At 39.7% G+C, this 252,772-nt stretch overlaps 52 protein-coding genes and 5 long non-coding RNA genes across 69 annotated transcripts in view; 25 read left to right on the top strand and 32 right to left on the bottom strand.

Moving 5' to 3' along the window:
- The first annotated feature begins 858 nt into the window (after window positions 1-858).
- Window positions 859-15,411, top strand: LOC130692844 (uncharacterized). The gene is made up of 33 exons (XM_057515921.2): window positions 859-1,363; window positions 2,639-2,713; window positions 2,778-2,885; window positions 2,946-3,086; window positions 3,242-3,424; window positions 3,485-3,631; window positions 3,968-4,282; window positions 5,074-5,147; window positions 5,219-5,327; window positions 5,391-5,522; window positions 5,587-5,660; window positions 5,733-5,841; window positions 5,912-6,043; window positions 6,101-6,283; window positions 6,341-6,472; window positions 6,537-6,725; window positions 6,802-6,942; window positions 7,005-7,325; window positions 7,400-7,585; window positions 8,351-8,401; window positions 9,093-9,479; window positions 9,674-9,805; window positions 9,872-10,054; window positions 10,120-10,260; window positions 10,341-10,670; window positions 10,733-10,918; window positions 10,984-11,112; window positions 11,173-11,355; window positions 12,764-12,904; window positions 13,120-13,194; window positions 13,276-13,383; window positions 13,892-14,032; window positions 14,099-15,411. The coding sequence occupies exons 1-33, from the start codon at window positions 1,165-1,167 to the stop codon at window positions 14,449-14,451; spliced, it is 5,490 nt and encodes a 1,829-aa protein (XP_057371904.1). The 5' UTR covers window positions 859-1,164; the 3' UTR covers window positions 14,452-15,411.
- A 3,395-nt stretch (window positions 15,412-18,806) lies between these two features.
- Window positions 18,807-21,450, top strand: LOC130692875 (monocarboxylate transporter 10-like). The gene is made up of 6 exons (XM_057515959.2): window positions 18,807-19,294; window positions 19,375-19,526; window positions 19,593-20,033; window positions 20,095-20,461; window positions 20,531-20,785; window positions 20,845-21,450. The coding sequence occupies exons 1-6, from the start codon at window positions 19,042-19,044 to the stop codon at window positions 21,060-21,062; spliced, it is 1,686 nt and encodes a 561-aa protein (XP_057371942.1). The 5' UTR covers window positions 18,807-19,041; the 3' UTR covers window positions 21,063-21,450.
- A 1,748-nt stretch (window positions 21,451-23,198) lies between these two features.
- LOC130692848 (GPI inositol-deacylase-like) lies at window positions 23,199-27,546 on the top strand. Its single transcript, XM_057515925.2, has 15 exons — window positions 23,199-23,441; window positions 23,504-23,657; window positions 23,721-23,944; window positions 24,016-24,285; window positions 24,362-24,410; window positions 24,469-24,593; window positions 24,670-24,929; window positions 24,997-25,147; window positions 25,211-25,587; window positions 25,657-25,872; window positions 25,951-26,148; window positions 26,239-26,401; window positions 26,682-26,842; window positions 26,913-27,008; window positions 27,088-27,546. Exons 1-15 carry the CDS (start codon window positions 23,301-23,303, stop codon window positions 27,230-27,232), a joined length of 2,730 nt encoding a protein of 909 aa, XP_057371908.1. The 5' UTR covers window positions 23,199-23,300; the 3' UTR covers window positions 27,233-27,546.
- Window positions 27,547-27,691: 145 nt separating this feature from the next.
- LOC130692874 (splicing factor 3B subunit 1-like) lies at window positions 27,692-37,324 on the top strand. Its single transcript, XM_057515958.2, is given in 26 exon segments — window positions 27,692-27,848; window positions 27,918-28,026; window positions 28,088-28,140; window positions 28,234-28,265; window positions 28,268-28,329; window positions 28,397-28,501; window positions 28,571-28,738; window positions 28,804-28,995; window positions 29,057-29,400; window positions 29,458-29,598; window positions 29,664-29,875; window positions 31,729-31,797; window positions 32,014-32,388; window positions 32,948-33,027; window positions 33,091-33,762; window positions 33,822-34,115; window positions 34,180-34,308; window positions 34,373-34,753; window positions 34,819-35,115; window positions 35,180-35,509; window positions 35,571-35,834; window positions 35,898-36,134; window positions 36,207-36,396; window positions 36,463-36,736; window positions 36,803-37,019; window positions 37,093-37,324. Coding segments are annotated over 26 exon segments (5,460 nt in total). The 5' UTR covers window positions 27,692-27,774; the 3' UTR covers window positions 37,252-37,324.
- On the bottom strand, window positions 29,907-31,458 carry LOC130692861 (p21-activated protein kinase-interacting protein 1-like). The gene is made up of 5 exons (XM_057515943.2): window positions 31,302-31,458; window positions 31,083-31,245; window positions 30,607-31,001; window positions 30,352-30,546; window positions 29,907-30,287 (listed from the first exon to the last, which is right to left on the bottom strand). The coding sequence occupies exons 1-5, from the start codon at window positions 31,416-31,418 to the stop codon at window positions 29,952-29,954; spliced, it is 1,206 nt and encodes a 401-aa protein (XP_057371926.1). The 5' UTR covers window positions 31,419-31,458; the 3' UTR covers window positions 29,907-29,951.
- Window positions 37,325-37,345: 21 nt separating the features above from the next.
- LOC130692868 (coenzyme Q-binding protein COQ10 homolog B, mitochondrial-like) lies at window positions 37,346-38,383 on the bottom strand. The gene is made up of 3 exons (XM_057515952.2): window positions 38,190-38,383; window positions 37,933-38,124; window positions 37,346-37,878 (listed from the first exon to the last, which is right to left on the bottom strand). Exons 1-3 carry the CDS (start codon window positions 38,291-38,293, stop codon window positions 37,416-37,418), a joined length of 759 nt encoding a protein of 252 aa, XP_057371935.1. The 5' UTR covers window positions 38,294-38,383; the 3' UTR covers window positions 37,346-37,415.
- A 339-nt stretch (window positions 38,384-38,722) lies between these two features.
- LOC130692870 (cytidine deaminase-like) lies at window positions 38,723-41,723 on the top strand. Of its 2 annotated transcripts, XM_059494633.1 has the most exons (6): window positions 38,723-38,772; window positions 38,833-38,863; window positions 39,518-39,605; window positions 39,669-39,946; window positions 40,042-40,170; window positions 41,713-41,723. In XM_059494633.1, the coding sequence occupies exons 1-5, from the start codon at window positions 38,738-38,740 to the stop codon at window positions 40,168-40,170; spliced, it is 561 nt and encodes a 186-aa protein (XP_059350616.1). In that variant the 5' UTR covers window positions 38,723-38,737; the 3' UTR covers window positions 41,713-41,723. The 2 variants fall into 2 exon arrangements, with proteins under 2 accessions (XP_059350616.1, XP_057371937.1); XM_057515954.1 differs by lacking the exon at window positions 41,713-41,723 and having other exon boundaries at window positions 40,042-40,249.
- A 4,247-nt stretch (window positions 41,724-45,970) lies between these two features.
- LOC132087850 (uncharacterized) lies at window positions 45,971-46,824 on the bottom strand. The gene is made up of 2 exons (XR_009420709.1): window positions 46,713-46,824; window positions 45,971-46,099 (listed from the first exon to the last, which is right to left on the bottom strand). It is a non-coding gene; the product is annotated as an uncharacterized LOC132087850 (long non-coding RNA).
- An 818-nt stretch (window positions 46,825-47,642) lies between these two features.
- LOC130692871 (cytidine deaminase-like) lies at window positions 47,643-48,723 on the top strand. The gene is made up of 4 exons (XM_057515956.2): window positions 47,643-47,840; window positions 47,909-48,018; window positions 48,077-48,354; window positions 48,482-48,723. Exons 2-4 carry the CDS (start codon window positions 47,976-47,978, stop codon window positions 48,608-48,610), a joined length of 450 nt encoding a protein of 149 aa, XP_057371939.1. The 5' UTR covers window positions 47,643-47,840; window positions 47,909-47,975; the 3' UTR covers window positions 48,611-48,723.
- Window positions 48,724-48,809: 86 nt separating this feature from the next.
- LOC130692872 (serine/threonine-protein kinase mTOR-like) lies at window positions 48,810-59,437 on the bottom strand. Its single transcript, XM_059494624.1, is given in 40 exon segments — window positions 48,810-48,979; window positions 49,034-49,229; window positions 49,303-49,405; window positions 49,468-49,548; window positions 49,608-49,736; window positions 49,810-50,008; window positions 50,080-50,234; window positions 50,323-50,463; window positions 50,537-50,804; window positions 50,871-51,055; window positions 51,137-51,319; window positions 51,390-51,512; window positions 51,580-51,873; window positions 51,937-52,060; window positions 52,114-52,224; window positions 52,295-52,417; window positions 52,480-52,625; window positions 52,699-52,824; window positions 52,892-53,102; window positions 53,174-53,325; window positions 53,383-54,040; window positions 54,099-54,229; window positions 54,302-54,409; window positions 54,492-54,865; window positions 54,927-55,239; window positions 55,302-55,553; window positions 55,630-55,801; window positions 55,884-56,100; window positions 56,162-56,725; window positions 56,786-56,905; window positions 56,979-57,246; window positions 57,312-57,480; window positions 57,622-57,791; window positions 57,859-58,020; window positions 58,087-58,282; window positions 58,345-58,538; window positions 58,596-58,694; window positions 58,765-59,031; window positions 59,095-59,211; window positions 59,317-59,437. Coding segments are annotated over 39 exon segments (7,593 nt in total). The 5' UTR covers window positions 59,188-59,211; window positions 59,317-59,437; the 3' UTR covers window positions 48,810-48,963.
- Window positions 59,438-59,619: 182 nt separating this feature from the next.
- Window positions 59,620-62,161, top strand: LOC130692877 (RING finger and SPRY domain-containing protein 1-like). Its single transcript, XM_057515962.2, has 10 exons — window positions 59,620-60,095; window positions 60,157-60,322; window positions 60,402-60,587; window positions 60,646-60,712; window positions 60,771-60,911; window positions 60,970-61,229; window positions 61,328-61,542; window positions 61,610-61,765; window positions 61,841-61,945; window positions 62,009-62,161. The coding sequence occupies exons 1-10, from the start codon at window positions 59,788-59,790 to the stop codon at window positions 62,094-62,096; spliced, it is 1,692 nt and encodes a 563-aa protein (XP_057371945.1). The 5' UTR covers window positions 59,620-59,787; the 3' UTR covers window positions 62,097-62,161.
- Window positions 62,162-62,473: 312 nt separating this feature from the next.
- Window positions 62,474-67,454, bottom strand: LOC130692846 (L-fucose kinase-like). Of its 2 annotated transcripts, XM_057515923.2 has the most exons (18): window positions 67,042-67,452; window positions 66,762-66,956; window positions 66,336-66,701; window positions 66,113-66,243; window positions 65,702-66,029; window positions 65,143-65,632; window positions 64,822-65,006; window positions 64,558-64,750; window positions 64,422-64,473; window positions 64,281-64,353; window positions 63,934-64,146; window positions 63,687-63,836; window positions 63,542-63,592; window positions 63,390-63,481; window positions 63,101-63,276; window positions 62,894-63,040; window positions 62,745-62,821; window positions 62,474-62,682 (listed from the first exon to the last, which is right to left on the bottom strand). In XM_057515923.2, exons 1-18 carry the CDS (start codon window positions 67,252-67,254, stop codon window positions 62,593-62,595), a joined length of 3,222 nt encoding a protein of 1,073 aa, XP_057371906.1. In that variant the 5' UTR covers window positions 67,255-67,452; the 3' UTR covers window positions 62,474-62,592. The 2 variants fall into 2 exon arrangements, 1 of the variants encoding a protein (XP_057371906.1); XR_009001583.2 differs by lacking the exons at window positions 62,474-62,682; window positions 62,745-62,821; window positions 62,894-63,040 and having other exon boundaries at window positions 63,215-63,276; window positions 63,390-63,477; window positions 67,042-67,454.
- A 779-nt stretch (window positions 67,455-68,233) lies between these two features.
- On the top strand, window positions 68,234-71,792 carry LOC130692849 (DNA helicase MCM8-like). 2 transcript variants are annotated; one of them, XM_057515927.2, is made up of 15 exons: window positions 68,234-68,375; window positions 68,438-68,575; window positions 68,640-68,872; window positions 68,934-69,359; window positions 69,431-69,532; window positions 69,591-69,782; window positions 69,871-69,955; window positions 70,031-70,186; window positions 70,249-70,418; window positions 70,476-70,510; window positions 70,577-70,754; window positions 70,812-70,945; window positions 71,005-71,224; window positions 71,287-71,448; window positions 71,516-71,792. In XM_057515927.2, exons 1-15 carry the CDS (start codon window positions 68,234-68,236, stop codon window positions 71,711-71,713), a joined length of 2,571 nt encoding a protein of 856 aa, XP_057371910.1. In that variant the 3' UTR covers window positions 71,714-71,792. The 2 variants fall into 2 exon arrangements, with proteins under 2 accessions (XP_057371910.1, XP_057371911.1); XM_057515928.2 differs by lacking the exons at window positions 70,577-70,754; window positions 70,812-70,945.
- Window positions 71,793-72,078: 286 nt separating this feature from the next.
- LOC130692859 (adenylosuccinate synthetase-like) lies at window positions 72,079-75,301 on the bottom strand. Its single transcript, XM_057515941.2, has 11 exons — window positions 75,147-75,301; window positions 74,169-74,505; window positions 73,813-73,915; window positions 73,614-73,744; window positions 73,415-73,538; window positions 73,090-73,320; window positions 72,875-73,029; window positions 72,680-72,804; window positions 72,467-72,593; window positions 72,285-72,405; window positions 72,079-72,224 (listed from the first exon to the last, which is right to left on the bottom strand). Exons 2-11 carry the CDS (start codon window positions 74,364-74,366, stop codon window positions 72,172-72,174), a joined length of 1,368 nt encoding a protein of 455 aa, XP_057371924.1. The 5' UTR covers window positions 74,367-74,505; window positions 75,147-75,301; the 3' UTR covers window positions 72,079-72,171.
- Window positions 75,302-76,064: 763 nt separating this feature from the next.
- On the bottom strand, window positions 76,065-77,192 carry LOC130692869 (N-alpha-acetyltransferase 40-like). The gene is made up of 5 exons (XM_057515953.2): window positions 77,021-77,192; window positions 76,813-76,958; window positions 76,594-76,752; window positions 76,375-76,533; window positions 76,065-76,305 (listed from the first exon to the last, which is right to left on the bottom strand). The coding sequence occupies exons 1-5, from the start codon at window positions 77,102-77,104 to the stop codon at window positions 76,209-76,211; spliced, it is 645 nt and encodes a 214-aa protein (XP_057371936.1). The 5' UTR covers window positions 77,105-77,192; the 3' UTR covers window positions 76,065-76,208.
- Window positions 77,193-78,089: 897 nt separating this feature from the next.
- On the bottom strand, window positions 78,090-79,489 carry LOC130692867 (aminoacyl tRNA synthase complex-interacting multifunctional protein 1-like). The gene is made up of 5 exons (XM_057515950.2): window positions 79,298-79,489; window positions 78,889-79,150; window positions 78,730-78,819; window positions 78,452-78,663; window positions 78,090-78,379 (listed from the first exon to the last, which is right to left on the bottom strand). Exons 1-5 carry the CDS (start codon window positions 79,379-79,381, stop codon window positions 78,146-78,148), a joined length of 882 nt encoding a protein of 293 aa, XP_057371933.1. The 5' UTR covers window positions 79,382-79,489; the 3' UTR covers window positions 78,090-78,145.
- A 165-nt stretch (window positions 79,490-79,654) lies between these two features.
- On the top strand, window positions 79,655-80,919 carry LOC130692866 (coiled-coil domain-containing protein 97-like). The gene is made up of 2 exons (XM_057515948.2): window positions 79,655-80,570; window positions 80,622-80,919. Exons 1-2 carry the CDS (start codon window positions 79,712-79,714, stop codon window positions 80,744-80,746), a joined length of 984 nt encoding a protein of 327 aa, XP_057371931.1. The 5' UTR covers window positions 79,655-79,711; the 3' UTR covers window positions 80,747-80,919.
- A 283-nt stretch (window positions 80,920-81,202) lies between these two features.
- Window positions 81,203-83,971, bottom strand: LOC130692850 (uncharacterized). The gene is made up of 6 exons (XM_057515929.2): window positions 83,708-83,971; window positions 83,326-83,651; window positions 82,851-83,258; window positions 82,610-82,789; window positions 81,896-82,545; window positions 81,203-81,832 (listed from the first exon to the last, which is right to left on the bottom strand). Exons 1-6 carry the CDS (start codon window positions 83,871-83,873, stop codon window positions 81,316-81,318), a joined length of 2,247 nt encoding a protein of 748 aa, XP_057371912.1. The 5' UTR covers window positions 83,874-83,971; the 3' UTR covers window positions 81,203-81,315.
- Window positions 83,972-84,462: 491 nt separating this feature from the next.
- On the top strand, window positions 84,463-87,555 carry LOC130692851 (DNA polymerase eta-like). The gene is made up of 7 exons (XM_057515930.2): window positions 84,463-85,269; window positions 85,322-85,452; window positions 85,530-85,604; window positions 85,664-85,837; window positions 85,903-86,104; window positions 86,166-86,355; window positions 86,436-87,555. Exons 1-7 carry the CDS (start codon window positions 84,998-85,000, stop codon window positions 87,486-87,488), a joined length of 2,097 nt encoding a protein of 698 aa, XP_057371913.1. The 5' UTR covers window positions 84,463-84,997; the 3' UTR covers window positions 87,489-87,555.
- A 509-nt stretch (window positions 87,556-88,064) lies between these two features.
- LOC130692876 (protein GDAP2 homolog) lies at window positions 88,065-94,423 on the top strand. Its single transcript, XM_057515960.2, has 9 exons — window positions 88,065-88,342; window positions 88,407-88,549; window positions 88,667-88,799; window positions 88,859-88,968; window positions 89,414-89,656; window positions 91,351-91,529; window positions 92,437-92,601; window positions 92,668-92,862; window positions 92,920-94,423. The coding sequence occupies exons 1-9, from the start codon at window positions 88,203-88,205 to the stop codon at window positions 93,106-93,108; spliced, it is 1,497 nt and encodes a 498-aa protein (XP_057371943.1). The 5' UTR covers window positions 88,065-88,202; the 3' UTR covers window positions 93,109-94,423.
- Window positions 94,424-103,529: 9,106 nt separating this feature from the next.
- LOC130692853 (terminal nucleotidyltransferase 5C-like) lies at window positions 103,530-111,985 on the bottom strand. Its single transcript, XM_057515934.2, has 3 exons — window positions 111,748-111,985; window positions 111,324-111,465; window positions 103,530-106,248 (listed from the first exon to the last, which is right to left on the bottom strand). Exons 2-3 carry the CDS (start codon window positions 111,351-111,353, stop codon window positions 104,422-104,424), a joined length of 1,857 nt encoding a protein of 618 aa, XP_057371917.1. The 5' UTR covers window positions 111,354-111,465; window positions 111,748-111,985; the 3' UTR covers window positions 103,530-104,421.
- Window positions 111,986-116,461: 4,476 nt separating this feature from the next.
- On the bottom strand, window positions 116,462-118,832 carry LOC130692862 (2-oxoisovalerate dehydrogenase subunit beta, mitochondrial-like). The gene is made up of 8 exons (XM_057515944.2): window positions 118,672-118,832; window positions 118,532-118,609; window positions 118,270-118,472; window positions 118,049-118,204; window positions 117,809-117,980; window positions 117,511-117,656; window positions 116,979-117,065; window positions 116,462-116,899 (listed from the first exon to the last, which is right to left on the bottom strand). Exons 1-8 carry the CDS (start codon window positions 118,784-118,786, stop codon window positions 116,759-116,761), a joined length of 1,098 nt encoding a protein of 365 aa, XP_057371927.1. The 5' UTR covers window positions 118,787-118,832; the 3' UTR covers window positions 116,462-116,758.
- A 252-nt stretch (window positions 118,833-119,084) lies between these two features.
- Window positions 119,085-143,488, top strand: LOC130692858 (heme transporter FLVCR2-like). 2 transcript variants are annotated; one of them, XM_059494628.1, is made up of 10 exons: window positions 119,085-119,798; window positions 119,876-119,978; window positions 120,079-120,303; window positions 120,547-120,685; window positions 120,751-120,950; window positions 121,037-121,140; window positions 121,228-121,287; window positions 121,354-121,404; window positions 121,509-121,804; window positions 143,477-143,488. In XM_059494628.1, exons 1-9 carry the CDS (start codon window positions 119,536-119,538, stop codon window positions 121,777-121,779), a joined length of 1,416 nt encoding a protein of 471 aa, XP_059350611.1. In that variant the 5' UTR covers window positions 119,085-119,535; the 3' UTR covers window positions 121,780-121,804; window positions 143,477-143,488. The 2 variants fall into 2 exon arrangements, with proteins under 2 accessions (XP_059350611.1, XP_057371923.1); XM_057515940.2 differs by lacking the exon at window positions 143,477-143,488 and having other exon boundaries at window positions 121,509-121,876.
- Window positions 123,269-126,052, top strand: LOC130692854 (heme transporter FLVCR2-like). Its single transcript, XM_057515935.2, has 10 exons — window positions 123,269-123,876; window positions 123,953-124,055; window positions 124,137-124,219; window positions 124,286-124,344; window positions 124,410-124,492; window positions 124,568-124,709; window positions 124,814-125,025; window positions 125,089-125,192; window positions 125,306-125,416; window positions 125,505-126,052. The coding sequence occupies exons 1-10, from the start codon at window positions 123,572-123,574 to the stop codon at window positions 125,821-125,823; spliced, it is 1,521 nt and encodes a 506-aa protein (XP_057371918.1). The 5' UTR covers window positions 123,269-123,571; the 3' UTR covers window positions 125,824-126,052.
- LOC130692856 (heme transporter FLVCR2-like) lies at window positions 129,251-136,182 on the top strand. The gene is made up of 13 exons (XM_057515936.2): window positions 129,251-130,124; window positions 130,208-130,310; window positions 130,376-130,465; window positions 130,525-130,659; window positions 130,718-130,859; window positions 130,952-131,163; window positions 131,245-131,348; window positions 131,433-131,543; window positions 131,621-133,050; window positions 133,123-133,768; window positions 134,371-134,576; window positions 134,719-135,371; window positions 135,443-136,182. The coding sequence occupies exons 1-9, from the start codon at window positions 129,880-129,882 to the stop codon at window positions 131,937-131,939; spliced, it is 1,461 nt and encodes a 486-aa protein (XP_057371919.1). The 5' UTR covers window positions 129,251-129,879; the 3' UTR covers window positions 131,940-133,050; window positions 133,123-133,768; window positions 134,371-134,576; window positions 134,719-135,371; window positions 135,443-136,182.
- Window positions 131,975-133,768, bottom strand: LOC130692864 (cilia- and flagella-associated protein 36-like). The gene is made up of 6 exons (XM_057515947.2): window positions 133,485-133,768; window positions 133,332-133,399; window positions 133,135-133,242; window positions 132,785-133,040; window positions 132,598-132,714; window positions 131,975-132,529 (listed from the first exon to the last, which is right to left on the bottom strand). The coding sequence occupies exons 1-6, from the start codon at window positions 133,735-133,737 to the stop codon at window positions 132,228-132,230; spliced, it is 1,104 nt and encodes a 367-aa protein (XP_057371930.2). The 5' UTR covers window positions 133,738-133,768; the 3' UTR covers window positions 131,975-132,227.
- LOC130693193 (proton-coupled folate transporter-like) lies at window positions 133,975-136,017 on the bottom strand. The gene is made up of 8 exons (XM_059494627.1): window positions 135,903-136,017; window positions 135,433-135,839; window positions 134,931-135,367; window positions 134,750-134,851; window positions 134,534-134,671; window positions 134,377-134,460; window positions 134,133-134,289; window positions 133,975-134,068 (listed from the first exon to the last, which is right to left on the bottom strand). Exons 1-8 carry the CDS (start codon window positions 136,011-136,013, stop codon window positions 133,975-133,977), a joined length of 1,530 nt encoding a protein of 509 aa, XP_059350610.1. The 5' UTR covers window positions 136,014-136,017.
- LOC130692878 (uncharacterized) lies at window positions 137,034-138,373 on the top strand. The gene is made up of 6 exons (XR_009001584.2): window positions 137,034-137,173; window positions 137,272-137,419; window positions 137,484-137,581; window positions 137,649-137,735; window positions 137,796-137,931; window positions 137,998-138,373. It is a non-coding gene; the product is annotated as an uncharacterized LOC130692878 (long non-coding RNA).
- LOC132087849 (uncharacterized) lies at window positions 140,695-142,215 on the bottom strand. Its single transcript, XR_009420708.1, has 7 exons — window positions 142,076-142,215; window positions 141,830-141,977; window positions 141,668-141,765; window positions 141,514-141,600; window positions 141,318-141,453; window positions 140,944-141,251; window positions 140,695-140,874 (listed from the first exon to the last, which is right to left on the bottom strand). It is a non-coding gene; the product is annotated as an uncharacterized LOC132087849 (long non-coding RNA).
- A 3,780-nt stretch (window positions 143,489-147,268) lies between the features above and the next one.
- On the bottom strand, window positions 147,269-149,413 carry LOC130693490 (uncharacterized). The gene is made up of 3 exons (XR_009001702.2): window positions 149,300-149,413; window positions 149,082-149,220; window positions 147,269-147,432 (listed from the first exon to the last, which is right to left on the bottom strand). It is a non-coding gene; the product is annotated as an uncharacterized LOC130693490 (long non-coding RNA).
- Window positions 149,414-149,959: 546 nt separating this feature from the next.
- LOC130693486 (sulfiredoxin-1-like) lies at window positions 149,960-150,740 on the bottom strand. Of its 3 annotated transcripts, none has more exons than XM_057516636.2 (4): window positions 150,581-150,740; window positions 150,462-150,515; window positions 150,314-150,384; window positions 149,960-150,211 (listed from the first exon to the last, which is right to left on the bottom strand). In XM_057516636.2, the coding sequence occupies exons 2-4, from the start codon at window positions 150,463-150,465 to the stop codon at window positions 150,002-150,004; spliced, it is 285 nt and encodes a 94-aa protein (XP_057372619.1). In that variant the 5' UTR covers window positions 150,466-150,515; window positions 150,581-150,740; the 3' UTR covers window positions 149,960-150,001. The 3 variants fall into 3 exon arrangements, with proteins under 3 accessions (XP_057372619.1, XP_057372620.1, XP_057372618.1); XM_057516637.2 differs by having other exon boundaries at window positions 150,577-150,739; XM_057516635.1 differs by having other exon boundaries at window positions 150,462-150,622.
- Window positions 150,741-150,872: 132 nt separating this feature from the next.
- On the bottom strand, window positions 150,873-153,681 carry LOC130693479 (proton-coupled folate transporter-like). 2 transcript variants are annotated; one of them, XM_057516627.2, is made up of 10 exons: window positions 153,419-153,681; window positions 153,109-153,314; window positions 152,802-153,044; window positions 152,576-152,721; window positions 152,062-152,492; window positions 151,903-152,004; window positions 151,692-151,829; window positions 151,547-151,630; window positions 151,323-151,479; window positions 150,876-151,249 (listed from the first exon to the last, which is right to left on the bottom strand). In XM_057516627.2, exons 2-10 carry the CDS (start codon window positions 153,244-153,246, stop codon window positions 151,132-151,134), a joined length of 1,557 nt encoding a protein of 518 aa, XP_057372610.1. In that variant the 5' UTR covers window positions 153,247-153,314; window positions 153,419-153,681; the 3' UTR covers window positions 150,876-151,131. The 2 variants fall into 2 exon arrangements, with proteins under 2 accessions (XP_057372612.1, XP_057372610.1); XM_057516629.2 differs by having other exon boundaries at window positions 150,873-151,249; window positions 151,364-151,479; window positions 153,109-153,565.
- Window positions 153,682-153,710: 29 nt separating this feature from the next.
- On the bottom strand, window positions 153,711-156,131 carry LOC130693481 (lysosomal proton-coupled steroid conjugate and bile acid symporter SLC46A3-like). Its single transcript, XM_057516630.2, has 7 exons — window positions 155,824-156,131; window positions 155,360-155,751; window positions 154,861-155,291; window positions 154,700-154,801; window positions 154,494-154,631; window positions 154,194-154,434; window positions 153,711-154,123 (listed from the first exon to the last, which is right to left on the bottom strand). The coding sequence occupies exons 1-7, from the start codon at window positions 155,923-155,925 to the stop codon at window positions 154,033-154,035; spliced, it is 1,497 nt and encodes a 498-aa protein (XP_057372613.2). The 5' UTR covers window positions 155,926-156,131; the 3' UTR covers window positions 153,711-154,032.
- A 2,131-nt stretch (window positions 156,132-158,262) lies between these two features.
- Window positions 158,263-162,172, top strand: LOC130693485 (fasciculation and elongation protein zeta-2-like). The gene is made up of 8 exons (XM_057516634.2): window positions 158,263-158,686; window positions 159,594-159,702; window positions 159,793-159,954; window positions 160,039-160,138; window positions 160,201-160,481; window positions 160,750-160,825; window positions 160,927-160,992; window positions 161,086-162,172. Exons 1-8 carry the CDS (start codon window positions 158,334-158,336, stop codon window positions 161,100-161,102), a joined length of 1,164 nt encoding a protein of 387 aa, XP_057372617.1. The 5' UTR covers window positions 158,263-158,333; the 3' UTR covers window positions 161,103-162,172.
- A 189-nt stretch (window positions 162,173-162,361) lies between these two features.
- On the bottom strand, window positions 162,362-164,922 carry LOC130693488 (acyl-CoA:lysophosphatidylglycerol acyltransferase 1-like). Its single transcript, XM_057516639.2, has 7 exons — window positions 164,486-164,922; window positions 164,159-164,224; window positions 163,892-164,097; window positions 163,626-163,831; window positions 163,283-163,553; window positions 163,046-163,197; window positions 162,362-162,968 (listed from the first exon to the last, which is right to left on the bottom strand). The coding sequence occupies exons 2-7, from the start codon at window positions 164,170-164,172 to the stop codon at window positions 162,726-162,728; spliced, it is 1,092 nt and encodes a 363-aa protein (XP_057372622.1). The 5' UTR covers window positions 164,173-164,224; window positions 164,486-164,922; the 3' UTR covers window positions 162,362-162,725.
- Window positions 164,923-165,541: 619 nt separating this feature from the next.
- On the bottom strand, window positions 165,542-175,659 carry LOC130693482 (prostaglandin E2 receptor EP1 subtype-like). Its single transcript, XM_057516631.2, has 9 exons — window positions 175,505-175,659; window positions 173,504-173,650; window positions 172,592-173,358; window positions 171,279-171,599; window positions 169,583-169,716; window positions 169,378-169,436; window positions 168,884-169,287; window positions 166,557-166,806; window positions 165,542-166,318 (listed from the first exon to the last, which is right to left on the bottom strand). Exons 3-9 carry the CDS (start codon window positions 172,772-172,774, stop codon window positions 166,188-166,190), a joined length of 1,482 nt encoding a protein of 493 aa, XP_057372614.1. The 5' UTR covers window positions 172,775-173,358; window positions 173,504-173,650; window positions 175,505-175,659; the 3' UTR covers window positions 165,542-166,187.
- A 1,108-nt stretch (window positions 175,660-176,767) lies between these two features.
- Window positions 176,768-181,732, top strand: LOC130693477 (structural maintenance of chromosomes protein 4-like). 2 transcript variants are annotated; one of them, XM_059494537.1, is made up of 13 exons: window positions 176,768-176,896; window positions 176,981-177,573; window positions 177,663-177,874; window positions 177,943-178,129; window positions 178,191-178,685; window positions 178,752-178,976; window positions 179,050-179,379; window positions 179,443-179,644; window positions 179,717-179,985; window positions 180,054-180,320; window positions 180,380-180,639; window positions 180,715-180,979; window positions 181,044-181,732. In XM_059494537.1, the coding sequence occupies exons 2-13, from the start codon at window positions 177,013-177,015 to the stop codon at window positions 181,701-181,703; spliced, it is 3,933 nt and encodes a 1,310-aa protein (XP_059350520.1). In that variant the 5' UTR covers window positions 176,768-176,896; window positions 176,981-177,012; the 3' UTR covers window positions 181,704-181,732. The 2 variants fall into 2 exon arrangements, with proteins under 2 accessions (XP_059350520.1, XP_057372608.1); XM_057516625.2 differs by having other exon boundaries at window positions 176,791-176,913.
- Window positions 181,733-188,776: 7,044 nt separating this feature from the next.
- On the bottom strand, window positions 188,777-195,315 carry LOC130693487 (protein spinster-like). Of its 3 annotated transcripts, XM_057516638.2 has the most exons (12): window positions 195,170-195,315; window positions 194,185-194,733; window positions 193,248-193,380; window positions 192,974-193,189; window positions 192,687-192,887; window positions 192,465-192,599; window positions 191,671-191,932; window positions 191,466-191,564; window positions 191,123-191,385; window positions 191,016-191,059; window positions 190,685-190,783; window positions 188,777-189,147 (listed from the first exon to the last, which is right to left on the bottom strand). In XM_057516638.2, the coding sequence occupies exons 2-12, from the start codon at window positions 194,495-194,497 to the stop codon at window positions 188,984-188,986; spliced, it is 1,929 nt and encodes a 642-aa protein (XP_057372621.1). In that variant the 5' UTR covers window positions 194,498-194,733; window positions 195,170-195,315; the 3' UTR covers window positions 188,777-188,983. The 3 variants fall into 3 exon arrangements, with proteins under 3 accessions (XP_057372621.1, XP_059350809.1, XP_059350810.1); XM_059494826.1 differs by lacking the exons at window positions 190,685-190,783; window positions 195,170-195,315 and having other exon boundaries at window positions 194,185-194,710; XM_059494827.1 differs by lacking the exons at window positions 188,777-189,147; window positions 190,685-190,783; window positions 195,170-195,315 and adding an exon at window positions 189,301-190,040 and having other exon boundaries at window positions 194,185-194,703.
- A 1,563-nt stretch (window positions 195,316-196,878) lies between these two features.
- Window positions 196,879-199,358, top strand: LOC130693483 (ammonium transporter Rh type A-like). Its single transcript, XM_057516632.2, has 10 exons — window positions 196,879-197,149; window positions 197,335-197,518; window positions 197,591-197,741; window positions 197,873-198,038; window positions 198,108-198,301; window positions 198,365-198,502; window positions 198,581-198,621; window positions 198,728-198,823; window positions 198,887-199,068; window positions 199,175-199,358. Exons 1-10 carry the CDS (start codon window positions 196,939-196,941, stop codon window positions 199,354-199,356), a joined length of 1,545 nt encoding a protein of 514 aa, XP_057372615.2. The 5' UTR covers window positions 196,879-196,938; the 3' UTR covers window positions 199,357-199,358.
- LOC130693492 (uncharacterized) lies at window positions 197,258-197,655 on the bottom strand. Its single transcript, XR_009001703.2, has 3 exons — window positions 197,555-197,655; window positions 197,379-197,467; window positions 197,258-197,307 (listed from the first exon to the last, which is right to left on the bottom strand). It is a non-coding gene; the product is annotated as an uncharacterized LOC130693492 (long non-coding RNA).
- A 309-nt stretch (window positions 199,359-199,667) lies between the features above and the next one.
- On the top strand, window positions 199,668-200,580 carry LOC130693192 (uncharacterized). Its single transcript, XM_057516314.1, has 2 exons — window positions 199,668-199,869; window positions 199,976-200,580. The coding sequence occupies exons 1-2, from the start codon at window positions 199,668-199,670 to the stop codon at window positions 200,578-200,580; spliced, it is 807 nt and encodes a 268-aa protein (XP_057372297.1).
- Window positions 200,581-201,072: 492 nt separating this feature from the next.
- On the bottom strand, window positions 201,073-203,939 carry LOC130693478 (protein spinster-like). The gene is made up of 11 exons (XM_057516626.2): window positions 203,388-203,939; window positions 203,097-203,229; window positions 202,817-203,032; window positions 202,535-202,735; window positions 202,322-202,453; window positions 202,019-202,255; window positions 201,923-201,947; window positions 201,755-201,853; window positions 201,457-201,692; window positions 201,268-201,311; window positions 201,073-201,191 (listed from the first exon to the last, which is right to left on the bottom strand). Exons 1-11 carry the CDS (start codon window positions 203,842-203,844, stop codon window positions 201,148-201,150), a joined length of 1,824 nt encoding a protein of 607 aa, XP_057372609.1. The 5' UTR covers window positions 203,845-203,939; the 3' UTR covers window positions 201,073-201,147.
- A 248-nt stretch (window positions 203,940-204,187) lies between these two features.
- On the bottom strand, window positions 204,188-209,255 carry LOC130693191 (protein spinster homolog 3-like). Its single transcript, XM_057516313.2, has 12 exons — window positions 209,050-209,255; window positions 208,792-208,971; window positions 206,264-206,396; window positions 205,989-206,204; window positions 205,711-205,911; window positions 205,507-205,638; window positions 205,213-205,449; window positions 205,108-205,132; window positions 204,946-205,044; window positions 204,621-204,856; window positions 204,513-204,556; window positions 204,188-204,309 (listed from the first exon to the last, which is right to left on the bottom strand). The coding sequence occupies exons 1-12, from the start codon at window positions 209,204-209,206 to the stop codon at window positions 204,203-204,205; spliced, it is 1,767 nt and encodes a 588-aa protein (XP_057372296.1). The 5' UTR covers window positions 209,207-209,255; the 3' UTR covers window positions 204,188-204,202.
- A 304-nt stretch (window positions 209,256-209,559) lies between these two features.
- LOC130693713 (protein spinster-like) lies at window positions 209,560-212,575 on the bottom strand. Its single transcript, XM_057516904.2, has 13 exons — window positions 212,320-212,575; window positions 212,110-212,242; window positions 211,893-212,017; window positions 211,724-211,814; window positions 211,246-211,299; window positions 211,034-211,180; window positions 210,925-210,955; window positions 210,739-210,854; window positions 210,576-210,672; window positions 210,336-210,500; window positions 210,159-210,257; window positions 209,883-210,077; window positions 209,560-209,822 (listed from the first exon to the last, which is right to left on the bottom strand). The coding sequence occupies exons 1-13, from the start codon at window positions 212,504-212,506 to the stop codon at window positions 209,640-209,642; spliced, it is 1,623 nt and encodes a 540-aa protein (XP_057372887.1). The 5' UTR covers window positions 212,507-212,575; the 3' UTR covers window positions 209,560-209,639.
- A 132-nt stretch (window positions 212,576-212,707) lies between these two features.
- On the bottom strand, window positions 212,708-215,301 carry LOC130693712 (protein spinster homolog 1-like). Its single transcript, XM_057516903.2, has 10 exons — window positions 214,792-215,301; window positions 214,589-214,721; window positions 214,411-214,511; window positions 214,235-214,349; window positions 213,965-214,165; window positions 213,775-213,906; window positions 213,601-213,704; window positions 213,359-213,516; window positions 213,186-213,284; window positions 212,708-213,124 (listed from the first exon to the last, which is right to left on the bottom strand). The coding sequence occupies exons 1-10, from the start codon at window positions 215,192-215,194 to the stop codon at window positions 212,909-212,911; spliced, it is 1,662 nt and encodes a 553-aa protein (XP_057372886.1). The 5' UTR covers window positions 215,195-215,301; the 3' UTR covers window positions 212,708-212,908.
- A 190-nt stretch (window positions 215,302-215,491) lies between these two features.
- LOC130693714 (protein spinster-like) lies at window positions 215,492-218,936 on the bottom strand. 2 transcript variants are annotated; one of them, XM_057516906.2, is made up of 12 exons: window positions 218,777-218,936; window positions 217,967-218,154; window positions 217,763-217,895; window positions 217,604-217,704; window positions 217,424-217,538; window positions 217,160-217,360; window positions 216,957-217,088; window positions 216,789-216,892; window positions 216,559-216,716; window positions 216,377-216,475; window positions 216,088-216,292; window positions 215,492-215,787 (listed from the first exon to the last, which is right to left on the bottom strand). In XM_057516906.2, the coding sequence occupies exons 2-12, from the start codon at window positions 218,142-218,144 to the stop codon at window positions 215,657-215,659; spliced, it is 1,557 nt and encodes a 518-aa protein (XP_057372889.1). In that variant the 5' UTR covers window positions 218,145-218,154; window positions 218,777-218,936; the 3' UTR covers window positions 215,492-215,656. The 2 variants fall into 2 exon arrangements, with proteins under 2 accessions (XP_057372889.1, XP_057372888.1); XM_057516905.2 differs by lacking the exon at window positions 218,777-218,936 and having other exon boundaries at window positions 217,967-218,277.
- A 238-nt stretch (window positions 218,937-219,174) lies between these two features.
- Window positions 219,175-221,830, top strand: LOC130693711 (RUN domain-containing protein 1-like). Its single transcript, XM_057516902.2, has 10 exons — window positions 219,175-219,402; window positions 219,469-219,565; window positions 219,636-219,782; window positions 219,848-220,004; window positions 220,110-220,204; window positions 220,269-220,493; window positions 220,557-220,687; window positions 220,748-221,230; window positions 221,298-221,392; window positions 221,479-221,830. Exons 1-10 carry the CDS (start codon window positions 219,278-219,280, stop codon window positions 221,583-221,585), a joined length of 1,662 nt encoding a protein of 553 aa, XP_057372885.1. The 5' UTR covers window positions 219,175-219,277; the 3' UTR covers window positions 221,586-221,830.
- A 61-nt stretch (window positions 221,831-221,891) lies between these two features.
- On the top strand, window positions 221,892-223,766 carry LOC130693736 (secreted frizzled-related protein 3-like). The gene is made up of 10 exons (XM_057516928.2): window positions 221,892-221,958; window positions 222,028-222,101; window positions 222,185-222,245; window positions 222,303-222,352; window positions 222,415-222,542; window positions 222,610-222,710; window positions 222,774-222,863; window positions 222,969-223,133; window positions 223,209-223,318; window positions 223,394-223,766. Exons 1-10 carry the CDS (start codon window positions 221,916-221,918, stop codon window positions 223,439-223,441), a joined length of 870 nt encoding a protein of 289 aa, XP_057372911.1. The 5' UTR covers window positions 221,892-221,915; the 3' UTR covers window positions 223,442-223,766.
- LOC130693746 (V-type proton ATPase 21 kDa proteolipid subunit c''-like) lies at window positions 223,314-224,876 on the bottom strand. Its single transcript, XM_057516944.2, has 7 exons — window positions 224,693-224,876; window positions 224,561-224,609; window positions 224,416-224,499; window positions 224,184-224,331; window positions 223,993-224,122; window positions 223,816-223,931; window positions 223,314-223,758 (listed from the first exon to the last, which is right to left on the bottom strand). Exons 1-7 carry the CDS (start codon window positions 224,763-224,765, stop codon window positions 223,729-223,731), a joined length of 630 nt encoding a protein of 209 aa, XP_057372927.1. The 5' UTR covers window positions 224,766-224,876; the 3' UTR covers window positions 223,314-223,728.
- A 152-nt stretch (window positions 224,877-225,028) lies between these two features.
- On the top strand, window positions 225,029-226,959 carry LOC130693766 (mitochondrial uncoupling protein 4-like). The gene is made up of 8 exons (XM_057516970.2): window positions 225,029-225,187; window positions 225,308-225,510; window positions 225,577-225,650; window positions 225,716-225,903; window positions 225,968-226,288; window positions 226,356-226,448; window positions 226,526-226,630; window positions 226,691-226,959. The coding sequence occupies exons 2-8, from the start codon at window positions 225,390-225,392 to the stop codon at window positions 226,758-226,760; spliced, it is 972 nt and encodes a 323-aa protein (XP_057372953.1). The 5' UTR covers window positions 225,029-225,187; window positions 225,308-225,389; the 3' UTR covers window positions 226,761-226,959.
- LOC130693703 (transducin beta-like protein 3) lies at window positions 226,908-230,438 on the bottom strand. Its single transcript, XM_057516890.2, has 15 exons — window positions 230,290-230,438; window positions 230,183-230,234; window positions 229,922-230,114; window positions 229,661-229,835; window positions 229,425-229,595; window positions 229,188-229,363; window positions 228,925-229,124; window positions 228,773-228,865; window positions 228,589-228,699; window positions 228,064-228,528; window positions 227,839-228,004; window positions 227,543-227,767; window positions 227,351-227,487; window positions 227,166-227,278; window positions 226,908-227,108 (listed from the first exon to the last, which is right to left on the bottom strand). The coding sequence occupies exons 1-15, from the start codon at window positions 230,319-230,321 to the stop codon at window positions 227,015-227,017; spliced, it is 2,403 nt and encodes an 800-aa protein (XP_057372873.1). The 5' UTR covers window positions 230,322-230,438; the 3' UTR covers window positions 226,908-227,014.
- A 118-nt stretch (window positions 230,439-230,556) lies between these two features.
- On the bottom strand, window positions 230,557-231,870 carry LOC130693741 (uncharacterized). The gene is made up of 4 exons (XM_057516936.2): window positions 231,713-231,870; window positions 231,276-231,579; window positions 231,041-231,160; window positions 230,557-230,988 (listed from the first exon to the last, which is right to left on the bottom strand). Exons 1-4 carry the CDS (start codon window positions 231,833-231,835, stop codon window positions 230,849-230,851), a joined length of 687 nt encoding a protein of 228 aa, XP_057372919.1. The 5' UTR covers window positions 231,836-231,870; the 3' UTR covers window positions 230,557-230,848.
- Window positions 231,871-231,944: 74 nt separating this feature from the next.
- On the bottom strand, window positions 231,945-236,857 carry LOC130693698 (probable methyltransferase TARBP1). Its single transcript, XM_057516882.2, has 6 exons — window positions 234,080-236,857; window positions 233,890-233,961; window positions 232,583-233,810; window positions 232,385-232,521; window positions 232,211-232,320; window positions 231,945-232,131 (listed from the first exon to the last, which is right to left on the bottom strand). The coding sequence occupies exons 1-6, from the start codon at window positions 236,803-236,805 to the stop codon at window positions 232,079-232,081; spliced, it is 4,326 nt and encodes a 1,441-aa protein (XP_057372865.1). The 5' UTR covers window positions 236,806-236,857; the 3' UTR covers window positions 231,945-232,078.
- A 1,216-nt stretch (window positions 236,858-238,073) lies between these two features.
- LOC130693723 (actin-related protein 10-like) lies at window positions 238,074-239,903 on the bottom strand. The gene is made up of 7 exons (XM_057516915.2): window positions 239,734-239,903; window positions 239,516-239,668; window positions 239,347-239,455; window positions 239,106-239,281; window positions 238,645-238,993; window positions 238,378-238,579; window positions 238,074-238,313 (listed from the first exon to the last, which is right to left on the bottom strand). Exons 1-7 carry the CDS (start codon window positions 239,793-239,795, stop codon window positions 238,180-238,182), a joined length of 1,185 nt encoding a protein of 394 aa, XP_057372898.1. The 5' UTR covers window positions 239,796-239,903; the 3' UTR covers window positions 238,074-238,179.
- A 139-nt stretch (window positions 239,904-240,042) lies between these two features.
- Window positions 240,043-242,081, top strand: LOC130693717 (CCA tRNA nucleotidyltransferase 1, mitochondrial-like). Its single transcript, XM_057516908.2, has 7 exons — window positions 240,043-240,296; window positions 240,356-240,558; window positions 240,623-240,906; window positions 240,973-241,412; window positions 241,484-241,590; window positions 241,655-241,827; window positions 241,887-242,081. The coding sequence occupies exons 1-7, from the start codon at window positions 240,201-240,203 to the stop codon at window positions 242,021-242,023; spliced, it is 1,440 nt and encodes a 479-aa protein (XP_057372891.1). The 5' UTR covers window positions 240,043-240,200; the 3' UTR covers window positions 242,024-242,081.
- Window positions 242,082-243,470: 1,389 nt separating this feature from the next.
- Window positions 243,471-249,538, top strand: LOC130693727 (glutamate receptor ionotropic, delta-1-like). Of its 2 annotated transcripts, none has more exons than XM_059494699.1 (8): window positions 243,471-243,611; window positions 243,665-243,752; window positions 243,834-243,992; window positions 248,136-248,283; window positions 248,439-248,656; window positions 248,708-248,836; window positions 248,956-249,104; window positions 249,171-249,538. In XM_059494699.1, exons 2-8 carry the CDS (start codon window positions 243,744-243,746, stop codon window positions 249,400-249,402), a joined length of 1,044 nt encoding a protein of 347 aa, XP_059350682.1. In that variant the 5' UTR covers window positions 243,471-243,611; window positions 243,665-243,743; the 3' UTR covers window positions 249,403-249,538. The 2 variants fall into 2 exon arrangements, with proteins under 2 accessions (XP_059350682.1, XP_057372903.1); XM_057516920.1 differs by lacking the exons at window positions 248,136-248,283; window positions 248,439-248,656; window positions 248,708-248,836; window positions 248,956-249,104; window positions 249,171-249,538 and adding exons at window positions 244,082-244,229; window positions 244,376-244,593; window positions 244,647-244,775; window positions 244,887-245,035; window positions 245,101-245,489.
- A 2,042-nt stretch (window positions 249,539-251,580) lies between these two features.
- The window catches only part of LOC130693697 (low-density lipoprotein receptor-related protein 2-like), a 6,704-nt gene continuing 5,512 nt past the window's right edge, over window positions 251,581-252,772 (top strand). The window contains exons 1-5 of the mRNA XM_057516881.2: window positions 251,581-252,033; window positions 252,096-252,206; window positions 252,345-252,469; window positions 252,538-252,675; window positions 252,735-252,772. The exon at window positions 252,735-252,772 is cut by the window's right edge and continues 65 nt beyond it. Coding sequence (XP_057372864.1) covers window positions 251,973-252,033; window positions 252,096-252,206; window positions 252,345-252,469; window positions 252,538-252,675; window positions 252,735-252,772 — 473 coding nt within the window. The 5' untranslated portion in view covers window positions 251,581-251,972. The remainder of the gene's footprint in view (window positions 252,034-252,095; window positions 252,207-252,344; window positions 252,470-252,537; window positions 252,676-252,734) is intronic.

Consider the following 252,772-nt stretch of genomic DNA (forward strand, 5'->3'; position numbering starts at 1 on the left):
TGTCGTTACAGATGAGCAACAACACAAAGAAAGAAATTAACAAATCAATTCTAGATAGCTCTCTTCCTCTCTTAGTTGAATTTCTAAAATCTCTATTGGGGTCTATGATTGGTAAAAACACGACGCTTTGATTGGCCTCCACTGACGCGTCTCCTCCCTTAAAAAAAACATCAAGAGAGTTAACCTAAAAAGATGAATATGTTAACGGTTGTCCCGACCAGTCATTTGCCGCTCCGAGTAAACCAACCTACACTATAAATAGGACTTAACGCGTACACCTCTGTCTTGGTTCCTTTTCTTTTTTTGTTCGATTTTTCCCGGATCTATTTTCTAACGTCTCTACTAAACTGTGTAGGAAAACAAAGAACAACTATTACTACAAATCTCATAGCCATGTTCCATGACAAGCATTTTATTCAATTCGTGTTACCAAAAAAAAAAAAAGAGTTCTATTTTTTATTTTAAATATTTGGTTCGCTTCTTGTTTTCCTATTAGGGAGTACAGAACCCGGAAGGTCGGCGGTCCGTCGCATCTTTGCGTCTCGAATCCCTCCCGTTTCGTCGGGTGGCGTGTCGAGTGGGATAAATCTGTTTTGGTGAGATATAGTGTTTTTAAGTTCCGCCTCCATCCCGGATGAATGTCCCGGCAGGGCCGTGAGTAAGCATCCGATTTTGTTGTCTCGAGATGGCGCTAGTAACACACCCCCACCATTGAAGGATTTCGTTTTTAGAAGAAAAAAAAAAAGGGCGAAATCCAGCATCCTCGTCGAACGCTTCTGTGGCCGCCTGCTCATCAGTCCAGTGAGTCTGGCGGCCGTGGTTAAACTCACCGGCTCTTCTTCTGCTTTTTCCTCCCTTTTTCCTCTTTTTTTTTTAAATTTTTTTAACTCTACATCTCCCATCCGTCCACCAAGCCGCCAGCAAGGACTACGCAATCTCCTTCTTTCCTGTTGACTTCTGTTACTGGCCTACGACCAATAGCTCTAGTAGAACAGGAAGAAGAAGAATTTGAAGAAAAAAAAGGAAATTGGAAAGTGTCGTGCGTCATCGATGTTTAGATTTTCGTTGATCGAGTAAAGAAGCTCTGGCAAGATATCGCATAGATTCATCATCGCAAAACATCATCTGTAGAAACTAGAAACTTTGAAAAGTTCAAAATCCAAAATGAAAGTGACGTGGTGTTGGTTAGTGTGCTTAGTGGCGGTCGTCCATCAAGTCTCATCGGCCGCCGATAAGAAGAAGGCCGGCAAATCAGGGCCGGCGGGCGATGACGATGAAAAAGTGGAAGCCGTGATCGAGGACGTCAATGCCAAACAACTGGAAAGATTGCTGGAAGAGAAGGACTACGTCGCAGTCTATTGGTGTAAGTATTTGTTTCATTTTCTTCCGCAAGTCGGCTGCATTGCGTTCCAGATTCTTTTGCCATTTATTGTACATGCCAGATTCACATTATATTAGGGCATGAAAGCATCTCCATAATCACGTCTGTATCCTCCCTTGTGATTTTTTTTTTCTCTCTCCCCTCTTTCTCGCGATGAAAGAGGATATTCCGGATGTATTTTTAGAGCGAACGCGGCTCCGTACACTGTGGCCGGCGCTATTCTTATTCTCCCGTTTTTCTCTATCCCTTTCTGCCCACCCCTGATAAAGTTCTGTTTGCCTACTTTGCCTTCTGACGTACGATGGCGTTTGACCGTTTGCTATAGTCTATACTACTTCCCTTATAGCCAAGCTCGTGGTACAGTTTCCAGCAGACTTTATCCGCCTGCTCAAGAGCATTGGCGGCTTTGCGCCCACTCGAAATTTTAACAACCCCCAAAATGGTCTGGCTCTTTGTCTTCACACGTGTTCCATGCGTGAAACAAACATAGCCACACTTTGTAAAAGTAGGCAACCGTTTTAGGGCTAAACAAGTCGAGCGCGGCCCTACCGCATTTCACCTGATTCAAAATTTTAAAAAGCCCAGGATGAAAATAGAACAATCGTAATTAAAAACACCTTGTTGTTGTTTTGCTCGTATCCGCATGTTCAGGATGTTTATAAAGTGTTGTTCGATGACAAACGGATAAACACGGATGTAAACAAATGGCTAAAACGTTACATAAGTCAATCATTTACGCTTAAAATGAGTTCTCATCCATCATCGCTGTTCATCCGACTAGAACAAGTGGCCCCCCAAGGGCTTTAACTCCTACGAAGAGTCCGTGAGGTCACGTAAAAAACGGCCTCTTACGTCACTGCTAATCCCACACACGATGCTGTTCAGGGAAATTTCTAGGTTCGAGATAGACCCTGGAGAAAAAAAATTAAACAGGAGGAAAAAAACATAAAACAAAAACACAACAAAACTGTAGTGAAACAGAGCCGGGCACAGCGCACGGGGGACTTTTAAAAATATCGCTTCTATTCTCGGAGAACCGATTCCCACCACCCATTTGCCAACTCACCTCTCTTCTGCCCCCCCCCCCCCCCCCCCATCTCTGTTTCGGCGAATTGTAATCCACTTTCGTTGCATTTTGCATATGAAGAAAAGAATGATTATGCTGGAAAGAAAAAAGAATAATTTTGAAAAAATATTATTAAAAATTAAATGAATGATGTCTGTAAAAAAAATTGATTAGTTTTGTTTTTTGAACAGATGGACGGAACTGCCGGCAATGCGACAAGGTCTTACACGAACTGGAGAACATTGACGATGAAACAGATCATTTTGGTACGTTATGAAATCAATTCAAACGTGAGATTAATTTTTTTTAAATACATCGTCACATCCTCAGGAGTCCATTTTGTGAAAATCAACGACAAGAAACTCTCCAAACAATACAATGTAAAAACCTATCCGGCCTTGACGTATTTCCGCAACAAGGAACCCATCGCCTATGAAGGTATGTCTGACATTGTGCCCTAACTATTACGCATCAATCAACAATTATCTTTCTCAATAGGCGATCTCCTGGATGAGGAACAAGTTTTGGAATTCTTGACCAGTCTGGAAGCCATGGAGCTGCCTGATCAGATCGAAGAAGTCAACGCCAAAATCCTGGAGAAGATCGTCGCCGATACGGGCTACGTCGCCGTTCTATTCTGTAAATAACCTCTACACATACATAGTTACGTTGCAAAGTGAAACCGCGGGCCAAATAACTAAAACGCTCCCCCCCCCCTTTTTTTTTTCTCCCCTCAGCTTGTTGTTGTTTTTATTTGTAACAATTCTCTTTTTGTTGCATTCAATCATTGCCAGATCGTCCACAATGTAAAAAGAGCGAAAAAGTTCTACGCGAGTTGGAGAACATCGACGATGAAGCCGATCAGCTGGGCATTGCCTTTGTTAAAATCGCTGACGAAGAGCTCGCTGAAGAGTACAGCCTAGCATCTCTACCTACTTTGGTATACTATCGCAACAGCATACCTGTCATCTACGAAGGTAAGCCCCTAACGATCATGATTCGAAACGACATTTTATGTAAATTGATGTGCATTATAGGGGATTTGATGCGAGAAGAAGACGTCCTCGAATGGCTCGTTCAAAATAAAAATACTGCTAGTGAGGAGGAAGACATGATCGAAGACGTGACAGCTAAAACATTGGAGACTCTAACTAGCACAGCTCAACACCTGGCTGTCCTTTTCTGTGAGTTTTCTATTTTAATGTTCCAGCGGCTTTTATTTTTTAATGACGTGCACACGGCTCATATAGTTTTACGCACTGCCAATTTCTCTGTTTATATATCACTGACTCTATCCCTGAACACGTATCGAAGCGGATGGCGTTGGTTTGGTCAATCAACTGCTCCAACGTGAGTCAGCCATGTTTTGACAGTTGCGCTGCGTTCCGCGAGCTATCAACAGCTCCCCCTTTTTTTTTTGCCAGCACTATCGATCAATTAACTTTGATGACACGTGAATTTCACTGTCATTTATCGTGTCTCTAATTTCATATCTGATTTGGCAATTGGATATTCGTTAGACGATCACGACGATGAAGAATCGCAGCGGATCTTGACTGAACTGGAGAATATCGACGACGAATGCGACCAGAAAGGAATCTCTTTCGTCAAGATCGACGACGATCATGTGGCCAGGGAATACGGCGTTGATCACCTCCCGACTCTCGTCTACTTTGAGAACAAAATCCCCAGTCTCTACCATGGCGATTTGGCTAACGAGGAACAGGTGCTCGGCTGGCTCGTCGACCAGCTGGCCTCCGACATGATTGAAGACATCACCGACGAGATGCTCGACAAGCTCATCAAGAAAACATCGCATCTGGCCGTCCTTTTCTGTAAGTCAATAAACCACAACATTTACAGAAACCGTAGACCTACCACGATGAGTTTGTTTTCGATGCCCAATCACGAAAACATCAACATTAGAAAAAAGAAGCAACGTCTTATCGATTAGGCTTTTTTGCCGACGCGGCCACATAGTTGCGCTGTCCAACAGTAATTTTAAAATCCTAAAGGTTTTTTAAGAATGACTCGTCTAGCTGGACGTCAGAGACGTCGGACCGAAATAGCTCCCTCTTCACCCGTTGCAATTCCATAGGAGTTTCTAGAAAATGCTTTTGCCTTCTTCACCTATCCCCGACTTGAACTTGTTTTCATCCGCCAATTCTTACGGACTGACTACGAACCGTAGATAAAAAAAAAATTGGAACAGCGCTTCTTTTGCCTTTGTACTTGTAGACAAGAATTGATATCGGTCAAAAGAAGAATGTCCCCGACATTCTCTCCGTGTGACTTATCTTTTGAAAATCAACCTAGCCGGCCCTGCGAATAACTTTCGCCATGAGGGGCCATATGCCGCTATCCCTTTTCTATATGTATTAATAGATACCGGCGTGCGAGAGGCGTCGCGTAAGAAAGTCGTTTGTCCAGCTTCAGTTTTTCTTTGCAATGGAACACGGATTGTTCAACGAAGTTTGCAAATCTCTAAAGTTTGGCTAATGCAATTGGTGATGGGCTCCAGGCATCAATCTGGAACAATAGAAAGAGCCGGGACTGTTATCGTGTAGATTACAACTGGAATTGTTGCTGTGTTGGGTTGATTCATATTTTTTTTTTCTTTTGGCAGACGATAAGGACGACAGCAAGTCAACTGCAGTCGTCACCGAACTGGAGAACATCGATGACGAATGCGACCAAAAGGTGAATAGAACTTACGTTATCTAATACTGCGCGAAACTACGTTCCATCGTTTCATTCTTTCGCGATGACAGGGAATCTCTTTCGTCAAGATCAGCAACCCAGAAGAAGCAAAAGAATACGGCATCGATGATGTACCTAGCCTTATTTATTTCGAGAATGGCATCCCTTCAATTTATGAAGGTTGTTTCCTTCAATTTGTAAAAATTTGCCTATGGGATCATAGATTTGTTTTTGAATGATTAGGTGATTTGAAGAATGAAGAACAAGTTTTAGATTGGCTCATCCACCAAGTGGAGAGTGACGAGATCGAAGACGTCACCGACGAGATGTTGGACATGTTAATCAAACGATCCAAACACTTGGCCGTCCTTTTTTGTAATACCCAATGTCACAAATGTTTCTTTTCGCTAATGCGAACCCTTTTCATTGAATTGTTTAGACGATAAAGATGCAAAAGCCAGCGTTGATACTCTTGCAGAATTAGAAAACATTGATGACGAATGTGACCAAAAGGCAAGGATAAAAACATTTTAAATTCGTTTTTACCAGCTATTAATTTGTTATTGTTTCTTAATTAAAAAACAGGGCATTGTTTTCGTCAAGATCGACAATGATGCTGAAGCCAAAGAGTATGGCATTGACCATCTGCCTAGCTTGGTTTACTTCGAGAACACCATCCCTAGTCTCTTTATCGGTTGGTTGATTTAATTTCCTCTATGGATTATCATCTGGCATTTTAAAAATTTGATTATTTATCGTGACAGGTGATCTGAAGAATGAGGAGAGCGTATTGGATTGGTTGACCCACCAAGTAGAGAGCGACGAAATTGAAGACGTTACCGACGAGATGCTGGACATGCTCATCGAAAAATCGCCTAGTTTGGCCGCTTTCTTCTGTAACATTTCTCTTTTCCTAATTTTGGAAAAAAGCACTGATTTTGATATTGCTGTAGACGATAAAAACAAGCCCGCACATTTAGCTGTGCTCAAGGAGCTGGAGAATATTGACGACGAGTGCGACAGCAACGATATCGCTTTTGTCAAGATTAGCAATCTGGATGAGGCTAAAGAATACGGTCTCGATGCACTACCAGCGCTCGTTTATTTTGAAAACAGAATTCCAAGCGTTTACGAAGGTGCATTGCTCTCACTGTGTTTTTAAATACAACTTTAATTGTTCTTCATCATTATAGGTAACCTGGGCGAGGAGGAACAGGTACTCACTTGGCTCGTGGAACAGAAGAACAGTGACACCATCGAAGAATTGACCGATGAGCTGTTGGAGAATATCATCAAGACCAACGAATACGTCGTCGTTTATTTCAGTTAGCACCTCGACACGTTGCATCAAAGAATTACGTCATCGACTTCATTGGGTTTCAATTGCAGGTGGGCCGTGTGAGGAGGGCCAAAAGTGTGATTCAATTCTCGATCAATTGGAGGAGATTGATGACGAAGCTGATGAACACGGTATCCACCTCGTCACAACCGAGGAAGTCGAACTGGCCAAGAGATATGGAATCAAAACTTTCCCAACGTTAGCTTTCTTCCGTAATCAAGATCCTCTGATCTACAAAGGTAAACGAAAAATTCATGATACACCTGGTTTTAGTTTTTCTACAGTTATTTTTTTTTTTTTTTTTTACCCGAACAGGTGACATTAGTGACGAGAAGAAAGTATTGGCTTGGTTCACCGATCAAGGCAACCTCGAATTGGCTGACCAAATTGAAGAAGTTAATGAGAAAATGCTCAAAAAGCTAATTGGTTCATCAGCTCATGTCGTTGCGTTCTTCTGTAATCACATTTCATTATAATGTGGAATAGCCTGGACGTTAACGATAATGTTCTTTTCCTAGACGAAGAGAAAAATAAGGAAGCAGTAGCCATTCTCAAGGAACTCGAGAACATTGACGATGAATGCGACGCACTCAATGTGGATTTTGTTAAGATATCTGATCCTGGAGTGGCGCCAGCTTTCAAGCTGACCACCTTACCTGCTCTGATCTACTTCCGACGTTCGATACCTATTCGTTTTAGCGGGGATTTAGTGGATGAAGAAGGCGTCCTGAAATGGGTCACTACCACCAAAGAACAAGACGTGGACGTCATTGAAGAAGTTGATGTTGCCACTTTGGAGAAAATGCTCGAAGATCACGTCAATGTCGTCGTATACTTTTGTAAATTTAGCCATCAATTTTTACAGCTAAAAATTTCTTTTAAATTGAATTACCTCTTAAAACAATTCGTGTAGATGCTAAGGGATGCGGTAAAACGTGCGAAGTAGCACTCAACCGGCTTGAGAACATCGACGACGATGCCGGACGCCACGGAATTCAATTCGTCAAATCGACATCAGTAAAGACGGCCAGCCGGCTGGGCATCGACCCACTTCCTGCCTTGGTTTTCTTCGACGACGGTCAGCCGGTCAGATACAACGGTAAAAGAGCTGGCACGGCACATGGCGTGCCGACCAAAGTTGTCACTCGCCTCCCTAATGTGGCCATGATCTAGAATGATTTTTCAGCTGCACTTTTACGTTACTATCGTTATTAAAACCCCCTCAAGAATTCAATTCCACTTTAGATTTACCGGCATCCCCTTTCAACCTCATTCTTCTCCGTCCTTTGAACGTTAGTTATTTCATATGTTCTTTTTTTTTTTCATAATTATTCGAACAAAAAACACCCTCCCATTGCATTAAAAACGCGCTAAAAACAAGAAACAACAAAACATGGACAGTTCTACGATTTAGCATTGGACGACTGTCAAGTTGGAAACGCTAACAATGTTGCAGTTTTCCGCGAATGAAAGGTGGTGAAAACGTAATCGGTCACATGACAGGAGACCTGCCCCAGACGAATACGAAAACAACTTTGACCTTAATTAACTATTCTACCGATTGCGTAATATTTGTTGGGAACCAGTGCCTAGGGCCATCAGCTGATACCCATAACTTACACAGTTATGTTCTATTTACACGTGACGACTTTTCCAGCGCTTGCAAAATGTCAACAATCAGCTTCCTCTCTTTTGGCTTGTTTTTTTTTTTTTTTTTTGTTGATACTGTTCACCTTTTTAATTACATAAAATAGCGAGTGTAATTTGCTCGAAGCTTTGTTACGGGGAAGCAGTTCAACATCCCCTTTATATGTTAATGTTTGCAAGAAAAGAACGAGAAAAAAACAATTGATTCCCCCAACAGGTGATCCGAGTGAGGAGGCCGACGCTCTGGATTGGCTGATTTCCCGTCAAAGTAAGTTGTCTAATCAATTCAACTTCTGTATCTGAAACAAAAATTTGAAAAAAAAAAAAAAAAAGTAGAAAAGGAAATCATGAAATCAGTCGATCTTTGTGAAGTCCTCTTCATCTCTCTTCGCGTCTCCCCGTTTTGTTATCACCTGTCTTTAACTTTTGTTTGGGCTTTTTTTTTTTTTTATCTGTGACACTCTGCATCCGAAAAGTATTGCAATTCGCTTGCTCATTTGTTTGTTCTGTATTGTTGATGTCATTTGATTTCATCTAACGCGATTTTTCATTGGATCTTAACAACTCGGCAACACCAACACATTTTTCTTCGGCAAATGTAGCCTATCTTGCGAGGCTATTCAACTTCTTCGTGAACTCTTTTTAACTTCATTCACGGCATCTCCACTAACCCCATGTGCATAATTCGTTTAACTGCTACACAGTCGCACCTGTGTTCTTTTTCTCTGACATCGACGCATCTTTGGGTACCCCAAAAAATTTTAAACGGACGGAGACAGCGAGAGAGATGTATGCATCCGAAAGGATAATTCCAAAGGCAATTTTAGATTGAAGAAAAAAATTCAAATGTCAAGAGAAACGAGAAAATTGAAAAAAAAAAAAAAAAAAAAAAAAAAAACTGGAACAATTTTTGCATTGGTTTGGTACCGTCCAATCTGCGTGTGTGTCTGTGTCCATAGGCCGTAAGCAATCGGGCGGAAGGAGGTGCCAAACAGTTGGAATGGAGGATCAACAACAGCCGGGCAAACTGCGGAAATACGAATGCTGTCCAGTCTCATCCAAGTCGAAGAAGAAATCACAGAAGCTGGTCAAAGGGGTGGCCTTCATCGGCGATGAAGACGATTGCGACGAAGACGACTACATGCGAGACGATGATTTCCTCGACGACGATGACGATGACAATGACCACGACTACCATGACGATGATGACGATGACGACAGCCCGCACCATAACCCATCTATCCCCGATCCCGACCAGCACGACCACACTAGTTCACCATCCTCGTCGCCACAGCACGCTCAGTCATACGATTACGTTTCTGATGATGAGTTTGTCACTGATGCAGGTATACACACAGTACATGTGCATCAGACCCTACATATCCACGACACCACTTTATTCCTTCTTCAAATTTCTTAAAATAATTGATTTATTATCTTATTCTGGCTAAAGTACGTACACTGCAATTGAACTAGACGTAAACTGCACTTAATTTAGACGTTTGGTACTTTACATAATTTTGCTTGTTTTCTTTAACAGAGGACACTTTCGAAGAAGATCACGTGCTCGATTGGATCCTGGAAATGCATCACGGCAACACGATGAAGAACGTTTCTCGTCAATCTCTCTTGAGCATGGTTGAAAATTATGACTATCTGGCAGTTGTTTTCTGTAGGAAAAACGATCATTTTTGTTTTGTACATCATGTGACATTTGCTGTGTTTCTTCGTAACTTAGATACTGTCGGCGAAGAGGAGAGCGAAAGAGTATTGCGTCGTTTAGAACTCATTGACATGGAAGTACAAGAGTATGGCACTCTGCTCGTCAAGTGTGATGATTATCTCATGTCCAAGAAATACGGCCATCGTTCCACTCCGGCCCTCGTCTTCTTCCGACATGGAAAGATCCTCCATTTCGAAGGTAGGATTCCTTTTTATTTCTATTCGCATTCTTCTCTGTATTAATGAAAAATCTGATTTTTTTAGGAGATTTAATGGACGAAGAAGAAGTTTTGGATTGGCTGACTGATCCGGAGAACATGGAATCAATGGATCGCATTGAAAGGGTGAATCGCAAAATGTTCCAACGAATTCTCCAGCGATCGGATTTTTTGGCAGCTTTCTTTTGTAATTCATTTTTGAATAATTATTTTTAACGTTTTGCAGGATTTGATTGTAATTCCGTACTATATTTTTGCGAACGACAGACAGTGACGTGGATTGCAAGCAATGCGACAAGGTGCTGGAAGAGCTGGAACATATCGATGACGAAGCCGATTCGGCTGGTATCGATTTCGTGAAAATTGATGATAAAGATTTCGCTCGTGAAATGGGTGTCTTTGCATTGCCGGCTGTTGTCTTCTTCAGACACGGTCACCTGGATCCTGTTATCTACGCTGGTGACCTCAAGAACGAAGAACGACTTTTGGAGTGGCTTCTAATCCAAAAAGATCCTACGAGTGACATGATTGAAGAGTACGAAGACGAACAACTTGTTGAATGCATCCGCAAATTGGAATTTGTCGCCGTTTATTTTTGTAAAATTAGAAATTTTTTATTATTCAGAGAAGTTTATGTAAATGATTGAATTTATTTGCAGATAACAAGCAAGAGTGCGAGCAGTGCCTTAGCATCTTGGATGAACTGGAGAATATCGATGACGATACAGACCGTCATGGCATCAGCTTCGTTAAAACTCAAGATCTGAATATCGCTACCAACTTTGGAGTTCATGAATTTCCAGCATTGATATACTTTGAAAATCAAGTACCCAGCATTTACGAAGGTTTTTTTTTTTTTTAGCCGATCTTTAAAATTAAAGAAATGCGTTCCATTTACCTTTTGTTACAGGAGAATTAACTTCCGAAGATGTGCTGCAATGGCTCATACAACAGAAGACAGAAGACCGAATTGAAACTGTGACCAGAAGTATGCTGGAAAGTTTGCTCATTAATGTCCAGTATCTGGCCGTGTACTTTTGTAAGTTCAACACACTGTGCAGTTGAATTCATTTCGTTTACTAAATGTATTTACCTATAGACAAGCCCAATTGCAAAGCCTGCGACCAAGTGCTGGTTGAGCTGGAAAACATTGACGACGAATGTGATTTGTTCGGCATTCAAATGGTGAAAATCCAGGACCCGCAATTGGCCAAGCGCTATGGCATCAAAACCTTCCCAGCTCTGGTTTACTTCCGCAATGGAAATCCATTGCTCTACGACGGTATTTATGAGACTCTTTTTTTCGCTAACAAATTAGCATAAGGTGATATTTTTATCATATTAAACAATTGAACATGAAGAGAAAGAAGCCATCGACTAGCTTTTTAGAAAGGTGCATGATTGCAGTAGTTTTGAATTAGACATTGATCAGCCGGAATTAAAAAATTGTCTTGTTGAATGTCAATACCAATCATATCCTCCGGAAGGTCTTCAGAGATGGTAAAAAAAAAAACAGGAAAGTGAACGATGTCGTTAAAAACAAAAATGATATGATGGTGCACCTATAAAAATAACCTGATTCTGAATTGCTATCGCTATGGATCATTTCCTACTCACCGGATTATACCTACCCACTTTTCTACCTGCACCATCGTGAACCCTATGACGTCGTCGTGTAGGCGATTTGCGGCGCGGTAAATTGCTCTATGAATGGCTGACCGACGAGGACAATCGTGAGCTCGTCGATGCTATTGAACGAGTTAACGGCCACATGCTCGACCAGTTAATTGACGGCTCCGACTCCCTGGCCGTCCTTTTTTGTAAGTACTACAGTTTTCCTTATTTCCAATTTTTCACGCTCGTAACCACGTTGAATCACGATAAGCTATCGCAATAAGGTGCATAGTGAACCATCACTTTAATGACGCTAGAAATTGTGGATTACTCGTAAAAACACGGCCAGTGTTTTCAACCTAACGATCTAGTTTGTAAGAGTTCATTTTAATCGATAGATAGATGGCGTTCGTAATAGGCCACGTAGGAGATAGATTAACGTTAATTAATCATGAAAACAGACGATGAAATGTTCAGCGCTTAATCCGATAAGGTAAGATGAATGGATTTTCAATGTAGCTGTCTTACTTGTCCGTCATAATTGGCCCGTTTGACTTTGTAGTGTCACTTGTAGCATTAACGTCAAGATAAATAACCCATTCATTTCAGGCTTAAGAAATTCTTTATCACTATAATGAATATTTTTACTAACACAGGTCTTTGGCTTCTTTCTAATCAAGAATTCTCTCACTTTTTCAGTTTTATCTCTTTCAATGTGTTTCCTTTTTTTGTTGCGAAAACCTGAATTTTCACGCCACTTTTCGCACTGAAAACTGTTTTCTTTTTCTTCAAGAATTTTCCTTTTAAAAAAAACCTGAAACGAAACATTTTAACGTTTAAAAACGAGAAAATGTCCTTCAGTTTTGGATTGTTTATAACCAATTAAAATCATTGGCATTGCTCGTTCTTTTTACAACGGTAAACAAAAACAAAAGAACCTAATTAAATGCAGCCGACGTTTACAATTTCTCGGGCTCGAGCCAATTGCTATGGCCCGTCCGGAATGTGTGACATGGCTGTCTATGTAAAATATGCAAGCAAAAAAAAAAAAAAATCGGACTAATGTATACATATAGGAGACTTAAAGAACGAGGACTCGGTGCTGGAGTGGCTGTCGGATGACGACAATCGAGAACTGGCCGACGAAATCGAGGCCGTCAACAGCCGCATGCTGGAACGGCTCCTCGATGAATCGCCTTTTCTAGCCGTCTACTTTTGTAAGTATTGTGCGTAACAACTCCCACCACCGTTTAATCTCATTGGATCGCTGCCATTTTTCCTGTTCCAGAGCCTTAAATTCACGCGTGCATAGATTGTAGTGTTTAGCCGGTAGAAGTTCCACGTATAGGAAGGTTATATCCCATTACCCTGTTGTTAGACTTGCCCCAAATAGCAAAATTTCTTTTGTAATCATAACATTTTTTTTGAACAGATGACAACGACTGCCCCGACTGTAATACCGTCCTGACCGAACTGGAGAACATTGACGATGAAGCGGATAAATTCGGTAAGTGAAACAAGCTCCTTATTTCAATGCAAAATAAACATACAAGTTTTAAAAAATTTCATGCATATTATTTGAATTTAGGTATCGACTTTGTCAAGATCAACGATGAAGAAACGGCCAAGAAGTTTGGAATTATTCATACCCCAGCCTTGATTTATTTTCGTAAACGTACACCCATGATTTATGACGGTAAATCATCTTTTTCCTTATTCAGATTCGCTTTCAGCTTTTACTTTTTATTCGGCACAACTGAGCCAGTCGGTTACTCATCGTTGTACGTCAACACGCAAAACTGCGTTTATTTTTCGCAACAATTCGTGCATCTGTTTCGCCTCTAAAATAACAAACGAGTTTTGGGTGGGTCCTTTGCTTCCCTTTCGTGGTTTCCGATAAGGAATTCACGAGGTTGGCCTATTTTCTTATCGTTTGCGCACGATTTCGTGTTAGTTCTTTTCTTTCGAGTTTTGCGCCATTGGCTGACGTTACCCAACTGAATTATATCAAATGCGGATTATGGCTCAATGTCAGGTGATTTTATCTTCTCTATCAGATCGTATTGGGGGAGTACGGAAGAAGCGAATTGCGTTGTGTACCTAAATCTTGATAGCAAGTTTGCTGAATGGAATACGTAAAATGATGCGGGTGACGATCCGCTGCACTTGATTATCAAATAATACCTTTCCCTCACTTCCTCAAGGTGATTTGTTGGACGAGCAGCGTGTCCTTAGTTGGCTAACTTCGCAGGATGTCTTCGAAATCAAGGACGAGATTGAAGAGGTCAACCGTAAGATGCTGGATAAATTACTCGATGAAAACGAGTTTGTGTCCGTCTATTTTTGTACGTCATTTACATTCAAAAATTTCAAATGAGCAATCAATCGTTAATTTATTCATCGAAATGTAGATGAAAATAATTGCCCCAAATGCCAGGAGGTGTTGCAAGAGTTGGAGAACATTGATGCCGAGACAGACAACTTGGACATTACGTTCGTCAAAATTCGAGATACGCGCTATGCTCGCAAATACGGCGTCACCAAGTTCCCCGCCATGGTTTACTTTCGACGCCGTTTTCCGTCCATCTACCGCGGCGACTTGATGGCCGAGGAAGAAGTGCTAGAATGGCTTCAGAAAAACCGCTTCAAGCAACCAGAGCTCAATCTTTTCATGTACGCTCTTGGCGGCATAACATCGGGATTCATTTTCTACACCATTTTCCTCCTCTTCTGCTTCAAAGGACCGCATCAAAAAACTGCCTAAAACTATCCCCTTTAACCCTTCCCTGCCATTCATTATATTGTCGGCCTTCTAAACAGGAAACATACAAGTTCAGAATTTTTATTTTACCCAAAGAGACAAAAGAATCCGAGTGTGAAAGAACATTTTTGTTTGCACGGATCATCGTCTCTTCTCGTGCCTTTTTCCTCCCCCCTAAAATAAAGACTTGAGGTTAGCCAATCTGTGTGGTTTAATCTATTGTGAAAAACACCTGACGTTTTGCTGATATAAAGAAAAAAAACCTTGTCTTTTGGTGTTGAATAACGACAAGAAATCGTTGGCGTAAACGCGTGTAACATTGACTTCATTTTTGCGGTTTTTCTTTGCCACATTTTTTTTGTTTGTTTATCTATAATCTACTGTGTGTTACAGCCTTGTGATGGCGGATCAAGGTGAAATGGGGGAGGTAAAGAAAAAAAAACACGACATCGCGTGTGTGACTAATAATATCTATGGAGTAATTGTTCTCCATCTTTCTTTGAACCTGAACATGCTTCCTTTTTCAATCGAAAATGGAGCTGAAAAAAAAGGGATTTGACAATACAATGATGAAGTGCTGTACAGTCGAATTTTTACCACAGTGCCAATAACAGATATGACTTTGTTTGCGTCTTCTTCTAATTTGATAAAATGCATTTGACAAACCCACTACTGCCTCTGTACTGTTCTATCGCCATTGCGTGTCTCTTCGGTTTTTATCCCTAGCGTCGCACCACTAATATCGAATGAATTGGCCGTGAGCGATTCTTCTTTCCGCTGTCGCATTTTTCTTGTGTTGATGGGATAACATAGTCTTTTTTTTCCGAATTCATTTTCGAAAGCCCTCTTCTCCTTGTATTACTCTATTTTCCTTTCCCCAATTCATTGCCAGTAAGCTGTGCCTTTTTTTTTTTTTTTGCTGTGAATCAGGTGAGATCAATTACACACGACATGTCACACGTCCATTTTGAACCAGTTCTTGTATTGCACTTGGTACAGCCACATTCCAGTAGCAATAGCAACACTAGTTTTGATATGACAGAAGATTGGGTTAAAGAGTGAAAGTGTCATGGCCCCTGAACAGAATGTTTTCTTGGAAGCTAGTGTCTATGTTAAAGAAAGACTTTTCAAAGACATTTCCTGATTTCATAGGACAACACGTTTCGAAAACATGTAAAGGACATTTACGGTGAGAACTATATAATAGGCAACATTAGTGAGAAAAAGAGCCTTTTGGTTGCCCTCCTGATTGAAAACCTTCAACCCTGGTAGTTAAGTTGCTTATGTAATGCATAGATTAAAAGTTGCGAACGATGACTTGCGTGATCGCGACGAAAAGTGAAAGTTAATTTCCGATCGACCTTGTAAACAAGACGGCACAAAAAAAGAGCAGACAGCTTTTCAAATCTTGGGTCATAAAACTAGTAACACCATTGATTAGGAAGTGTTTTTGATTAGCAGTGTTATACTAATACAGAGAGAAAAGTGCTGCTGGAGTACCGGAAACCGCAGTCTTCTTGCAAAATTCAAAGGTAAATATGTCTTCTATTATTGGAACAAAAATTGTTTCATTAAACTTAACTGTCGGTAACTATGTCTTTATTTCCCGTAATCGAAGGCTTTCCTCGTCGTAATGGGAAATGCTAGAGCACCGTTCTTATGCAATAATTGACTCAAAAGATTTTAAGATCTCTATCTTTGTTTGCCATAGTTGTTTGCCTTGACTAATTTGCAAGATAGACTAGTTAATCAAATGCTCCAAACATTTCAACAGCTCTTTAATGTATTCTTACATTAGATTAATCGTAATCGGTGCAGTTGGCCGTTTCTGACTTGATTGTGTTGTTAGTTACAAGCGCCATCTTTCATTATCTCCGTCGCGGAATCAGGTAAGCTTTTTCATTGTCAACTCGGCCTCGAATGGCCATTGAAAATGCACTTGTTCCTGATGCTGGAGCGATTTTTTGCTGCTTGTAAAAAAATGACTCTTTTACCTACGCAGATGTGGTTAAACAACTATAACATTTAGTAACCTTCACGGGTAGCACGCACGGTCAAGGTTGATTGTCCATATTTGTGTGAAAAGCAGTTGGAAGAGCAACAAAAGCCTTCGTTAACTAAGAAGAAATGCAGACTTCTTTCTTATTTAAATAGTTGCGAAAATAGATTTTTGTAATGCAACTAGCATGGGCTAAACCAATGCGAACATCCCTGTATGCATGTGAGATTTATTATTTGTATACGACGTCGCAAAATGTTTTTTGTTCCCACTGTAGCATGACTTATGACAGCTAATGGGGGTAGATATGCATGGAACGTAAATTTCGGTTTATTAAGTAGAAACAGTTGGGTTGCAAGGGAAACTTACGGGCATTTGTTGTCTGTTGTCTGTTACAAATTGGCAACATGATTCCTCGAATACGGAACGCCAGTTAGCGAACGTTATAAAGCAGCCTCGTTTTTTTGTATCCTACAAGGTGAACTTTTTTGAGTTTTAATCAAATGGTGATCGACCTTCCGACGTTCGCTTACCTTTTTAAACTGGGTTAGTCCCGGAAAGCTTTTCTCATTCAGCCTTTTTATGGTCATTATAGTTCTATTACCATTTGGTTGAAATCAGCGGTTAAAATCTTTAAAAATACACGGTAGTCATAACACAAGTGGTTTTTTTTCCAATTGTTATCGTACACCAGAAATTGAAACACGGTTTAAACGCAATCGTGACCGTCGACCTTGTTCCAAATACGAAACCACTTGATCCAGTCGTTAGATTTCAATACGCGTACACTCGTAGTTTTGTTCGATTTTCGTGCCTTTCCTTCAATTCGATCTCTGTGTTTGTCACAATTAGTTGAATTTTTTGTTCTCCAATTATTACGGCTACGTGCTTTTCTCTTTTATTATTCACAGGCCTGGTCACAGCAACTAGTTATACTGGTTATCCAGTAATACAAGAAAGCAACTTTCTCAGTTGATCCTAGCTGTTTTTTTAATTGAAACATTTAAGCAAATCAGTTTTGATTTACATTTTAATCAACACTTAAAATTGTCAGCTTACTTCGCGGTAATGACTAAAACTTTCAGTGTCCTGTATACCTTGAGAATAAGTTGTCGACCGTCGTTCAAAAGCGTCTTGAATATTGTTGTGCTCAACAACCTCGGCTACCGATACAGCCTCCATTCTGTACTCAATGAATCTACATGGAAGGTCGCTCACGACTGTGACGATGGCGATTTACATTCATCATATCGATTGAATATTTCAAAGCTGCGTCACGAATTTCTTATACATCTTTTCTGAGTGGAAGGCGGGGGGAAAGGCTTAAAGCAATCATGTCAGAAATGCTGTCTTATACTCATTTGCTATTTTGTTTTGTTTTAGTCATTATGTCAAGGATCACCACAAGGAAAAGATAAAGCGATTCTATTAGTCCTCCACTTTTGCTATTAAATCCATCTTAATGAGGTCCGTGGGGGTAGTTGGGCCGATTTCAAATGTCTTATTAGACCTCCGGCGTACTATACTAATTGAACAATCATTTTTTAAGATACTTTGGCGTCATAGTCGTGAAAATGACAATATAAGGAAACCACAATAGGTATAAGTCGATATGGCTACCTTAATTGCTGTGGTATGCTCTATATTCTAGGGTAGCATGGTCATGTTAATTCTCACGCAGACGGCGCCAATCGTGCATGCATGGACAAGACTTTTTTTCCTATTTGTTTGCCCATTTTCAACAATGCTTGGCAAATATAGAAGCTATGTCATAAAATCCGGATTTCTTCCTGTGGGTACCGGCGTATAGAATGGTACAATACAAATAGAATCATTGCACAATTTATGTCCTTACATCGTTATGGAATTGACATCAGTTGCAACGCACGCGGAGTCCTTGTCATGCCATCACGACCGCCTAATGAACATATGTCCAAAACTAAAACAAGAACAGCTAAAAACGCTTATGAATAATGATTCATTTCTTCGGGGATCATTTATGAAATATGAAATTGATATCGCAATGTTAAGTATTGCATTACCTTCATTTTTCAATACCTGGAATTTTGGGAAATAAAAGCAGCAAGCTAGTGACATAAAGAGACGTTCCGTGTATAATCGAAACAACCAAATAAAAACAAACAAGCAAAACGAAAGGAAAACCTTCGTGCTTCACATGGCTAAAGTAGAAGGCTATATAGATGAAGGTTGAACTCAGCCGGCGAGACTTGACTGTGTGTTTTTTTTGTGTGTGCGTGGGTCGAGTTGCTCTTTGCTTTTGAATTTTTAAGGTGTTTTCCACTAGTTTTCTTTGCTTGCTTCTGTTTTACCAGCTTTTGCTTCCTATATCCTTTGTACATTTCCTTACATCCTTTTACGAAGAGGTGGAGCCAGTCCAGGTAAAGTGATGCTGCTTCCACAGGTCCATTTCAGCCAGTTGTTGTTCGAAACTTCTTGAAGCAACAAGATCCTTCTCACTTACGGACTACATTTCTTATCCGGTTGTCATTTGTTGTTTCAATAGCAAAAAAAATCACCAGTGGATATTTCAACTAGTGTCTTCCACACAATTCTTTTAACTGTAAAATTAAGCAATGGGACGAGTGAAACGGATGAACAGTAATGTTGAAGCTACCGCAAATGACATGAGCGGGAGAAAAGTTAGTAGCCAGTGCGAACAACCATCCTTACCTCCGGATGGTGGACCTCACGCCTGGCTCATCGTTATCGCTAGTTTCCTGACGAACGGCATTGTCTTCGGCATCCACAATTGTTACGGCATCATCTACGTTCGACTTAGAACACATCTCGAACAAGCTGGAGTCAACGAAGCGGCCCTCAAAGCTTGCAAGTTCTTTTTTGTTCATTTTGCGCTGTCATATTATAATTCTTATTAATGCAGATCAATGTCATTTATGTCATTACAGCGCTGGTGGGATCTCTTTCAATTGGTATGACTTTCTTTGTTTCTCCCATCGCCGGAATTCTGATCGACTCCATCGGATTGAGGAGGACGGCGGTTCTAGGTGGAGCCATTGCTACCATAGGCATGTTGGCTTCCTCATTTGCTCTAGCGCACGTAAGTGACATCGTCATTGTGTGTCCAGTTTTATTCGTGAAGATTAAAAGATCAAAACGTGCACAGGTAGAAGCGTTGTACCTAACTTACGGAGTACTATTCGGCGCTGGAACTTCGTTGGCTTACAATCCATCATTGGTGATTTTGGGACATTACTTCGAGAAACGTTTGGGATTTGTGAGCGGTTTGGTGACAGCCGGCAGTTCGGTTTTCACCTTCACGTTGCCCTTCTTTCTCGAATGCATTTTGGGCTTGGGATTGGAGGCCACGCTTCAAATCCTTGCCGGAATGATGGGTCTCTTAATGATCTGCGCTCTCACTTTCGTGCCCAGACTAACGCCATCAGAAAACAAAGAAACAACGACTAATGTGGAAGGCAGTGCTGGTTGTTCGAGACTTTGGAAAAAGTACATTAATTTTTCCATCTGGAAAAATAAAAAGTACGTCATTTGGGCCATTGCCATCCCTATTGCCATGCTCGGATATTTCGTCCCTTACGTTCATCTGGTGAGTGAGGATTATTTATTTTAGAGCCACCCAATTTTCATTAAAAATTCGGGATTGATAGGTCTCGTATGTTAAAGACGTCCTACCGGAGGCAGATGGCAAAGTCTTGGTGCTTTGCATTGGCTTGTCATCCGGTGTTGGCCGATTGGTCTTTGGCAAAATCGGTGATCATCCGAAAGTCAACAGAGTAATCCTTCAGCAAACGGCCTTTTTCTCCATCGGTGTTGTCACCATGTTATTGACACTTGCCAATTCATTCACCTGGTTCATTGTCTTGTGTCTCCTTTTGGGCTTGTTTGATGGCTGCTTGATCGCTCTCGTCGGACCCATAGCCTTTGACTTTTGCGGACCGAAGAACGCTTCCCAAGCCATAGGTTTCTTATTGGGACTTCACTCGCTACCAATGACAACTGGCCCCACTGTCGCTGGTTCGTTTACTTTCGTACAACTTAACTTGGGCATTGCTTAATTATATTTTTTGTGATTATTGCGAATAGGAGCGATGTACGGAGCGCTAAAAAGCTATCGCCTTCCATTTTTACTGGCAGGGTGTCCGTTGATCATTTGCGCGCTTATTATGCTCTTGATTCACAGGGTGAAAGACCAGCAAATCGACGATAACGAATCAACAGACATTGGAAATGATTCAACTAAGGGCAAATCAAGCGAAAATTCGGATGTCAATGGCAATGAGAATAGCCATGAGACAACTTCCTACGCTGTGCGCGCCGTTCCATACGAGGGATTTAAAGGTTTGTTGTAAATTTCATTTTCAATAGAAACAAAAAACTGACCTAGTTTGGTGTTTCAGGTGGACGGGCTGTCTCGGACCATTCTTCCGGCATGGTTGTTGAAACAACTGTAGTACAAGGCTCTAATCGGAAGCCTGTCATGGCCGTCTCAAGCAACTGGTCTCCGGCTGTCGGGAGGTATCACGTCCCACCCACAGCGCATGCAACCATGGACCGTAGCGCCACCCCAGTTTTCCTAACTAGTTTCCAGAAAAACCCATCTGCCATATTATGGTGAAGAACGGTCCAGACGGGCGTACGTGATGTAAGGTTGGTCTCTTAAATGACGCTAAAAAGCGCACCGGTTAAGGAAGCCGATCGGCTGTTCTACCCCTTCCTATTAGTATCTATTGAAGATGAATTTTTAAAGATAGTATATGCTGACACGCAACGGTTCTAGATAACAAATTGCGATTTCCGTATTAAGATTAAAGTGTTTTTTCACCCACGCCATCAAGCCAACCGCAATTATTTTTGTAAGACTCTTCCTTTTCTTGAAAGCGCTTCACCTTGTGCTGAATGTCAGCGCAAACCTATTTGTTGTTCCATTATTAATTATTGTGATTGGGATCTGTTAATTAAGGTAACGTATATACAGAAAAGAGGTACGGAATAAAACTAAATGACATCATCAGTTGTCAAAGTTTTTCTTTTTCTTCTTTGAAATGGTTGACCTCCTGCCTATTTTTTTGAGCGGTTTTTGGTAAGTTATCTACACACCCTTTTGGTGTTACTGCTGTAAGACGCACCCAACCGAGACCAACCCTTTGGGCAAGAGTCAAACATGCTTGGAAACGAGGACATTTTAGCAATCAATTGCGACTCTTTCTGAAGTTGTTAATGGTAACACAAACCGGCGTGAAATACCTTCTGCACCTTTCACTGTGATTCCATCGAAGGAGAAATCTCGGCATTCAGATATCTGCGAGAAGCAAATTCTTGATGCAGAAATACCTGTTAAGTAACCTGCTTGACGGGATCAGTTACGCAATCCCTGAACGTGCCCCGATTAATGGGCAATTTGGCGTTAAAGAACGAAACAAATTGGGTTACGGTAATATTGAGAAGCAATGTTTATTAAATAAAATGGCATTTTTAAAAGACAACTTAACGCTTGAGCAGGTATGTACAATACGAGTTTTGGTAAATATAAATTTCTTTGATTTAGGTAAACATTGAAAGTATATACTATATGTTAACATTTTGCTCTGTAGTAACAAGTTGACTTATCCCGTTCATTTAACCCCAGTAAGAATAAGGGTAGTAATTATAATACAAGGGTGGATAGTAATAAGGATAAGGTAGACCATAACCATAGCCATAGCCGTAACCGTACGGCAGGTAAGGATTGTAGAAATGTTCGCTAGTTTTCAAATCAGCCTCGTCCGTTTTTGCGCTTACTGTCTCTGCTGGTGGTTTGGGGGATTCTTCGCTCACAGGCATGCAAGTGACCACAGCGATCAATAAGGCAAAGATGATCTATTTGCCAAATTATCGATAAGTTAAAGCCAAATTTGTAATCAAGAAAAATCCGAAGGCAAGAAGACTTACCAGAATTTTCATTTTCGGTCTTCGTTTGCCGTTACGTTAGGCTCTTACTGGTGGTTAGGTATAGACTGTTTGACGAGAAACACGTACTGGGCCATTTTATACATCTTACCAAAGCGCAGCTTTAGTCATCGGATAGTCCATATTTGGGGTCAAACGGGAAAGCAGCAGAAGCATGAGAACCGTCGAGAACCCGTACTGAAAACCAAGGCCAATTGCCTTTTTTGCCAAACATTACACTTTAGTCCCACTTTCACTTTCTCCTTGCCAAGTTGTCCGCTAATGATTGAATGCAAATCATTGAAGTTTTATTGGTATTCACGGGAAAGACCTGCAAAAACAAAGTTACACCCAAAAGAAAAAGGCGTGTTTATAATGGCGGCCTAGCTGTGAGCAACGTGAATTTCGCAATAGTTGTTATTCTTATCTTATGAGTTTCTCTAAACGATCTCGAAAATATATTACTCTAAAATTTAAGTAAATCTCTGAAAAATTGCGTCACAAACGAAAAAACCTATCAAGTTGTCAGCAACCTTAGTTGCGGGCATTCTGTTGGGCTGCAAATAAACGCTATTAGCCAATATTATAGTTCAAAATACTTTTTAATACGTAGTAATGTAAATTCGAAATCATTTTGTTACTGTAAGCCATAGGTAGGATTAGTTGTAGTAGTAGCGCCTACCGCTAGATGCTCTACTTTGTAGCAGACGAAAACGAATCTGTGGATTTACGGCATGCCGACAAAATTGTTTGATGGTTTAAAATGGGAATTTCAGTATTATTGTTTTAAGATTTCTGTTAACTATAAGGACGTTTTTAAATTAATGTCACCTTTCGCGTGACGACTTAGAAAATCTGCGTTGCTTGTATGAGAGCGTGTTTAGTTGTATTTTAAGTAAGCATCGTTTCAATAGAATTCGGCTGAAATATGAAGAAGAAGACTGCATTGAAATTGTTGTCTGGCGCGCTTCTTCTTTTTGCCTTCGTCCAAGGAATTCGGCGCTTTGTCTTCGATTTGGAAGATAACAAATGTGAAATGACCTTCATGTTTGAATATCCTCAGTACATTGTAAATTCATAAATTCTATTATAAATATTTATATTTCTGTAAATTTTACATTGGTATTTTAGAAACTTAACTTGAAGGAGCTCAGTTCAACCAAGTTCCCTCATTACAACTTATTTGTGTATGGTGAAGGAGAGCAAGCTGCAAAGTATAAAAAGGGTCAATTTACTGGTATACCAGTCCTTTTTATACCAGGAAATGCTGGATCATATAAGCAAGGTGATATTTTCATTACTATAAACTGTTTACAAAAAGAAATAATGGAATATGTGATTTCTGCAGTACGCTCTCTTGCTTCATATGCTTATCGTAAATCTTTGGATTCACACAAGCATTTTCACTTTGATTTTTTCACTATTGATTTTAATGAAGAGCTGTCTGCTTTGTATGGTGGTATTCTCAACCAACAAACTGCATATGCAAATCATTGTATAAAAAGCATCCAGCTTCTCTACAAGAACATTGATCAAAGACAAAAATCACTTCTCATAATTGGCCATTCAATGGTAAAAAGCTTGAAAATTCCTATTACTGAAATGGTTGTTATGATGAGAACTTTTTCTCTTTGTTGCTCCAGGGTGGAATGGTTGCTAAAGCAGTTTATAAAGAAATGGATTTTGACTTAAATCAAATAAACACCATAATAACCCTGGCTACTCCTCATCGAAGACCTGTCGTATCCTTAGACGAAGACATGACGAATTTTTATCGACAAACTAATCAGTTCTGGCAAGAATCGACCACCCGGACAAAAAACGTTGCTTTAGCTTCGATTGGTGGAGCTGACCGAGATATTCAAGTACGATCTGGGCTGACAGCTGCACATTCACCAACCATCAACGTACTGGTAATATTACCCTTTGAACTCTCGAGATCGTACAAAATTGTTTAGTAAAAATTCTTGCGTGATTTCGATACGTTAGACAACTGAAATACCAACAGTTTGGCTTGCAACGGACCACCTGTGTATAGGTATAAAAACATTTATTATGCATCCAAGCCAGTGTGTAAATAGTAATATAGTATCCAGTATGGTGTAAACAGGTTGTTTCGGCGGTAGTACGTGTTCTGTTTGATATGGTGGATTCTTCAAATCAGAATTGGGTTGAACCTGTTGCTATTCGCGAGGAAATTTTACGGTATCATTTGATCCAGGTAATTATTTGTTTGTGAATAAAAATATAGATATTTTACTCATTTATATTTTTGCTCTTCTAAATGCACGTAAAAGCACCCTGGAGGGAAAAGCTTTAAAGATTTCCAAAGTGCAAAAGAGGTACAGTTTGATCCTGATGGACAGTGGCGAGAGGTCGTTGCTCCCCGTTTTACTGCTAGTCCTCAAGCAGAAGACAAGAGTAATAGCTATTTCATGATCCCAATAGTTGACAACGCTTTTCGGGATCGGTTAACTGCCATAGCGTCGGGATTATCCATTAAATATTGGGTTTTTGGATGCGTTGCCATGTCTTGGAAGAACAATGCCAGATTCTGGTATTTTCCTCTTATATCTACTTTTTTAGGTTTGTTCAGGACTAAAATAATATTTTGTTCCGTATAGTGAGCGAGGAATCGATTTATCACATCACACTGTACTTTTGCCCAACATCGGAGATTTTGTTAAGCGAAAATTCGTCACCCTTGATTTGGTCAGTCTCAAAGAAAAGGGTTTTTCTCACGTCATTTTAAATATTCCTAGAAATTATCAAAAGGTATTTGCATTTTTGTAAACGCCTACTTTAAAAGCGAGTTTTAACATTTTTGTTTGGTTATAGGCGTCTGTTCTGGTTGATGTGTACCGTGCTTCACACAGAAATCTTGAAATTCGCTTCCCATTCAAAAGTTACATTCCTTTTGCTTCTATTGCTGAAGTAGTTGTGCCAAGCGATACGCTTTCATTCAGCATATCGCTGCCAGACCTAAATAGGTCTTGGCAGTCTATCGTTCTCAAGCCAAGTGGAAAGAATTGTCCTTCACAAAATAATGCTCTTATCCGGAAAGTGGTGCCATGGTCTCATGAAAGCCAGTACTTTTTGACAAATCAGAGCTTCTCGCTTCATCTTCATGCTCCTAAAGCTCCGGTGGATAGTGAATATGATTCCGTTCATCTACAATTGATCAATCCAAATCCACAATGCGCTTTCGTTATAGAGTATGGAAATGTTTTCCGTTTTAGATCATTTTGTCTTTAAATGAGAAACCTATAATTTTTTTGAATTAGAATTTCGACCGACTGGATTGGTATGTGGGCTCAATTAGCCCGCTTTTACTCACCGATCCTTTTGCCGTTGGTTTTCGCAATTTATTTACATTGTTTCGCAAAACAACTAAAGGAGAAGCAATTTGGAAACGGTGTTTCATCAACATCATCGTGCCTTTTAGAAATGCCAATCATTAAATTAGCGCTCATTCCTGAAGCATTTTCGATTCTGTTAGGGTAATGTTTGCTTCCTTCAATGCAATCGTTTGTGCAAAAACTTTATGTTGAAGTAACGAAAATTGTTTGTTTTTCCAGATTTTTTGACTCGTTGCATCTGCCGCAATGGCCATCTTTCTCCTCAGATGAATTTATTCTGCGAGATGATGGACTCGGCTTCCCGTTTATGTACTTGCTACTTGGAATAGTTGCTTGGTGTTTGGCAATCATATTATCCCTTCTCTTCTGGCTTGGAGTATCTGCAGGGGGCAATATTCTACACAGTTTCTTAATCCGGTAATTGCTCTAGTATCTCGTCGAATTGCATGTTTGTGTCTATCAATTTCACGCCTTGTTATGTGTTATTTTTTACATTATTTTTCCTAGTTATTTGAGAGGTTCCTATGGAATTTCGCTGATTGTGGCAGAAGTAGTAGCGATCGGTCTATCACGAATACCTTTATTCATATCTGTGGCTCTCGTTGCAATTGCATCCAGTACCTGCGGATCCCTAGCGCTATTTCTTGGATTGGCAGTTTGCATCTGGAAGGTTACAACAATTCAATTATTAACAGTTCATGACTTCTATAGGAATCTACGACCCTAATTTTTACCATCGAACAACATGTGCATAAGCACCGAAAATGATTGTCAATGTGGTACCTAACTGCTGCTGATGTAAAATTTTAAATACGCCAGCGTCAGTTGCGCATTGGCCATCACGTTAAGTACCCCATAAACCACCATGTTCTGTGTTGAAAGACAAATCGCAGGGCGAGAAAAACTAGCATCAAACACCCGTGTAAATGAGTTTTTATTTACTCTTTCAGTTGTTCGGCTATTACGAGGATGAGTTGGAGTCGATGTTGAGTGATGAAGAAAACCAAGAAGTAGATGACGACTTTCATATTAACACAACTATATCTTTGCTGTGGCTTTGCACTGCTTTTCTCAGTGTTCCAACCCTTATTATCTGGAGCAAAAGCCCAGAGTAATACTTTAGTGCAGAAACAATTTACATTCTCTTAACAAAAACTTTCATCTCATCTTTTACCTTACAGTTTGACTCTACCAAATGATTATTGGCTGGTCCCTAGTTTTGTCTGGAGTATCTCGGGAATAATGATTTGGCAAAATTCGGCGGCAGTTCAGGAAAAGTACATATTTTTTTCTAATTTAATCTATTAATTACCTATACTTTGATGTAATATTTACTTTTCTTTTCATTAATTCAAGGTCCGCCTCTTACGGTCGCGTGGGTAATGTGGTCTCCATGCTTTCCCTGTTGCTTCTAGCGTTTGGCTTAGTCTCGATTTATCGAATCCCTTATTTCGTTACTGCCGCGATCGCCATATACGCTGTAGCCAAGTATTTCATGTGACAGTGAGATATGGAAGGAAGAGGTTTTGTTACGTTGGTTTTAGTGCTTCATCAAATTGTCACTACCTGCTTCAAGTAATAAAATAACAAGAAGATTAGGAGCTTTTTTTCTGCAGTACAGAGATGGTTGCTGTTCTTGTTCACGTTCGTAAACTATTTGAAGTAGCCTACTAAGTAAGGTGATTTCCTAATTGCAAGAAGCCATGTAATGTACCAAATGCCATAAGCATAAAATCGGATGTTGGCTAAGAAATTTTGTATAATTTCCGCCTGAGCTAATCGATCCCGTTTGAAATACAAATGAAAATAAATTAACATTATAAATGCGAACTAAGGCAATTATCGATAGTTAAGCGATTGATTATCGAATCTTTTGTAAATTCAGACGACGGCACTTACTGAAAAGAAATATGAAAGTTGGGCGATTGGTACTGGGTGAAAAACAAAACAAAACCGAGTGAGAAAACCTAAAACCGCGTTAATTCCCCTCTAGATTCGGGGAGTTCTAATTATTCGCGAAGGTTTCGTTTTGGCGTTTGTGAAATGTCATGGTACAATATTAGCATTACTGCTGCTATAGTTTCCTTTGGTGGGGTTTTTGTTTCAGTTTGGATTATGTAAGTTTATTATTCACCATGAAACTACTCAGCCTGATCAGCCATTGGAAATTTAATTATACTTTATAGCCGAAGATGGAAGGCTCTAAATTACTTACAAACTTTTGGAATTGTATGCCCAAATAAAGCTCATTTTATCTATGGCAATCTTCATGATCTACGGTGGTCAAAAAATGAAGTATTTAAAGTTTGTAGTGCTGCTGTATGTGTTAATATGCTGAAGAAGCTTTTTTGACTAGAGCATCCAAGAGAAGCAAACAGAGTGGCTCAATAAACATGGCAAAGTTGTTGGGTAAGAGAAGAAATGTAAACATTTTTTAGCAACATTAACAGTAAATGATGATGGAAATTTACTAACATCAGTTTTGTTTTACTGCCTTTTCAGTTATTACATGGGCTTAAAACCAAGGATCTTGGTGGCGATCTTGATATCTTAAGAGAAGTGCTCATCAAACATGTAAACATTTTCACCAATAGGCCAGTATGTATCCTGTGGATTGTAAATTGTATTTCAGTGAAATTTATCTTATCTTTATGATTTCATATAGGATGTCCCTCGTGGCATGCCAACACTAGTATCACTGAGGGATGGAAGGTGGAAAGAAGTTAGACATATTTTAACTCCAACATTCAGTCTCCTGAAATTGAAATCAGTAAGTCCTGTAATTAAGGAACCCATTCTTTATTAAGGGAGGCAAAATTTCATAAAATTTATATTTTAGATGTTTCGTACAATAAACGAATGTGCGGAATTATTCATCGATATTCTGAAAGAAGATTCGGACCCTTCGAAAGATTTGGAAATTTACGAGCCTCTGCAAGGTCTCACGCTCGATGTGATCAGCCGGTGCGCTCTTGCGCTGCAACTTGACTGCCAAAAAAATCCTCAGGTTAGCTTACACTAATCGCAGTTAAATGATTCAGAACGTCTAAAAATCGTTGGCATTCTTTATAGGATAAAATCCTTGAAGCCGTTCGAAAATTTTTTCGTCTTGATCTGAGTAGAATTATTGTCATGCTTGTCTGCTTTCCAGGACTACGTTCTTTCTTCCGCATGCTTTTTCGTTTTGCACCATCTAACAAACTAATCGCTTTTGTCCTGAGCCACGTACGGCTTGTCGTTGCTCGACGCCGTGAAGCTAAAGAGGTACTGTTCATCTCGCAACTGTAGTAGTTCAATTAACAAATCGTTTTCCTCTTTGGTATAGGCTCCAGTTTTTATTGACGCCCTGCACTTGCTCTTAGAAGCTTCAGAGGGTAAACATGTCGAGCCTGAATCAGGAAGCCAGGCAGTAGGACTATTGAACGATGATGAAATAGCGTGGAACGCTTGTGTTTTCCTTTTAGCCGGTTATGAAACTACTTCAACTGCGCTAGCATACATTACCTATTGCCTCAGTCTTCATCCAGAAATCCAGGAAAGAATTCACACCGAAATTATCGAAAAAATCGGACCTGATTCATCGACGCTTGGCTACGATGAAGTTTCCAAACTCCAATATTTGGAACTTGCTATTCAGGAATCTCTTCGTCTGTTCCCTCCAGTACCTCTGTAAGACAAGCTCACAGATGAACATTTTTTCTTTGCACTCAATTACTTAGTTATTAGGTTTGTTGCACGAGAGTGTAAAGAAACGACTACCATAAAAGGAGTGACTATCCCCGTGGATTGTGCTGTGGACGTCCCTGTGTGGAGCATCCATCATGATCCAGAACTGTGGCCGGAGCCCGAAACTTTCGACCCACTTAGGTATGGAAATTCAATTTATGTAATGTTGTCTTTTAAATAAGAGGTGTGTTCAAATGACTCTGCAGACATTTACCTGAAGAGAAGACAGGGCGACATCCATTAGCATTTTTACCTTTCGGCGCTGGTCCGCGTAATTGCATTGGAGGGCGATTTGCCATGCTTGAAATGAAATGCACAATCGCAAATCTTGTGCGCAGCTTCGTCATCAAGGCGAGTGAGAAGAATTCTGTTCCATTGTCAACAGTGGTGAGAACAACAATAATGAATCCCACGGATGGTGTGTGGATTAAATTAGAGAAACGATAATGCAATGAAGCTGATCATGTAATTAACACATTCACGGTTGTCCCAATTCAAGCTACAAGTTTTTCTTTAAAGGTCAAACGAGGCCGCTTGTCATCTCTGACTTTCATCGGTTCGGCTATAAATGGTCCTGAGGTTGTTTTCACAATTACTGTCTTTTCATCAACACTCTTTCTTTTTAGTAATGACTTCAGTTCTGGTGATGCCTTTTTTCGATTGGATAATTCAATAGACAATTTCGAGGAGCTGTTGCGGGCTTCAGCGCTAAGCGGCTTAATATCTTTCTGCATAGACAAGCTCGGGTTTTTTTCGGTCCATGCAGACAGGCACGTGATGCGACAAGTCGAGTCCACTTGAGTCACTAAAAATGGTTCTCCAGTTATTTCCTAAATAAGAAATGAAACAATTGTTTTCCTTCCATTGCACACTTGAACATTTGTTAGCTCTTACGGGAATGCGCCACAGTTTGATAAATCCATCGTTAGACGCTGTGACCAAATGAAGGTCTTCGGAAATGTTGAGCTTTGTAACGGCCGCCGCCTTTACTCTCTTCTCATGGGCTTTGAATTGAGATACAAGCTTTCGTTGTGTGACAGAATGGGATTCAATATTAGGCCCTTCTCCCCCGATAAGCAAGGTATCTTCCTATCAAGAAAATTACATTGGTAACATTTGCCTAGGCTAAAGATAATAACCAAAGCTCACATTAAAAAACAATACAAAGTTGACTCTGCTTTTGAAATCAACAGTGTGTTTAACTCCAGCAGACTTAACTTCATAAATGTTTGCATTTGTGTTGATGCATACAGCCCACACAGTTCCTTCAGGGCTCCATTTGACTGAATCAGCAACAGCTTTGATATTTGTGACATATGCTGTCCTGCCTTTGATAAGATTCCATGTTTTCATGGCTCTGTCTTTCCCGACACTGATTGCCAACTTTCCAGATGGATGAATTGAGAGCGCAGTAACTCCACCAGGATGAGCTTTGAGTGTTTTTTCACAGTTCCATGTTTTGGTATTCCAGACACAGATATTTCCATCATCACTCCCACTGAACAGATAACTTTGTTGGAAGAAATCCAGGCAGGTTATGGTACCTTTGGAAACAATTGATATTTACTAGAACATAATAGACTTTGTTTTGTTTGTGTTTTTCTCTGTAAAACACTGATTCATACCATTGTGTTGTTGGAGAAAGCCATATTCAGAACGAGTTTTCAAATTGAAAAGTCGAATGGATTCATCAGTACTTCCTGAAGCTAAGAATTGTTTGCAAGTAGCAACTGAGCGGATACTACCACAGTGGCTATGATTGGTAAAGCTGGGGGCAAAACTTAATCCCTACAAAATTCAAAAATGTCAAACAACCATAGAGAGGAAAAATGATAATTACTTACTCCTTCTGCATTTCTTTGTAATCTAAATCCTAGGTTAAATTCCTCGTAAGTCCCAACAAGAACTTCTAAGTTGGGCTGAGCATCAGGAACACGTGCATCTTCAACTGAGACCACCATTTTAAAATAAGTTGTTACACCACGTGAAATTACGCTGTTTACTTTCTTTGCCGTATCGATCTGTGAGACTACAGACTAGGGCAACTTGGGGAGTACGCCCCGATTGAAACCCTTCAAGGAGCAGGGCGAAAAACAAACGTCCTACTCCCCAAAAACCTTGCCCCGAAATTCTGAAACTCCTTCCCCGATCGGTAAAAAAGTTCAGGGTTGGTTGTGGAGCCCAACCTTACACCGTTCATTCCTTGCCCCATTCCAAACCCGGTTTGCAATTCCAAAGGGTTTTTGCCTCACTTTCATCATTTGGCAACAGAGCCTCTTGTGAAGAAGAGTGAAACGAAGCTAAAAATGGAGAACGCGAAGGCACCGAATACGTACGACGGTAATTGGAATTTACTATAATTTCAACAATCCATATTCCTATGAATTTTGTTTATTTTAATTAATCTAGATTTTTTTGTATTAATTTTGATATCGATCCGTTAGTTTATATTACTAAGTTTGTAGTTTACAAATGTTTTATGGATTTCCCAAAACAACCAAACAAACATGCCATAGTATGACGGTGCTAAACATGTGGTTTGGTTTATCTTTCTAGAAATCGCTGCTCAAGTTCAGGAAATCCAATCAAGGAGCAAGGTAGATATATCTGAAAAAGATCGGATCGGGTTTGGCGAATCAGGCATTTTTGATTCAGAAATCTATGGTGAAGTTCAAAGTCGATTTGATGGATATGTGACTTCAATTGCAACAAATGATGAAGTTGAAGAAGAAGACTATGATGGAGGAGTTACAACTGGAGGGCGCCAAACCTTTACAGCTCCCGCTGCCATACTCAATGAAGTGGCAGGAGAAGATTTTGACCCATTTGCTGAGCATCGACGACCAACTATTGCAGACAGGGAAGATGAATATAGAGCAAAACGAAGGAAGATGGTTATTTCACCGGAGCGTGTTGATCCCTTTGCTGAAGGTAAATCAAATTTTATTTGATCCATGCTGTTTTTGATCATGTAAATGTTAGAAATTCCCATTGTGGTGAAATTGTTGGGATTTCATTCCTTGTGGTTAAGCTTAAGTGATACTTTATTATTAAGTAAACTTTTTTTGTTTATTTGCATTCTCATCGTGATCCATTGGCAAATTAAAAGGTGCCATAACCACCAGTTAAGTTAAGAGCTCTTGGAGGTGAGTAATCTAAGGCTCTCAAAGGGAATAATTACACGAAACTGTTAAGAATGCGAGAAGCCAATATTAACCTAGAACAAGCTACTTGATTATATAGGTGGATTGTTCACTTGTGGGCCAGGAGCTGTTCTGCTCAATTCCCCTTCCGTAACCATCATCACGTATGTATTTGTAACTTCTTGTGGGCGATGGGACCATTTGGAGTGTTAACTACTCCGTCGTCCACAAGGGGTTAGGTCACGGTTGGCCGTTTTTTCTTTGACATTTTAATTGGGATCGAAACCTTCCCCGGAATTTGACTTACAATCCATTTTTGTCTTTCTTTATATTGCTATTCTGTGCAGGCGGTAAAACTCCAGACGTAGGGTCTCGCACGTACGCACACATCATTCGTGAACAGCAGTTGCGCGCAGAAGAACAAGAGGTAAAGATAGTAGCTAACCATAGCAGCATTGGTCAGAAATTGAAGCTTTGTTTTGGTTATCAGGTTCGGCGTAAGCTTGCTGACAAGGCCAAGGATGGTACTTTGAAAGCTGTATCAATCCCATCAAATGGCGAAGGAACCGAAGCACCAAGGAAACGTGCGGCGCGCTGGGACCAAACAGGTGAAGGCGATACAGGTCCAGCGGCCACTCCAGTTGTTGCACCAACAGTTCCAACGGTTAAGAAGAAGACTTGGGAAGTTGAAACGCCAGCCGTAGCTCGTTGGGATGAAACACCTGCGCGCTCTAAGGGTTCAGAAACGCCAGCAGCCGGAGGAGTCACACCTGGAAGTCGTTTGTGGGATGCTACGCCGGGGCATGACGATTCGCGCAAAAGGAATCGTTGGGATGAAACACCTAAAACAGAAAGAGCTGGAGAATTCACCCCCGGTTTTGGTTCCGGTTGGGCCGAAACACCCAGGACAGACCGCGGTGGGGACACAATTCAGGAGACACCTACTCCGTCGGCATCAAAACGTCGCAGTCGTTGGGATGAAACACCAGCCAATTCCAGTGCTACACCGTCCGGTGGAATGACCCCACAAACTCCTTCGTTATCTGGAGCCATGACTCCAAGAATGACCCCTGGTGGAGCTACCCCCATCGGACAAAAAGCAATGGCCATGGCCACCCCGACCCCCGGTCATCTTGTTACAATGACTCCGGAGCAACTTCAGGTAACATTAATTGTCGTTTTGCTTGTGAAATGTTAAAATTTTAATATTGACCAAATAAGGCTTACCGGTGGGAGAGAGAAATCGATGAAAGAAACCGCCCGATTGGGGACGATGAACTGGATGGCATGTTTCCTGAAGGTTACAAAGTTTTGCCTCCACCAGCTGGATACATTCCTCTGCGCACTCCCGCCCGCAAGTTGACTGCGACTCCCACACCATTAGCTGGTGCCAACTCTGGTTTTTATATGCAGCAAGAAGATAAAACTGCATCGAAATATATGGATACACAACCCAAAGGAGGAAATTTGCCATTTTTGAAACCAGAAGATGCACAGTATTTCGATAAGCTCTTGGTAAGTATTATTGTTACCTGATCAATTATAAAGTACAGTTTAATAGATCTTTTGGAATTTACAGATCGATGTTGACGAAGATTCGTTAAGTCCAGAGGAACTAAAAGAACGAAAAATTATGACCCTTCTTCTGAAAATTAAAAATGGCACACCGCCCATGCGTAAATCAGCGCTTCGACAAATCACGGATAAGGTAAACTATTCTTGTGTATGGGCTAAAAGAAAAGCTATTCATCTGGCTGACTTTCATTCTACAGGCTAGGGAATTCGGTGCGGGACCACTTTTCAACCAAATTCTTCCCCTACTGATGTCTCCAACTCTCGAAGATCAAGAGCGACATTTGCTTGTGAAAGTTATTGACCGTATTTTGTACAAATTGGATGACTTGGTCCGCCCTTACGTCCACAAAATTCTCGTCGTCATTGAACCACTTCTGATTGACGAAGACTATTACGCCCGTGTCGAAGGCCGAGAGATTATTTCCAACTTGGCTAAAGCAGCTGGTCTAGCCACTATGATTTCTACTATGAGACCAGATATCGATAATATCGATGAATACGTGCGTAACACGACAGCAAGAGCTTTTGCAGTAGTAGCTTCTGCTTTAGGAATTCCTTCACTACTTCCGTTCCTTAAGGTAAATTTTTTTTTCTTTCACATTGTACCGAACCGACCAAAAACAAAATTTTCTTTTCAATCTAGGCTGTATGTAAGAGTAAGAAGTCTTGGCAAGCACGCCACACTGGCATCAAAATTGTTCAGCAAATTGCCATTCTGATGGGCTGTGCCATCTTACCTCACCTGCGAAATTTGGTCGAGATCATTGAACATGGCTTGGTGGATGAGCAGCAGAAGGTTCGTACCATAACGGCTTTGTCGATTGCCGCGTTGGCCGAAGCCGCTACCCCGTACGGTATTGAGAGCTTTGACTCCGTGCTAAAACCTCTTTGGAAAGGTATACGAACCCATCGTGGTAAAGGATTGGCTGCTTTCCTTAAGGTATCTTTGGTCTAATGTAACCGATGTTTGCCAAAAAAGTTTCCTATAGCAATTTTATTAATAGGCCATTGGTTACTTGATTCCACTCATGGATGCGGAATATGCCAATTATTACACTCGTGAAGTGATGTTGATTTTAATTCGTGAGTTTCAGTCACCTGACGAGGAAATGAAAAAAATTGTGCTTAAAGTGGTGAAACAGTGTTGCGCGACTGATGGTGTTGAACCCCAATACATCAAGACGGAAATTCTACCACACTTCTTCAAGAGTTTCTGGAATCACAGGATGGCGTTAGACAGACGTAATTATCGACAACTAGTTGACACGACAGTAGAAATTGCCAATCGTGTTGGTGCAGCTGAAATTATCGGTCGTGTGGTTGATGATTTGAAGGTATTACAGAGCACTTCGAAATTGAAATATCGAAAAAACTAAACCATACATTTTTTGCAAGGATGAAAATGAACAATATCGTAAAATGGTCATGGAAACCGTAGAGAAGATCATGGGTAACCTTGGTGCCGCTGATATTGACGCTCGCTTGGAAGAGCAGCTCATAGACGGCATTCTGTACGCCTTCCAGGAACAGACGACAGAAGATGTAGTTATGTTGAATGGATTTGGTACAATAGTAAACTCACTCTCCAAAAGAGTGAAGCCGTACCTGCCACAAATTTGTGGTACTATCTTATGGCGTTTAAACAACAAATCTGCGAAAGTAATATTGGGTCACTTAACTACTGGCGAAAACAATGTCAGGCTAACCATTTTCTTCATTTAGGTTAGACAGCAAGCGGCAGATTTGATTAGCCGTATTGCTGCAGTTATGAAAACTTGTCAGGAAGAAAAACTTATGGGACATTTGGGAGTTGTTCTCTATGAATACCTCGGCGAAGAATATCCCGAAGTTTTGGGTTCTATTCTGGCTGCCCTTAAAGCCATCGTTAACGTTATTGGAATGCACAAGATGACACCGCCAATCAAAGACCTCCTTCCTCGATTGACACCGATCTTGAAGGTTCGTTTTAGAATTTATTACCTGTTTTTTTTTTTTTATTAAATTAAAGTCATGATTTATTTTTCAATTTAGAATCGGCATGAAAAAGTGCAAGAGAATTGTATCGATTTAGTTGGGCGTATTGCCGATCGTGGACCAGAGTATGTTTCGGCCCGAGAATGGATGCGTATCTGTTTCGAACTTCTGGAACTGCTAAAAGCTCACAAGAAAGCCATTCGACGGGCTACAGTCAACACCTTCGGTTATATCGCCAAAGCCATTGGTAAGATCAAATGTGCTTTCGAGTCATCATCACTGTCAAAGGGACTTAAATTATAAACGATTTTAGGTCCACATGATGTACTGGCTACCCTTCTTAACAACCTGAAAGTACAAGAACGTCAGAACCGTGTCTGTACCACCGTTGCTATTGCCATTGTGGCCGAAACTTGTTCGCCATTCACTGTCCTTCCGGGTCTTATGAACGAGTATCGAGTTCCGGAGCTTAACGTTCAAAACGGTGTTCTGAAGTCAATGTCCTTTTTGTTCGAATATATCGGCGAAATGGGCAAAGATTACATTTACTCCGTTACTTCGCTTTTAGAAGACGCTTTGATGGATCGGTAATGTAGCTATTTTTTCTAATAAGTCATTCAGGTTGAATTCTAATTCGTTTTTGGGTTGATCAGAGATTTGGTTCATCGGCAAACTGCTTGTGCGGCTATCAAACACATGGCGTTGGGTGTTTTCGGCTTCGGTTGTGAAGACGCCCTGACCCATCTTCTGAACTATGTTTGGCCCAACATTTTCGAAACTTCCCCACATTTGGTTCAAGCTTTTATGGATGCAGTTGAGGGTATGAGAGTAGCGCTGGGTCCAATAAAAGTTCTGCAGTACGCATTACAGGTAAACAAAAAAAAATTTTTTTTTACTTATAACATTCATGCTAATTATTCTTGAGTTTGTTTGGGATATTTAGGGTTTATTCCATCCCGCACGGAAAGTTCGTGACGTATATTGGAAGATTTACAACTCACTTTACATTGGAGGTCAAGATTCTCTGGTGTGTGGGTACCCGCGAGTAGCCAACGAAGGGAAGAATTCTTTTATCCGTTATGAACTCGATTATGTCTTGTAATTCTTTGCTGTACTACATTTTACACAAGTTTCATGTCCTGATTTAAAAAATAAACTCACTTAAGCCGTCGGAATTTTTTAGTGTAAAATCCCTGTTATTTTTCAATTGTGTAATGTGTTGTCAAACTTTAGGTACAGTATTTAACATTACAATTTAGCTAAATATCATGACGTTGCAGATAACACCTGTGGCCTTTGACCCGTTACGGATGCAGGCCCGTAGCGTCTCCTCGCTTCTGTCAAAAAGGCCGTAACCATTTGCCTAACTACTTGATCAAAAAACATATGTGACAGCTGAGAATGGATCGCAGACCGAAATTCAAAGGATATAGAAAAATCCAAGAGGCAACTTTTGGGATTTTCCTTTAGTCCAGGGCTAAATTTCCAAATTGTTAGCAGATGATTGAAGAGTTTTCCTTCAGAGCACACAGATTTCACCAAATTTGGTGGGGTTAGCATGACACTACTTGTATAGCTTTCTACTAGCAATGGTGGAAAGCCAATGGCTAAATCAGCTCTAAGATGCCCAGGAGTTCTGGATGTGACTACAGAGCTCTTGCAGTATGGAACAAAATTTTTATACTTTTCAACTTCCGCAACAACATTGTACATTTGCTCCATTGAATATCTGTGAGATTCATTTTAGAATTCTATCATAAAAAACATACTTAGTTTATGTTACCCTAGTAATCTTCTTTCAGAATAATCTTTTCTTTTATTTCCAATCTCTAGTCCACCAGGCAGCTTAATGAAGCCACGACTAGCCACAACTAGGTCAACTCTTCTATCACTAGAGTTCTTAGAAAGGATGGCTTCATGGTATGGTGTAGGACCTTGAATACATTGGATACCATTACATTTACCTGCAACATTTCTGGATGAGAAGTTATTACACAATATGAAGCAAACAGAACAAGGAATGGCATCTATGCTATTTACCTGGCAAATGTAATGTAATCCCTTTTAGGCGATAAGACTATCGTACTACCACGGCACGAAAACTTCAAGATGGCAATGAATGGCAACGGACAACTTGTCGGCATTTCCGATAATTAAAATTAATAAAGACCCAGCAACATTTTTCTACACAATCCACCCACAATTCAACACAGTCGTTGAACAAATGCAGACGACTTCACAGTGATTCAGAAGTGAAAGTGGCTTCGGCATTGCCATTTGTTTCTATTCATTCAATGAATAACGATAAATTTATGTAAGTATTTAAAACAACAAATTCATAAGGTACTTCTGCAGTAAATCAGTGGTATAGTGGTCTATTTCATGATTCTGCTGGTATGTGAAAATGAACCATTAATCGCAAATGTTTTCGGCTAGCAGAACAGGGCTAAATGCCAACGTCACAGAGTCACAGAGGTCACATTCTCATAGACCAAGTGATATATCCCAGTATTTGAATTGAAAAACACAACACGAAGGGAAAAAAAGAGATTAATAACCATCGCTGCAGGCTCCCTGCGTAATCTAACATGATAACACAGAAGAAGCAATGGCCACTGGACGGGTATTGACATACATTAAGTCCATATAATCCCGTTATGCTCACAGCCATTTTGTCTTCCAGTCAGCTTTCAAAACGTCGTTCGCTTCAGTCGGTAAGTTGTCTTTTCCAGTTTCGTTTTAGGCAGTTATATTATTAAGCCGTTTGACATGCACATCTTTTTTATACCGAGGCCAGGCTTCAGATGTCCTTTTTCGTTTTAAAAAAAAGTTAATACAAAAAATTAGTAACAAAAAAATTAATGAAATAAAACTGTACCTCAAGCTTCGAGCCACATGCAAAAAAAAAGTTCAGACGCCAAATTACACTGTTGTTTATTAAAGCCAACAAACTTGTGATATTTTAACAGATGGTAGAGTTATTATATCATAAGCTATAAGTTATCATCATATTGTATAATTTTATGTTCAACTGGTAGGTTGTGCATACACATTATACAATTAGTATTCAAAGCCAGCCATATCCATTTTTGTGCAAGTTAAAATTTTCTCCCGATATAAAATGCAATAATTTTGAGCATGACGCCAATTTCGAATTAAATCCCAATCGTTGTCCAAATTCACCCGTAGTGAATTTGATGAGCACTTCAGTATCTTATAGTTTATGTGATTACAGACAACCGAAAAAATAGCAGAACTTTTGTTCCGCCAAGGATGTAGAGAAGTAGTTTTAACGGGAGTATAACTGCATTATACAATACTGTGTTGATCACTGCACATTCTGTATTCATTCTCTTATATTTGAACAGATTTTTGAGCAAAATAAAACGGTTTATTGGCCGTCGTCTGCAAAGATGGGAGACAACCATCAAGAATCTGTAAAATACGATCTTCTAGGTATAGCGTATTGGTCTTACAATTTCTTTAATCTATGACGCCTTACTACTACTCATTTTTCAGATTCCTCGGTTAAAACTATTATTAACAAGGCTCAGGCCATTAGAGAAAAAGCATATTGCCCTTACAGCAAATTTGCAGTGGGCGCGGCACTGTTGTGTGAAGATGGAACTATAGTTGATGGCTGCAATGTTGAAAATGTTTCATATGGCTTGACAATATGTGCAGAAAGAGCTGCCATTTGTAAAGCTATTTCCCAAGAACAGAAATCTTTCAAATGCATAGCCATTTGCGCTGAGATGGAAGACTACTTTGTCAGTCCTTGTGGAGCTTGTCGGCAGGTAAACATCTGTTTATAAGAAGTAGAAAATAAATCGCTACATTACGTGCCAACAAATCACAAAACATTCTTTCTATTCATCGTTTTCTCGTCAAGGTTCTAGCCGAATTCAACACTGGCATGGAAGTCTACTTGTGCAAACCAAATAACGACATTGTAAAGACTTCGGTGACGAAGTTGCTACCACTCTCATTTACACCAAACTGGGTTTCGTTTTCCACATGATTCTCCTCGTTTTCCACATGAACCCCAAAATGTCACTATTTTTGTCCAAAAATATCATAAAAATGACATTATCATACCACTTTTAAAGGATTTTATTACCCTAGATTCTGTCAGTTACCAGAGAACACCAGGAAACATTTGGCTAAGAAGAAATCCAATCGTTCTGAGATAAGAGATTTTTGGCAGAACTATTTATGATTATAAACTCGCATCGGGACAAATTTTGGAGTTCATCAATGTTTTTTCAAGTTTTGGCGTTTGTTGCTGATGCACGCAAACGAATGTTGCTGTGTAGCTCAAAATAGCGGAATTAGGCAAGTATTTATCAGGTAAAACAGGTTGCCGTCAGAGATGGTTGCCGTAGTCAAATGGCGTCCCGTACTTGGCTACCAGGAAATGGCAACCGGTTTTATCTCATTTTGTCCTTCTTTTTCCATTCGCTTTTCCCCCAGGGAGAAAACAGATTTTGGGCATTTCCTATAGTTTGGTTTGCCATTTATTAATTATCTGTTTCCTTCCTTGTAACTAAATCTTAATTAAACCACAGACAGCTGTAGGCTGTATTAAAAATGTAAGCCTCGAAACGGTACTGATAGATGGCATTGCTCAGGATAACATCTATCTCCACAAGAGGCGCTAAAAACTGTTGTACGGCAGGTAGCGTTAGAAACAGCATACCAGGCGTAAGCGAGGCGCTTGTTGTTTTATGTTTAGGAAGGTGTTTAGTTTTGCAATTTCTGGAGGTGGATGGCGAGAAATTTCCCAGCTTTTAATTAGGTGTCTACCACACACATTTTAGAATCAGATATAGATTAAGTTTCATGCTTCGTAAAATAATAAATTGGCTTAAATACCGCAAACGAAGTAGTAAGATGTATTTAATTTTTTTACAGGTTGCATCATTTGTACTCTAGATTCCGTGATCCATGCCATATGGTCTGCAATTGTATCCTGTGATATTTGTTACATCCAGATATTTGAGTTATGAAGCTGTTTGCTTTGGGTAAATTCATTCTGTAGAAAGTGCTGGATGGTAAATGTGCTTTGGAATTGACTTAAGCTACTGAAGGTCTATCTTTTAGTAACTCCTGTAGTATTATGGTGAAGCAATTTTATAAAATATTTCTCTTTGACACAACATTTAAAATGGCTGAACCTATTTGCAGTAAATCTTGTTTCCAACAAAATAGTTGATTACAGTATTTTATGCTACACAGAAGATGTGATTGAATTCATCGCTGACCAAGGTACCCTGTACACTCCTAGAATATCAAGAACTACTGTTGAGGTTGATTTGGAGTCTGGTTGGTTACTACTGAAAGCATTAATAATTCTAAAATAGCAATCTTTAGTAAACAGACTTCACTCCGTGACAATCATATGCAACATGCAAGTTAAAGAAAACATTTTCTTAAAATGTTTTATTTTTGGTTAAAAAAGGTAGTACTACATAGAGCAAAGCAATTGAGCAAATAAGTCCAGTAATATGTTTATAAATTAAAAGCTCTGGTGTGGTGTGAACCATTTCTTTGTTCTCATGCCTTGAACTAAATTTTTTTATTTAATCACACTATATGTATTTCAAGGGAAAATTGCTGCCTGACTGTAAACTACAACTATTGCGACCGTTTCAAATTCTGCCATATCTATGGTTCTTGTTTTTCTTCATCTCATATCCAAAGTAGAGTGCGATAAAAGTCATTAGCTACGGAAAGCTTTTTTCCGAGCCATAATTTGAAATATTTCAATCACTCAGTTTATCCGATTATTTACGCGAATCCGTCCCGTCTTCCAGTTCAGTGGAAATTGTTTCTGGTCTAATCTTCGAAATAGAGTTGTGTTTGTGTCCTAATTCAACTTTTTATTGCCATTTTTTTCCGTTTTGCTCTTTTTTCCTTATTGTTATTTAGATGGCTGTTATACGGATAAGAAAAGCAATCGCCGAACACCAAGACGGACGGCAAGACGTCATAGATCATAAAAATAACCAGATCATAAAAATAACCAGATCACCACCTACGAGTGTCTATTTGTAACGAATGCATTCATCTCCTGCGTTGATAACTGCGCCATAAGTATGACATGTGAAGATTGGTCAATACAAAATTTTAAACTTGTAACGAAACCTGAAGCATTACATCCATATTATGGCCTACAGTTAAGGCCGACAAATTGTTCAAAGTCATAGTTCAATCCATATTGAAACCCAAGGAGCCATACATAGAATCTCTGCCAAAAAAGTCAAGTATCACTTTCTTGACTCCGCGCACAGTTTGGGATTGTGTGCGCAGCATGTGTCAATTACGTGACAACAGAAAATATCAAAATCGCATATTTTGCCTTTAACTCATTAGTTCCAGTCGCAAACTTTGCGGGACTTACGAATGTCTAATTCCTTTTGCTAAGCACTTTGTTTTTCTGGAGTTGTTCAGTTCAGTGGTGTTAACGGGAAAGTTGCATACAAAGCATTCTAACTTATCATCAAATCAGTCGTTCAACGTGATTGCAGGTAAAGTTTCCTGTATGCCTATTGAAATAGGTTTAACAGAAAGTTGTTGGATTAAAACCCATAGGATTGAACGTTACCGTCGTCTGCATGTCAGCCATTTTACCTGTGTGAACATGGAAACCATTTTGCTCAGTGGTTATTGAAATTTTTCCCGTTGTTTTGTGCATCTATACCAAGCAAGTAGTAACAAAGAACCATTATTTTCATCTAGGCATTATTTTTTTGCTTATTTGTTAGACCTAAGCAAGTGGAAGCCTAGTATGGTAACTAGTGATGACAAGTAGAACAGCAGATAGCATACCTTTAATGCCCACAATGTGCTTTGGTAGATGTATTCTTATGCTTTTGGAGTTTACTGTCTCGCAGTTCTTCGACAGAACACTACAGAAACACTTGGGGAATCAAATGCTGGAGACTTTGCAATGAACCTCTCATGTAGGATCATGTATTGACTCTAAACGATTGGCTGGACTGTTTTAAGCTCACTTCCACTAGTTCAGCTCTTAGGATTTAAGACATTTGCCTTTATTCATCTTTCTCCTTCATTGTTTTCAATATCGTAACTTTTATGTTTATTAGATATATTGTTATTGGTTTCCTTCAACCTCATTTTTGGTTTGATTTCTTTAGATCTGCTACGTAGGCCCAACAAGAAACAGAGCCCTAATTTTCGTCTTCGTCTTCGCCTCATCGCCGTCTCCGCCTTCGCCTCATCGCTGTCTTCCCTTCGTCTTCGCCTTCGCCTCATCGCCGTCTTATCCTTCGTCTTCGCCTTCGCCTCATCGCCGTCTTATCCTTCGTCTTCGCCTTCGCCTCATCGCCGTCTTATCCTTCGTCTTCGCCTTCGCCTCATCGCCGTCTTATCCTTCGTCTTCGCCTTCGCCTCATCGCCGTCTTATCCTTCGTCTTCGCCTTCGCCTCATCGCCGTCTTCGCCTCATCGCCGACTTCGCCTTCGTTTTCGCCTCATCGCCGACTTCGCCTTGGTTTTCGCCTCATCGCCGACTTCGCCTTCGTCTTCGCCTCATCGCCGTCATCGCCGACTTCGCCTTCGTCTTCGCCTCATCGCCGTCATCGCCGACGTTCGCCTTCGCCTCATCGCCGTCTTCGCCTTCGCCTTCGTCTTCGCCTCATCGCCGTCTTCGCCTTCGCCTTCGTCTTCGCCTCATCGCCGTCTTCGCCTTCGCCTTCGTCTTCGCCTCATCGCCGTCTTCGCCTTCGCCTCATCGCCTTCGCCTCATCGCCGTCTTCGCCATCGTCTTCGCCTTCGCCTCATCGCCGTCTTCGCCTCATCGCCGTCTTCGCCATCGTCTTCGCCTCATCGCCGTCTTCGCCATCGTCTTCGCCTCATCGCCGTCTTCGCCATCGTCTTCGCCTCATCGCCGTCTTCGCCATCGTCTTCGCCTCATCGCCGTCTTCGCCATCGTCTTCGCCTCATCGCCGTCTTCGCCATCGTCTTCGCCTCATCGCCGTCTTCGCCATCGTCTTCGCCTCATCGCCGTCTTCGCCATCGTCTTCGCCTCATCGCCGTCTTCGCCATCGTCTTCGCCTCATCGCCGTCTTCGCCATCGTCTTCGCCTCATCGCCGTCTTCGCCATCGTCTTCGCCTCATCGCCGTCTTCGCCATCGTCTTCGCCTCATCGCCGTCTTCGCCATCGTCTTCGCCTCATCGCCGTCTTCGCCTCATCGCCGTCTTCGCCTCATCGCCGTCTTCGCCTCAACGCCGTCTTCGCCTCATCGCCGTCTTCGCCTCAACGCCGTCTTCGCCTCATCGCCGTCTTCGCCTCAACGCCGTCTTCGCCTCATCGCCGTCTTCGCCTCATCGCCGTCTTCGCCTTCGTCTCATCGCCGTCTTCGCCTTCGCCTCATCGCCGTCTTCGCCTTCGCCTCATCGCCGTCTTCGCCTTCGCCTCATCGCCGTCTTCGCCTTCGCCTCATCGCCGTCTTCGCCTTCGCCTTCGCCTTCGTCTTCGCCTTCGCCTTCGCCTTCGCCTTCGCCTTCGTCTTCGCCTTCGCCTTCGCCTTCGTCTTCGCCTCATCGCCGTCTTCGCCTTCGCCTTCGTCTTCGCCTCATCGCCGTCTTCGCCTTCGCCTTCGTCTTCGCCTCATCGCCGTCTTCGCCTTCGCCTTCGCCTTCGTCTTCGCCTCATCGCCGTCTTCGCCTTCGCCTTCGTCTTCGCCTCATCGCCTCATCGCCGTCTTCGCCTCATCGCCGTCTTCGCCTTCGTCTTCGCCTCATCGCCGTCTTCGCCTTCGCATTGGTTTCTTCGCGTCTTCGTGTTCGCCATGGTCTCTTCGCCGTTTTCGCCTTCGCCGTCTTCGCTTTCATCTCATCGCCATCGCCTGTGACCCACAAATGGTAAAAACGGATCCAGGAAAAAACTTGCGACGATCGAGCGTGACTTCGTCTTGGAACTTCCCGGGTACTTTCTTGTTTTATATTTTTGTATGTTGTGTTGTATTGTATAGTTAACACGTTGGCTGCCACCCCGTTTGCTCCCATTTTTTTTGTAGGTTGTAGGGAACCGGGCGCTGTTCCTCCCCATGGCCATGGGGGGAACAGTCGCCAGTGCGCCTAAAGGCCTTGTGCCTTTAGGCGCACGTAAGGCAATGCACCAGTAGGGACTTCTCTTTTTCGGTACGGTGATAGAAAGCCTGGGGTGTGCATTCCCGGAATGGCCTCTATCACCGTGCCAGCCCGGACTTGTCTTCGGACAAGTCCCCCCTTGGTCGGGATCCTTCAGACGCGACGAGTAGATAATGTAGTTAAAGCAACCTACGGGTTGCGTGGCTTGGCAGCCAACGTGTTAACTAGTTGTGTGTTTGTGTACTTATGTATTTATGTATGTATACGTGTATGTATGTAAAAGATGTACTTGTAATATGTGAAAAGTGGCGGAATTGTAGGGTGGAGGAGGGATAATAAAAACCAATTTTTTAAATTTACCTTTTCATGCGTATTTATTTATCATAAGGCTTATTCAAAATCATAACATTTAGATTACACTTTCAACTAACCTGTTTCACTTAAACATTTTGGATCAATGATGAATTTTTTTTTTTTTACATCTTCATTATTAGACTTCATTTTTACTGATGAAAGGAAAACAAAAACTGAATTTAAGAACCTTTACAGTGAATATTTCTTTTTACTGTATGCCAAACAAAATTATTTAAGAAAGAAAACAATTCTTCATTACCACCTGGTAGCACTGTGAAGGAAATTAACTAATTTCTGCTTTAACTTTCCACATTCCATTGAACGGAAGAAATGACAAACCAAACACAAGAATGATATTTGTTATATTTTATTTACAATGAAACCAAATCTTCGTCCCACCTTAAGGATATCTACGGTACATTCCTTTTGTCCTGGAAGGTTCCCATGGCCAACACAGCATAATAAGTTCGTCCTGGAGACCTGCAAGTACAATGAAATATTCAGTACAGTTAACAATAAATAGCGAAAGATCCTATAAAGATATGAAAGAATCTTGGGAACTAAGAGGGTGGAAAATATTTAACGGGATGATTACTTTCCTAAAAGGAAATGTTTTGCAAGGCTGGCAAGCAAGATTGGCTGCAATTTGGTTTACAAATAGGGAATGCATGCTGGAAATCAAAGAAGAATTGGGTAAAGGTTATCCATTAATAATGTGCAATGTGTGGTTTAAAACTAACAACTAACAATAAATAGCGAAAGATCCTACAAAGATATGAAAGAATCTTGAGAACTAAGAGGGTGGAAAATATTTAACGGGATGATAACTTTCCTAAAAGAAAATGTTTTGCAAAGCTGGCAAGCAAGATTGGCTGCAATGTGGTTTAGAAATAGGGAATGCATGCTGGAAATCAAAGAAGAATTGAGTAAAGGTTATCCGTTAATAATGTGAAACGCGTGGTTTAAAACTTCTTTCAAAATCAATTTAACCCATGATATCTATAAGAAATTTTTATGACCTGCTTTAATGTGCAAACCTTAGATAATTAGACAAAAAACGAAAAATTTATGTTAAGTCTGTGTAAAAACTAACCTAAAATTTAAGGAAAACGAGACAGAAATGTTCGTGAATGACCTCCACTACTTCTACCTTTCTTGTCGACGCCATGCCAAATGACAAAGCTGTCTGTACCATGACATTGATAGGCAGTCGATGATCTCTCCCCTAGATGTCTCAAAAATACGACTTAATAATAAAAGAATGAAGAATTTTAAGCTCCATAGATGACGTGGCTGCTCATACCTTTGAACATTTCGGCTGCGCTAGCGCTGTAGCGTACTGTCGCGCTAGCATTATGTCAAATATTCGGTGTATTTCAAAAATGATTAAATTAATGCAAAAAAATAACAATTTTCCCGGAATTAGCATTCAATTTTTAGTAAATTCTATGATATTCAACCAATTCTGATGAGTGTTAGTTTTTGCAGAAAAAAATTTTAAGCCCGACTAAACAAGCCCGACTAAATAATCCCGACTTTTCTTAAATGTTCGCTTCGTTTTTTACGTTTAATTAAAAACCGATAAGGCCAATTGAAAAATAAATTTGATTTCCGTGATAAGCATTCAATTCTGAACCGAAATCATTTATTTTAAGCGAAATTTAAAATTTAGCCAAAAATGAAAAAAGTGCAAAGGCCTTACCACTTTTGTCGAAATCGGCCAAAAATGACATCTCTTGGAATTCGATGAAAATCACACAGTATAATCGAAATTTTACGCTGATTCAGAAAAAGCCACTCATTTTCTTGTCAACTTAGTCGTTTTTGAATTACACCGAATATCCGTGCAAAATATAAGAAAATTGCAACATACGGCAATGGTGCACCGAAATTTGTTGATGAGATCAGTGTTATCGGTGTTGTCTGCTTAATGGTTTTTTTTATGTTGTCTTGTTAGTGAGTAAGCAAGCCCTATTTATAGATTCTCCATGATTAGCTAGGACGCGACCATCCTTTCTGTACTTTTTTTTTCGTGCTAGTGAAAGTTCAGATAAATATTCTGGTAAATTTAGAGCTAAGCTCGGTTTTCCGATGTTCAATAAGTTTTCATCGCCGTCGATGAACACAGTACATTGTCGTCCAATTTTCTACTCGTGTAGGTCTACAAAACAATAAAATGAAATTTGTAGTACGCTAATTGACCAATGCATTCAAAGAAAATGTTAGTTTTGCTGTGTTTACCTATTTGGTAGAATATTCTCATAAAGGATTCCATTTGTACTCCCATAGCTGCACAGGCCTTAAAACTAGAATAGCACAGTATTGGTCCCATTTGTCTCTGTGAGTTGTCACAAAAATGGGTGACTGCTGTGAAGAAGTAGTGCAATTTGATCTCTTAGGTACCCCAAGTTTCATAGATTTTTCGTGAGTTCTTCCTAATGGGCATCCTTCTTCTAGACTCCTCAATTCAAAAAATTGTGAACAAAGCTAAAGCAGTTAGAGAGAGGGCATATTGTCCATATAGCAAATTTTCAGTTGGAGCTGCACTACTTTGTGAAGATGGAGCAATAATTGATGGCTGCAATGTTGAAAATGTTTCATATGGCTTGACAATATGTGCAGAACGGTCTGCCATTTGCAAAGCTATCTCTCAAGGGCAAAAAATTTTCAAAAGTATAGCGATTTGTGCTGAGATGAAAGAAAAATTTGTTGGTCCCTGTGGAGCCTGCCGTCAGGTAAATGTCAAAGGCATTTTAAAAGTCTTAGTTGATTGGAAAACAAAGATTACATTCAAATACCTCCAATTGCAACAGATAATTGGGAAGATTTAATATTTATGATGTGTTTTGTGTTCATTCCTAGGTGCTAGCTGAATTCAGTTTGGATATGGACATCTATTTGTGTAAGCCTAACAATGAAATTGTAAAGACCACGGTGGGGAAACTTCTGCCGCTTTCATTCAACCCAAATTGGGTGTCATTTTCTTCGTGAATCGGTAAAAAAAAACATTAGTATCTCTGTTCATGTTTTTCGATAATAAGTAACATGTTGTAGATTCATTATGCTTAGTGGTTCTGTGCAATAAAGTCACATCAACTAACCAATTTTATTCCCGCAAAATTACGGTTGTCTCGCACTGATGAAGGGTACTGAACCTGCAAACAAAGCAAAAAGATGAGAGAAAAAAAAGTTTAAGGAATGACAATGTATTCCCTTTTTTTCCAACTTCAACAATTAACTATTAAAGGAATTTTGAAAAATAAGGATTCCAACTGAATCCCATAAACGCACGAAGCAAAATCGCCCGTAAACGGTCAAACCTGATTTCCTTTTTGTCGCAGTATTCACCAAAACGGACACCTAAAGAAATTTGATCTTTATCAACATCCGAAAAACTCCTTAAGCTCGGCTTACCAGCCTATGTAGCACTGGCATAAATTTTCATGAGAAGTCGCTTGTTGAATAAGCAACTCTACTTGTCGGTCTATACCTAAAGTTCCTTCAGTTTCATTAGGGAAATCACGCCCAGTTAACTTGTCACGGACACGGCTAACAATAGCCAGAGCTCGTTTGTTTAGTATTTCCGGTTGAGGTCCGTCATTGGCAGTAGCTAAAAAACGTTGGGTGAAATAGAAAGACAAGTTTAATAATGGCAATATGAAAAAAACATAAGTTATAAATACCTTCTGTTATGTCATTTTTACTTCTACTGATGGCCGCATTCAACACACTGCTGGAATTTGCTGCTGCATTTGCAGTTATTTCCATGCTATCCCCCACATCACCCTGCATTTTCAAAACTGTTTTAAATGTACCTAAAAGATAAGCTTACGTCAGCAACCATGTACCTGGGCACTATTATTTGACGAAGATTCATGTCTGCTTTTTGACCGTCGGGTGGTTTTCGTATTTGCAACATTATCTACAACCTGAAGAAAAAGTAAAGCGTTAAGTAATTGTTATTTTGCGCCAGTACATGAATGAATACCAGTCTCCAATTTAAGAGAGGATCGTAGACAAAAGCTTCCAATACAGCCATTAAACTGTCTTTGTTTCCTCGGAGGACAGCCATTACAGATTCGCAAGTGCTTCGGTAAGTTCCTTCAATTCCGGTCACCTTAATAAGAGTAGATTAATACATTTTGTTATTATTTATTAAGTGCAACTGAAAGTATGGTTTGAGTTACTACCTCCATTGCGTTGACTAGCATGCGGGTCAACCGGAAAGGAATTTTTTCCGGGAACTTCTCTCGAGTCATGGCAACTTCGAAGCAGTCACCGAAGTCTATATGAAGTATCTTGCCACTTAAACGATCTAACATCAGATTGGATGGATGACGGTCACCCAACCCGAGAATATATCCAACCATCGACATAACAGCTAGGGATCTTTTGAAGATGGAAATAAAATAGTCATAAAAACGGTTTTTAATTACTTAGATTATGACAACGAGATGAACCTTGTATAGTTAGTTCTTCTATCAAACCAGACTTCCGAGGATGGAGACCGTAGCCACAAAATTTTGGCCAAATCATCGCCTTGTGTATGCTCAAGGGCGTGTTCAAACACTTCCACCTTTTGCATAAGCGATAAGTGATCATAGTCGGGAGCCATCTGTGAAGCAAGGCAAACGGGTTGACGTTAAACGTACAAGAAAAGGATAAAACAAAGGTACAATGCGTTATCTTATCAAGTAACTTACTCGTAGCATTATGCGGTGTTCAATATTAAGAAGAATTTTTTTTTTCTCCCTATAGTCACGAATCAGTGAATGCAAGGTGTCACAATGTGGAACCCATCCAATTAAACCACTGTTTGTGGACAAGGGAATCACTGCATATCTCTGTATGGATACAAAAACGGAGAAAACGTGAACAAGCGAATTAATTATTATTTTCTATCATACGGGAACATACCTGAATGGTGAGATTCCGACGGAAGGTCTCCGGATCATGAATTAGTAGCGTGTTAACTAAGCTGAAAAGTTGCATGACTCTCTCATCTTGTCGAAGATCTTCGTGGCCTTTCAAAAGAAACATGTACTCTTTGCCGTTACTACCAGTGATGCACAGTTTCCTAGGCCTCTGTTTAGAAGTGATAACCTGCAGCGAACTGTTAACTTGCGATATTCTGATTACGGGCTGATTGGGTACATAACTTCCCGGGATCGCCAGTTCAAGATCTCTGAAAACGGAATGAGAAATGAGCACACTCAGTTATCACTGGGTAGTATCCAAACAATAATAATACCGGCACAAAAGCAATTTTGGTGAAACATATTGAAGTTCCAAGCTCGTCAACTGAGGCAGTTGTCTGGAAATACGCCGGAAAACGTGATAATACAAATCCCATGCTTGATTTAGATCTCGAACGTTCAGTGAAGTCTTGTACCGACGACACCAGTCTTGAGCTTCTAACAACTCCCGTCCGTAAGCCTAGCAAAAATAACAATGAAAAGAGGATATAAGAAGCCAAAACTACGCACTAGTTAACCTAACGGAAAGTTATTTATTAACCTGATGAAAAGATGTTTCTTTAAGGGTTTGTGGTCCTCGCTCTAGCATTGCGTGAAGTGGTTCCAGCGTTGCAAACATACCTGTGACATTCCGCTCACCAAAATAGAGCCGAGAAGCTTCCTCTAGCCCTTCATGCCACAATTCGTGCCATAATATGGCTACGCGGATCAATTCTTCACTGACCTACGTTTACAACGAATACGTTTTTAATCTAGCAGAAAATTATGTTTCACCTACAAAGGAGTACACGTACCATTACAGCCTGTTGCACGAGAACGGGACTATGTTCACACATGTTCTTCAAGATTTTGTTCGCAGCGTTATGTCTGGCTTGTAAGGCTGATTTAGAAGCCACTGTCAACGGATAAATCAGGGCCTGTTAAAATAACAAAACAAAACAAAAAAGGTAAACAACCTAGGTACTTGAATGACAAGTGGAACACCTGAGGATGAGCTTTTCCAATATCCATCAAGAGCTGATGAATGAGTCTGCCAACTAGTTGTCGTTGCGTATCAATACGAGCAATGAGCTGAGGAATCACTTGTAACCAAGTGTTGACATCAATTGTCCTTACACCCTCCACCAGCGCTTCATACACCTCAGGCCAATGTCCATAATCAAACCAAAGAGTCAATAGACGAAGAGTATCCTGAAGTGAACTTCCGTGTGATAACGCAATCGAACGGAAAAATCCCTGGACAGCGGGCACCGTGTAAGACGAAACGTGTTGAGCGGTCTGCAAAAATAATAACAATAATTAATCATTTAATAAGAAGTTGTAACCGAATTTTATTTGTACCAGTCCACCGCTTGCACTAACATCTCCCATCAACGTATGATTAGCTGAAGTATTTTGCCCTTGATGCTTGTAAAATAACACTGCTTCAAAATTCATGTAGGCCCAGGAATGCCATGCCTTGTACCTGATGAACGAAATATTTACTAGGAACTTTTAATAAACATTGCAAAAATTTACCAAGTTGAGTCATGTTCTGTAGCTGCAGCGTAGTACTGAAGAACAGCAGGAATCGACAGTTCATTGATACCTTGGAGGCATTCCTGCCACTGACCAAGTCGTAAGTAACACCTGAAAACGGTATGGAGATGCAGCAAACGTAATGGATTTTACGCTTACATTTGTATAGTTTTAGTTATACCTGGCCAGTAGTTTCCCCAATTCAACTTGCCGGTCTGGTTCCTCTGGCGTGGACACAGGGGTGGTCGAAATAGACGACAGTGATTGCGGCTGCAATGAGGCTTGTACAAAATGGTGTAACTGCCTACATACCTAAGCATGAGAGAATTACTGTTCAACATAAAACAAAAACCTAGAGCAAATTACCTGAAAGCTTGTTCTTTTTGGTTTGACATCCAAAGATGTTTTGAGTACGCATAAGTTACATGAGGATGTAACGTAGGCAATGGGTGGTCAGGATTCAACGAAGGATCAGTACCGAGCAAAGTCACCAGGGTTTTATGTGAGAGTGCCTATGAAATTCGAACACAACCTTGAAGAACGAACGGATCAAACAATATTGAACAATACAATGAAATGCTTTACCAAACGACCAGATTTACGACAAAGGGATGAATATTTTAACCAAGTACGCATATCTTCTTCAGGCGAGATAACCAGAGAATGCACTTGAATAATTTTTTGCCAATCTTCTACAATTCTCTGACATCCCTGCAAGAAGGAAGTCGCATATTAGTAGCGAGCTTAAAACAAAATGCATGGACGAATGGAACGGTACCTGAAGGCGTTGCCACCATATTTTTCGAATAGGACCTCTTCTTTCCGGAAGAATTTTGTACTGAATGACTTCCTCTAGTTCAGCAAGCATCTGGACTAAGACCATTGCTCCATAGGCACGCTGGTAGCTTTCGCCTGAAAGCGCCGTCAGTTCGGTGTCCAGAAGGTCACGTGCTGAGTCAATCAGTGTCTGAGCTTGGCTGTATTGCTCCCTGAAATAATAAATTTTAAAAATACACATTAATGCAAAGAGTACTTGTTTTACTAATCCCCATTCACCTACCTGTGAATTGCTAATACGGAACGATAAAAGGCACCATCCTGGGTTTCCTTCGGAATGAAGTTTACATATTCCTCCATGGCAGTCCATTTTCCGAGACCCCACGCAGCAGCGGCTGCCATGCGAGCAAATCGGTTCTTAACATCGGCATTTACCTGAAACAGAAAACATTATCATTTCATTTTCTTATTCTGGTAGATGGGAGGGGTTACCTGTTTCCAATTTGCTTCAGCCAAAGTGTGTAGTTGTCCCCATTCACAAAGTGCTTCTAGGCATCGCATTTGGCCCAGTACTAATTCGGGTTCCTGTTGTTGTTGGTTAATTTCTTTTTTTCTATAGGCTTCCAATGCTCTTTCCCAATCGTGCAATTTCTCATGCCATCTCTCCTGAACTCGGATTTCACCTTCGTGCTTTTTCATCGCATATTCCAACAGTCCGGCAGCTGCTTCCTTTTGTTGAAGTTTATTGTTGATTGATATAAGTGATTCCAAAACCTTAAGAAAAAAGAAGTTTAAATAATGCTTTTAGAAGTGATAACGAATGAATCGTGCCTGAGCAGTAGGCGATTCATGAAATTCGGCTTCTTTGTAGTGAAGAGCTTTGGCATAAGCTCTGCATTGCATCGCTCTTTGGCCCAGCAGCTTGGCATCTAAGGGTAAAGGACCTTTCTCACAATGCTCCATGAATTCCGCCAAATTGAGAATCGTTTGGGTAATTTCAGGAAGGTCTGGAACGCGTAGCGCTTGTTCCAAGCTTTTCACCAATTCATTTTGATGTTGTTGACTTAGCTCAGTCCAACATGAAACAAATGCGGCGTTAAACAGGTCGCGCGGTAACTGTATGTAGCTTTGGCCTAATGCCCAGCAAGATCTGTGACAAAAAACGGCATGACTTTATATGTTCCCATAACTCCAAGCTTAGGGCTTACCTTAGAGGCGGAGACGGCGATTCCTTAAGCATTTCTGAACTTAACTTTCTAAGCCATTCCTGCCAATCGTCTTTTGACACTCGACGCGTTGCTGTCCAAGCTCGTTGTAAATTATTAGCGGCAACGTGTAACTTAACGAATGGAATTAAAAGTTAATTATTATGTGACACCCAACTTTACGGATGTGACAATAAAATGCTCACTCGTTTGACCGCAGTAGTATCTGATGATATCAACCCTTCTTTCGTTTTAGAATTTCCTCTTCGTTGGCGAGCTGCAGATAAATCTTCTTCGTCGACGGAACCGCCACCCTGTTATTGGTGAGTCGGAAGTGAAAATAAAAACGCATTACAAAATCGTCCTCGTTGTCACACAGCGATAGTTTTTACTTACATGCAAAATTTTGGCAACTAACACATCATAACGTTGATGCTGAATTCGATGCCGATTCAGGACTTTTTGAACCATGGGTATGAATATTAAATACTTCTTGCCCAGTTGAGCCACTAAAGAAGCTAAGCATTCCATTGCAACTGGTCGAAGTTCACTGGTGTTCTCGATGCAACGAATAAGTGGTTGAATGATGCGAGAAGCAAAGTCGCTCAAGTCCAGCGTGTCACTGATGAGATCCACAGTTTCTAAGGCGGTACGTCGAACATTGATGTTGACGTCAATGGCGTCAAACAATTTAACAATTGGTGGTAGGAGGAGATGTAGGTAATCTTCTAAATTGCTTCCAAACTTCTGAACCGCTTGAAGCAATTTACCTATAACGAGAATGACCACAGTGAAGAAAACAATTTTTTAAAAAAGAGGAATCTGGATTACCGGTAACGCTGCGGTCCTTGCTGGCATCGTGTGTTAACACGCGCAATACTAGTGGAACTAAAAGAGGCAGGTACATCTTAAACTCAGCTCCCAATGCCATAGCTACATGTTCGATTAATAAGATAATCGTTATTTGGAAAGGACTATTAACAGTCCAATGCTCTTTCACAAGATCTAAGATCTGATCCAAATACGGGCGAATATGTTGCTTAACAATAGCAATAAGAAATCCAAGTTGCTGGAACAGGAATTCTTTCAGAGAAACCTCTGTTAATGGGGTAAAACGAACGACGTTCACAAAACTAGGGACAACCTAGAAAATATGAGCACGTGAAAATCTCGAAATCGTGTTTACGTGTATGCGAATTTACTTACTTGTTTAATGTAAGGGACGCATCGAACGCCCAAAGACTTGAAGATGAACATCACTGCGGTGACGACCGTGTTGTGGTGCTGGGAAAGGGTTTGATCTTTTACTACGCGCATCAATGTTGCAATAGCCACAGCAGGGTAAAACTCTTCTAAGCTGGAGTAATTCATGTTGACTAGCATTTCGCTTGCCGATGAATCCATCAGAGAATCTGCATCTCGACCATCTGACATCGACATTACTGCACTTGAGTCGCCCTATTTTACGAAAGTATTGGACAGACCGTGCAACTTCAGCGTTTGGCCTTATGTATTTATTTTTTTAAATTTTTACCTGACTATCAATATGACCCAAGTTCATTTTGTGTTTATACGGATCCAGCGCTCCAAGCAGACCCAACACTCTCAAGGTTTCTCGTCGAATGGAAACAAGTTGCTCGGTTTTTAAGAAGCTCAACAGCAATTCAAGCAACGAAGGATATTCTTGATAAGGCTGAATTACACATCTTAAAAGAGGTGGGCGAGAAACCATAAAATCAAACGAGATTGATTTACCGAAAAAGCTATAACTGCTAAACTATAATTTACCCAGTACTTTCGATTAACTGTGCCAAGGTCCACAAAGCTACTTCCCTTTTCGCAGGAAGACTAGAATCCGCCAACATATCCAACAGCAATGGGAGTAGTTCAGGGCTCCACAGCCTCATTTCACTCTCAGAAACTTGAGCTAAATCTCCGATTGCAGTAAGAACAGCAATCGTTACTCCGGGATTCGGGTCATTTTCCTTTAATTTTGGAACCAAAACTGGAATAGAAAACATTATCACTATGGCGTTACAATATCACTCTACTTTAAAGTTATTTACTTTTCAGTATCGGTTCCATATATGGTTTGATGAGTCTGGGTGCAGATGAGACTAAACGACCAAGTAACCTGGAACTTTGCTCTTTATTGCGGCCCATTCCACTGTGCTCTAGCTCAGTGAGCAACTGAATTAAAAGTTTCCGCAGCGCAGGCATGATATAAGCGGGATTCATCGAAGACAAATGACCAATAATACAGACAGCCATTTCTCGAATTTCGAAGACTTCATCATTCAGCGCTACACTAATAGAACCAAGATTTTCTGCGAGGGCCAAGTAAGAAAAGAAGTGGGGATCAAGGCTCGCAAAAACGCAGTATCGAACACTGGCGTCAGGATCCGTGATTGCTGCAGTTAGTAACTTGCTTAAAACTTCGGCAACGGTTGCAGAAACAACTCGGACACCGCTACTTCTTAACGGCTTCTTTTTTAATTTTATGGACTCCTGGAGTGCGCACTTCAATAGCTGGCTACAAGTTCGTACAGCCTCAAGACGTATGGCCCTTTGTTCGCTGCACAAAAAGTGATCGGCGCAATGGCGAACGAATTGTAGTAATAGTGGCTGACCTACAAGTAAAATTAAACTTAGAGACAAATTAAAATCGTTGAAGTACAAATTAAAAGTACCTTGAAAGTCAAAATTTCCTAACGTTCTCAGCGCTAAAACAGTATTGTTAACGTCGTCTCCAGCCGAAGATAGGGGTTGAATTGCAACTGGATTGAGTGCCATATGGTGTTTGGGCATTCCTAAATAGCATAAATTAGGATCTTGTGAAAATGGGAAACTATACTCTAAAAGCTCTAATTTATAAACAGATACCTGGATGGCGAAGTGGTTGATGCATCAAAACTAATGAAAGCATCCGCAACAACCCTTCTGCAATGTCCTTCTTAAGGACAGGAATTCTTAAGGCAAGCTCACGTAAGCACGTGGTCAAAGCCGGGCTCAACCCAACAGACAGCATGGGATCAAGGAGATCCTTGAATTCAGAGGTTAGGTGAGAACGTCCTAAAGCCCGGCCAAGCAAACTCATGCAGACAAAAACAGCAACGTCGGGAGTGGTGGAACGCTTTTTCGTAGATGGGTCCTAGTATTGTACCGATTAAGATTTCATTAAGAGACACTCTAAAATCAATTGATTAGCAGCTGTACCTTGGTATGAGGTAACGTGGTACGAATGTAGTTAATGATACCCGGTAGATATTTAGCAATATCTCCTTCAATACAAACAGCAATGTAGCCAATAGTGATCAAGGCAAGTTGATTTTTTTCTTTCCGGTTTACGCACGTCATCAAGTAGCCCATGGTGGTATTTAAATACCTTGAGAACAACAAGTAAGTAGCTAGTTTAGAAGGGGACAGGACATTTTAAGGATGATAGCAATAAATTAAAAATATTTCTTAAATGAGATAAATAGATCCTAAGGCCAATCTCGCGCAAAACGAAAATGCACATAAATACCTATCGGAAAAGCGCGTTCGATCATAAGCAGCCAGCCTTGGTAGAATTCCCATTAGGGCTGCCTGTACATGGACACTTTTCGAGATGCTGTGTCGAAGCGTGTTGGCACAAATGTCATCAAAATGGTCGGCAGTTAGCTGGCGACAAGCGGCGCTTTCAACTATTGGGTACTGTTACAATTTAAATGTAAAACGATTAAAGGTACGGACGCTAATGTAAAACGATGGTGCATGTCACCTGCTGAGGTGCAACAATTGACAGCGGTGACACCGCACTGCCTATTCTCGACTGAGCGACATGTCCCGGTAAAAGGCGCAAGTTGTTGTAGAGCGAGGGAGTGTTAATCAGCTCAACTGCCCCGTTGGGCAAAACTCGAGAAGTTGTAGAAATCATACTATCCTGTTATGAAAATAAAAATCACGATGTTTACATTCATCCTGGCATCCAACGTACAATCTGTTCAACCTGGACAGTTTGCGAATGAAGCGAATTTAATTGTTCTAATTCAGCAAGGAGTCGTTCGCCTTCTGCATTCGAACAACGTAAGAGTTCTTGAAGAACCAGCAGAGATCCATGGGCCCTATCGTCTTTCGTCAGTCCTTTATCTTTGGCCAATGGTTCCTCGAAACCTTGTTGAGCTTCATCAAAGCACTGCTTATACCTAATTAGTAAAAAGGCTTGCCAACTACATATAATATAGAACTAATTTGGTTCGTTCAATACCAAGTAGGCTTTTGCGCTTCTTTAGTTTCTCGCTGAGAGGTCACGACTAAGGCAGAACGTAAAGCGGCAACCGCGCCTTCACGGATCATTGGTTTAGAGTCCCGTACGGCATAAAAAATTACATCAAAAAAAGTCTGAACTTGTTGAAAGAAGAAAGTGGGCGTAGATAAAGCCAATTCTCGTAAGACCAATACCTAAGAAGCAAAGATTACAGGATTTGTACGATGTGAATTGATCTTTGTTGAACTTACCGCCGCATGCCTGCGGCCTTCATTTCTCTCGCCGCTGAGCCACTCAAAAGCACGTTTCACCTCAAATTCCACGTATTCAGCTGTATAGCTTCCTGACACCTGGATACACACGAAATTTTGATAAGCAGAAAGTTGATTTTGAATACATTTTGGTTAGATGAAAACTTACTAAAGTCAATTTTCCAAGTGCTCTTGCAGTTAGTTCCATTACAACAACATCTTGGGAAGGGAGTAAGTTTTTTAAATAATTCGCAAACCTGGTCATCCTGGCATTGGTATTCCCAACATCTACTTGAAGTAAACTAACTATAGCCAGAATGCCACCTTTTTTTTCATTTACGTCTGAGCTTGAGACCATGTCAAATATATGGTGATTTAAATCATCCACAAATGAAATGACATCTTCTTGTAATGCCTCTCTTAATTCAGATGTCACCTGAAAAATGTTTGTGCAACACTGTTAATTAACATTTTTGTAACAGAAAATTCATTTTCTTACATAATGGTGTAAATCTCGGGCAGCCTTTAACCTTGAATCTTCATTTCGAGATTTAAGCCCACTGATGAACTGTTGCATTATGGCAGACGCCATTCTTTCTGGTTAATAGAAACCCTACTGCATTATATAAAGAAGAATGTTTGTAAAATCAATTTCAGATTAGCCACATTGTAAGCAGGGGAACAGGTAAACACATTATCAATTGTCAACAAACCCACGTACTCTCTAGAAAAAATGTTGCTACAACGCGACCGATAATTCCATCTATTTCAGCGAAACAAAACGAAAGAAAAAATTGTGTTTTTTATGTTTTCCGCACAATTCTCTACGTAGACAAATAGACGTGAATTTGCCGGACACAACCATAACAACAAATTTCACAAAATAAAAGACATCTGACGGGAACTGCAAAATACCTTTTGATACAAATAACCGTGCCAAGATGTCTCGCCCTCACCATGATCGCTCTAGCACTGCCTCTAGTGGCAATTTTTTTTTTTAGTTTGGACTTCGTTTTCGTTTTAGACATCAATTTAAGCAGACGATAACTAATTCCGATTTCTCCAACTCCATTCGTATTTATATTATGGTAGAATTTTACTAGAAAAATTGTTAAAAGCTATCAAATACTTTAGTGATCTATTTTCTGTTTCATGCACCCTAAAAATAAATAAAAAATGGAGATAATACTTCATGTTTGAAAAGTGGAATCCCCTTTGGATGACATGTTCAGATTTACTTTCCATTGACAAGCTAACAATGGGCCAATGCCTATGTTGTGAAGAAAAAGATGGGGAATCGCCCTCCTTTTCAGTGCCTCAACCCGAAACTGCCAACAGCGTCCCCAGCCCCTTACAGCCTAGTATTTCTGTTGATAGAGACAGAAGTTTTCCTTCCCATGTCATACCAGCTTCTGAAGCCTCTCATCTCAGGCGGATGCTACCCCACATTGACAGCTTGGTTTTACAAACTTTAGCTGTCATTGGGAACTTGGTTGAAAAGTATTTTTTTTTTGCTAGTTTATGTAGTTGTTTGTTTATAAATTATTCTTACTTTTTCCAGTGAGCAAGAAACACCCCCTTCAATGCTAAGACTCCAGGCCCTTTCTAACAAAGGTCATGGTTGGTTGCTTGTACTACATTCCATGGTAAATGTAATTCCCATCAATGAGCCCCTTGGACCTGCTGTCATAACACTGGTGCTAGATGACTGCGCCTTACCAGCAAAGGTATGATGTTCCTATTGAGTTTCATATGGCTGTGAATAAAGAAAGCTTTCTTTAAACTGGAAAACCTCATTTCTTCTAGGATTCAATAACCAAAGTTCCCAGGATGTTTTGGCTGTCAGCCAAAGCCAGTAAAAGGGGTAGATCAGATCCTAATCGCCACAGGAATATTTGTATTGCTTTAGGCTGCATAGCAGAGAAACTAGCAGGACCGACAAGTGTAGCATTATTAACTGATAGCACACTGGATTATCTTATTGCAAACTTGGTAAGTCCAGGAAAGTCTGCACATATTTTATTTGAAACTAATAATATTATCTATATAGGATCCATTAAATCACCCATCTGTAGTACTGTTTTCATTGATTGCTCTTGAGAAATTTGCTCAAACAAGTAATAAGAGGTGCTACATAATTTTTGTAGTTTGCCTTGATGTTCTTCCTATTTCTAGGTGAAAACAAGATTGCCCTAAATAAAAGATTCCATCAAGAAACACAGCATCCACTTTTGGTGTTGGAGAAATGGAGATCGGCTGAGGATTATATGAAACGCCAAGTTGGATTCTGCTCTGAGTGGTGTCTCGATAATCTCTGTAAGTTTGTTATTCTCAAGTTGTCAGCATATGCACTGATCTATTAATTGGGTATCAGTTGTGAGCGAGGGCCGGTCATTCACTTACGAACGCACAGATACAAGTGCCATCAATGTTATGTTAAATAGCCAAGATGTAAGCGAATATTTAAAAATCGCCGCCAATGGTCTAGAAGCTCGCTGCGATGCTTCTTCATTTGAGAGTGTCCGCTGTACATATCAAGCGGATGCCGGTATCTGGTATTATGAAGCTTTGATTGTCACACCTGGAATCATGCAAATTGGGTGGGCCACAAAATCAAGCAAATTTTTAAATTATGTAAGTATTTTTTTTTTCCTATTAGAAATCAAGAATTCTTATTCATTGTCCGAATTCCTTTTTTTTTTTCTCTCTTCCTTCCTACCATCCCTGCTTAGGAAGGCTATGGCATTGGCGATGACGAGTATTCTATTGCGTACGATGGCTGTCGCAACTTGATTTGGTATGAAGCTGAATCAATACCACATACACTTCAGCAATGGAAACCCGGAGATATTCTCGGTTGTCTACTGAATATCGATAGAGAGGAAGTGATATTCTCATTGAATGGGGTTGCTCTTAGCCCCAATTCGCAGCTTTTCAAATCTGCCAAGTAATTCGGCTGCCGCTAAAAATTCGAAAATCATACTAAGGTTAATAATTAATCTTCCGAACTTTAGAAGTGGCTTCTTTGCTGCAGCAAGCTTCATGTCGTTTCAGCAATGCGAATTTAATTTCGGCAGCAAACCATTTCAATTTGCACCTAGTGGAGTCGTCGTATGTGCTTTTAACGACCATGCACTTTTGACTCCAGAGCAAAAAATAATATTACCAAGGTTTTATGATCATACTTTGACTTTTTTCTACTTTTACAATAATGTTTTTGTTGTTTACTTTTACTCTTTTCTTAGATCCAAAAAGCTAGAGCAATTGAGACTTACCAACATCCACGAAGATTCTTGCTCACTATGCTGCGATGCCCCAGCTGTCATAACGCTTTTACCATGTCGTCACCAGTAAGCATCCTAGCATTTCACCGTTTCCATGCTCTTCTTAAAATTTGTTTTCTGCTATTACAGAGGATATTGCAGTGGCTGCGCGAGGCAGTTGGAATCTTGTCCACTTTGTCGCTCTTCAATCCAAGAACGGGCTGTTCTAAGTTCTTAAGGGAAACTTAAAATTATTATTATTATTTTTTTACTTTCAAATAGAGGGGCTTCTTGTCAACTTCATGTTGTGTTCTTGTCAACGTCTACAAGGATCGAAAACTCTTTGATTCCCTGTTTTGAAGTACTCCTCTCCCGCTTGTTGTGATATTGATACACCGTTGATAATATCGTAAAACTTTTTGACTATATAACACAATTGTACATGATTATTTGAAAGAGAAATACTTATTGGACCGAGTGATTTGATATTTGTTGATTGTTTTGTCTTGTCGTTCGGCTTACTTCGTTACGTGAATTTAAATTGATCTGCATTTGCATCTAGGTCCACTTATAAACCGTAACGAATTCTAAGGAATACACTTGGATATATCTCAAGCACGATGTTGCTGAGTCTTAGTCAAATTTTAGATTATATATTTCAAATAATATGAATAATCAAGCATTTTTTACTCTCAGTATTGTACTGGGCAGAGCAGGTACTCGCATTAGAGAGCTTACGGAATATATACTTCAGTTCCACCTACCTTCAGACTGATACCCGTTAGGTTAACAGTTGCTCTGTGAATTACCATATCTTGGCATCCCTGCGAAGCGAAACCGATAAGATTTACAGTTTTCACTAGATATTAAACGTTCACTGGTTTACCTCGATAGACGTAACGCTGCTTTCTATTCTGCTCCTGTCTTCAGGTCGCTTGAGGAAGCCATAGTAAAACCCTCCACCTATAATGGTGGATTTGCAGGGAAATATTATTTCTACAGCCTACATGATACTGATGATTCAAGGCCACAAACCTCCTGCTCCTGCTAGACTCTGCCCATAAACGAAATCTGACAATGTATGCATCAAGCATTTTACCATTTGGGGTTCGCATCCTGGTGCGATCAATTTTTTATCTTTCCAGTAATTATCGACTGCGCCACATAACTCATCGATATTCCCTATGATAAATTTTTAATGACATTTATGCTATATTCAATTGATTATGGTTAACGAGTTACCTTGGAGAATGGCATTTTTACATGCATAAGAATTTTCAATTAGCCGATTGAAGCAATCGGTTGTTGCTTCCTTGCGCGCATACCACATTCGAATCACATTCTGAAGCAAGTTTTTGGCAAGCCTGACCTTTCCTGTATGAACTAGAAGCAGCCGCTGGTCAATGAATTTGACGGTCCTTTTTTTGCCACGGGAAAACAAAATTAGGTTATTTAATTTAATGATTTTTTAAAATTTTTAAGATAATTCTTTGTCTTGCTTTTTTCTAAACAGTTTACTGCAATAGCTTACTGTTCTGACAGTTGAATTTTCTCGACATGAACCTGAACATTGGGATCGGCAAAAGAATAGCCTCTGTTGCAACCTCCCATCACGCCAGCTACCTACAGAAGGAAAACTTTTTGTACAGCTAATCCACGAAATGCTATTATACAAATTTGTACCTGATCCTGCCATCCGCCTCCTGTAGTTAAGAGCTGTTCGATATGCAACACCTATTTTCATTTGGAAAATCCGAATTCCATATTTCCATTAAAAATTCCAGTCACGTTGCAACAAGAACGGATAAGAAGGAAGTCTTGATTTTACCGCGTGAATAAGATGTAAACGGTTAAACTTGTATCCCATTATATGATAAATAACCGCTAGCAATGCCGACGCTAGAATACTGCTGGTACCCAATCCGGAACCAGTAGGTAGTTTGGACCAGCAATGCAATTCCAAACCACTGCCCAAGGTCTAGTAAAGTATGGAAATTAGGGTCACGGGATTAATACATAAAGAGTTTAAAACAATTGCTACGATATTTGGATTAATATAACTATGGCATATCTACCCTTTCGAGCTGCTGCGGCAAATCTTGATGACAATCTCCTTGCACTACTCCAGCGCAAATTAAAGAAGCCTTTAAAAGGGCTCCGGGTGCAGTTGGATTATTATAGTCCATTAATTGGTCAATCGAAGAAATAACCAGTGGCTCTGACTGACCCTCAGAAACCAACACAAGTTGAAATTTTTCGAGTCTTCTTCCTCGAGCTCCAATCGGTTTCTGTTTACGAAAAGAAAGCAACAAGCAACATCAACCAAACAAGAAAAAGAACGTAAAGGAAAAAACCCAAATGAAAAACAAACAAAATGAACAAATAAAAAACAGCAAATCATACTAAAAAAAAATGATAATACCTCTCCATCAACCAGGATCGCAACATTAACAACGCTGCCGCCAATCTCGTAACAAATCGGAGGAGTATCTGACCTTATTAAGCAATTTAGAAATGATTCATTAGCGACTTGAGTTAGGTTTTTAAAAAACTATATACGCACCAGCCTCCAGAAAGATCAAGTCTAGCTGGACATTCCGACTCGACCCACTCACCTGCCAAATTAAATGAAATGGAAATCATTTTGCATTATTTGGCTTTTTCTTTGCTTTTGTCATTTTGATGCATTAAAGTAATACCGAATGATGGCCTGTTCGTAATGGAAATGTCGCAGTTCTTGACCATATGGTTTTGCACACTTTTGACGGTGTCACGTATGAGAATATGGACGGTGCGATCATAGTGACGAGCCGCACGGATCAAAAGTTCTGGAGTTGCTAACCATTTAGTCCGTTGATGAGCTAAGGCAAGGACAGCATCATGCAAGGAATGCTATTTAAGGAATGCTATTTAAGAAACGGTAATTTCATGCAACGGTTCAAAATACATTATTGCTTTCTGACCTCTAAAAGGCGAAAAGCTGGAGTCCATTCTTTATTGGTTGCAGGGCCATTGCGTTCACCACTAAGGGGGCCAGCTTTCCATGCCAGCAGGTCAGCAATAGCAGCCAACAGTCGCGGAAGATCACGTCTTTCACCTTCTAATGCGGCTTGGTCCAGGGCACTCAGCAAGGCGTCGGCCCATTTTTCTACGGTTAAAAAAATAATTGTATAAAAAGGTAAAACTGTTTATGTTGTAAAGGAAATGCTAACTAGTTTTTCTTTTTTTTCTACGCACTGACATCCTGTTATAAGCTAACTGCTGAACATCCAACTGCCACGTACCAGCACAAGCCCGCCGAAAATAAGGGGCCAATGAACCCGGCCAGCGAGAAATCGCTCCCAAAATAGCGGTGGTGTTGGTCAATCTGAGATTACGAAGAGAAGTTTGTGGATCACATAGTTGGTGAAAATCTTCCATCGAATATCTCTTGTTGTTACGCCAGCTCTCGAGTCGGGACTCTGTAATACCATCGATGTCTTGAAGCCAGAGAAGATCTTTCCAGCTATTTACGTCTTTGGTCAGGGGAAAAAGTCGGGCGGTCATAAGTGAATGAACGCCAATATCTGGTGCCCATACGTCCTCTGGTTTAATGCCTTTCTTTAAAAAGAATCCAGTCCAGTCCAGGCCAAAGATAGTTGCGCGCAGATGGTTGTATTCTAAAGTTGGAATGTCCATAGCCGAAAAAAGAGATCTTCCCAATCTTATTTCATTGTCTACGCGAATCCAGTATCCAATCATACAGACGTTGTCGTTTAAATAAAACTCGGGTATCTAGAAACAAAGAAATTTCGCCAAAAATTACACGAAAAATGCAAGTAAACAAAATTTTAAAACAAGTACCTCGTCCATGTCTACTTTCGTATTTAGTAAATAGGCCCTTCCGGCCAATCGCAAAAACCGGTCTGGTTGGACAGATTGAATGGAAGACGAAATCATTACCAACTCGTTGTCGTACAAGTTTGGCTCGATCACGCTGTTTATGCATATGGCTGGCGCATTCCGTTTAATTGTGCAATTTAGAACTGGCGGCTGATCGGTAGACGCATGAAATACGGAATCCCGATGCAATATTTTCTCCAATGGAAGCGCGGTCCAGTTAACGAAGTTTAACTGGGGAAGATGAGTTGTACATAGTTGAAATTCATGAAGTTCCTCCCAAAGCATTGATCTGAAGAAAGATGGAGAAAATGTAACAAGAATGGGATGGTAACTTATAATGTTGAGGAGAACATGTACTTTAACTAAACTGACCTAGCTTTAACTTTATCCTCATCATTCATAATGCCAATAATGTTATCACGTAACTGGTTAATACTACCAGACAAATAAGCATTTTTGTCTTTAATCCAAAGTGGTCCAAGCAGGTCATAAAACAAAGAAAACTGAAAATAAGAACCAATCATCCAACTATTAGTACTAATGGCTAATTATACCTTTTCAAGCTTTACATAGGAAAGTGTCTACCACGCATTACCTGTAAAATTTGGGCTCCGTTATCCTCGCCAAAATAGGTACAGCGATGCAAAGGAAATTTGCTGCTCAAAGAAACCAACTTCTTGGCAACCGTTGATTTCAGATAGACGATTCCGCTACTTATATTTAGTTTTAATTCTGTGGGGGCTTCATCTGGTGAAACAAATGACAGTGAATCCACTATTGCCTCTTCCTGTTCCCTCAAGTTCACTGAGTCACAATAAATTGCATCCCCATGTTGACACTGCAGGGTGATCACTAGTGCATCCGGTGAAGGAATAGGCCAATTAAAAGGCTCCATTGTATAACCGGAAAGAATCAAATCAGTTGAAACAACCCATACTCCAGGCGGTGCCTCTTCCTTCAACTGCAGTCAAATAATAACTTGTCTGAAAGATGATTATCCTTTGATTTACATCACAAATACCTGAATGCATAACGTTGTAATGAATTCAATATATGTTTCCAATCCTGACCCATTTTTATTCTTATTTTGTGTTGGAAGAACAGCAGAGCCATTAGGCCAATAACAAAATGGGTTTTTTGTTGACCTTCCATGATGAACAATTAAGATGTGTGATTCAGCCAAGATTTCACCAAATTTTCCTCCAATATGACATATCTACATTTTGAAATCATTATAAACAAGACCTTTTAAGGTAGAATAGGGTAAAACTAAATACAAAACTATAAAACATCAATAATACATTTTTGGAGTCTCTAATACTGGTAAGCCTTTCCACTGTAACCAACAAGGCATTAAGAGTTGCTTCTCCATCCCCCTCAGTTTCTGTGCGATCTGGTAAAACTATACATAACTGTGAATTCAATAGGCTTTGACTGTTAAGGATAGATAATTCTTCTGTAATGGCAGATGCCCATGCAGCATCTCTGCATGTTACAGTAACACATGTCCACATCACGAACTGGTTTAATATTCAAATCCTTCTTTGGTGTAAGTTCGATCACGCATATACTGCAGGTAGAGCCCGTGATAGAATGGATTGATATTATATACAACCAACGTCGGCAACATATATAATAAGAATTGGTGATGATGCACCTGCAGATAAAGAATACAAGGGAGAATACAATGGACGTGGATCATTACGGACGTGAAGACGCAACGTGGTGACGTCTACTGCAATAGTTTACTAACAAGCGCTACTAGCGGTCGAGTTTTAAATCTCAAATTCCATGGCTGCACAAACTACTTCTGCTATAAATTCCGAGTATACCATCGAAGATTTTGAATGGACGTTACTATTTACTAGTAACAAAAGCTAAAAATGACAAGCTTTTCCAAATTCCGGGAGAAATGCCACAAATCAATGCGACAATCTGGGGTGTGAGGTATAACCATGGTGTAACATTATAACAAAAGTTTATAACCGCGTGTCCCACTGACCTGGCGCCCACCACTCGTATGAGAATGTATGTGACTGTGTGCCAATGTGTCGTCTGTCGTGCCGTGCCGTCAGGTGCCGTGTATCGTCTGTATATGTTTGCGACGTTTCCCTCTCTTTTTCAGAAAGGGCTTCGCTCTCCCGTATTCCACTTGTGGTCGGCGGGTTTATTTCGTCTTAGAAAAAACAAAACGAAAAAAACACGAAATTTCGATAGTCTGTCTTTTTCTGTTATTGAGTGTACCATATCGCTATCTCATTGTAAACCTGCGACGCGACTGAACTTCACTTTTCGGAATGAAAGTTGACTGGAGATTTCAGCAAAAATCATGTCCTACTCCATCGCACAGTAGAATTGTGCAATGAAGAAGGCAATCATTTAACTGTGTGCTTGCATAGGTTGGATTTTCCTTTATTGTAAATTGTCTTATCAAAAACAATCCGAAAAATCAATCAAATCCCAGCTTCCCATTGAAGACAAGTAAAATCAGCTATGGCAGACCAGGGAAGTAATTCTAGAGGTAAAAGACATGGAGGCTCCCACTTTAGAGGGAATAACAACTGGAGATCAAATCGATGGAGAGGTCGTGGGTTCCACAGAGGCAATGGTTCAAGAGAAAATGCCAGCAATGAAGGTATGCTGTTCTAGTTTATCAAGCATTAATATTTTTAGGTGCATAATCTTTTCTTTGAAAAGGTTCTTGCCCAATCAATAACACCTCATCTTCTAATCATGAACAAGACAGGAGACTAAGACAAAGAAGCCACATAGACCAACATTTTCCACCAGTAGATTGTCCATATAAAGGATGGAAACACTACTTTCCCACTGAAGGCAAAAACGAATGTTACAAAATATCTATTCTTTTCCAGGTTTACTAATAAATGTGGCAATCCAGATTTTGTTCCAACTTCTAGAACAGTTCAGCAAATTAAATGGACAATTGAACTATTTTCCCATGAAGAGGATATGTTTGACTTAAGTGCTGTGGCAGAAGATGGAGGATTTGCTCTTGATTATCAATTTTTAATAGAGGACAAATATTTCTGTGAAGTGTGGCCACAATTTAAAGCTGACTTGATTGAAACCCCTTCCACTACTTTGGCAGTGCTAAGTTTAGCGATGTATCAAGTTCGTAAGCTTAACTTTTTCAAAGGTGATGATTAATCCTATTCCTCTTCGAATTGTATAGTTATTGGTGGATAAAGCCAAACAAAATGGATGCGACGACATGGGAGAAGATCTCTGCGAAAAAAGCAACTTAACGATCGACGTACCATATTTTCGCGCTCGATTAGTCAATTACCGAAAACTCACTCCCCTCAAGAGTCTCCGTGCAGCCCTTTTTGGAAAGTTGGTTGCAGTGTCAGGCACCTGTGTTCGTGCAAGCAACACTACTCCTCTGTGTTTAGTCCTAGCGTTCCAATGCCGCACATGTTCTGGCGTATTTACTTACCCGCAAACGGACGGGAAATACGAATCACCACCTCGCTGCATCTTGGATAGAGATGGTTTACAATGTACTGGAAATAACTTCGACCCTCTTCGAAGTTCACCAAGAAACCTAATTGTTGAATGGCAATCTATTCGAATTCAAGAAAACACCTCGGAAAATCTGGTAATGATTAATACTTCCTCAAGCATTCAATTTAACTGGGCGATAATAGGCGGTGAACTTCAAAATTTCAGGAAATAGGAAGGATCCCACGGGCAGTCGACTGTGAATTAATGCAGGATCTTGTTGGCACTTGCTCGCCTGGTGAAGTGGTCACAGTTGTTGGCATTGTTAAAGTAGGAATTACGCCCTTCTCTGTGGAACAAACTTAGACATTAACTGATTAATTTGAAGGCTGTTAACGTGAAAGATTCGGATCGGGGAAGTAAAGATAGCAGTATGTTCACTTTCTATATCGAAGCAGTTTCCGTCTATAATGACGACCGAGGTAAGAAGCCTGAAACCGAAACCGAGCCATTAAGCGAAACCGCGTCATCCTGTAGTGGCCTTTTGACATTCAACATGAAAGATTATCACGCAATTCGGGTTCGTTTCTTCTATTTTTTTTTTCTCTTCTTTAATTGCATTGGATTTAATTACTACTGTATTTACCTGTTTCACCTCTGGTTTATAGAAGATCCACGAAGAACCGAATCTATTTGCCTTCTTAGTAGCTTCCCTATGCCCTTCAATATACGGCAACACTTTAGTTAAAGCAGGTATTCAGGTTAAACTACGTCTATCTGAATTTTACCTTTGCCTTTTGTTGTTGTGCTAATAACCTCCATGTCTAGGATTGCTCCTTGGCCTGTTCGGTGGAAACAATTCTCCTATTTGTACAGCAAAAGGTCCTTTCTGTAAACGCTCCGACATCCATGTGTTAATAGTAGGTGATCCAGGTTTAGGAAAATCTCAAATGCTTCACGCCTGTTCTATGGTTTCTCCACGAGGTTTACAGAACTATTTATCTGCAGGTTATGCTTTTACCCTCGCTTACAAAATTCTTTTACAGGTGTCTTTGTATGTGGTAATTCAACCACAAATTCCGGTTTGACCGTTACCCTAACGAAGGATGGAAAGACCAACGGTAACGAGTACACTCTAGAAGCTGGTGCTCTGGTATTGGGAGATCAAGGCACTTGCTGTATCGATGAGTTCGATAAGATGACGGGACAACATCAAGTAAATTTCCTTTAAAAAATTACACTTGCTAGCTTATAATCCTTTCGTTTTTCCTAGGCGTTACTGGAAGCCATGGAACAGCAAAGCATTAGGTACATACACTTATGTTACTAGTAAGTATAAACGTAGCATTACCTTTTGTTTCATATTGTCACTAGTTTGGCTAAAGCTGGCGTAGTTTGCACTCTGCCTGCGCGCACTTCAATTCTTGCTGCCGCCAATCCCGTTGGAGGTCATTACAACAGGGCTAAAACTGTTTCTGAAAATATTAAACTTGGACCGGCGCTTCTATCTCGCTTTGATTTGGTTTTCCTCCTCCTAGATAGACCAGATATGGTAAATTTATTCAGAAACTGTTTGAAACTTCAGTCCTAACTGTTTGTAATGTGCTAGGCGGTAGACGTATTGTTGACGGAACATATTATGGGTTTGCATGCCAGTAAGCAATCTGCCTGTTCCAGTATGTCAAGTAATTGCAAGACGTCTTTGTCCGCCAACACTTCTGATGGAAAAGAAACCACTTTAAAGTATTTAGCTCCGTCTAATTTGTTCAGTTTCACTAAATCCCATTCTAAAATCATTCCAGGGTGCGTCTTTGCTTGAACGACGTCGACGCTGACCTTTTACCAGCCCCGTTACTCAGGAAATATATAGCGTATGCAAAGGAGTATGTTCACCCTGTTTTGAATGAGGAAGCTAAAAAAGAAATCCACGATTTCTATTTGCACTTGCGCATGTCGCAGTACTCCACGGATTCTACTCCAATCACTCCTAGGCAGCTGGAATCACTAGTGCGGTTATCTCAGGTACAAAAATAGACGGGCTGCTTATTTTTCCTGTTACATTCTGCTAATCTAACGCCACTTAGGCAAGGGCCAAAGCAGAACTACGAACGGAAGTCACAGGACAAGACGCTCGCGACGTGATTGAATTAGTAAAAACAAGTTTTGATGACGTCTTTAAAAATGAATTTGGTTCATTGGATTTTAGCCGCTCTCAGAATGGTTCGGGAATGAGCTCGCGAAACGAGGTAAGACTTGACTATCGTACATTACGCTGGCGAAGATACCGTTTTTTATCAATTGTTAACATTGTAGGGTAAAAGATTCATCGCGTTTCTTCAATCTTATGCCAGTAGGCATGATAAACTGTCATTTAGTTTTGACGAACTGAAAGCTCTTGCAGTACAATGCAACTTGGGACAAACAGGGAACTTTAAGCAGTTCATAGAAACGTTGAATAACCAAAATTATTTGTTGAATAAGGGTGGTTCCATTTATAAGTTAGTTAGTTGATTTAAATTCTAAAAAAACGTCGGTTGATGTGTGTACTTATCCAGCAATGTGCTTACGAATACAAAACGTTGGTATGAAACTGAAGTAAACATTGAAGAAATGAAAATGATACATATAAGAAGTGGTTGCTTAGTTAGTAGTGCACAATTGAGAAGAAAGTTGCACGTGTAAAAATTGAACAGCTTTTCTGAGGAGGTAAAAACGGAGAGAAAAATCAAGAATGAGATTACTTCCGATTTAAAAATAACGGATGACTGTGCGGATGTCCTACAGACCGTCAATGCACTTACTTTCCTTTGGCAGAATTATTCGCCAACGACTACTGCTAGTATCTCATCGTCGAAGAGTTAGAAATAGTTACTGAACATGAAAAATTCCCCAAATGATAGATGTTCCGACCCTAGAGATAACGACGCCCCGTCCTGCACCTCCTAAGTTAATGCACAATTCCATCACAACTAATAAAGTTGAATCATTGAGCCTCGGTCTTTCCCGACGCCGATCCACCGGACTAAAAACAACACGGAAGATTTTAATAGCATGAAGGTCTAAGCAGTAACTAAGGACCTACCTGGCAATTCTAGTTTTTCTTCAATTAGTTCAACGTATTTGCGAGCATTCTCAGGCAGATCATCGAAAGTCCTAACTCCTTCGGTTGACACCTCCCATCCAGGCAATGTTATATAATTAACCTAAAACAAAAATTGAAATAAAGCATTTTACAAAGTACAGATACTGGCATAATACATTTACCTCAACAGCAGCAAGTTCAGTTGTACTCGTTGGAAAGTGGTTCAGCTCTTTCCCATTAAGGCTATATGAAACACCAACTTTGATCTCAGGCAAAACGTCCAGAATATCGAGCTTAGTCAGGGCAATACTTTAATCAGAATGTACAAAAAGATTAAACCAAAATATCTTCAAATAAAAAAAAAATAATAAATTTAAAAAAAATCGATTGCTCACGCTGTATAGCCGTTCACCATGTGCGTATGGCGTAAAACTGCTAGATCCAACCATCCACAACGTCTTTTCCGCTTGGTAGTCACACCGATCTCACCTCCACGTGTTTGGAGCAATTCCCCGATTTCCTGGCAAGAAAATTCCAAAATCCATAAATTATTAATCGATATGAAAATATATGTTACATGTCTTCAATACATTCAATTGCTCGGTGGGGAAAGGGCCATCTCCAACGCGTGTTGTATAAGCCTTGACTACGCCATAAACATCACCAATAAGTGATGGTGGTAGACCAAGCCCTGTGCAAACACCCCCAACACTGCAGTTTGATGAGGTGACGTACGGATAAGTGCCTAGAAGTTCATTATGTGTTATTACTTTGGCACGTTGTGAAACCATCATATTTTACTTACCAAAATCAATATCCAACATGGCAGCATTAGCCCCTTCAACCAAGACCATTTTCCCTGCCTTTATGGCACCATTCAAATATGAAATAGTTTCAACGACGAACGGACGGACTTGCTCGGCATATCCCTTATATTTTTCTAGCTCGGCCTCGATATCTACGTTCAGGTCAGGTAGCATGCGTTGATAAGCTGCAACCAGGGTACGCAATTTTTCCGAAAAGATCTGTGAATCACCTAGAATTAAAAGAGAAATGGAAATTTTTTGGAATTTTCAATATAGTTTATCAATAATAATCAATATTTATTTATCAACGAGATGCGTTACTACCGATCAAATCAGCAATACGGATTCCATTGCGTGTGGCTTTGGAAGAGTATGTTGGACCAATGCCTTTTTTTGTTGTTCCTAATGATTTACCACCTTTTTCTTGTTCTTGCAAGCCATCAGCTTGCTGAAGAAAAATAATCATAAGTTGTACACTCAAAATTGGTTACACAAAAAAAAAGAAAAATAAAAAGCTACTTACTTGATGGAAATCAAACACCAAATGTGCTCGATCAGATATCAAGAGACAGTCTCTCAGATGGGTCAATCCTTTTGCTTCATTCTTCTGCAGCTCTTCAAACATTTGGGGCAAATGAACTACCACACCATTGCCTGAAAATTACAAAATGTTTTGTGAGTAATGAAAATTTATATAAAACTTAAGCATTTTTATGAAATACCAATGATTGATTTGGATTTTGGGTTAATGATACCACTGGGCAGTAGATGGAAATCATATTCTTTGTCGCCTACAACAACAGTGTGACCAGCATTATTACCTCCCTGAAAAAGATAATTATTTATTATATTGAATGCTGATGCGACACTAAAAATGTATCACTTCACAATACAGAAAAAACAGCAAAGTACCAAATATTACTTATAAGAAACCCTATGTTTATGCTTTTAGTGCTAACGTTTCTATGTGACTTACGTATAAGTTTACAACATGCCTGCCTAACATGAATGTCATACAAGGCCAGTATTAGCAAGTTAAAAAGAAAACATTAGTTACTTTTGTACTTCTTTTTCATACCTGGCATCGAGCAACAATGTCAGCATCACCGGCGAGCATGTCAACCACTTTGCCTTTTCCTTCGTCGCCCCATTGAGCACCCAAAATTACTGTGGCCTTATTTTTCACTTGATTTGCTTCAAGAAGTCGTGGTCGTTTTGCTAATCTTGAATCGGTTTCTCGATCTGCATGTCCGTTGGCAGCTTTCGTGTCTCCCATTTTATTTTACCCACGTGTTGCTGGGCGTCGTGGAATATGGGCAGTACAGTTTCCACGCTCTTTTCGTCTAACGCCGTTACCAGGATACTAGCACTGTGATCATGTACAAGAATGACCTTGATGGTGACAATTCCAAACGCTAAAAATTAATACATGGAAAATCAATATCAATCTTCAACTAAAATGCTAACATAAATTAATCTTAAGGAATATTTGTGAAAATATTTACAGTTGATGGAGTTTTAGTTGGCAAAACATATAAACATTTAATTTTTTTAGTGCTCGTATTGGGAACTTGTAAGAATATCGGAGAACAGATGGCAGTGCTCGTCAGCATGCAGAAGTACTGTACGCGCTGGTTGAATAGAACAAGATCTGAAAATAAGCTCAGCTCAGAATGTTTCAACGTCTCAACAAACAAACAAAAATACTACGAAACAAAAACTAAAAGGAAAATCATCGATCGATGGTCACACATGCCCAGAATACACTTACAAGAGGTAAGCCGCACTCTTTCAATATTGGAATTTTGATGTTACATCAATACTTCTTATGAAACGAAGCTTGTGAACTTCGATATTATGACGCAAAATTGGTTAAGGGGTTCAAGAAAGAAAAGAAACTAGAAAAGACGAAATTGGATTTCAGGGATATTTCGTTCACGTTGTTCTCGGACGAAATGGGACAATTATTTCACCCTTAAACTAAAACGCGTAAACATTAACCGAAAACATGCCACCACTATTGTTCTTTAAAAAGTAATTGATACATCATACTTACCAAGATTTAATCTTGATGTTGTGGTTGGTCCCGTCGGCTTTTGAATAAAAAGCAAGAATGCTTCGCATCTCCTAAACAACGTCGAGCGGGTCTAACTTCTATTAAAGCCCGAAACCGTATTTTCTCCTGTACCTTTGTATTTATAATGGTCGCGACGGTGGAGACAACTAGCGAGGGACTTCACCTACAGAATATCTAGCGGCGGAACTAGACTAAGCAATCTGCATTCCTGCTTTATAATTTAGCAGTTTTTTATTTCCACGCATGTGTAATTGCTTAATTTTTTTCCAAGTTGAGCCATATCAATGGTACGCGTATAAAAATTGTAAATCCATCTACTAATGGCTTATGAGTTTTTCTTATCTATTCTGTTATCAATTTATCATGCCCGTGACAGAAATCAGGTGATCGGAACTTACATACTAGGATGCAGGTTATTTCCAGTCGGCTCCTGTTGGCAGGATGTTTTCATCGTGATAGAGGTAGTAATGGGAAGCACATGACACGGGGGAAAGTAGGAGCTCGCGTCGTCTCACGTAGTTTCGATTTTGGCACAAACAGTGGCCCCAATTTTGTTGCATGACGTCATCGTTCAAACTTAAACAAACCTCACACACTAAAAGAACGTAAAACAATGCAACAGAACACGCGTGCAGGTTTGCATTAAACGTAGAACTCTAGCAGCCACAACGTGCTCGAGACGAAAATACCCGCTTTTGTGTACAGAAACTATGGATCAGTGCCAATAACGGTGGCTTCATTTCCGCATCTGCTTTGCTGACAAATATATTCTAGGTTTTTGTTGGACCAATACAAATTTCAGCAACAAGTAGCTATCCGAAATTTGGGAGAAAAAAACTAGGGCGGTATTACAGCTTGTATATAGATCGAGGTATTCTTTAGCCAAAAAGTTGTAAATTCATTTTCAGCTATGAACAGAATACGAACCGTAATTCCAATTTACTGAGAAATAGACATATGCTTGTCGTATTTTGAATATGTAGAATGACTTCGAATTGCGATTCAGTAAAAATAAAGCCGTTTTTATTACATACAAGTGCATCAACTTTTCCTAGTCCGTTTGTTACTTTTACTTAAGATCTCATAGTCGAACTGTTCTTGAAGGTTACTTGCTGGGCTTGTCTCATCAACCACATAACTAGAAAATAATTAGAAATCTGGTATACTACAGATAGACATAATGAATTTAACAATGAAATAAACATACCCATGGCTTTTGAAAAAGCCAACTGCATTAAGGTTGTGTACAAAGACAGTCAGCACAACTTTCCTTAAATTAGCTGTGAATGCCATGAGCTCTAAAATTTGGAGCATGAATCGTCCAAGTCCTTTATGCCTGCATTCTAATTCCAGCTGTAATTCATAGCTAGGAAAATAAGCACAAGTGTAAATCTTTAAAACAGAGAATGCTAGTTGCTTATAATACCAATATAATACTGGAAGCCCATAATCCATATCAAAACGAAAATGTGAGAAGGCTATGGGCTTTCCTTCTTTTGTGGAGGCAATCAAATACCAAGCAGAGTCTTCAGTCATTTCTAAAAATTTTTCTTTTTCATTCCAGCCCCAAGCACTCTCTTCATACCTATAAGAGTGATTGTATCAAAACAGACATCTGGCCTTGCAAAGTATCTAGAAATCTTACATTTTTTTCATGTTGTTCTTCAACAGGTCAAACAATTGATCAATTGTAATTTTGTCAAGCTGAGAGGCTTTGCAACATTTTAGGTCAACATCTAACCCATTTCGCGAAAACGAGTGAAAAGCAACCAAATGTCCAAGTGGATTATTCTGCGTGAATATACAAGGAGTTAATGACCAAATAGAAAACACATGTTGAAATTGAATATTACTTGATCGTTTGCCTTTTTCACAATTTCTTCATCATCAGTTAATACTTTAGATTTTTTCTTAATTTTTTTCTTTCTTGAAAACATTTTTGTTCGCAGAATATTTTTGTAATAAAGAAATGTGAAACCAAAAAGATGTGAAGCTCTTCTATGTCATGGAAAAGAGACAAAAACATTACGTTGCTTCCACAATCGAAAAGGCGGGAACGCTCCTCGATGTCGTCTGCCACCGTTGCTGCTTTTTCTTTCGGTTATTTATTTATTTGCCTTTTTGTTTGTTTGTCGATTTGTTTAAGCAATACTCCTGAATTGATTCACCTCAAAATAATGCATTTCAAGTAACTAAACTTGGCCGCTGATCTTAGAGAGCTCATTCTAGAAAACGTAATAGGGTCTCATTTAAAAATCTGCCCCAATTAGTTGCAATCGGTTCCTCGTCCCGCCCTGAAAAAACAACTGGGGGACTATGGAGAAACTTTCTTCAGCCGATTGGTGCAGGGCTCAATTCCTGGGTCACACCGAAGATCCAGATTCATTTAAAAACACAGTAGGCAAAATGGTGCCACATTAAAAAAAATTCCCAGCGAAATGTGAACTCCTGATTGATCAGTCAGAAGACAGATTACGCCGGCGTTAACAATCAATGCTTATAATCGGGGTTGTGAACCCCGAACAAAACCCCGATAGCTGTGGGGGGAAAATGAGACGTCCCGAAATCCACGCCCCAAGACCTAGAAAAGGCTCTTCCGGCCGGTAATAAAAATTTCGATTGGGCCGGGGCAATCATAGGCCCAATAATAAAGCATCAAACTTTGAAAGCAGAGCTTAGCGAAGTCTAAAATATGGAAGATCACCCCTTTTAACAACTACCTCTACTTTGGAATAACAGTTGCCAATAACAATTAGCTCATAGCTTGTTACATGTAATTATGAAAAATACATGGTTACAAGTCTATCAGACGGGAGAGATTTCGTGGCCGCGCAAATCGTAAAGGCCGCCAGGAGATGTCAAATGATCGCCAGTCAGGAGAGGGATAGGCGATACTGCGAACTAAATAATTACCTAAATATATTTTGTCCACTAGAAATTTATATATTCTTTCCAACAGCCAGTTCGTTCGTACATTTTTACTTTATCTGAACATTGGCTAACGTGGCGGCTGATATGGGCCCTTTGTTAGGAATAGAGAGAACTGCTCCTTTAAAAGTAGCAATCTTTTCGGCATTTGTTTTTAAATCTGGAGCCACTGTTTCCCATATTTTCTTTTTGGGGTTAAGTACTGGATCCGGGCATCTAACATATCCATCGGCTTCCACTAGGTCACCGGGTACAGCTCCGTTGGGAGGCAGTAGAATTTCCACCTGATGCAAAAGTAACGCCAAAATTTTAAAAACAAACTGATTAATAGAAAGAAACTCTAAACATGTTTTTACCTTTTCAGATGTTGATGCGCACATCAACATTCCTTCAGAGGTGATTCCTCTCATTTTAGCAGGTTTGAGATTACACATGAATACAGCAATGCGATTCTGCATCTCCTCTATGGGAACATGTTTGACCAACCCACTTACAATGGTTCTTGTTTTTTCTTCACCAAGATCAACTTCCTCCACGTACAAAGAATCAGCATCAGGATGTTTTTTAACTGAAAAAGACAAATATGAGTAACTACAAAACTAGAACTGATATTGGAGTTTTAGCATTATAACACCTGCCACAATTTTCCCAATTCGCAAGTCAATTCTACCAATATCAATGGGCCCATCATCAGATTTGACTTTATTTACTTCTCCCGACTCAGCTAAAAATAATAATAGAAGCAAATTAACAAGTGTGCAATAATTAACTGTTTGGCATTATTGAAAGTAACCTGCTTCTCCCTTTTTTAACTCTTTTATCTTTTTTACTCCTGGTGTTGGAACAACTTTTTCCTTTGATTTTTCTGCTGTGTCTTGAACTATGGGCTGTGACGCAGCAGAAGTGGAGAAGTTTCTCACACCGTGGCTGATTCCAGCCTGAATTAGCTTTTGCTTCCAAATTTCAACTTCTTTTTTCAAGTTTTCATTTTCTTGTTTTAATGTTGACAATAAAGTGGGAGCTGCACTATTTTGAGTTCTCTCCAGCTGCAGCAACTAGAGGCCGACCCAATAACAAAAAAAAAGAAAACAAGAAAATGGGAAAGTTTTCACACAGCAATGTAGTTTTTAAAGCACGTTAAATACTTATCTTCCGTTTTCCAGAAAGCGACAGGGAAAATTGTGTATTTTCACTTGACATACCTCGTTTTTTAATGTAAATATCAAACTCTCAGCAGCTATGGCTTTCTGTTCCAGTTGCAGCAATATTCTCGTGGCCGAAGACATGATTTTATGCAATTACAAAATTGATGTAATTCACGATTTGTTTCGAATGTTGCTCGAGGATTAGGGCCTACGACAAGACGAAATGATCAACAAGCATGGTACTGATACTGCACTGTACTGTACAACAAGCGAAACTGCTTTTTCTATCGATTAATAGTTTATCAATTATCATACGATACCTTATTTCCTGCCGGAGTGAGCAGACGTCCTTTGACGTTTGAAAACAAGTGTTGGTTGAATGTTGTTCGATTAGTTGTTTGTAGATGTGGTACGATTTGCCAATATTTCTATTTGCCAGCAAAAGCTGATATTCTTTGCAAGAAAATAGTAATGGCCCAACACTCCATTGATTCATTTTCCATTTTGGATAGGAAAGCTGATACCAGTGATGGCAAATTTGAAGTTCCATCATGTAATCCGTCAACATCCTGTGAAGATGGAAGTTCGACAATGGGATCGGCAACAGAAGAAACCCTACCAAATCAAGCATCCTACGAGTTTAACACTTCAGTCATGTTACCAACTTTAACAAAGTGTAGCAGGATTAATACCTTATCTGAAGAATCAAAAGTGGCACAAGAAGAAATTATATCTCATGTGGCAAATTGTTCTGAAGAAGTTTTTCAGAGAATACAGCATCGAGATGAGCCAACACTTTCAATTCAGCAGAAAAAAGAGATTGTAACATCATTGCTAAACTCCAGTCCTTCAAATTTTCTTGTTAGATTTGGAAAATTCTTGGAGACAAGCCATTTGAATTACTTTCATCAGTATCATGATAGCTATGAAGTTTCTTATTATCTCCAACAGTTGAACAAAGAATCTAAGGCACAGGAAATGAGCGTCAAAAATCGTCGTTTCCATGCAATGAATGAATTGATAAAAGAAGGAAAATACTTCAGTATGAATGAAATGAGGAAAAGAAATCCAATCCTCTTTCATGAACTTATTGAGAAGTACATGACATCTGAAGAAAAGAGGTCTCTGGAACAAGACCAGCCAAAACTATGTAATCTATCCACCATGTTCATGGCCCACATAGATGGAGATCAAACATGTTCCAAAAGAAGGAATGAACAACTAGCCAATCAGTCAGCATGGGATGAAGCTTTAGCTCATGATGAAGAAGAAGAGGATGAAGATATAGATCAAAATGAAAAGGAGTTCTTTCGAGATGAATTTATATCAGGTATAACTTAATAGTTCTTACTGGCGGCAAAAATTATAACTTTTTTCATAGGTATGTACAGCAGCTTTCTTCAAGGGCATGACGAGGAATTCGACTACAGCAAAATCGATGCTTCGAATCATAACGACATAATTTCTGAAAGAGACGCAGAAGAAAGATATTTTGACAGTGACTAACATATAACAATTTGGAATTTAATATCTTGTATAAAATGATCTTTAAGTATCTCACGTATTCTGCTCCAACATTGCCCGTTTGAAAAAGTATTGGTGTTGTATAGCTTGTCTCTCTTACCTGTGAGGGCTCATTAAGCAATTAATTTTGAACCAGAACTTTTTTAATACCAGGAGTAAACAGATCTATGCCTGATATATCTTAAGTCGTATAGTGTAATTAATGCTTATAGACAGCCCAGCATGGGAACATGCGGCCACACTTAGCATTTAAGGAAGAGTTCTCGTGACTCGTGTGTTAACAATTCTTCCTCGGTTGATTCAAAATTTGGGCTCGTGCTTATCGGGTAACTTGGGCAACCCAATGGGAGTGGAGAGCGCCGGTTTCTACTCCACGCTACATCGGGTTTCCAGAGGGTACGAAAAAGCACTACACCGATGACCCCGTTGTCTTTCAAGTTTTTCGTGTTACAAATTATATTGTTTTCGTCATTTTGGGAGATAAGGGATAACAAGAATAAAGTTACAGCACTTCAATTTTCCATCCAATCATTGCATGCAATCCAAACTCTCTAATCGTTGTGACTGTCACTCTTTCCTTCGATAAATTCATGATCACCATCGTTCATTAGCCCTGCTCTATACCAAGAGCGTAAACATACAAGAGCTTCAGCAGCCTCAGGATTCAGATTCATTCCTGCAAAATCGAATAAATCTTTGCCAGCGCTGAACGTTCTCTCACTAGCCGCAGTTGTAGCAGGAATAGATAGCAAGTCTTTAGCCATTGCGCAGAGCCTTGGCCATCGACTTGATCTGTTGGACCAATACTCAAAAACAGCCATGGGATCACAATCGGCTGGTTCTGTCTCCTCTTCCTCATACTCAGCCATTTCATCTTTTTCGAATCTATTACTTGTCTGGCTACTCGATCCGAAAACCACTTGAGCAAAATAACTGTTGTTGATTTTAGATTTGGTGCTAATGGCGCTCTTGTTTGTCTTTGTTGAGTTTTCGTTTTTGGGCGTAGAATGGTTGCTTTTCGATGGCGGACTGGGTGGTGCGTTATATTGGCCCCATACACTCTCAATGCTAAATATAAAATATTTAACATTAGTAAACATCGTACCAGCAAATAACTTGAAAACCACTTACACTGGCTTGACTCTGCTTGTGATAAGATTCTCTTCTATACCGTCAAACGCATCAACTGTCTCACCTCCGCAACTCCAACCATTATCAATGAAGTATTGCATTTTACATCTAGGGTCCATAAAAGTAGCCGCCATAACGACGGGGGAAGCTTTATCATAGTATGTTGACAGTTTTAATAAACCGGCTGCAGCTCCCTTTACAAGTAACGGATGGTTACTCGGTTCTTGTGAAGTTTCTTCAAGTAGATTCAAGAGTCGGTTGCACATCGGTACAACAAGAGACACCGTAGGATGTTGATTTGCCTCAATATAGGTAGTTACAAGAGTGAACTCCTCAAGAAATGAAAACATTTGTCGGAAGCTAATCCAGTCTTCCTCGCCCAATAAGTTTTTACTGAGCTCTTGATCTTCCGCGATTTTGTCGAAGGCAGGTCTGAGTTTCAATCCACGTTTAAGGAAGAAGTATGTTGAGCTCCAACGCTTTGGGCAATCCAAAACTGGAAGTATATCATCCGGAATTATAGCTCCTTCAAAACAAAATACTTCGTCTTCTTCATATTCTAAATTTTCCAATCCACATTCATTTACGATTGTCTTGAATTTTTGAATGCGTTGCGGGAAGGCTCTTATTTCGACGACAAGATCGCGAAGCTGTAAAACGATAAGCATGAAAGTAAGAAATTGTTTTTAAAGTATTTCGATGATTCTATCTCACCTTTTGAAGAAGTGCAAACATTTCTTCAACTGCACATTTTACACAGAGATTTATCACTTGTGTAAAACACCGAAACCAATAATCTTTCTTGAAAGGGCGGGAAGTATTGCTAGACAGGTAAGTAATGTGATCTGCGAACGCTTCACTCGAAGTGGCATCGTCCGTTGTGATAGACAACATCTAGCGGAGGACCGCAATTAGTATGGACATCTGAATCTTATCAGTAATATAATATCCTTACGTTGTCGTTAAGTTGATAAAACGTAACAGTGTCGTAGAAGCTCTCTGCCAAGTTAACACCGGAAAGTTCCCCCATTACATGTTTGAAACCAATGATGATGTTAATAGGTTTGATTCCTTCATTCCATATAGCAACCCCGGTAACCAAAAATGCTACATTATTGGGTGAGATCCACATATCAGTAGTTAGTGCCACACTGGTCTCAGTGAGCCTGTCAATAACTTGCTGTCTTGTTTTCATATATGTTTGCATCATCATATCCTTCAGCGCTGTCCCACTAAGGGGTTTGTACAATGGCTGCAATGTTGAAACAAATTTTTGAAACAGGGGTTCTTCCCCGAGTGTTAAGGCATGATTGTTGCTCACAACAAACTCGAGGAATGCTTTATGAGCAATATTAACATCACCCTAAAATTTAAACATAATATTTTTAAGAAGAAAGTTACCAAACTATTACAAAAGAAATAGATTTTACCTTAAATGATTTAGTGATTTTTTCTTTAGTATTCTGAGTGCTTTGCTTTGACTGAGCTATCACGCTTGGGTGCTGGGGATCCAGAGCTATCATGTTTGGGTGCTTGGAAGCCAGAGCTATCATGGCTGGGTGTTTGGAATGCATGTGTTTTGCCATTGTGCCAGTGCCATTAATGACAAATGTTGTTGGACAGTATTTACACTTGCATGTTTTTGTGTTTTCAATCTCATCAAAATGCAACCAAGTCCACGATTTCTTTTTCTTCACTCTTGATAATGATGGATTTTCAGCCTCTCCTCTAGATTGATCCATATATGTTGATGGGCCTATTAGAAAGTTTTAGTTACGTCGTACTAAGTCATTGGGCTTAAAAATAACTTACGCTTGGAAGGGCACGCTCCTCTTCTTAGATGGGTTTCGTCTCCTTCTTCCCCACTTGTATTCAAACTCAATAAACTTGAAAATGTCGAACTTGATCTTTTCTGCCCGTTAGAACTTTTCGATATTATTCTCTTCGACATTTTACTTTTTTGTAGTTTAGAAAACATTAAAATATAAATAAAACTTCAAGGTTCAAATTTGAACTATGATAGCGCAGCTTGAAGGTGACCATTAGCGTTCAGACGAATTTTGATTTTCGGAACGGCGTCGTCCTAAGTGTGTTTCTGTATGGCGGCCACCAGAGGGCCGCAGAAAATAATGCAAATCAAGTTTCGTACGTTGGCTATGTCTCTTTCATTTCTGGTAGCAGTTGATTGAATGGTAGTAATGTTCTCCAAGAAATTGGGTATTCGGACCTCCAGTCCGGATTTCCCCAAAACCAAAACCAAGGTTCGAAAAACATGTTTCACCGATAGCCCAAATCAAGCGTGTTAAAAACTGGCGGCCCGCATGGCCAAACCCTTCCTGCTGTAAAGGTGTTTTCCGCATACCTCGTTTTCAATTCAATCTCTTCGAGAAATGCTTACAAAGCTTATCTCGTTGTAACTTTGCACAGTACAATATATTTCCTCATATATGACGTAGAAAAAATGTTTGTGCAAATATTCCTTGTCTGGTAGCTTTCTGTTGAAAATTAAATCGATAGGAAGTCTCAAGTTTTGTATCGTGCAAAGTACTTTCGCTCAAAAATTGGGCGGGAAGGCTTATCAGCTACCAGACGAAAAGTACAGCTAGTGCCAGTTTACTCATTGTTCATTGTTGTTGCTGAAGTACTTTTTGATAACGAAAAACCGTAACTCAGATTCGTATGTCAATTACGTAACACTACTGAGTTAAATTAGACAACAGAAGTCGATGTCGAAAAATTCTGGGAAAACTTGGTCCCAAGGGTACCACATTGTTCCCAGTACTTCAAAATACTTGGCAGGTGATCCTGATTTGAAGCTTGTTGTTTTTGATACATCACCCGACAGCAGCAGTGAAGAAGAAGAAACGGGTCCCGATTTGGAGGAAAAAACAAGAAATCTTTCACGAGAAGTGAAATCTCAGAACCAACAACCTATTGCCACCGAAGAAACCATACATTTAATTCCTCAATTCAGCACAGCAGCTAGTGACTCTGTTGATTGTAGCTCCAGTACGCACAATGACATTCCATTGAGTCCATGTACAAGAAAGGATATGATAGAATTCTTAAATTGTTGTATAGAAGAACAAGTTAATAAAGAAGATGAATGCTGAAGACAATAGAGTTATTGCCTTAATTGACATGGACTGCTTTTATGTTCAAGTTGAGGAGAGAGAAAATCCAGAGAACAGAGGGAAACCTGGCTGTGTTGTACAATATAAAAAGTGGAAAGGTGGGGGTATTATTTCTGTAAACTATGAAGCAAGAGCTCAAGGAGTAACCAGGCAGATGCGAGGAGATGAAGCACGAGAAAAGTGTCCAGATTGCATTCTTTACAGAGTTCCAGAACGGAGAGGGAAAGCTGATCTCACTAAGTAAAGTCCTTTTTGGATATTTCAAAGGATATTAACAAGTTTGGAATTCTAGGTACAGGGATGGAGGCAAAGAAGTCATTGATGTTATGTGCAGCTTTGGTGTTTGTGTTGAACGAGCTAGCATTGATGAAGCATATATAGACATGACTATGGTGATAGACCAAACTCTTCCAGGTTGCACAGGTTTACTTTCTTTTTAAATTTCTGTTTACGTTATTTTTCTTTTCTTAACATACGTTTCCTTTTGCCGATGTATTCAGCCACCGCCATTAATGTTGAAGAGCTTCCAAATACGCATTTCGTCGGCTGGGAAAACGATACGGATGACGTGAAAGGTCGTTCGAAGATTGTTGAAATATAAACCAATCACTGATGGCACAATTAATTAAATCAGGTGTTCATGGCTGGTTAAAGGCATTATCAAAGGAAGACTCTAAGGACAATGATTGGAAACTAACGCTCGGTGCAGTACTGGTTGAAAAAATGCGTGCCGCTATTTACGAAAAAACTGGTTTTCGGTGCTCTGCAGGAATCGCAAACAATAAGATGTTGGCCAAATTAGCTTGTGGTATTCATCTGTTATCGTCTATTCATCCGTTGTAATTGATAAACATTGATGCTTTCAATTCCAAGGCATCAACAAACCAAATAAGCAAACGGTCTTGCCATTCACCTCCGTTCAAGATTTTTTTACAACTTTCCCACTAAAAAAGGTCAGAAATCTAGGTGGCAAATTAGGTCTTACACTAAGGGAAGAGCTTCAATGCACAACTATGGCAGATATCACTCGAATTCCTGAGAAGATATTGCAAGAACGTTTTGATACCAAGACGGGGTAAATTGGTAACTGAAATTTAATATCAAGCCGTATGAAATTGTTATGCTTTACTTCTTAGGACATGGCTGTATTGGTATGCCCGAGGAGTCGATAATGATCCTGTTAGCTCTCGCAGACTACCTAAATCCATTGGCTGTAATAAAAATTTTACGGGCTTAGCTGCGTTAGATTCCGAAGAGAAAATTAATCACTGGCTAGAAGAGCTCTGTGCTGAAGTGTCCGAGCGTCTCGAGAAAGACAGGGAAACTGTATGTATGCTTATTACTTTTTATGTTTGATTTTGTGATACAATTGCACATATTTCAATATAGTTTTCGTTTTCTTGAAGAATTGCAGGCTGGCAAAATTGTTAACCTTGACGGTCCGCTTAGAAGGTGACATCCGACCATACTCTTATACCCGGTCCATACCATTACACTCTTCATACGACAAAATTCGTATGGCTAAATCGTGTCTCGCAGTTGTGATGAAAGAAAACCCTTGCAAACAAGGCAATTCTAAGACTCCGTGGGTTGTTACTTGTCTCGGAGTATCGGCCAGCAAATTTGTTGATCAGCTGGAAAGCAGCTCCAGGATTGATCACTTTTTTACTGCAAAGCAATGTACCATAATGAGCATAGAGAAAGAGAAACTCGTCAATGAGGAACCTTTACACCGAAAGGATGGACTGTACGATCTCCATGCTGATCAGGAAGACGAAGAATTTGAGATGGCAGAAATTGACAACACACCGACTGAAACAAATCCATTAAATATTATTGCACCGGAATATAATATGGGACAAACCAGCGCCGTGGACAAAGAAATTTTTCGAGAAAATAAAGAAAAAACCGGCGGTTCAAGTTCAGCTTGTCTCAATGGGGAAAACAATGAAAATGTAAAAAAAACAGGATTTTTTGCTTCCCGTAATTTTAAGAAATGTGCACCAATACAACATTCATTTGGAGAGCCCATCGCACACTCAAGCCAAGTAAATCCGGCTACCCATACAACTTTTTCGATTGAAGAAATTTTTCCAGATTTAAATGAAGTTGACGTGGAAACTCTAGCTCTGCTTCCGCCTCATCTGCGACGTGAAGTATTAAAAGCCATCCAATCCAAACAGGGTAAAGAAGGAACTGATAAATTTGTTGTGTGTGATAAATGTAAGGAACAGTTCCTCAAAGAAGAAATTGAAGAACATAACGACTTCCATGTGGCTTCAGAGTTGCAGAAAGAATTGTCCCTGCAGCCTCCCACGTCTAGTTCCTCTGTCAGCAATTTGGCAGGCGCAAAAGTAGTTAAAAAATCATCCAAGAGGCCATTGAAGAACCAGAAAAATGCTACGGCGGATACAAAACGTTCACGAACCATTGAATCCTTTTTCGGAAATCCCTTATGATCAAGGTTTTCTTTTACGACTGATGAAGCCGTTTTGACTTCGGATGTCTTTCAAAATAATGAACTAACCCCCTGGCGATCAAAAAAACAATAAAATTGATTTTAGTATGTTATGTGAAGTGATTACTGGTGGGGTAGTGAGATGGATGTGCCCGTTTTTTTCCAGATATGAACCCCCATATATCAGCAATCAGCCAAATCCAGCTGACTTGTAGAAATTGGCTATCAGAAGAGATGATCAAACCAAAAATTCTGCATTTCGATACGGTTCGCGGTTTATTTTTACCGCTAGTTGTGCTACAATCAAAATTCACTTTCGTCTGCTAGCAGGCGAAGTACTATAAAAAAAATTTATGTGGTATTTTTAAACTTAAAATGTATTAATGACTAAATGATAGTAATTTTCTGGAATCAGTTTGTTCATATGTAGTTTACAATAGTTTATGAAATTTAACGAGCTAACATAATAAATATAAGGCGCGCTTAAACTAGCGCCTCTAGCGACGTACGACTCTATCGTTTGACATTTTTAGGTGATAGGGTTCATAATACCATTGTACCTCTTATATTTGTACCGTGATACGACTGATGGCTTACAAGACTCTTTATTTTTTTTGCAATTGACATCACCGTTTTGTCACACGTATCGTCCATGATTATTATCGGGCTCAATTGATTTGTTTGTGTTTTTCTAATCGGTTAATTTATTGTGAATATGGAAGTGGAAAGTTTGGCTCGCTGGTCGGAAACCAACGCCACAAATTCATCTTTTCTCAGAGTTCTAGGACTGGAAAGTTATCATGAATCAGCTCCTTTCAAGTATCGGCCGGATCTCAATAAAAAAATTATTTTGTGGTAATCTCGTCTAATTCATGTTTGTTTTTTTTCAAAACTCATATAGTTCTTTTTTTGGATATAGGGAAGGAGATATTACTGCGCTCTGTGTAAATGCTGTTGTACATCCAACTAACGAATCATTTACTGAAAGTTCACAGTTAAGTCAGAAAGTGATGGATTGTGCTGGCAGCAAACTTAAAGAGGAACTAGTCACAAAAATTAAATGTAAGTTCAATACATTTTGTTGTAGTACCAGACCTCATGTTATTCCAAGTCATAAATAGAAAATTACAAATTAAATAACCATTCCTACTCTGGATAATCACAGTCTCATTTTTATAGATTGTAGGACAGGTGAGGCAAAAATTACTCAGGGATTTAATTTACCTGCCCGTCACATAATTCACACAGTTGGTCCGAAGTACAATGCACGCTACAAAACAGCTGCAGAAACTGCCCTTTATTTTTGTTATAGGTAAATATAGCTGGCTTAAAAATAGCTCTCATTATAATGTTTTTTTGTGATTTAAATAGGAATGTATTGGAACTTGTTCATGAATATCATCTATCAAGCGTGGCCATTCCCATCATCTACACTGTGAAAAGAGGATATCCCCCAGATGAAGGAGCTCATCTGGCACTCAGTAATCATCTGATTCCCTCTACCTTGACTGCTAATCTCAATTTATTACATTATAAATGGTATATAGTTGTTTTTAAGTATAATTAATGCAGTGTTTCGAAAAATTGCTCTTAAGTTATGACTGAGCTCTGTCACAAACGCTGACAGTCGGAGAAAATCAATTGAGTGTCTTGGGAGAGACGATGCTGAGGGGGAAACTTGGCAACATTCCATGAAGTCCCCAGTTTGGCTTAGAGCCAAAAAGCCTTGAGTAGTAGCATAATCGTCTAGACCATTGATTATTAGCGTGTTGTAGAAGTATTGCGATACTCAATAGTTAAATGTTCTTTTACGTAAACGAAGATATTTACCTATTATTCGCAATCATAGTTTTAGTTGCAAATGGGTAGTTCCAACTTCTAATTGTAAATGTGAAATAACGCTAATGAACTTGTTTGTCATTCAAGGGACGATCCGGAGATTTTTGGAGCAATACGGTGACAACATCGAGAGCGTCATTCTCGTTTTGGACGCCAATAATTATGGCATTTATCAAGTCCTGTCACCGCTGTATTTTCCGCGCAGTGTCCAGGAAGCCGAATTTTCTCGTTACCAGTTGCCATTCGAAATTGGGGATCCGGTAAATGGTGAACCCATTATCAGTGACCGACGTATCCGCATCATTGATAATCCGCAGCATGCGTTCCAAGGTAAATACGTTTCTGCTTTACTTAACGTCGCATTGCATGAAAAAGCGGTGAACCTCATTCTCGTTACGTCTAGAAAAAAAAGGTCATAGTATAAAGGAAAACCTTCCGTCCCAATTCCTTTTAGCCCAAATCCCCTAGATGTTATTGCCCAATATTACATGAAGGGTCAGTCTCTTTTGTTTAGCAAGGGAAATATTACTTTTGTGATAGAAAAATGCTTTACCCCGTTCATGTTGCAAGCCCTGTTTCGAATACAGAGGCGTATTTTTACCGGGTGCACGATAAAAAGCGATATGGTACTTTACTGGTTCCTCCACGGTTGTGAAGCAGAAGACGCGCATGCGCCAAGAAGAGACTCCGGTTGTAAGAAAAAGTTAGCCTTACCCTCTCGAGACTTTTGACTGTGCGTCATGGTTTTGTTGCGCAGCATCATCTGCCCAGTCGCCAGAGCAGAAGGGAATCGACTTTGTTTCGAGTGATAACGCCAAGCTTGGTTGTTTTTTTTTTTCTTAATTGTATTGTTGATCATCAGCATTTTACTTTTCATTACAATTTAAGTTCGTCGGTATCGATAGGACAACCGGTATGAAAGGTGTGGCAATGTAGCTTTTACTTTTCTCTTTTGGTTTTTCTTCTTTGGTGTTGTGTCGATTGGTCCCTTCTGGCCCGCAGTGTGTCAGTTGTTCATGTGACAGTCGGTTTATGCTCGAGGCTCCGTTGTCTGTATACTGTGGTCCGTCTATTCCGTGTGTGCAAAATTGCCCTAATGACGAAAGGTGAACTGTAAAAACATGTAAATTTAGGCACGATTTTAGATTTTTGGAATGCGTGTCATCGAGTAGTCTGATGCATAGTCACGGTTCAGACTGGTGCACCTTTGTTTAGACGATAGGATAGTAATCTGAGAGCTTATCGGTTTTTGGTTACAACATTGGCGTCGTTAGTTAAAAACAATTTCGAATACGTAGGACGAAGTCATTTGGTGCCAGTGCGTTGGTGGGGCGTTACGCCGGCAGTTTCAGCCTTCGGCGAGAAAAGTGAAATTCGGCTCGAGCGAATAACGCGATTTGTTACATAGATAGCTATTAAGGCTTTCTAGACCTAATTTTGTTTTCAATTTTTCCGGGGAAAGCCACATATGCCTCCGACTTAGATCCGGCTGTATTAACTGAACCCGTGAGTTTTTTTACCGCGCCCTACTGCCGTTGACAGCTGTTTCAAAATAAAGGTGACCTCATTCTCAGGTAGTCTTGATTTCGTTCAAGTCAAGGTCAGCACTGTTTCATTTGGACCATAAAGCAATCATTCCCTGAGTTCACCGTGTGTGACACAGCCATCAACAGGGGGAACTAACGGTATCGATCCGTGCCAATGTCGTGAGGGATTGGGCCCCAAGTCTTTGCATCAAACCCCCCCGTAACTTTTTTGATGTTCGATAGTTTGATGCATCCTACTCTTTTTTTTTTTTTCGGACGGCTTCTGTCGCACATGCGGAGCTTCATCTGCGTGCTGGACTTGGCTTACGTTTTGTTGGTTTATTTTTGTTGGAGAAACACGCTCCTGTTCGAACTGACGTCAGTGAGGGAATCAAAGTATTAGTTCCCACCCAGGATGGTTTACAGGGTTCATTCCCAAAAATTGTGTTTACCATTATGATTAACTGTAATTGTGATTTTGACTTTGTTTTGACGTAGATTCGTGGGAGGAGCCACAAGATCTAAGTGCCAAATTCGGCTGCAGCGTGTCAGTGGGCGAGCACTCATTCGCACAGATGGAGGATGATGTAGATAGACAAAAGCTGCTGGGCCAACCCAGTCATCAACGTGTTGGTCAGCCCGTTACTGATCTCGATCACTTAACTTTGCAAGTCCAGGTGAATATGCGTTCAGTTGTTACGTCATATGTTTCTTACTATCTTTACAGGCCTTAAAAGCTTATCGACCAACTTTGGTTCTAAAGGCCGAAATGAATCATCATTTGCGACTAACCTTTGTTCGATAACAATGCGCATCAAGTTTGTAGTTATCATGTGTACGAGCGCAAGACGTCTTGATAGTTAGCGCATTAATCGGAGATTCAACGAGCTCACAAAAACATAGATCATAGTAGGACATGTGAAACAGATACGCCCGGCCTACGTCGTGCAGTAAAGTTTGGCATGCGCCACATCCCGACTACGTTTCGTGCAAGGCTGAATGGCGTAACAAGCATGAAACAATAGTCTTCTGCCAGGCAAAGCTACAACGGGATGTTTACTGTAATATAGTTGTTGATGTGGTATTACTGATTAGAAAAGAAATGTATCTTACCGGATGACGCTTAGCTGCGGTATCATCTAGATGCAACCTTTTCTGATATGATTGGTTATTATTATTATTTAAAAATCTGATCATTGGCAACTCCTTCCACGCACGAAATCAACTGAAACTCGACTGTGGTCGAGAGAAGTTTGGTCGATGTTGCAATGGCGTCAATGCCTAGCAACTGACGTGTTGACGGAAAAAGGGTAGTAAACAACTGCGTGATTGTTGCGATCCCTAGAGTGTTGTAACCATTGTAGCATACATAATTGAGGAAATGAATCTGAACCTTGAGGATGTGGTAGGTATGGAAGTGTGAAAAAGTGTACAGTTTGGGCTGTGCCCACATTTTTACATCGTCATGGCGACGGTGTAAACCCGTGTTTGCAATATCAGTTTGCGAATGTCATGTTTAGTTATTTACAGTGTCATGTTTACAAACAGTAGCTCCATTTTTTTCTTTTTTTGATTTATTTTCAGCATCATGAAAGGTACGAACGATTGCTGCGCCGAGCCAAAACCGAAGATTTGTCAGAAGTTTCCGGAATTGGATGTCTCTACCAGAGCGGGACGGACAAGTTTGGTAGACCCGTAGTCGTCTTTATCGGCAAATGGTTTAATTTTAATGAAATCAATTTAGACAAGGTAAGATTGCCCTAAACAATGCGAACAATATCGTTATCAAACCCATTGTTTTGTTTTTTTTTGCAGGCTCTACTGTACTTGATCTCGCTACTCGATCCTCTAGTCAAAGGCGATTACATTATCCTCTACTTCCATACACTTACCGAGGGGCATAATCACCCATCCATGACGTGGATGCGAGAAGTCTACAACGTCTTGGAATACAAGCACAAGAAGAATTTGAAAGGCTTTTACATTATCCATCCTACCTTTTGGACAAAGGTAAAATTCGTTGATAATGTTGTGTTAAACGCTTTGAAATTATCGATTTGATACAAGGTGATGACTTGGTGGTTCCTAACATTCATGGCTCCGGCTATCAAAGACAAAGTCCATTCAGTACCGGGCGTCGAGTACTTGTACAACATCATCAACATGGATCAGCTGGAAATACCCGCCTTCATCACCGAGTATGACATGACGGTCAACGGTGTCCGTTACGTCGAACAGCCGAGCAGCGACGAATAGTGAAGCCAGTTGAGCCCTGAAAACGATATGTCCACTTCCACGAGAGCCATCCCTCTTCTCTTTCGGCGTACGAAGTAACAAAACCAAAACAAAAAAGGTCCTTTCTGAACACACACACACACGCCCGATCCCCTCTTCCTTGTTCACATTAGTGTCGTCACACAATAAGATTTGTTGCGCGTAGAAGAAGAAACTGGCCCATGATCAAAAGCCAGGCGGATGCAATAGTTTCTCGTTGCTGAGATCGTCCATTTTTTAATTGTTGATTCAATACTCTTGTTTCATTTAGTAATTAAGAAGATAGGAAAAAAAAAGGAGGGAGAAAAATCGATAGGCCGGGTGGACTAGTCGGCCGTTCACGTGTCCACAATTTTTTCGCTTGTTGGTCGTATTTTTGTACGTTGCTGCGAAACGTTTTTCTACATGGCCGTGCCATCCGTTAACAAAAAAAAAAAGTCTTTTGTGATCAGGTAAACACAACAAAAAATTGTTTAGGTGAAACCAAAGGAAAGGAATCGAAGAGCGGCATTGTTTCTTTATTTTTTATTATTATGCATATAATTATACGAAAGAGAATGAAGAGCGTAGCATGTGTCAAATTAGTGCCTCGCGATAGAACTGTGTAGGGATTTGTATCCGTCTTCCCATCTCTTTAGTCTCTTTGAGGAGTCTTCTTCTTACAATCGCTTAAACGTCCCACTCTCACTTTCCGCAATTCTTGGATATTGTGTCGATTTCCTCTTCTCTTTCTTGGCATCTTTTGGGCACTTTTCCAGCCGTTTATCTTTCCTCTTTGTCTCTCTCTTTTTGCTGGTTCGCACCATTCACAAAGTCGTTGTCTCCCATCCAGGTAAAGTTTTTTTTTTCTTTTTTGAAAGGGGGGGTTTCCATTACCAAACATTAGTTATGCGACGACTACTAGATGCTATCTTAGATTTTTACCGGCCATTCGTGATTGTACGACCTTGCCCTCCTCTCATTCTCCCTTTCTCTCTTCTTGCCTCTCTCTTTTTCATTTCTTCTCAAATACTTACATCTAGTTATTATTCAATGAATTTTTCGTTCCACTATAAACAAACTTTACATCGGATGCTGTGAACGTGAGTTTTCTTTTTTCCATTTTTGTTTTTCGCGAACACACCAGCCAAAAGAAATAGTTGTTGAAGAAGAATATGCGAAGATTTATCAAAGCCAACACACACACAAAACAAGCGAAAGAAAAAAAAAATTTAACCAATAACAGCCGCCCGAACTTTCGTGTAGCGTGTAGTTTATTGATTTATACGAGATTCGAATACAAAATGATTAAAACGTTGTATTTTGAATTCTTTGTTTTTTTATATATTGAGGCTGACTGAAGGTCTGTGTGTCTTTGTGTGATGTCATAATGTTAGAGTGCCTTGTCATTGGTCAGAAAACACCTCAGGCATCATACGCAAATCTAGAACAGTTGTTTCGTTTTTATTCATAAGCTACATAATGAACGGGAAAACTAATACTGTTTTCGGACGTAGCAATTTAATTTGGGTATAGTAGGTGAAGTTTAATTAATTTCAAGTCGAAATCTTTTAAGTTTTTGTCGGCATAAACAGGCCCGAGTAACACAAGGCCGACCTTTCCCCTAATTTTTATTTGTTATTTTAAAAAATTTCGATGTAGATATAAATACACATGATTTAGGTACAAAATTTAACGAGGATGTGGTTACGTTAAAAGCACTATATTTCCTTTTTATTTACAAATTTACATAATCAACGAGAAAATTAATATTTTATTCGGAATCAGCATTAAAATTAGGATATAACACACTAGATATCATCGTATTACAAGCCAAATTTTTTGGGTTTGAAAAAAAAAAACGGGATTGAAAATTAAGCCCGACAAAATAAGCCCGACATTAAATTTTTTTTTTCAAAAACCTCACTACAGTTAAAAATTAACATTATTTATATACAAAATTTTACGAGGATCACGAAAATCAATCCCATTTTTAAATGGGATTTCACTTTTTTGAGTTAATGAAATCCAAAGTTATATGCTTTTGCCATGCGAAATTCGAATGGCAAGCTCGCACCTAACCCCAATGTCCACGGTCTCAATTAAATCCTGAAGGCGACTGAATCTACTTCAATTGATTTGCTATTATGTATTGATGTCAATAATATATATTACGACGGGAACGGTAATTCCGTTCATTTAGCGGAATGTGGTAGTGGCACCCGCACGCAAATAATGACCTTGCTGCCGTGAGTGATTCTGCGTACATGTTATTTCTCTCTCTCTCTCTCTCTTTAATTTAGGGTTCTTTTTTTTTTTTATTCTTATTTTTTGGCAAGAATGCAAAGTGGTTTGGAGGTCTCGTGCGGAGCTGGCCACTCGTTTGATGGATGGGAAACAGACAAGAGAGGCTTGTTGGGCTTTGCACAAACCCTTTTTTTCTCATTTTTTTCAAATCAAAGGTCGTGGCCGCCTTGACGTTACTAGTCCCCATCGGCATGTCTATTCCATCCGTCTGTTATTGCGTCTTACCTGTAGTCGACCTATTGCACAAGAGTCTTGAAATGGCCCGACGACCACCAATAGCATCAAGATAATAAGGAAAATAAAAATAGGGGAGAACAGATGTTGCACAATATGTTCTAAATGTATCCATTTCAAGTTCTAAAGTGAACTCGTTTCACCACCTATATCGCAATTTTAATCCAACGTGTGTCGTATGGTTTTTTTTGTTCTCCTTTAGAGGTCGTTTGTTCACTTCATCAGCGCTCATTAAACCTCTATCAAAACGAGCAGATGTTCTCGGATAGGTAACCCAAAAAAATGCCAATTTAATTATAAGAAAGCGACGAACAACAAGGACGTTATTTTCAGTTTATTCTACATGGAGTTTGTAATGATTCATAAATGACAACAAGGGTTAATATTTCTGCCTTGCGTCTCATGATTGGGGGAAATCAGGTCAGACTGAAAAATGTGTGCCACCACATTCGGCAGGGTTTGCTTGAACTTTGATCTTCTTTGCAAAAATATCGCCTGATTATGAAACATCAACCCCCGCGAAAAAATTGCGCATTCAAAAAAAAAAGAAATAAAGTCTAGTGACCTGATTTTGAGTATACCCTTTCATAGCGCAAACCACCCAGACTAAAAGAAAAAAAAAATTGGGTTGATGGAGGAAATATGCGCACATGCTGCTTTACCACGCACTTATGTCGGCACGAAATGCACGATCTCCGTAAACTAAGACGTAGTTTCGAAATGTTTTCAAACGGGAAAGAACTATAAAATTCAAGGTGAAAACTTCCTTTGTCTCCCCCCGGTCGTGGCAATCCCCCCGTTGAGCTCACTTTTAAGAACTTGTGTGTGCATACATTTACAAATGCCCGCTCAACAAACGAACGGCCAGGCCGAATAAGAAACGAAATTCAACCATCCGTTTCTACCGAAAAATTGTTCCGACGAGCATCGATGATCGCATGTCTTTTGTTATCACGCATACGATGACTTCGAGTTTGAAGTTTTACAAAGTAGCCGTCTTTTACGGCCGTGCAACGGGCGTGAAACCAGACACGTGAAAGGTGCGTCCCACCTTTTTGGACATTTTTGTTTCTTCTACACCTTAACTTATTGAATGTTGATGGTGATAAAGACCTTGGTCTGATTCGCACACACACACACAAAAAGACAACTACCAACGGCCTATATTTCATTTGAGCTAAACTTACTGCGTTACTGCTGTGCGACCTTGCGCACCGCGGGAGCGTGATCCGTGCGTCCGGGACGAAAAAAAAAACTATTGTAAGGTAAAACTTAATGGTACCGTCACGAATTCAGATTTTTAAAAAAATTGCCCGTTATTCAGCTGAATTTTAATTATGCCGCTCACCCACTATATCATCAATTATTCAATAAATCAACCGTACGTATTTAATTCTGGTTAGTCTCGTGACAACAATGACGTGTAAAAGATTTTCCTTATTTAGCATTGTACGGTTAGATTAGTTGGCATAGACGGATGAGCAAAGCAAACTATTTTTTCCTGGCCGGAAATCCAGGACATAATTACAAGAACAAAAGCCAAATAAAATTGGGTACCGTTGGCAAAGATATTTTTGTTGTTGTTGTAATACTTTTAGCAACAGTTTTCTCTTGCAGGTAAAGATGCCATTGACATCTGCAAGAGAGAAAATCAAAGTATTTATTACTTGGGCTTAAAGCTTTTTTTTTTTCTTTCTGCTAAATGATTTGCGGTTTGCGCAGATTTCTCTAAAAAAAAGAGAAAGAAACAAAAATTTCGCCTCATTATTCACGCGTGATTTCCAATGTCTCGACACTATGTCAACCTTGTGTTACAAAGTGGGTACACACCGTTTAATGGATAACGGATTGGCAGCAAAGGTTACGCAGCTTGTCAATTGAAGCTGTTTAATGTGCATCTGTCCGAGATTTACACAATCAGCTTGACAAGGCTAAACGGAAGTTTTCGATTTAGATGCATAACAAACGAAGGACTCGCCGGGGCGAGTCGTTGAACCGAGGTTCATACAGCATTTGTTTAAAAAAAGCTCACACAAAAATATTCTGGCTAGACTGAGAAAATTGAATTTCGTAATTGCAACCGTTTCAAATGTGATTTTTTTTTGGGCATAGTTTGAGAAATGCAATCAAAATGTTGATAGGTGGTTAAACGACGCTGCAGGGATACTCCCTTTTCGTGATGGAGTGTAATTCCATTTCGAAAAGGTCAATCAATAAATGGAGAAGGATTTTTCTTTAAAAAAATAAGATTTGTCTTACGAATGCAATTGAACAACAACAAAAAAATTAATCTATTTAAGAGAATCAAAAACAAGAAAGATTGGCATTCAATGGAAGTCTTATGTCTTGATACCCTTGTCAGATAATGACATATCAAAATAGTGTGATTTTCCTTATTTCACTCAAAAAAAATTTGGGCGCGGTCACATCCCGGTCATTATAAAAAAAAAAACTTTTATTGTTCCTCACGATAATGAAAACAGGTTCTTTTTTTAAGGGGATTTAAAGACAATGCGGGACACGTTGCAACAAAGTGAAATGGGACAAAGATTTCAGATATTTTATTGAAAATTATGTTAAAAAAACAAGACACCGGACATGTAAAGCAAAACACATCTGATAAAATCTCGAATAAACATTATTTTTTTAAACGTCCACAATAAAACGAATTGCTGCATAAGATCATTGGGATAACATCCACGTTGTGTCGAAAAATGATGAGCGAGGTTCGAATGACAAGTGTATCACATCCTGCGTCTCGTGGCGAATTCAATCCGTTTGTTGTTCAGAACTTTGTCCGGGCCAAATGCGATTTGAGCGATTTTTCGCAATTGGCGCATCTATTCCAACATTTATAAAGTAGTTCTCTTCTTTCTACACGCACAACTTCATTTAGAAGCAGCACACATTCTTTTTCACAAGAAAAAGGGAAAGGTATACAAAGCTGACCCGTCATTCGTCCTTCAATCGGGAATTTGGCGTTCACATGGACCGTCCCGTTCACCATACGCGTCATCAAGGTCATCAACTTTTTTTTTTTTCATCCTGCTCTTAAGAATCCCTCTCTCTTACACACATCAGAATAAACAAAGCACAGTTCTTTGTTCAATTTATTCCCATTTTCGTTTGTTTTTTGTTTTGTTTTTCACAATCGACCTATAATGCTGATGTTTGGTAATCGCCTTTTATTTCGCCAGGAAAATGTAGGATTTAACTGAAAGTTATACAAGGTCGTTTATGCAAATTACTTGACGAATTCATCTAGAAAGTAAAATTGCAGAGAAATATCTGGGGTGAAGATCAACGGCCATATTCTATGGATTTTCATTGAACGCGATAATGAATTCATTTGGAAATCGTTAAATTAAAACGTTTCGAAAACGGTGTTGACATTTTGCCTTGAATTTTTGTTTTCGAAATGCTGTTACCGACGCGCTATTGATTCTTACAAGCTCTTTTTAACCGTCATTGTCGCATTCCTTGAATAAAAATAACACAGGTAAAAAAAAAAAAAGGTGGAATAGCAGAAATTTCCTGCAAAAGAACAAAAAAAAAAAGAAATTCTTATGGCTTCCACGCCGATTCTCCTTATCACATTTAAATTTTGTTGTTTCTTCTTCCTCCTTCAGCGTTAGCAGACCATAGGCACCGTTGTTCTTGCGTCTTCCATCCAATAAAAATCGATATTTTATGTGTATCGTCTTGAAATGTGTGAAAATCAATCGCTATTTCGCTATTCAATAAGATTCCATCATTTGGGTGGGGTGGCATGTTCTTTTCAGATGTGCGTATTGGGCAAAACAACAGTTAAGCAGTTGGAACTAGTTAGCCAGTGTAGCGTATATTACATCCGTCATGATGTCTCATAGATGTCTGTCAAATATGTTTTTATCCGTCAGCGGGATCTGCCGATTCGCTTAATAAGGAAAAAAAAAAAAACGATAACGAGAAAATTAAAACGCTGCCAAGACTTTGAACTTTGTAGATGCACACAATTTTTTCTAAGGAACAAATGCTGATCCACCACGGGCATCACAAAAGACGAAGAGGTCAGCAGCAAACAGAAATTCCCGTTTTTTTTCCCGAAATTCTAATTTTCTCGGTTCTTTTTCATCAAGTCGAGGTCGATTAGTGAAACGCCATAGGAAAAGAAGAAAAAAAAAATATATAATTGGGCTTTCAATTCGATGTGGGCTAGTAGGTTGGTGCGATTAAGTTCAAAGACGCGAAGGATTTAAAAATGAGAGGAGGTGGTGTGTTGGTGGCGGATGAACGAAGGGGAGGCGAACGTGCGGGTCAAATGTCAGCATTTCTATGTGTATATACACACTCGTGTGTTTGTATTTGAAGTGGGTGCATGAAAAACATTTCTTTCAAAATCGAGGTCTCGAATTCCTTTTTTTTTTCTGTTCAATTTTCAAATGATTTCTGCAGACGTAGGGCGTGTATGTGCCCAACGGGTGGGAATTATTGTCGTAAGAAACGTTACGAATATATACCGTTACATTTCGAATCTTTTGGCCTTTACTGACAACCGTCTTTTTACATGTTGCTCGAAATTTTGCGCCAAACACTGTGTGAATGACCCAAGTGGCGAAAAACGTCGTGACGTCACACGCGCTGCGGAAGTCTTTTTTTTTTCCCAATCCAATTTATCTGCTAAATGAGAACAGAGTGTAAATATAGAATGAAGCGTATTTTCTCCTATATTTGGGAAACCAGTAAAGTGTTATTGGTTAAAACAAAAGTATGTCGGGCCTTCGTATAGTCCTGAGAATCTCGCCTTCGGTTGTAGATCATCTCATTTATTTACGGGATCATTATGTAGATGTGTACACACTTCATATTTTTCTTTTTAAAAAAATGGCTTACGTGTAGTTAAAAATAATATTAAAAAAAAAAAATGGGCAGAGTTTGAGCAGCAAAAAAGTGTGCCGGGGTTCCTAACCTACACAGCACATTAAAAGGATGTTCTTTGTAATATGGAGGCTAATAGCTCTAACGATTCAATACAGAGAGAGACCCTCAAAGTTTCTACGTATTTTCTAGGTCGTTGACGTTCGTCCTCAAGTAGAACACATGGTTCGAAAAAAAAAAATACCTCGTTATGCTCTGATACTAAAATAAAAAATTATAGATTTTTATTTATAGACTGGAGCTGTTTTCACCTCTTTTTTTTTTTTTTAACGTAATGGTTACATAGGTGTTGATGTAAAAATAGAATGATGTAATTTGATTTTTTTTTGGGTGGATGTTACAGATTTCATAGCGATCGCAGAGGTCAAAGAACTTAGGAAAATTGTGGAGTTTAAACACGATTTTATTTGACTTTTTTTGCGTATTTTGTTGGTTTTACAATGGAGTTTTTTTTGTTTGTTTGTACAGACACAAAAATGATTTTTCTTCGCAGCTGACTCGATGATGACCAATTGTTGTATAATAATCGAAAGATTAAAGACAAAATGGATCAAGAGAGAAATTTTTAATCGTTTTTTTTTTCTCGAACATCAGCGCGCAAAAGAGACACACATAAAAATTGGATATGACACCTGAGGATTTCCTTTTTTTTTTTTTCTTTTTTGTCATTCTTCTGTTCTCGATAATAGGAATTTTTGCTTTTTTCGTCTTAAAAAAAAAAATGTGGAGGTTTTTTTTTTTTTTTTTTTTAAAAAAAAAGGAAAACAAAATGGACCAACATCCATAATGTTGCGGCGACATCTGTGTCCCTCTTTTCGTGGATGGAAGAACATTTTGGTTTTACAAAAAAATCAGACAGAAATACAACAGGTGGGGTCGACATGTTTTTGTCACTATCCTCATCTACTCATCTCAACTACGAAAAAAGAAAAAAAAAAGCCAGAAGAAAAAAACAAAAGAGAATCGCACACATGTTTTTGCCTTGACCCCATTAATGACGATTACAATGAATAAGGAATTATAATAATAATAATATGTATAATAGTATGTATAAGAAACTGTTTATGTATAAAGGGCAAAAACAAAAAAACCCCGAACCAGAGCGCATAATTGATTTGGAGAGGGTAAAAAAAATGTAATTAACGAACCACACCAAAAGGGAAATTAAAAATTCATTTTTTTGTTGTTTGTCGAAATTTTTTTGTTTTCCTTCTAGTACAATAAATCTAGGGAAAAGGGTTTTTTAGAAGTTTGCATTTTTGGAAGATATTGTAAATCACATCCATTCAAACAATACCAAGGAGAAATTGGGGGAGGGTAAACAGCCGTTTTGTAATTAGCAGGACAATTATTCAGAGGACAAAAAAGAAAAAAGAAAAAAACTAAATGGAGGAGACATCGAGGGCAAAAAGAAAAAAGGATAACGTTGTATAATATATCACATTGATTTCACCACAATAGCCGAAAAAATTTTGGGGGGCAGGGGGATGGTAGTGTTGAGGGAGGCAGAGTAATAATGCAAATTTTTTTGTTTGTTTTTGTTTTTATTTAAACCAAAATTGGCGTGTGTGTGTCGGCGCTGTGTGTGTGTGTCTAATGGAATCGATTCAAAACTCGCAAAGATCCGAACCTTCTTTTTTTTTTTCTTCCAAAAACAACAACAAAAAAAAAAAAGCTTCGTTCACGTCAGGTGCTTTTCTACTTGGCATCAAGAGATCGGCTCCAGAATTTTTTGTTTAAAGGAGATTTGACATTTAAAAAAAAAAAATTGGGGGGGAGGTTTCAATCTTTTCTCTGTTCAATGTCAGGTAAATTGGTTTTTTTTTTTTTTTTTTAGATCAGGTGAGCCAGCTCTTTAAACATGTACAATCAAATTACATCGAAATAGGAAAGAAAATTCCTTTTAAACTCTCAAATGTGTTAATGAGTTCTACCCCGAGAAAGAACAAAAAAAAAAAATTCTTTTCCTTTTTTTTCCCGAAAATTGCGTTGGTTTTTTTTTTGTGTGTGTGTGTGTATGTGGTTGGGCGTATCACAGACGAGCAAAGGCTACAATTTCCAAAAGAAATTTTTCGTTTTCTCTTTTTTCTTTTGTCGCAGTTTCTTTTTTTTTTTTCTTTCCTGATAAAGTTTAAAGAAATAAATTGTCCAACAGAGAGTCGCAATATCTTTTTCGAGAAGATGGACGTCGAAATTGCAAAAAAAAATTAGTGTGGTAGGGCAGAAAAAAAAAGAAATATTTTTGGCCAATTAATCACTTGACGTGAACGCATTTTTCTTACGGGGGGATTACACATTTTCTTTTGTTGCTCTCTTTTTTTTTTCTTCAGGCGATTCGGATCTTGTCGGCCTTTCATTGTTATGCGAAACATGTTACGAGAAGTATTTCCTTTAAATGTTATAATAATCACATTTTTTTTTCACACGGAGAAAGTAGATGAGGGAGACAATGAAAATAAACACAAAAGACGGTAACTAATTAATTTCCTATATATATATATATGTACCTATTCCCTCCGGAAGAGAAACAGAAAAAAAAAGTGTGTGCGGCATTTTCCCTTTTTTTTTTTTTCTTCTTTTTTTTTCGAGTGTGCATTAGAAACATTTTTTTTTTCTTGTTATTTTCCGAAATCTTTGATTTTATGTCCCAGCTGACGCCGCTGTGGAGCGGACGGAGGTAGGGTCAGCGTGAATTGGAGGCCTTCTTGCACATTACAGGTTTTCAACTTTGATTTACACAAGTTGAAAACCTTGAAAAATAACACATAAAAAAAAAAGGTACGAAGGACGAATTGGAGGGGGGGAAAGAGAACGGTTGTCGGATGGTGCTACCAAGAGAAACATATAAACATTGGGAAACACATCCTGACATTCAAACGACCCTACGCCTTTTAAACATGGGAAAACCCCCCCTCTCCCAACCTTTAAAAAAAAAAAAAATTTTTTGTGTTGTTGATGGAATCACATTTTCGAAGGGCAGGATTTTCCACTCGCCTATTCAAAGGGAAAGGTCAGTCTTTTATATGTAGAGATCGCTCCCTCCTCCGCAGGTGAAGGGGAGAGTGTTCCAGAAGTGGGTCACCTTGCACGGATACAAAAGAGAGGATGCTGAAGGGGAAAGGGAAAGTAGTTGGACCTAACACAAAAGAGATGCTACCTAGACGACCTCGTCGAAAAATGGTAAACATTAAAAAAAAAAGAAGGGGACGAGCTGAAAAAAAAAAAAACTAATTTTAAAGTGAGCCAGACATATAAAGAAGAGAGAAAGGAAGAAGAAGAAAAAAACCTTGGCATACACATACACTTAACGTACACACACACACGCACAGCAACAGTAGGGTTGTTTTCTTTTTTTTTCCTTTTTTTTTTAGGGGGAAGATGATTTTTTTTTTTAAAGAAATGGTGGTGGTGATTAAATGTATGATGCTGCCACTCGCTACGTTTTTTATCTACACAGAACAAAATATAGAATTCTAGCTAAAGAGATGGGAAGGTCGAATTTTTTTTTTCTTTTTTAATACGAGTTTGGTTCATTTTCTTCTGAAAGGGATCAAGAAGAACGCCACGACGATAGTTTTGTCGGCGTAGGGGAGAGAGAGAGAGAGAGAGAAAAAAAAAGGAACATAAATCCACTTGCGTGTAAACACACACCAGGCGTCACGACGTGTGAAGTGTTGAATTTCCAGACACGCGACGATGGAAGACAGAGAGGAACCCTTCTCTCTCTGTGCTCGTCAGTTCAGACGGAATGAAAAAAAAAAAAAAAAAAGAAAAAACCTCTAGGACGGGGCAGTTTTTGTTGTTTGGTGTAGGATATCCTCCTCCCCCCTATCCTCTTGTTTGGTTGGTTTCTCATTTTTAGGAGCAAGCCATCCAGGCGCAGGAGCAAGCGCAAGGAGGTGAGCACGGATAGCAGGGAGTGGCCGTTGTGACGCTAGGCGGCGATGGTGTCGTCACGGCTGCTGTCGTACTGCCACTAGCCGTGCTCGTAGTGCTAGTAGCCGGAGGAGGAGTACTGGTGGTAGCTGGCGGAGGCAGTGATGTCTGCGGAGGAGGAGCAGCGGCAGGAGCGTAAAAGTATCCACCCGTGCTCGAATACACAACGGTCGGCTGGCAGCCGGAAATGCGCACCTCGTAGACGGGCGCGTGATCATAACTGGCCGGATGATTGGCAGTGTGTTGGTGCTGCTGCTGCTGTTGTTGTTGTTGCATTTGCCGCTGATGATGCTGTTGCTGTTGCTGCTGCTGATCAGCGTAATAAGCTTGATAGGCGAGCTCTTGAATCAACGACAGCGTCTGTCGTCGTTCGTGGCCCATCAGACAGACGGTAGACTCGTCAACGACGCTGTAGAGGATCATGAGGTAATCGTACTTGAGTGCCTCGTCAGCTCCGACAAAATGATTCCACAGGTAGTTGTCGAGCTTGAGCCGCTGCTGGCCGACGTCTGGAAAGTCGATAAAGAACCTGGAGCACATGTAGCGCTCGAACGTCTTGATCTGGTCGGGATCGGCTGGGCGGTAGTCCTTGACGAGCAAGTTGCAATACTTGAGCAGACCGCCGCCGCGAATCTCTTCCGGATTGCGGGTGGCGATCATCTTGTGATGGAGGTGGTAGTGGGCCTGACGGAAGTCGCCGTAAACAGACTCGGCCACGACCGTCGGGTAAAACGACTCGCTGATGGGCATCGTAGAGGCGCAGTCGTAGAAGAGCACCAGCGAGTCGAGAATGATCTGAAACGAGTCGACGGAAAATTCAAACTGGCGACGCATCGTGTGGACGAATTTCAGCTCCACGTTCTTGCCGCGGTGGTTCGTGCCCAGCGAGATCAGCGACCAGCGATCGCCCTCCGTCACCTTCACCATCTTGGAGACGTAAGCCTCTTTGAGAGAGCAGGAGAGCATGCGCGTGCGAGACACTCCGGCCGGCAGAAAGTCGAGGAGCGAGTCGAGCACGGCCGTTTTGATGCGGTCGTACGTGCGGGCAGAAGACAAGTCGACGCCAAAGATGAGATCCAAATCGTTGTACGCTTGCGGCTGGCACCGATCCAGCGCCAAGACGTGAGAGGCAGCTCCGCCGTTGAGCCGCATGTCCTTGACCGGAACGCCGTCCGCTTCCAGTTTGGCCCGGACCAACGTTACCAGGTCGCGCAGGCGCAGCTCCAGAGTCGGGAAGTTGCCCCGGCCGTGGATCAGCACCGTTTCGTTCATCACGTCGTGAAGTCTCGACACCTGCTCGTAGCTCAAAACGGCGAAGCGCTGCTGTTGCTGCTGTTGTTGCTGCTGCTGCTGGGCCGTAGCGGCCGCCACAGCCAGAGGTAAAGATTCCGTACTGCCGCCGGTGACGCTACTCCGGCTAGACAGCGAACCGCCAGAAACCGAAGCCGTAGAGACCAAACTGACATCTTCGAGATCACCATCGCCGCCCAAATCGTAGCCGCTGTCGCTGTCGCTGCTGTGCTCCGACAGCGACTCCACTTCCGTCTCGGCTTCGGCCAACGACAATTTGGCTGAAGTCAGATCCGTCAATTCGTCCACCACCTGATCGCTGCTGTTGCCGTTGACCACGTCAGAGAGTCGCAACATCTTCAGAGCGTCCATTGTAGCCATGGCTGTCACGTCAATGCCACCGATTTTCAATTCTTCCAAACGTTTCAGGGCCGTGCCACTCAATTCCAACGTTCCAGACTATAATTTAAAATAAATAAATAATTTGAAATTAAATCATTGCAATACGCTGGAAGCAAGTGTTACGACTAAAAACATTTCTATTCATTTTCTTCCTCCTTTCTCTTTTTTTTTTTTCGTGTTTCCTACCGACGCGTATCGATCCAAACTGGATAAAAACTGTAAGCCTCTTAATACGGTTATCGACTATCCGGAAAAGTACGACACATAAAGAAAATAAAGAGAAAAAACCGGCATGGCCACAACTCAATTGAAGCGCATCGCAAACAGAAAAGAACGAAAAGTTCTAGAAATAATAAAAAAAAAAAGGCCGACAAAAAAAAAAAAAATAAATAATTCTAACGGGGCGGTGCTTATCCTGAGCCAGACCTGATAAGAGTTGGTGCCCCCTAAGGCTATCAGATTGTTGTTATTGTCGAGTAGCTTTGCCATCACACACGTACACAACGACCAATTGGGGGAAAACCAGTTTTACATGTTTGCTTTTATTATTTAAAATATTTCATTTAAGACACATGGACCGAACGATCCTTCACCATGAAAAAACCTGAAACTCAAAGCGTTTTGATTGACCAAGTCGGCTTGACATTGACTTTGCGAAACGACGCCATTGGTCATCTTTGTGGCCGCGCATGCCCATCTCCGCCCTTGTGTGCATTGCATCCCGAACGCAAAAGACGCATAACCATCCGAAACAGAGTTCGCACACGAGACATTTAGAAAGGATGACCTTGTTTTCAAACATCCACTCTCACTCTCTAACCGAAAGGACTACGTAAATAAAAAAAAAACGCTTTCGCTCTCGACCTGAATAATACAACATTGCCAAATATGATGCAAAAGAGGAAGACTTACCGAAATTGGCAACAAAAATAGTTGGGAATGACAGGACAACGAGCTCGACACTACTAACACTTCACTTTTTTTTGTTTCCTTTTCTTTTTTAAGGATTCGAAGAAGTCGCGAAGATCCTTTTTCCACCGAGTATTGACCGACAAACAAAAAAAAAATGCGTGAATCTTTTTTTTCGCGAAACGTGTGCCAGATAAATTTTGCGAAAAAAAGAAAAGTCAACCAACGGTTTTCTTTTTTGTTTTTTAATTAACGACAACGAAGATAACAAGGACAAAAAAAAATGGTTTGGTTGGCTTCCCCTATCCCTTCTCTCAACACTTGGTGGGAATACGCACACACCGGAGAGTTAGGCGACTGGCGAGCGACTGACGATTGAAGCGGACGGCTATCTAGACCCAACCCGTACCAGAACGATAGACCCGCCCACTCACCCCCCGGGCAATAAAGAGGGAGACACGTCCAGGCATGAGTTTACATGCGAAGGTGCGGGGTGGTGCTGAGAGGGGGGACAACATGGCTGTTTTGCTAAGCTGCCACCAGAGCGCGCAGAATACTATTATCTCCACCGTATCTTACGAATGAAAAAAATAAATAAAAGACTTTACTGTACACGTAATCAAAGCCCCCCCCTTCGAAATTTTCAACTTAACATTATTTAAAGGTAAGACAGTATCCACGTTGATAGGCATATGTTATTCAATGATGTGAAAAACAAAAACAAAAAAGGGAATCGAACGTCCTTGCCTTGTTTTCATCCATGTGAGGACAATTTTCATTTGGCCGCGATTCGTTCGACTGCATACCGGAGTTGCCCCGATATTATTTACTTTAGTAACGTATTGCTCGGGTACGTAGCGAATCTCGTTATAACTTTTTGAATGCAAGCCCAGTGACTTTGACCTAATTTTGTTTTTTTTAAAGAGGAGGTGGGATTTCGGTAGTCATTTGCAACGGACAAAAGAGCCAAAAAAAACAAAATTCTTTTAATGTCTTAACATCTTCACAAACTCACGACTGCTTGTTTCAAATGGATTGGTAGCCTACTTGGAATCGTTCATCACAACCTTGGAAACAAAGAGGACCACGCCTCATGTTTTCAGTCAAACAAGATTGGTACACTTCGACCAGTAAAATTTAAAAAACAAAATGTCCAACTTCAAAAAAAAAATCCATGTGCCCTAAGGGCCCGTGTTTTAAACGAGAAAAAAAAAGGACCTTCAACCACTTTCCCTTTTCTTACTAACCTTCCCCCCCCCCCCCACTCACTCCCCTGGCCGGTTGGAACTAATCGGAAAAGCCAATCCACTGTTGCGTTCTACTCTAGTTTGATTGATTCCAAGAGCGCATTTTAAATGTCGCGAAACAAATCACTATTGAGAAACCTCCCGTGTGCTATTATAAAATTTCGCCCTTTTTCTAAACAAACCCTGGTGAAATCTTCGGACAAGCGCAAACATTTCGTTGCCATGCCAAAATAAACGCAAGTGACATTACAACCAAAATCGACAATCACAAATGATATAAAGAGCACGACTCCACCCTAAAATGTCCTTGGCAAAGTCAAAAACGGGATTTCAAAAAGAAAAGAAAAAAATTTAATTATCACACACGACCTATCCCCTCCCTGAGGCAATTTTGATTTAATCCACACACACACGGAGACAAGACGCATACAGCAAAAATGGCAGTACTCGAAAACGGTTTCGATATCCACTTGGAAACAAAATCGTGCCTCACACACACACATGCATTCGACCTTCGTACCCACGCAACCCGCGTGTGTGTTGTCAACCAAAACAATAAAAAAAAAACGGACAAACACAAGTACCACCCTTCGGAAAAAAGAATAACACAAGAGGGACTTTTTGTTTCCTATGTATAACTTTGTTTTAATTATAGTAATATGAGGAAATCTGATCCAGTGAGGGTAGAATAAGAAAATTATCCCATACAGCCACAATATCCTCTGATAATTACTACAATCATTATAAACGTTGGTCTAAAAAAAAAAAAAAGATAGAAGTACCGAAAATAAAGATGGCGACGGGGGAAAACCCCCGGTAGATGGAACAAGTTTTGTATCCTTTTGTTCGGCGAAAAAAAAAAAATAATAATATTGTTCGCATTATTGTAAAGCTTCCGTGGCCATCACATTATGCAAATTTTTTTTGACAAAGCATATACAGTTTGGTACTGCGAAGTACGAAGCCCTATCTCACGCGTGATTTTCGAACCAGGAGATTTGAAACATTCTTGCTAGAAACCTTTGACGAAGACGGGACGGAGAGATGGCGCGTGAGGCCTACTTCACGTGGCCATTTTCTTAAGAAACAAAATTAAACAATCCTGGACAACGTGTGCGAATTTAAATGGGGGAGGGAGATAGGCAAAAACGGACACCTGGTCAAAGCACGTGCTTTTCAATATAAGGAAATTTAAAGCAATTTGAGATGAACTGCATTTCGAGTTGCTAAGGCAACTCGAAACACACAGACATAAGGGAACCCGTTTAAAAGAAAAAATCGAACCGCTCCCGGGTTGTTTCAGATTCGTGACCGACTCGTGTTCGACCTTTTTTTTTTTTCGTTACCATCTTCACAGTTTTTGAGAGCCCATCTACTCAACATGAAAACTCTACATGGAGGGAACGTGAGGCAGCATGTTTCGCTCATCTACGGAGCGTTGAACTCGAAAATGTTTTTTTCCCAAAAAAATAAACAAAGAGCCTCACAGCTGATTGTTAACCATGAAAACTGCAAAACAAGGTGTCACAATTCGGTTTTTGATTACTCCTACTTTGACAAGCAACAAGACAAGTTGATGAGATCTGCCAGAAATGAACGAAAATTTTCCTTCCATCGTGCAAAACAAAAACTTTGACCTCATTTTTTTTTTTTTTGTTCTATTGCAGAGTCTTCGTCTGTTCGCATTTTGTTCTTCTTCACGACTACTACCTACTACTACTACTATTTCAGTAGTGGTCTCTTCTTCAGCTGATCACGTGACCGGCCGGCCTTGAACCGTGTTTATCCCTCCTCCCGCAAGAGTTCGGGAACCATCCAGCATCTTAACACACAGACACACACCGTTACTCCCAAACAACCCCTCCGGTCAATAAACATTAGAACGAACAAACACCCCAGACTTTTTCTATGTCTCGTATTCAACAAATAATAATAATACTAAAAAAAAAAAGGCTAGTAGCTTTGCCTGCAAACTCTTCCGCACCGGAACGCTTAGTTTTTCTTCTACATCTCCCGTTAGATTTTTTTTTTTAATTTTAAAACCAAATGGCCGACGTGACCGATGTCCTACTTTTATTTTTGCCGCTTTATCCAAGAATAAAAAGGAAGCTAGTTTGAACAAGATTCGAACAGACTATAGAAAAATGGCGCGCGTCTAGATGGTATGGGGATATGCCCACAGGCGTTATAGGGCCATTGACTGAGGAATGAAGCAAAGTCAATTTCGCGTGTGCTAATAAACGGCACGGCCATTGTGTGATATAAGAGTGCAATGCGGCGAAAATATCAAACTACATTTGGAAACAAAGAAAAAAAAATGGTCGTCCCCTGCTTTTTACGTCATCCGCCCACGCATCAACCCCCCCTCTCTTTCATACGATACACCGTATCGATCCAAACTGTGGGTAGTAGAACACGAAGCTTCTGGAACGTTCATCATCATTATACATCCCGAAAAGGTCACATCAACGTGCAGCTCTGCAGAAAAAAAAATGAATAAAGAGCAAACATGTTTCGCCTCCATTTAAGGCGAACACACACAAAAAAAAAACAAAAGACGGTGTTTTGTGAATTGAAAAAAAAAATCACGAGGCCACACTGGCACACCACCCTTAAATGGGTACAGCGGTGGCGCCCCCTAACAGGGGTGCTGGCCAAATGGCATGAAAAAGGGACAAGAATGCGAGAAACCAGAATAACCCTACGACGTCACAGTTGGTAACGGGCCAGCAGAAAATATAGACTGCACGGTGAATACACGTGCAATATTTTATGAATCCATCGGTGAAAAAAACTGTAGTCTGCCGGAACGATATCTCGAAAAAATAAAAAGAACCTGACCCCAAAAACTTGAATCGGATAGGGTCAAAAGGCCATTTTTCCAGAGGATTCCAAAAATGAAACTTATTTTTAGATTTTTCTTTTTACACATAATCGTAAAAAAGAAAGGCTTAAATTATTTTTTGTTTGCATTACCTGCATGAGAGGAAAAATCGGCCGATCCATGTTTACGTGTGTGTCGTACAAAGAGAAGAGAAATGGCGAACAAATCCCGGCTGACTGACTTGATGAAGTCACACTTTAGTCACAAGATTCACCAACGAAAATCAATAATTCACTGGAAAATCAGCAAGAAAAACAAAATAATTAAATGGTGTCTTTCTTTTTTCTACCCTTCACGCAATAGTAACATGTTTTAATTATCGAATAATCAAAAATTGAAAGGGGTGGAAAGCATGGCCTCATGGCCACGCTTACCGGGGGTATTTTTCACACACTGCTCCCCCACGACAAAGTCGTTACGCACATGATTCAACACACACACTTACACAAGACACGTACACACAGCAAAGAAAGAAATGTGTAATAATACCCGAAAAAAAAAATAATGTTCACTTACCGATAGAGTTACACACACGTTCTTTGGCACAAGACACTGACACAATGGCTGGTTTCCACCGTACATACACTTTTCAAGGAGATACGTCTGTGCGGGATCTCCGTGTGTGTGCGTTTTGCTCTTTTTGTCTTGTTAACGCGGTGTGTGCGTGAGTGTGTGTGTGTGCTTAGACGAAACCCGTGGAACAACTCGCACACTTGTGGCGCGTTTCATCAACCAGAGAACTCCGGCCTAAACAGAATCGAGACTAGCTCGTCTTTTCCCTCGAGCCTCCCCTTTTCCGGTCTGGGGACCGCTGCTACGCTTCTGCCCTCTGCCAAAAATCTGAAACCAATCCGCGGATTTTACCGTCTGGTTTTTTTCGTATTTGTTCTTTTTTTTCTTCTTCTTCTTTTTTGCTTTTAAATAGATTTTATTGCTCTCACTGTGTGTGTATTTCTTTTCTTTTTGTCCAACATATCTTACCACTCCTTTCAGCACGAACATGCGTACGCCTCTTTCCTATGGCCACAAAAAAACTTGTTGGCGTCTGCTAGACGCCATCTTGTCCCCGCAGTTTGAAAATCTCGTGTGTAATTGTTTATTGTTCACGTCAAGTTCCGCCTTGTTTTTGTCCTATCTAACATAATCATCTTGCAAATCCATCTGTGACGTCTCGAATCGAATGAAAAAGAAAAAACCTTCAATCAAGATTGTTCGAGAAAAGGCGACATCATCAGCTGATCGAGTATGGAAACAAAGGTCAGTTTTCGATCGATTGTCGCACAGCATCAAACCAGTAAATGTTGATAAAATTAAATAAAATGGAAAGGAAAGGGGGGAACAGGATGTAAAGAGTATATCTTGTGGACAAACTGATCGAACGTATCGTAAAGGTAAAAGTTCTACATTGCGGTGTAGATTGTAAATGCGTAAAAAACGTGGCTTAGAAGGTACGCTGTGCTGACATGATTTATGGATGAAGGTGAAGTAAAACACGTACAACTTGTACAAGGCAACGGCCTCAAAATTCAACCGTTATACACATAGAGGAAAAACTATATTAATAAATTATTAAAGCAGCTACTGCATAATTCATGGGATGAAACGAATTTTTTGTTTAAATGTTGGTCTAGTCGTTGTATTAAAATCTTTCTATGTGTCCCCCACACACTATCGGGAATTTCCAATTGGATTGATTTCGTTTAAAAATGGGCGAAAGTTTGCAACGTATGATGGCGTTATGTAAAGCATGAAAATTTAAGTGTTTCCGGGAAGGCTATAATTTTACACTCGAAAGGGAATTTGCTTCCAATGGTAGGATTAGCAATTGAATAATTTGATCCATTAAACAAAAACAAAGAGCTCAAACGTGGTCTTCGTATTTCAATGCACGATTGATGAACGAATTGCCAAAACTTTGTTTTGCTGGCTTATTGATTATCTTAGTTGCCTTTTTTTTTTGTTGCCCTATTGCCAGTCGGTTGAGAAAATCAAGTCTACGGGAACAAATCGATCGAGTGACGCGCCCCACTTTTTTCTTTTTCGATTGGGACGTACTTCTCACTTCCTACGCAGTTGCCCATTGACGTCACGGCGTCGTGAATGGCTCTCGTAGATACTGCTAGATGTACTGCAATTTGGATTTTCCTTTTTAAAGCGGAGGGAATAAAAACCTGTTTTTTTTTTTTATGTTGCGTCCTCATTGTGTGCCGACGTTAAACGTAAAAATCTAAAATCTGATTACAGAAATCGACAACATCGTTGTACATATACGCTGGCACTGCAAACCGATAATCAACAATCGTAAGCCCGTGAGTTCAGCACAATATTGCACACAAACAGGGAGGGGTTACGCATAGCAGACAAAAAATGAGTCCGGATATCGAAACCTCATTTAAAATTCATTGATTCGAAAAAGAGGCAAAAAAAAAAAAAAAATGAATGATATATAATTTTTTTTTTTTTTTTTTTGCAAGACTGCTGACTGGGACGTTTGATAGGAAATGAAAAGTAAATGGTTTTGACTGAGGTAATCGATTGAAAAAAAAAACCCTGGTTACGTCACGACATCCGTAGAATGTATCCGTCACCTTGTGAAGTTACAAAGAACTGATGGATAGCGTATCCCATCGGACCGTTATAGATACACGTATACACATAACGTGCTTTTATTATCCAATTCTAGCTACGTTTCTTTCTTTTTTTTTTAATGCTACCTGTTGGAAATCTGTAACGTGTGACTTTATTTTCTAAGAAGAAAAAAACATTTGGACGTGCACGCACTAGATCCAATTGATTGATGTAACGATTCAACTTCACGTATTTTTTTTTTGTGCTTGTGTTACTAGCCATTCATGAAAGTTATACGAGAATCGTCATTCATTTCACTGGCTTTAGAATGAAATTATTTGGGCGTACTTCCCGGCAGTTGGGAAATCAAATTTAAAAAAAAAAAAATCTTTTCGATGAGGAGGGGGAAGCCGTAAGACTGTTATTGCATAGGGATACGTAGGATGTTTTTTTTTTTTCTGGAACTAGCTGTGTGGTATGCACAGGTGTTATTCGACGCCTATTATTTTGACGAGTCGACTGAGCACGAACGCGATAAAAAAAAAACAGCGGGTTGCAGGTGCATTTGCACCTAAGCTACTAGTCGTCATTTGCATTGATGCTTTTGCACTTGTTCAAATGCGGAAAAAAAAGGTAAACAAAAAAAATTGAGAAAAAACTTGCTACCCGTTTCACGGATATGCTTCCCGCTGCGGTGTTCCGCCACTTGTTTGTTATTTTCAAATAGGAAAAAATGCGAATATGATAACATCTCTATGTATGTCTCTTTTTTTTTTTTTACTGGGACGTTCAACTCCTACCGTCTATGGGGGCTTCCGGATTCAAATTTATTTGTTTCCGTTCAAGTTCACAATTATTAAGTGATATTTGAATAACAGAACATGTTCATTTTTCATTGGCTGTACCGCGTGTATTATAAAAAGCGGTTTTGCACACACATCTGTGTGTGCAAGATTGGCGACCTTACATTTGTTGTTACATTTCTGCGTCGCAGTTATTTGACGTCACGTACAAACGTCTGGTGTTGCAGCTCCCGGCAAATCAATATTTCCCCCCCAACAGACCCCTGGAGCAGAACCACCCCCCTTCGTGAGTGCATCTACGTGTGCGTTGTGACGTCTTTCCGTAAGGCTGAACACTTGTCAAAAAAACGTTCCCCCTTTTTTTTATTTACATTGGATTATACATGCTGGACTGTCTTTATACATGTCCATATAATGTGATAAGCATTGAATGTGAACTCCATAACTACCCTTTCATTTTTACGTCCTCGTTTGCGAACATCTCATTTTGATACTTGCGCAAGATCTCTATCAAAGTTGCCATGTTCTAGAAAACACCCGCATTTACGCATCCCTCTAAGTTTGAACATAAAATAAAGGAAAATACAATTTTTTTTTATTATTATTAAATGGGAAGCTTAAAAAAAAAAGCGAAATCACGATTTCGTGAATCCCCGTGTAGTTGGCGGTAGTAGAAGATTATCATTGGCGGTGAATCGTCACGCTCTCGAAAGCGTTCCGCCATCCGGAATGACAAAAAAATGTCCTTTCGGCAACTAAAAAAGACGCTGCTGCCAACTAGTGAACGTTTTTTACTTAACCAATTGTCGTTGTATGGTAATATTTAAATATGGTATTCGATTGAACAACACGTTGTCAATTGAAACGCATTTTTCGCAATTTTGAAATTCGAGTAGTCACACGCTGATTATCTGATAGAAATTAGTTATTTTTTTAAAGGGGCGATATACTTCTCTACACAAGTACTTTTTGCAATTGGAAGATAGTGTTTCCCCCCCCCCCCTTCGTGAAGGTCGTGAAAAGAAACAGGGATATCTATAACACACATATGCAACAAAAAACAAAATAAAAACGTCCTTCAATGTCTACTGCACGCGAAAATGTTGCGTACATTTTCAGGCTTCGGCTTCGAGATATTATTATTCACCATTTTTTTTTTGTCACGGTGTGTGTGTAACACGCAGACTTGTAGAGGGTGCTGTGACGTGTGCACAAGAGAGAGAGTTGGCAGATCATTGAATGAACGAGAGAAAAGAAAGACAGTTCCGGCATTTCGAATAAATATTGTATATACACAATAGTTTCGATTTTTTTGCTGCTGCCCCTTTTTTTCTTTCCTCCCGTAACAAAGAGGGAAGTGAACGATGACAGGGTAACCGAGTCAGACCGGCGAATGCACGAAAGAAAAAGAGCGAAAGTGACTCTCTACTTTTTCCCCCTTTCAAAAAAAAAAAAAAAGCCATTGGGAAGTAAGTCACATGAACCAAGTCTGTCGATGATAGGCTCTTTCGCATTTCCTTATTTAGTTCAGTTGCCTAAAGTGAAAATCTGTTTCCCCCTTTTTTCTTTTGCAAGCGTTCAAGCTCGTTGTTTGAAAAGTATTATTTCAAATCGTAATTTGTTTGTTCCCTCCCCCGTTCGAGAAAGATTTGATTGAATCATCATGTGCCATTTTCTAATCACGATCGTTTTGGTTATACTGATGAAATAAATAGATAAAAAAAATGTTTGCGATTGAAGTCGTGTAAATCGTATCTCTTGCGTCAATCGGCTTTGTAAGTGCAAACAATAGGTCTCCTCACGGATCTGCTTTTAAAGCTTCTCCCCAACACTCAGATCGGTTCCACCCAAACATATACCGTAATCAGCCGTTTTGTATTCGACATATACTGTGTGTATCATTGTTGTAAGTAGATTCGAGTTGCTTAGTCGAGATAAGGTCGCGCCGACTGCCATGCAAATAGACGCAATCGCACCCTTGGGTTTGGGGTATTATGTATGCCAGTTTAGACACGTAGACATTTGACCTCAAGGAACAAATGAACGTAAACAACGAGTTTTACTTTCACATATACTTATGTAATGTACAGCATAGTCTCCTTGATCTTTTTCTTTTTAATTAAGCACTTTAATATGTCTCAATAGATTTTTTGCTTTTAATAGTTCACTAGTTTCTTGACAGCTTCGAAGCAGCGCCATTTGTCGGGCATGTAGAACGGCTCAAACATGTGCGGGAATGGCGTATCGAATCCCGTCACGCGTTCGATGGGTGCTTCCAAATTCAGGAAGCAATCGTGCTGCAATTTTATAAGGGGAAAACCATTGATTACAGATTGTTGAGCTTTTTTCTTATAGTTAAACAATGCAGCCATTTACCTGAATGCTTGCAGCGATTTCGGCCCCGAACCCAGACGTCAACGGCGCTTCATGGGCAATCAGCAACCGACCCGTTTTCTTCACCGACTTGGGATATTTAGAAAGTGAGATGAATAAATAAGAAAAATTGTAAACGGTGAGTAAACAAAATCCACAACAGGTAAGTCTAAAAAAAGGGAAAACAACAACTACAAATTATTTAATGATGGAAAAACAAAACGCCAAGTCAACTGATTTCACTTCCGTGTCAAGCTTGAACGGCAATTTAAAGAGCCTCTTTCAGTTTCGAGCTCGTCGAACCGCAAGTAGAAATCAGAAATTTGTGTTCAAGAAACCGTAAAGAGAGAGAGAAGAAAAAGGGCGATAAAAAGTTGGCGAAAAGAATAGAACGGTCATTCAGCGAAATGTCAAAACAAGTTTCACCAAGACCATACCACCAAAGAGTTTCATATTGCCAATGTTTCCCATTTTAAGAATTTCTTTTCGAGTAGCAAAAAAATGAGAGAAAGGGCATAGTGTTCGGGTTACCGACCTGAGCGATGGTCTCCTTGTCCCATGGAAGAATGGTAACTAGATCAATCAGTTCACAAGAAACGTTCAGCTGATCCTTGGCCAGCTGGCACACCTCGCGCAGAACATGAACCTGGGTACCCCAGCCAACCAGAGTGATGTCATCTCCTGTGGGAAGACGAATTCGTCTGCTATGTAGTCAACAGATATGCGATTCCCACAGGGTGTTTTATCAATCGGCAAAAATCAATAATCGAAATGTGTTTACATCAGATTTTGAGATTACATAAAGTCACACGATGATTATAATGTGGCCATACCTTCGACTAGAATATCAGCTTTTGACAGCGGCATAGTGTACTCTTTGACTGGAACCTGCTCGACGGCACTCCGGTATAGAATCTTGGGTTCCAGGAATATGCATGGGTTCTTGTCACGAATGCAGGAAAGCAGCAAACCCTTGGCCTTGATGGGCCCTCGGGGTACCACAATCTTTAAGATAACGATGAAACCACATTAACACGATGCCACATATGAAGCACGAAAAAATCCACGTTCACCTTGAGTCCAGGGCAGTGGGCAAAGTATGCTTCAGGGCTTTGGGAGTGGTACAGAGCTCCATGTCCAACTGCAGAGCAGGGAGCACGAATGGTAAGAGAACCACAGTCATAGAGACCTCCACTTCTGTACCGGTACTTTGCAGCTTCATTGCAAATCTGGAATATTCCCAGAATGACTTGAATTACAATTGTTTCACTAAACAGCGCTCCGATTTACAGACCTGATCAAATGCTGGAAGGATGTAATCTGCAAACTGGATCTCTGCAATAGCTGTAGCTCCTGCAGTGGCAGCCCCTATACCAAATCCAGCAATTCCTTGTTCACACAAGGGAGTATTAAAAACTCTGGACTTGCCATGCTTCTCTTGAAGACCAACAGTGCATCGAAATACTCCACCAAATGCAACATCCTCACCAAATATAACTGCATGTAAAAAATTTTTGTTAATACGTCCATTGCAACATGAACATCAATGTGTTTACTAGCTGTAGGATCTGAGGAGAGAGCTAAATCGAGGGAGTTATTGATAGCCTGGAACAAGTTCATACGCTGTGTTTCGCCTGCATGGAACGGGAAATCAATATTAGTTCTCTGAACTCAATAAACATATTGACATGGGAACCTTCGGAAGCGGAAACGGTATCTGGAACAAATGTGAAATGAGATAACCGCTGAGATATTCTCAATGGACATTTATTGAGAAGGAGATTCCGAGTAAGAAAATTACGGAGAGCCATGTTTACACTTTATCGTTTTACGTTGAATTTCGTCTGATTTTCTTTTCGATTAAATTCTTTCTAGAGCTGCCATCTTCTGTTGAAAATCAAACTTCCTTCTTTGCGAAAGGGGTTAGCTCTAGCGGTTGCTGCACGCAGCATTTCTTTCATTTACGCGCCGGTCATCACGAAAAAGCACTTATCGCTCTGCTTGACCCGGATGGGATATCAGATAGACGCAGACAAATGACGCTGTTTAAACGATTTTCTGCTCCATAAAAGCAAAAAACAACTTACTGTTAAACTAAAAATTTCCCATGCCACTTCGCAAACGGGTAAGAAACAACTTAACGGATGAAACTTGCTTTTAAAAGTTGGTAGTAGAATTATTCAAAATCCAAGTATTCTATTTGCAGTTTGACCTCAATGGAACTCGTTGACACTTGCTCGCCCTATGTGATAGGGTATCGTGCCATGATCACAACATCAACAATCAAACACACGATAGTCGTGAATACTGTATGCAGTCGTCCACTCAAACATAGTCAAGTCTGTTGCGTCGATCGTGATCTTCAAATAACAGCCAGATATCATCTCATCAAGCATTTATTTCGCAAAATGGCGCCATTTTCCAACTAAGCTGTCATCTAAAAAAGGCCTAACCAACAACAGACAACAATAAACCGACTGAAAATTGCGTTCAGATTCCCTCAAAGTGCGTAACAAGCCCTGGAACGAGTGTGAACATTGAAATTCGGACGTTGCAAAACATGGAAACGAAAGCTACGGAAGTCCCAATCAGCGATGCTGATCATTTGAAGAAAAACGGAAACGAGATTCACGTTTTTCATATTTGCACAAATGCAACTGTGCCGGAAGTGGAATCCAAAAACGCCACGGTGGAACAGCAAACGCTGACACCCACAAAAGTGTACGGTCGACGATGGCTGATGCTCCTGATTTTTGTCCTTGTATCAATGATGAACGCCTTCCAATGGATACAATTTTCCATCATCACCAGTTTACTGATCAAGTAATTAACAATTCCAATGTTGATTTATGTAGCACGTGTTCCCGTACAGATAATTAAGAGCCATTTATAATTGGCAGATATTACGGCGTAGACAGTCAGACGGTCAACTGGACGTCGTTGGTTTACATGGTCGTTTACGTTCCACTAATCTTCCCAGGTGCTTGGGTCATGGACAAAATGGTCAGTCTAGACTTTAAATTGAAAGAATCTCATCGTACACTGATAACGCGCCCTTGATGAAAAAAGAAATGAAATAGCTCATTGAAGTTTATCTTGCCAGGGATTAAGAGTGACGTTATTGATTGGCAGTTTTGGAACGGCAGCCGGTGCATGGATTAAAGTATTTTCCGTTGCACCTGATCGGTTTTACGTTGCCCTTATAGGTCAAACGATAGCAGCCATTTCTCAAGTGTTTATTTTGAGTGTTCCACCAAACATAGCTGCAACATGGTTTGGCTCCAATCAAGTTTCATCGGCCTGTTCCATCGGCGTATTCGGCAACCAGGTAAAAATGTGATTGATAACCATCCACAGAAGCCCCATGATAATTAATTCCCGGCTAAAATTTCCTACAACTTTATGGAAATGTAGCTGAAAGCATTTGCCTGTTGATCTTTCATATGAAACAATAATAAAGTGTTTTATTGATGATGGGCCACACAAAGGAGCTGAAAAATTGCAATAGGATTTGTCTGCCCTTAAGAGGAAACATCGTAAATCGTACTTTATATGTCTTCACAAAAAATAGTTAGGTGTGGCTCTTGGTTTTCTGTTACCACCCGTTTTGGTGAAGGACGGCACTGTCGAAGAAATTGGCGCCGGCCTAAGTCTCATGTTTTACATCGTAGCCGGAATTTGCACAGTTTTGCTCATTGCCGTCATCGTAGGTAAGAAAGGGAACGAACAAAAACTGAATTGCTCATAATTCATTTCCATTTCATTCGCTTGGCAGGTTTTCAAGCCAAACCGCCTATGCCTCCGAGCGTGGCTCGTTACTCCAACTCGACAGAATCCACGAATTATTCGCAGTCGATCAAGCGGATTCTATTGAACAGAGACTACGTCGTTCTGCTGGTCACTTATGGCATTAACGTTGGCGTTTTTTATGCCATGTCAACCCTTCTGAATCAAACAGTTCTGCTGCACTTTCCTGTAATTAATCACATTAAGGGGGGAGATCTTAATTTGCATATGACGAGAAATAATGATGACGTCCAATTAAAACACGAAACAATTAGGGCCAAGAAGAAAGTGCGGGTCAAATTGGATTGACAATCGTCGTTTGCGGAATGGCTGGCTCCGTGCTGGGAGGAATTATTCTCGATCGGACGCATAAATTTAAGTAAGGTTTTTTTTTATTTTTTCTTTCATTTTATTTCATGCAATGAACGATGATTGATGACCAAATTGACATTGAATCGTTTCACAGAGAAACCACTCTAGCGGTGTATGGATTGGCCGTGGTGGGAATGGTGGCCTATACTTTCAGGTTGTATATTTTAATTTAATTGTAATGCTAATCACATTTCGTTCTGAACGAGCTTTTATTTTTCAGCTTTAATGTCGAGCTTATCGCTGTCACATTCGTCACGGCTGGAGCCGTTGGGTATGTTACCTGATTATGCTGCCTGTCCTTTTGTGTGTGTTGTGACGTCACGCACAATTGAAATGAAAAAACGGTTATAGATGTATTGTTTGAAAAATGAATAGGTTTTTCATGACGGGATACTTACCAGTGGGATTTGAATTTGCGGCCGAGTTGACCTATCCAGAACCGGAAGGAACTTCATCCGGACTGCTGAATGCGTCCGCTCAGATTTTCGGTGTCGTGTTCACTATTTTAGGCGGCTGGTTGCTGGCAGATTACGGTGACCTCGTCTGCAATGGTACGTTGACGTTAGCTTTGCTCATCGGAGCCATTGTGACGGTGTTCATCCGTCCGAAACTCAGACGTCAGAAAGCCGTTAATAGTTTCCAATAACCAGCGGCTTGTTGCACTTAACGCCGTTCCATTTGCTCTCTCTCAAGCTGTGCTTTTATAATTGTTATTATTATTGTATAGACTCGTTTGAAATAAAGCGGTGGAATGATGATGTGCAAAAAATTGGTTAGCCAGCCAGACATATACACGTGAATATCGGCAAAGTTCTTTTGCGGATCAATAATCAGCACGCAACGTGTACGGCATTATTACAGCGCGTTTTGTTTCTCGTTCAGAAAATTATAGTTTACACGAAAAGGAATTCATTTTTTGTTTGCATTCGTGCTGAGGATGTTAGAACAAGGGCGAATATTTGCACAAGTGTTTCGAATCCTCGGGTATGTGATAATTCCAACTGGTTTTTCTTTTATTATCATTTTTTATAGTAGATCAAAACGCGCTACCATGTAAGGTAGTACATTACAGTTGCGACAAGCTTACGTGGTTTTCCCCAAATGTTTTTCTGCATTTTTAACGATGTACAAAAATGTGGGAATCGCATGAAAAAAAAATATAACAAAATAGTTGGAATAATAATTTTAAAGAAAAGGTTACAATCAAATGAGCTGCTGAGGATGCCTCTCATAGCTATTACGATCCTTATTTAGACATAGAAGAATGAGCTGTTCTCTTTCTAGCTCAACCTAATTATGTACGGCTTTAGGGCATCGGGCTCCTCGACGTCGTTTGCATATAAAATTCTGTCGTCAGATGAAACAAAAAAAAAAGCACAAGGCTTTTCAAAAGTTTTGACTTTTTTTTCTTTTCCTATTGTGCGGATGCTATGTGCCGCTAGCGCATTAAGAACCGTCTCGCGCTCCCGTTCCTGCAAGGGCGTTGATAATGCAACAAAGCTCTCGTTTCATTAGTTTTTTTTTTTTTAATTCTAATTATTTTATTTGAGCTAAACAAAAGAAAAAAGACGAGGAGGACACTGTTGGTTTAAAGCTTACGTTTTTCTCTGTTTTTGTTGACCAGATCACACACACACACACGAAATGAATGAAAAAAGATTATCGAACCTTGAAGCCATGAATAGTGAAAGGCCTTTATAATTTTTTATTAGCTCAAATTTACGTTATTATTGTGGTTGATGCAAACGCCCGTATTCAAGAGTTCCATTTTAGAACGATGATTGTGTTCGTGGCAGTTTTAGCCACAAACACAGCCTATCTGAACAGCTGTACAGGTGCCGTTGGGTACTATCGTTTGTCTGACGTCGTTTTTCTATCTCTCGCGTCAGTTCTTATTTCGCAGCGGAACTTGTAGCTCACGAAGCAACACTACAGAAAAGTTGAGGCCAAGGCTGACACCGGCTTTCTGTGTGGGCCAAGGCTAAGTTTAAAAAAGAAACATTTTCGGATTTACAAATAATTTTTCTTTTCTTCTTTCCTTCGGCTTTGAAAACAAAGTTCTTCCCTGGCCGAAGGCCCAACCAATGAGCACCCAAGCCTGGATGTTCCCTCTTTCGTTCGTCTCGATTCTTCCCCCCAAACCATTTTGAGGCGGAGCACGCACATCCCTCTTCCCCGTTGACAATAGACTATGTAACGTCGGTGACCGTTCGGCTTAGATGAAAATCACGCGCTTGGCATGTAGGAACTTGTTTACCTTTCCAATCGACTGTAACTCGTAGCAAAACACTTATAGTCTCTCTCTCGAGTTCCTACTTTTCCTTTTCTTGTGTGTACGCGCAAATAAAAAATCGTAACCCCGTGATTGCCACCACCCTCCTGGCCTTCCTTCTTGTTGGTTAGCTGAAATCGGAATCGGGAAAAAAAGATTGGCCGAGATGGTGGCAGACCAAGAGACAACTCAGTTCACTTATCAGTATTCTCCCATAAGTCTAGCTGTAGGGAGTGAAGAAACAGTTGGCGAAGAGGAAGTTGTCAAAGAAGAGGAAGTAACCATGTTAGCCGATGTTAAGAGTGCGACGGGCATCGTTCAGCCCGTCAAATGTGAATTGAACAAATCGACATCGATGGAAACTAAAGTGTATCGAAGACGGTGGATCATGTTGGCTCTTTTCGTTCTCGTTTTCATGACCAACGCCTTCCAGTGGATTCAGTTCTCCATCATCAATAATTTAATCACAAAGTGAGTTTGCGCATATTTTTGGATATCTATCTCGTTCATTTATTTTATCTGTTTAATGCGCTTTTCGCAATTTCAGATATTATGGCGTTGAAAGTTCAACTGTTGATTGGACAAGCCTGGTGTTTATGGTCGCTTACATTCCTTTAATCTTCCCCGGAGCCTGGATTATGGATAAGATGGTGCGCAGTTTATATTTTCGAATTTTTTTTAAAGGTGACATTAAAATCTTTTAATGCTTAAATAACACCTTGTGTCGGCAGGGTCTGCGCGTTACTTTATTACTCGGAGCTTTCGGAACGACAGCAGGAGCTTGGACCAACGTCATGAGCGTCGCTCCTGATCGGTAAGATCCTAAACATTATTACTAGTTCATTCAACATTTAAGTAATTACATAATTTTTTTTTTAAGGTTTTACGTCGCATTGATGGGTCAAACGCTTTGCGCTACGGCTCAAGTCTTTCTTTTAGGTAAAATCTTATGATAACTCTAAATCGCATTCGTGATCTAGTCATTTTCTATTGTATCTGATAAGGTGTGTCTCCTAACGTAGCGGCCGTCTGGTTTGGTCCCGAACAAGTTTCATCGGCATGTGCCATCGGCGTCTTCGGTAGTCAGGTATAAATAACATTAGCTGACATTGAAACCAAAAAATGTGAAAAAAACAAAATAAATAAACATTTGAAAATGTAGGTCGGCATAGCTCTAGGTTTTCTCATACCACCCATTTTAGTGAAGGATCACGAATTGAAAGATGATATCGGTGCGGATTTGCTTTTCATGTTTTACATCGTCGCCGGAGTCTCTACCCTCCTATTGTTGGTCGTTATCGTTGGTAAACCAAAGGAAAATTATTTGAATTTTTTAGCTCATTTTCCAATCGATTTTTGAAAAAATTCCTTAACATAAATTTGCATGTGAATTTGGTTGGTCACATAGTATTCCAAGCGAAACCTAGTTTGCCACCAAGCGCTGCCCGATGCCTGGTTTCTCAACAGCCATCGCCCACCCCTTTGACCTACTATCATTCCGTTAAAAGGATTGTTACTAATCGTGACTATAACCTTTTGTTGCTCACTTACGGTATCAACGTTGGCGTATTCTACGCCATGTCGACCTTGTTGAATCAGGTCGTTTTGCAACATTTTCCGGTATGGTAAAGGTATTGCCTATTTTTTAAGGTGATCTTTTTTTCTAATGATTGGACCTATAAGGGAGAGGAGGAGAATGCTGGCCGAATCGGGTTGACTATCGTCGTATGCGGTATGTTTGGTTCGGTTCTGTTCGGAGTGATTCTCGACAGGACCCATAAATTCAAGTGAGATCCTTCGCTACTGTCGTTGGTTTCTGATGTGATCCATTCACGGCTCGTTGACCTTCTTCCCAATGCCTGAAATGAATTTTTTTTTTTTTTTTCGTGGATCATTTTAGGGAAACTACTCTGGCCGTCTACGTTTTTGTTTTAGCCAGTATGGCAGCGTACACTTTCACCTTCAAGTTGGAACACATCGCTGTCACATTTGTCACGGCCGGAGTAACGGGGTACACAAATCGTGTTTCAAATTTAAATTTGGCGCCATAAAAAGAGATAGGTGGTACTTGTTTCTTTAAAAAACCGGTTTGCCTTTAGGTTCTTTATGACGGGATACTTGCCAGTGGGATTCGAATTTGCAGCCGAATTGACCTATCCCGAGCCCGAAGTGACGTCAGCCGGACTGCTTAATGCATCCGCTCAAATGTTTGGCATTATTTTCACTATTCTCGGAGGATGGTTGTTGGGTAATTACGGCTCTTTGGTATGCAATGGAACCATGTTAGCCGCGTTGTTGGTCGGCGCTGCCCTAACGCTGCCCATCCGCGCCGAACTCAAGCGTCAAAAGGCTAACCAGACAGCCGAGAACAAGCCAACAAAAGATGCAAAGGAAGCAATTAAAGACGGGAATCCTTGAAGTCTTATGTAAAATACTGTTTTCTCTGGCCAGGGGCTTTCCCGTTGCAACATCGTTTCATATCTGATATATATGTTTCTGCCAATCTATTTCCACACTGACGGTATCTTATTATTTTACCCTGTTTGCACGATCCGTGTGATTTCTATTCGTATTTAAATTAAATTAACGTATTGTTCTAAGCGGAAAAATCACATTGAAGTGGCAGTACACAAATAATGAGAAACTATCCTGCAAATTTGACTTCAGACTGTTTGATAAATCCCCAACAATCTCGATCAGAATTTTTTTGACACTTACGTAAGAACTGGTTTTCAATTGTACTTTTTGGTACGGATTTCCCCGTTTCAACCCGTTGGTGTTTGTTTGCGGTCGGCCAAAATAAAAAAAAATAGCAAAGAATGTTGAACACATTTTCCTTAGTCCTTCAATATCGAAAGGCCTCGACCCAACTATAGTGTCCCATTTTATGTTTTTTTTACTGGACACAACAGAGAGCCACGTGTAAAATTCTTCTACAGTGTCATTCTGTGACTTGAAACCGATGCTTTTAGTTCTTTGATTATCACCTTCCCTGTTGCGTAGTCATCTGAAAGTTAAACTCACGAGGCCGTTCACTATATACAGCGTATAAAACGTCTGTCAAGACGAGTGCGTTCTCTTATACATGATGCGAAATCGTAGAAATGTTTTACGGACGTCTGATAGAAGAGAAAAGAGGATTTAATGGCCGTGAAAGTAATGCCCTTTTTTGGCAATATTGTTTTTCAGTCGTGACAATGCGCACTGCAGATGGTGTCACGCAGGACAACTCGCTTATTTCGATTCCATCTAGCCATGAAGGTGGCGCTAATAATAAATACGTAGAGATTCTTGTATATAGTAATTGTTATACTAAATAAAGAAGTCAAAGGCGGAAAACAAGGACGCGGAGAGTTGCAATTGCCCGCATGGTCATTAGAAAAGCCATAGATAATCCGCGCTACTTACTTGCGGTGAATGGCGTATATGTTATTGTTATTATTATTTGTGGACGATCGCAAAATATTGGCAGTTATGGTTTCCGCATAGAATGGCTCGAATCTATAACCAGGTCATGGAACAAATGACACTTTGTCTTTTGTTTCAAGACAACTGATAAATAAAGAATATTAAAGAGGAAAGTAAACGATGGTTCGTGCTGTATAACCAAAGCCAATACTCAGCAGGTTGCCATACCAACTTGTTTTACCAGGGCGTGACTTTGATAAAAACTGCAGACCTCGATGTGTAAACATTGAAATGCGTCCTACGTGAGATTTTTCAAAGCCTTGCAACTGAAAAAGGAATTGTTTCAATCCTTGCTGGTACCTGTCTCAAAAACTGACAGATTGGTAACGTTTTCGCTATCAATTTTACTATTAATAAATAAAATTCATGTCAAGGAATACACACGAATGAGTATACCAGTTGAGTTATTTAGATCTGCCCTTAAAAGCTTTACAGTAATCTATAAACGACGAGTTTCCGTATCCGATTTCGGCCCACAGCTGTGCACGATTTTTGCGGCAAGGACTCGAAAGGGTCACTACTTTTATGGTACTTGCGTGAGGATTACTTAAAGCTTTGCATCGTGATTTTTTTTAAAACTATGCCATCAATTAAGTTATGCTATTATGGGGGACAAGGTTTTTTCTTCCTTTTGCTGGGAGGATCGATTGCCCCGAAGAATGGCAGCAACACGATTTGTACTAATTTCAATAAAGGTATGTCAATTAATGGATTTCATCAGATAATACTCGCGTAACACGAGACATGAATATATATGGCTTGTTTGAGAATGATTAGTACAGTCAGTGTTATAGCCAAGACCTTTCTTTATCAGCTTAAATTGGTAAAATTTCAAATTGGTGGTGTTGGGGATGTAGCTCAGATGGTAGAGCGCTCGCTTAGCATGCGAGAAGTACGGGGATCGATACCCTGCATCTCCAAGTAATTTTTATTTCTTTTTATTCATTAAATGTTTTCTTTGCAATTCGAGATATATGTCTCTGAAAAGAAGCTGAAGTAAAGCGTTCTGCAATCTGAGGTTACTGAACAACATTTGACTCACAATAATCGCATTTGTATAGATATTCTCCGTTCCCGGATTGCCAGTATTCATGAAATTTACAGACATTGCCATGAAAAGCTTAAATTTAGACTAGAAATGTAGAGGACCTGTATTGGGACTTGTTATTGAAATTTCCTTTCCTAATTTAGAGAAAGTTTTGCCTACAATAATGCTTTGAACGAAGTAATGAAGGTACTTGTGTGCTTGCCCCACCCTAGGCACCTCTGAGCTCGCATTAATGTTCAGAAAAAACTGGCCAAATGCAGCTTACTGTAATTTGCATTCATCTGGATGATGCTTACGCATATCAGTCAGGTGTTTCGCTTAATGGCGATAGGAAAACATTATGTGTCCTGCTTTCTCTTCCATTTCGCGCTCCAAGGGCACTGCTGGTGATCATATGATGCTAAACAATTTGCGAGCTGTTTATTGGCGTTACGCTGCCTGCGACTGGATACTTAAGATACAGCATAATTTTATTTCAGTTCGGTCGCAAGGATTCTAACGTAAACTCGCTCCGGCTACTTTCTGTTTCTTCGTATGATTGCGTGGAGTAAGATCCTGAATTACGAATTGTCCTTCATGGAGACGTAGTTTGGCGACACATTGTATGAAACGTAACGTACATTTTTTAGTTCGACGACTTACAGCAAGAGTTTGAGGTTTTAATGCATCAATGTTAAAATTTTATCACGGGGATGTAGCTCAGATGGTAGAGCGCTCGCTTAGCATGCGAGAAGTACGGGGATCGATACCCTGCATCTCCAAAGATTTTTTCTCTTTGTAACTACCACCGGTTTTTAAACTTTCATTTCCTTTCATAATGCTAATTTCCTTTTATCTTGATTCTGCCTATTTCTGACATGAGGAAATCGAGAATTTTAATATCCGCAGATTTCATACCAATAACCTTGTCACGCCCAACAGTCAATTGTTATCACCGAATTTCCGACATGTTGGAGGGAAATGAAAATATGTCCTTTCGTGGAATGCCTGCTCCCTAAAGACAGTTTTTTTTGCTTTTCGTGTCCGCTACCTGTAGTGTTTCGTGTTTGAAACTATATGCGCCGAACGTGATTCGGAAAACAAATAGTTGGAACTGATGCCCTACAGCGAAAGTTGACCGTGCAGTGCCAAACGATTTCCAAAAAGAAAAAAAAAATCCCCGAAAATCTGCAGACACTTCTGAATAGCTCAACCTTATTAGTGATCACTACACAAACAACGAAACATGCCTGCCTTTCGTTTGCACTTTCGAAGATATACGCCCCACCCCCAACTTAGCAGACATGCTTATTCTCTTGTTGCTGCTAGTGTTAGTTTGCGACTGCTCGTCTCCCAGTGTAAACCCACTGTTTTCAGTCCGACGCCACAGTGATACCAAATACCAGTTATTCACGTAATTTCTATCGACATCTAGCAAACAGGAAAGTCTAATCTAAGCTGATAGTATTTCCTTTGGTTTTTCTTTGTTTTTAATGCACATTCACACTTAAAACAAATGAAGATTTTCATTTGATTCGTCTAGTCTGTAGTAATAACCGTCCAAACTCCCAGCCCAAACCATTGGTGTAAATCATCATGCCATTGTAGCAGGTTAAAATTTTATTTAAAAAAATTGCAATTAAATCCGAAACATAGACTTTTAAAGGGTCATTACGTTTGCACAAATTTAACAAACTGTTTAGAGGATAAGTGCAGTAAAGTACGCCTCGTTGCTAGGGGAAGGGTACGATTTATCCTGTATCGTCTTTTGTTTCTTTTTAAGGAATTTTTTTTTCTGTGAACCCATCTTTCATTTTACCTTGACCGGTGCGTAGTGCAGCATATTGGCGAGATTCGAACGGCCAATAAGTTTGTGTGTCATATCCTTATTTGACATTTCAAAGTCTTGGTCATGATCTCTGAATTCCTAGAAAACAAAATTAAGGTCGCATAAACAATTTTAGCAACGAAATTAAAGAATGCCGAAAGAAGGGGGACAAGACAATTTTGCAAAAGATGTATCTGATTTTGGTGAAACACAAATAACCCGATCCGACGACTCTTCCTTTTCATCGACCAATCACCCCAATCACGACCAATCACCTGTGGCTAACACAAGAGTGTTCCGACGCCGGTGGCTAATGCTCTTCATTTTCGTTTTGGTCTTTATGACGAATGCGTTCCAGTGGATTCAATTCTCCATCATCAACAATCTGATCACAAAGTAAGTAGTTTTTTTGTTTTATTTATTCATTTTTAGCAAAAGTACACCGCCATTCTGTTCTTATGCTTTTCTTCCATATTCAGATATTATGGCGTGGAAAGTTCTACGGTTGACTGGACCAGCCTTGTTTTTATGGTCGTTTACATTCCGTTTATTATCCCAGGAGCGTGGATTATGGACAAATTGGTAAGAATGATTGTTATTGTTTTTGTTTTCTTTTTGGGTATCTGTTACGTCATCGCTACCATAAGGGATTACGCGTTACGGTGTTGTTGGGTGCCATCGGAACCGCTGCTGCAGCCTGGATCAACGCCGTTGGCGTTGCACCTGACCTCTTTTACGTAATTCACACATCAGTAAAAGTGAATGACAATTTAAATTGATCATTGTTGCATGCTAGGTGGTTCTCATAGGCCAAACAGTCGCGTCTGTTGCCCAGATTTTCTTGTTGGGCGTTTCGCCAAACGTTGCAGCCGTTTGGTTCGGCGCAGACCAAGTCTCATTGGCCTGTTCTATTGGAGTCTTTGGAAATCAGGTTTGAAATAATGCATGTATTCAATGTCCATTGTTAATATTAACCTATTCAGTTTTAGATAGGTGTAGCACTGGGCTTTCTAATACCTCCAATGCTCGTACATGATCACGAAAACCCGGAAGACATTGGCACTGATTTGAGGTTTATGCTCTATATCATTGCCGGATTCTGTACAGCGTTGCTCTTTGCTGTCATTTTCGGTAACTATAATTTTTAGAGAGTAATAGAAAGCCATTGCAAAAAAAGAAAAATCTTTGAAACGTTTCTTTAACGATTTGCAATGCATCTGCAGGTTTCCAAGCCAAACCACCCGTACCTCCTAGTGGGGCGCAATGTTCCTCGGAGAAACAATCGTCCGGCTCCTTTTCAGGATATTTTACCTCATTGAAAAAGATTATTACGAATCATGGTTTCATGCTACTTTTCGTTTCGTACGGTATCAATGTCGGCGTCTTTTACGCCATGTCCACTTTGTTGAATCAGACGGTCCTGCTTCACTTCCCGGTAACCAAACATAATTTGCAATTGTTTTGCTTGTTCAGCACGGATGGACGAATAATGTTTCCTAATTTTTTGTTCTTAAAGGGCGAAGAGAAAAATGCTGGCCGAATCGGGCTGACTCTTGTTGTTTGCGGCATGTTTGGATCTGTTCTCTTCGGTGCCATTCTCGACAAAACCCATAAATTCAAGTAAGCATTTCTCTTGCAATTTAAAAGGTAGACATTCTGAAATTAGTTTGGAATCATTTCATTCCTGATTTGGTCGATTGTTAGAGAAACAACATTAGCGACGTACGTTTTCGCCCTGGTTGGAATGGTTGCGTATACTTTCACCTTTCAATTAGAATATATTTCCGTCACTTTCATTACTGCTGGAATTGCTGGGTTAGTTCTTCATTTAAATATCCTTTTTTAAAAATATTCTTGACGAAATGTTTTTGGAAATTTCTTTGCGTTTTTAGCTTCTTCATGACAGGATATCTACCAGTTGGTTTCGAATTTGGAACCGAATTAACGTATCCGGAGCCGGAAGTCACTTCTGCTGGATTATTGAACGCTTCAGCTCAGATTTTTGGCATTATATTTACACTTTTAGGAGGTTGGCTATTGGCCACTTATGGCTCGATGGTTTGCAATGGCTTGTTATCATCCGCTTTGTTGATTGGTGTCGTCATGACGTTCCCTATCCGGTCAGATCTTCGCCGACAGAAAGCCAATCGAAAATCTATGATTGCTGTAGTAGAAGGAGCAAAAGACAATCCTTTACCAGTTTCCGCTTGAAATAACACATCGATCTTCAGTAAACTGTTGTGACATTAGGGAAAGGTAAGCCGTTTATTCACGTCATTCTATTGTCGTTAAATCTGCGTACATATTATTCAAGAACAACTAAAACTCACCTTACAGTTTCAGTGCTGTTTTATTACATTATTATTGTAACCACAATTTTTTTTTATTTAGCACTTGTCTGTAACTGAATGTTGAAGGTACAACGCGTTAAATTAAAATGTTTGATAACGTTTTTCTAATGCGGAGAATTTAGCTTCAACGTCAACATAACTTAAATCTTTACTTTGAAGTTCCCTCAACCTCTTCTTTAATTTTCTGCAAGAGCAATCGGCGGTACTGGATAGTACGTTCATCGACTTCGGGAGATGCTTCACCGGCCAAAGCTGCACGAGCCGCACGTCCGGATCGCGGTCTAGACGTTCCGAAGGCTACTTTATTGCCTGCTTCTCTGTCGGACAGCTCTTGTTGATGCAACTGAAGCTCACGTTCTTTTCTCTTTTGGCTGAGAATCTTATCACGCTGAGCGCGTAATAGAACGCGGCGGCGTTCTACATCTTCGGGATCGGGAACTTTCGTTGCCACTAAATTACCCGAGCATTTTACTTTCAACGTCTTTGCAAAATTTAGAAAAAAAGATCCGTTTTCAAACCTCTGGTCGGAGTTTGAACGTTAGTTACGGGAGCAGCTTCTGCTAATGGTCCTGCAACTTCGTCGGTTGTTTGGCTTTTTAGAAGTCCAGCAACGGATGCAGCAAGCGCTCGGTCCACTAATTCGTCCAGTCAATAATTAGGCTCTTTTTTAAGGTTTTCATAGACACAGTTGAGATAACAAATTACCGTCACGCCTCTCAGCGACTTGGGCATTTCGTTCTGCCACATGTTCGGCCATAGATTGCCGAATCGCTTCATTGATGTCTTCTTCGGAAAACTCATCGTTGGACGCGTTTTGACTATCAATGCTCGGATGTCCAGGATGATCACGCTTTCGGCGCAGCATTTCAACAGCTTCGTTATGCAACTGCTCATTTTTAGCGCGCATCAGTACTTTAAAACGATCGTAATCTCCGGCGGATTGTACGGGCTCTAGCAGTTGCTTCAAGTCCGTAATGTAAGGTTAAGTATTGTAGCTTTCTCCGATAATGGGCCGTTGAATTTTATTATAATTTCTTTTGAAGTAGTTGTCGTACCTGTAAAGCTGCCGATCGGACGGAAGGCTGGATTTGACTCAAGGCTGATTCCAGGTGTTCTGGCTGAAGGCCTAAATCGTCCATGTAGGCACCCAGCATAACATCCACCTTGCAACCAGAGCATGTTTATCATCTCTAGGTCTATTGATCAACCGAATTAAACTCGAGAGGGGGAAGTCATAGTAGAGATCACTCACCAAATTACGAAAATCCTTATGGATTCCTCGATATTCATCCTCGAGCTCGGCACCATCACCTTCGAATACTTTTAACATAACAAAGAGTTCAATTTATCACAATATTCAGTGAGGAGATAAGAATGATTGAACTAATTTTTTTTTTTTACACACCGACGGATTTCTGTTCCACAAAATTAAGAATAGGAGTAATCCAAACAGGTCCTTGCAGATAAGCTACCAATGAATCGAGGATCCAATCAGCGTTATTCTCTTCGGGAACACCGTCTGTTGCTTCCATTGCTGACGAAGGCAGTGTACAAAGCTTCTGAAACTGGCAGATTACATCCACAATTGGTGCTCCACTTCGGGAAATCGGACCGCTGGACTGTGGGTTGGCAGCGCGATCCATGTTGTATGTTGCCATGACAACCAAACAATAACAAACTCTCACCAAGGTAAGGTCTGCTTAATTTTTCAAACATTCTATACACCACATAATAAGCGGACTGCTATGATTTGGGAAGTTAGTTATACTCGTATGTACGCAACAGCTGTGTATTAATTTGGCCGTTCGATAAAAACCGCTTGGTGTACATTTGTCATGCGGCACCTGTAGTAAGAGTGTTAAAGATGGAATATTATTTATCGACACGTAATGTTATTATTTTTTTGGCCTCCTAAACGGCGATAGGTAATAGTTGCTGGCAGGGCGGACACTATTTGCCTTCTCCTTCTTCAGAAGAATCAGAACGCCACTTTCAGATGGAATTATTAGCAAATTAGAGCACATTGCAATCATATGTTTGAAAGAAAACCTACACGAATGTCATTAGCAGCATAATTTCAATGCCCATCTCGACAAGGAAAACGGTTGCAGAAAACAAGCCCTGAGTTGTTTTGTACAACGAATCGAAGCTGACCAACGCAATAAGAGGAACAAGGGATTCCAAGACGGCAACAAATGAATAGATGTGACCTATAGACATAGGAAAACGGGATGTTTTTGGTATGAATTTCAATGTTCATGTACAAATCGTATTTTTTTTACTTTTTATAGACTTACTGATTTCATCGGCTTTCACCAGTTTGGAGAGCAGTGACCTGATAACAACGGCAATTCCCAACGACAACAAACGGCCAAGCGTGGCTAGCAAAGAAAGGGCTCCATTAGTCAAAACCAATTAACGATGAAACACTTATCTGGCCAGAGCTAGAATTACAGAGATACACGATCGTTGAAGATGCGGCTAAAGCTATAAACAGGTACGACAACACATTCCCACTTGATGACAAAATGCCAATTATAACGTCCGAAAATCTCAAATAATCTGATAGAAGAGGCAAGAAAAGAAGAGTTCCTAAAACCGATCGAAAGATGTTAACTAGCAATCTCTTTTTCTCACAGGTCCAAAACGGCTTTAAAAAATGACACTTACCCAGGATTTCAACAAAAGAAAAGCTAGCCGTGTACAAAATATAATCAGAATGGTCCCAGGAAAAGTTGTCTCTCGTGTAAAGGTAAGCTACACCGTAGTGGGCTGCAAAAAACAAGAATGTTGAACCCTTGGCTCGTCCAATCATTGCATTTCGTTTTAGTTTGATTTGTTCTTTACTAACCGTATGAAAACAAATTCAAGAAAAAGCAAATCATCAAACAAAAAATTAAAATGCGTTCGTATCCTTTCCGTAGGTTGAAAACAATGACGGGCCAGTGCCTCACATTTTTCAGAATGACTCCACAATTGCATTTTTCTGATAGCGATTCTCTTATGGATTGTTCTGCTTCTTTTGCTGAAGTGGATTTTATGACAATAAGCCGAGCGAATCGATTTTTCGCTGGTTGGCCTCGTGAATCACGAACAAAGAAGAACAGGTAAATCAATGATAAGGTATAGAAACCAAGTGCACTCAACCAAATGGCCAGGTAACCGCCTAGATTGTATACGACGGCACTAATCAATTGTGATGAAATCTGAACAGCTATGGCGACTACGCCGGCCATGATCGCCAGTCGGAGTGTCCTGGATTCTTCCGTCGTTACATCCACAATGTAGCTGCGTAAGAATACATATGATTGCGTATGAAAGACGTCACGAATGATGCGTAAACTTTTTGTTACGTATTTACAGCCATAACAAAGGTAGCTCTGCCACCTAGGACACCTATTGACATGTCAGCAAAAAGAAGAAATTCAGCTGAAAGCGAATCCGCGAAATAATTTGCCATGACGATTAAAGTGGATATGATTTGTCCAGTGGTAGGAGCAACCATCAAGAATTTTGTTCCGTATTGATTGCTGAGTGGTCCGAATAATAAGATAAAGAGGGCTGAAAGGAAGTGATCAATCAGTGAGCCGTACATATTCAAAATACTAGCATAACTTTCGATGTAATCCAGCGTCTCCAAAGGAATTTGTGTGAAAACCGAATGCGTTCCATTACTACCATAGCAATCACTGAAATTAGGATTGAAGGTATAATAGCTCCTGCAGACTTTGTAGGAAAGCATGTATTGTTTAGGGACAGACTGCGGGCAAACAAGAATGAGGTTCGCTAGCAAAACAAGGCAGTAGAGATGGGAGAATTTTACCTGTATAACGGTTGCCATAACGAAGAGAAAGCCAAAAGGTTCGATCGTGATATGTAGCTTCTGGAATGTTACGCTTATCCACGTTACTACCTTTTGATAGGCCGCCATCATTTTATTTCTAATACAACCACAATAGATAGCTATAAAAACTGTGTGGGTCAAGGCTGCGTTCTCGCATGTCCTGCTTATAGAATGCGACCAAGGTGGCTCCCACAGTGATTCCGCACGATTGTTACAACAAGTCTCGTTCCCCTCCTTAATATACAGATCGAAGATTTAATGAATTCTCGTTGCTGGGTAAACCGTTGAAAATTTAATTTGTCACATCGGCTGGCATGATCGATAGAATTGGCCTTCGTAAGCCATGATTTATTCACTGATTTCAGCCATTATATACGTACGTTCAGGTTTCCAGGGCCCTGGGATCCCTTGCGCTGATTATGTGTCAGTCGCCTATATAAGCCAGACAGACTACACAGATCAGTGTCTCTTGCCTAATGTCGATCGTAGCGCACTAGCGCCTCTGGATTAAACTTCAAACAGATAGCAACAAGAAATTTTTTTTATTTTCTTTTTCATTAGGCATACTAAACAGCAACCAGCTGGGGTGTTGTGGTAGAATCGTTGCTGTGTTTCTTGTTGTATTCGGTGTTTCTATTTGCCAAACTTGTCTAGCACCAAGACTTCAATTTCATCAAAAGTGGCAAAAACGTATCACCAAAGCTTTGAATGTCATACAGTCCTGGAATATCTGATGTCTAAAAGTATCAAGTTTATTACTATTTTAAACAGGCATGGCTGAAGGAACTACAGCACCTACTGCAGGTATTTATATCTTTCAAGTAGCTAACTGCCCCCATTGACTCAATTTCTAGGAAAATATTTTGGTTGAGATAAATGGGATCCTAATATCATAGCAGATGTTGTTATCAGAACACATTGCAGGTAACTTAAAACATTATAAACAGAAAGTTTTTCTTTCTTTAGTTTAGTCAGTTTATTTCAATATTTAATATTAGTTACAGAAACTATCCAGTAAAAAGTGAGAAGGCTATATATATGGCAATTCATTTTACCCCCAAAAAAAAAAAAAAAAATTTTGGCCTTTTTTTTCTTTTTTACAGCTATGGCCATCTAGCAGCCAGATTCCTATTTAATTTTCTCATTCATTCATTCAGACATGGATTGGATAATATGGTTACTTGAACAATGGATTTGCAAATGCAGTACAGCTGACTTATGTTTCACATGGTCAGTTGGAGATTTCCCAGGTAAATTTTCTAGTAACTCAGCATTTGGTACCATCTTTACTATAATTTTATACAGTATCCTGCATATCTCATTAATTAAGATTTAAATCCTTTTATAGATTGTCACATCAGTGAGCAAGGTTCAGTTTAGGGATTGAGAGCCCTCAGCGACTATAACACCTAGCCTATATTCAAATTGTAGCACTTGATTGCTGCCACTGATTCTTCAAAATGCCTATCTTGTATGGAATGTTTGACAGCCAAATGGTACTCCGACGTCACATAAATATCAATTGTTTATTTTATTTACATTTATTAAAAATTTTTGAAGGAATGATTTAAACAAATGCCAAAGGTGAGACATGCTGGAAAAGCTTGATATGAATGTGTAGACATACTTTGGAATTCAGAGATGCAGCCGGCTGTTGGGTAAAACTTCATTTAACTTTGTTTCAATGCAATATGTTTTAGTTACTATTTGTGTGATTACGCAAAGGATTGCACCATCCAGGCAATGTGGATATTCTGCCATGTACATGATAAACCAAGGATTCTTCGTCAACATGCAAGATGTTACTCCCTGGTAATGCTTTTCTGCTGAGTTTGTTTAGTTTTCTAATTTTAATCGTCAATGTTGTATTAGTAAACTACTGTTGGCAGAATAGCTGATACATTGGGAAAAGGGTTATGGCAAGTGCGATGAATAAATCACCATAGGTCAGTTGTCTTGCCTTCACAATTGCAACGAAGATGAATCGTGCAGTCAAAAACATTAAAAGGTGGTACTATTTTAAATTTTTAAATTGTTTTAATTGGTGTATCACTAAGGGCTGATACATGTGTAGAACATGCTGGAATTCATGTCATCCTGGAGAGGACTAAAAAAAACGAGCTTTATCCACGAAGCAGTTCATTAATCATGTCCCAAACGATTGTCTGCGTCAGCCAGCAATCTTTCAATGGCTAACAAGCATTTAATAGTTTTGAAAATCGCGGTTTGCACTCCCTAAGGCGACATTCCTTAATCTCACCTGTCAAAAGATTTGAATGCAACCATTTTCTATTCTGAACTGTCGCCTACGAAATTCTTTTTCCATAAAATGAGGTGATATGAGGTTATAATGGAAATTGTCGTCAAGACTGCCGAGACCATGTACCTTCTTTACCTTCACATTTAGTGATCAAAACAACCAACTATGTAACCTTTCTTTTTTTTTTTTAAGGTGCATGGAACGTCCAATCGGAAAGCCGATGGAAGGTCTCTGTGGCCAACACGAAAGGTTCTCCCAAACTTTCGTATTCAAGTTTTGGCTATGGTGATCATTTGCAACTGCATTGCCTTTTAGAAGCTCCTGCCAGGAATCTACAGGAATATGGCAGATGATGAATTTATGTACCATGTAAGCGATATTAATAAGAACGTTTTATGCTTATCTATGTTTTATTTTCTTAATTTAGATTAATAGCAATAGTGAGCCTGCAAAGGTTTCTGGTTGGGATGTGATGACGAAAAGTTATAATAATTTAAAGTACGGAATTGAATTTCCCTCCATCAGTCGCCTGTGTATTCCCGCGTATTACGGTATTAATTATTTAAAAATTGAAGTGCATATCTGGGCTCCCTTCCTTTCCGTAGCCCCGTTTCCCCTTGACTCGTAATAAGCCCGTAGGGGGTCATGCCCCTACTGTACGGTATATATAAAAATAACATATACCGAGGTTTGGAGGGCTCTGGCCGGAAAGGGGACGTGGGGTGCCGCTTAGTCCGATGATGTGTTCACGGAGGGCGATGTGGCTACCCACAAATCCGAACTAAAGGTTAATCGCTCCTGTAAAAATGTTCCAAATCTTCGGCTCTTCTTCCGGCTTCTCTTAGCCAATCACCGGGTAATCTCCCCGGTGGGTCAACAAGGCAGTGTCTCCCCCTGCCTGGGTTGACGGCAACTTTTGAAAGGGCTGTTGTGCCTTTTTAAAGTTGCAAAAATAATTCTAATGTGCAGAGAATTGTCAATAAAATTTTTTTTATAAAATATTTTTTCCAAAATTTGTTTCTTTCATTGTCTGTTTTCGCTGTGTTCACACATTACGTTTATCAACTTTTTTTTTTATTTAGCTTGCTCAATCCACCTTTATTGTTTTTGCCACCGGAAGAAGAGCATTATTCCCATGGGTTTATCATTTATCTGTAAGTATACAATTATTATTTATTACACTCCTTGAATTCTTCAACTTAGATTCAAGGAACAACGTGTAATACCTCGAGATTTTCTGAAGTAATTTTACATTTGTATTTTATTTTACTCGTAGTGGAACCGATCCCCAGACATTCAGCGTGCAATGCCGATGCTCTAACAGTGAGCCACGAGACATGTGTAAATTTTTATTATCTCATATCATATGTTATCGTCTAGGATGTTTATGCAGTCTTTCATAACCATATGTTTATCTGTCTATTGTGTACATAAGGTCCATAGCTCTGTGGTAGAGCCTTTATCTGCGATATATATTAACTAGGGTTCAAACCTTAGTAGATGTATAAAAATGAAGCAGAATAAATGTAGAAAAGAATATTGCAGTATTGCATTTCAATTTTATTCTAAATGTAAATGCAAGTCCGCAAGCTACTAGAAAAAAGCCAAATTGACATCATATGATTCATGGCTCACTGGTAGAGCATCGGCGCGGAAGGCCGAACATTCAAGGTTCGATCCCTGGATAATAAATGAATGCTTACAGGTAAACGATAAATCAATGGAAAATTTACTTAACATCAAACGTGGCTCAATGCTTACCATCAAAGGTGGCAAAAACAATAAAGGTGGATTGAGCAAGCTAAATAAAAAAAAAAGTTGATAAACGTAATGTGTGAACACAGCGAAAACAGACAATGAAAGAAACAAATTTTGGAAAAAATATTTTATAAAAAAAATTTTATTGACAATTCTCTGCACATTAGAATTATTTTTGCAACTTTAAAAAGGCACAACAGCCCTTTCAAAAGTTGCCGTCAACCCAGGCAGGGGGAGACACTGCCTTGTTGACCCACCGGGGAGATTACCCGGTGATTGGCTAAGAGAAGCCGGAAGAAGAGCCGAAGATTTGGAACATTTTTACAGGAGCGATTAACCTTTAGTTCGGATTTGTGGGTAGCCACATCGCCCTCCGTGAACACATCATCGGACTAAGCGGCACCCCACGTCCCCTTTCCGGCCAGAGCCCTCCAAACCTCGGTATATGTTATTTTTATATATACCGTACAGTAGGGGCATGACCCCCTACGGGCTTATTACGAGTCAAGGGGAAACGGGGCTACGGAAAGGAAGGGAGCCCAGATATGCACTTCAATTTTTAAATAATTAATACCGTAATACGCGGGAATACACAGGCGACTGATGGAGGGAAATTCAATTCCGTACTTTAAATTATTATAACTTTTCGTCATCACATCCCAACCAGAAACCTTTGCAGGCTCACTATTGCTATTAATCTAAATTAAGAAAATAAAACATAGATAAGCATAAAACGTTCTTATTAATATCGCTTACATGGTACATAAATTCATCATCTGCCATATTCCTGTAGATTCCTGGCAGGAGCTTCTAAAAGGCAATGCAGTTGCAAATGATCACCATAGCCAAAACTTGAATACGAAAGTTTGGGAGAACCTTTCGTGTTGGCCACAGAGACCTTCCATCGGCTTTCCGATTGGACGTTCCATGCACCTTAAAAAAAAAAAGAAAGGTTACATAGTTGGTTGTTTTGATCACTAAATGTGAAGGTAAAGAAGGTACATGGTCTCGGCAGTCTTGACGACAATTTCCATTATAACCTCATATCACCTCATTTTATGGAAAAAGAATTTCGTAGGCGACAGTTCAGAATAGAAAATGGTTGCATTCAAATCTTTTGACAGGTGAGATTAAGGAATGTCGCCTTAGGGAGTGCAAACCGCGATTTTCAAAACTATTAAATGCTTGTTAGCCATTGAAAGATTGCTGGCTGACGCAGACAATCGTTTGGGACATGATTAATGAACTGCTTCGTGGATAAAGCTCGTTTTTTTTAGTCCTCTCCAGGATGACATGAATTCCAGCATGTTCTACACATGTATCAGCCCTTAGTGATACACCAATTAAAACAATTTAAAAATTTAAAATAGTACCACCTTTTAATGTTTTTGACTGCACGATTCATCTTCGTTGCAATTGTGAAGGCAAGACAACTGACCTATGGTGATTTATTCATCGCACTTGCCATAACCCTTTTCCCAATGTATCAGCTATTCTGCCAACAGTAGTTTACTAATACAACATTGACGATTAAAATTAGAAAACTAAACAAACTCAGCAGAAAAGCATTACCAGGGAGTAACATCTTGCATGTTGACGAAGAATCCTTGGTTTATCATGTACATGGCAGAATATCCACATTGCCTGGATGGTGCAATCCTTTGCGTAATCACACAAATAGTAACTAAAACATATTGCATTGAAACAAAGTTAAATGAAGTTTTACCCAACAGCCGGCTGCATCTCTGAATTCCAAAGTACGTCTACACATTCATATCAAGCTTTTCCAGCATGTCTCACCTTTGGCATTTGTTTAAATCATTCCTTCAAAAATTTTTAATAAATGTAAATAAAATAAACAATTGATATTTATGTGACGTCGGAGTACCATTTGGCTGTCAAACATTCCATACAAGATAGGCATTTTGAAGAATCAGTGGCAGCAATCAAGTGCTACAATTTGAATATAGGCTAGGTGTTATAGTCGCTGAGGGCTCTCAATCCCTAAACTGAACCTTGCTCACTGATGTGACAATCTATAAAAGGACTTAAATCTTAATTAATGAGATATGCAGAATACTGTATAAAATTATAGTAAAGATGGTACCAAATGCTGAGTTACTAGAAAATTTACCTGGGAAATCTCCAACTGACCATGTGAAACATAAGTCAGCTGTACTGCATTTGCAAATCCATTGTTCAAGTAACCATATTATCCAATCCATGTCTGAATGAATGAATGAGAAAATTAAATAGGAATCTGGCTGCTAGATGGCCATAGCTGTAAAAAAGAAAAAAAAAGGCCAAAATTTTTTTTTTTTTTTGGGGGTAAAATGAATTGCCATATATATAGGCTTCCCATTTTACTGAAAATCCAAAAAAAATGAAATCTCTTGCGAATTTCGACAAAAGTGAGAAGGCCTTCCCATTTTTCTCGAAATCCGAAAAAAATGAAATCTCTTAGAATCGAATGAAACTCATCAGAAATAGTCAGAATTGAACGCTGATTCCAAATATAGGATTAGTTTTCTGTTTAATTGTCTAGTTTTTGAATAAAATGCAATCAAAGTAATTTTAATTTGCTTTTTGCTGCCAGCGCCATCTGTTAACAGAAATATTATTCAAATATGACAAATTCAATGCAACTCGGCTACAATAAGCAAAATTGAACTTTGAATACGCATAAAATATTATTTTACTCCTAAGTCGTGCCTAGATCCTAGTATGATTGATATTTCCAGTATCGAACCGACTTTAACTATATTCTTGCTAACAGATGGCGCTGACAACGAAAAACAAACAAAAATCACTTAAATTGCGATTTATTCAGAAACTGCACAATCTAGGGGAAAACTATTACTCTATTCGGAATCAGCCTTTAATTTTGATTATTTCTGGTGAGTTTCATCAAATTCTTTGAGATTTCATTTTTCTGCAAATTTCGACAAAAGTGAGAAGGCTATAGCCTTCCCACTTTTTCATTTTTGGTAAAAATCTATCTATAGCTAAAAATACATGAATTTTATTCAAAATTTAACAGGGATCACGAAAATTGACTTCGTTTTAGCACAGGACCAATAATTTTTGCGTTACACAATAACTACTACACAAACTGAGTTTCATCCATTTGTAAGAGATGTCATTTTTTTTACTGTTCCAATTCAAAACGAAATACATTTTTGACATTGTCGTTAAGCTGCTAACCTAAATCATGTATCTATGTCAATATCTAAATTTTGCAAGAAATAAAATAAATAGGAAAAGTCGGGCTTATTATTTGGTCGGGCTTATTTACTGATAGGAGTTTCGTTATAAGGCGCCGCCTTCAACAGTCTCTAGCGTCTGAAATCGAACTATTTTGCACTAATTGGTCATGTGATTTTCATTTTTTATGGCGTGTAACAACTAAAAACGCATTATGTAACGTAAAACGTAACGTAAATAAAGGCTGAGCATTTATTTTTTCAGCTTTTTTTTTTTTTTTTGGTTAGAAATTAGAAAGCAAGAGGCCGCTGATGCGCATCTATACTGTCAGCTGTTTCATTTGGCATGGCGTCGACGACAACGAAAGACGTAATGGAGGTCTCTCATGAAAATTTCGATTTCGATTTGCTGTAATTTCAGGTATGGTTTAACATAGCTTTAACGTAGATTTCTCCTTTTTTTTGCGCAATTATCTCAGTTTACACATTGAAGCAAGTCCGTACAAAGTTCTTAGAGATCTTACCGGTACAACTGAATCTGGAAGAAGTTTAATACCAATCATTGAAAATTATTTAACGAAGAACCTTGACTCGTCTCTCGTTTGATTACCAGCATGTATTTCATATTGGTAATTCAGATGCAGCCAATTTTGCTTGCCAGCTTTGCACAACATTTCCCTTAAAAAAGTAATCATTACGTTTAATATTTCCCACACTGTTAATTGTCAAAATTCTTTCAGATATTTAGAGGGTCTTTCACTATTTATTGCTAACAGTTTTGTTAGCTATACCTATTAGTTGTTTTTAAATTATATTTGCAGGTCTCAAGGATGCGCCAAGTGTGCTGTATTGGCCATGGAAGCCTTTATGACAAAAAGAATGTCATGTATATGTCATGAAGGTGAGACGAAGATATGGTTTCATTGTAAATAAAATGTATCCAACATCATTCTTGTGTTTGGTGATTAATTACCTCCATCCAACAAAATATAGGGAAGTTAAAGTTGAAATTGGTCAATTTAATTCACAGTGCTACCAGATGACAAGATCTTGTGCCAATGAAGATTGTTTTTCTTTCTTTCTATACTAAGTAATTGTGTTTGACACATTGTAGAGAGAAAGAGAATTTACTCTTAAGATTTTTAAATTCTGGTTTTTGTTTTGTTTTCACCAGTAAAAAGCGACTGTGGTAGAGTGATAGAAGGTGTTTAAAGAAAAATTTCTGGTAGCTAAATTTTCAAGTGAAACAGTGAGTTCTGAGGTTAGTTGTATTCTAAATATGGTGAGGTTTGGAATAAGTCCAAAAGAGTAAATAAAATACACACGAACAAGTAAATTAAACGGAATAATTTTTATTGTCCCTCCTCCACCCTACAATTCCGCCACTATTTTACATAATATACAATACACGAATACATATTTACATACATATACACATACATACATAACTAGTTAACCCCTTGGCTGCCAAGCCACGCAACCCGTAGGTTGCTGAAACTACATTAGCTACTCGTCGCGTCTGAAGGATCCCGACCAAGGGGGGACTTGTCCGAAGACAAGTCCGGGCTGGCACGGTGATAGAGGCTATTCCGGGAATGCACACCCCAGGCTTTCTATCACCGTACCGAAAAAGAGAAGTCCCTACTGGTGCATTGCCTTACGTGCACCTAAAGGCACAAGGCCTTTAGGCGCACTGGCGACTGTTCCCCCCATGGCCATGGGGAAGAACAGCGCCCGGTTCCCTACAACCTACAAAAAAAAGGGAGCAAACGGAGTGGCAGCCAAGGGGTTAACTATACAATACAACACAACATACAAAAATACAAAACAAGACAGTACCCGGGAAGTTCCACGACGACGTCACGTTCAATCGCCTTTTTTCCTGGATCTGGTTGTTTCATCGTTGTGAGCCACAAGCGAACGATGGCGATGAGACGAAGAGGTAGGCAGCGACGAAAACAGCGCCGAGGCGATGAGAGGAAGGCGAAGGCGATGACGGCGATAAGGCGAAGACGGCGATGAGGCGAAGGCGAAGACGGCTTTGAGGCGATGGCGAAGACGTCGATGAGGCGATGGCGAAGACGTCGATGAGGCGAAGGCGAAGACGTCGATGAGGCGAAGGCGAAGACGTCGATGAGGCGAAGGCGAAGACGTCGATGAGGCGAAGGCGAAGACGTCGATGAGGCGAAGGCGAAGACGTCGATGAGGCGAAGGCGAAGACGTCGATGAGGCGAAGGCGAAGACGTCGATGAGGCGAAGGCGAAGACGTCGATGAGGCGAAGGCGAAGACGTCGATGAGGCGAAGACGTCGATGAGCGAAGACGTCGATGAGGCGAAGGCGAAGACGTCGATGAGGCGAAGGCGAAGACGTCGATGAGGCGAAGACGTCGATGAGGCGAAGGCGATGACGGCGATAAGACGAAGACGGCGATGAGGCGAAGGCGAAGACGGCGATGAGGCGAAGGCGATGACGGCGATAAGACGAAGACGGCGATGAGGCGAAGGCGAAGACGGCGATGAGGCGAAGGCGAAGACGGCGATGAGGCGAAGGCGAAGGCGAAGACGGCGATGAGGCGAAGACGGCGATGAGGCGAAGGCGAAGACGGCGATGAGGCGAAGGCGAAGACGGCGATGAGGCGAAGGCGAAGACGGTGGTGAGGTGAAAATTAGGACTTTATTTCTTGTTGGCCCTGGATAAGAGATGTAAAGAAATCAGAATAAAGAATAAGATTTAGGGAAATCAAATAACACAATATCTAGGAAACACAAAAGTCATGATATGGAAAACAATAGTGAGCAGGATGAATAAAGATAAATGCCTTAAATCATAATAGCTAAACTTGTGGATGTGAGCTTAAAACAGTCCAGTCAATCCTTTAGAGTCAACATGATCCTACATGAGAGGGTCATTGCAAAGTCTCTAGCATTAAATTAAGAAAAAGTGTTTCTGTTGTGCCCTGTCAAAGAACTGGGAGACAGTAAACTCCAAAAGCATAAGAATACATCTACCACGGTCTGGGCATTAATTGTATCTTATCTGCTGTTCTACTTGTCATTTGTTACCATACCAGGTTTCCACCTGCTCAGATCTAACAAGATGCAAAAAAAATTATATCTGGATAAAAATAATGGTTCTGTGTTACTTACTTCCTAGTTTAGATGCACAAAACGATGGGAAAACTTAAAAAAATCGCAGAGCTAAATCATTTCCACGTTCAGTTGTTCCCACAGGTAAAATGGCTGACGTGCAGACGACGGTAACGTTCAATCCTATGGGTTTTAATCATGGCCTACTATAATAACGGCCAGCAAGCGCGCAATACCCCCTGCGCCTAAAACTAAATTGCCAGAGGGGCCTAATACCCCAAACCGAGCTCCACTTTCCACTGTTTGGTAACTAATACAGAATTGAAATGAGTGGAAAAACCAGTGGAAAGTGGAATTCTGTTTGAGGTACTACGACAGTAGTACCTCTCCACCATTGCCAATCAGTGGAAAAAGTAAAAGAAATTGGAATGGGTGGGATGAAGCTGTAGAAAGTGGACTTCGATTTTGGGTATTAGGCCCTCTGGCAATTCAGTTTTAGGCGCAGGGGGGTATTGCGCGCTTGCTGGCCGTTATTATAGTAGGCCATGGTTTTAATTCAACACAAACACAACAAACGATTGTTTCAACTAATTTTATTAGGCATCCTGGACAATTTAGGTACACTCACACTAAGCGACAGATTTGATTTATAAGTCAGGATGCTTTGAATGCAAATTTTCCGGTTAACAACTCTGAACTAAACAAGTTCAGAAATACAAAATACTCAACAAAAAGGAATTACACATTCGTAAGTCCCGCAAAATTTGGAGCTGGAACGAATTTTTTAATGGGCAAAATATACGATTTTGGATATTTTTATTGTTACCTAATTCACAGGATATCCACATAATCCCAAACCGTGCGCGTAACTCGAGAATACGATTCTCTTTTTTTTCGCTGACTTGTTTTTATGGCTCCTTGGTTTCAATACAGATTGAATAAGGACTTCGTACAATTTGTCGCCTTAACTGCAGGCCATAGACGGAGTGCAATGCATCACGTTTTGATACAAGTTTAAAATTTTGTATTGACCCATCTCCACATATTATACTTATGGTGCAGTTATCGACGCAATGGATGAATGCATTCATTATTGATAGACAATCGGTGGTGGTGATCTGGTTATTGTTTTATGATCCATGGCTTCTTGCCGTCCGTCTTGGTGTCCGGCAATTGCTTTTCTAATCCGTATTACATCCATCTAAATAATGATAAACTAAATATTAGTAACGGAAAAAAAGGTTTAATTAGATCAAAAAGATCACTATCTGCTTACGACAAAGACCAGACTTAAGTTCAACTGAACTGGAAGATGAGACGGATTCAATGCAATTCACTCGCATGAATTGATTGAAATATTTAAAACTATTGCTAGAAGAAAAAAGGCTTTCAGTAGCTACCGACTTTTATCGCACTCTACTTTTGATGAGAGAAAACAAGCATCACGGATGTGGCATTATTTAAGACAGTAGCAATATTTGCAGCTCAGTCAGGTAGCAATTGTCCCTTGAAACCCATATAGTGCTTAAGAAACAACTTAGTTCATAGCATAAGAAGAAAGTAATCTATTACACTTTAGAGTTTTTAATTTATAAATGTAGTATTGGACCTATTTACCCTATTGTTTTGCTCTATGTAGTACTATTTTTTAAAGCCAAAAATAAAGCTTTACAAGAAAATGCTTTTTTTTATCTTGCATTTAATTGCCCTGGGAGGAAATCTGTGGTTTATTTTAATGACTGCTATATCAGTATTGTTCATGCTTTCAATGTTACCAACCGTGATATGAAAAGAACTGGTAGACCCCTAATCAATCAACAACCATTGGTTTTGATCCTCTAGAAGCAATACAGGGTCACTGGGTCAGCAACCACTTCAACCACATCTTCTACACTGCATAAATTAATGCAATGAACAATTTTGTTGGCAACAAGATTCATTGCAATGGATTCTCCCATTTAAAAATATGGTGAGAATAGGAAACATTTTATAATCATTTTTCAGTACAGTGCCGGTCCACTTATAGAACCGCTTAGCTATAGAACCAGCTCGGTTATCGAACCGATTTTTCCTTGCCGTGTTTCAGCGCCGCCATTGGCTGTATTTTGAACTAAATCCATATTTTTGGGTTCGAACGTACGGATTACGCATTTTAAAACGTACAAGCACATGTTATTGAAATTGGTTTTAGCAATTTTAGACAATAGTACAAATTGGCTTAATGACTTTACGTAAAATAATAGCCTTCCAAACGAATTCAGGCGGAAAACAATAAAACAAATGACTTATCGTGCTGCTTTTCTCTTTGCCTTTTAATGTTATCAGAATTTTTAAATAACTGTATTACAAAATGACACTTTTCGTGTCGTTTTGTTTTTTTCCATTTATTAATTATGGGCGCTGAAACAGGGGAAATAAAAATCGGTTCGATAACCGAGCCGGTTCCATAGCTAAGGGTTTCTAGAAGTGGACCGGCATGTATCTTATATAATGACCAATCGTTGATGGGGCATTCTCTTTGTGGTAGAACCTTATTGTTGGTAAAATAATGCAGGAATGGTTGAGGTATTAAATTCTAATATGAGAACCCCCTTCCCCCTATTCTGGGTAGTTGCATAGAGATCAGCACTATCCCTGTGCTATTCGCTTTTACATTCAAATACTGTAAAAATCTGTGTGATGAAAGAATCGACGATAGGTGGCTCTGAGATCGGCTGCTCGGTTATAGAACCATTCAGTTATAGAACCGCGCACAGGCCGGTTCTATAACTGGACCGGCACTGTATAATACTTTCGAAGTCACTGAAGTTGGAAATTCAGTACTTTGAGCCACTACCGAAGCAGATTTACCATCCAGCACTTTCTATGAACACATTTATCCACAGCAAACATGTTCACATCTCAAATGACTGGATGCAACAAATACCATAGGATACAACTGCAGACCACATGGCACGGGACGCGGGATCTACAGTACATGTGATGCAACCTGTGAAAAAAGTAAATACATCTTATTACTTCGTTTGTGGTGTTTAGGTCAAATCACTCAAACCAATTGATAATCTTACGAGGCATGTAACTTTATCCATGTCTGGTTGTAAAACGCGTATGGTAGATGTGTTCTTAAAACTTGAGAAATTTTTCGACATCAGCACCCAATATCGCGAAACTCAACACTTGCCCCATACAGAACACATACATGTCCAATTGATCCTAGTTCCTTGCGTACACCTGGTATGCTATGTATCTAACGCCACCTGACGTCCAACAGTTTCTAGCGCCTCTTATGGAGATAGATGTCATCCTGCGAAATGCCATCTATCAATACCATTCTGAAGCTTAAATTTTTAAACAGTCTAAAGCTGTCTGTGACTTAAGTAAAGAATTAGTTACGGACAAAGAAAAAAAATTAATCAATGGCAAACTAAATTATAAGAAATTCCCATAATCTGTTTTCCCCTTGAGGAAACACTCTTCTTTATTTAAATACGCATAAACCCAACACTCACTTTGCTACAGTCCGGCGCGTCGTTTGAAAAAGCAAAGACTAGAGAAAATGTCAAAAGATATTTCCTTTCGTCTAGTATTATAAATATCCCTTACACTTACCACACACTAATACTATCAAATCTGAATTCTGATTCATGTGTTAATGTATATTATAGTAATATGTTATTAAACTTCTTACACATTACCATATTCCCTAGTACTCTCTGTTAAAGATTGAGTGTGACCCATGACCATTGATTTATTCTAGGCTGTTTTACCATTTACTTTAAGTCTGGTGTAGAACTACCTAAGTAAACTTTAAGGTCATTAATATTGGAAGTTATAAGCTTTGCTCGAATTGTTTTCATTCCAAGTTTCTTATGGGCAGCATAACGGTGACAACCTCCAAATGAGTAATAATAATTCCCTCCATTGCTTCCTTTTATCCAAAGGATATCGATTGGGGGAACTTCATTTTTTCTCGTGGCATCCTTGAGATTTTAAATAGAAAGAAATTTTTAGTAAAAACTGAAATTTAAAGCAATTCTGGACACTCTATGCACAATACAGTATGGAATATTTTTATGCAATACCTTAAGTGTTTCAACCAGACTGTCTACTTTGCTGTTGTTAAGATCAGGAGGAAAGGGCCGAATGATGTCTTCTGCCAAAATTTAGATATTTAAGCATTTAGTCAAATTCTGTGGTGACTAAAAGATTAATAATTCTTTAACTACTTACCCATAGGAACATCATAAATGTCTACGATTTGATCACCGTGAATACTTGTAACATCTGACACACAAGACATATTGCGTCATGTGTCAAGAATCCCCCGTTTGGCTATGTCACGCACATACCGTTCTAATCGAGTCCACGATTTCGAAATCAGTTGCGAAAAAAGAAAGTGACTTCAAGGAGAATTACAGAATACTTCCAGATCGGATGCGGTTTAGATCAGATGTTTGTTTACATTTTGGTTTACAAAGTTGCAAGTTTTCCGTTTAAGTTTTCTTGACAAACCGCGTTTCGCACTTTCGTGTGTTTAATATTCAATAATTTCGCAGCATAACGAACAAAAATGTAATAATAATCATAGATATAATAGATATAGCGTGTTTTTACACAGAGCATTTCACACATAGTTATATAGAGTTTATTTAAGGTTCAAAAGAGCGCGGCAAATTCAAACCATACACGCACATCTTAAAATAAGCTCTCCTGTTCTCCATTACATCAACCTTTCCAACTAATTAATAGCCCAAAGTGTCCGGCCAGGAAAAGCAATTTTTATATCAAATTTAGTTCGAACTGGTGTACGAAATGTGACAACTGTATTAGAGTCCAAACGGAAAGTTCCCATTCTTTTTGCTTTTGTCCAAAACAAGGGTAAACGATACTGTTGAGAACCTCATAAAGCAAAATTACTAGTAACCGACTTTTTCAACGGAGTTGGTGTCTCACTGCATTCGAGAAAAGGTTGGACTTGATTTAACTGTGAATCTTTCCATTTCAACAGAAGCAATATCCTGCGTATTACATGCAAACATTAGATCAAAATACACTCTATCGTATAGCTATGAGTACCGAAATTTTAATTACCCAAATAAGATCAGTACGACAAAAACTGTGCAAGCCCTCACTAGATAAACGCATCCTGGAAAGAAACTAAGAGTCGCTTGATATATCAAGTTCATCGTAGGAGCAGTTATTAATGGCACTAAAGATTCAAGTGAGGCAAGTACCGAATATGCATAACCTGAAAATTTAACAAGTATGGAGTGATTATTTTTCTTTCAATAGTACTATAATAAGAATCAGCGTACTCAACGCATCGCTGGACAGTGTTTTGGAAAAGATGGAGCGTATTACGATACTGGCGATGGGCCCAAATGTACTACCAATCGATGCTGAATCGCCAAACCAAATAGGAAACATTTAAATAAGTTCATGTCATACTAAATTACTTACATAGATAAACCATTAAGGGAGATACAGCAAATGCGATTGTAAGATAGGCTCCTATGTTTGCTAGCAGGGAAATAATCCCCATTATGCCATCGCTCACTTTAAAGTATCCACTCAAGACGGGTAGGATGACTAAAATTCCTGTAATACAAAAATATTATTTAATTTTAAAAAGGCTTTTCACGTCTATTACATAGAAATAAAACTCTAATACCAAACGAGGAAGAAGCACTGACCAAAGTGACAAAGAACGCCCAGTCTGGCGCATCCCAACCGAACTTTTTCCTGGTATAGAAGTAGCCGACGGATTGGCTTCCTGAAAAGAACATACATTTTTCAAATCGAATACTATAAACAATAACGAAGAACACACCTTGCGAAAAAAGAAGCAGGCACATAAGCGCTATCAAAATCGATATGCATGCTCTTTTATATCCTTCGCGGCGTTTAAATGTCTCAGCAAAGCAACGAAATAGATTTTGAAATACATCCAGGCAACCCTCTTTGGCAAGCTCCATTCTCTTCGTTTTAACTGATTTTCCATACAGTGCTTTTTCCAGCACGGTTTCTTCACTTGTTTTGCTAAATGATTTCTGCCCAAGTGAATCTTTAAAACCAAACAGGATGTAAAGAAATGCGAGACTGTAGAAGGCGAGCGCTGTTCCCCATATCGCTATATTGCCGCCGCTCGCATAGATGTATCCGCTTATCAAATTGCCAATCGGTACGGATATAGCAACGATACCACCAAGAAGCGAAAATCGCCAAGTTCTCGCCTCTGTGGTGGTTATGTCAACGATGTACCTGTTCCACAAAGTAAAGTCAGTATTTTTGGTTGTGCATTGTGTTCACTTTGTTTAGTTTGAATGAAATCGGGTAATTTGTACCTGTATATGGCCATAAAGAAAATACCTCTTCCACCTGTGAGACCCACAGGGACGGTAGATATTAAGAGATATTCCGCCGGTAAAGACTTGCAGTAGTAGTTTGTGATATCCAACAAAGTACACAATATATGTCCAACTACCGGAGCCTAAAGAGTTTAAGGTAATGTTCCAAATTAAATATTAAGGTTACTCATACTTGAATTTGTTTACAATTTAATTTTCATACCATCATCAACGGCTTCCTGCCGTGGTTATCGCTCCACGGTAATAGAAAAAGCATCAGGAAAATCGATGGTATGTTATCGATGAGCGAGCCATAGATATTCAGAGTACTGACATAGCTCTGAACTCGATCAGCTAGTTCTGTATTGTTGCGGCTAATTCTACTTCGAGGATCGCACTGGCTAGCGTTAATTTTAAAATTTACCTCACATACTTTCTGCAGAAACAAGTTGGGTGTGACAATTCCCTATTTAAAAAAAAAAAGAGAGAGATGCAATTCGTATTAGTCACGATAATAATTCAAAAATTACCTGTATAATATTGGCAGCGAGGTAAATAAATCCCAAAGGCTCTACCGTGATGCGAAATCTGTGATGGTTTTTTACGTTGGAAGGTTCTGGTTGCTCATCTTTTCTCAGATCCGCATTGTCTTCGGTGAAGATAACCATATCCTTGTGCCACTCTTTATACGATGGTAACCGGGAGAACTGTTGGTTAAAGCGATCATTCCTTTATACTATACAGGCGGATTAGAAACCGGGAAAAGTACCCTTGTTAAAATTCTGTCAGGTCATGCAGTCTGTGGATTTTGCAGAGACAGTCATAACAAACCTCCGTTACCATGGTTCGACGCACTACTGCTGCAAGATCAAAGTCAAATTAAGTGCGGCTACTTCTAAAAAATTGACTTTGTCGTTGTCTCCTCCTGTTTTCTAGTTCACCGTCCTTTGTCATGGCCAAAACATCATGATAGGAATATCCAATCAATGTTGAAAGATTTGTTGTTTAGTCCAAGTCTTCCCAATCCGTGAGATCAAGATGGATCAATTTATCGATAATCCATAGATGGTCTTCAATTTGCATTGCACTTCCAGCGTGCTCCGTGAGCCATCACGCATTTTAAAACAGAGGATTAAAAACGTAACTGGTTTGCCATACATTTTGGTACTCGAGGTTGATTTCAAAAGAACATTTCATGAATCTATGAAACAAATTCACAACGGAAGAAGTTTGTGGCAATAAAAGTAACATGAGCGTTTCAACCAGTTGTTAATGCCTGGTTTCACAGTTTCTGAATTTGAGGAGCTTTTAATTAAAACCAAAATTTTCTTATGATGCTATGGGATATAAATCCATAAGGATCATCCAAAGCAACATATCACCGGGACGATGAAGGTAATTAATGTTTCAAAAAATATAACAGAAGATTATGCATTTTGTTTTACTTGATGGTTTTAGGCTTCGCGCGCTTCGATTATATCCAGATCCTCTGAATTGAAAAATACCGGAGTGTTTTTTTCCTTCCACTGCAGTAGCAAAACCACCCTAATTCAAACATTAACAGGACAATTTAGACTCGAATAAAAATTCTGTACAAATTGTGACAGTTACTTACGAGAGAAGTATCAACAACACGAAAAGCAGGCTGCCAAAAACAATGAAGACACAGCCCGGAAAGAGCTCGATGGTAGCCTTATAGATCAAGTTATATGTAGAAGTTGAAATCAAAGGCACCAGAGACTCGAAGGAGGCCAATACGGAGTAAACGTGGCTCAATTCATCACTAAGCACGAGTTTAGAGATCATTGAACGAATCACTACTCCAATGCTGGCCGTCAACACGTTACCAATAGAGGCTATGAAAAAAAATGAGTGGTATTGGTCGAAATAGAGGAAGAAGTTTTTAAAACTTTACCCAAATAAATCATTAATGGAGACACCGCAAAGGCAACCATTAGACAGTTTGCGATGTAACCCAAAATGGCGAAAATACCAATTAGGCAGTCACGAATCTCAAAGTAAGAACTCAACAACGGCAGGAGAAAAAAGCTGCCTGAATAAGATGGAAACATAAAAACGCGTCATTCGATGAACACAGTACGACATTTAATTACAACTTACCAAGAACAGCTGTCAAGCTGGAAATGGTTGAAAACAAGGCAAACTCAGGTTGGTCCCAACCAAATAACTTTCTTGTGTAAAGGTACGTAATGGATCCCGGTACTGCATAAGACAGGAGGATATTAAAATGACATGGAGTGAAAAAGTGGAAACTGACTTACTCTGGAAAACGTAAAGACACATTGATGCCAAAAGAATTGATAGGCAGGCTCGCTTGTAACCGTTACGCGGTTGAAATGTAACAGTGAAGCATTCCCACAGATTGAGAGCTACCGGACTGCAACGGCATCGGACAGTATGTAAGGCAACAAGCTGTTCGTCGTCCTGCGCGAAATTAACACTAGGCGAGTATGAACCTTCTACTTGTTCGTCTTCTGATTCACGACCCCGTGAATCTTTGATCCGAAAAATGGTGTAGAGAAGTGCGATTGCACCCAATCCCAGAGATGTTCCCCATATGGCAAAATAGCCACCATAAGTGTAAATATAAATACTGGCAAAGTTAGCGATAGGGTACGATATCGACATTGAGCCGTACATTATTGAAATGCGTGATGTCCTAGATTGAGTGGTAGTAATGTCTGCCATGTAACTGTATAATTAAGACAAATAAAACAATAGAAGCCTGATACTGGGAATTTAATTAAATATGGTGAATACCTGTTCAAAGCCATTAGTAGTGTTGCAGAACCTCCAAACAGGCCACATGGGATACTTGCAAATAATATGTACTCTGCTGGCCATGTTGTGAAATAATAGTTCAAAATGTACAACGAAACAGAGCACAGATGACCTATCAGCGGAGCTAACATGGGTACTTTTCTTCCATTTTTTTCACTCCAAGGTCCAAGAAATAAAACAAAAATAATGGATGGAATGTTTTCAATAAGAGAGCCGTAAATGTTGAGGTCACTGACATATTTTTGAATTTCTGTCGAATGTTCTGAGCCAGTTTCACTGGTATGATTATGCTGTGCAGTACACTCAGAAGAGTTGAGTTGAAAATTTATGTAACATGTTTTTTCAAGATATAAATTTTGGATCACAACACCCTACAAGATGTAAGAGAATCTCAATTGATTATATAATGAAATAAAGATACTTTCGGACTGGTTCACTATTACCTGTATAACAGAGGCGACAAGAAACAGAAATCCTATGGGTTCTACAGTAACTTTAAACTTGGAATTTTTATTCCGTTCAATCAGAATAATTTCATCCTCCATGGTTATTCTCCTATATTCACGATTAAAAGTTACTTATATTGATGCATATTGCATAAACGAGCTTCAGACAAATCTTCAGCTCGCATTCGCAACCGTACCAAAACGTACGGTTACGAAATCAGTGAATAATGTACAACTACGTCATTTTTTAACCCACAAACACAGGCCCCGAAGGAAGTAAATACCACAACAAAAACTAAATAACATCGGCTGCTTCCGTAGTTGACAAGTCTCTTGTTTTGGTTATGTAAAAACAAGAAAGCGAAGGGAGAATAAACGGCACGAACTAGTACTAGGAAAGGCAGCAATAGTCCAAAAAAGGAGTTGTTTTGATTTTATATTTACTTTAATCAAAGTGGAAAAAATCATAAAATATAATGCTCTTCACGCACCTTGTGGTCGGTTGAATGCACATTGTAGCCTGAAGGATCGCGTGATGGTACCTGATTCCGTAGAGTCTTTGATCATTCTGCCTTTTGTTGTTGTCGTGTTTGAGCCCCGGGTTTAAAGAAATTTGTGATAAACAACAGCGGGGTGTCTGTGAAGATGGTTGTTTTCGTCTGAAAGAAAGTATGACGCATTCTACAGAAAAAATCACGCCTCACTTCAGCGATATACCATCAGGGTATACGACTTACAGTTTTAAATATAACTTTACTGCTTAAATAGCAACCTGATAACAGATAAATTGCTTATGCCCTCGTGTCAGCAGGTACGTTTGCGCTGGGCATCTTTGTACTCCCTTATGAAGTTTCCTGCTTGATTTGCCGTTTTTCCCCAATTAAACTTTGGTCTTACTATGAAGCCGAATCATTTTCGTTGCTGTTTCCTTTAATTTATTTAAAGAAATATTTGTCTCTGGAAACTGCATCCCGGTGTTATCAACCCTATTTCAACATCGCATTCCGACATTTAAGGGTTATATGCGCCACTTATAATGACGAGATTTGGCATCTACCCAGTAATGAGATTGCTAGCCCGAGATCTGTAAGTAATCTCTACTCGAAACTTCTGGTGTTGGTATGGAATTGGCCTGTACCACTGAATCGAAACAAGGTGAAAAGAAAGGTAAGAGTTATCAGCTGATGTGGATCATAATGCTGTAGAATATGATTCACATCGGGGCAGATCAGGAGGATGTCATTAGAAAATTATCCTCGCCATCTTTTTTTTCCAGAAATTTTGCTTGAACATTTGCTTGTGCCTCATGTGTACAGGAATGGATGGTAAACCACAACGGGATGTCTCCAAAAATATTCGTTCTGTGTGATAGGAGGTATGACGCATTCTACTGAAAACATCAAAATGCCTGACCCCATTGACATACCATCGGAATATAAAGTTTACAAAAAGAAATACATAAAAAAATAGGCCGTCTGGTTTTCCTACAGCAACTTCAAAACGCATTCGTAAACAAACAAAAAACAAGGAAGCTGTCAACTGATTTTCCAGCTTATGTCTCAGACGTTCACGTCATTCGACCTTGTAAGAGCAGTTATCTGTTTCATTCCCTCTATGTTAAATCCCGTTTTTGTTTGCTCTCCGACTTGGATTCATGAGAGCGTGACCGACGGTTGCATTTCTTTTTCTTCATAATCCATGGAACAAAAAGAAACAAAGAGACAGATTTGGATTCGTATAAGGTTACCATATGTCGTTTCATACAACTTGGGTGTTATCTTGCGTTTTTGAGTGGGCACGAACTCCGAGAGTCCCGTCCACATGCAAGAATATTGAACGTCCATAGCTTCCGTCTTGAGGGATTGATGGTTATGTGGTTTATTCTTCTTCGATTGTACAATCAAAATGCGTTATTCAAGACAGAAAAATGTATAAAATATACCAATTCTATTGAGCTTGATCACGCTTGGATCGTCGTGCGCCGCAGGCAGTCCATGATCAATATTATACGTTACATACAAATGACGACGGAAAGTCCACGTTGAATGCTGTGCAATTGTAGCTTGTGGTATGCGGCATATTCTCATTTCTGGCCTCCCCACCACATTTCTTTTTCGTATTTTTCCCCCCATTCTGTCTTTTGTTTTAACAACGTGTAAACACCACAACCACAATGGATTACTGATTACATTTAGGTTATTTCTCACAGGAACAATGTCTTTTCGTGGCTTTGATGACTTGTTTTTTTTTTTTACTTCCTCATTAATGATTCTTTTCTTCCATTACTTTTTCAATGAACTTGCATTCTGCTTAAAAATATGACGGAGTCAGATGAATGGCCCCTAGATGGCTAAAAAGAAAGGGGGTGTGTCCAGACTAACCCTCTTTACCAGAAGGGTAGCCGCCGAACCTGCCGATGGGGAGAAGGGAAAAAAGAAAAAAAAGCACTGGTCTCTTCAGGCTTGTATAAGAAGGCTTTGCCAGTTGTGACTGTGGCGCCTTCCAAGATGGCCGAATTGAGCGCCGAGGCGCCGCTGGCGTACAGTGAAGAGTGGAACGAGTTCAGTGATTTCCAGCAGGCGGCTGAACTCAACAACGGCAACGACAATGGAAACATGACTGGCTGCAGTCCGCCGAGGAACAAAGCTTTGGATAATGTCAAGAAGATGGAGAGCAGCAGCAGCAACAACATGGCCGATCACTTCGGCGAAACGAGTAGCTCGCTGTCAAGTTCTCTGGAAGATCTAGTCAACACGTTCGACGACAAGATCACCAAGTGTTTTCGGGATCTGGATCAAAACGTCGAGAGCCTCGCCCCCGTCCAAATACGTAACCAAGACGACATCATCAACGAGTCTCAGTGCGTAAATAATTTACAATCAGGTTACGAGACTCTTATTCAAATTGACGTTACAAGAAGAGACTGATGTTTATCTTGCAGGCAATTCTTTTTCCTTTCTGTTTTTACACTTTGGCGTGAAACCATAAGGAGAGTTATTGATTACCTAGTGGACACAAAGTTTATTTTTATTTATTTTTATTTTTTTGTTTGTAAACCTGAAAGAAGCGAGGCGTCGGGAGCGGTCCACCGCGCAATGCATGTTTTTACGATACGGGGCTTATAAATCTTCTTTGTATATGGACTGAACGTTGTTGTGTACGAGCCAGGTTCTCCATAATCAGAGTGTGAAAGTTTTGTGACCATGTTTAGCTCGAGAGATTCCCCCTACCAACACCAGTCTTATGTCTGACAGACCGCCGCCCATAAAAGACAGAAGACCACCTATTGGATAGGCTTCCCCGTTACAGTTTAACGTTACCTATCCATGACGATTGGTCTCGTATTGTAAGATACGTCCAATCAAGCAACGTCTGTAGATTCCATCGACACCCTTGAAGCCCTGTTCCGTTGCGATCAATAACTCGACGTTGCAAGGCCATAGGAACAGCGTGTAGCCAGTAGTGTGTGCGTTCGCCATTGATCCCAATAAGAATTCCTAGAGCAAGGACATGGCGCGTGCTCAAAAAAAAAAGAATTCTTTTATGGCCCATATTTGAGAAATGGGCAAGTGGTGAGAGACGATATATTTTTTGGTTTAATATCTAAATCATGTTGAAACTGAACATAAACCTTTCATGAAAGTCAAGTTCTAACCAGTCTCTATTCAAGGTTGTCTGATTCATAACTTGAGGGAAAACAAAAAGAGAAAGAAAAAACCGGTTTTGGGGATGGTCTCATCCGTTTTCTTTTGCCTTTTTTTTTTCAGGATGTGGTGGACGTTGACCGGCAATTACGGGAACATCCTTCCAATTGACTGGTCAAAGTCGATGACCCGACGGTTACATTTACCTACTCTTCAGCTATGCGATAGACAGGTAAGAGAGAACAATGGAAAAAAAAACAGTTGCCTTGTTTGAATATGATTGTTTATTCAGTTTATTCTAATAAGCTGTTGGTCTGTTTAGAAACCCAGTCAAGAAGTGGATACGCTGTCGGACGAGGACGAAGCCGTCGCATCCGATCTGGACTTGCACGCGTTGATCGTGGCACAGAACCCGCCCGACTTGGAAATCGAACCGCTTCAGTCAGCCGAGGAAGTCATCAAGGAAATTGACGATCTAATGCAGGTAAAAATATCTCTCTCGTTTTATTATTCCCTTTTTGAAAGATTTTTCATTTCAACTTTGATACCCATCCGGTTTCGTGTTTAGGATCCTTCATCGCCGGATATGAGTGAGAACATGCACCAAAGCCCCGACACGCCCGAGTGCGCCATGCCCTACCGATTGTCGAGTGCCATCCATCAAGAGAGTCAGTAGCCCACTTTTGTTCCCAAATGCTGGTGTCTAACTTTATAACTTTGTTTGTTGCAGAGTTGGAAACGTGGTCCGTTGGCCAATTGAACGAGCTCCTTTCTGAGCTGGAATGGCGCGTTCAACATCACTCAGAAACTTTAATTGCCGAGCTGGCGCTCCGCGATGAGTTGGAATATGAAAAGGAATTGAAGAACACGTTCATCTCGCTGCTACTGAACGTGCAAAACAAGCGTCGCCAAATGACTGCCAACCAGAAGAAGCCGACGACCAATGCGACGACGCCGACTGGCAAGAACGGCAATAAAATGGGCAGCGGGTTCAGCCAGTCCGACTGCAAGGTTAGCCCAACCCATCCTTGTCTGACTCTTTCTGGTTATTCTTTTTTTGTGTTGGTCGTTTTTTTTTTTTTTTCATCTTTTACGACTCCGTGGACTCCCGAAGAGTGTCCTCATGATTTATGACTATGCAGGAGGGTAATGTCAAAAGGTCGTATCTTAATCTCGTTAATCATTCCGACTGGATAGGTTTTTGAGAGGCTTCTTCCAATGTAAAATGGATTTAATGTCAAAAGCATTCCTTTTCTTTCTTTATTGTGTTTTGTTACAGTACATCACGACAGTCATTCCCTATCACCCTGGAAACGGACCTCCAAGCAACCCAACCGTGCAGGTCCTCATCAAAAGTAAGTCGCGAGCGAGAGAAACTTTAGTTATTTTTATTTTTCGAACCAAATTTGTCCCTCATTTTTATGATTTTTCTAACTGGGGGTCGGTTTTATTACAGTTCTCCGAGCCATTGTTGAGGATAGTCCGACCGTTCCGACATTACTTACGGATTACATTTTGAAAGGTAAAAAAGAGATCTCACACAAAACACAAGTCTTCTTCCTTTTTTGGAATTCTACGGAATCTTAACTTTTATTACTTCTGTTGAATTTTTCAGTATTGTGTCCGACGTAGCTGTTCGGTCGTGGAGCCGCTAGTTTTGGTATTATTTTTTTTTTTTTTGTTTCAATATTCTCTTATTTCCAAGTTTCCTTCCTTCCGTCAGTAATGACATCCTCGAGAATCTTACGCAATCTCATTGCAGCTAGCGGGCGCACCTAACGTCCGTCCTACGCGCACCATCCCTTACAATACTTTTTAAACAAGAAAGAAAAGAATTCTTTTCTTGGCAAACGATATATCGGCCTGAAAGGAATTTCTTTCTTGAATTTGTAGTCGAAATCGGAACAAAAAAAATTATCTGACTATTTCCTCTTTCTTTCTGTATGAAATAAGCCTTCATATGTTATTATTTTGGCAGTCTCTATCGCGAGAGTGTTCAAACTTTGCCTAATGTGTTTATAGATTTGACTTCGCTTAGGCTTTAGCATTTTTTCTTTTTTACGATTATTTATATACCTTGCGTGATTTTCTTTTCTCCATCCCGACGAAAATGCAGAAAGTTCTAAAAAAAAAAAGAATACAGCTGAATGACGGGGCAGGGATTATTATCATTTCATCGGTGATTAGGCCTCTTTGATATTCCTCCCTTCTACGAATGAGAACGAGATTGAATAACGAGCTTTGAATATGCTCGTCTAGTCAAAACATTTGATCCTAGTTGGACGTCCAATTTCTTTTGATAAGCGACGTCATCCCACCTTTGTCGACAGCGAGCGCCTCCCTTTTTTTTAAATATATTTTTTCAGGACAAGAACTAAAAAATAAAACGAAACGAAGAAAAAAAAAAGTAACTACGTAGATCTCAAAACCAATTCTTTCCTCGTTCACTCTTCTCCTCCCTGCTGCACTTGACAATGACTAATAAAAATTACAAAGCAAAACAGAAATGAAAGACGATACAAAGATTTGCTACTTTAGACATCAGGTTGATATGATGACACTCTCTGTTCTGCTCTTGTGGCTTTTTTGCGTTCACTTCTTTCGGTTCTTCTTCTTTGTATACTATTTCGTGACGTGTGTGTTGTGTGCCGCCACTTATGGACGTTAAAAAACTAATGCGCAATACATTACAATGCTCCCAATCTCTGCCCACGTACTGATTTTGAAATCATTTTGCTGTTCTAATTACTACTATGTGTGATGTCTAACACGAAACTCGGATGTCTACTAAGTGCCCTGGTTTGTGGTGAATGGACGATGCACTCGGAGAGAAAGTCGAGGTGAGTGTAGTTATCATATAATCAACTCAAGATTATATCATAAAACGGCCATGAACATGTCAAACACTGTGAGACCACTTTTCTCTACGTACAAAGAATCCACAGGCGCACAGACACATAAGATGGGATACTGAAGTCTTGACTTTTGCACGGGGACTGGAAAAAAAAAAGAGACGGGCAGGAATTTTATATTTTTAAGGAATCGATGTCGCAAAAATAGGTAAGGATAAAGGGGAGGTTTTCTACACCGTGCTGATGGGAACTTCACAACGGCCAGCACGAACAGAAGCGTGCAACACGAGACGACACGAACGTAGACGAATGGGGGGGGGGGGAGTGGGAAACAAAAAAGCAGACACGAAAGCTATGTGACTCGAACACGTGTGTGAGACCTTATTTTTTTCACCTCTTTATCTCAGAAAATCGAAGAAAAGAGCAATGTCAGCAAGTTCCAGTGGAACAGCGTGGACGTGATGTAAAGGACATGTAATATGACGGTGCGGAATCCGTCGTGAAGGACTTGACGCGGGCGGCAGAACTCGTCAGGTCGCCGGTGATCTGGAAATTTCCCCGTCGCGTAATACGTGGCCAGCATCGATTCCTTCTCGATGTATCGATCGTAGACCCACTGCTTCAGCAGCTCATTGTCCGTCGGCACCTGTGACATAAAAATATTAGATTTCCCTGCGTTGCCCCAAGTTGTTGCAATAAAATCGAAATAAATCACAATATCACCTCCGAAATGGGATAGCACCGGTAGTGGAATATGGTGTTGCAAGGCGCGGCCGTCGCCATAAAAATAGTCAGAATATCCAAGGGCTTGCCGTCGGGATACGCGATCGTCAGGTCGATGATCCATTTCAGACTGTTGTTCGCCCAATCATCAGCTGCAAGGAATCAAAACAAAGCCGGAAAAGCCGGCATCAACCCACGATCCTTCGGCAGATCGAATGGAAACACATCGGGCATTACGCGAGAGATTGCCGTTGCCGTTAGCCATCATCCTTGCCCTTTGCGGACCAATTGTAGCTACCACGTTTTGCACGGCTCCGACGCGAGGGATGGTCGTGTGATGCAATATGGGTAGAGAATTTTTTAGCGCGAATTTGCGGCTGATCTCGCGTCGTTTACGCAAAAAGCCGCCTTCGGGAAATAGCAGGATCCACGTTCGCTTGCAAGGCATATAGACATTGGACAGGTGAACAGTCAGTTCCGTTAACGACTGCTCTCGACGCGCTTTGCCCTGCAAACAAAGGAGATTTCAAGGTCAGTGCATATATGGCTGCTTCGAACGGTGACTATGGTGACTACAAACCGAGCTGATGAAGAAATCCTTGTGAAACCAAGAAACCAGTCCAAAATTGGTTTTCATAAACATTCTATCCATGATCCACATTATGTTACGGCTACGACCGTCCAAGGCCGCCATTATCAATGGCACATCAGAGGTTGATTGATGATTGATTAGCATGAGAGCTTTATCATTGACTATTTTGTTGATGTCATCACCCATTTCCACAACTGCAATAATCAAATATGAGGATTACGTAGCACTTCTTTAAATTAAACACAGAGACTCACTATCATAACCAGCCGTGTAGCTCCACGCAGACACCATGGAGAGTAGCCACTGGAAACCGAAGCCTTCCAATGTCAAAAAAACTTCAGGGGAAAACCATTTTAAAGGCCAGAGGGTTAGCAACCACAAACAGTGTGTCGGTATGCAGTACAAGTTGTTGACAATGATCAAGAAGAACCGAATGGTACCCCAGATGTACATTAGTAGTCTGTAAGACGAAATGTGGAGGTTAGTTGAGAAAGATATCACATACAGAACACCAATTATACTTTGAAACATCCATGGTGACTGTTCACAGATGGTCTTCAGTCCATTAAGTAATGGTAGGAATAAATCTGGTGAATAAAAAAGAAATGTTACTCATGATAAAAGAGACAGTGAAAAATTGCTAATGAATGAACCAACTGACATGCCGAGTGCTTTAGTGGATAGCAGTTAGGACAAAATACACAAACTGTCTGCTAAAAAAAAAAACATATTTTACTATCAGCAAGATAAGCTTGAATGGTGGCTACAAGGGTCAAGTCTCCTATGTGACAACATTTTGACAAGACATCTGCTGAAACAGGAATATGTCGGTTTTCGTTCAGACTTACCGTTCAAGGAAATAATAACACGAACAACACCAATGACACGAATTTTTCTAATAACGATCACGAATGAGATTGCAGATTGGACGGAGGAAAAACAAAACAACTGGAAAAATTTAGATTATTCCGACTAGGAAATGCTTCGGTATAAAGACGAGGGAGCGACCGGCACATTTCATGCCCAAGAACTGCCGAACACAAAAGTTACCGTACCACTCTAGACGTAAGCAAAATGTAAGAAGATTTTCCTTAATTTTGAACGTTGGTTTCGCTCGGTATGATTAAGATTTTATACACGAAATCTTTCGAATACTATTTTAACGGAGTTTTCCCATTTTCTTTAAAATAATATTCCTTATCAAATGGGTTTTCAAGCAGGACCTGGAGATGAATCACACCGTAGGCAAGCTACGGATCCAGTACCGCGTCCGGTACTTGCCATGTCGGCTGCTAGCCACGCACGAGCAGTATCGATCAGCAGACGACCACAGAGAAAACAGAGATACGAAACGAGAAACCTGAAAGAAAAAACAAAGAATTTTGCGATGCTAGCGCTTTTCCAACTAGGTCCGAAACTGCATTCTCCCTACAGCTATAGTAATGTCTTTCGTATCCTTTTATTCCGAAAGCTGCGTACATGAAATCGAAATCTTTTCGCTAGATGGCAGGAAACTGCAGCTACAAATCTTTTTTTTTTCTACAGATGTTGCAAAGATTCGCGAAACGTTGTTTATATATAAAACCTGTATTTATAAATAATGTGACTCCTGCTTTCGTTTGTTTTTACAACAAGGCCCTCCTTAGTTGTGCTATCATGCCACAATGACGGTCTCGTTAAAAGTAGCCATTGGCCGGAAGTTCTCTGGCAAAGGAAGGAACCTGAGTTTATCAGATCTTCTTTGAATCGTGACGACGAACAATCCATCGGTCATGTATGTTTGAATTCCAATGGAAATAATAAACGGCCGCCAAGCCACGATTGGTATTTCTAGCGAGTAGTTTCTTTCCCTTTTTTTTCACTTTTTGCTACAGGTTTTATTCACACCTCTGCTGGAAATTTCTTTCAGGAAAAAAGGTGTATAACTTCTACGTTCACTGTTCAACGAGAAAGACACGTTTCTTTTTCTATTTTTTATGCGAGTTGCTGCAATATTTTAGGCAATAATTGCAGCCAGTCGTGTTAGTTATTTATTCCGTTTTATTTATTTATTTTTTGTTTTTGTTTTGTTTTTCTTCATACTAGTGGGATAGATGCAGTTTATATGCGCTTGTTCGGGAGGGATTTATTTACGACTTGGGGAAATATTCGAAGCGTTAAAAACTACAGCAAAGTACACACACTCACACACACACACCAGTACGACAGACACACACACACTTTTGGAAAGAGTGGAAGAAGGGAAATGTTTGGCGACAATAGACGAGATTTTGTCCTTTTTGTTGTTATTTTGCTGTTTGCGGAGTAAACCAAAGACAAATAAGAATGCAGATAAACAAAATAAACAAAAACAACAGAGAGACGGGTCAAAAGACAGTTGGTATTTTTTTTTTTTTTTTTTTTCTTTCATATAACCAAGAAAAGAAAAAAAAAAGAACAGGCATATCACACAGTGATCCGCTACTCGGTTTTGTTCTGCGAACCGGTAGAAATAATTACAAGCATATTACTAAATAATGCCCTAATGTATACTCTTTTGTTTCAAACCGGCTATTCTTTGCTGACTATGGGCAAACTGTTATCTTTGTCGGCTAGAAGAGTTTTGAGCGGAACGTAATCTCGATCCGGCACGGCTGTCGTCGTCTGCGCCTGCATTCCGTAGGTTGCAAGGTCGCCGCCGACTAATCGCAAAAGTAAAAAAGAAAAAAAAAAAAAAAAGATAAATAAATAGAAAAAGGTCGAAAAAGAAAAAAAAGGGACATCACCATAAATAAAAAATAAAACAAAAAGAACAGAATGCAACAGAAAGAGCTAACAAGTTGTTGTCCCGCGTTCATCGTACATGTAGGACGACCTTAACGGATGCAAAAAGGTAGTCTTTTAAGTCTAAAAAGAAAATAGTCAGGGAGGCTAGTTCACCTGCCAACTTGGCCTCGTCCTTGGTTGCCAATTGTGAGGCAAGTGATGTTTCTTGGCGATTCATCTTCCGGCAGGGCCAGCAGCGGGACGGATTGCAAGCGCGACAGCAACAACTTCGGCCGCATTGGCCTCTCAACAGGACGTAGATGAACGGGTCGAGTACAAAGTTGAGGGCAATGCAGACGTCGGCCACTCGAAAGAAGACTCGCTCTTGGTGATTCGGATCGGCTAAACCAACCGGAATGGCCACCTATTGATTTTAATCAGCGATAATTTGCAAAAAAAAAAAACAGAAAACAAAAACAATCCATTATATAACGGATAAAAAACTTTCTTTTTTTTTTTCTTCTTAAATTGAACTCAACGGAACGAAAAAAAGAAAAATACAAAGATTGTGCAAACAAGAAGAGGATAATCGGTTTGATTCTATAAAAACGTTGCCGTTGTGATGGTGATTGATTTATAGCATTAAAGGGCTCTTTATCACACTACATCGCAGACGTTTCAGTTAAGGCCAGAATTTGTTCCGTAGAGTAAGCCGCAAACACACACATCGAATGTTCCGTGCCGAAAAAAAAAAAAAAAAGGTTCATGCAACATGGCCATTCTTGTTCACCCATAACGATGTCGTGAATTTGAATGCCACACGAAGCTGCCCCGCCAAATGAAAAAAAAAAAAAAAGAAAGAAAAGAGTGTCTATTATAATACACCGTGGAGGCCCGCAGTCTCTCAGGTTTCAACGGAGAAAAGGCATTTCTGACAGCTCGAACGAAAATCAAAAAAAGAGAAATAAGGAATTACGTATGCGGCCCGACCATCATTCTCTATCAAGAGAGAGGAGACTATCTTCGGTGAGCATCGCTTTGCCGCAAATTTTCAATGGCAACTTGATTGAAGTTTCAATCCCCGCAAAGCATTTCGTGTGTTGCAACTGAAATATTCCACGTCAACAACAAAACAAACTGATAACCAGTCCTGACTTTTCTTTTTTTTTTTTTGTCTGACTTCCGATTATGGTTCGGTTGTTTGGTTCCCATTTACAATATTAAAATGGGATTTCAAACTAAGAAAGAAAAAAATAAAATAAAGTAAGAGGAGACTGTCACACTTGCCCTGGGCCAGTGACTATATGTTCGATAGCATACAAGTTTAAAGGCCTGACATCGAATGAAGTGATATACGGCAATCTCTCTGGCACATGATACCACGAAATCCCCTCCGATCTTCCCCTACAGCATGACAAAAAAAAAAATGAATAAAAATAAATAAGAACGTACGAAAAAAAAAAAAAAATAAATAAATAGAGCCGAGACATTATAGATAAAATGTAGCCGAGTCTCTCACGCCGGACATCCGATACCACCGAAGCTTTCACGATACATTGAAAATCAATTATATATACATTCAACCCAGCAACACATAGAGCCCGTGCGGAACGATTTTTTTTTTCAAGAAAAAAAAAGAAAGAAAAAACGTTTGGCTTCGATACATACATCAGCCTCGTGTGCACATTCATGTATTTATGCTCGTATGTAGAGGTATAAATAATAGAAAGAAAAAACGGGGGGCGCTCTTCCATGACAAGGCGATCACGAAGCAGCAGCAACACGATAGAGGTCATTATGCATACAACACTTAAAGCGAGGGGGCTTCGAGCTTGTACGACTTTTCTAAGCGTCTGGCGTCCTTGCGCTTATGCGACTAATGGTCACGGTCGTCGACGGTTGACAGAGGCCAACAGTTGGCCTCTGATATAGTTTTCTTCTTCTAAATACTAAAACAGCATTGAATGTATACCGGCTGTCACGATGAAAACGTGAAACCTCGCAATAAATTACCGAACGATGGCTTTTTATCTGTGTCGCCTGGCCTCTAACGTTTTGGCTGCGGACAAAGTGCCGCGTTCGGGATACCCAATATTCAACTCTCTCTCTATCCTTTTTGTTTGTTTTTTCTCTCTGTTTTAATCAAACACCACTCGAGGTTGATGTAACATTATTTACTCTTAAAAGAAAAGGGAAGAAAAAAAAAAGAAGCAAGTCTCTTTGCATATAACTGGGACGGGGAATGTCGGTAGACAAGGGCGATCGGTTTCGGGACGAAAATGCCGCTATTCTGCGTCGAACTCGAGAGCTACTATTAAGAGTGGCACAATTTTTTTTTGTCCTTAACTTTACGCGTTCTAAAATGGAAGGGACATACGATACGTTAGACCTGATCCCCATGATGAGGCAGTTAAATGTTTATTAGCCTACATCAAATGTCTGCCGTGCGATGCGCACTGACATGGATATAAGGATGACTCTATTTTTTTTGTGATTCTTACTAATTGCGGAATCCAGCAGAGGACGTAAAAAATGCAGAGGACGGCCATCAAACGGGCGAATTTGATCTCCTCTTGCGTCTGGTGATTGGTACCGTGATGTCGGTGACGTCGTCGCGACGCTGAAGAACTGGCCGAGGAGTCCCTTTGTCGGACGCTCAGATGATGGCGACTCGTCGAGCTGTTGGAGAACGAACTGTTGTCCAGCTCGATGCTCTGACGCACGGAGAACGAGTCGTGCAGACGGTTCGTTTGTTTGTCCCTTAACGGCTGATGTTGATTTCCGGTGGTGGGCATTTCGACCGGATAGCGGGTCAATCTGCGATTGCCGCTCCGACGATTCATCTGGTAGAGCGCCTCGATTACACCGAGATTGCACGCAACAATCAGGACGCACATGGTCAAACCTAAGGGCAACGCACATGCATAAAAATCAATGACGTATGTCAAAATGATTTATTTAAAAAAAAAATTCATTTCAAGGTGAGTTGGCGCACCGAAACCGAACCAAATGTAGGCGTAGGCGATGTCGTCTGGAGTCGTACCGAACCGGTATCTGTTTTTGTTTGTTTTGTTTTTTTTTTGCGTTTTTTTTGCGTTGCAAAATTGAATCAAAGAAAACAAAATCAATCAATCATGACATGTTGATACACGAAAACAAAAATGTAAGCCAAATGCGCGCTTTTCTTTATTTTTTTTTACCTGGTACATCGCTTCCATCCAACTTGGGACGTGTCGTAGTAGAGACCGAAACCGAAAAACGGCAAACAGGACAGTATCGTGACCAGAATCCATAATCCAAAGATTGAACTCTGAATCCGGCGATATGTCACCTTCTGTAATGTTTTTTTTTGTTTTGTTTTGTTTCAATTTTTATGATTTCAAAAAAATAAACAAAAAAGAAAATCAATAAGAAAAATCACGTATTGTTATCAAAGCACATATACACAGCAAACACAGTGCTGGGATTTGCCTAATGTTTTTTCCCCTTTTGCACGCAAAAATAATGCGTATAACATATCGTTTAGCGATTACATTGTTGTATAGTGCTCGTATCCATTACCGGTGGTGTACAGACGCACAGCGTGGAATACCAAATCGATTTGCGTGTGTTCTCCTATTCACTTTCAACTGCCTTGTTTTACACAGTGGGTAACTACAGTTTGTACAGTAACGGATGCCCTGTTGTGTTTTACAACAGGCCATCGGTTTTCGGCCCTCATTTGACAACAAGAAGAAGCTGTACAAAAGTCTGCCACACACATGCTGTATTGTTTTTCCCCTTTCCGCCCCGATATATATGTGTGTGTGTACTTGCCAAAGTCTGTGGGGTCCGACCCGGCGCTTTTATATACCAATCTATAGACTACCTTCACTATATAGACTGATTGAACGTATAGGCGGATCGATATCGTCAATGATCTTCGTCGACATCTAAACCGGGCATAGAGCAGTATAAAAGACGCTTTTAAAATCGGTTTGATGTGCCCGGGTTTTTTTCTTTTATAGACAGACGGCATTGAGCCAAATTTACTCTGGCGGAAAAAGAGCTAGCAAATAAATTATGATGATTTTTTTTTTTTTTTTTTCAAAGGTGGTCTTTTTATGTAGTTTAAAAAAAGAAGAAGAGGTTGAATTCTATCACCATCGCGAATGATGTATCAGTTTTTTACGATTCATCCAACACCACTAGACGATTACTTTGTATATAGATCTCGAAGGACGCACAGAAGCGGCCAACTGCGTTTGATGAATGAAGATTCTTTTCAATTTTCATGTTGTCGTTGTTTTGTTTTGTTTGTTGGTTCGAGAGAGGAAAAACTACTCGTGTCTGCATAATGGCAACACATATATCTCAGTCTGGATAACACGCACCTATTACGGGGAGGTCAGGCCTAAATATGGATTGCGCCATATACTCGCACGGGGCTGCATCTATAATAACACTAGCACCCCAACTTGTGTGTGTGTGTGTGTGTTCTGTATTACGTCGGCAAAGAAAAAAAACAACAAAAAACAAAAGACGAAAAGCATCAATTTGACCCTGACTATAGAGGCAATAAGCTTTGAAGAGAAAAGAGGGCATGTTCAAGTTGTTGCCGCATTCTCAGCCGACTGGCCCATGCTGCTACTACTATACTACTATACACTATCGTTATCGATAAAAACTAGTGTGTCTATATTATACGTCGTACCTATCTATTTTTCTGCCCAATTGAAAAAAAAAAAAGTTTGTTTCTGGCCTGGCATAAAATGAGCACCGTTTTATGCACAACACACACACGAGCGGCAGGGTAGCCTATAGTATATATTTAAAGCACTATAATAACAGTCTGAGCGAATCGGCTTGGCTCGATGCCTCTGCATGTGTGTGCCGGTATTATCGATATACGATTACCGTTTGATAGACGAAAGGTTTGGTGAGAGCGAACCATCGCTCGACGGCCATGGCCAAGGCGACGCATCCCGAGCCGAGTCCGAAAGCGCGCCAAAAGACGCGGACGCCGCAAAAGTACGGCGTCAGCACCCATCTGCTGGGCATGTAGAGTTGCAAGTGCATCTGGATGGCGCTTCCCGTCACGGCCAGTAGGTCGTTCCACGCTAGGCACTTGAGCATCAGCGTTTGACGCTTGTTGCGCGCCGTCTCGTTCCGTCCCAACATGATCAGGGCGCCTACGTTACCAGAGATGCCGAACATGTAAAAGACCGTCAACAGCGCCTGTTTTGTTGTTGTTACATAAACAAGATTGGAAAAAGAAAAAAAAAAGGGAAGAGGAATTTAAAAAAATAAATAAATAACATGTCAGTTTTTTTTTGTTTGTGCTTCTTTACTCGTTTCCGCCCTTCATATTTTTTTCAATTACGATATACTAAAGTGAAAGAAAGCTCTTGCATTTTTTCCCGTAGATATTAGACGGAACCGGCATCATTAGTCAAGAATCTGCTGTCATTGCAAATCTAATAATTCTCTTCGCTAACGTCTTAACACAGGCAGTTTGTGTATCGCTGAGGAAGCCGAGCTCCCATAATGTCTGATACACATGATTGATGATCGCTTGAGCCAGGACTCACACACAGGGTGCACAAGCGAAATGCTTTCAAAAATGGTTATGCTGGCCATTGTTTTCTATCACCACCATACACGTCTAGGGCAATGTGCCGGACCATTCCTACCAATCAGTCTTCTCCTTTGCGGAAATTGAAGCCAAAAGCAGCGAGAGAGAGAGAGAGAAAATGTAGACAATAACAAAAGCAAAAAAAAAAAAAAAAAAAAAGACATGGACAAAAAAAACAAAAAAAACAAGGGCATGATAATATATATATCACGCAAAAGAACATCAAGAAAAGGCAACAACAACAACAACAACAAAAAAAAAAAAAAAAAGACGAACGAGTTGCTGCTCTTTCTTAGTGACACGATTCCTCCCGACTGTTCGGACTTGACCACCCAACCACTAATTTATAGCTGCCGATAACGTACAGCAAGAAAACGAACGAAACAAACAAAAAAAAGGAGAAAGAAAACAATGAGAGTGGTTGGTCCGTTATGTGCTAACACATCCAGTACGTCTTTTTTTATCCCGCACGTGTCTCTTTATATAGCGTGACGGTGAACTTGTTCAGTGAACTTATAGAGGTGCGCCGTAAATAAGGTTTTTATGTGACAACGATGATCCTTCGGTGCCCAATTAATTTTCATGATGGACGTACCTGCACGGATGGATTCAAGTGTCGAACGCTGCTGACGTTGGTGACGCTGGTGATGCTGCTGACGTTGCTGGCCGTTTCGTTGCGCGAAATCACAAACGACGAAGCGATCGATAGAAAGTCAGCCGCAGCTTCAGTAGCCGACTGGAAAACATTGTCGTTCTCGAGGAGATCCTTCGTATCCATGGTGATTTGGAGACACTCAAAACAGCTGAGAGAAGGCACAGTTTTTTTCCCCGCTGTTGGAGGTTATGTTTTTAATGTTCCCCCCCTTTTTTTTTTTTTTTTGCGTTTCCTTTCGCTATTTTTTTTTCCCCGTGAGTTGAACTGAAGGTGTGTCGTCCATCAACTGTCGCGCACTCCGCCCACTCTTCAATTGAGCACCCCCCCGCTTCGCATCTGCTTCTTCTTTTTGCGCTTTCTGCGAAGAAGAAATAGCTATCAAAAAAGCTGTAGCGGGTGGATGTATCGCGAACCACTTTTTACGGGCCAGCCATCACATTAGCATCCAGCATATTTACGCAGCGAGGTGCGCTCAACTTTCAGAACGTGCGGCTCTTTTCTTTTCTTTTTTTTTTTTCTTTTTTTGACTATTATTTTATTATTCGTCGCTGAAGCGCCGAGGTTGTCGTCGATATATGAAGAATTTTTTTTTATTCGTCAGTCACTGACGATAGGGTACATACATATAGAGGAAATGGACGGGAAAGTGTTTGCTTGGTTCCTTATGTATTTTTGGTTGGCTTTGAATTGACGTCTTTTTCTTTTCTCTATAGGTATAACGCGAAAATAAAAAAGAAAAATAATAAATAAATAAATAAATAAAAAAAAAAGAATAGAAAAAGAAAAAAAAAATCAACGCCAAAAAAAAAAAAGAAAGAAAGAAACGCTTTGATTGCCAAAATTGCTGCTGACTTTCTTTTAACAACAGAGGCAATCGCTAGCTATAGCGGCAGGACAGGACGACGAGGAACGGCAGGGCTCATTTTCATTGGGAAAGATTCTAATGCCGTTATATTGTCCTCCTTGGCTGCAACATCGCTCCGACGTCCCCCGCACATCCTAAATAAGGAAAACAATGTAGATAAAAAGTGTCCCTCAATGTTGCGTTTTTTCTTGCGCGTACGTGTGTACGCGCAAATTCTTTTCTCCTTTTTGTTTTGTTTTTCCTCTAAATTAGCGCTAGTTTTTTTTTTTTTTTTTGTCCTTTCAATTTAAAGGACTTATGAAAATATGGTGCGATACCATCATCGCGGTAGATGTCCGCTTATTAGCATCGAATTCGATGCAAGCGCCTTGTACCTTTTTTTTTTGTTTTTTATGCGCTATCCGTTGAAACGAAAAGGGGGGGGGGGGATGAGTAAAAAAAAAAAAAAAGAGAGACGAGTCATTTCATTTTCTCAGTGACCAGCAAACGAAAAGGGAAGCCCATGCCAAAAGGAATTAGTGACGGGCCATTGTGCGCCGCCGCCGTTCGTCGCAATCCCAATGGCGTAAGTAACACCGCAAACGATTTCGTTTGTTATCGCGAGTACGGGAGGGGGGAAGTCTTCAATTTTAGCCGGGGCAAAATGTGTGAGAGCCATCACAAGTTAAAGAAACAAGTCGAAGGCCACATCACTCTAACTTGCCTGTAATCTTTCGCAAACTCAAACTGCTATGCAGGATACGTAGTATATGCAATGAGCCTCTTATGGCTATAAACTAGATGGCTTGGATCGAAGCTCTTTGAAACTAGCCAAGCAAACGGTCAAGAGAATTCAGACAATCGAAATGGCCAAGAAACTTTGTTGTTGTTGTTGTTGTTGTCTTTCCCTTTTTTTCCGATAAAAATGGGGGCTGCGCACATTGGTGGCTCATCAGCACTTTGGTGTCCCCCTTTTTTTTTTTTATCCGGCGCAGACCCCTGTCCACTTTAAATTCCAGGAGCAAAAGGGTGTGACTTATTAGTCACTTGGGCTTTCGAGTGTAATAGATTACGATGCCGCTTTTGCCGACAGGTAAAATAAACGCGTGCAGGTATTATCGTTTCCTTTTTGTTTTCTTTTTCTCATTCCAATTCGTTTTCTTTTTTTTTTCCGAAATGACATAGACCAACTATGCACATAGACTCGGTTAACTCCGTATTTAAAAACACATTCTCGACTAAATATACAGGACGCTGAGAGGCAAAATAAATGGCAGACAATAGTCAGCCTTGTTTTACGCGAAACGAGTAGATCAAAAAAGGGAAGGAGAGTATGTTCTCGCATACGAGATTTGTTGACAATGGATGGATTTGCCATGATGGATCTGTTCATCTTGTCAACTCCTATCGCTTCTCTTTTTTTTTTTTTTTTTTTTTAAGCGTACCACTCCTTTTTTTTCTTGTTGTTTTGAGAGAGAGAGAGAGAGAAAAAGAAATGCTGCTTCCTCTTTTGAATCATGTTTTCGTTCAATCCGGTCTTTTGTTTTGTTTTCGTTTTCCCCCTTACCGCGCACTCCATCTCTCCGTTTGAAGACCACGCGGGACTAAATGATATACGCCATAATAGTTGATTGTGAGCAAACTAGCCACAATGTACTGGCGGTTATTTTTTTTTTCTTCTACAATCTCTTTTTTTTTTTAAGGTTTTTATTTGTTTCTTTTATTTTCAAATAGAGGCAAATCTATTTGAAATTGAAACGGCTCTACACGGCGTATCAATCTAACATTGGAAGCTAGCCGTCGTAAAAGAAAAAGTCATTATGTTCTTTATTGACACTGACGGCCGAGCGAATTGCTATCTCGCTTTCAATGACAACATCCTTCATCTCTTCTGTAAAGGTCGCATCATCCAATCTCTTTGTTGCTTTCACCCTCGAAACCATAAAAAAAAAGTGCATAAACGTAACCGAACGATAAAAAAAAAAAGAAGAGGAGAGAGAGAGACTCACCTCGCACCTCAAGTTGCCATTTGTTCCGTCCAAATGCAAGTCCAGCCGTATAGATAGCGTCCAGCTGAAATGCGGGTGCGCTGGGTCTTTAGTCGTTATTCAAGTCAAACGAAAACAAAACACGAAAATTGTCCAATGTCCCCCCTCCTCCCCCCCCCCTCTCACTGACGAAACAAGAATTAAAAAAAAAACAAAAAAAAACAGCGCACACACACAAACTCTATTTTTAATTTTCGAAAAAGAGTTGGTGATGTAGCGGCGACGCTTATATCAAGCGGCAGTTATATATATACGGAAATAAAGAACTGCGTGTGGGTGATTTTATTTCTTCTCGCAACTGGACGTCTGCCCGAAGAAAACAAAAAAGGCACACAATAACAAAAAGAAAACTAGCGAAAACGAATAGTAGTAGCACGAAATACAGAGAACAGCCAACTGAAGCTGAACTGGGTAGAAATCTCCCGCTATATACCGCCCAACCCAGCAACAACCAGCGGCGCGACGGCGATATCGGCAGCACCTCCCGAGCCCACCCAAAAGAATCGGCCCTTTTCGGCCATCGAGCAAGAAGCTCGCACTGCGCCCCATACCCAAATGCTCCCAAATTGACTAAATCGCAATGATGAAACTTTCAGCGCTCGCCACCGATAGATCAACGTGCCCTGTCTGGTTTATTTTACTGACGACATGCTGGAAGTCGTTACAGTTCCCGCCATTGACGAAGCGCTTATCTGCTGTCATCAGTAAGACGTGAAAGACTCGACAAAAAGGAGAGATCCCTCCACCCTGTTTTTGCCGAAATAGGATACAGATATTCTAGTACCAACGACATGCTTCGTCGTTTGCATTCAAGAATAAACACGCTTGCTCTGACTCTCCAATTGAGAATTCCAAAAGATTTCCTTGTCGACTTTGTGCGGATTGGCTCCAGTGATCTATCACTCTCACCAAGATTACGCAAGATTGATTCCGTTCTCACCTCGCAAACCGAGAAAAAGGTGTCATTTGATCATATCGGATTTCCTAGACACTTGTGACACTTCCAATTTTTTTCAACCGGCAAGTTTCTCTTTAAAATGTCATGACCATTAGTTTGCGTTAATTCATGTATGCCACAGTTCTTTTAGTCATTCGTGATAGACTCGCCAGGTAGCTTTTGAACGCAGAAGCTAATTAATTAAGTTCTGATTTAGAAGCGAGACCGGAACGAGAGTGGTACACAGTATGTATAACCGTCGCCAGGTGGCACCAATTCGAATCCACAACAACGGTTTAGCTGTCTGTTGCAATTTGGCGCGAAGCGTCCGTCTCTAGGGTTCTTCAAGGCTTGTTTTTTTTTTAGTTTCTTTCTAGTTTTATTTTACCTTTACAGTGTTCAGTTTCAACGTATTGGTAATTGTTCTTTGAAAGTAACACACTTTTGTGAAAAATTGACGAAGTTTTGCCTGTAATAATACAGTGCTACTTTTCTGACAGATTCCTAAAAACAATAACAGTACATAAACAAAATGCCACCTGGAAAAAACAGACTAGTTAGCGAGGAACCTGTGGTAGAAAAACGCAGGAAAAAAAGTCATGAACCTACAACTGACCAATTAAAAGATCCAGATGCTGATGTTGAATCAGAAGCTGAAGATGTAGAAGAAGACGAGTATGGGGATGCTGGAACTCGTATTGGAGGTATATACATCCCACCACGCCCAACCCCAGCATGTACTATGGATGCCAATGGACCACGGCTGGTTATCACTCATATAGATAACATCAACTTCAAAAGTTATGCTGGAAAACAAGTTTTGGGACCATTTCACAAAAGTTTTACCTCCATTATCGGACCAAATGGCAGTGGGAAAAGCAATGTGATTGACTCTATGTTGTTTGTGTTTGGATATCGTGCCCAGAAAATTCGTTCAAAAAGTGTTGCTGTACTTATTCACAATTCTGAAAACCATTCAAATGTGCAGAGTTGCTCTGTAGCAGTGCACTTTCAGTTGATTGAAGATATTAATGACAATGATTTTACTGTCATTCCCGGTTCACAATTTGTGGTGGCCAGAACAGCTTTTAAGGTAAGGGTGATTAATATTTTTTTGAGCCGTTATGTTTGTCCTGAAATCATTATTTGATATTAACATGCATCTCATTATCTTATGTTCAGGACAATTCATCATTTTATCAAATTAATGGAAAGCGTGTCCAGTTCAAACAAGTTGCCAAACTCTTGAGGAATCAAGGGATTGATTTGGACCACAATAGGTTTCTCATCTTACAAGGAGAAGTAGAACAAATCGCTATGATGAAACCGAAAGCCCCAAATGAACATGAAGGCGGCATGCTTGAATTTTTAGAAGATATTATTGGATCATCAAGGTAAGCAATAATAAATTTTTACAAATTTAAGAACATCATAATGTTCCTTTTTTCTGTTTTGCCAAAAGGTATAAAGAGCCCACCGAAATTCTTAGCCAAAGGGTAGAAACGCTGAATACCCAAAGGACCGAGAAGCTAAACCGCGTTAAGCTAGTGGAAAAAGAAAAAGACGAGCTCGAAGGGCCCAAAAATGAAGCGATAGCTTACATTAAGTTAGAAAATGAGCATGCTCAACATAAATTCAATTTGCAGCAAGTAAGAATAAGTCATGCAGTCCACTTTCTTTTTTTAAAAATAATTTTTTTTTGTTTCTTAGCTTTACCATCACCAAGCGCTAAAAGTTATTGCCGACAGCGAACGAAAGAAAGAACAAGTGAACGAAGAAATGGGTGATTTGAAAAGCAGACTGGAAGAATTGACAAAATTCAAAGCTGAAAAGAACAAAGAATTTAAGGAGTGCTCCAAGGAATACGAAAACGCCCACGAAAAGCTCGAAAAATCGGTCGCTAAAGTTGCAAGTTTGATCAAGGAAGATGAAAAAATGGTTGAAGATTACAAGCTCATTAACACAAGCCGTAAAAAAGCCAAAGAAACAATCATCACTGAAAAAGCCAAATTGGAAGAGTTGAATAAAATTCCTGAAAAGAATACTAAGGAAATAGAAGAAATTGAAAAAGTGTTGGAAGACTTGGAGAAGAAAAAAGAAAAGGAGGAGAAACATGTCAACGAAATTATGGCAAATTTACAAACGGAAACCCAAGGACTTCAGGACGAAAAACAAAAGTTTGAATTAGAATTACTTCAACTTAAAGTAAATTGAAAGAATTTTTCCCGTTAAGTCCATAAGTTTACCAGTTTATTTTGTTGCACAATATAGAAAGCGGTCAACGAAACGCAGGCCCAGATGGACGTAGCCCAGTCCGAATTGGATATCTATCTAAGCACCGAGAAAAAAGAAAAGAGCAACCTTGACTCGATGAAAGAACAACTTGAAAAGGTCTCCACAACTTCTACAGAACGACGTCGTCATCTTCAAGAACTCGAGTGTAACCAACCTAAATGGGCAAAGTCTCTCTCTGACAAACAGTCTGAATTACAAAAGGTACAGCTTGTATAATTATTTTTTATTTATTTTTAACTTTAAAACATTGAAGTTTCATGTTATTGTGTCATAGATCACAAACGAAGATGCCCAGAAAAGTGAAGAACTTAGAAATATTCGTATCAGGCTGGAGCAAAGCAAATCGACTTTTTCTGCCAACAGTAGTCGGGGACGCGTCCTAGACAGCCTAATGGAGCAAAAACGCAAAGGAACGTTACCCGGCATCTTCGGACGTTTGGGTGATTTGGGGGCTATCGATGAAAAATACGATGTGGCTATATCTACGGGATGCGGTTCGTTAGACCATGTCCTTGTAGACACAGTAGATACTGCCCAAAAATGTATTCAGTACCTGAAACAAGCCAACCTGGGAAGAGGCTCCTTCCTTGCTTTAGAGAAAGTGGTTAGTAATATACATTTAGATTTTATGCTTGTTGGATACAATCATTGAGTATTATTATTATAGCAACACCTGATGGATGCTGCCAATCGTTCAGTTGAATATCCGGAAAATGTCCCTCGTCTTTATGATTTGATTCGAGTCAAAGATGAGCGTGTCAAACCTGCTTTTTATCACGGAGTACGAGAAACACTCGTTGCAACGGACTTGGATCAGGCGACTCGCATTGGTTATGGACGTGTACGGTATCGCATCATCACATTAAAGGGTGAGCACGAACCTGCAATATTCTTTTTTTCCTTGGAAACCTCAATTTAAACAAGACTTTTGCGTTGTTTAGGCGACCTCATTGAACCGGCTGGAACTATGAGCGGAGGAGGCAAAACTTGTCTCCGTGGGAAAATGGGCCGCAATGTGACTACGGATACCTCAGGTAGCGAGGTGTCGGCCAAAGATATTTCTTTAATGGAAGAAAAGATGCAGAAACTCAATGAGGAATGCAGCCAATTGCGTCAGAGAAGGCAAACTCTTGAAGATGAATTGGTGGAATTGACGAAATCAACACGAGAAGGAACCACCAACCTTCAAAAATGGAAAATGGAAATTAAGGTAAAGTGTTAAAGAAGAGGGAAATATTAAGCAATGAACTGTTATTAAACATATTTGTATTGATTTAGGCGTTAGAGGAACAGCAAAAGGCATTAAAAGAACAGATCAAGATTCAAGAGACTAAAGTAGCTGATTCAATGGCAGACAAGAAGCGAGTCAAAGCAATGGAAGCGGCCATCGCCGAGAAACGCAAAGATTACGACGCGGCCACTGAAACGGCATCGAAAATTGAGACGAAAGTCCAGAAGGTCCACGCGAAAATCATGGAGTTGACTGAGGGTAAAATGAATAAAGCCCGAGAAAAACTAGACGCTGTCACTAGCCAAATTGCAAAGGTAATGCAAATACGAAATCGGCACCTTCGTTTTCACTGACTTAAAGAGACGTTTTATAGCTCAGCACAGAAAAAACCAAACTTGGTGTGGCAATCAAAACTTCAGAGCGCAATTCAAAGAAGTCTCGAGATAAAATCGCCACTCTGGAACAGGAAGTGAAAGATGCCGAAAATGAATTACGCCAATTGCAAGAACGGCGCAAAGAAATCGAAGAGGAAGCTATGAGTGTTAAAACTTCACAAGAAACCCTGGAAGCAATTGAAAAGGAGATGAAACAAAAGTTGACCACGTTCAAAACTGAGCTTGACGCAGCCCTTAAGTAAGTCATCCATTGCACCTGTGACATTTCAAGGTAAAACTAAACCCGTAATTCTGCTCGATGTTCTGTTTTCAGAGAGGAGAACAAAGTTCGAGCCGAGAAAATTGACTACGATCAGAAAATGGAAAAATTTGAGGAAGCTATAGCGTCTCATCGAACCAAGGCTGAGCATTGGAAGAGAGAAATGAGCAAAATTAAGCTTCAAGCGATAGACGGAAATCCGGTCCCCGAACTTAAGCTTATCGCAGAGGAAGATATGGATGCAATAAGAGTAGATACGTTTCAGAATCAGATAACCAGAACTGAGGCAGAATTAGCAAAAATGTCGCCTAACTTACAGGTAAAAACTATTTCAGTTAATCCTTTCCTATTTCATAACCGTGGGTCGTTGGCATATTGTTTAGGCTATTGGCGATTACAGGAAAAAAGAGGAAATCTACTTAGCACGAGTTGCCGAACTTGACGATGTGACTCGACAGCGTGACGAAGAACGAAAGAATGTCGACACGCTTCGCAAGGCTAGGCTAAGCGAATTTATGGAAGGATTCGCAATTATTACTACCAAACTGAAAGAGCTCTACCAAATGATTACTCTGGGAGGAGATGCTGAACTTGAGCTGGTCGATTCGCTTGATCCGTTCAGTGAAGGTATCGTTTTCAGCGTTAGACCACCTAAAAAGACCTGGAAGAATATCTCCAACCTATCGGGAGGTGAAAAGACGCTTTCATCATTGGCTTTGGTTTTCGCACTTCATTATTACAAGCCTACACCACTTTACGTCATGGACGAGATTGATGCAGCTCTCGATTTCAAAAATGTCTCCATTGTGGGGAACTACATCAAAGAGCGAACTCGCAATGCACAATTCATTATCATTTCTCTTCGTTCCAATATGTTTGAGCTTGCAGATCGGCTGGTAGGCATCTACAAGACACACAACACTACCAAATCGGTGGCTATCAATCCTAATACAATCGAAAAGCGGTCGGATATTGAAAACAGTAATCCTGCTTCAAATTCTCAAGCAAATGCCACTCCTGTTTCTACGATGACTGTCGCGTAAAAAAATAATAAAATTTCTTATTTTCCCCATCGTTTTCTCTTTTGAAAAATTTGACTATTTTACACATTCGAGTTCCAACGACCGAGGTCTATAGGTCAGCCCAAGGTCGGCAGCAGAGCTTCGAAGGATAGTTTAACCGCGATGTAATAGGGAAAGTGGCCAAGCGCGAGAGAAAGAAACTGGCACCTTTCGTTTCAAACTCGTATAAGTTGCCGCTAGATTCTCTAGCAGTTAAGTGCCCCCAGTTTAAGTGGTTTAGGTTATTAAGCCTAAATTAAATTAAACAGTGAACACAATGCAAATTAATCCGTTGACGCCAAAAAATTAAGTAATTAGCATTATTCGAGAAAGTTGCCTAAACTGGGATTTGTGTGTATGTGTGATTTGTTATTGTATTTCTTTTACGTCTACGTTTTTGAACGAAAAAAAAAATATCTAAAATTTGTTTGTGAATATCACAGGCTATACAAAAAATTTAATGCTAATTCTGGGGAAATTGCTTTTTTTCATTAATTTAACTGTTTTGAAATACACCAAACATTTGACGAAATGCTAGCGCGTCAGTGCACTACGGCGCTAATGTGATACAATAGAAATATTCGGTGAGTGTATGGGACAATTAACTAGAAATCTGACCGCTAGATGGCAATATCAATAGAACAGAAAAGGCCGATTTCTATGGCAATATGGCAATCCGTTTTACATAAAAAAAAAATGGCGGAAAAAAAAAATCGCACTTTTTTCTTTTTTTCCGACACGTAGCCATCTACCGCTCAGACTCGTTATTACTGGCGTAGGCAATTTCAGTCCATTGGATGCCATTCGCAGTTAGTTCAGTAGCGTGGATGGAGAATAACGCGTGGCTGAAGGAACAATTGAGAAATGGATAAGATAATACAACAAAAGGATGGTAAGTATAAACATTATTATATTGGTTTTCAATTATTAATTATTGTTTATTATATCAAATTATGAAGCTGCAGGCCCAATTATTGGAACAACACAAAATATTAGATAACAGCAAAGCTAAGGATGGTAAGGCCTAATACGTAATGATTCTATTTATTTGCTTTTATTCATTTGTGTTTTGTAGCTCAAATTTTGAGTCTACAAGCTCAGCTAGGGGAAAAGAACAAATTGGAATGGAACAGTTTCCAAACAGTGAAGGAGGTTTTTCAAAACTCTTCCCTAACTGAACGTGAGGATGAGTTGGCATTAGGCAAACACAGTCAGGTACCTAAACTTCTCAAATAAGAATTCAAAATAAGTATAGAATTTAACAAACAATTATTTATTGTTTAGTTATTCAGTCCACCACCTGACTGTGTTAAATTTAAATTCTGTTAGTGCTGCACTAAAAGAATTGTTAGTAATAAGTCCATGCAGCGAAGGAATTGAACAATTGTGGGACCGTATTTGGGCCGAAAATGGGTGTGGTACGGAAACCGAGATATGGCACGAGTTCAACATAAAACATGAATTAGGTACTTTTCGGTTTTTTGTCTATCGAAAAAGTATTTTTAATGCTATTATTTTGCATTCACAGAATTTTAGCAGGGGATCAAGTCAAATCTGGAAGTGTTACAGGATGGAAGAGTCAGCCTACAGTTGAAAAACACTGAAAGTGCATTACCATTAAGCTGTGAGGTAAAGTAATAGAGTATGCAAATTGTCTAATGAGAAGTACCATCTTGTGTGAATGAATCCTGTGTAACAGCAATCCTTTATAGTTCTGTCACAGCTAGAGGCCTCTAATAATTCTGCTTCTCTGGCCAAAGAACAACTTGTCCTTTACATTCAGAGTGTTGGTGAAGCTGGGTGCTTAAATGGCCCTAAAGATGTTTTAATTTGGCTGCCATTGCAGAGATGAACATCATACATGGACTCTTTAGGTATGAAAGGATTTTTCTTCAAATAATTTTGAATTTATGACGAAGAATTTCTCCTGCTTTTTGCCAACCATGTCTAATCTTAAAAAAAAAATTATCCAACAGGAAAGGATTTTCAGCATACTGGGAACACAACTATCAACAATGCAACATTCTAGGGATGCTATTTTATCATTCAACAGCCTTATACAATGATTTTCATCTGCAATTTGTATGGCCTTTCCCAAGCTTCGGCCAGAAGTTGAATCTATAAGTCATGTAAGTCACATGAGCAACAATTGAGATGCTTAATGGTGTTTTTTTTTCTTTTCTCAGCATAGGTTAATAGTAACATTGGATCTGAAAAGCTTCTTGGTTGGGGCAAGACACTGAATAAATTGTAATGATTGAATGGATGACATGACATTTCTCTACTTAATTTGGATTCCCGAGAAGGTATTTTATATTTAAAAAATTGAAGTGCATATCTGGGCTCCCTTCCTTTCCGTAGCCCCGTTTCCCCTTGACTCGTAATAAGCCCGTAGGGGGTCATGCCCCTACTGTACGGTATATATAAAAATAACATATACCGAGGTTTGGAGGGCTCTGGCCGGAAAGGGGACGTGGGGTGCCGCTTAGTCCGATGATGTGTTCACGGAGGGCGAAGTGGCTACCCACAAATCCGAACTAAAGGTTAATCGCTCCTGTAAAAATGTTCCAAATCTTCAGCTCTTCTTCCGGCTTCTCTTAGCCAATCACCGGGTAATCTCCCCGGTGGGTCAACAAGGCAGTGTCTCCCCCTGCCTGGGTTGACGGCAACTTTTGAAAGGGATGTTATGCCTTTTTAAAGTTGCAAAAATAATTGTTATGTACAGAGAATTGTCAATAAAAATTTTTTTATAAAATATTTTTTGCAAAATTTGTTTCTTTCATTGTCTGTTTTCGCTGTGTTCACACATTACATTTATCAACTTTTTGATTTTTTTTTGTTTTGCTTTATTTGTTTTTGTCACCTTTGATGGTAAGCATTGTTTCCATTGGTTTATCGTTTATCTGTAAGTATTCAAATATTATTTATTACACTCTTTGAATTCTTCAACTTAGATTCAAGGAACAACGTGTAATATTTGGATATTTTTTTAAGTAATTTTGTATTTAGTTTTACTCGTATGGGAACCGATCCACAGACATTCAGCGTGCAATGCCGATGCTCTAACATTGAGCCACGGGATATATCTAAATATTGTATTATCGCATAACATATATTATCGTCTAGGATGTTTATGCAGTCTTTCACAACTATATGTTTATCTTTCTACTGCTCTCATAAGGTTCATAGCTCTATGGTAGAGCCTTTAGCTGCGATCCCTGTTACCCTGGGTTCAAACCTCAGTAGATGTGTAAAATATGAGGTAGATTAAATGTAGAAACATCCTAGACGATTCTATATATTTTTGCTAATACATTTTTATATATCTAATGTAAATGCAAGTCCACAAGTGACTAGAAAAAACTAAATTGACATCACATTAAAAAAATTCATGGCTCATATTAGAGCATCGGCGCGGTTGTTCCTTGAACATCCAGTGTTCGATCCCTGTAATAATAATAGAATGCTTACAGATAAACGATAAACCAATGGAAACAATGCTTACCATCAAAGGTGACAAAAACAAATAAAGCAAATCAAAAAAAAAAAAGTTGATAAATGTAATGTGTGAACACAGCTAACACAAATAATGAAAGCAACAAATTTTGCAAAAAATATTTTATAAAAAAATTTTTATTGACAATTCTCTGTACATAACAATTATTTTTGCAACTTTAAAAAGGCATAACATCCCTTTCAAAAGTTGCCGTCAACCCAGGCAGGGGGAGACATTGCCTTGTTGACCCACCGGGGAGATTACCCGGTGATTGGCTAAGAGAAGCCGGAAGAAGAGCTGAAGATTTGGAACATTTTTACAGGAGCGATTAACCTTTAGTTCGGATTTGTGGGTAGCCACTTCGCCCTCCGTGAACACATCATCGGACTAAGCGGCACCCCACGTCCCCTTTCCGGCCAGAGCCCTCCAAACCTCGGTATATGTTATTTTTATATATACCGTACAGTAGGGGCATGACCCCCTACGGGCTTATTACGAGTCAAGGGGAAACGGGGCTACGGAAAGGAAGGGAGCCCAGATATGCACTTCAATTTTTTAAATATAAAATACCTTCTCGGGAATCCAAATTAAGTAGAGAAATGTCATGTCATCCATTCAATCATTACAATTTATTCAGTGTCTTGCCCCAACCAAGAAGCTTTTCAGATCCAATGTTACTATTAACCTATGCTGAGAAAAGAAAAAAAACACCATTAAGCATCTCAATTGTTGCTCATGTGACTTACATGACTTATAGATTCAACTTCTGGCAGAAGCTTGGGAAAGGCCATACAAATTGCAGATGAAAATCATTGTATAAGGCTGTTGAATGATAAAATAGCATCCCTAGAATGTTGCATTGTTGATAGTTGTGTTCCCAGTATGCTGAAAATCCTTTCCTGTTGGATAATTTTTTTTTTAAGATTAGACATGGTTGGCAAAAAGCAGGAGAAATTCTTCGTCATAAATTCAAAATTATTTGAAGAAAAATCCTTTCATACCTAAAGAGTCCATGTATGATGTTCATCTCTGCAATGGCAGCCAAATTAAAACATCTTTAGGGCCATTTAAGCACCCAGCTTCACCAACACTCTGAATGTAAAGGACAAGTTGTTCTTTGGCCAGAGAAGCAGAATTATTAGAGGCCTCTAGCTGTGACAGAACTATAAAGGATTGCTGTTACACAGGATTCATTCACACAAGATGGTACTTCTCATTAGACAATTTGCATACTCTATTACTTTACCTCACAGCTTAATGGTAATGCACTTTCAGTGTTTTTCAACTGTAGGCTGACTCTTCCATCCTGTAACACTTCCAGATTTGACTTGATCCCCTGCTAAAATTCTGTGAATGCAAAATAATAGCATTAAAAATACTTTTTCGATAGACAAAAAACCGAAAAGTACCTAATTCATGTTTTATGTTGAACTCGTGCCATATCTCTGGTTTCCATACCACACCCATTTTCAGCCCAAATACGGTGCCACAATTGTTCAATTCCTTTGCTGCATGGACTTATTACTAACAATTCTTTTAGTGCAGCACTAACAGAATTTAAATTTAACACACTGTCAGGTGGTGGACTGAATAACTAAACAATAAATAATTGTTTGTTAAAATTCTATACTTATTTTGAATTCTTATTTGAGAAATTTAGGTACCTGACTGTGTTTGCCTAATGCCAATTCATCCGCATGTTCAGTTAGGGGGGTTTGGAAAAACCTCCTTCACTGTTTGGAAACTGTTCCATTCCAATTTGTTCTTTTCCCCTAGCTGAGCTTGTAGACTCAAAATTTGAGCTACAAAACACAAATGAATAAAAGCAAATAAATAGAATCATTACGTATTAGGCCTTACCATCCTTAGCTTTGCTGTTATCTAATATTTTGTGTTGTTCCAATAATTGGGCCTGCAGCTTCATAATTTGATATAATAAACAATAATTAATAATTGAAAACCAATATAATAATGTTTATACTTACCATCCTTTTGTTGTATTATCTTATCCATTTCTCAATTGTTCCTTCAGCCACGCGTTATTCTCCATCCACGCTACTGAACTAACTGCGAATGGCATCCAAATGGACTGAAATTGCCTACGCCAGTAATAACGAGTCTGAGCGGTAGATGGCTACGTGTCGGAAAAAAAGAAAAAAGTGTGATTTTTTTTTTTTTTTGGCGAAATTTTTTTTTTTTTGTGTAAAACGGATTGCCATAGTTATGGACTATCTACAATTGGTACAAATGACAGATGGGGTGAAACCACAGTATGACGAAATAGCCTGACGACGTTTGGCAACCGCAAGGTACCGTACAGCGCTAGCACGATGCAGCAGAAATGTTCGGTTAAACTAGAAATCTTACCGGTAGATGGCGATAACATTAAGTCAAATATTATATATATATAAGCCCGACTAATACTGCATCACGCTAGCGCTGTACCGTACTGGCGCGCTAGCATTGTGTCACATATTCAATTTAGTTCAAAAACGATTAACTTAATGAAAACAATAGCAATTTTCCCGGAATCAGCATTCAATTTTGAATGTATCCTGTGATATTCTACCAATATTGATGAGTGATAGTTTTTGCAGACAAAAATTTTTAAGCCCGACTAAATAAGCACGACTAAATAAACCCGACTTTGTGTTCGAGTGTGTGTAGAGAATTAACTTGATAACTGACCGTTAGATGGCGATTGTAAAATCGAAAAATCGGTGTCTTCGTATTCCGGAACGTCACCTACCGGTCAGATTTTAAATTATTCATTTTGTGCTTGTCCAAAACATTCAAATACCAGAGCGTACTGGCACGCCAAAATGGGAAAACTTCCAACGGTTGGCGCGCTAGTACGGTGGAACACATTCGTGATACAGTACAATATTCAATATATTAAAAAAACAACTGCTTTCACGAGAAAACTAATAATTTTCCTGATGTCAGCGTTTATTTTGACGTGTAATTATTATAGAATTCCAAGTAGTATACTTTTTCGTCAAATTATTGGGTTTGAAAATAAGGACGATAAATAAGCCCGACTTTTCCAACAATTCAAGTTCGAGAAAACGCCATCTCTGGAGCTTAACATGCATAGCTCACGTTGTTTTGCGGGCGTTGCTACCCCTGGTATACCTATGATTTTTGCCGCGGTCAGTATAGGACACTTACCACAAAGATAGTTAAATCATCTAATCTACCACTCTAATGAGGCTCCGCTTTTGGTGGCATATCTATCGGAAAACTCTGCTAGAGAATAACATAATTTCGCGATCTGCAACACAACAGTTTCCTTTCCAGAAATTTGAAAATTTGGACACGTCGTGGAATGAGCTGGAAATCTTTCAAAGGGGGTTTTAGATCGCTTTCTGACCTAACGTACGTCGTCTTTTCACTTTGACGACATCCAATTTTTCTCTACAACCACAATTAACCCAAATCACGGTCAACTACATCATACAACAGAAACCTTGCGCCGCTTAGCGCACTATACAGTTTTTGTTTAAAAAGCTATTTAGCTATCAGGAATTCCACCGTGAACACACAAACATCGTGAATAATTTGAAAAACCTTTATTAACTATCCGAAATGCGTAATTACATCTATAAAAAAATAAAGTTAAGGCTGTTTGTCACGATTGTTTGTCAGATAAAACCCAACATAGATGCTGTAATTCACGAATGAGATTTAAGGGAGTATGATCTGGTTAATTGCGTCAGAAATTAGGAAAATTCTATTTACATAAAACGCGTTGCGAGTAGCTGCGTCATTCCTCCATCGTCGGATTGACATAGGCGCAACCTTCTAGTTCCGCATTTCTATATGACGATGATGCGGCCCTTGAAACAGTAGTCTCATTAGGAGTTCCGGACATACCCGGAACGGGCACTGATGTTTGCTGTTCGACATCTTGGGCAGCTTGATCGAGACCTAGAAGCCATAAAAATAAACATAAAAAAAAAATTAGTCAAATAATTCTCGAGAATGAATATAAGGGCGTTGCAGGGGAATCCCATTAATGTTAGCCGTGCAAGTTTCCCAAGACGTGTTTGTTAGTTACACTCAAAATTAAGAAGCACATGATATAATCAACATCGATCTATTCAATGATATCCAATGTGGAAGAATATGCAGGAACAATATGACATAAACGGTCGCTCGTCTTGTCGACCAACATGACGATATGACCCAGAATCAATACAATACGTTCTCTGAAGCCAGAGAAAATGTACAACTATTCAACATATAGTCATAGGGAGGGGAAAATTAGATCAGGGGGGTTATCTTTAAAAAAAAAAAAAAAAAAAAAAAAAAAAAAAAGCACGCCCAGAGTGATGGAGACATAGCTAGCATTACACATTGAAGAGGAAAAGAAACAAGTAATTGAAGTCGACGCGAGCGAGAATTGTTTTCAACTGTGATGTTTTGTTTTTTGAGCACCTCGGCTGGCAACAATTATAAATTAAGTCTGAAGCCATTCTTTAAAGCTGGGCACACAGACGGATAATTAGGGAGGCCCTGATTTGGATGGGCCTTAACACGGAGAACGAAAGACTAGAATAAGGGGGGTTGGATTTGTCCATCATAAAATTAACAAACAAAACGCAACAACTCTTATCATGTTTAGTCAGGAACTTGTTTCTTGCGTTATCCATTTGTTTTTGTTTTGTTTTTGTTGTTTTTGTGTTATTAAATAGCCGACAAGTAGTCGGAAGGTGATCCTTTCATGGTGATTGGTTGCTCTTCTTCAGGTGTCGAGTTGCCATGGGGCAAACGGATCCTTGACGGTGACAATTGTCTTGTTTCATCATCGAATCCGAAACCTAAATAGATTACCAGAAAGAAAGAAAAAGAATAGTTTCGTTGACTCATCGGATTCCCCGGCACGTCAAAACGTTGGCTGCTATCGACAGATAAAGCCACGCAATGGACCGTCGCACAGATAAAAAGATAAACCGCACACCAGTTCTTAAGTCAATAACGAAAAGGTAATGCGAGGACATGACTAAGAAAAAACACAAATGGGCAAGTCAAAAGTGATATGCTGGTGGGATTTTAGAAATAACAAAATAAAAAGAAAGGGAATGCATTCACGAAATGGCGTAATTTGGCAACCACCAATCAAGGCTGACACATCGAATTCACTGGGTATAAGAACTGGATGGCAAGACTTAAAGAAAAAAGATCGCCTTGTCATCCCTTTTTTTTTTGCAAGCCTATCACGAAACACCGAATTAAAAAAAAAATCCCGTCAAATCAGCAGAATACTTGAAGCGAAGCCAAAATTCTTAACAGGAATCGATCCAAGACATTACAGCTAAGAACAAAGATCAGCTTGATTGAAAATTCATAAAAAAACCGACAAAAGAAGCAGCGTGATAGGTTTTCAAAAACATTAAAATAAAATATCGATAAGGATTCATTCTCATCTGTCTAAACGGCCCGATAAATAGTTGGCCCGACTGACCTATTTTTTTAGCCGTCATCATATCAGTAGGAAGGCCGTTCCACATCAAGGACGCGGGCAACTCCTTCATACTTACGGCTCGGAAACCGCGCGGGCCGTCTGTTTTTATTTTTATGATGAGCGTTGATTAAAAACATGCAGACCGGACAGACAAATCCAGATGGAAGAAAGAACCGATAGAAAGCAGAAGTTGCCACATAGACATAAAAACACAAAAGCCACCAACAGAAATAAATATTAATTGCAGCCGTTTTCCCGTTTTCATGCATTCTAAATGTTTAATCAATATACAAGAAAATCGACAAGCAACCCTTTTAAAAATGAGACTGACCTGCAATCGCTCGATCTACTTTAGCTTTATCCTCGACGATATACCTGTAATAGACAAGATGCCCTTGTTATTAAGGAAATTTTGAAATTTCTTAACTGGAACTGTACCATGCTGTTGCGAAGAAGAAGAGAGCGCCTAGAACTTCGACAACTATCGTAATTGACATGGCCCACTGGAGAGCTTTGAAATCGCCTTCCACAGTGGTGAGATCTATTGAAGATGTTCCTGAACTGGAACAGTTTGCGCTTATGTCCGTTTCAGGTAAACTGGTAGAGGTACTCACGGCCCCCAATGCAGTCGTGTTTAGGAGTAATTCATTGACAAATGTCGTGGCTGGAGTTGCAAACGTTTTCTTAAGAATCTCTGAGATCTGTTGACAATTTCAAAACAAAAAATAATTAAGAATTATCGAACGCATTTGGAAAACTAATTAAATGTGTTCGCTTTTACCTGGCCAATCAGGTACGGAGAGCCGGCATCGCCTAATGCATGAGAAAACAGAATTTGGAACGCTTCGGCGGTCGACCGTCGTGTAGGGATCACTGTGTACTGGTAATAAAAAGCAATTAAAATGTAGAGAAAAAAACAATAAAAATAAGAGACAAACATGGCACACAGCCAACAACTGAAAGAAATGAGGTAAGGCACCGCATACCAGAAGGATATCAGCAACAATCGCCCAGTTCAAATTGAGCAGGACTTGGCCAAAGAAGACAACCACAAAGCAGGTGGTCGTGTTCCATCCAGCGATAAACAGCGCGGCTAACATTAGGGGAGTTGAAAACAGCATACCCATACCGCACACGATGGGGTCGGCACGTTGGTAACGAACACGCAACTTTTGACCCAGGAATGAGCCCAGGGGTACGCCCAACAGACCGGCAATCATGGCAATCAAGCCGAAAATGTACGAGACACTACAGAGTACGAAGATAAAAATACAAACAAAACATACATTGATATGTTGACGTGAACTGACAGCTAAAGCACGTGACACTGACTATCACAATATCAAAGGCACAAGCGTGACAAGGTGTTCGAAACGTGACCGGACGTGATTTTGGAATTTTACCATCGTAATATCAGTAAGGAGAGACCAGTTCAAGTTTAAAAACAACTGGCCAAGGAACATGAAGGTAAATGTCATGACCGGTTGACTGTCTGCCAAAATCAGGGTGGCCACCATGAAAGGTACGCTAAGTATTAGACCTGCTCCGCAAACATTCGGATCAGCAGTCGGATAGACCCGACGAAGTTTCTGACTTAGGAACGATCCAGCTGTGACACCCAAAACTCCGGCCATGACTGTTTCACCGCCAAAGATAAGTGCAACGCTAATGATCGAAATTCCGTAGTTTTTTTCGTTTGTTTAGGCCATAATGCGGAAAATTCAATGAAGCGCTTTGTCATTTGATTATATCGCCTGAATTGAAACGGAAATTGACGTACTCATCCAGCGAAACATCCTGATGACCTTGTTGAGTGGCCAAGCCCAATGCGATAAACTTGGGACCCCACCACGCCAGGGCTCCAGCGACGAACGCTACCGCTGTGCAAGCTGCAGTGGACATGACAAAGCTTTTGCTGTTGTGGCAAAATTATTTTTAAAAAACCACTGGTTAGGCGACATGGCTTACACGAGGCCGCAATTAAAAATAACTGTTAACTGACTTTTTGCCCAGGGACTTAATGTCGTCCCACCAACTCGTGGCTGATAGATGGGCGCCTTCCGATTCGCCGCGAGGAGGATCTTGTACGACCAACAAAATCAGTAGCACGGCAATAGCACCGAAAACGGGCGTGACTCGAAGTCCCCAATGCCACGAACCCATTATCCTCGCCGCTTCCGAGCCGACAATGTAGCCCAGTCCGCTATTGGATGTAATGTTTTGAACAGGAAATACTGCAATTAGGCACAGCACTCATGACACATCACCAGGATATATATTAATCATTACCTTCCCACAGGAATGGCAAAATAGAAAAGGGCGAGGAACTTGGAGCGAGTATCGCCGACGAACAAGTCGGAAATGATTGTTGGTGCAATAGTCGAGTATGATGCTTCACCAACACCTACAAGAGCCCTCATCACCAAGAACCCCCAGAAGGTTGTCATATAAGAGCCAAGTAGCGTTGTCAGGCTCCAAATGAAAATCCCGCCTGCCATGATGAGCCTGAATAAAATACAATGTTAGCGATACAATCCGGAAATAAATAAATAATTCAAAATACCGTCGTGAGTATCGATCACCCAGATAGCCGAACACAGGGGCGCATATCATGTATATGGCGACAAAAGCTGTCTGCAGGAGTCCCCCCTCAGTATCTCCGATGTTCAAATCACATTGTATCTGGGTCAAAATTCCTATTCAAACAAAATAAAACAAACGTTAAAGATGAAAATTAGATAGTCAAAACTGTTTACGTGGCATCGCATTTCTATACAATGGTTACCGGACTAGTAATATAACCTTCACGCATGTAAATGTCATCCTGTTCTAGAAAATAATTTTAGATACTACCGACTAGGCGACTTTCCAAATCATGTTTTTCTTTAGGCCTGCAACGTGGCTATTTTTCATCGTGTTATTGAATACATGCCAGAAATGTGGGCGGGTCACTTTAAAAACTGGAGCGAAATGATAACTTTATGCTGAATTGCTGAATGAAGGTGTGAATTAGTCAATGATGCAAGCCGGTTCAATCGAATGCTAACTGTAAACTGTAATCAATAACAAACGCTATTTATTTTTTTGCGTCATCATTCGGCTCTTGGAATAGCCGGGTCGGCTCACGTCAGCTGGCAACCAATAAGAGAAGGGGCCACGACCACGCCACCTGACGTCATCAAAACCCTCACGTGAAATTTTAAGGCCAACGTATGGGGTGATGGAAATTTTTTCACAAGCCACTCCTACATGCCCACGTCACTCATAGCGAGTACACACGAAAATGAAGATGATGCAATTAGTTGGCTTGAATAGAGAACCTTCAAGTGGACTGAATGCTTGCTAACTACTTGCAGATAAAATAGGAATAAAAATGAAGGGAAGGATAAGTCGAAAACTATTTTTTCTAGTATGATGGTCTTCCTGGTAATATTCCTACTTCACAACACATTGTTTTAAATTTTTCAAAGCACATGTTAAGGTAAAGATAAAGGATGTACCTGCTATTGTATATCTGTCCATGTAATTGATTAGATTGACAAAGCAGAGGATGCTGACGGTGATGATCTGTCGTTTTGTGAGCTGGGGCTCAGTTCTGGTTTCTCCTGAGGAGCTGATTGCTGAAGAAACACTTACACATGGTGATTCCTTCGTATTGATTTTCAAGTTTGAGCTGGATAGTGAACTTGATCCACTCGAGTCTGTCGACACTTTTCCATCTTGCCTATTGGAGTTTCTTAATGAACGTTCGCACACTTCATGATCGATCAACTGTTGAGCAGACATATTCGCACGAATTCCAGTTGAATCCATAGTCTTTATCTATTTGTCGTTCTAATAAGGTGGGGAAAAATGATGGTGAAATGGACTGCGATACGCGTCGTGATATGAACTAGCTGTCACTGATTCTACCGGCTTTTGAGAATCAGCAAAGTACCTGAATGGAAGAGAAGCAGACTGTTTTTCTATCGGTGAAATGGGCGGGGCTATACAACGGTTTTCGGATGTCGTACGATACACTAGCCAATGGCGTGCTGCTTGTACCCTTCCTAGTCAATACAAACCAAAATATTAAAATTGTATTAATAGTTGAATTTGTATTATTTTCTACTGCCTGAAAATTTGGCAAAGCATAATAATAATTCTAAACAAAAAATGCTGTTTTATTATGAACGGATTTGACTTGAGTAGTACTGACGACGTCTGTTTTTGACAACTGTCAAAAATTGGCAATATTTTGCATAACACAAGATTCATAGGAACTGGTATACTGGAAAATGGAAATGATAAAATCGTACGATGTGTCAATGACCATAACTACTATCTAATCTGGGAAAATAACTGCATTGCACAGTGTGGTGCTAACAATTGTGAAACGGGAAAATTTACACAACGTGGTTTCGCATGCATTCTATAGAAAGGAAACATGTGGTTGCTATTTAGATTCAGAAAACTAAAGAAATAGACACCTTCACTTTATCTTACCTACTACAAAAAGTGTGAAGGCTACAAGACGCAAACTCTCCGTCTCGTGACTGAGCCGACGACTAACAGAAAAAGTGAACTTGTAAACTTTCTTTAATTTCTCCGGGCGTAGAAGAGAAAGTCCAGTCCAATGGGAGATCTCACATGACCAGTGAAAGAGCTTCAATTGCATTTTACTATTTGAGCGCCATTTAGTTTAAACGATTTTTGTCGCCGTCATCAATTCGTCCATTCGTGCCATCTATCGAACAGCGGAGGGTGCACGCTAAATTTTTCATTTTACTAGTCTCTATCCGCATTTAAGACACTAATTTGCGTTACGTAGATTAGAAAAAGCTTAATCATGTGCTAGCTATGCAAGTTTAAGCTTTCAAAACGACAGCGTAGGGCGGATATCGTAGCCTGGTTCAATCTTGTTTTATCTTTTGTGATTATAAATAAGGCCACCATAACAAACCCTCGGATGCATTTTAATCGTCACGCACGTGTCGTCGATCATAATAGAGGCGGAAAAAACGATGGCTTCCCATTACTGAAATACATGGCTTCGTTTTGCATTGAATGGCCATTGTTATGCATTTTCCAAATCAATTTCTAAATTTTTTGACATGCTAAAAAAGGTCTTCATTAAGCCATACAAATTAGACATGAGGGGATACTAGTATGGGGCAATTTTCGAAAAAAAAAATACCTTATTCCCTTGCGTTTTAAACAAGAAATGTAATTTTGCGTAAGACGTTGCTTTTCCATTATTTTTTGGGAAAACCATTTGACTCGTAAAATTATCTGTCGTTATCCGTTTGCCTCCGTTATCAATGGACGTTTTGGTGTCACGGATTAAGGCTTAAAAACCTAGTTTCAACAGGAAAATTATGATTAGGAACTCAAAAATGTTTTGGTCATCAGTTGTATTGTTTAGTCCAAAATATTTTGGAATTTACCTGCATAATAACGCCATACTCATAACAGCTCAATTTCGATTGCTTAATTTTGGTTAAAAAGCTACGGGATTCCAACCAACGTCCTTCAATCAGACATGGAAATGATGCCTTTTTTATATCAACAAGGGAAAACAACGTAAATTTGTGGCTACTACTTTTGCGCGTGCAACCAAAAATTCACGACAGAATCGATTAGAATGAATCGTGCGTGTGTCATCGTTAAACCTTAGACACATTGGTCTGCTGACGGCGATCCGGATATTGCTGAATTGTTGGCAAGCCAAAATCGTACCGTGAATAGCATTGTTTGTCCCCAACTCTTCCTTTTTCTTACGTGCCATAGGCACGCACGCTCTTGGCTCAATTTAGCCTCTTAATTACGAAAAATATTCCTTTCGTTTAGTTCCAAGAAATCCACAAGCGCAATGTAAAACATAGATACGTATCGTTCCAATGACTACGCTAAACCTTATGACCGAAACTATACTACAATCCACGATTTCTGTTGTATCGATAACAACATGGGTTAAAGCCTGCACTACTATACGTTCAATAAGTCGACTTATCGTGTTTCGAAGACATCAGCCAAACAAGAACCTAGATAGCAACTCGTGCAACGAAAAGCATTTGGGGAAATGAGGTACCAGTCGGTGTTAAATGTTAAAGGGCAAATATTCAAGTATGTCGTACCTAGAGTACAAGCACCTAACTGGGAAACCTCATTTGCTTCTTACAAGCTGGCAATTCCTCTAGAGTCTTTCGAAATCAAATACAGTACGGAGTAAGGCTCTCGGCAGTTCGTTTAACATTTCCAAAATATCTTCCGGAATGTCGATGGCTTGTAAAAAAAGATTGAAGAACGAAAAACTACTGGTGTGTGCTATTCTTGTGCAATTAGCTCTGGGTTGCGCATTTACTTTATTTGTCGAATACGGAAATGAATCGAACGGAGCTTATGTGGGTAACAGCTACCACGGTGTACATCTGGGAGTTCAAGAAAAGAAATCCGGGAAAAATTCATTACCCAACAGCTACTACAGTATGTTTTATTTATTTTTGCATGTTTGTAAATTGCGATCCTGCTACTAAAAAATTAAAAAATTCTGCAAGAGTGGGCTGTTTGCCAATCTTATCAATACACGTGCCAAATGCCTGGCTTCCATTTGGGTGCAGATCACGCCATGATCCTATGAATAACTTGTTTAATATTGGATCTTTATTTAGTGTTTCAGGATGTGCATTTGATGATGTTTATCGGCTTTGGATACCTTTTATTGCTGATGAAAAGTTCAGATCGCCGCTCCATAACTTTGTACTTCCTAGTCGTTGCGATCAGTCTCCAATGGGGAACTCTCTGCTACGGATTCTTCCGCACCGACAAAGGAAAAATCTACTTGGACATCGATAGGTAAGGTATATCTTTCACATTATTGTATTTAATTACAGATTGAATAAAATTATTTCTATCACATTTTTGCAGTTTACTGAATGCGGATTTCGCATGCGCTGGAGTGCTAATTTCGTGCGCTGCGGTCTCGGAATTCGTCACACCACTCCAGCTCATGTTCATGGCTCTGCTAGAAATTGCCTTTTCTTCTAGCAACAAGTGGATCGGTTCTGTCGTGTTTCAGGTAAATTACACGTCCTACAAGTAGGCTACTGAAACTAGAGCCTAGCTTTTACATCATCGTGAAATGTCCTGTTTCAGCCTCCAAACGTTTGATAGCAATCTGTTTTATGAATTGAATTAAATCTGTGGCAGGCATCGGATATCGGATCCTCAATGTTTATCCATGCATTTGGGGCCTATTTCGGTTTGGCTGTGAGTTTCGTTTTGTACCGTCGTACGACTTATTGCGTCAATAGGCAATCCAGCCGAAAAAAGGAAGCAAACGACCCGATCCGCTCTACCTTTTCGGCCAGTATTGGTATGCGTTGCACTTGATAATCATTGAATAAAAAATGCCCAAGATTAAGCAAATAGATGATAAGAACAGGAACGATGTTCTTGTGGATCTTGTGGCCCAGTTTCAACGCTTGCCTTGCAAAAGGTGATGCGGAACAGTTCCGTGCCATCATCAACACGTACTATTCATTATCGGCCAGCTGCGTGACGGCCTTCGCCGTTTCGTCTCTCGTTGCCAACTGCTTCATGTGCGCTGAAAACAGCAGTCGGCAAAAATTCAACATGGCAAGTAAACAGCTAAATTTAGATTCTAGTGAAATCTAAAGATTCGCGTTATGTTCCGCACAGGATGTTTTCCAAAATTCGACCTTGGTAGGTGGAGTTGTGATTGGCACATCCGCCGATATGATGATTAACATTTGGGGAGCTATGATTATAGGGGGCTTAGCCGGTGCAGGATCTGTGTTCATCGATCGTTTTTCAGCCGTAAGTAGAACATTAAATTAAACGAAACTGATTATACATTTATTGAAACAGTGAACATGATTTTGTGCTCACTTCAAGAAGCACATCGTCGATCGTGTGTCGGGAATCCGCGATGCGTGGTAACATAATTTTAATTTCTATGCAACCTTGCAAACCGCATTTTTTTCAATTAGTTTTTACTCAAAACGTTTTCCTTGTTTGTTTTCATAACAAATCAATGTAAAGGAAAGTAAACACATTACATGGAATGCCGGGCATACTAGCGGGTTTAATCGGTGCAGTTGTATCAGCTACGGCAACCAAGGAGGACTACGGTTTCAGGTTGTTGCATGCTACACAATTCCATGAACGTATCTGATAATTGTGTTTTGCATATCACCACAGTTTATACCGACAATTCCCTGCCCGTTCTCCACTTAACAGTTCCAGCGAGTTCCTAAAGATTGAGTACTATAACCTTAGAATTGATCCCGGGGTAGAACGAACAGCTGCGCTGCAGGCAGGGTATCAGATCGCTGCACTCGTCGTGACATTGGTGATCGCTATTGTTGGAGGGCTCGGAACAGGTTAGCATGGTTCTAGTGACACACAGGTGTCACAACTATTCATTGTATGTTCTTTTGTACCATGAACCACTTCCTTGTAAATTCCTTTTTATCTACGAATTTGTAGGCATGGTTCTGTTATTGCCCTTCTTCCGCCAACCCGTCCCGTCTGAAGAGAACGATTCGCAATCTGATCTGTCTCTTGTTGTTGATCAGTTGTTGCTCTCTGACAAAAATGCCACTATCGACAATGTTATAACAACTGAACCTGTCGCTACGCCAACGGAAAATCAGTCGTCCATTTGTTAAAGAAATTTGAATACGATTAATTTTGTATACGCATTCTATTACCGTCGAAATCAACATTAACAGAAAATGAGATACATTAAATTTTATGTATTTTCATTATCGGTTTTGTTCAAGCTGATCGAAAAAAAAGCAAGTCATACTAGAAGGATAGTTCTACATTTTTATGGCTTTCACGGACAGTATAGCAACCGTATTCGTTTTGTATGAAAAATAAATCATCAAAGTCTACCTGTCTGGGACACCATCAGTCTGCATAGAGGCAAGAATTTGGAATATCAAGAGGGCAAGTTTACCGAGACCAAAAAGAAATAATGACCTTACCTCTGGTCACTGACCTATCTCTCATAAAGTTTGGTGGTCTTCGCAAATGGTCAAATTTTTTCCCGTTAGATATGGTTTTAAAGGCCTTAGAAACAGAAAGCAAAGGTCAGAGCAGTTTCATCTTTTCTAAAGATGGTTCGTTTTTCGAACTTGTGCCATTTTTCAACTGGAACTGGGACCATACACAAATAGGTGAGTTCGATTCATTATCAGTATAAATAAAAAATATTCCGTGTAATCCAACGCAGTGGATCTTGAACATATTTTCCTCATTTCAGATTGATTGTTCAATAACAAGCCGTGAAAAATATGGCCGTTTTGACATTTGGCGTAGCGACAGTGATCGCAGTCACCGGAGCCAGTGCTGCGACAGCAGCCCCAGCACTGGCTGGAACGCTTACGGGAATCGTTACAATCTCTGCTTCGCCAGAAGTAGGTGGTGTAGCTGCCACCGTCGCTGGATCTGCTGGAGCGGGAGCGGTTGTCGGTGCCATCAGCGGAACTGCTGAAAATGGTTCGGCCGTCATCGGGGCAGTTCTTGGTTCAGCCTCTTCTGCCGCAGTAACTTGCAGCAGCGCCGGATTCGCCGGAGCGGTAAGCAGTGGGCTTACGGTCGGGCCCCTAGGCTGGATGGTATTGGGGGCTGAACATTCCGTCAACGATGTTGTAACATTCGACTGCTGGAAACCGGTTTTACGGGACAACTCAGACGAACCGTCACGCGGAAAGCTGTTGAAGGACGTGATTGACGATTGGCGAATCAAGAAAGTGATTATCAAAGACGGAAAGGTTAGCCAGTTGCCTCAGTTGAGTCTGATCAATGTGTGGGACGAGACATTCAATATCGAGTATCTGGTTTTACCCACCAACAACCAGCTGGTAGCTCACGCTGTTCGTATGTGAACTTAAAAATTGTCATAAAAAAGCAATGAAAGTTTAACATGATTCTGTTTGTCATGATGTGTTGTCAGTCTTTATGAACTTAGATAGACCTCAAGATAGTTGTACACCTCGTCTGTATAGCCCCACCTGCTCACATTTTCCTTAAATACATCTAGTAAAAATGTTAAGGTTGTCTTGAATTTTAAAAATCTTCTCTTGGACTTACTCAGTATGCTTATAATGGTGTGAATAGTATTTTCTAATAGTGTGAAGGCTTAAGGGTGCTAAGGTGCTGGGCTTCGTTCTTTTCCCGTGGCAGCAGCCACACCCTTACCGGGAGTTCCAGTTGGCACTTTTAAGGGTGAGATTCGCGAATAGCATGCCATTACAGAGTGTCCGCGTTTTTATTTTTCCTTTTTTCCCACAACCATACAATCTTAGCTGAACGTCCCAATTGTTTTGGAGATGTGACGTAAGGTGATTTGCCCGAAACAGGATTGAAATACCATAGAGTCAAATCTTGGCTTAGAATTTATTACAATTCATTTGTATTTGGCATGCGATCAATACCCCTTCTGCTATATGTTTTTATTGTTTTTCCAGCCTCTCCAGTCGTTTTATCTCGTCGTTTTCTATATTCAGAGAATAAACAATGAAAAATTCCCATTGATCAAACAAATCTACAGGGTCAAGTTCGACCATACATACCTTTCACTGCTTTATCAGCGGCTGCCTTGTCTTCGACAATGAACCTAATTTTTTTCGAAATATAAACAACACAGTGGATGAGAATTAGGAATAATCATGGCTTCTTTCTTGTTTGTTTGTTTCGTCTCAGTCTAGCCAAAACGATTGGTTTCGATTTCCCGAACAAGATGCATAAAACATAACACTTACCAAGCGTTTGCGAAGAAGAAATAAGCACTTAGCGCCGCAAGGATGGTCGTAATAAACAGCGAATACTGAAGTGCTCGAAATTCGATGTCGACCGTCTCCATGTCGATGAACGAAGAACCGGAGCAGTTGTTGCTAGCGGAGGATTCGTCCAGCATCATCGTACCACCATAGTAATCATACGATGACATCTTTGTTTCTTCCGCAGCAGTCAATGACTTCTTGAAACTGTCTGATACCTGTAAGATTAAATGAATACCGTCAGATCTTTCGATTTGCGATTAATTCTAAGATTCTATACCAGTCCAACGATGTAAGGAGATCCGGCATCGCCCAGGGCGTGGGATACAAGGATGGAAAAAGCTTCGGCCGTTGAACGTCTCGTTGGAATAACGACGTACTACATCACGGCAAAACAAAATAGTTCAAATTTAATTGAAGTTAATCATTTGAATAGTTTAAAGAATACCAGAAGGATGTCACCGACGGGCGCCCTGAACAAGAGGATTGCAAAAGGAGAGTTAGACAAGATAAAGATATTCATGCAACATTCAAAACTATTTACCAATTAACGTTAAGGAACCACTGGCCGAAGAAGAGGACGATGTACATTGGCACAGGAGGACCTGATGCAATGTAGCAACCCCAATAGAGTAATGGAGCGCAGATGACCATACTCCAAGCGCAAACTTGGGCATCGGCCGTTGGAAAACGTTTCCTTAATTTCTGTCCGACCAGCGATCCTGATGCTACACCCACAACGCCAGCCAGAGCCGCTTCAAACCCGACTATGAGTGACACCCTTTCATTTAACGTTTAGTAATTGATCATTCGTGTTTTGTCGTCTCTTTTTTTCAGTACTATATACCTGGTATAAGAAACATCTTCGCCTAATGTTGTAGCCTGTCCTAACGTGATGAATTTAGGGCCCCACCACGCCAACGCACCGGAGACGTATGTTGTTAGCGTGCATCCAGCCGTTGACAATACGTAACTTTTACTGATCAATGGAAAAAGGATGTAAATTTTGTTTTTCAGAAACAAGAGTTCTCTTTTATGTGTTTTTTTGGTTTGATCTTACTTTGTAGCCAAGTATTTCAAATCGTCCCAATAAGAAGTTGCAGATAACTTGGACCCCTCGGCTTCGCCTCTTGGTGGCTCTTGGACGATAAATATGATCAGCAAGACGGCGATGAGACCTAGAAAAGGTGTGACTCGAAGGCCCCACTGCCACGAGCCAAAAGCGCTGGCCATTGCTGCACCGACGATAAACCCTAGCCCACTTCACCCGGAAATTTTCAAAAGGCAAACAAACGTTAAATGAGGTGGCTTTACTGGAACCTACTGTTCGCTAAATGTATACCTTCCGACGGGAATAGCAAAGTAGTAAAGGATAAGAAACTTAGACCGAGTATCACCAATGCAAACATCGGAGATGATAGTTGGTGAAACAGTGGAAAACATGGATTCGCCGATGCCGACCAAAATTCTTGACGTCAAGAAGAGACTGTAACTTTCTGAAAACGAACCAGCTAAATTGGATATTCCCCAGAAAGTAATACCAATTGCCATGATGAGCCTGTTTGAAAAATTGTGAATAAATTCATGTTGATGTTCACTTTAATGCGTTACAACTCTCGTACTTGCGAGAGAACCTGTCACCCAGGTAACCAACGATGGGTGAGAAGAGCATGTAGGAAACCACGAAAGCAGTTGAGAGCAAACCGCCTTGCGCGTCACTGATATCGAAAAAACATTGAATCTCCGGCAAAATTCCTACAAGAAAAGAATAACAATGCCACTTTAACAGGTACTGTTTATAGTAAATCCATTTGCGCTGGTTAAATATCGTAATATAGTGTCCCATCGCGTTCGTTGCAACCTTGCGTTCACGATAAAATGGGTGTCGTATAATGTAAACAAACACAGCGTACCTGCGATAGTGAAGCGATCCATGTACTTTAACAGATTAACAAAACACAGGATAATGACGGTCATGTACTGGCGTTTAGTCATTTGTTTAACCTCTTCAATGGATGTCGCGGACGAAGTCATTGACGCCGATGATGCATGGCTGTCAGTTAACTTCTCTTCTTTGCCAATTGATATCGAATCTTCCTTAATTGACAATGAAGACGATTTTTCTTCATCTACCTGAATGGATGGTTTGATGTCAGCATCGCTTTCTGCTGTCGGCACGTGTGTGCTTTCTTCAACACCGATTGAATTTGATCTTTTCGACGATAGAGACTTGTTATCAGCATTGTCGTGTTTGTGATCGAGTTGCTGTTCTGGTTTCTCGTCTATTTTGGCCTCCGGTCTCTCATCCTCGGTGTGAATCTGCTCGACAACCGACTGATGACTTCCGGTTTCTTTGACGTCCGTATCCATTAGCAATCCGCAATGTCCTCTTCTCCAGGGATAAAAAACTAAACAAAAAGGCGGCTGTTGAATTCCCAGATGATGGGAACCAACTAAATCCAAGGTGTTGGACACTTTTATTTATATCTATCCATTTTATTTTTTGTGTGGTGAGACTTGAAAGGTTTAGATTACGTCTTATCTGTACCCTGTTGTGATATGCTATAAAAACATAACCTTAAAAGCAGACACACATGGATATGCTGATACAAATCCATTTAATCAAGCCATTGTTTTTTGTAAAGCCCAAATCCATACACCTGAATTAATACATACAACCTGTTCCTTTTAAGAATTTTCCATCTTGTATGCAAGTACATCTCGCTTATCAGTATCTTCTGGGAATGCTATCGACAAATTCAGGCCCTGCGGGTTTAGCTGTCGTAGATGTCGTTTGCTGTTCAATCATTTCTAGTCGTTTCCTTTCGTTATGTTCTGTATGATTAAAATTGAAATGTTTAAGTTGGATTTTTCACGTAATTTTACGTGGATGAATCGACAACATTTGAGCTCCCCTTAAACATTTTCACGAACATTTTATTGTCGTCCAAGCAAAACGTTCGTTTATTGCGTCAGTCGATTCAACCACTGCTAAACGTTGTCTAACAAACATAAAGGACCTAGAGCTTATCGTTTACCTGTCACTGCCTTGTCGACTAAGGCTTTATCCTGTACGATATACCTGAAATAGAATAGGAAACGTTTAACTTGCACGATTCGCTTCGTTGGTAAAAGGTAAATAATACCATGCGCTGGCAAAGAAGAAAACTGCGCTAAGTTCTGCGATGATAGTCCCAATAAAAAATGCATACTGCAAGGACAGATAGTCTATGTCAACCGTTTCGGGATCGATGAACGAGGAACCGGAGCAGTTATTGCTAGCGGAGGATTCGTCCAACATCACCGCTCCGCCGTAGAAATCGTACGGCATAATCTTTGACTCTTCAGCAGCTGTAAGTGATGCTTTAAAGCTGTCAGATACCTGTAGAACGATTTTATTTTATTATTTCCATTTAATTTTATATTCTCTCTGAAGAACGTTGTTCTGTATCTATCCATATGATTACATACCAGGCCGGTAATGTACGGAGATCCAGCATCACCCAAAGCATGAGAAATGAGGATAAAGAATCCTTCAGCTGTGGCACGTCTTGTTGGGATAACGACATACTTTAAATCAAAAATGAATTAATCGAAACCTAATCGCACAATTCGTAATTGATTAAAGCATACCAAAAGGATGTCACCGACTGGAGCCCTAAGTTGCAAGCATAGGAAATCATTACATATAGAAGGCGGAGAAGGTGAAATGACTTATTTGATGAAATGAGCATCTACCAGTTGACGTTGAGGAGCCATTGGGCAAAGAAAAGGATTATGTATGTTGGTATAGGAGGACCGGCAGCAACGTAACAACCCCAATAGAACAACGGGGCAGCTATCACCATGCTCCAAGCACAAACTTGAGGATCAGCCGTTGGATAACGTTTCCTTAGCTTTTGGCCGAGCAGCGATCCTGTGGCGACCCCCATTATTCCAGCTAGCGCTGCCTCAGCGCCAACGATTGCAGACACTCTTTAATGAAATACTCGTAGGCAACTAATGGCATTAAAAAAAACATTATTCCTGTACTTGGCATATGAAACATCTTCGCCTTTCGTTGTTGCTTGTCCTAGCGCAATGAATTTTGGTCCCCACCAGGCCATTGCTCCGGCGACGAATGATGTTAGAGTCCCACCAGCTGTTGCAAATATGTAGGTTTTGCTAGTGTGGGGAAACATTGTAAAGTTCGATTATTTTTTTTAATTTTTCATGCTCAAATATGTCAAGGCTTACTTCTTCGCCAGGTATTTGAGGTCGTCCCAATATGAAGTAGCCGATAACCTGGATCCCTCGGCCTCTCCTCTGGGTGGCTCTTGCACAACAAAAACGATGAGCAGAACTGCGACGAAGCCCAAAAGAGGTGTGACTCGAAGACCCCATTGCCACGAACCAAAAGCACTAGCCATCGATGCACCAACGATAAATCCTAGACCACTTTAATTATTCGAGATGTTTGCAGTAGCATTACAATCACATGCTTTAATGAAATTAACTCAGTCTACTGGATCTACCTTCCAACAGGAACTGCGATGTAGTAAAGGATAAGGAACTTAGATCGGATATCGCCCTTGCACACATCGGAAATGATAGTCGGTGACACGGTGGAGAACATCGATTCACCGATGCCTACCAAAATTCTCGACGTTAAGAGGAGGCCGTAAGTTTCGGAAAACGAGCCAGCCAAATTTGATAACCCCCAAAAAGTGATACCGACTCCCATGATGATCCTGTTTAATATAGAGGTTAATAAAAGTAATCAATAGAAGGTGAACAAAAGGATCGAAACCTGCGGGAGAATCTGTCACCCAGGTAGCCGAATATGGGTGAACAAATCATGTAGGACGCAATGAAAGCAGTTGAAAGTAAGCCACCTTGAGCATCGCTGATGCCGAAAGCGCATTGGACCTCCGGTAAAATACCTGAATATTAACCCAAGAAATTGTGCCTTAAAATCAGTGGATTAGTATTCTATGTGTATTGAAAAAAAGATGTAAATATTGTTTTTACACCCTGTAATGGACATTCAACAGTTGTTTAAAACCCTGTAGACAACCCGGTTTCTTTCACTTTATAGAATTTCGCAATAGAGATACTGTCTAGATCCTAGCTTGATTGATATTTTCAACATCGAAACAGATTTTTACAATATTTCTGTTAATAGACGACATTGGTGATGAAAAGCGAAATCACTTTGATTGCGTTTTATTCAGAAACTACACAGCTAATTAGAAAACTAATGCTATATTTGGAATCGGCGTTCATTTCTGACTATTTCTGGTGAGTTTCATCTAATTATAAGAGATGTCATTTTTTTCGGATTTCTACAAAAGTGGGAAGGCTATAGCCTTCTCACTTTTTCATTTTTGGCAAAAATCTAACTACAGCTAAAAATACATGAATCTTACTCGAAATTTAACACAGATAACGAAAATCGGCTTTATTTTTGCATGAGACTAATAGTTTTTGCGTTATTTGTGTCTAAAATAGTTAGTCTAATACCACTTTGATTGCTTTTTATTCAAACACTTCATAACTAAGACAAAAAAATATATATTTTATTCGGAACCAGCATTCAAATGTTGTTGGAACACACTGGGTTTCATCGTATTCCAAATCAATTTATAAGCCTAATTTTTTTTCGGGCGTATAAAATAAGCCTGACAAAATAAGCCCGACCAAATTAGCCCGACTTTTCCGTGAACCTTCTTTTTTATTAGAAACTTCAATGTAACTTTAAAAGTAAAAGATTTATATTCAAAATTAACCGAGGAGCACGCATATTGACCTTGAAATTGCTTTTTTGTTAAGGTATAAAGTTTTAAAGGTAGACGATCAGTATTCCGGCTGTACTGAAAAAAAAATGTAAATATTGTTTTGCAGCCTTTAATGGGAATCCAACAATTTATTTTTTAATCATGTAGACAATCCAGTTTCCTTCACTTTTATTCAATTTCCCGATAGGGATTTAGTCTAGATTCTACTTTGATTGATTTTTCCAGCCCAGAAACCGATTTTAATTTTAATTTTGCTAATAGATGGCGCTGGCGACGAAAAACAAACCGAAATCACTTTAATTGCGTTTTATTTAGAAACTTCACGACGAAGGGGAAAACTAATACTATATTCGGAATCAGCGTTTGATTCTGATTGTTTCTGGTGAGTTTCATCAAATTCCTTGAGATTTCATCTTTTTGCGAATTTCGACAAAAGTGAGAAGGCTATAGCCTTCCCATTTTTCTCGAAATCCGAAAAAAATGAAATCTCTTAGAATCTACTGAAACTCATCAAAAGCAGTCAGAAATGAACGCAGGTTCCAAATATAGTATTAGTTTTCTGCTTAATTGTATAGTTTTTGAATAAAATGCAATCAAAGTAATTTTAGTTTGTTTTTCGTTGCCAACGCCATCTGTTAGCAGAAATATTATTCAAATATTACAAATTCGATGCAACTCGCCTACGATAAGCACAATTGTACTCTGATTACGCATATAATATTATTTTACTCCTATGTCATGTCTAGATCCTAGTATAATTGATATTTCCAGCATCGAACCGACTTTAACTATATTGTAGCTAATAGATGGCGCTGGCGACGAAAAACAAACAAATATCACTTAAATTGCGATTTATTCAGAAACTGCACAACCTAGAGGAAAACTAATACTATATTCGGAATCAAGGTTTAATTCTGATTGTTTCTAGTGAGTTTCATCAAGTTCCTTGAGATTTCATTTTTTTGCGATTTTCTACAAAAGTGAGATAGCCTTCCCATTTTTTCATTTTTAGCAAAAATCTAATTATAGCTAAAAATACATGAATCTTACTCGAAATTCATCAGAGATCACGAAATCGGCTTCATTTTTGAATGAGACTAATAGTTTTTGCGTTATTCGGGTCCAAAGTAGTTGGTCTGAGACCACTTACTTTTATTCAGAAACTGCACAACTATAGGAAAAATAAATGTTTTTTTTTTCGGAACCAGCATTAAAATTTTGTCGGAACATCGTAGATTTCATCGCATTCCAGTTCCAATTTTTTTTTCTACAAATCCCGGTGTAGCTTTAAAAACAGACGATTTATACTAGAAATTAAACGAGGATCACGAGTATTGATTATGTTTTCAGGCAGGATCGTAAGCAGTCGTAATCAAGGAGAATGGCAACACCTTTGACACATTATCCCGGTAAAGTACCTGAACGTTAACCATCCCAAAGAATTGAACCTTAAAGTCAGTGCTTAATAAAACAAGAGATAATAATGCTTTTCTATACGATTAGAGGGCCACAATTATGATAATAGTTTAGGAAGTCCTACCTGCAACAGTAAACCTGTCAATGTACTTCAATAGGTTGACATAGCAAAGGATTATAACGGTTGCGTATTGACGCGAAGACATTTTCTTAACTTCTTCATGTGTTTTCAGCGAACCAAACATCAATGATGTTCCACCGTCATTACTTGGCATCTGCTTAGCAGAATCCAAGGATGAATCACCTGTACATTGAAAAATGGATCGAATCTATTTAGCGAAAGTGATCCATCGTTGCTCGATCCTTGGCTGCTTATTTTCACCTGCGACCAAAGATGTTGAGGATGATGAGGACAGCGACTGTTGGCAGCCATCAGCTTTTTGATGGAAATCAAAGAACGATTTTTGGATTTCTTCCGGCTGCGGTTGATAGCTTTCATTCTCAACAGGAACTTGTTCGTTTACTTTTGTTGAATCCATGACAAATTCATCTGTGGAACTGCGTGAATTGTTGAATCAAGTGTTTCTAGATTCTTAGCTGGTAAAGAAACTAAGCCAGAAATCACGAAAACTGAGATTGATATATGCGTCATTAGTTTTTTCGATTTTGGGTGGAGCTTAACCGTTCGTCGTCTATTGTGATATAGAAGGCATACAAAAAGATTTAAATAGAACAATTTGTTGACATGCTGATACCATCACAACCTGTCGCGTGCACAAAGAGACCCCCACTTTATGTAACTCATCAATGAACCACCAACTTTATCGAAATTCAGTAAAATCAGTAAAATTTACAATAACAGAAAACCTTTGGAAATAATTTCGAAGTACTATAAGTTCATTTCTTGGATTCACTGCATAGTTATTATTTATTTAAGAATTTTGCTTAATGACGGTGAGCAAAATGAAATGGTTACAAGTATTCGCTAATAACAATGGCAGGAGGGAGTACTGTTGGTTTCATTGAATCGCTTACTGAGTCAGACTGAATGGAATTTGCATTTTTAATTTGATTTACGGCTGCAGCTCGATCGACTTCCGCTTTGTCATCGATGATCGTCCACGAAGTGGCGATGAACGCAAATGCACCGAGGACCTAAACCAAAACTTGCTTTACTTAACTACAAAAAAAGGGAACTGAATTGACCATTTTTACCTGAATGAATAACGCAATAAACAAGGCGTATTGAAGGGCCGTGAAGTCCCGCTCGGCTGTCGTGACATCAATGGGTGACAAGTCACAATCTTGCTCTTCAATTGGAAGCGTTCCATTGCGTACAAATGAGGAGGGAGACGCAAGGTACTTGGTACTGTAGCCCGAGTCCACAAGGGGTTTAAACGCGTCCGATAACTACACATCGAAATACGACAATGGTCATAGGGCCATTCCATTTTTCAGGTGATTCAAAGGGAAAGAATAGTATGAACTAACCAATCCAATAATGTATGGGCTCCCAGCATCACCAAGGACGTGATTCAACAGAATCTGGATGGCTTTAGCAGATGATCTTCTCGTAGGAACAATAGTGTACTACAAAGGCCATGTTGGAAAATTAAACCATTATTATTAGTAGGTATCTAAGCGTTTGGTTGGTTAGGTCACACGTACCATAAGCATGTCTGTGGCAAGGGCCCAATTCAAGTTGAGAAACCACTGGCCGAAGAAGAAGGTAATGTAAGTGGGAGCTTCAGGACCGCGGGCTAAGATTGTCATGGCGAAAATTAGTGGTACGCTAGCCAGAACTCCAAAACCACAAATTTCCGGGTCGATCGTCTTCAGATCGTTACAGAAAAACAAAAAGATTTAAGAATTCCGCTAAATAAAAGCAACGGTAAATAACTGAGCTACCGGATATTTGCCGCGTAGTTTCGTTCCCATTAAAGAGCCGAAAATCACGCCCATTAGGCCAGTCACGACCGTTATGAACCCAAAGACCAATGACACTCTGTATAAATCAAACGGAAAGAGTAAGCTAAATTAATCACTGTATTTTTAACTATGGTTTTCATACCTGCCGAGGAGATCACTGATGTCTTCCGACTGTTGCTCCTGTTGCGTCACCAGTCCTAACGTGATGTACTTAGGTCCCCATGCTCCGAACGCCCCAGCAATGAAAGCCACAGCTGTCTATGCGTCAAAGAGATGTCCAACTTATGTCGTAGAAATCACGCGACAATTTTGAATGATTATTACATACCGAGGCGATGCTGATCCAGATGTAACTTCCACTAAAAAACAAACAAAGACAAGTATGTAACAATTAGTTATTTGAATTTCAAAATATCAATGGTTTATGTCTGTGTTACTGTGTGGCGAAATATTTTAGGTCATTCATCCATGACGTGGTTTTCATCCTACTACCCTCGCTCTGGCCGCGGGGTGGATCCTGGAGGAACAGCAGGATCAACACAACGGTTATGAACCCGAAAACGGGCGTCACTCGCAAACCCCATCTAAAGAAAACAAATGTCTTTATTAGCACAATTAATTTTTACGAGGCCATGGAGTTTAGACTCACCGCCAATCGTCGGCTGCGGTGGCTACTTCAGCAAAAATAATATAGCCCAATCCACTGCCATGAAAATCATGAAACTTTGTTTAGTACGGAATTTTCAAGTTCGTTTAGTACAACAACAACTGATGCGCGTCAATTGTGACACGTGACGAATACTTATAGACTCTATCGCACCATCGCATCGATAACGGATTATTGTCAGTCGATGTTCAGACGTGTTTGAATTGGATTTGACTTTTGTTTACAAAGTGAAACGAAAAAAATGGCTTTGCAAGTCAACCGTGGGAATTTTGTGGGTTATTTTATCCTGTCGGGCAGATAAAGAATGTTTTTAAAAAATCCCTTTCGTTCTTAAACTAAATCCGTAAAAAACAGTAAATATTGGGTAAAGATAACGTGACGAAATGCCCACATTTGAAATCCACGTGCAATCAAAGTGGAATCGGTAAACAGAGAAACAGACACTGAATGATAATTATACCTTCCTACTGGAATAGCGAAGTAATAGACAGCAAGGTATTTCGAGCGGACGTTACTTGCGTAGAGATCGCTAATAATTGCCGGGGCCAAAGCTGGGCAGTTTCATGTAGGAAATCAAAATGAAATTATTAATATGCCAAAATAAAAACTATTGCAAGTGAACAACGTACAGCTAAAACAGGCTTCCCCGACGCCAGTCAATGATCTGACAACGATAAACGACCACAGTTCTGGCATAAAACTAGCCGTCAATGTGGCGCAAGACCAGAAAAAGATTCCAAGTAACAAAATTAACCTGTACGAATTTAGAAAAACGATATCATTGTTAGCATTCTATACTAATTTGAAAAATGAATAGTGTAAGAAAAAATAAGAGAAAATACGAGCCTTCGTGAGTATCGGTCTCCTAGGTAACCAACCACAGGAGAAAAAATGACGTATGGAATGATAAACGCTGTTTGTAAGAGGCCAGCTTGTGAGTCAGTAGCTCCTAGATCGCACTGGATTGCTGTCAGGATACCTATATGGCATTGGAAAATTGAAAACAAATTTCAGTAAAAAGCATTTAATAAAAAGGATTTACGTAATCCAGCTTACCGGCGATGCCGAATCGATCCATGTAGTAGGTGAGATTGAAAAAACAAAGAATACAAACGGTAGCTACTTTCAAGCGAGATTGTTTCTTGCTTTCCACTTGAACGGTTTCATCCTCCGGTAGTTCGAGTTTTTCTTTATTGCCATCGGAAGTTGTTTCCGCCAACTGGTTGTCTGTTCCGGCATCCATTGCGATCGATCTTTACGGACGTGAAAAAGCCTTTAACCGTCTAGAGATGAGACAAAACAAAACATTCGATTCGGAAACGGTGGTAAACCGATAACCACTCACGATTAAACAAAAGCAACAAGATCAGTTTAGTAAACGTTCACAGGTACAAAAGGACAGACGATCAGTTCTCAAATGAAAACCAAAATAAAAAAAACGAATCTTGTTTTCTTTTATTCGATTTGAACAATAGTAGACAGCATTACTGGCTCAGAGAGAAAAATAAACGGACCCTAGTTTTTTCCCATAAGATCAGTTGATAGGATTCCAGGGGCGTGGTTGGAGTTGATAACGTATCGCAAGACGCTATTAAAGTTATTATGTACGTCAGCATGAATTCGAAAAACAGCATAGTATTTGAGCTTAATTCGAAACACGTGGAAGTGCAATAGCATTGCCATCTGCAACTGCACGTTTGGCTTTGTCTCTGTCGCCGAGAAGATACCACGATCCGACCAGAAAGAGGGCGGCACTCAACAGTTGAATGAACGGATTTATGAGCAGGGCGTATTGTAGTGATGTATACTTGCGGTAGTCCACTGAATCAGACTCGATGAGCGGTTCAAACGCATCCGAGATCTGACGTAAGAAAAACATGATCAGCTACATGACTCCATGAGATCAGTGTACGCGTACATACCAGACCGATGATGAACGGACTGCTGGCATCGCCAAAGACGTGAACTGACATGATCTGGAACGTCTCAGCGGTCGCTCGCCTGGTAGGCACGACCACGTACTATAAGCGATATTAAGCAAATCAAATTTTGAGTCACAATTTCAAGCGAATTATGGAGCTATTTTGATGAGTACCAATAGAATATCTCCGACCAAGGCCCAATTCAAATTGATGAACCACAGGGCGATAAATGAGAGAATATAAATCAAATAGAGGGGTCCGAGACCGGCCACTAGGAAGCCGTAGAAAAAGGGGACAGAAAGTAACATCCCGATACCGCAGATGAGAGCGTCTGTGATCAACAAATTGAATGAAGTTTGAGTGGGAGCGACGTATGGCACAAGGAAAGATAGATGAGTATAATGAAAATACTAACCAGCTTCAGGATAACGAGCACGAAGTTTGATGCCCATTAAAGCACCAGATACTACAGCTGTGATTCCAGAAACGATGCTAATAACTCCATACACCAAAGATATCCTGTGTCACATGTATAATACATGGATTTAGAACGGACAAGAGTGAAAATGGCGTTTGTCAATGGACTTACTCTTCAAACGTGTGCTCATCATCTAAAATGACTTTGCGACTAAGCACGACGAATTGCGGACCCCATACACCAATAGCCCCAATGACAAATACTAAGGCGACCGATGCAGTCGTCGAAAACATGAAGCTCCGGCTAAAGAAAATGAAAAATTTTAATTTGTTTTCCTCTCAATTTCGATTAAGAAGTTTACTTGTGTAAGAGATAGATTATGTCTTTTTTCCACGAAGTGCTGACAAGACGAGAACCTTCACTCTCGCCTCTTGCTGGTTCTTTCAAGAAGATAACAATAAGGATTACGGAGATGAGGGATAGAATTGGTGTGACACGAAGTCCCCAATTCCATGAGCCTGTTGCTGCTGCTACGCCCGATCCAGTAATATAACCTAACCCTCTACGAATGAAAAGAAACAACATAATAAGTGATTTGATCCATTACACAATTAAACGTGGTTTTTGTTACCCGCCAACAAGCATCATGAAGTAAAACATGGCCAGCATGTTAGAACGGGTATCACCGACGAACATGTCAGCAATCATTGCCGGACCGATAGCCGAATATGTTGCCTCTCCAATTCCTTAAGAAAAAAAATTTAATTAAATCGTGCAATTCATATCCGTAGTATTTAGTGATGTTACCTCCTAGGCAACGCAACGCCAATAGAGAGGAATAGGTGGTCATGTAGGAACCAGCCAATGACACCAAGCTCCAAACCGAGAGTCCTACAATCAGGATAATCCTTTTTACACGAAACAGGGATATATAAAATAATCAAGGTGAAATCGGAATTATAATAAAGATTAAATAATAGCGTACTTTCTTGAAAAACGATCGCCAAGGTAGCCGACAAGCGGAGCCACCACGACGTAGCTGACGATAAAAGATGATTGGAGTAAACCGCCTTGCAAGTTGCTCAATTCCAATTCGTCAATAATGACGGGTAAGATTCCTTGTCAACGATTCAAGTTCACGTATTTACACAAACATTTTGGGTTAGTAATGGAATCAAAATAACATACCGGGTAAAGAATATCGTTCCATAAAATTCAAAAGTTGGAGCAGGCAGATGAGGAGCGTGTTGATCATATTCGTTCGATTGATTTGATTTCCTTCTGCTTCGGCCTTAGCATCTTGTTTAAGTGCTCCTAGATCCATTGCCGATGAAGAACTCTCAGAACTTGGGGGACTCTTTTCACCGACAGCGTCCTCCGCTTTCTCTACGCTGTCATTAGATTGTGATTGATCAGTTTCTGCCATGGTGTTGAACTCTGGAAAAAAACAAAACAAGAAGATCACAAAAACAAACAGCACAGCAAGACAGCGTAGAGAGCGACGGCCTAGACGGAGTAGCCTAGTCGCTGATTGTCCACAAACAAAAATGGGATGTCCTCGGAGACCTGAAACCGCTTGTGTGATAGCCATAGATATCGACCTTTTTACAAATTAAAGCCACCCGTCAATCAAGCAGCCAATGCCACATTTTGTTTGTTTCCTTGTCGTCATAGATTAAACGAAAAGAATATTTTCGTCTGGTACACTTTGAGATAATGGACCAGCGCAAACTTTAGTTGATTTTTTTTGGATAACGAAAGGCTTTAAAATGAATGGTTGCAATTTTTCGGTCATTCATCGGCACTAGGGAATCCTATACTACACACACAAAAAAATCATCCATCAAGGTTCTTGCATAACCTAATAGAAGCCTGCGAAAAAGAAAAAAAAATGAAATAAAACTGTATTCTAAAAAGTTGAGCATATTGGCCACTTGGAAAACCGTCAGTTTGGACCTATAAAATTGAATGACACAACAAAAAATAAAAAAACAAAGGTAATCAAATTTTAGAAAGTAAAAAATAGAAACAGAGGACGGAGTATTCCGTAAATTTAAACGGTTTCCAAGTTGACTTCATCCATTATCTGGGAAGATCTCTTGATCATCACGGTGTGTCCGGAAGCGGCAGGATCATTGGCAGGAACGAAAACGTGGACTTGGCTGGCTTTACTCTTGTGGTCATCTGCATTGATTGTTGATCGATTCAAAATTAACCAGTGTATGTTAAATAAGACGAAAGGAAAATTTAAATATAAGTTTGCATCGTATTGGAGTCACCGGATACGGAAATAGTATTATTCTACCATGCAATTGGCTAGGAAAGAATAGACCTCTTCCTTGAAGAGTAGTTAGTCCATGCAAGGCTATTGGATAGTAGTAAGAATGTTGAATATTAATTAAGACATTTTCAAGGCAAGTTCGACGATTTAAATAGAAAATTTAAAAGCGTATAGGGATAACGATAATACTGATATGGACTAACACAGGACGGATTGATCTGGTATGCTGACTGCCACAGCTCGCGTGGCTTTCGCCCGGTCGGAAACCAGGAACCACGAACAAGCGAGAAAGAAGAAGCCTCCGAGGACTTCAACAAAAAGTATGACAAATAGGCCATATTCAAGGGACTTGAAATTCTGAAATGTCTCCGAATCGGATTCGACAGTAGGTTTTAAGGCATCGGAAATCTAATTGTCGGGGTGAAATATTGCAGGGGAAAAAGTTGAATTAATAGAGCAACTTGACAAAATTATTAAGGTGAATTGTAATACCAGTCCAACGATGAAGGGACTACTAGCGTCACCAAAAATATGGCACACTAGAATTTGGAATGCTGCCGCTGTTGCTCGTCTTGTTGGAATGATCACATACTGTAAGGAAAATATGCAGATTAGATAGCGAATAAATTATAACTACTAAACTAAAAATTCTGGTATTGGTAACGAAGCATTACTAATAGAATATCACCAACAAGCGCCCAGTTTAAGTTAATAAACCAGAGCGCGAGGAAGGCAAGAACGTAGATGGCATAAATAGATCCCAAAGAGAGGACCAAGAGGGCATAGAAGAAGGGTGCGCTGCAAATCATACCGACACCGCAAATGATTGCATCTATAGACGAAAAACAAGGAACGTTAATATGTCATATGGGTTTGAAACAAAAGACAAATGTGTCAATCTTACCGGCTGAGGGGAACCGGATGCGCAGTTTTTGACCCATGATGGACCCGGATACAACACCCAAAAGGCCAGAGGCAATCGTAACGATGCCGAAAACCAACGAAATACTGTCAAAACAAAAATAGATTTGCATTTGTGGCGCAATCCTACGGAGTAGCGAATAAAACTTACTCGTCGAAAGAGAGTGAGTTATCATTAACGATTTGTCGGCCGAGGAAAACGTATTGTGGGCCCCAAGCTGCAATGGCGCCGACAGTAAAAGTAACCGCAATCGACGCGATGGTCGAAAGCATCAAGCTCGGACTAAACGTTGAAATAGAGAAGATTGCCGGGCTCATTACGATGAAGGAAACATAAAACTTTGACGATTATACTTTTTAAGGAGGTAGACGATATCTTTTTGCCATGAAGTGCTGACGAGGCGAGAACCTTCACTTAGTCCTCGAGGAGGATCTCTCATGACAAAAGCAATTAGGAGGACAGACACCATCGACAATATGGGAGTTACTCGTAGCCCCCAATTCCAGGAATTAGTGGCGGCGGCCATGCCAGATCCAGTAATAAACCCTAGACCACTTTGAGAGGCATTAGCTTAAAGGTAAACTGGGCATAGGCTAGTGGGAAAAAATGTTGTTTACCCGCCGATTAAAGTGGTAAAATAAAAAAGGGCCAACATCTTAGAGCGGGTGTTACCGATATAAAGATCACCGATGACGGCTGGCCCAATAGCAGAATAACTTGCTTCTCCTATTCCTTTTGAGGCAATAAGAAATGTATAAACGATATGGGACGCGGATTTATTAGCACTTTTGTGTTACCTCCTAGACAGCGAAAAATAAGAAGGGTTTCGAAAGTGGTCATAAAAGATCCCGCCATGGTCACAATACTCCATACTAATAAACCACAACCCATAATGGCTCTGTAAAAACAAATATGACTTGATGAATTTGCTAGAGAGAAAAATTGAATTGACAAACCTGCGGGAATATCTGTCACCCAAGTAGCCCACTATAGGAGCAACAACTACGTAGCTGACAACAAAGGCCGACTGGAGTAAACCACCTTGGAAATTGCTTAACTTCAAATCGGCGATAACCATAGGCAAGATTCCTACAAAATTAAATAAAAAGAATCAGTTTTGCTATTTCATTGCTGGCTGACGATGTTCTTTCAAGACGTACCTGGTAGCGAATAGCGGTCCATAAAATTTATCAAATTACAAAAACAGATGATAAGTGTAGTGAGCATTTTGGCTCGCGTGACTTGTCCGCCACGGCTCCGACCAGCATCAGATACTTGATGTTCTTCATGATCAGTTTCCGGTGCTGTAATCGAACGTTTCTCGGGATCGTCGTCCATTATGGCGGTACTGTTTTCAGGAAATTGATCAGATTGTGCCATTCTTTAACTCCCTTACTTCAAATACAACTGTTGAAGTACAACTTGGTTGGATGTCACCAATTGTTATCGATCAACGGACCTTCAAACGACTAACCTCACTCTTCTAAGGAGCCCTGGATGACTGAGTCAGACAGTTCTGTCCCCACAATCCATATAGAAACACAAGACACAGTATCAAATGGAATTTGTTTTAATAGTCTATCGCGAAAGAAAACTATTCTCCATGGCTTCATAAAGGGGGCGTGTTTAGAGAGTTGTGGTAAGTATCTTATTAATGTGATAATCTCCAATTTTTAGAGGAAGCTGTGGTAGGGTTCAAACCAGCTGACTCTAGGGAGTACATCACTTTTTTTGTTATGTTTTTTTTCATGAATGACAGCATGCGAACGGAATTAACAAATTAACCAAAAAAAAAACGCTTAAACCCTCTAACTGATATGAACTAGTCTATAACACTAATCCCAGAGGCAAGAAACAAAGATTGACACTTACATTGTAAGGAATCAAGTGCTGCGTTGCTTCCTGTACTTGCCTAGAGGTATACTACAAACTACGAATGCCGAAAAGCGACAGATTATCAGGACACTTACCTTGATATGGTAATACTACAGATGTTAGGGTTTCATTAACGAAACATGATGCACTGAGTAGAGGTGGAAAACTGTAACTCAGCAACTTTCACTGTTCTTCCTTTTTTTGAGATGCCCAGCAACAACAAATTGAACTTACATGGTTTTTTTCAGACGTTCGCTGCGGAGCCCGCCACCTATGATGTATGACAGAGATTACGCTTGAGTAAAAAATGTTATTATAAAGTTATGATTATTATTATTGGAAAGAAGTGTAACTACAAAAATACGTCGTTTCACACGAGAAGAAAGTAAAAAATAACTTTGTACTTAAAGCATTTACTTGTTTTTAATGATGGAATAATCGCGTCACGTCAGCTGAAGTGAGAAATGTCCAAGCAGACGACACGCTTTTTAATAATCAGTCTAAAGATTTTTTCCGCCTACGTTGGCTCCTGTCTCCATGTTATTCCTAGTCTAGTCAAATAAAGTGTTAAATTCATTAACTTATTTCTTAACAAAATGGAACAAGCCGAGTGTTTAGATGATGTGATAGCTCGAGGGGAGCGATGGGATCCGCTTGGATCAGCTGAACCCGATAAAGATGCAAATAGCTTTGATCTTGAAGATCAAGACTATTGGCATAGGTGAGTAATTTCACTTCACATCTATAAAACTAGAATAGAAACCTAAACAAGAATATTTTGAATCAGCTTTGCTAGCTATGATAGTGAAAAACTTCGTATGCTAGAGGAAGAACAGGAACAACTAAATTCCTCACTGATGGCACTCACATCACACTTTGCCCAAGTATGTCCCATTTCAACAGTCTAAAAATTGTGTGCAAGACAACTATATGCATGTGAAAAAATATGTTTAGGTTCAATTTAGACTTAAGCAAATAGTAGATGCAGAGCCTGAGACCAAAGAAACATTATTGCGGGACCTTGAAGAGTTTGCTTTCCGTGGAATCCCAGATTTTCAAAAAACATTCTGCTATGTGGAAGAGGGAAAACATTCTGAAGAGGTTCACATTTTCTACATTTAAAAAAAAGACATTATCCTTAGCTTTTTAAAATCATCTTTATGAAGGATCATGCAACTAAGATGGAATCTCATAGAGTTAAGCAACAAGATTTAATAGAACAGTTAAAACAGCAGCTCGAAGATTTAGAACGCTATGCGTATGAAACCGGTGAAGCTGGTCTTCCTCAAAATTTAATAGTTGAGCGCCAAAAAATCATTATTGGTAAGTTGTCTTTCGTTTTTTACACAATTTTTTTACGAGGTTTCCGGGAAATCAATGCGATACTTATTAATACCAAGCATTCTTTGTTTGCCCTACGCCTTTTAGATCAAATGAAAAATAAACTCCAATTCAATGTTGATGATCTGGATAAGTACACGGTGGAGGAATTGAGGCAGCAGGTAGATCAAGCTATCGGCCAGGTACGAAGAAGTATAATATGAATGTCAGCGACTTTGACCCAATTTTCGAATAATTTGCGTTTAGCTTGTCAATCCATTGAAAATAAAGGAACAGTTGGTTACACAGCTGAAGACCCAAGTTACAGATCTTGAACGATTTATCGAGTTTCTACAAGGCCCAGCCGAAAGTAAGTGCCAATGCTCTGGAACCCCCAAACCTGCAACTGGAAGCAAATTTTCAAGGATCAGCCGTGGTGGCAGAGCAAGTAATTCATCTTCGCCCGAACCTTTGCAGCTCAATGAGAAACGGGTAATGCTCTAACCAATGTCATCTTAATAAGTTCAGAACATTAACAAAAGTTGTGTGATAAAGGAAAAAGTCGTTCAGACGCTCCGTCGGATGGCCCACCTGATGCAGATTTATGTCGTCTCGCATTTTGGGTGCGGTATAGGCACTCATTTCCCGCGCGAAATGCCACCAAAAGAGAAAAATCAAAAACTTAGGTAAATGCTAAGGAGTTTCAAATTTTGTGTGGCTAAAAACTCTTCGATATTGCGTTCCAGGGAGGGACTAAACCGGCTAGATCAGGCCGTATTAGAAGTGATGCGAACGGCATCCGCGAAAACCAGAAAAGACCAAACGCTATCTTGGGAACCTGACAACCAAATAAGCGTCGTCAAAGCAGTCCGTAAAGGGCTCTGTCCAGCACTTCGGGATCTTCTGGCTCACGGTTTCCTCCAGCCAAATACTACTAGCAGTTTGGTTCCTTTCCTTAGCTGCGCTGCGCCTAGACCTAGCACGTCATCTGGTGCTTCGAGTATTCCACATCCTTGGCAACTCTTTGTTGCTTTTTATCGTACTAAAGACGGCCAGGCAGTAATGACCAATCCCCAGAGAAGCCTGGCACAGTCTTTTTCATTGGAAATTCAAGGTGGGACAAGCAAGCAGAGTCTTCTAATGGCCATAGGCAACATTATCGCAATGCATCGGCCTTACAAGAGAGGACCTGAAGCACATTTCAAAGCTTTTCTTTCCAGTGCACTCAAGTATTTCGATCATTGCACATAAAAATAGCATTTTGTTGTAAATGACAATTTTTCCTTTTCCATTCAGTGCCAGGAAAATAGTTCCATGGTTGCGTATAATCTTGCGGAGCCCCGCCTTGCTAGATGAATTCTACGAGCCTTGGGCTCACGTTGTTCAACCAGGTTTGGCGTCACTTTTTTTTCTTCAATTGATATACCTTTAAAATGGTTTAAATTTAAATATATATACATATTTTTTTTCTAATCAGAGTTCGACGAGATCTGGAGGATTTTAGAACCATTACAAAGCGTTGAATTTCAGTTGCCTGAAGATCTATCGATCCGCTCCTTGCGCAACATTTTCGACGCTTTTTAGGTTGTCTACATTTCACATACTTTTCTAGTCACATTATTCCACCGGGCATTTCGTTTTAATTCACGTTCTTTTGTTAAACATTCCGTTAAAGTAATCTCCGCCGTTTACCCTTTCTAGTCTAAGATTGCTGGTGTTCTCATTTTACGTTTATTCTTTCTTGATTTTCGGTGTCTTTTGTGGTCTTATGGGAGGATTGAAGCTTCAAGGCATTCAATCGATTATGTTTAAATACACCTGTGCATGAAGCCATACGTTGAACAACGCGCGACTTGCAAGGTATTAATTCCGGGTAACTCGGAGTTTCTAATTCAATTGTGAAAGAAGTATAGGATGGTGACGGTCGTCTCCTGCATAACGCCACCATCGGTTCCAGGTAGGTAAAAATATTTACTTCCACGCAATGTGTAAAGAATAAAGTGTTGTCGTTGTATACATGAATTAGCACCTACAGTGAACACCTCTACAATGAGTGGAAATTGCCAATCAATCACGATCCCGATGTGTCAACAAATGCCGGTGAGAACAATAGTTCATCTGCTTTGCCTTTTCTTAGAAACGTCAAATCGTAAAATGGTTCGATCTTACTACGTTATTAATAGTACAATGCCACGAGAATGCCCAATCTACTTGGAATGACACACCAGGATGATGCTTTGATAGGTTTTTAACTTTGTAAAATAAGTAAAGTTGTTAATAATACTAAAACATTACATACAGCTCTAGAACAATTTCGCTATTTACCAGACACAAACTGCTCTCCGTATTTGGTAAGTATTTATGCTATGTTTACCTTATGCGAATTTCAATGATGTTCTGGAACAACAAACAGGTATTTTTTCTCTGCGTCATTTATACTCCAATTTGTACGTCTGAGCTCCCATCGTTCTTGGCCACCATTCCACCGTGTCGACAGGTGTGCGAACAAGTTAAATCACACTGCGAACCACTCGTTAAAAAGTAACATTTTTGAATCACTCCTCACGTTCCTTAGGAGTAATATCACAGAGATCTATTGTTTTTCTAGAATGGGATTCATTTGGCCTCCTGCACTAGAATGTTTTTCTTTTCCCGACGTCACTAAGGCCGAGAGTGTTTGTCTAACTCCTGAAGCTATACTGAAAAAAAGTACAAATGGTTTTTGATGTCACAAAGACAACACGCATAAATATCGATTTTCACCAATTTCAGACACAACAATAAAATATCCTGAGAACTGTCCATGCTTTCGCCACCCTAAATTAAAACAGCGCCTCTACCTCAAAAGGCGCTTTGATTTCGGTACGGTGAATCGATTACAATGACACCACTTAAAATTACAGTACATGATCCCTAAACACAATGTTTCAACAATATTTTCATGGACCGCTACCTTATGTTGGACAGCCGTTAGAGGAAGGGTGGAATGGTCGGAAACTTTTGGCTCTCTAACTTTAACCAATATAGAGGTGATTGAAGTTTTCAAACATGGTAAAGTTCGTATCGATTCTGTTTCCAGAGAGATTTTTTGGACAAATACTTCGTGCGGCACATGCCCGCGGCTTGATCCAGGTATATCTTGTGTTGCCTCTACCCATTAATCATATTTGCGGATTGTAGTCCTAAATGCAATCTTTCATTTTACAGGCAGAGAATATTTCCTCTTAGGACACGAGGACGCCACGCGTCAAAGGCTTTTGTATACACACTTGAGTGTCGGACTAGAATGGCGGAAAAAATACGCGATGCTGATTGGGGTAAAGGACTGATTTAACAGTCCTTAAACTTTGTGTTCTTAACTTTATTTGATCGGATGCATACTCTTGCGACAGAAATGGGAAAAGGCTAAGAAGCAGACATCCAACACAAGAGGCAACTAAAACCATTAATTATACCATCTGGTCACATACCCAAAGATGCGCTGCCTCGTTTTATTTTTTAAATTACAGTTACAATGTAAGTTGATTTGGTGTTCTATACAAGGGTTCAACGAGACTTCTGAGCGCTATTAATGTGGGATAAGAAAAAAAAAGTTTGGATGACAACAGACACGACCAAATGGCATAAACATCTGACTAAAGAAACATTCATAATTAAAAAAATGCAATAAAAAAGGAATAAAAAAAATATTACAGTAAAAGGAATGAATGTTACAGAAATCGTCTTCTTAGATGTCTCCCATTTTAATCCTTGATGACTACAAAATAATAAACAATTAGTTAATCTCACAGCACTTTTTCAAAAAATTAATTACCATTAAGATGCCAACAATAAGTCCAAAGAGACCAACTGCACTGCCGAAAATTTCCACGATCAAAATCTTGACGAAAAGGGAGGGATTAGCTGCATCAGCCAGAGCTGCTCCGGATCCTACGGTCATACATTGATACAGTTAGTGGCCAACAATCATATTTACGCATGATAGACATACCAACAATTCCGACCGAAATGCCACAGAACAAATTAACTAAACCAACAGTTAAACCCGATCCAAACATGGCAAATCCGGAAAAGTAGTTTAGTGCAACTTTCTCAGGAGATGCTTTTAACGGATCATATTTCTGCGGGAAGCCATAAACATTAAATCATTGTATATGCCTTATCTCTCTTAAAGTATATTACATCCAACATTCCAGCAAGGACTATAGCAATGATGAGTCCATAAATGGCAACAGCCTCACAGAAAATAACACTGATCAAGTTCTTGGTTTTAATCCTAGGAGCCTTTACACCTCCACCAATAATGCTTGAGCCAGTAGTGTAGATACCACTGAAAAAAAAAAGAAAAACGAATAAGTCATACAAACCTCTCAATTTTCGAATATACACTCAATCGCAATAAAAAGAAACTCACAGAGCAGCTCCTATGACTGATAGGGAAACAGCAAATGCAATGCCAGTGGTTGCCCACATGTAAGGTGTAATCGTTTCCAAGAACCTGGAGTTAAAAGATAATTTATCATTGTACTAAATTTTCACAAGTTCTACCCAAATTATACCAGCCAATATCAATTCTTTCGCCTTGTCCGGTGAGAATGTAGTAGATGCCTGTTGGAAAGAAAAATACGATAAGATATTGCAAGTTAGTCTGATGAAAAGTAGGAGATGTTAGAAGAATCCTAAATTTTTACCAAACACGACGACCGCAGCAGCCAATAACCCTCCAAACGAATAAATATAAGTTTCTCTATACCGTGCAGCCATTTTATTTTATTTTATTTTCACTCGAAGGACACTATTCCGGACCCAACACAAATGAAGAGTTCTAACACTGGTCAGAGTGACAGACTGCCAAAGGAAGGGAACTGTCATGTGATTTGGTCTCACGCGCTTAACATCTAGCGCTGCTTTGCTTTACTTTTTATGCCAAAGTCGCTAATATTGGTCGTTAGATGGCAGGGAGAGTTTTTCTAACAGAGTCATCTAGTGACCAAAACAAAAGCGATACTTTCTCTTTCAACGTCGTTTAATGGGTTTGTTTACATGCTCCAATCTTACGGTTTTGGTTGCTCGAAGGTTAAAGCATGCTTTCACATAGTTGAATTCCGCCTGTGCATGATAAGAAGCTCCATTCGCACGTAGTCGTCTAAAGGCATCCTAATGAATAGATCAAGCTTGTTTACGAGGTATTGTTTTTGTTGTTTTGTTTTTACGTGCGTGATTCGCAATCGTAACGAGAAATACAAGTTTTGACACTAACAATCTGGTCTTCATTTTGCTGAAATTTTTTTCTTTTCATTCCTAAGGAATAGAAACAACATCAGCTGTGGTGGTTGTTAGTGATTTTGTTGCCCTTCTGCATCTTGCACAGGAACCTAAGAAGTAAAAATGGTAGGTGGAAAATTCATCCATTGGTCAACACCTTCAGTGGATTCAGCACCATCATTTGTGGATGATATGTGGTTCAAATACATACTTTCCGTAATATCAGCAACAATTGCTGAAGGAGGTTAGAATATTGACTCTTTACTTCTTGCCCTTGACTATCATAAGATTTTCTACCTTCTATCAACAGCAACATATCCTCTGGATTTGATTAAAACCAGGCTTCAAATTCAAGGGGAAATAGCCTCATCTAAAGGAGATGCTGTATGTTAAATTTACTCACTTTTATAGGTACTCTCAGTGACCTTGAATAATACTTAATACTTCAGGGTGGTTACAGAGGAATGCTCAAGACTGCTGTTGGGATTGTGAAGGAAGAGGGCCTTATTCGGTTATGGCAAGGAATTACACCAGCAATATACAGGCATGCCATCTATACAGGAGTTAGATTTGGTGCCTATGAAAAAATGAGAGAAAATGTCTTCCAGAAAAATCCGGATGGATCATATTCTTTATGGTACATTTCATAATTTTTTATGAATTCTTTCCAATATCTTCTAATTGTCTTTGTTCAATTTTAGGAAAGCAGCCATAGGAGGTATGAGTGCTGGAGCTTTAGGCCAATTTATGGCTAGTCCAACAGATTTAGTCAAAGTGCAAATACAAATGGAGGGGAAACGGAGGCTGGAGGGAAAGCCCCCTCGAGTTAAGAACGCATTCCATGCCTTCCAGAAAATCATGAAGCAAGGTGGAATCAGAGGTCTTTGGAAAGGATGGGTCCCAAATGTTCAAAGGGCTGCTTTAGTCAACCTCGGTGATTTAACAACGTACGATACAGCCAAAAGATACATTCTTCGGAACACGCAGTTGAAAGATACATCAGCTGTGCATATCATGTCAAGGTGGATTAGTTAGATAGCTGCAGTAAACAAAATTCTAAAACAATGTTTTTTTTCTATTGCACAACAGCATGTGTGCTGGCCTTGTTGGAGCCACAATGGCGACACCAGCAGACGTAATCAAAACTAGAGTTATGAATCAACCCACAGACGAACATGGACGGTAATGAAACATCCTTTTTTTTTTAAATTCATTAACAATTTTTGCTTAACGGTTATTGTGAACACTTTTTTTTACAGGGGCCTTTATTATAAATCGTCAATAGACTGTTTTTTGAAAACCGCCCGGCAAGAGGGTTTTTTGGCAATGTATAAAGGTTTCTTTCCCGCGTGGATTCGCATGGGGTATGACAAAGTTTAAAAGTCTCAACTAATGGTTATTACAGTAAGTGTATGAACTTTCAGGCCATGGAGTTTGTGTTTCTGGCTCAGCTATGAGCAAATCCGTAAAGCAATGGGAACAGCTGCATTTTGAAGTTTACCAGTTCAGTTCGGCAAAGAATTATATGCTTGTATAGATTGTCGGAAAGGCAATACCGAACTTCTATCATTAAAAAAACCAAATGGTCTGTAAGTGCTTATGTAGTCGGTGAAAAGTGATAGTGTTTGTACGCAAGCCAACTTATCCGGCAGATAAATGTATAAAGGAGAATAAAGAGACAGTTACAGTTGTTTACGAAGTGTCATCTTTTTCGTCCAATTAATTGATCACGAACCAAAAAAATCACTTTAACTTGTTTCCATGACTTCATCACTGCGTGTCGCTTGAATTTTGGCTGCAGTATATGGAATAATAGCGGTATTTAGACGTAAACGGCTGAGTCTACAGAAAATTAGTGTTTATAGATGTTCTACGAATAGAAAAAAAAATCAGGCTAACCTTTGCATATGACGTTCATTGTACATCAGTAATCCCGCAATGGCGCTTTTCATTGAAGGCAGGCCAAAAAGCTCTTCGGGTGTATGATTAGCTAGCAATATGTTAAGGACCATCTGTTCAAAACACAATGAAAGATGATAAAAACTACATTTGTCTACTTTTCGTGCATGTGCAGTCGCTACTACCTGTGCTTGATGGCAATGTCTGCTATTAGTATTCCATGATGTAGAGTAGCGCAATAAGCTGTCTTTTTGATTCGTTGATAATTTAACAACCATCTTTTCCAAATCACTTAATGCGCCTTCACCTTGATCCATCAGTTCTAAAAAGGTAGACTATTTAAGAAAGAGTGTGGGGTAAACATTTTGACCACATACCTTTCAGAATGTTCAGAGTCCGGAAGGGTTGGTCTAAATGAATAGCCAATCCTAAAGCTTCTAACAACAAACCTTTCTGCAACAGGTTCGCCAACTGCTGTTCTTCCAGTAATCTTTTTTCTTTTTCTTGAACTGCAGCTTCTCTTTCTTCTTTTGTAACGTCTTTCCATAAAATAAGGGCCGAGTCACCAGCACCGCTTACCAGTAAAGAATCATCGCTTTTGACTTAGAATAAAATGGTTAAAGAAAGTTTTACTTCAGCCATTTTTTTGTTTCATTCTGTAAACCTGTATTACCTGCTAAAGCCCAAACTTTGCTTTCATGGGCATCCATTGTGGCAACACATTCGCTACTCTTTATTGTCCACAATTTAATTAGTCCATCCGAAGCAGCGCTAACCAACTGGTAGCCTTTGGACACGAAATGAATCCGTAGGACAGAACTTTCATGCCCTTCCAAAGTCTACGAATTCAAAAAGCAAAGGTAAAAATACGTTTAAGAAATAGTAAGTTGAACGATACCTTTAGGCAAGAGTAATCTATTAAACTCCATAGCATGATATTTCCATCCGTTGACCCGGATGCTAAGATCTGGTCGGCAGGAGAGAACTGGACGGCCCACAGCCCTCGCCGATGACCCCGTAATACTCCTAACAGTTTCAAATCGGAACTGGACCAAATTTTAGCAAGTTTATCTTGTGATCCAGATGCTATCAAATTATCATTCGGTGAGATGCAAACGGCGTTGATGTCCTTGTCATGTGCTACAACTGTATGCAAGACTGACAAGCTTTGATTTTCTTCAACTGGTATCGGGTTCAATTTCCATATTTTTAAGCAGGTATCTTGACTCCCGCTAACAAGGAAAGACAACTTTGACCGACTTAAGGCTACTGAGCCCACTGAGCCGGTATGAGCGTTGCCTTGCGCAATGCAGGATATCTCGAAAGGGGATTGCAACATTTTCCAAACTCGGACAGAGTTGTCCTAAAACACTGATGGTTAAACATACAACCGACGAAAAGAATTTCAGAATGTAATAAAAACCTTGCTGCTGGTTACGAGAATGCTAAAATCCGACTTGGAAGTCGCAAGTGCAAGTACCAGATCAGTATGGCCTTTGAGAAGCGTGCAATTCATTGTTTCAATGTCATAAACCTACAAATGAAAGAAAAAATCAATAAATAATTGTGATTTCAGCAAATTTTGGGCACCCATTCTCTAGTCATACTTTAACGTGTATGCTATTTGTAGCCACTGCAAGATGAGTTTCTCCTTCTCCAAACCAAGCAATGTCCAAAATATCATCGTTATATCCTGCATACTGTTTAAACGACACATTATTAACGATTAAATATACGGTTTGCTTGTGACAATTTTTACTTGTTTGACAAGTGCCAAATCCTTAAGTCGGTGCACTATGATATTGTGATCAAATGTGATTACGTAAAGGTGATCATTAACTTCGTTGTATTCAAATTGTGTGATCGTTGGTGCCCCTTCCACAATAGGTTGGCTGACCAACGAATCCGTCTGTGTAAATACCTCTGTGCCGTTCTTCACATTCCAAACGCGTAGAACACCTATGCAATTATACCTTGAAACCATTTGTTTTTGTTCAACCAGCTAACTGAATTTATCCATACCTCGCTCGCCTGCAGAGATGACGTGGGGATTGTTCACATCTGTGACCTTCAACAGTGGCATAGATTCACCAAACTCAATGGGTACTAAGGACTCCGTACATTCGTAGGTGGGAATGATTCGAAGTTGAGAATAGCTTTTCAAATCCCAATGAATTAGCACTTTATCTCGACCAGATCTGATAATAACAAGTTGAGATATTAGATTGGTTAATTGAATGAAAATATGGGCATATTTACGAAACAGCTTGATTTAAGCTTGTGAAAATGGTGAAGCCTGTAACAGCGCTAAAGTGGCCTTCTAGTGTTCCTAAGATCTTGGACGTTTTCAAATCCCAACATCTAATTTTGCAGTCCATGGAAGCCCCAAAGATCATAGACATTTTGGGATCAGGATGGAATTTGATCATGCTAAACAAATGTGAATGAGAATCAATCATGCTTTAGAAATTTCTGTTCTGCTATGAATTACTCACCTGTAAACACCACTTCCTCCTTTAAGATTGTGAGTGCAATATTGTCTTCTTATATCCCATACTTTTAGTGATCCATCAGTTCCTCCACTAGCAACTAAGGTTGTTGTGGTATCAAATACAAGTTCAACAACTGGAGTAAGATGTAAGGATTTCCATGTCCTGACAACAGTTCCATCTAAATGAAGTTCAGATGTTATATGTTATGCCTATTCAATGTATGACACCATACAATCAGATGAGAGGAAGGGTAATTTATACTACCTTTCCAGTTCCAATGCCTGAGTAGTCCTGATTTGTGACTTGATACTAATGTTTCATCATCTACGCCGACGGTAAATGTTACAACTTCATCTTCTTCTTGTATGAGACTTCTGATGGTTTTACCATACTTGGTGTCTATGACATGAATTCTGTCACCACACTGGCACAACAGGAATTCACCATCTTTATTGACCTATAGAAAATTGTCATGTTACACAGTCACTGTTACACTCTATCAATCCACTTTACAATTTCAAATACCTGAACTTTACCCCCAGTGAAAAATGGCTCCAGTTTGACAGAGACATTGTAACTAAGTAATAAATAAGTATTAAGTTTGAAAATATTAAATTTTAAAATGAGCTTACTTGGCTTTCAAACGTTCCGGAGGAGGTGCCATGTTACTGAATTGCAACAGAACAAAAAAAAAGGCTCGTTAAAAGTTTATATAAACTGCAACCAGAAACTAAGAACTAAATACGGCACAACACACGTGTTTCACAAACATTTGCAGAGCTACGTCGTCTGCAATAGCCGTACTTGCATCAATCGCTGTTTGGGAGCAGCACAGATAATGGCGCATTTTTTTTAAATTTCAGTTAAATTAAATTAAAAATAAATAACAAAACAACAAATTAATAAACAAAATTTCAGTTTTTCACCAATAAAAACGCATAAAAAGAAGCAATAAACAGGTATTCATTCCTAAAGGGATATGTTTAAGATTTTCACAAAATCTGGAATCAAACAATTAAGATTAGTTCCATATTCGCTCCTAAAGGAAATGTGCAACACAATAATTATTTTCGTATGTAAATTTTTTGCTAAGACGAAAATTTCAAACACAAGATGACTGAAGTGATTCAGAGCTTAGGAAAACATAGATATCTTGTTATTTTATGACGCTTGGAGGAAGGAGCAAAAATTCTATTTGTTTTCTTCATCTGTATCAATATCTGTGTCACCCTCATAGTCGTCCATCCTTGATGTGCTTTGTCTTTCTTGGGTTTGAGGAGCACTCAGAACGCTTTGAGTTTTCGATGGCTCGTCTTTCGTGCTGGCAGTTTCTAAAGTACTGAATCTTAGACCTATGGCAAAATAATTCATTACCTATAATACCTGTTTCTAGCCTTTCCTTCAGATGATTAAAGGCAATGCTAAACTGTGTGTATAAGCTCGGTGTTAAATCTTCCACAATAGTGACATATTTTGTACATCTGTCCATCAACATTGCTGTTTCTAATAAAATAATTAGATGGGGAAAAAAAAGGAATATAGATTTTTAAAAAAATATATAATATGAATTCTTTGCTGAATTGTTCTTTTATATAATTTGAAGTAATCCATATAATACCTTTGTTAAGCTTTTCAATTAGGTTATCCTTTACAACAAGTTCATCAGACATTTCAGTTATATTTTTGGCAATGGCTGCCATAAATTCTGGAAGGCTGATTTTTAGCTCAATTTCTTTGAGGTGCATAACAGCTATTCGAAATGATAACTCTTTAGAAGTCAGTTTTTTTATCACTAGAATATCATTAGTAAGGCTTATATGATAGGACGATGGAGATCTCGTAGCTTCTTCCAGTTGAGACTTATAGTCAGTCAGATTTAGCTGTAACTGTGCAGCCATTGTTTCACACTGTTCCTCTTCTATCTTTAGAAAACATTAGGCAAATAATACAGTATGTTAAATTGCGGTCATAACTTAAATATAAGCAAAAAAGTCTTTAAAATTTAAAATGCTTATGATAAGTGTTCAAAACGTTGTTTTTTGCGCTAACACATACCCGTCCTTTCCATGTTTTACAGTTTTCATAGTCAAAAAGTGATACTTCTCCGTAACTTTCTGTCCATGTTAAGCGTAACAGGTATGTGCTTTTATCATTCACATTTATGTTTATGAAAGCCATTGTTAACGACACAAGGAAAGAAAATTTAGAATAACGTAAGCCTTGAGAAGTTGAGACTTCGTACTGTTTTGATTTTTCTGCAAGGTTGCCATTTATTGTCATTCTTTGCTTCAACTGTACTTACTTATTGCATTTTTAATCGGTATTTACACAGGTAAGATCCCACTATTTTCCCGTAAAAAGTTTAATGAGCAACAAGAAATAACAACAATTATTCCAGATAAGGTAGGGGAAATTCCAAATTTATCGTATGTGAGACAACCCCATTTGTTGGCGCGCATATTCCCAAATAAAGACTATTAACGTACGGAAAAAAAAAAAGAAGAGATACGTATTAACAAAAAAAAACATAGGTAAAATATACTTTATGCTTACTGGCTCCGGTGACATGGACGTTCATTGATCTAATTATTCCCTCTTGTGGCACTTCAACGCAGACATCAAGGTGTTGAATCAGCTCGACAGGAATGCCTTCTTTTTCATGACTAGTTTTCCACAACAACTATACTTTAAAGGATTTGATATTAACATAAAGTAAAAATAGTTTACCCAAGAATAAGAGCTGATTTTTTGGGAAAAGTGAAATGATTTAAGGGTTGGCTGCTCGCCGTTTGTTCCGCCCCGACAACAGTGTAGCCTTCCAGCTTTAGTTGTTTTACATATTCTACTAGTTGAAACGGCTTTATCTAAACACAGAAATGAAAAAACATAAAAAAAATTGCTATTTTTCTATAAATAGAAACATACTTCAAGTACGTTGATCCATTTTTCAGCCGAAACACTGAGGCTTACGAAATCTTTCTCTTCAGTGATCCGCAATGAGGACAAGACGAAATCTCTTACGCCGAGTACTTCACAAGTCCGACACAATCCTCCTAAATTTGGTATCCGATCGACAAGCGAAGCAATCACAATAAGATCATTTGTAGTAGTCTTCTTCCTGCCGGCAGATACGACAAGGCTATTGACATCCGGTAGCATTTGCTTCCACGGTGTTATCTTTTTCTGAACATTCCGAACTGCCATTGCTGGACTAACGGAATCATCTTGAGTGAAGGCTGGCGCACCTCCAGCTGCCCTGGCCACCCATTCAGCTGGTTGACAATCGGCTAGTTGTCCGTCCGCATTGCGACAAGGAATCCAAGTTTTAACGCCATCAAACCATTCGGCAGGTAGCCACTCTTCGCAGACCAAATGTGAAAGTCTTGGTAAATGATAACATAGCGTCTCCAAAGTAAAATGGGATAAAGGGTGGAAAACACTGAAATAGAAATCTTGGCTCAATTTTTCTAAATTTCGTTGCGTATTTGGCATGTCGGGGGCATGGCGCAAAATCTGTTGAGTTGTTGAATATATTTTCAGTAACGAATTAATTTTTGAGGATTCGCAGACTGTCCAAATTATTCCAAGAATGACAGTGGCGTAAAGACGGGGAGTAAAATGTTGAGCCATAGCCCACGGAATAACGCGTGGTAAGGCATTTGATGCAAATGATGCTAATCTTTCACAATCAGCTAGGCAACGAGTTTCATGTCCTATTATGGACAAAAAGGAGACCATTGAACCGGCTCTCTGTTCTACTGCGTCGTCCATTGTTTTCCAGAAAATCTTTTCTAACTCTGGCGAGTGATAAATGGTCCGTACCACCGTCCACTCTTGCAAAAATCGAACGCTAGGTTGTGGATTGTCATCCACTAGCCCTGAAAGGGCTGCTTCCATAATTTCTGTTGCTAGTTTGTGGCCAAGTGGTAATAAATCCTGTAAGATTATTAATGCAAGCCACAAGCGATGCTTTACGCGATGTCCATGTGAGCTGGAAAAATAACGCGTTTTCGTCTCTGACATGGTCTTATCTTCTTTCAGCAAGGCTTCCACTAGACTTTCTACCATGGCCATGTGCTGTTCGTTCAACTTGTTGAAGGAAAGTAGGAAGCGCAAGCCTTGGAAGCGTACTTTCCCGTCAGCCATGTCTTCACTGTACAAACAATTTTAACAATGTTAAACAGAAAAGATTAAACTTGCCGTTAAAATGGCAATACAAAGTAACTTCATACCTCCGAAGGTGAATATTTGCAGGACATCGTTCGCCTAGGGAACGCACAAAGGCACAAGTTTCAAAAAATATCCTGTAAAATGTCAAAATAAGCCGAAAACGGATTTTAGGTAATAAATAGGTAATAATATAATTTTAAATATTTAATAAAGAATGAAAATTAAGTAAATTTAATTTAAAAAGTGATTTACATTTCATCCCGGCGATGAATCAGTCCAAAAGTAATGAGATCAACGACGAACTGGATCGTATAGGAATCGTTTGATGGGAAGGCAGTGGTGGTCCAGATATCAATTATGCGTTCAGCAGAGAAATTGAAAAGTTGCAGAATATTCTCTCCTTGGTTTTTTAATTCAGAGAGAAAACCGAAAAGCTGTGGGCGAATTTCAGGATGCTCCATTAGAGAACTATTGAAAGCTGTTTTGGCAAATTGTTCCATCAGGTCCCAAAAATGGTCCGAACGGCGATATTCAAAGCACACAGTCCAACAGGCTTTGAGGCTTGAGAGGCATAGGTCGGGATTAGATTCACACACTTTGGGCAAAAGATGACCCAGACAGTTAAAAATCGATTTCACAGCTTCCACACCAGCTATATCCATTGCACAAATCACTTCATTTACCAATTCCTCCGGATTTAATTTGGGTTCTATGAATGCTAGGCGTTGCTGTATCAGTGTCCATAGTTGAGAAAAGTAATGGGACATAAAAGCGCCCCATGTGACATATTCTAAGGCGGAATCATCACGTTGTGGAGCGCGGCAATGCATTTTTAATGAAATCATTTCATGGATGAACTGGTCCACTACAGGCTGGTTGAATCGGGCAATAAGGTACAATATAGAAATGCTTTTAAATTTTTCTAGGGCAGAACATCCATCAAGTAATTTACGTGCCATCATCTCTAACCTCTTTCCAGGTGCAGCTATCACTCCGATAAGATCTTCTGTTTTTGCAATGGATTCCAACACCGATAGGCTTTCACAAACGCTATTGTAGTTCGCTGCCGATTCGATTTGATCGAGACAATAATGTATCACCGACTCGGTGAATGGAAATACCAGGCGGAGAACTGCAGTAGAATTTGAAGAACGAACTTCATCTAACAACGTAACCATCAATTTCATTCGTTGATTTAACGTGCGCGGATCCGCATACAAGCGAGTATGGCAGTCTATGAGAGGCTCCAAACGCATCTGCATTTGTCGTATGCCTTCTAAGTCGGTAGTTTCGACATCCATTAACAAAACTGCGAATCTAGCCACAGCTGTGACATCCACTGAGTAGGCAGTGCGAACGTCACCACTTGGTTCAAAATGCATGGACAAAAGTTGACCGAGCAACTGCCCGTGCTGAACTGGAGTAAAATTTTCGTTTATCCAAATCTTCAGAGTGGCATAGAGAGGAGCTGTGCGGATGTAACTTTCATGAGGATTGAGAGTTGCTAAAATGAGCGCTACCCACAGTAGATTTTCTTGAGAGACTACGATCATGTTCAATACGAATTCCAACAGTAGTCCCTGTATGGCTCCACGAAGCAGCGGGTGGTGCGTGTGCAAGGCACTGCGAAGAAATTCCAGCACAATCTGAAGGGCTTCGCCGTCGAGAATTGCGTTTCGTGGAAGGGAGGCAAAGGCGTAAACCAAATGAAATAGACCAACCGCGTTCCATGGAACGAGGGACATTTTACCTAGTAACCGGATAAAGAATCCTTCGCGTTCCATTTCCATTGTTGCACATTTTTGCAAGAATTTTCCCAAATCTATTCCCAATTGGGGAAGCTGGCATGCTTTTTCTCGGACGTAAAAAACCATATTGTTAAGACCCATAAGTAGAGCATCGTAAAGCCAATCACTTTGTCCAATTCCAGGCCAGTGTTCAACTTTTAGCTGGCAGAGTTTATGTAAGCCCCATTTGATTACTTGGATATTTTCGTGAGATAAAATCCGTTTATAAATACATAATATCCAGGAAGGATCAGATTCTTTCTTGATAAGTATGCGGTCTTCCAATGACTTCATTCTGGTAAGCACAGGGTTTACAATATGCATTTGTTTCTCTTCTAATGTTTCCATAACCAAAATGAAATCATTGAAGAGGTTGACATTTGCGTCCGTTGCGTCCACATAGCGCTTCAATAAATACTGTGAACGTTTGCGATTCAGCGCTGCTGGGTTGGACAGGCCTCGCTGGATTGCACGATGAAACCATGTTTCTTGCAAGACAGTGTGTTGAATGTTTTTGGAAAAAAGAATATCTCCAACACTACACAAGGCAGTGAGGCCAGGATGGTTTGCGAGTTTATCCAAACTGTTTTCTGCTTCAAAAAGTTCCTGAATGGAATTACAGACTGTTTCAAATAATGATTCATGATTGATTACAGCAGGTAGCATGAAGGCTAGTGCTTCAACAATGGAATTTTCGTTCCTGGATTGAATCATTGCTGGAATGACTTCTAATAATTTAGTTTGATTTTTAAGCATACCAGTTTTCACAAATGTTGGTAAAGTCAATGATAAAACTGTTGTTGCGGTTTGATAATCTATAATACAATCATCATGCTGTTGATGGGTATTTGACTGTTGAATAATATTGAACTGCAGGTCTTCAAGAAAAGCCTCAAGCTCGCTTTCAATGTCCACTTTTTCTGCTTTCTCAGATAGAATTACAAGAATCTTGCAAATAATTCTAGCTTGAGCAGAGTTGTCTTGTTTTTTTAAGTGTAACAAACAAGTATTAACAATTTCTTTTGCATTAATCTTGACACTTTTTCCGGCGCTGCTCAAGAGAAGATGAAGAACCTTCCAGTTGTGAATGGGATCGGCACCTGATTTCAAATCATCCAACACTTTTTCTACAGCTTCCTCCAAACTCTTTTCACTAACGAAATTGAGAACGAAGGAAATATCTTCACCCATTTTTGGTAAAGAAATGTAAAATAAGAAGTGGTAAAAACGCTTATGGTAACAATAACTAGCCTTTCAAACAGAGCACGATATACCCTACTCTTCAAATCACGTTTTTTTACACGTTTTTGAAGCAGACGATGCAGCTTTAAATATCGATAAACCCTGGTAACGAGCAATCGATAGATTTTTGAATACGATTAAGGCGCCAAGTATCGAATTATTTGTATACTAGTCTTCCTACCTACTAGCCTGCTAGCCGCACTACTGTACGCTCTACTGGTGTTAAACACAGTAAGCAACAAAAACAGATAGAGAGATAAACAGATACAGAGAAAAACGTGTTAAGAAGAAGAAAAACTAAAACTAAGAAAACAACAAAAACTTAGGTATCGAGGAGGATCACATAGCCCGATTATTAGCTGCCTGCATCCATGAACCTAGTGGCCATGGGGAGGCTTACCAACAACCTACGAGCTACGATTACCTCTTCTCTACCTAAGCTTTTGGGTCGATCTTCGATGTAGTGAAAGGTACTACAGATCGATGTGAAACGTCTGTATATGTGTATGTGTGTGTTTTTTAAGTGTGCTATTTTAGCCCCTTTATATTAGGCATGGCTCTTCTTCTTCATTCTTCCTTGCTTCTTTCTTGAAATGATGTCCGAAGCGATGAATAACTTGCGTAATTCGACGAGATGGAGAATCTTGCGAATCCGTTGTGATGAAGATGCTGAATGTTGCGTAATCCAATAAGATGAATCTTGAATGGGAGGAGAGGGTGGGTGGGCGGAGAGCTTGGAGGGAAGGGAGGGCATGGAAATTTGAGGTGGCGGGATTTGAGCCCGGGACTACAGAATACAAAGCGAGGGCGATAACCATTGTGCCAGGACCGCACATTCCAACCACTTTTAGCTTTACGTGTCACCCGTTCAAATACGCGTTTATGTACACACAAAATAAAGTGATGTATGGGCCTGTGGCATAATTCGCGGCTGCAATGCTGAATTCGCGGGTTCGAATCTTTGTTAAATAACTTTATATTGCTTTTTATTTTATTTAAATATTTTTTTTGCGTTTAGCAAGGAATCTTATTTCATTACCACATACAAGATTTTCTATGCTACCCTTTTATGAACTGCACTACAAGAAGGGTTATATTGAGCAATACCACCTCTTGAAGAACATTAAATAGTTTTTGGTTGAATGGCTACATGTCAGATTTTAAACAAGCAAGAAATTGTCATAGTACGACTTAAATGGACCAGAGGCATCTGAAAGTGAATTTGCATCAATCTCCCTATATATTTTTCACATCGATAACTGGTGAAGTGAATGAAGCTTAATATACTTTTAGTTTGTTGAATCGCTTATCAAAGCGGTGCATTTAACCGGCTCTGCTATCAACTTCTTTTGTATTATCCGCCAAATTGTTCCAATCAGGGACGCGGTTGGACTGCACGTACACTTCACGTGTATAACTTCGTGTAGCAATCGCTTCCGTTGCACCCAATATCGCTCCTATTGAAATCATGTTTTAGTTAACGACAATTTCATTTCAAAATAACATAATGTAAAGGGATACCTCCGAGCCAAGCAGTGTAGTTGGATTTCGCAGGTGGCTTATGAACTTTTAGTGCTTTAAGAGCTATCCGGCTGGAATATTTGGGGTGTTGCTGCAAATCCTTTATTTCAGCCAGTAGACGAAATTTTAGACCAGGCAACATAGATCCTCCGCCTATTATTACGAGATTTTCGGCAAGCGGGACGCGGAAATCAATTGGTGACTGTTTTGGAAAAATGAAACTGTTCATTATCCCATACTGGTAGTTTTTTTAGAATGTATACGTACTGCGAGTATGCCATCCAGCACCATAGATGCGAGTGATACCATCTCATTATCCGTTTCAAAAAGAACTTCGGCTGATTCTTCACGGACAGACCCATCCAAAGTCAAATTATTATTGCCAGACAAGGGATAAAGAATGGTGGGAGGTGGCACAGGTGGCGATGGCCCATCTTCATCCGTCCGAGCAGCAACAAGTTGACGGGCTCTTGGCAGCGTAGTAACAAAACAAGTGCGTACCACAATATCTTCTAAGATTGCCCGAGATAGCTTCGGCATAACATCAACCAAGTCGACTTTTTGACCACCATTTCCCTGTACTTTAGCGCGTAGCAACAAAAGAGACTCTAACCGTCTGTAAAGAATTACATGCTACATTAATAGTTGGAATAAACCTGCAATGCTAAACTACAGGGCATGACAGCTATCTTATACAATTGTTGTTTCAAATTTAAATCAATTGTTACCCTTGAATTGCTTTAGCTCCTAGAGGCTGGGCCTGATTAGCATGGATCAGAGGAGTTCCCTCACATACTGGTATCATGGTTGTTTCCTCATATCCAATATCAATCACAAATGCAGTGTTGATCCCCAAGGTATAAAGAGTGACAAGATGAGAAGGCACAAACAGTACAGATGGTACCTAAATTTTAAAAAAAAACTACTTCTTCTTGAATATTGGGTTTCAGAAATTAAAGGAAGGAATACCTCAAAATGAACATAAAGGACATTCGCCAAGACTTCACGAAACTCTGTTGGACATAATAGAGATTCAACAATCACAATTCTTCTTTCTCTATGATTGACCAACAAATATCTGTAAAAAACAAAAACAAATTAACTTTTCTGATGCTTCGCTTTTTTTTTCTCACTATACTTAAAGAAAATATGGTGGAGAAATTTGACCAGATTGGAATGAAGTTCTTTTTTGGTTGAATATTCATGAAGATAAATGCCTTCCGTTTTTTTTGTTCCCTCTAACTTAGAGGGAATGATGACTCGAGGTTCGTTTTCACCAACAAAACCACACCTGTCAATAGTAAGAAAATCATGGCGATGGACTGAAAAGTGTAAAAGTGCTCAGTAAAACATTACTTTGTGTATGCTCTTCCGATTTCTAAGACTACGGCATGACGATCATTATCATGAATAGGCATGTCAATTATAACCTAGCGGTTCTGATGAACTTACAAATAAATTGGGAAATAGGAATTAAAAAGAAGGAGAAAAAAATAAACAAGCATTCATCAGGAACGACTGGAGGTGAGCTATTACGGATGAAAAAACTGGACAAAATGGTTACTACTACCAATACTAGATGGCAATTCAAATCCTATTGACAGCGTCGTCTGCTGGAAAACCGAATTAATTAGCATACCATCCACGCGCAGTTCTGAAACTGAAACACATGATATTTCATTTCTTCATTTCTATTTATCCTAATTAGATTTTAAAGGCTGAAGCTCCTATGTTAACAACCGCGATATAAATAAAATAAAAAACACATTATTTCTGAAAATTTCTTGTTTCAAGCTACGGTACTTCCCTGTACAGATATCTTTATGTCTACCGGTAAACTAGTTAACGCGTTGTCATTGAGCTTAAAGCAGGTTAGAAAATGTGGTAAATTCAGCACAACACATAGGACACTTTTCACGGTAAATGATGTGATGCTCATAAATATTTTAGTATTCTTGATAATTAAAAACTTGCACAGGCAAGTTTCAATCCAAGGAGCATTTTTCAATCCAGGACCTGCCATCCACCACTCTATTGCTCCCAGCTGCTAAAGCGTCATTTATTTACCATGAAAGTAGATTCAGAAGATTTCAAGTCTGTCTTTACGGATGAACTTGTACAGCTTCAAAAGATTTTTGAGAAGTATAACTATGAAATACGATTTGCTGGAGGACTAGTAAGGTAAATTTAGATGTTGTTATTTTCGCTTTCTCTGTGTTGTGAAATAATTGTTTTCTGCATTTAGGGATCTATTGATGAATATTAAACCCCACGATTTAGACTTTGCAACCACAGCAACTCCTCAGCAAATGAAAGATATGTTTAACTCAGAGAATATCCGAATGATCAACCTTACAGGTGAAAAACATGGAACCATAACAGTACGCATCAATGATAAAGAAAACTTTGAAATCACTACTTTAAGAATTGATGTAATCAACCATGGAAGACATGCAGAAGTAGAATTTACCCAAGATTGGGAACTGGATGCCAATAGAAGGGATCTCACTGTCAATTCAATGTTTCTTGGTATTTACTTGATATACTATATATTATTATTACTTAAAAAAAAAATCAATTTTGAATGATAATTAGGTTTCGATGGAACTGTATATGATTATTGCGGTGGCTGGGATGATTTGCAGAAACGCCGTGTGGCTTTTGTAGGAGATGCACGTACAAGGATTCAGGAAGACTATCTGAGAATTCTTCGCTACTTTCGGTTTTGTGCTAGAATATCACCTGATCCTAATGTGCATGAGCCTGATACGGAAGAAGCCATACGGGAGAATATAGAGGGCCTCTCTCGGATATCAGGGGAAAGAATCTGGCTGGAATTGAAACAAATTCTAAGCAATCGTCATGCCGGAGCTCTTTTAGAAACTATGCTTCGCCTAGGAATAGCCCCCCATATTGGTCTTGGAGATAACCTTGATATGGAAGAGTTTAGGCTTGTTTTGGAACGCGCAAGAAGTAACAATATTCAGCTACAACCCATCTCGTTGTTTGCCTCTTTACTTGATTCAGAAGAAGCAGTAACTAATTAACTTTCTTTATTCGTAGTTTTGGCACCTCCTTGTTAATGACATCTTAATTTTTTTTTTAGGCTGTTACTCTTCATGAAAGGTTAAAGTATCCAAATTTTGACAAAGAACTTTCGTTTTTCATCGTTCAGTACCGTGATCTCTTACCTGAGCCTTTAAAACCCCTGAGGTAATTGATACATTGCTCTAATAGCATTTTATCGGCCTTCAAAATAGAAACATTCGCTTTGTAGACCGTATCAGATGATAGTGATTGACACCAAGCAAAAGATGAAAGATGCAATTTTTAGAGGCGCTGAATTGCTTCGCTATCAAGGAAACCTGGAGCTCGCAAATGAATTTGAGAAATGGGTTCCTCCAAGGTTTCCCGTGGGTGGTGCTGACCTGAAAAGTGAAGGAGTTCCAAGTACATGACTCATTATTTTTCAAAGACCTGTTTCTTTACTCACTAATGTGTTGTTTCAGCTGGCAAAGCCATGAATATGGTTATACAACGGCTACGAAGCAAATGGAAAGAAAGCGACTTCCAAATCAGCCATAAAGAACTAGTTCAATGCATCCCAAACGTGATGGAAGATCTAGGGCTTAAAGTGCAGAAGTAATACATCTTTAATCTGTATGTGAAGAAAGTAAAGAAGGAATTAAACAGTCTAAGCTGTATAGTGTTACTCTCTCTGTTTTTACGGTATATTTGTTGTTTATTATTATTCTTTAATTTAAAAATCTAATTTTTTCCGAGCTAAATTTCGGAAATATTCCCTGATGATTTTAATGCTTACACGTTTTAGGAAGCCCAAGGTTACCGTAACCCTGCAATTTGTAGTGGTCCCACTGCATAACGTTTCCTTAGAAATGATATTCCGAATTTCCTTTTTCAACCTTTTAAGGCTTTGTTTATACTGTTCATTTCATTGCACAGGATTAGCAGGATTTTTTCTTTCTAATCCAAGTAAATAAAATGACATCGCAGAAATGGAATGACGATTGCGGATTTTCTGAAAGGCCACCGAACGAGCTTGTCACAAACGATGCTGATTCAGCCAATGGTATGTGCACCATCGTAAGGGGGAATACCCTTTTCTTTTGATATCTTTATCAATTTATTAAATTTTTTTAATGCTTTTTAATTCTACATCAAGTTGTAACTAGATTGTTTTAGATTAATATTCTGCTGTAGGTAGCATAATTAGTTAAGATTTTTCTTGTTATTTGACTTGTTGTCCCATAACCTAGGAAAGGTTGTATGCCTGACCAAAGACAATTTTTTTCTCTATTGTGTTCACAGACAAAAGGCGACATAGCGGGACAAGGATGATACGGTTCGAACACAAAAAGGGTTGATCAAATGAATTTTCTGGAGTGTGGATCGACATCTACACGTTGCTGGAAACCTAATCTACATAGTAATCTGTTCTACTGATAGTCACTGCAAGAAAATCTTGCAGGCAGTAGTTTGTGTATATTCCATTCCAATCACAAAGCCGTCCGGTATCCAAGGTAACTTCTTGATTGAAATGGAAAGTCTTTCTACCTTACAATTCATTACATGACATTAGGCCTTCTCAGTCAATACGCTCGCTATTGTTATAACGTTTGTATTGGAAATAACGGGGTTGGAAGCTCATTTGTAGATGATGGCGAAAACAATGGTTATCTTGGTATGGAGAGGTATTTTTCAACGATGAAGACTCCTACTCCACTGTTTTATAAAAAACCGACCAGTTCAGTAGTTTGACCAATATCATACTGAACGTCTTAACGAAAGACGGTGACAAAAAAAAACGATGGCTAAAGTGTTCCCGTTGCTGTCCTTTGCCTTTTCTGTTCTTGAAGCTTTTGTGTCGGCTAGTGCTGGCTATGAAGTTCGCGAAGTTGAAATGCAGCGTCATCAATTTCGCAACGGTTTACAAGGAAAGGAACTCAGAGTCGCTACAGGAAGTGTAAGGCAGTATTTTTTGTTATTTCTATTATGATTCAAAATTATCCTTGTAGCAAACCAAAAATTTAAAAAATGTTCACCATTGAAATCCAAATCTTCCTGAACCACATTCCATTAGTTATTGCTTAATGATTACTTTACCAGTTTCCACCGGTGATTTCTATTTTGAAAAATTCTTCTGGTCATGTGATTGGTTACGACGGCTTGTTATACCATCATCTCTGTTACTTGTCGCAAAAATTAAGGTTCACGTAAGTAATCTACGGTTACCACCTTTAATCCACCACTAACGCTTTTGCACTAGTTTCAAGATATCTCCATCACCTGAAAATACAAATGGAATTTTGCGGAACGGCACCTGGAATGGCGTAATAGGAACTCTCATGAGAAATGTAGGTTCAGGATTATTTATTAATTATCGATATGCTTTACATTTAGGGTACAATGTGCCTTTCTTGTTTCTTCATTGTCAGGAAGCAGATTTAGGCTTAGGACCATTTGCAATATCTCGAGAACGGTACCAAGCTATCGAGTTTTGCGGAAGAGTTGGAGGAGACTATACGTGCATACTAGTGACATATCCTGAGGATAGCGTCTCGTTGACCAGCGCATTTGATGTGTTTTCCACAGGGGTAAAAATGATAGAGATTTTTGAAAATGTGCCATTTTCAGGTAAATTTATGCTTGTTTATCGGTCGTGACACGCACCCCGAAAACCCAGATATGGATAGGATGGGTCATTTCTGGTGCTGCGGTTGTTGCAGTTTCTGTCGTTTTAGGTTTCCTAGCAAAGCGTTTATGGACTAAAGATCGTAAAATAGACGCTGGGGCACTTGCTTGGTACTTATACGGCGCCGTCGTTTCTCAAGGTTAGTTTCTAGTAAACAGAGCCCGAATAATTCACTACGGACAGCAAAAATTAAGAGTCTTAAATCAAATTTTTGTAATGTTTAATTGTTATTCGTGGGTTTTGTTTGATCTTCAATTTGAATTATTTATTTGTGTGCTGCTTAAGGGTGCCACTTTCCGCAATGCCGATTATCACAGAGACTTCTTCTTGCGACGTGGTGTTTTGTGGCTTTTGTCTTTGTCAATATCTACAATTCAACGTTGACTTCCTACTTGTCCGTAACATTTCAAAGACCGGAAATTAACAGTTTAAATGATTTGGGAAAAAACCCTGTCTATAAGGCAACCATTTTAGCGGGTTCCATACAAGAAATTGATTTGCAGGTAACGTGAAATTTATAACTTTTAAAGAATTCCTTATTCAGAATGTTATTTAGAGAAGCAATGATGAAGTTGGACAAACCGTTGCCGGCATGATCCAGAAATGTGGTTCGGATTGTAGAAAATTCAGCCTTCAAGAAATGGTCATACCAGTTGCAGAGAAAGAAAACTACGTTTCCATCATAGTAAGTTACAACAGTTATTTCGTCTACTGATATTCATAGAAAATCATACGCACTTTCAATTTGGAACACTAAATTTTTTTTTCTAAATTACAACATCCATGATAATTATAGCCATGCAGTACTGCCATAGGAAACATGAAAAATTACAACAAAAAGGGGAAAAAGTGCACTTTAGCTTTTGCGCAAGAAATCAAATCTTGGAAGCCCATGTTTTTTGGTGTACCAAAATCAAGTCCATTCATTGAAGAAATCAATCGAGAGTATGATTCATCCGCTTTAATTAAGGAATTTTCCTGCGTAATGAAGCAATGCTTTTCCAATACAGATCGCTATGGTTCATTGCTATTGGAATGCGTGAATACTGGTACGCCGAACACGATAAACAACCGGAGAAATGCAAGCTCCAATACAACAGCAAAGGCGTTGCAACCAAGAGATCCAGTAAACGAATTAAACTGCAGCAATTTTATCTGCCATTCCTCATTCTTTTCAGTGGCTATTTATTAGCTTTTATCCAATTTTGCCGTGAAAAATGTTTCTATCGTCCAACTGCTTAGAATCCCTTCTTCGGGTCGTAGTGAAGAAAAAAAAACAACAGGCGAACAGTAAATGACACATGTTCCCCATGCCAATATCTGTGACGTCTGCTTAAAAATCTAAAATGCCATGCCATTCACCTGTAGTTCTGAAAGTGAAATAGATTATTGCATTTCGTCGGTTATGTTGTCATTCGGAATGCGAAAAGTTTTACTTTTAAAAGTACAATAGAAATTTAGAAAAAAATCTTAAATTATTTCTGGAAATCTTTTGTTTCAAGCTACGCATAGGTAAACGGATGTCCTCATGTTTGTCTGTGAACTAGTTACCGCGTTGTCAATGGCTTTAAAGCGGCTTGAAAAATGTGATGAATTTAACATATAGGTCACTGTTTACAGTAATCATATGTTGAACAATGTAATGCAACAAACATTCTTCATAATTGAAAACTTTCACACGCAAGTTTCAATCCTACATGCACTATTCAGTTAACACTCTACTCTTGCCAGCTACCAAAGCATCTTCTTTTTACCATGAAATTGGATAAAGAAATTTCAAATCTATCCTAACAGATGAACTTATTCAGCTTTAAAAGTTTATTTCGAAGTATATCTATGCAATATGATTTGCCCAAAGTACCAGTAAGTTAGTCAGACGTCATCACTTTTCTCTTTCCTTGTGGATGTGTGAAAATAATTTGTCTTGTGCATATAGGGATATATTGAATTATATTAAATCTCCTGATTTAGACTTTGCAACCATAGCAACCCATTGGCAAATGAAAGATATTTTTAACTTGGATAATATTTTACGATCAACAGTACAGGTGAAAAACATGGCCTTGTAGCAGTGTGCATCAACAAAAAAGGAACATTTTGATTTTGCATGTGAATGAAAATCATAATGTGTGAATCTTTATAATATAGATTGCAATTTTGGAAAGCCCAAAATTGGATCCACTGAATAATATTTCTTTTAAAATGACATTCGAATGTCTTTTGCAACTTTTACGTTTTTTTTTTTTGTCATATGCGTTAATTTCATTGCACAAGGGTAACAGATTTTTTTTTCATTTTCAGCCCAAGGAAATTAAATAACATTGCAAAAATGGAACGATGGTTGTGAATTTTTTTAAAAGGCCACCGAACGATGTGTCACAGACAATAATGATGACACAGCTAACTGAGTACCAGGAAAATTGCTTTTTCTTTGACACATTTATCAGTTTCTTTGTTTATTTACATGACAATTTTAAATTCTCTTTCAAGTCTAGGATGCCATAGTTTAATATTCTGCCGTAGGTAAAAACATTGTTTATGACCTTTCTTGTGGTTTGACTTTGTCTCCGGTAACCTAGGAAACGTTGCGTGCTCGGCCAAAAATGATTGTTTTCCGTTATGTTAGCAGACAAAAGACGAATGATAATATGAGACGAACACAATAGGACTAACCAAGCTAATTTTCTGCTGTGTGGATCTACATCCACTCGTTGCTGGAAACCTAATCTACATAATAATCTGTTCTACCTTCAGTATAACGCAATTCTTAGGCTCAATTTGGGTACTGCATGTTGCTAATAAGTAACCAAACTGCATGTTGCAGGCATCAGTTTCGGTACTTTTTCATTCCCACCACAATGCGTATTGGTATTCGAGGCAACTTGTCGATTTGCCAATGGAAACTCTTTCTTCATTAGAGATCATTCAATGACCTATTCATCTTCTCAGTCAATACGCTTCGTTGTTGTTATGTCATACGCATTGACAAAAACCGTGATGCCAGTTCATTTTTAAATGATCACTAGCACAACGGTTCTATCGGTATATGCAGTGCTTTCTTTCAATGCAAACAGGGATAAGTTTACAATATGTGAAGAGCTATCAATGCCAAAGACTACCAATCGACTGCCTTATAAGACAAATCCGGGGAATACTTTGGTCAGTATCATTCTGATGGTCTGTCGAAATGCTGGTGCAAATGGTAGTGATGGCAAAAATGTTCCTGTTCCTTATTGCACCTTTTTTTCTTGACGCGTTTGAGTTGGCAAGTGCTGACTATAAAGTTAAAAAACTAGAAATGCCACGTCATCAATTCCGCAATCGTTTACAAGGAAAGGAACTCAGAGTCGTCACGGGAAATGTAGGGCAGTATAAAATTTTGTTATTTCTAGTATGTACTAACAAATTTTTCTTAAACAAAAAACTTCCAAAAAACATTACTTAACTAGTTTCCTCCAGTAATTTTGATTTTGCGAAATTCTTCTGGTCACACTGTTGGTCACGAAGGCCTATTATACCATCACCTTCTTTACTTAACCCAAAAGTTGAAATTCAAGTAAGTAGCCTATTTTTTCCACCTTTAACTCACGACTTACTTATTTATACTTTATACATTTTCACTAGTTACAAAATATTTGCGGCTCCTCAAAACACGAATGGAATTCCGATCAACGGCACCTGGACTGGCGTTATTGGAACTCTCATAAGAGGTGTACGTACAGGACAATGATATTTCTACACTATCGGTATCTTTCACGTTTTTAATTCAATGTGATCTGGCGTTTTCTTCATCAGGAAGCGGATTTGGGTCTAGTACCAGTAGCTATTTCATTAGAACGGTATCAAGTTATCGAGTTTTCCGGAAGAGTTGGAGGAGACTATACGTGCTTATTAGTGAAATATCCTGAGGACAGTGTCTCGTTGACCAGTGCATTTGATGTGTTTTCCACTGGGGTAAGAATGACATTGAGATTTCTGAATGTCTAAAATTTTTATTTGAACTAATCCTTGTAATTTGTTAATGATACACACCCGGAAAACCCAGATATGGGTAGGATGGATCATTTCCGGTGCAGTGATCGTTGCAGTTTCTGTCGTTTTAGGTTTCCTGACCAAACGTTTAAGGGTTAAGGATCGTAAAATAGACGCTGGAGCAATCGCTTGGTACTTATACGGCGTGATGATTTCTCAAGGTTAGTTTGTAGTGAAATTCGAATGTAGTTCGGTGTGAATGGTAAGAATTTAGATAGGCAAAAAAAAAAAGCCTACGTTTTGAGAACTTGAATTGTTATTTTTGTGGGTTCCGCTTGATCTTTAATTAGAATGATTTATTTGTGTTCTGTACCAGGAAGCTTTTTTCCGCAATGCCGGTTACCACAGAGACTGCTTCTTGCGACGTGGTGTTTCGTGGCTTTTGTCTTTGTCAATATCTACAATTCCACCTTGACTTCCTACTTGTCCGTAACATTTCAAAGACCGGAAATCAACAGTTTAAGTGATTTAACAAAAAACCCGTCCTATAAGGCAACCATTTTAGCGGGTTCCATACAAGAAATTGATTTGCAGGTAACACGAATCTATAACTTTAAAGAATTCCTTATTCAGAATGTTATTTAGAGAAGCAACGATGAAGTTGGACAAACAGCTGCCGGCCTAATCCAGAAATGTGGTTCAGATTGTAGAAAATTTAGCCTTCAAGAAATGGCCACAATAGTTGAAGAAAAAGAAAACTATGTTTCGATCATAGTAAGTTACTACAGTTACGTCTACCGGTACCATTAGAAGATTATCCTTAATTTCAATTAGAACGTAGTATATAATATATATATGTATATTCTAAATTACAATATTAATGAATTTTTTAGCCATGCAGTCCTGGGATATCATTCTTGAAAAACCGAAACGCTAAGGGAAACAAATGCATTTTAACCTTGGCACATGAAATCAAGTCTTGGAAACCCATGTTTTTTGCAGTACCAAAATCAAGTCCATTCATTGAAGAAATCAATCGAGAGTATGATTCATCCGCTTTATTTAAGAAATTTTTCGTGCTTAATGAACCAATATTTTTCTAATACAGATCGCAATGGTTCATTGATGTTGGTCTGCGGGATTACTGGTACGGCCAGCACGATAAACAACCGGAGAAATGCAAGCTACAATACAACAGCAAAGGCGTTGCAACCAAGAGATTCAGCAAACGAATTAAACTGCAACAATTTTATCTGCCATTCCTCATTCTTTTCAGTGGCTGCTTATTGGCTCTTATCCAATTTTGCCGTGAAAAATTGTTCTATCGTGCAAGTGCTTAGAATCACTTCTTTCGAGGTGTCCCCCTGCACAGTTAATAAGTTCTACAATCTACATTGAAGCACAAAACTATACGAGCTCGGTAAGCTTTATCTAATTTTACCTTTTTTAGTTTTTTTCAATTTTGAGACTGTCAACATTAACTGGCCTTGTCAATGTTGAGAATTTAGCTCTTGAGGATAACAGAGGTCTAAATTTTCCTTTAAATTTAGCGTTTTCTATTTCTTTGTGTAAGTAAAGAAAGCTGCCCTCACTCTTTCTTGTTTACCTAGTGATCTTGCCTGTTAGAAAACTTAAGCTTAATAGTAACTGTAAATCATTTTGATAGTTTTTTGCTGCTTTACGTGTATGTAAAGGGTGTAATTCACGCTGAAACAAAGACTGACACCAAAAACAAGTTGCCTAAATAGAAATCCCACAGAATTGTTGGCTGATTTAGCCATGGTGATGTCCATGATGATGATGGTGTCCGTGATGGTGATGATGTCCATGATGGTGATGATGTCCATGATGGTGATGATGTCCATGGTGGTAGTGATGGAAACCGCCTAACGGATAATAGTGGTAAGGGCCCAGTTGCGCCAGTGTGGAAGAGGCGATTACTGCTAACAAAACCTGGTAAACAATGAAATTCATTTAGTCAATAGCGATATTTTTAAAAATAACATCCTTATTCAAAAATAATGTTTTTTTTAATCGTACCATAACTACTGCAAAACGAAACATTTTCTTTCCTCTTTGCTGTTCGTCTGGCGAATGTGGATGAAACAATCAGTTGTCGATGGTTTTCCTTTGGACAACCAAGGCTTTTTATATCAAACTCAAGAAACCTTAAAGTCATTGCGAACACGTAAGTCCAGTCTAAGGAAACTGGAGACATCTTCAACCAATGCACAAACAATGATTAAGGTATAAATAAACGCTGCCGTTGCCGGAAATCCCGTCTTATTTCTCTGACGCCATATATAGTAGAACAACTTGTACAGAAAGTTCCCCCACAACAAAAAAGCAAACTGGAAATTCCCCCGCACTTTGAGTTGATTTTCTTGTTTGCAAAGATGACGAGTTCGTTTTAAATTAGGTTGTTTAAACTAACCAAAAAAAAAAAAAAAAAATGCAACGTTTCCTAAAACTGTATCCTCCATCATTATGCCAAGTTTCAATGCCATACAGCAGCAACTGGGTTAACTTAATTCTATTTTATTATGACTGTGGATCGAGCATGAATTTTCGGAAAAACAAACGCGCATGTGTTTGTAACACGTGATACTTTTTTGTGATGGTAACATGTGTGTACTAAAGACAAGATCGTATTTCCCCATGATGATCCCCAAATACGCACTGGTGATGAAGTTCGCGATGACGGCGTCATTCGAATTTCACAACAGATCACATAACGCAATAAAATCTTCGTTTTCTATTTATTTTGTACAAAAATAAAACACACATAACAAGTTATCGGCGTCTTCGATTTCCGGGGGATTTCAAAAATATCGGCCTATTTTCTACTGTTTACAACGTCAAAGTTCTAATTCATAGGCTCAACAACCTTTTACAACACAGCAAAGCTGGGCCCATTTTAGTTGACAACAAAATAAACATGGATGATAACTCGTCCAATGCGCAGTTCATGGGAGGACGTAGGCGACGTCTTCCGCGATTGCGGTCGATATCACTGGTCAGTGGCTATAATTGAATCTGTTTGTTTATTATGTACTATAGAAACAACACAAACTGGAATTGTCGCCAATCTTTCTGTGTTGTATGAAATCCAACCAGTTTCAGCGAACCAAGTGGATCAGTTACTCTTGGAAGATATGTGAAGCAACCGTTGAATCTTTGGACGAAATAAATCGCATCAAAACAAAACATGTTCAAAATACACGTGATTAATACTACGCAACATGTAGGAAATTGTGCGCATTTATTTTAACTATTTCATCATCTTTTTTTTTCAGAATTAGAGGTTGAGTTATCTATCACGTGTAGCTTGCAGACTGAGAGAAAGGGTAACGTAAGTTATCGTAGTCTGAAACTGATAATGGCAATTTCATCCTGCTACACCTGTTATCAATGCTCGTAATCAGTGCAAGTTTTCGTATGTCCTAGAGGCATAACGAGCAGAAAAGGGGGTGGATTTTTTGCGAAGATAGGAGAGGGTAAGATGGGCGCCGCCGACAGATTGGCGAGACAAATTTTTTTTTGTTTCCATGTTTTTATGGAACCGAAAAACAAATGACTGACCTCAAAAAACACTTGAGGCGTACTACGTAACCCTTCCTTATTCGAATTCTTTCTTCTCTTTCATTACAGGGCGCCATCTACGACTGAAACGAATGTAATAAGAGCTGGAACTGTCTTCGATGAGAATTAATCTGTTTCAGGATACGGGCCAAGAGCGCACGTTCCTTCTTATTTCTTCCCTAGGCACACTTAGCACGCCGCACTCGGGCTTCCCTTTAAAATAATTTATTTTCCATTAAAAGTCTTGTACCAAAAAAAAAGCTTTATTAGTAACATTGTTCGTGAAATATTTCCATTAGGGGAACTATACTTCTGTCATTTTAATTAAATGCGTTTACTTTGGTTTGGGTTAGTTGTGCTTGTCCAACTGCCGAATTTAATAACAGCAGGTATTGTTTTATAGTGTAATGTTTTATTTAAATTCCGGTTTAATTTTAATATCTGTTTTAAGCTTGTGATGGAAAACAATTTGCGTGCAAAAACGGACACGGGTGTGTGGCTACTAGTCAACATTGTGACCACGTGATCGACTGCGATGACGGATCCGATGAGTTAGATTGCAGTAAGTTCTACTCCATTACTACGATATTTTAAGGTGTCATTTCAATGCAATTTTCAAGACTATTCTTCCTGAAAATTCCTCTGTGTTCATTTCTGATAAGTTCAATGGTGCATTAATTTACTCAATGTGTGTTCTCAGGTTATCCTTGTCGGAGTGCTCACATGAAACCTTGTAGGGATGGCCATTGTATTGCCATGTACTTCTTTTGTGATAGGGACAATGACTGTGGAGATTGGTCTGATGAGCTCAATTGCACAGGCCTGGTATAGAACTAATTATTTAAGTGGCTTGGTATTGTTATATACATTAAGTGTTTATCTTATTATTTCAGTTACCTGGTTCGACAATGAATTGCCCATCAAACACATTCCACTGTGAGGGGCAGGTATGCATACCCCAAAACTGGGTCTGTGACGGCATGGAGGATTGTTCTGATGCAAGAGATGAACTTCACTGCAACACAACAATAGTGAAACACTTTAATGTTATCTTAGATTCTTTTATTACTGACATTATTTCCTTTATTAGGAGTGCAAAAGTGGATTTCAGTGTGGAAAGGAATGTAT

Source organism: Daphnia carinata, chromosome 3 (assembly GCF_022539665.2).
Source record: "Daphnia carinata strain CSIRO-1 chromosome 3, CSIRO_AGI_Dcar_HiC_V3, whole genome shotgun sequence".
Lineage (NCBI taxonomy): Eukaryota > Metazoa > Arthropoda > Branchiopoda > Diplostraca > Daphniidae > Daphnia > Daphnia carinata.

What these genes read in the sequence shown, in the direction of transcription:
- LOC130692844 (XM_057515921.2), top strand. Translation starts at nt 1,165, where the DNA reads ATGAAAGTGACGTGGTGTTGGTTAGTGTGCTTAGTGGCGGTCGTCCAT. An exon ending in ATGACGAATGCGACCAAAAG is followed by an intron (nt 5,148 to 5,218) that starts GTGAATAGAACT and finishes TCGCGATGACAG; the next exon opens with GGAATCTCTTTCGTCAAGAT. An exon ending in GTATCTGGCCGTGTACTTTT is followed by an intron (nt 11,113 to 11,172) that starts GTAAGTTCAACA and finishes ATTTACCTATAG; the next exon opens with ACAAGCCCAATTGCAAAGCC.
- LOC130692875 (XM_057515959.2), top strand. Translation starts at nt 19,042, where the DNA reads ATGGGACGAGTGAAACGGATGAACAGTAATGTTGAAGCTACCGCAAAT. An exon ending in CCTCATTTGCTCTAGCGCAC is followed by an intron (nt 19,527 to 19,592) that starts GTAAGTGACATC and finishes AAACGTGCACAG; the next exon opens with GTAGAAGCGTTGTACCTAAC. An exon ending in TCCATACGAGGGATTTAAAG is followed by an intron (nt 20,786 to 20,844) that starts GTTTGTTGTAAA and finishes TTGGTGTTTCAG; the next exon opens with GTGGACGGGCTGTCTCGGAC.
- LOC130692848 (XM_057515925.2), top strand. Translation starts at nt 23,301, where the DNA reads ATGAAGAAGAAGACTGCATTGAAATTGTTGTCTGGCGCGCTTCTTCTT. An exon ending in TTGAATATCCTCAGTACATT is followed by an intron (nt 23,442 to 23,503) that starts GTAAATTCATAA and finishes TTGGTATTTTAG; the next exon opens with AAACTTAACTTGAAGGAGCT. An exon ending in TGGCAGTTTGCATCTGGAAG is followed by an intron (nt 26,402 to 26,681) that starts GTTACAACAATT and finishes TTACTCTTTCAG; the next exon opens with TTGTTCGGCTATTACGAGGA.
- LOC130692861 (XM_057515943.2), bottom strand. Translation starts at nt 31,418, where the DNA reads ATGGTGGTCTCAGTTGAAGATGCACGTGTTCCTGATGCTCAGCCCAAC. An exon ending in TACAAAGAAATGCAGAAGGA is followed by an intron (nt 31,246 to 31,301) that starts GTAAGTAATTAT and finishes TGAATTTTGTAG; the next exon opens with GGATTAAGTTTTGCCCCCAG. An exon ending in TCAAACTGTGGCGCATTCCC is followed by an intron (nt 30,288 to 30,351) that starts GTAAGAGCTAAC and finishes TTTCTTATTTAG; the next exon opens with GAAATAACTGGAGAACCATT.
- LOC130692868 (XM_057515952.2), bottom strand. Translation starts at nt 38,293, where the DNA reads ATGCCGACAAGTTGTCCGTTGCCATTCATTGCCATCTTGAAGTTTTCG. An exon ending in GATTACATTACATTTGCCAG is followed by an intron (nt 38,125 to 38,189) that starts GTAAATAGCATA and finishes CTTCTCATCCAG; the next exon opens with AAATGTTGCAGGTAAATGTA. An exon ending in TCTGAAAGAAGATTACTAGG is followed by an intron (nt 37,879 to 37,932) that starts GTAACATAAACT and finishes TGAATCTCACAG; the next exon opens with ATATTCAATGGAGCAAATGT.
- LOC130692870 (XM_059494633.1), top strand. Translation starts at nt 38,738, where the DNA reads ATGATAACACAGAAGAAGCAATGGCCACTGGACGG. An exon ending in AAGCAATGGCCACTGGACGG is followed by an intron (nt 38,773 to 38,832) that starts GTATTGACATAC and finishes TTTGTCTTCCAG; the next exon opens with TCAGCTTTCAAAACGTCGTT. An exon ending in AACGTCGTTCGCTTCAGTCG is followed by an intron (nt 38,864 to 39,517) that starts GTAAGTTGTCTT and finishes ATATTTGAACAG; the next exon opens with ATTTTTGAGCAAAATAAAAC.
- LOC130692871 (XM_057515956.2), top strand. Translation starts at nt 47,976, where the DNA reads ATGGGTGACTGCTGTGAAGAAGTAGTGCAATTTGATCTCTTAG. An exon ending in AGTGCAATTTGATCTCTTAG is followed by an intron (nt 48,019 to 48,076) that starts GTACCCCAAGTT and finishes TCCTTCTTCTAG; the next exon opens with ACTCCTCAATTCAAAAAATT. An exon ending in CCTGTGGAGCCTGCCGTCAG is followed by an intron (nt 48,355 to 48,481) that starts GTAAATGTCAAA and finishes GTTCATTCCTAG; the next exon opens with GTGCTAGCTGAATTCAGTTT.
- LOC130692877 (XM_057515962.2), top strand. Translation starts at nt 59,788, where the DNA reads ATGTTTGAAAAGTGGAATCCCCTTTGGATGACATGTTCAGATTTACTT. An exon ending in CAGCTTTTCAAATCTGCCAA is followed by an intron (nt 61,543 to 61,609) that starts GTAATTCGGCTG and finishes TCCGAACTTTAG; the next exon opens with AAGTGGCTTCTTTGCTGCAG. An exon ending in CTTTTACCATGTCGTCACCA is followed by an intron (nt 61,946 to 62,008) that starts GTAAGCATCCTA and finishes CTGCTATTACAG; the next exon opens with AGGATATTGCAGTGGCTGCG.
- LOC130692846 (XM_057515923.2), bottom strand. Translation starts at nt 67,254, where the DNA reads ATGTGGACATGTGTTACTGTAACATGCAGAGATGCTGCATGGGCATCT. An exon ending in CGAAAGTAGACATGGACGAG is followed by an intron (nt 65,633 to 65,701) that starts GTACTTGTTTTA and finishes CTTTGTTTCTAG; the next exon opens with ATACCCGAGTTTTATTTAAA. An exon ending in CTTGATCTTTCTGGAGGCTG is followed by an intron (nt 64,354 to 64,421) that starts GTGCGTATATAG and finishes TTGCTTAATAAG; the next exon opens with GTCAGATACTCCTCCGATTT.
- LOC130692849 (XM_057515927.2), top strand. Translation starts at nt 68,234, where the DNA reads ATGGCAGACCAGGGAAGTAATTCTAGAGGTAAAAGACATGGAGGCTCC. An exon ending in AGAAAATGCCAGCAATGAAG is followed by an intron (nt 68,376 to 68,437) that starts GTATGCTGTTCT and finishes TTCTTTGAAAAG; the next exon opens with GTTCTTGCCCAATCAATAAC. An exon ending in AGATGACGGGACAACATCAA is followed by an intron (nt 70,419 to 70,475) that starts GTAAATTTCCTT and finishes CGTTTTTCCTAG; the next exon opens with GCGTTACTGGAAGCCATGGA.
- LOC130692859 (XM_057515941.2), bottom strand. Translation starts at nt 74,366, where the DNA reads ATGGGAGACACGAAAGCTGCCAACGGACATGCAGATCGAGAAACCGAT. An exon ending in TGGTGTTTGATTTCCATCAA is followed by an intron (nt 73,539 to 73,613) that starts GTAAGTAGCTTT and finishes ATTTTTCTTCAG; the next exon opens with CAAGCTGATGGCTTGCAAGA. An exon ending in CCGTATTGCTGATTTGATCG is followed by an intron (nt 73,321 to 73,414) that starts GTAGTAACGCAT and finishes TTTTAATTCTAG; the next exon opens with GTGATTCACAGATCTTTTCG.
- LOC130692869 (XM_057515953.2), bottom strand. Translation starts at nt 77,104, where the DNA reads ATGTTTTCAAGAAAGAAAAAAATTAAGAAAAAATCTAAAGTATTAACT. An exon ending in AAGAACAACATGAAAAAAAT is followed by an intron (nt 76,753 to 76,812) that starts GTAAGATTTCTA and finishes TCACTCTTATAG; the next exon opens with GTATGAAGAGAGTGCTTGGG. An exon ending in GGCTTTTTCAAAAGCCATGG is followed by an intron (nt 76,306 to 76,374) that starts GTATGTTTATTT and finishes ATTATTTTCTAG; the next exon opens with TTATGTGGTTGATGAGACAA.
- LOC130692867 (XM_057515950.2), bottom strand. Translation starts at nt 79,381, where the DNA reads ATGTCTTCGGCCACGAGAATATTGCTGCAACTGGAACAGAAAGCCATA. An exon ending in TATTTACATTAAAAAACGAG is followed by an intron (nt 79,151 to 79,297) that starts GTATGTCAAGTG and finishes GTCGGCCTCTAG; the next exon opens with TTGCTGCAGCTGGAGAGAAC. An exon ending in GTTAAAAAAGGGAGAAGCAG is followed by an intron (nt 78,820 to 78,888) that starts GTTACTTTCAAT and finishes TATTATTTTTAG; the next exon opens with CTGAGTCGGGAGAAGTAAAT.
- LOC130692866 (XM_057515948.2), top strand. Translation starts at nt 79,712, where the DNA reads ATGGCCCAACACTCCATTGATTCATTTTCCATTTTGGATAGGAAAGCT. An exon ending in TCGAGATGAATTTATATCAG is followed by an intron (nt 80,571 to 80,621) that starts GTATAACTTAAT and finishes CTTTTTTCATAG; the next exon opens with GTATGTACAGCAGCTTTCTT.
- LOC130692850 (XM_057515929.2), bottom strand. Translation starts at nt 83,873, where the DNA reads ATGTTTTCTAAACTACAAAAAAGTAAAATGTCGAAGAGAATAATATCG. An exon ending in AGGAGCGTGCCCTTCCAAGC is followed by an intron (nt 83,652 to 83,707) that starts GTAAGTTATTTT and finishes ACTTTCTAATAG; the next exon opens with GCCCATCAACATATATGGAT. An exon ending in TGTTTGCACTTCTTCAAAAG is followed by an intron (nt 82,546 to 82,609) that starts GTGAGATAGAAT and finishes ATCGTTTTACAG; the next exon opens with CTTCGCGATCTTGTCGTCGA.
- LOC130692851 (XM_057515930.2), top strand. Translation starts at nt 84,998, where the DNA reads ATGAATGCTGAAGACAATAGAGTTATTGCCTTAATTGACATGGACTGC. An exon ending in AACTCTTCCAGGTTGCACAG is followed by an intron (nt 85,453 to 85,529) that starts GTTTACTTTCTT and finishes CGATGTATTCAG; the next exon opens with CCACCGCCATTAATGTTGAA. An exon ending in TCGAGAAAGACAGGGAAACT is followed by an intron (nt 86,356 to 86,435) that starts GTATGTATGCTT and finishes GTTTTCTTGAAG; the next exon opens with AATTGCAGGCTGGCAAAATT.
- LOC130692876 (XM_057515960.2), top strand. Translation starts at nt 88,203, where the DNA reads ATGGAAGTGGAAAGTTTGGCTCGCTGGTCGGAAACCAACGCCACAAAT. An exon ending in AGGAGCTCATCTGGCACTCA is followed by an intron (nt 88,969 to 89,413) that starts GTAATCATCTGA and finishes TTGTCATTCAAG; the next exon opens with GGACGATCCGGAGATTTTTG. An exon ending in TCCGCAGCATGCGTTCCAAG is followed by an intron (nt 89,657 to 91,350) that starts GTAAATACGTTT and finishes GTTTTGACGTAG; the next exon opens with ATTCGTGGGAGGAGCCACAA.
- LOC130692853 (XM_057515934.2), bottom strand. Translation starts at nt 111,353, where the DNA reads ATGGATCGGCCGATTTTTCCTCTCATGCAG. An exon ending in CGATTTTTCCTCTCATGCAG is followed by an intron (nt 106,249 to 111,323) that starts GTAATGCAAACA and finishes TTTAAATTATAG; the next exon opens with TCTGGAACGTTGGAATTGAG.
- LOC130692862 (XM_057515944.2), bottom strand. Translation starts at nt 118,786, where the DNA reads ATGGCTCTCCGTAATTTTCTTACTCGGAATCTCCTTCTCAATAAATGT. An exon ending in TACCGTTTCCGCTTCCGAAG is followed by an intron (nt 118,610 to 118,671) that starts GTTCCCATGTCA and finishes CGTTCCATGCAG; the next exon opens with GCGAAACACAGCGTATGAAC. An exon ending in AAATCGCTGCAAGCATTCAG is followed by an intron (nt 116,900 to 116,978) that starts GTAAATGGCTGC and finishes ATAAAATTGCAG; the next exon opens with CACGATTGCTTCCTGAATTT.
- LOC130692858 (XM_059494628.1), top strand. Translation starts at nt 119,536, where the DNA reads ATGGAAACGAAAGCTACGGAAGTCCCAATCAGCGATGCTGATCATTTG. An exon ending in CAGTTCTGCTGCACTTTCCT is followed by an intron (nt 120,951 to 121,036) that starts GTAATTAATCAC and finishes CGAAACAATTAG; the next exon opens with GGCCAAGAAGAAAGTGCGGG. An exon ending in GATCGGACGCATAAATTTAA is followed by an intron (nt 121,141 to 121,227) that starts GTAAGGTTTTTT and finishes ATCGTTTCACAG; the next exon opens with AGAAACCACTCTAGCGGTGT.
- LOC130692854 (XM_057515935.2), top strand. Translation starts at nt 123,572, where the DNA reads ATGGTGGCAGACCAAGAGACAACTCAGTTCACTTATCAGTATTCTCCC. An exon ending in ATGAGCGTCGCTCCTGATCG is followed by an intron (nt 124,220 to 124,285) that starts GTAAGATCCTAA and finishes TTTTTTTTTAAG; the next exon opens with GTTTTACGTCGCATTGATGG. An exon ending in GACAGGACCCATAAATTCAA is followed by an intron (nt 125,193 to 125,305) that starts GTGAGATCCTTC and finishes GGATCATTTTAG; the next exon opens with GGAAACTACTCTGGCCGTCT.
- LOC130692856 (XM_057515936.2), top strand. Translation starts at nt 129,880, where the DNA reads ATGCCGAAAGAAGGGGGACAAGACAATTTTGCAAAAGATGTATCTGAT. An exon ending in CGTGGATTATGGACAAATTG is followed by an intron (nt 130,311 to 130,375) that starts GTAAGAATGATT and finishes CGCTACCATAAG; the next exon opens with GGATTACGCGTTACGGTGTT. An exon ending in CGGTCCTGCTTCACTTCCCG is followed by an intron (nt 131,164 to 131,244) that starts GTAACCAAACAT and finishes TTGTTCTTAAAG; the next exon opens with GGCGAAGAGAAAAATGCTGG.
- LOC130692864 (XM_057515947.2), bottom strand. Translation starts at nt 133,737, where the DNA reads ATGGCAACATACAACATGGATCGCGCTGCCAACCCACAGTCCAGCGGT. An exon ending in TGTGGAACAGAAATCCGTCG is followed by an intron (nt 133,400 to 133,484) that starts GTGTGTAAAAAA and finishes TTATGTTAAAAG; the next exon opens with TATTCGAAGGTGATGGTGCC. An exon ending in AGTCGCTGAGAGGCGTGACG is followed by an intron (nt 132,715 to 132,784) that starts GTAATTTGTTAT and finishes TGGACGAATTAG; the next exon opens with TGGACCGAGCGCTTGCTGCA.
- LOC130693193 (XM_059494627.1), bottom strand. Translation starts at nt 136,013, where the DNA reads ATGATGGCGGCCTATCAAAAGGTAGTAACGTGGATAAGCGTAACATTC. An exon ending in CTTGAATTTGTTTTCATACG is followed by an intron (nt 134,852 to 134,930) that starts GTTAGTAAAGAA and finishes TGTTTTTTGCAG; the next exon opens with CCCACTACGGTGTAGCTTAC. An exon ending in ATGCTGCTAATGACATTCGT is followed by an intron (nt 134,069 to 134,132) that starts GTAGGTTTTCTT and finishes TCCATCTGAAAG; the next exon opens with TGGCGTTCTGATTCTTCTGA.
- LOC130693486 (XM_057516635.1), bottom strand. Translation starts at nt 150,531, where the DNA reads ATGTCTTGTGTGTCAGATGTTACAAGTATTCACGGTGATCAAATCGTA. An exon ending in CATTTATGATGTTCCTATGG is followed by an intron (nt 150,385 to 150,461) that starts GTAAGTAGTTAA and finishes AAATTTTGGCAG; the next exon opens with AAGACATCATTCGGCCCTTT. An exon ending in GTCTGGTTGAAACACTTAAG is followed by an intron (nt 150,212 to 150,313) that starts GTATTGCATAAA and finishes TAAAATCTCAAG; the next exon opens with GATGCCACGAGAAAAAATGA.
- LOC130693479 (XM_057516627.2), bottom strand. Translation starts at nt 153,246, where the DNA reads ATGGTTATCTTCACCGAAGACAATGCGGATCTGAGAAAAGATGAGCAA. An exon ending in TCGCTGCCAATATTATACAG is followed by an intron (nt 153,045 to 153,108) that starts GTAATTTTTGAA and finishes TTTTTTAAATAG; the next exon opens with GGAATTGTCACACCCAACTT. An exon ending in TTCTTTATGGCCATATACAG is followed by an intron (nt 152,493 to 152,575) that starts GTACAAATTACC and finishes TTTGTGGAACAG; the next exon opens with GTACATCGTTGACATAACCA.
- LOC130693481 (XM_057516630.2), bottom strand. Translation starts at nt 155,925, where the DNA reads ATGGAGGATGAAATTATTCTGATTGAACGGAATAAAAATTCCAAGTTT. An exon ending in CTACTAATGGCTTTGAACAG is followed by an intron (nt 155,292 to 155,359) that starts GTATTCACCATA and finishes TTAATTATACAG; the next exon opens with TTACATGGCAGACATTACTA. An exon ending in GTGTTGTTGATACTTCTCTC is followed by an intron (nt 154,124 to 154,193) that starts GTAAGTAACTGT and finishes TGTTTGAATTAG; the next exon opens with GGTGGTTTTGCTACTGCAGT.
- LOC130693485 (XM_057516634.2), top strand. Translation starts at nt 158,334, where the DNA reads ATGGCCGAATTGAGCGCCGAGGCGCCGCTGGCGTACAGTGAAGAGTGG. An exon ending in TTCAGCTATGCGATAGACAG is followed by an intron (nt 159,703 to 159,792) that starts GTAAGAGAGAAC and finishes TGGTCTGTTTAG; the next exon opens with AAACCCAGTCAAGAAGTGGA. An exon ending in TCAGCCAGTCCGACTGCAAG is followed by an intron (nt 160,482 to 160,749) that starts GTTAGCCCAACC and finishes GTTTTGTTACAG; the next exon opens with TACATCACGACAGTCATTCC.
- LOC130693488 (XM_057516639.2), bottom strand. An exon ending in AGGATTTCTTCATCAGCTCG is followed by an intron (nt 163,554 to 163,625) that starts GTTTGTAGTCAC and finishes CTTTGTTTGCAG; the next exon opens with GGCAAAGCGCGTCGAGAGCA. An exon ending in CGGCAACGGCAATCTCTCGC is followed by an intron (nt 163,198 to 163,282) that starts GTAATGCCCGAT and finishes GATTCCTTGCAG; the next exon opens with CTGATGATTGGGCGAACAAC.
- LOC130693482 (XM_057516631.2), bottom strand. Translation starts at nt 172,774, where the DNA reads ATGGATACGAAGGATCTCCTCGAGAACGACAATGTTTTCCAGTCGGCT. An exon ending in AACCTTTCGTCTATCAAACG is followed by an intron (nt 169,717 to 171,278) that starts GTAATCGTATAT and finishes AAAACATTACAG; the next exon opens with AAGGTGACATATCGCCGGAT. An exon ending in GGACGAGGCCAAGTTGGCAG is followed by an intron (nt 166,319 to 166,556) that starts GTGAACTAGCCT and finishes TTTTGCGATTAG; the next exon opens with TCGGCGGCGACCTTGCAACC.
- LOC130693477 (XM_059494537.1), top strand. Translation starts at nt 177,013, where the DNA reads ATGCCACCTGGAAAAAACAGACTAGTTAGCGAGGAACCTGTGGTAGAA. An exon ending in AATGGAAAATGGAAATTAAG is followed by an intron (nt 179,986 to 180,053) that starts GTAAAGTGTTAA and finishes GTATTGATTTAG; the next exon opens with GCGTTAGAGGAACAGCAAAA. An exon ending in GAGCTTGACGCAGCCCTTAA is followed by an intron (nt 180,640 to 180,714) that starts GTAAGTCATCCA and finishes TTCTGTTTTCAG; the next exon opens with AGAGGAGAACAAAGTTCGAG.
- LOC130693487 (XM_057516638.2), bottom strand. Translation starts at nt 194,497, where the DNA reads ATGGATTCAACTGGAATTCGTGCGAATATGTCTGCTCAACAGTTGATC. An exon ending in GGTGATCGATACTCACGACG is followed by an intron (nt 193,190 to 193,247) that starts GTATTTTGAATT and finishes TATTTTATTCAG; the next exon opens with GCTCATCATGGCAGGCGGGA. An exon ending in CTCCGTACCTGATTGGCCAG is followed by an intron (nt 191,386 to 191,465) that starts GTAAAAGCGAAC and finishes AATTGTCAACAG; the next exon opens with ATCTCAGAGATTCTTAAGAA.
- LOC130693483 (XM_057516632.2), top strand. Translation starts at nt 196,939, where the DNA reads ATGTCGATGGCTTGTAAAAAAAGATTGAAGAACGAAAAACTACTGGTG. An exon ending in AAGGAGGACTACGGTTTCAG is followed by an intron (nt 198,824 to 198,886) that starts GTTGTTGCATGC and finishes ATATCACCACAG; the next exon opens with TTTATACCGACAATTCCCTG. An exon ending in TGTTGGAGGGCTCGGAACAG is followed by an intron (nt 199,069 to 199,174) that starts GTTAGCATGGTT and finishes ACGAATTTGTAG; the next exon opens with GCATGGTTCTGTTATTGCCC.
- LOC130693192 (XM_057516314.1), top strand. Translation starts at nt 199,668, where the DNA reads ATGACCTTACCTCTGGTCACTGACCTATCTCTCATAAAGTTTGGTGGT. An exon ending in CTGGGACCATACACAAATAG is followed by an intron (nt 199,870 to 199,975) that starts GTGAGTTCGATT and finishes TTCAATAACAAG; the next exon opens with CCGTGAAAAATATGGCCGTT.
- LOC130693478 (XM_057516626.2), bottom strand. Translation starts at nt 203,844, where the DNA reads ATGGATACGGACGTCAAAGAAACCGGAAGTCATCAGTCGGTTGTCGAG. An exon ending in GAAGATGTTTCTTATACCAG is followed by an intron (nt 202,256 to 202,321) that starts GTATATAGTACT and finishes GTTAAATGAAAG; the next exon opens with GGTGTCACTCATAGTCGGGT. An exon ending in CTCCTTACATCGTTGGACTG is followed by an intron (nt 201,693 to 201,754) that starts GTATAGAATCTT and finishes TTAATCTTACAG; the next exon opens with GTATCAGACAGTTTCAAGAA.
- LOC130693191 (XM_057516313.2), bottom strand. Translation starts at nt 209,206, where the DNA reads ATGGATTCAACAAAAGTAAACGAACAAGTTCCTGTTGAGAATGAAAGC. An exon ending in TGGCTCCTCAACGTCAACTG is followed by an intron (nt 205,133 to 205,212) that starts GTAGATGCTCAT and finishes CTTGCAACTTAG; the next exon opens with GGCTCCAGTCGGTGACATCC. An exon ending in CTCCGTACATTACCGGCCTG is followed by an intron (nt 204,857 to 204,945) that starts GTATGTAATCAT and finishes ATCGTTCTACAG; the next exon opens with GTATCTGACAGCTTTAAAGC.
- LOC130693713 (XM_057516904.2), bottom strand. Translation starts at nt 212,506, where the DNA reads ATGGATGCCGGAACAGACAACCAGTTGGCGGAAACAACTTCCGATGGC. An exon ending in CGGGGAAGCCTGTTTTAGCT is followed by an intron (nt 211,815 to 211,892) that starts GTACGTTGTTCA and finishes GAAACTGCCCAG; the next exon opens with CTTTGGCCCCGGCAATTATT. An exon ending in AACTACGCGGCAAATATCCG is followed by an intron (nt 210,501 to 210,575) that starts GTAGCTCAGTTA and finishes AACGATCTGAAG; the next exon opens with ACGATCGACCCGGAAATTTG.
- LOC130693712 (XM_057516903.2), bottom strand. Translation starts at nt 215,194, where the DNA reads ATGGCTATCACACAAGCGGTTTCAGGTCTCCGAGGACATCCCATTTTT. An exon ending in TGCTCGTTATCCTGAAGCTG is followed by an intron (nt 213,517 to 213,600) that starts GTTAGTATTTTC and finishes TGTTGATCACAG; the next exon opens with ACGCTCTCATCTGCGGTATC. An exon ending in GTCCGTTCATCATCGGTCTG is followed by an intron (nt 213,125 to 213,185) that starts GTATGTACGCGT and finishes TTCTTACGTCAG; the next exon opens with ATCTCGGATGCGTTTGAACC.
- LOC130693714 (XM_057516905.2), bottom strand. Translation starts at nt 218,186, where the DNA reads ATGGCACAATCTGATCAATTTCCTGAAAACAGTACCGCCATAATGGAC. An exon ending in ATCGTCTACCTCCTTAAAAA is followed by an intron (nt 217,089 to 217,159) that starts GTATAATCGTCA and finishes TTCAACGTTTAG; the next exon opens with TCCGAGCTTGATGCTTTCGA. An exon ending in ACCAGATCAATCCGTCCTGT is followed by an intron (nt 215,788 to 216,087) that starts GTTAGTCCATAT and finishes CAATCAATGCAG; the next exon opens with ATGACCACAAGAGTAAAGCC.
- LOC130693711 (XM_057516902.2), top strand. Translation starts at nt 219,278, where the DNA reads ATGGAACAAGCCGAGTGTTTAGATGATGTGATAGCTCGAGGGGAGCGA. An exon ending in TAGATCAAGCTATCGGCCAG is followed by an intron (nt 220,205 to 220,268) that starts GTACGAAGAAGT and finishes ATTTGCGTTTAG; the next exon opens with CTTGTCAATCCATTGAAAAT. An exon ending in GGCTCACGTTGTTCAACCAG is followed by an intron (nt 221,393 to 221,478) that starts GTTTGGCGTCAC and finishes TTTTCTAATCAG; the next exon opens with AGTTCGACGAGATCTGGAGG.
- LOC130693736 (XM_057516928.2), top strand. Translation starts at nt 221,916, where the DNA reads ATGGTGACGGTCGTCTCCTGCATAACGCCACCATCGGTTCCAG. An exon ending in ATGCCCGCGGCTTGATCCAG is followed by an intron (nt 223,134 to 223,208) that starts GTATATCTTGTG and finishes TTCATTTTACAG; the next exon opens with GCAGAGAATATTTCCTCTTA. An exon ending in AATACGCGATGCTGATTGGG is followed by an intron (nt 223,319 to 223,393) that starts GTAAAGGACTGA and finishes CTCTTGCGACAG; the next exon opens with AAATGGGAAAAGGCTAAGAA.
- LOC130693746 (XM_057516944.2), bottom strand. Translation starts at nt 224,765, where the DNA reads ATGGCTGCACGGTATAGAGAAACTTATATTTATTCGTTTGGAGGGTTA. An exon ending in TGCTGCGGTCGTCGTGTTTG is followed by an intron (nt 224,610 to 224,692) that starts GTAAAAATTTAG and finishes TCTTTCCAACAG; the next exon opens with GCATCTACTACATTCTCACC. An exon ending in TCAGTCATAGGAGCTGCTCT is followed by an intron (nt 224,332 to 224,415) that starts GTGAGTTTCTTT and finishes TTTTTTTTTCAG; the next exon opens with TGGTATCTACACTACTGGCT.
- LOC130693766 (XM_057516970.2), top strand. Translation starts at nt 225,390, where the DNA reads ATGGTAGGTGGAAAATTCATCCATTGGTCAACACCTTCAGTGGATTCA. An exon ending in GCTGTGCATATCATGTCAAG is followed by an intron (nt 226,289 to 226,355) that starts GTGGATTAGTTA and finishes ATTGCACAACAG; the next exon opens with CATGTGTGCTGGCCTTGTTG. An exon ending in CCCGCGTGGATTCGCATGGG is followed by an intron (nt 226,631 to 226,690) that starts GTATGACAAAGT and finishes ATGAACTTTCAG; the next exon opens with GCCATGGAGTTTGTGTTTCT.
- LOC130693703 (XM_057516890.2), bottom strand. Translation starts at nt 230,321, where the DNA reads ATGGCACCTCCTCCGGAACGTTTGAAAGCCAA. An exon ending in CAAATAGCATACACGTTAAA is followed by an intron (nt 228,700 to 228,772) that starts GTATGACTAGAG and finishes TTTCATTTGTAG; the next exon opens with GTTTATGACATTGAAACAAT. An exon ending in GACATTGCCATCAAGCACAG is followed by an intron (nt 227,279 to 227,350) that starts GTAGTAGCGACT and finishes TGTTTTGAACAG; the next exon opens with ATGGTCCTTAACATATTGCT.
- LOC130693741 (XM_057516936.2), bottom strand. Translation starts at nt 231,835, where the DNA reads ATGGCTTTCATAAACATAAATGTGAATGATAAAAGCACATACCTGTTA. An exon ending in AATTGAAAAGCTTAACAAAG is followed by an intron (nt 231,161 to 231,275) that starts GTATTATATGGA and finishes TTATTTTATTAG; the next exon opens with AAACAGCAATGTTGATGGAC. An exon ending in GAAGGAAAGGCTAGAAACAG is followed by an intron (nt 230,989 to 231,040) that starts GTATTATAGGTA and finishes TCAGTACTTTAG; the next exon opens with AAACTGCCAGCACGAAAGAC.
- LOC130693698 (XM_057516882.2), bottom strand. Translation starts at nt 236,805, where the DNA reads ATGGGTGAAGATATTTCCTTCGTTCTCAATTTCGTTAGTGAAAAGAGT. An exon ending in GCAAATATTCACCTTCGGAG is followed by an intron (nt 233,811 to 233,889) that starts GTATGAAGTTAC and finishes TTGTTTGTACAG; the next exon opens with TGAAGACATGGCTGACGGGA. An exon ending in CGTCCATGTCACCGGAGCCA is followed by an intron (nt 232,132 to 232,210) that starts GTAAGCATAAAG and finishes GTACGTTAATAG; the next exon opens with TCTTTATTTGGGAATATGCG.
- LOC130693723 (XM_057516915.2), bottom strand. Translation starts at nt 239,795, where the DNA reads ATGCCTATTCATGATAATGATCGTCATGCCGTAGTCTTAGAAATCGGA. An exon ending in GGAGCTAAAGCAATTCAAGG is followed by an intron (nt 238,994 to 239,105) that starts GTAACAATTGAT and finishes AATTCTTTACAG; the next exon opens with ACGGTTAGAGTCTCTTTTGT. An exon ending in TGCTGGATGGCATACTCGCA is followed by an intron (nt 238,580 to 238,644) that starts GTACGTATACAT and finishes TTTCCAAAACAG; the next exon opens with TCACCAATTGATTTCCGCGT.
- LOC130693717 (XM_057516908.2), top strand. Translation starts at nt 240,201, where the DNA reads ATGTCTACCGGTAAACTAGTTAACGCGTTGTCATTGAGCTTAAAGCAG. An exon ending in TTTGCTGGAGGACTAGTAAG is followed by an intron (nt 240,559 to 240,622) that starts GTAAATTTAGAT and finishes TTCTGCATTTAG; the next exon opens with GGATCTATTGATGAATATTA. An exon ending in TACTTGATTCAGAAGAAGCA is followed by an intron (nt 241,413 to 241,483) that starts GTAACTAATTAA and finishes TTTTTTTTTTAG; the next exon opens with GCTGTTACTCTTCATGAAAG.
- LOC130693727 (XM_059494699.1), top strand. An exon ending in TTGATGTGTTTTCCACAGGG is followed by an intron (nt 243,993 to 248,135) that starts GTAAAAATGATA and finishes CGGAAAACCCAG; the next exon opens with ATATGGGTAGGATGGATCAT. An exon ending in CGGCGTGATGATTTCTCAAG is followed by an intron (nt 248,284 to 248,438) that starts GTTAGTTTGTAG and finishes GTTCTGTACCAG; the next exon opens with GAAGCTTTTTTCCGCAATGC.